At 53.6% G+C, this 275,627-nt stretch overlaps 9 protein-coding genes across 21 annotated transcripts; 6 read left to right on the top strand and 3 right to left on the bottom strand.

Moving 5' to 3' along the window:
* The first annotated feature begins 3,163 nt into the window (after positions 1-3,163).
* Positions 3,164-14,873, top strand: KLHL21 (kelch like family member 21). Its single transcript, XM_026005109.2, has 4 exons — positions 3,164-4,306; positions 6,625-7,030; positions 10,652-10,724; positions 11,701-14,873. The coding sequence occupies exons 1-4, from the start codon at positions 3,286-3,288 to the stop codon at positions 11,992-11,994; spliced, it is 1,794 nt and encodes a 597-aa protein (XP_025860894.1). The 5' UTR covers positions 3,164-3,285; the 3' UTR covers positions 11,995-14,873.
* Positions 14,874-16,807: 1,934 nt separating this feature from the next.
* Positions 16,808-24,181, bottom strand: ZBTB48 (zinc finger and BTB domain containing 48). 2 transcript variants are annotated; one of them, XM_026005110.2, is made up of 11 exons: positions 24,021-24,181; positions 22,853-23,549; positions 22,123-22,364; positions 19,930-20,041; positions 19,244-19,336; positions 18,827-18,913; positions 18,528-18,682; positions 17,944-18,080; positions 17,707-17,871; positions 17,249-17,337; positions 16,808-17,162 (listed from the first exon to the last, which is right to left on the bottom strand). In XM_026005110.2, exons 2-11 carry the CDS (start codon positions 23,540-23,542, stop codon positions 16,866-16,868), a joined length of 2,067 nt encoding a protein of 688 aa, XP_025860895.1. In that variant the 5' UTR covers positions 23,543-23,549; positions 24,021-24,181; the 3' UTR covers positions 16,808-16,865. The 2 variants fall into 2 exon arrangements, with proteins under 2 accessions (XP_025860895.1, XP_025860896.1); XM_026005111.2 differs by having other exon boundaries at positions 22,853-23,545; positions 24,021-24,165.
* Positions 24,182-24,462: 281 nt separating this feature from the next.
* TAS1R1 (taste 1 receptor member 1) lies at positions 24,463-34,014 on the bottom strand. The gene is made up of 6 exons (XM_026005112.2): positions 33,790-34,014; positions 31,277-31,583; positions 27,879-28,640; positions 27,239-27,451; positions 26,809-26,929; positions 24,463-25,553 (listed from the first exon to the last, which is right to left on the bottom strand). The coding sequence occupies exons 1-6, from the start codon at positions 33,978-33,980 to the stop codon at positions 24,622-24,624; spliced, it is 2,526 nt and encodes an 841-aa protein (XP_025860897.1). The 5' UTR covers positions 33,981-34,014; the 3' UTR covers positions 24,463-24,621.
* Positions 34,015-35,069: 1,055 nt separating this feature from the next.
* Positions 35,070-58,189, top strand: NOL9 (nucleolar protein 9). Of its 2 annotated transcripts, none has more exons than XM_072731143.1 (12): positions 35,070-35,439; positions 36,404-36,623; positions 36,985-37,112; positions 40,663-40,798; positions 40,922-41,015; positions 41,540-41,637; positions 47,622-47,783; positions 47,974-48,271; positions 49,070-49,181; positions 52,966-53,143; positions 54,419-54,552; positions 55,144-58,189. In XM_072731143.1, the coding sequence occupies exons 1-12, from the start codon at positions 35,083-35,085 to the stop codon at positions 55,291-55,293; spliced, it is 2,067 nt and encodes a 688-aa protein (XP_072587244.1). In that variant the 5' UTR covers positions 35,070-35,082; the 3' UTR covers positions 55,294-58,189. The 2 variants fall into 2 exon arrangements, with proteins under 2 accessions (XP_072587244.1, XP_072587243.1); XM_072731142.1 differs by having other exon boundaries at positions 40,919-41,015.
* Positions 58,190-82,016: 23,827 nt separating this feature from the next.
* PLEKHG5 (pleckstrin homology and RhoGEF domain containing G5) lies at positions 82,017-108,853 on the top strand. Of its 4 annotated transcripts, none has more exons than XM_072731141.1 (22): positions 82,017-82,159; positions 82,990-83,066; positions 98,696-98,825; positions 99,745-99,847; positions 100,203-100,260; positions 100,634-100,725; positions 101,156-101,292; positions 101,580-101,725; positions 102,205-102,399; positions 102,482-102,670; positions 102,958-103,053; positions 103,652-103,702; positions 103,785-103,934; positions 104,200-104,310; positions 104,406-104,555; positions 104,636-104,773; positions 104,918-105,037; positions 106,267-106,399; positions 106,490-106,605; positions 106,693-106,904; positions 107,315-108,091; positions 108,367-108,853. In XM_072731141.1, exons 1-22 carry the CDS (start codon positions 82,156-82,158, stop codon positions 108,374-108,376), a joined length of 3,195 nt encoding a protein of 1,064 aa, XP_072587242.1. In that variant the 5' UTR covers positions 82,017-82,155; the 3' UTR covers positions 108,377-108,853. The 4 variants fall into 4 exon arrangements, with proteins under 4 accessions (XP_072587242.1, XP_025860898.2, XP_025860901.1 ...); XM_026005113.2 differs by lacking the exon at positions 82,017-82,159 and adding an exon at positions 82,380-82,588; XM_026005116.2 differs by lacking the exons at positions 82,017-82,159; positions 82,990-83,066 and adding an exon at positions 88,266-88,535.
* Positions 108,854-109,102: 249 nt separating this feature from the next.
* Positions 109,103-113,904, top strand: TNFRSF25 (TNF receptor superfamily member 25). The gene is made up of 11 exons (XM_026004876.2): positions 109,103-109,157; positions 110,025-110,143; positions 110,234-110,354; positions 110,530-110,664; positions 111,010-111,177; positions 111,279-111,357; positions 111,977-112,032; positions 112,132-112,239; positions 112,443-112,477; positions 112,931-113,111; positions 113,310-113,904. The coding sequence occupies exons 1-11, from the start codon at positions 109,103-109,105 to the stop codon at positions 113,630-113,632; spliced, it is 1,380 nt and encodes a 459-aa protein (XP_025860661.1). The 3' UTR covers positions 113,633-113,904.
* A 684-nt stretch (positions 113,905-114,588) lies between these two features.
* On the bottom strand, positions 114,589-144,832 carry ESPN (espin). Of its 6 annotated transcripts, XM_072731138.1 has the most exons (15): positions 144,424-144,832; positions 140,922-141,115; positions 131,690-131,876; positions 131,372-131,554; positions 131,064-131,195; positions 128,149-128,350; positions 126,860-127,131; positions 124,001-124,162; positions 123,712-123,910; positions 122,387-122,413; positions 121,137-121,282; positions 120,790-121,053; positions 116,274-116,353; positions 116,164-116,175; positions 114,589-114,980 (listed from the first exon to the last, which is right to left on the bottom strand). In XM_072731138.1, exons 1-15 carry the CDS (start codon positions 144,715-144,717, stop codon positions 114,833-114,835), a joined length of 2,502 nt encoding a protein of 833 aa, XP_072587239.1. In that variant the 5' UTR covers positions 144,718-144,832; the 3' UTR covers positions 114,589-114,832. The 6 variants fall into 6 exon arrangements, with proteins under 6 accessions (XP_072587239.1, XP_072587240.1, XP_072587238.1 ...); XM_072731139.1 differs by lacking the exon at positions 122,387-122,413; XM_072731137.1 differs by lacking the exon at positions 122,387-122,413 and having other exon boundaries at positions 123,712-124,162.
* Positions 144,833-150,543: 5,711 nt separating this feature from the next.
* HES2 (hes family bHLH transcription factor 2) lies at positions 150,544-153,021 on the top strand. The gene is made up of 4 exons (XM_072731133.1): positions 150,544-150,703; positions 150,788-150,883; positions 151,155-151,254; positions 151,327-153,021. Exons 1-4 carry the CDS (start codon positions 150,659-150,661, stop codon positions 151,581-151,583), a joined length of 498 nt encoding a protein of 165 aa, XP_072587234.1. The 5' UTR covers positions 150,544-150,658; the 3' UTR covers positions 151,584-153,021.
* Positions 153,022-173,541: 20,520 nt separating this feature from the next.
* Positions 173,542-274,494, top strand: ACOT7 (acyl-CoA thioesterase 7). Of its 3 annotated transcripts, XM_072731131.1 has the most exons (10): positions 173,600-173,708; positions 184,564-184,677; positions 206,575-206,692; positions 213,397-213,553; positions 217,999-218,090; positions 223,152-223,266; positions 228,113-228,199; positions 249,654-249,770; positions 261,059-261,243; positions 274,102-274,494. In XM_072731131.1, the coding sequence occupies exons 3-10, from the start codon at positions 206,579-206,581 to the stop codon at positions 274,198-274,200; spliced, it is 966 nt and encodes a 321-aa protein (XP_072587232.1). In that variant the 5' UTR covers positions 173,600-173,708; positions 184,564-184,677; positions 206,575-206,578; the 3' UTR covers positions 274,201-274,494. The 3 variants fall into 3 exon arrangements, with proteins under 3 accessions (XP_072587231.1, XP_072587232.1, XP_025860902.1); XM_072731130.1 differs by lacking the exon at positions 184,564-184,677 and having other exon boundaries at positions 173,542-173,708; XM_026005117.2 differs by lacking the exons at positions 173,600-173,708; positions 184,564-184,677 and adding an exon at positions 189,675-190,109.
* The last annotated feature ends 1,133 nt before the right edge of the window (positions 274,495-275,627 follow it).

Genomic DNA, 275,627 nt, shown 5'->3' with positions numbered 1-275,627 from the left:
GGAAAATAACTTATGCACAAGATCAAATGAGCTTGCTATGTTATGGCTCATACCATACCAGTAAAATATAAAGATCAATAGCTAGCACTATGCCAGATACTGTTGAAATGTTTTGATCTACAGTATCTCATTTACATATAATAATGCGCTTAATAAATAGCGAATACTGTAGCGTTCCTTAAAGGAAAGTTTACATTACAGCAAGTTCATTCCAAGCCACACTTGAGGTATTCCAGAAGCAGAAGAGAATCAAGGTGTACAACAGGAAAAAAGGCGCAATCTCTTTTTGTGATATAGATGCTAAAGCATACATTCCTGAATGTTCTCAAAGGGGAAAAAAGGATAACAGTGGCTTCTATAAAATGATCTTAGTGATCTCTTGTCCTGTCTGCCTAAAATTAGAATTCAAATATCAAAATTGTATAGTTTGAATTCTTAAAATGAAATGGTACCATTATTTGTTAAATCACGTTAAATTCCTCTATCATAAAGAAGTTACTCAGGCAGAAACCATTTTCATGATTGTGGAAGACGTAAAATTTTTAAAAACTTTCTATGGTTGAAGTTTAATATTTTTTTTGTCTGCAACGCCCCCCCAGCCATCCTCTCCCCAGAAGTTTATTCTTGAAATGCAAACATTTCCCCCAAAACTATGAGTCCTTGATTAGAGTTAACATCTTTCTTACCAAACACTAGTGTTTCTACCATGCCAGGGTATGGAATAACATTTGAAGAGTTTGCCGACTGTATGGATCACATGGCCCTACCCAAGTAAATGAATTTTGCACATTCCCATCTTGAACTTTTAAGGTCAATGAGTGAAAAAAAGGAAAATAGCATGCCTGGGTTAGTAGGTTATTCAAACTCCCGAACACAGCTGATGGGTCTCCTTTATGTTTTTTAAGCTTTTACTTTTTATTCATGAGGCACACAGGCAGAGGGAGAGGCAGGTTCCCAGCAGGGAGCCGGATGCGGGACTTGATCCCAGGACCAGGATCATGCCCTGAGCTGAAGGCAGATGCTCAACCGCTGAGCCATACAGGGATCTCGAGTCTCCTTTATTTTCTGACCACATTCCTTTGTTGACTTAGATATGTATACATGGCTCCAAATGCACCCCATTTAGGTCCAAGATATTAGTAATAGACCTTTTTTCTCAAAAACTGAATTTTAAATTTTTCTTTAAACTTGTATTGTTTCCTTAGTACACAGAACAGAAAATATAGGCAAGCACAAACAAAACAGACCTAACCACCTAGAGGATATGTTACCTTCAGAATTGTTTTGTAGGCCTGTGAACACAGACAACAAATTGGGTCATTCTAAGGGTAATCAGATTTTTTGCTCGACAGGAGAGCATGAATATCTTTCCATTTCAATAAACATATGCATCATTATTCATCAAGGCTTCCCAGTAAGGTTGATTTGTTTACCTAATTACACAAAACTGGACTACCAGTTCTTCACTATGGAAACATTTTTGATTTATTAAAGATTTGCTTTCTGCAAGGTGGACGTGTCCTGACCCAGAGGACTGGAATACTTTTCCTTGCAAACATCCCACTTCCTGGCTACTCAGACTTTCTTGTCACAAAGCCTGTGCAAGGAAGCTATTGGCCCGGCTCCTGGGCCCAGGAATGCTGCTGCTGCCGTTAATAGCTGTGTGAACAGTCCATCTATGGGCAACAGGCAGCTGCCTGGGTACCTGAATGTTTTCTTACTTAGGCCTGTGCTTCCCATGCTGAAATGTGGACCAGATATATTCTCATGGCAAGAAGATCTTCACGACCACAAGGGAAAGCCTGCAGTTCGCATTTCAGGGCTAGAATAAAAACAAGATGTCTTCTCCAAAGGTTGCACCAACTTACTTAGCTGGAACTAAGGAATGACAGCAACCCCTCCTCCCCCCCCCCCCCCCCCCCCCCGCCGTGTTCCTGGCCCGCCCTGGGACACACGTGGGCGATGGGTGAGGCGTTCCCCAGGAATGTCTGCAAGGCCCATCGGGCATGGGTGGGGGCTATTAAATAACCAGAACCCAGGTTTCTTCCAAGACACAAAAGGACTGCAGTTGAAATGAGGGTCTATTCTAAAAGTGGGCGAACCATCCATGAAAGAAAAAACATGACCGCACTGAAAGTGCTGGCATCGTAGCTCCTGGAACCAAAATAAGGAAGATTCCTTTATTCACAGTCACCCTACAAGTGACTGTGACGTTTCTGAACGCCCACACCCCTGGGTTTTAAGGCGTCCCCTGTCTGACCTTGAACTAAAGGCACCGCCCCCGGGGCCCCTGGTGTCCCCTCTCCTGGAAGAGAAAAAGCTATTCTTTTCCCTGGAATTATTTTCATTGTTTGTATTATTGTGATTTTCTGGTCCTTGAGCCTTTGGTTCAGCCTCACAGTGCGTTCTTCTGAATTCTTAACGACAGGCCGTCTCCTACCCTCTGCCGCCGGTGTCCAGGAAGAGGGGTCGAGCAGGCCTGGGGGGCAAAGCCGAGCAGGCCTGCCCCCTTCTCCAGGCAGCCCTGGAGTCTGAGTCTCTATGAATCGGCAACTAACCCTGCGCCTGGTCCGCTGACGAAAGTTAATGACTGAGTTTAGTCAAGTCTGAAACTCCTGCAGGAGCAGAGTGGAGCGGATTCCTGGCATCTGGCCCCGTGTCCCTTATAAATGTGCCAAGAAGAGACGTCACCTAAGAAGCTCATACTCCTTCAAGCTGTGGTCCTCATTTGTAAAAATCCCATCCTTTGAAATCTGCCCGGCGATGAGGCTCACTAGCAACCCTGCGAACGAGCGGAATTCAGGGCAAAACAAGAAGAGGGCCTCGCAGCGAGCCGCCCAGGGGCTCCGGGGCCGACGCGGTGGGGAAGGCTGGCGCGAAGGCGGGTGGCTCGGGCTCCGCGCGCCGAGCTCGCCCCGCCGGCCTCCGCCGCGCAGCCAGGCCCGGGGAGTCGCGGGCGGGCCCCGGAGGCCCCCGGCCCTGCACGGAGAGGACGCGCGGCGCCCGGAGAGCCCGGCTCGGGCGGGGGTCCGCCGGCAGCCCCAGGCCGGCGCGGGCGCGGGCGCGGGGCGGCTGGGCGGTGACTCAGCCTGGGGCGCGGGGCGGCGGCGGCGGCGGCGGGCCCGGAGGGGTTAAGTGGGCGGGCCCCGCGCCGCCCCGCCCCTCCCGGGCCCGCCCCGAGGCCGCGCCGCGCCGGGCGGTACTTATAGCGGCGGCGCCGGGCGCGCGGCGTTCCTCCCGCTGGCCCCGGCCGCGGCGCCCCTGAGCTCTCGCAGCGACCGCGCCATGGAGCGGCCGGCGCCCCTGGCCGTGCTGCCCTTCTCGGACCCCGCGCACGCGCTGAGCCTGCTGCGCGGCCTGAGCCAGCTGCGCGCCGAGCGCAAGTTCCTGGACGTGACGCTGGAGGCGGCGGGCGGGCGCGACTTCCCCGCGCATCGCGCCGTGCTGGCGGCCGCCAGCCCCTACTTCCGCGCCATGTTCGCGGGCCAGCTGCGCGAGAGCCGCGCCGAGCGGGTGCGCCTGCACGGCGTGCCGCCCGACATGCTGCAGCTGCTGCTCGACTTCAGCTACACGGGCCGCGTGGCGGTGAGCGGCGACAACGCCGAGCCACTGCTGCGGGCCGCCGACCTGCTGCAGTTCCCGGCGGTGAAGGAGGCGTGCGGCGCCTTCCTGCAGCAGCAGCTCGACCTGGCCAACTGCCTGGACATGCAGGACTTCGCCGAGGCCTTCAGCTGCGCGGGGCTGGCGAGCGCGGCACAGCGCTTCATCCTGCGCCACGTGGGCGAGCTGGGCCCCGAGCAGCTGGAGCGCTTGCCGCTGGCGCGCCTGCTGCGCTACCTGCGCGACGACGGGCTGTGCGTGCCCAAGGAGGAGGCCGCCTACCAGCTGGCGCTGCGCTGGGTGCGCGCCGACCCGCCGCGCCGCGCCGCGCACTGGCCGCAGCTGCTCGAGGCCGTGCGCCTGCCCTTCGTGCGCCGCTTTTACCTGCTGGCGCACGTCGAGGCCGAGCCGCTGGTGGCGCGCTGCCCGCCCTGCCTGCGCCTGCTGCGCGAGGCGCGGGACTTCCAGGCGGCGCGCTACGACCGCCACGACCGCGGGCCCTGCCCCCGCATGCGCCCGCGCCCCTCCACCGGCCTCGCCGAGATCCTCGTGCTCGTGGGCGGCTGCGACCAGGACTGCGACGAGCTGGTCACCGTCGACTGCTACAACCCGCAGACGGGCCAGTGGCGCTACCTGGCGGAGTTCCCCGACCACCTGGGCGGGGGCTACAGCATCGTGGCTCTGGGAAACGACATCTACGTGACGGGTGAGGGGACGGGGGCCCCCGGGAGGGCCCTGGGCTAGCCTCCTGCGCCCCTGGCAGAGGAGGAACCTGTGATTCTCAGGAGCGCCCCAGCGTGCGAGCGGCCCCTTCCCTCCCCCATCCCCTGCCCCCAGCCCGCCCGTGGGTACACTTCTAGAGCTGGCGCTTTCCATCTGGAAGACCGTTGTGTGAGCGGGGACAAACAGCTGCTCGTGGTCCCTTTGTTCCCCGGGGGCGAAGGGCCAGCCTGTTTGATAGATGAGCCTACTCCTTGCCCAGGAGGTGCCCCCACCGCCATTTGGTTCGAGGATGTAGGGGCATTCACCCCGCACAATGGGTGCTTTCTTTTCCTTCCTGAGGAATCCAGGGACAGGCAGGGGCTGGCGCTCAGTGAGACATCCGTTCCCCGGCCCTGGGGATTTCTCCCTCCCAGCTGAGCCACACAGGGCCCCCTGACGCACTCACTTTGTCACCAGTGACAGGGCTCCCCCAGGCTTGCACCTAGCCTGTGCGCTGGGGGTCACATGGTGTTTAGGCAGCTCTCTGCCGAACGACTGTAAACATGGTCACATGCTAAGAGGTTTTCTTCCAGTTACTTGGCCCAAACCCCAAAACACTGCCGAGTCATGCTGGGCGGGTCCCAGCCTACTCTGGTCCTGGGCATCTCCCACATTTTTCATTAAAGATAAATCCCGGTTCAGACATGGGGCTACCTCCTTCCCTGGGGTGAGGAGGGGCCATCTCTGTGACAGCTATATAAGGAAACAACCGACTCAGCCCGTGCTGGGCCTGTGGAAAGGCTGTCAGCAGTCAGTGAACCCAGGCTGTGGCCAGTGCCCCACATTCAGGAGAAACCCAGCTCTGATCGCAGGCATTCCCACCCCCCACATCTCTGGTTGACCAGTGGAGGAATCCTGGCCTAAGGACATGCCCCGCTCCTCTTTGGCCTGCTGCTATTTCAGCCTTTGCTGGAATATGCTAGAATCGGTCTCTTAAGGTTGAGAGGTTGGCCCTGTGTTTGCAAACTGCATCCTCCCAACACATGAATGTCTGGCCAGTGAACTCCCTCCCAGAACTGGTTAGACTCGCCCCAACTTTGCACAGCCCTTCCATAAATGTCTCAGCTGAGCAGCTAATCCTTTGGGTTTAGACAGGTGCCTGGGTCATTGCATACAGCTGCCTGTAGGGATTTTCATGGGGGCGAGGAAGCCGGCTTCAGCTGCCCAGAACAGTTATCCTTTACAAGGAAGAAAGCAGGCAGAGTGCACTTTGTAAGAGCCTTGTCTTTTGAAAAGCTCAAAGCTACGAGACAGATAGAATGTCAGAATGTTATGCGAGCTCTGCCCTGTGGCGCCAGCTTTGGGAATAGTAGGGGATAGACACCCCCCCCCCCAGGATTCTTGGGGTCCCTTCATGCTATGGGAATTCTAATGTGTTGGGTAGACCTGGTTTAATTTAAGATAGCCAGCACTACTGATGAGAGACATGGTTAAGTCTTCTTTTTTATTTTTTATTTAAAGATTTTATTTATTTATTCACGAGAGACACAGAGAATGGCAGAGACACTGGCAGAGGGAGAAGCAGGCCCCATGCGGGGAGCCTGATGTGGGACCTGATCCCAGTTCTCCAGGATCACGCCCTGGGCTGAAGGCAATGCTAATTGCTGAGCCACCTGGCCTGCCCGGTTAGGTCTTTTCTTAAAGAAACCTAGAGTGAGCATTGTAGTTGTACCACTTCATGTAGTTTACCAAACTAAGCGCATGTCAGTAACCACCTAGATCAAAAAATAGACCCCCATGATTCCTTTTTGTGTTGGGCTCTTGTGTGCAGTGGAGTAGATTTCCTCTCAGCTTGTCCTGGCATTGGCTTGTTTGACTTCTAGAAGACTAGAAGTTCTTGAACAAGTCCCTGTGCACCCTACCCATTTGCTTTATGGCTCCCCAGAAGTTTTGGCTCTGAAAGACAAGGCTCTGGTTCAGTTAAGGTGTTTGACAGCGTATGTGGGGTCTAGACCGAGATTGCCATTGACTTAGAATCGCAGCTCCACAGGCTTTGCTTGCCCTACACAGATGCAGCCGGGTTCTTCTGACGCGAGGCTCTGTTGTGCTCCTGGGTGGTGGGCAGCACACACACCGCTTTAGCCACAGTATGGAGCCCCCAGCCGGGGCTTTGGTGAGAGAGGACGTGTGTTTACGTTGAAACACACGAAGTGAGATGTCTTCCTGCCCTGGGAGACTCCCTTGGGGAAGTTCATCGAGGCATGGGTGGGTGACTCACCCTTAGTCAGCACGGGCTGACTTGTCCGATGCATGTCCTGGCAGGTGGGTCTGACGGCTCCCGGCTCTATGACTGCGTGTGGAGGTACAATTCCAGTGTGAACGAGTGGACAGAGGTGGCGCCCATGCTGAAAGCCCGCGAGTACCACAGCTCCTCCGTGTTGGATGGGCTGCTGTACGTAGTGGCTGCAGACAGCACGGAGCGCTACGACCATACCACAGACTCCTGGGAGGCCCTGCAGCCCATGACCTACCCCATGGACAATTGTTCCACCACGGCCTGCCGTGGCCGCCTCTATGCCATCGGGTCCCTGGCAGGCAAGGAGACCATGGTGATGCAGTGTTACCACCCGGACACAGACCTGTGGTCACTGGTGGACTGTGGCCAGCTCCCGCCTTGGTCCTTCGCCCCCAAGACAGTGACTCTGAACGGACTTATGTACTTCATCAGGTGAGTCCCCAGAGGCCAATGCCACTCTGAGTCTTTCTTACTAAGCCCTGTGCTGAGGCACATCATCACTGTGCTCCCCATTTCATAGATGAGGAAGCAGGCTGAGCTGGGATCCCAGGCGAGGTCTTTGTATCCTGGAGCCTTTCTTCTACCCCATCTTAGAACAGTTTCTGTGGGTTTTCTTAGTCGAGGGATCCTAACTGATGAAGTTAGATCCCTTGATTGATTGATTGATTGATTGGAGTTAAGTTCTTTTAGAGAACTTTCTGAGATCTCTAGACGCTAAATAAAATGTGTTGCTTTGCCTGCTCTTCCACCTGGAGGATCCCATTCTAAGCCCTGGTTGTTCTCACATGGCATTTATGATAAAGGAACATGTCCTACCTAAGGGACTGCAAATCTATCTTTCTTTCTTTTCTTTCTTTCTTTTCTTCCTTTCTTTCTTTCTTTTCTTTCTTTTCTTTTTTTCTTTTCTTTCTTTCTTTTCTTTCTTTCTTTTTTTAAGATTTTATTTATGGGATGCCTGGGTAGCTCAGCAATTGAGCATCTGCCTTCAGCTCAGGGCCTGATCCGAGGTCTGGGGATTAAGTTCCGCATCAGGCTCCCTGTGAATAGCCTGCTTCTCCCACTGTCTGTGTCTCCCTTTTTCTCTGTGTCTCATGAATAAATAATTTTTTTTTTAAGATTTTATTTATTTACTTAGAGGATAAGTCAGGGGAGGGGCAGAGGGAGAAGCAGACCCTGCCGAGCAGGGAGCCTAATATGGGGCTTGATCCCAGGACCCCAAGATCATGACCTGAGCTGAAGCCAGACACTTGACTGACTGAACCACCCAGGTGTCTGGAGATTTTGAATCTTAAAAAGACTAGAGGAGAGCTTTTTTGGACATTTGAGTCTTTGGGGAGGTATTGCCTTGTCAGAGGGACCCTTTGCTCATCTAGCAGACTGTCCACACTCTGCTACCAGGTGTAAGAGCCAGGTTGGGAGATCAGTTCCATCTCCTCTTTTTCAAACAACACTTGGACATTTGTTTCGTGTTTATAGGTCCTGTCTGTTCCCTTCCCACCTGATCTGGCACAGGGACGGCTCAGGGTTCTATTGAGTGAATGCTATTCTCTCAGGATCCCACGGCCACTCTGGACCCGGGAGGGAGCTGGTATGGAGTAGGCCCCAAAGCTACCTGGGGGAAATGATGATGATGACAGTAGCACAAGTTAGGGCTCTGAGCTCTGTGTGGCCTGTCTACTGGGCATTTTCGGAGTTGATCTCTGTGACTATATAGTGAAATGAGCACCACTGTCATTGCTACTTCATAGACGGCAACAGAAGCTTACAGGGGCTGGGGCGGGGGGGAGGTAGGGGACTTACGTGATGGCACAGGGTTTGAATCAAGGATATCCAACCCAGGTCCTAGTGTGATGTCGCTGTATCATGGCCTCTCTCGGCCTTGGCTATGTCCTTGGAAACATGAGGCAGAGATGGATGGCCAGTGGGTCTTGATGACTTGCCACAGCCAAAGGCCCCCTCCTTGTGGGCCATTGGGCATCCAGGGGCTCCTCCCTGCTGTGCATAGCCTCTGTGTCTGTGTGTCTGTATCCCTGCTCCTCCCTCCTTGGCCTAGAGCCTGTTTGAAGCTGAGGGCCAGGAGAGAATGGTAAGGTATGAACTGTCCCCTTTTAGACTGGAACTTTGAGTTGGGAGTCTCAGAGGAAGTATGTACTTGGCTTCTCAGCTGTACCCCTTGTGTCATGTTCTAAGCTGCACTGACCTTTTTCTGCTCCCCCAGACCCGAGGCTCCTTCCCAGGCTTTCTTGGTGAGCACGTCCAGAACAGGGATGGCACCGTTTGCCATGCATCATTGTATGCCAGGCACCTACAGAGTTCTCTGAGAAAGCTCTGGAATCTCCACCAGCTCCTGGTCCTGTTATAAAACCTTATCTGACCCTTCACCCAGCTCCCTCCCCCAAGTCAAGGTAGAGGTCTTCAAAGAGGGGGTGGAGACGGCTATAAATACTTCTCAGAGTGCCAGGACCTTGGCTTCAGCCCTTTGGGAGCCTTCCAGCTTCAGTGCCTTTGAGAATGTCCTCCCTGCCCTGTGACCCTAGAGCAGGATGTGGCCCTTGCTTCTTCATGTCTGAGTTTCCTGTCAGTTACTAAAGGCACCCCCCAGGTGGAAGCATTAGGGGGTACCCTATGACCACAGCTAGCCTTTCTAGGGGTTCACCTAAGCCACAGGAGGCTGGGGGGCAGGCAGGTGGAAAGAGTGAGCTGTGGGGAAAGGAAGCCTGATTGTCCTCTCTGGGGGCCGTGCAGGCAAGGCCCAGAATCTGGTTCTGATGCCCTTGAGTGTTTGTTCCAGAGCTTCCCAGTTTCATGTGCTCTGGTGTCTAATAAGCTTCATGAGGCCCGGCTCAGAATGCCGCCTCTCAGGGCAGCTCCTGTCCACAAGCTGCTCTTTCAGGGGTACCCAGTGCTGGATGGAGTCCTCAGCCCCTCAGCTGCTGCTATCCTGGGCCACTCCTTTCTCCAGTGTTCCGTCTGGGTCCCTGTTTGAGGCTCTGGGGCTGGAGTGCCCAATCCCGCAGGAGGAGGCACTGGGAGCACTGTCCAGCCTGGCACTTCCAGCTGCAGTTTATACATCTGCTAGGGAACAGCAGTCCGGTGGCCTCTGGTACTAATTGTCCTAGTCACATGGGCTAGAAACTTAATGGTTTTTACATCTTGAAATGGTTGGAAGGAAAAAAAAGCAGGAGCAGTATTTTGTGTTATGAAAAGTTACACGAAATTCAAATTTCTGTGTCCATAAATAAGGCTTTTTTGGAATGCAGCCAGCCCTTAGTGGCTGCTTTTGCGCGACAACGGCTACAACGGCAGGCAGCATTGGGGAGTTGCTACAGAGTCTGCTCTTCAGAGCCTGGAGCATTTGCCAACTGGCCCTTCTGCTGACCCCTGACTCCTATTATTTAGGGTTAGTGTCTCTGCTTTTTGAGGCTGTGCTTTTGAGTCTTTTTTGCAGGGATCGAGAGTATGTTAAACAGGGTCAAAGGATCCTGACCCCAAAGGGAAGGGCAGCACTGGTACTTCTTTCCTATGGCTGTGGCTATCCTGCTGGGGGCACCCAGGACACAGCAGAGAATGGGGAGATTGGAGGGCTGCCAACAGAGGGGAGGGCATTGGCCAAGGAGTAGTCGGGGCACATGGTGGTGTGCTGTGGGGCAGGAGGTCTGGCCTGGCCTGGCCAGCCATGGAAGGAAAACAAGCTCAGGTCAGAAGACTGAGAGGAGACTGGCAGTAAGAGCTGTGATAAGCTCAGATCTCAGCCAGCCAGCGAGGCTGCAGTGAGGACAGAGCAGCTGCAGGGGTGTAGAGCAGTGGGGAAGGGTTAAAGCACCTAAAGGTGTGATCTTCAGGCTGGAGAAGCAAGAGTCTGGTTCTGGCCTTAGGTATGAGGGCCTCAAATGGCCCCTGCAAACCAGGGACAGGGTCTCATGGACTACCAGATGGCATTGGAGAAGTTTCCAGAGGGAGAGGGTCCTGTGTGGCTCTCGCTCCCCAGCTCCTCACACTCAGGGATGCTTCCTCCTGGCTCTGACATGTTCCGCCCTCTCCTCCTACCCACAGGGACGATTCTGCGGAGGTGGACGTGTATAACCCCACGAAGAATGAATGGGACAAGATCCCATCTATGAATCAGGTAAATATACGAACATGTTGGCATTGGAAGCACAGGTTGATCCTGTTTCCGGGCCCAAGTGTTCATGAAGTATTTGGGAAATAGTAAGCCCCAGAGTCAGACAATTGAGCGTGAGTTTATCCATGTGGACCAGTATTCATTGGGTACCCGCAAAAAAGCATGTGGGGAAGAGTGTTCCACAGAAGGACAGCAAGTGCAAGGGCCCTGGGGTGGAATGTGCACTAGGGTGGTCAAAGAACCAAACCCCACAGCCCAGTGTGGCTGGAGCAGAGCGAACAAGAGGATGACAGAGGGCATGAGGTCAGACAGGAATGACCCTGGGAATACATTTATTAAGTGCCTGTTGTGTGCTCTAAATAGGACACTGTTGCTATCTTATCAGGGTCTCTCCTTTCTACTTGTCAAGAAGACAGGTGCTGAGCCTGACCCTGTGATAGAGCCGGGAAAGCTCCTTAGTCCTAGATAGTTGTGTATACCCACTTGTTCTTAAAATTTCCAAACCTCTGCATGGAAATTGTGGCAGTTGTCACAATTTACATTACAGTTTAACGTCTTTACTTTTAGGAAGTGTAACTTTGTCCCCACCCCCCATTATTATAGCAAAATTTGGGGAAGATGGGATAGTCAGTTTTGTGGTTCAGAACCCAGACTTCGAGTCAAGTCCTGGCTCTGCCTCCCGTCAGCCACACAAGGCTGTTTTTCCATCTGTGATGTCAGAGAGAGCAGAGAGTCTGCCTCCTGGCTGATGCTGCTCACAGGGAGACTTGCTGCTTTAGCAGCCACCCAGTCACCTTGGGGACCAGGGTGGGCTCGGTTGTTTTCTGAGCTGGGGTATAAGAAGGGTGTTGGTCTGGGAAGTGCCGAGGCTACCTTTCCCTGAGGGTCCCGGCACGCTCTCTATGGAGAGAGATGGGGAGGGTTTTCGCCCTGCCCCGGCTGCCAGCCCCCACTTGCCTGTCCCCCCCTTGGCCCACAGGTACACGTGGGGGGCAGCCTGGCCGTCCTTGGAGGGAAGCTGTACGTCTCAGGTGGTTACGACAATACCTTTGAACTCTCTGATGTGGTGGAGGCCTATGACCCAGAGACTCGGGCATGGAGCGTGGTGGGACGGCTCCCAGAGCCCACCTTCTGGCACGGCAGCGTCAGCATCTTTCGCCAGTTCATGCCCCAGATGCCCTCGGGTGGGCGTGGCTTTGAGCTGGACGGCAGCAGCAGTGACATGGATGTGGCCCGGCCCCGGCTGCCACAGAACCCAGACGAGCTGCACTAGCCCCGGCCTGGCCCGAGGAAGGGCCTTGGTGCGGGTAACAGTGCGTCTGCGGGGGGTAGGGAGCCCCTTATTTGTGCACAAGGACAAGTTGGGCTCACCAGGTGGAGCACAGGCTCTCACGCTGCTGAGTGAGCCCCAGGATCTGACCCCAGGAGAGCCTCTCTGCATTGAGAGCCTGATTCCCAGCTGGTGGGGCCAAAGCCGGTCGCAAACGCCCCTCCCTTAGCCCAGGAAGAGCTGCCTCCCTGCCAGCACGGGTCTTGCTCCAGCAGGTGGCACCTCGTGCTGCCGCTACCTATGCCTGCTTGTTCCCACCTCAGAGAGGAGGGCCCCTTGTGGGGTACACAGCGTCCCATGACTGAGAGTGGTCCAGGCCTGCAGGAACCAGGCCAACAGTGGCTGTAGGAGTTTCCAAACTCCACATCCGATGCTGGACATCCCAGTGGGCCAGCTCCCCGTGATGGAATGGGTCTGCCTGCCTGGCTCCTCTGCCTGCTGGGGTGCTGCACCAGAACACCCTTCACAGGGGTGGGTTACCCAGCAGTGCAGGTGGTGGGACTGGATGGGGGTGTGGCCTTGGGGGGACCCTGAGAGGTGTGCTGAGTGAATCCTATCTCCAGTGAACCTGAGCTGAGCCAGATGCTGGGTGTCCCCATCCTCCCACCCCACCAGCTGGCATGGTGCTGCCTGACTTGGAGACCTCTCCGGAACTGTCCTCCCAGGTGGATGCGGGAGAGGGCAAAAGCCTGCGGGTGCCAGGCTCTAGCTACTTACTTTACTGGGAGGCCCTAGGCAGATGGCCTCAGGTGCCCTCGCACCCCCGTGGGAGCAGAGAATCCTGCTGCTTCCAAAGGAAGCCCTGGGCAAGGCGGCCTCCGGAGCTGGTTGCAGCGTTTGAGAGGCAGTTGGCCTCTCCGTAGAAGAGAGGGAGGTGGGGAGGGAAGCAGCGAGAAACAGTCCGTTCTGATTCTTCACTGTCTCACGGTGCCACAGCTGCAGGTCTATGCATGGCAGCATGATACCCCCCACTCCTCTGGGGCCTGGGGCTTCTCTGCAAGGGTGGCAGGAGGAGCTCCCGGAAAACTCCACAGCTCAGGGTCCCTGGTTTTCTCTGGGGAGTGAGCGGTCTGGTCACCTTAAAGTCCCCAAGTAACCTGTTGGATTTGTCTTTCTTCCAAAGACAAATGGTGTTTGCATTTCCCTCTTTAGAAAGATGGGAAACAAGTGTTCATTGAGTTCTCTTTCCCAGTGACCTAACATGGAGATGTGTTCTTAATGGAAGAAAGGAGTCCTCGCACCATCACTTCACAAGTAGCACTTAAATGCCTTTGCTGGCCAGGGGTCATGGGTTCTGGGAAGGAAGTCTCATGGTCTCAGGAACTGTTGGCTGGGGTCCCCGCCTCACGCCCTGGTGGGGAGGCATCATCTTGCTGCAGAGCCCCTGGCTGAGCGGCTCCTGCTCACATTCAGCCCTTCCCACCCCCTGTCATCACTCATTAGATCACCTCTGCACACCCGCTGTGCCCAGCACTGTCGAAAGGCAGGGTGGTGGTGGCAGCCTGGCTGTGGGATCCCTTGGGCCTGGGCTGCTTCGTGCCCCAGCCTTGCCTTCACCCCTCCCAGTATGAGTGTTTCCCTTCCTCCCACAAGTGATGTCTGACCCCTCGATCCTGGGGCTGGTGCAGCCTCTTTCTGGCTCTAGTGCCTTCCCGGTAGGCTAACCTCCTGGAGGTTGTCCATGTTCTGGGAAGGGTCTGACTGGTTCCTCTGCAGGCGGAGGCTGTCCAGGCACAATGGCTTGTCTCCTGGCAGGGGACGGGTAGGACAGGGCTTCAGAGGACCAATGAGCCCTGAGAGACACCAGTTGTGTCATGCATGCAGGTGAATGCTGTGATACCTGCTGACAGGTCATGTGCAGGGGCCCCCCAACAGGAGGAATGCAGGCCTTGATTGCATGGGCTACCTCCAAGAAGGCAGGATGGACGTGTGATATGGCTAATGGAGCTGGCCCCACATCCCTCCAGTGGCACTAGGCTCTCAGTCAAGGATTTCCCGGAGTCAGTGACTTCTGGGAGATAGGTATCCTGTAACACTTTTGTTGGGAACGTGGCACTGCAGACACCTTGTTTGTCCTACAGACCGCCCTTTCTGGAAATCCCAGCAGGCACCATTCACTGCTAAGGGCGGGTGCCCACTCGGGCCTTTGGCCTTCCCTGTAGAAGCTCCCTATGGCAGGGGGCCCCGTGTCCTGGTTCAACCCTCCTCTTCTGGGTACTTCATTATGACTAGTTAGCACACGACCAGTTAGCACATAACTGACTGCCTCAGTGTCTGGTGGCTGCTCAGGTGATGATGGCTGCTTTGGGGTACACCAGGGAAGTGCTCTGCACTCACTCTAGAGTTAGATGGGTCCCCTCCACCCAGACCCCATCTTGGGTTTGGAACACCAGGGGTGGGAAGCAGAGGTGGCAGCTGCAGGGGGTTCCTGCAGACCCTAGCTGAGGACCGACCCTCCCTGCTTCCCCTGGCAGGAATGTCTACATTGGGATGTCTACACTGCCTGGGGTCAGGGGTTGCCCGGGGCTGGGGCTGTGTGTTGGATGTATGGAACTTTCAGTCTACAAGACAAATTAAGTTATGAAAATTCAGTGACTTGTATTTAATGCCGATTTGCTATAAAGTATTCTATATTTATATGATTTCAGAGACTTATGTACTAAAGGACACGCCCTTTTTGGTGTCCAACATCTAGTTCCAACCCCAAAGGGTGGGGCAGATTTGCCTATTTATTTGTCCTGTAGGCCTAGGTGTCCGGAATCCTGTTTAAGATTTTAGGATGCCTTCAACATACACTTTTTAAAATAAAACTATTTCCTATACGCTTGGTGTCCTGGTCTTTATCCTGTGGCTGCTGTCTTGGAAACTTTGGGCAGAGGGGTAGAGCAGCATAAGGCTGTTCCCATGCCAGTGGGGGAAGGGGACAGAGTTCAGGGTTCTCAGGACTCCAGCCAACTGTCAGAGCAAAGTCTTGAGGCCCTTTCTTGTCGCAGATCATTACAAGGTGGAAGTAGTGCAAGGAGGAGTACAGGTGCCTGAGTCCTAGCTCCAGAGCCCATTCAGCCTCCCTGACTCTGCCCCCCACTTCGCCTTCCCCTGTGCCTGAAGATGGCATCTCCAGTGGTGCCCATGTGCAGTGGGCAGACCTTGGACTTGGGGTGGGGGGAGAGCCCTTAAAGGAGGGTCCCTTGGGCCACAAAGCTCAGGAAGGTTCCTCACCAGGGAAAGGGCCAGTGCCTGTGCAGGGAAGGAGCATTTTGAGGCCAGAGTTTGTTTTTAAGATTTTATTTATTCATGAGAAACAGGCAGAGACACAGGCAAAGGGAGAAGCAGGCTCCATGCAGAGCCCGATGCGGGACTCGATCCCAGAACTCGGATCATGTCCTGGGCTAAAGACAGATGCTCAACCACTGAGCCACCCAGGCGTCCCCAGAGTTTATCTTTTTAGTAACTTGACTGAAGTAGGCCAGAGATGGGCATAGCCTGGGTGTCAGGTGTCCCTGAGTATGGTCTTGCCCTCTTAAGTGCCCCAGTGGCCATAGGGTAAAAGATGGATGGGTCCTGGTCTAAAACAGACAGTTGTCCTCATGCACTGGGAAGAATGTGGCACAGCACGAGGCTGGTGTCTCAGGACTGTCCCACTGACAGGATTTAGGCAGTGCCTGATGTCACTGCCTGGTTGAGTTTGCTCTGTGCCAAGCACTGAGCACCATGCTCTGGGTAGGGCAGTGTAAACTGCGTGCGGACTTTGGCACCCATCTCCTCCCCCTGAATCTAGGGGGACCTAGATTGGTCTGCCTGGACCAACACAACTTGGCAAAGGGGACACCGTGTGACTTGAGGGTGATGTCATATACAGGCCTCACAACTCTGGCCTGATGGAGCATCTGTCCCTGGCACCCAGCCAGCATGCTTGAGGCTGCATGTGGAGTGGGGCCCAGGTCCCCAGTGAGCACCATATTGCCAAGCACTGACCCCCACCCTCCCAGGGAAATCCTGGGTGCTTTGCCATGCAGCAGCAGGCTCTCATTCAGTCCTTGTCTGCAAAGTGTGTGCTGTTACTAATTCCATTAAAGATGAGGAAATGTAGCAATCATTTGCCTTAGGTCACGGCACTATAAATAAGGCTGAGAAGGAATCTGGGTGCCAGCACCCACACTCTTCCTCCGTGATATGGCACCCACCCCTGCTGTCCCTGTGGCCAATGAACTCAGGGACCGGCAGGGCCTCCAGTCATTCTAAGCTTGGCCTTGCCTGAATTCCAGGCCCCCCGGACATGCAAAGCAAGTTAGGACCCACCCCCCCAGGGCAAGGATCTGGTCTGTGGTCCTCTGCCGGCCGGGGTCCAGAGCTTGCTTAACCACAAGCCCTCCCCTTGGGCTCCCAGGGGGACCTGCTGCACGCTAGGGAGGCAGAGCCAAGCAAGCAAGGTCATCAGGGACCCTGGCCCCTCAGCTCTGACTCCAGAGGCTTAGGGACGAGTTCTACCCCCACTAGCTGGGAGCATCATGACTGTCAAACAGGAAATGCCACTGCTCCCCATTCTAGAACCCTGACAGGGACCAAAGATCGAGAGCACTGGGGCATCTCGCTCTGCTGTGATCTCCGGACAAGGTGGGGAAGATGCTGGCTGAGCAGCACCCTGAGGTGCACAAATGGCCAGGCGAAGCACCATGTCTTCCAGACCACAGGATAGGAAAGCAGGACCCCCCTGGAGACCAGGTTACTGGGGAGCAACTGCCAGACAGCAACGGAGTCCAAAGCCACGTAGTTTATTGGGGGTCGGGGCCAAGGGGGCTGTGGTGGCAGGGTGGCTACGTGTCACAGTCCTCGGGGATGGCTGCTGTGATGATGAGTGAGGGCTCCATGACGCCCGGGCTCCCCAAGCTCTCTTCCGCACAGAGTCTCTGGCCAGGGAGCTGGGAGGCCAGGCTGCCCTGAGCCAGAGATGCCACAATGACCTCAGCAGAGCCCACCTCCAGCTCAGCAGGTGGCTGCAGCGCTACCACCACCATCTTCTCATCCTCAATGACCAGGTTCCGGAGCTTGCGCTGCCGTGGATTGTAGTTCTCCACTCGGTCGTGGATCTCCATGTGCCTCCGGAGGTGGGCCTAGGGGGCAAGGGGACTCAGGGCTGGGCAGGGAGGGAGCAGGGGGCCCAAGGGGGCAGGAGGCGGGACACTGGCCCCAGGCCTACCTGCCGGGTGAACTTGTAGCCACACTCTGTGCACTCAAACTTCCTGACCCCCTTGTGCCTTCTGACATGCACACGCAGCTGCTCCACGGCTGTGGGAGGGAAGGGACCCCAGCATCAAGAGAGGCAGACATGGGCAGATGGTGCCGGGATGAGAAGCAGTCCTGGGATGTACAGGCCCCACCACTGCACAGGCCCCATCGGCTCCAGGGGTACCCTACCACAGGACCCTCTGCAGCTCCCACCCCCACTTTGTAGCAGCTCCAAGCTCCTGTCTAACACTTGGGAACAGAAGAGTCTCTGGTGAGAAAGTTGCACACCGAGAAAGAGCACAGGAAAGCCACCACTACACCTGACCTCTGCCCTCAGAGATGCTCCAGCTCCGGTCAGCCGGGACACGGCTCACCCTCTGCTCCCCATGGGGCACACCCAGGGAAGCAGGAGGGATGAAGCCCAGGTACCTTTGAAGGTCTTCCCGCAGATTTGGCAGAAATGGGGCCGGCCCTCCTGGTGGCGGCTGGCCACGTGCCTCAACAGGGGCCCCTTCTCCGTGAAGCGCTGTTCACAGAACTCACAGCTGAAGGGCCTCTCACCGGTGTGGGTGCGGTTGTGCTTGTCCAGGCTGGCTGCGAGGACAAGGCGAGGGCTCAGCCACCAGGCCTCGGCCCCAGGCCCAGGAGAAGAGGGGCGGGCCTCACCTTGGGTGCGGAAGGTCTTGCCACAGAGGTGGCACTGGAAGGGCTTCTCGCCTGTGTGCGTGCGCAGGTGCATGTTAAGATTGGCCTTCTGGGTGAAGGCATGGCTGCAGAACTCACAGACATATGGCCGCTCGTTCCTGTCCGGGCAGGGGATACAAGCAGAAACCGTCACCAAGGGAAGCAGTTCCCTTTGCTCTGCGACAGCGGGAGGACGCCTGGCCCCAGAGCCTAGGAAACCATCTAGGCAGAAGCACACGGGCCGACGCGGCAGCTGGGCCCAAGCCGAAAGCAGCTGTGTGGCAGGAGGGCAGGGGCAGTGCCAGGAAAGGGGCACTAGCTCCATCCCAGAAGTCGCAGGACGCAAAGACCCTTGCAAGCACCTTAACCTCCAGTCCTCTCCCGCAGCCCCTCTGCCTGGCAAACGTCCTCCTCCCTCATGTGCCACTGCCACAGAGCCTACAGGTCCGGGACCCAGGCTGGAGGACGCCCTGTCCCAGGCAGGCCCAGGCAGACTCCGCCTTCCAGGCCCACTCACTGGCCAGCCGCCAGCAGCAGGGCCTGGGGAGTGACGGGCCAGGCCGCACCTGTGCTTGGCCTTGATGTGCATCTGCAGGCCGTTCCGGCTAGAGGCCCTGTGCCCACACTCCTCACACACGAACAGCTTCTCCCCACGGTGCTTGAAAGCCTCGTGCAGCTGCAGTTCCGTCCGTGACAGGAAGCACTTGGCACAGGTGGGACACTGTGGGGTAGACGGAGCAGGATCCGGGTGAGGACACAGAGGGGGCCCCCTGGTCCTCTGCATGGCAGAAACAATACGGCCTGCCTGGCTCTGACCACTGCCTCACAGCTGCCAGCTACCAGCCCAGCCCAGCGCAGCACTTACAGCATGGGGCTTGGGCGCTCCGTGTAGTTTGATCAGGTGGCTCTGCAGGTCCTTCTTCTGCATGAACTGCTGGGAGCACGAGGAACACTGGAAAACAGGCCCAAGGTCACCTTTTAGGCCACCCACACCATAGCGGCAGGAACCCAAGGGCAGGGCCCCAGGACCTGGTGTGAAGGATGCTCCAGGGAGGGCCTCTGCTGCCATGTATACAAGGACACTAAGCCTCCCCTCCAGGGGAAGACACAAGGACCCAGAAAGGGCAAATGGCCCCACCCAAAAGTAGGGGACACCAAGTGGAAAGGAAAGGCTGGGCCAGCAAGGAAGAGGCGCCCAACATCATCCCACATACAGGGCTTGGCAGGAGGGATCCTGGGGCTGCCCCTCTGCCTATGCCCCTGGGGACAGGCTGAGCCTGACCTTGTAGGGCATCTCCCCCGTGTGGGACACCATGTGGACCCGCAGCTCCATCCTCCGGCGGAAGGTCTCCTGGCACACGGAGCACGTGAAGACCTGGCAGTGTGAGGGGCAAGCAGGGCCGGCATCAGGGGGGGGCCTCTGCCTGCGACGGCAGCCTCTGCCCGGGCTTCCACTTGCTGCTGGGAGGAGTCTGCCCGAGGGGGGGGACGCTAGGGTGGGAGAGGGCAACACGTGACCTGCCTGCCCGGACCCTGACCATCGCTGAGCACTGCAAACCCACCATGCCAGGCTGGGGGCAAGGGCTGAGAGACCTCACCCACAGCCCCCACCCTGGCAACAGGCCCCTAGGAAGAGGAGGGTCATGTCATATGGGCCAGCCAGTGGGGAGGGGAGGTGACCAGGTGGCCTTTCTCAGCAGCCACTCCCCACCGAGGCACCCTTTCTCCAGAGTCCAGGGGCCCATGCACGCAAGTCCAAAATGTCTCCCACAAAGTCCTTCCTAAGCTGGTCCCTTCTGCTCTCAGGACCAACGTCCCCACCTGTATGCCAGGGAGTAGACTCTGGTCTCCAAGGACACTCCAGCTCTCTTGGGTTTATAGTCCTAAGACAGTCTCCCCTCTCAGATGGCAGGAAGACAAAGGCCAGCGTGCCCCTGCCCACAATGTCCTGGGCCAACCCACAAGTACCTGTTCCGAGCGGTTCATGCAATTCCGGGCCTCATGCTCCAGGAGGTTCTCTTTCCGAAAGTAACACTTGCCACATTTGGGACACTCAAAGGGTTTCTCCCCAGTGTGTTTCCTGCCAGGAAAAGCCACAGCGGGTGTGGGGCCTGAGTGGGGCCCACCTCTCCCTCACCCAGTGCCACTCTGGCTCCCCCAGCAGCAGGCTGGGCTCCGCAGCAGAGAGAAGAGTAGCCCAAAGGCCTTCCATGGCTCCTGCATGGCTTGGTCAGGACTGGCTGATGATCCTGCACAGGTGCACCCAGAAACCCTCCTCCTTATGGGAGCCTGCACAGCTCCATCTGGAGGGGCCTCCCCAGAGCCACACGGGCCCGGCTGGCCAACATCTCTGCAAAAACAGAAATAATCCCTGGGTCCTGGCTCCCTGGAGAAGCCACCCAGTCTGTCTGAACTTCTGTGGGTTTTACCATCAAAACTATAGCCAGCCTCTGACCACTTGACCTTGCCTTCCACTGCTATCACCCAGTGCAGCCGGGCCATCCCTTGCACTGCTGCCCGAGCCTCCTACCTAGTGTCATACTCCACGCCTGCCTCCCAACAGATGTGAACTTTAGTAGCCAGAGGGGTCCTTACATATAGTCAGGCCTCCTCGCCTCTTTGTCCCAACCCTGCAATACTGCCCATTTCACCCTGAGAAAAGGTCAGGGACCTACAGGCATAGCCAGCCGGCCCCTTACCTCAGGACCTTGCTCCCCAGGGCTGGCCTCCCTGTTGTTTGCCAACCCACTGGCTCACCCCAGAGTCTCTGCTCTGGCCCTCTTCAACCCACAACACTACCCTACAGCCATTCACTTGGTAAAATCCTCACCTCCTTTGAGTCTGCCCAAAATTGCTTTCTTTAAAACCGCAACCCGACCCCACCCTGAACTCCCCAACCTCTAGGGGAGGCTCTCCCCCTCCCTTCTTCTGAGGTGCTCCCATCTTCCACTGTAAAGCTGACATCTGTCAGTAACGTCTGCACGGCCCTGCTGAGAGGCAGGCTCCCTGAGTCTCTGCTCTATTTGCTAAGGTACCCCAAGCACCCAGAACAGTCTCGTCAGGCACCTGGCAGAACGGATGAGCTAAATGAACTTTGACCTCAGAACACCTGAGCGGCACCAGAACCACTCTTACAAGTTCTCAGAAACCAGTCATTTTTCTCACCCTCTGCCCCTCCATTGACTGTTCTCATCCCCTCCTAGTTCTCAGGACCAGTCCAGCAGCCTGCAGCCCGATGTAGGGATGGGGACGGTGCCTACACCCCAGTCTCACGGTAGAGGAGCATCAGACAGAAGTGGACCATCCTAGGGTGCCTCCCACACTGGCACTTCCCCAGGCCCCCCTGGCCGCAGCTGCCCCAAAGCACGGTGAGCAAACATCACCCAGCAACAACTCCAATCCACCACTGCTGGCTTCCCAGAACATCACACTGAAAAAGCATGTAGCCCAACCTGGCTTGGCAAGAAATCAGACTGATGACTTGGACTATGAAATGGCAGGTCTGGAAGGCATGTCACCTAGTTGCCACCTCTGGAGGCTTTGCAGGGACCTGGGGCAGTGCTGTCAAGAAAACTGTGACCACAGAAATGTTTGTCTGTCAACAGCCAGGGCCCACCTGTAACTAACTACTGAGCATCTGAGAAACTGAACTCATTTTTTCTTTGACTTTAAATTACCATAGCTTCATACAGCATCTCACTACCTTTTCGTATAATGCAGGCTTAACCATATAGTCCATTATGCTCCACTGATACCCTGAGGCTACTGGTTCCCCAAAATCACAAGAGGCACCACCCTAAAGACCGACATCTTGGCCCAAAGCCCACACTGCCCAAGGTCGGGCCTCATCCACAGCACGGGGCTATGGGTTTCTCCCATCCCCTTGCCAGAAAGCAGCTAGAGGTCAAGGTCCATACTGGGTGGAACTTATTGACAAGGTGTCCAGAAACCCATTTAGAGGGCTCAAAGTAGGAGAGGGAGAAAGAGGGTCAGGTCCCTCCCAAGGCCTCATCCCTGATGATGAGAGGCAAGTCAATATCAGGCACTCGATGAGTCGGTGATGAAGCCCCCAGTCCCCACATGGCCCAGAAGAAAGGTATGCAGGCCCTTCCCCCAATGAAATAGCGGACAGGAAAAGAAAATAGAAAAACAGACCGTTACCTGTTGTGCACTTTTAGGTAATATTTGCTGAGAAACTTTTTATGACATGTGGGGCATTCAACTGGCACCGCTGTACCTTTTCTGTTCTCAGCGGGCTCGGCTGCCAGGGCGCCTGCACTCAGGGCTGGCTCAGCAGCACACGGCTTTCTGATCATGTTTGATTTCCTCCTGGCTGGCAACGTCTCAGTCTCTGAAACGTAATCACCATCCCCGTCGTCCTCAACTTGAACCACCACTTCCCACTAGAGCAGAAAAGGCAGCAGGAAGCGAGGTCACCAAATTTATTAGCAGGAGTTCTGGGGACAGATGTACAGGGCATCCTGCTTCATCCAGTTCCATCCCAAGACCCAACCCACACACATCCCCAAATGATTCCCTTTCTCTGTGATTATTCCCATCAGGGTCCTAGGGCACGCCACAACGGAATCTTGGATGTGGAGGGCGGTGGCTCTATCTGTGGGGAGCTGAGGCTTGGCTGGATTTCAGCACCCGTAAGAAACACCAGTAACCACGAGGCCAGCTACCCAACCCCAAGGAACTGCCAATCCTGGATTCACAGAAAGCTCAGCCTGAGACTGCAGGATGCAGTCAGATTCCTAGGTTTGGAGAAAAACCTATTCCAAACCCACATAACAAAGATTCCATCTTGGGGTCCAGATTATCCCAGAAAAGTGTCAATCTCTATCCCCTGACTCCCACCTCCCCATTCCCAGCACCCTGGGCACAGTACCTCATTATTCCCGCCCTGCAGCTGGACACCTTCAGCCTCAAAGGGCCTTGGGGGCACTTTGCAATCCTCAGGCTCCTTGTCCTCTGGGGGACAGAGCTTCAAGGCCTGCTTGAGTTTCCCACGGTGGAAGGATGGGCTCTCACTCTGGGCAGGGAGACCAAGCTGAGGCCTGTCGGGGCTGTGACTGCCACTGATCTCCTGGTCCCTAGGGACCTGACCCAGCATCTTTGAAACTTCCTCTTCCTCCAAGCCTGCTGGCTCCTTGAGGTGGCTGTTCACACTCAGGGACACAGGTTTCCCCAGCCCACTCTGGCCACTCGGTGCCTGCCCCACTGGGGTTTTGGGCTTGAAACTCTGGCACAGCTCCACAGCCTCTGGCACTCGCAACTCCCTGGCTGCCAAGAGCACCTGATCCCGGTTTCCTGAGGTGAGAGCAAGGTGACCAGTATAGAAAAAGTCCAACAGGAGACCAAAGATCTCAGCGAAGCCAGCAGGGAGAACAACACTGCCCCCTGAGCCATCCCCATAGAGGCTCTGGAAGAAGTGGCTGCAGCAGGCAAGGACACTCCAGTGTGCCTTGAACACCAGGCCCCCCACGTCCAGGGTGGCGTCGCAGTACTGGCCCTTTTCCCGCTGCTTGTTGAGCTCCTGGAGGACCCTCACGCTGTGCTGGATGAAGGAGCCGTCCATGATCTGTCTGGAGGAGAGGAAGGCAGAAGTGACATCCAGGCCAGTCCTACCCAGGAGCAGCAAGGGAAAGACCCTGGACTGGGGGAAGAGACTCCACTCAGTCACATTTATCTCAACGAGGGCTTGGGGCAAGGTGAGAGGGTGCCAGCTTGAGCCAGGAGGGCACCGAGCGCCTCCCCGGGGGTGGGGGCCAGGTGAGCGGCACACACTGGGTGAGCGGAAGAACGGCTTGGCCGGGGACAGGGTCGTGAGGAAGTGCTGGTGGAAGGAATCAGTGTGGGAAGAGGGACGGACGATCAGCACGAGCTGGCCGGCCTTGCACGGCGAGAAGACCCGCGGCAGGGCAGAGCTGCGGGTGCGGACAGCGGAGCAGAACCCACGCCGCGCCCACACATCCCGGACCACCGGGCGGAAGGCGTCCACGGCGGCCCGCAGCCCTTCCCTCCCTCGCCACCGCCCCCTCCCGCGGCCTCCTCACCCGGGTCTGGGGTCCCGGTGTCGGCCCCACCGACCCTGGACCTCGTCGTCTCCACAGCCCCCCTGCCCAACTGCCCGGGCCGTACGTGCCCCGCCGGCCGTACGGAGACGCAGCCGTCTCCGCCGCCGCCGCCGCCGCCGCCGGACGTGACGTCAAGGCGCGCCGGAAGGGGCGAAAGCCTGGGAGGTGCTGGACTTCTGGCTCCGCCCTCGAGGGCGTGGCCAGGCAGAGAACGGCCAATGGGATGGGGAGAGGGGTCCAGGCCCTGTGTGCTCGGCGGTCGGCTCGGCTCTCGATGTTGCTTAGCAACGCCAAGCTGGGCGACGGCTAGTTGCGGGGCTAGGGGGTTCCGGGTTCCGGCTGCGGTTGGCCCCCGCGGCGCCCTCAGCCTGCTGGAGGCCGCGCCCCACCCTGGCCCCAGACAGCAAGCGCAGCCAGGACGCACGTTTCAGCGCTTTATTGGCAGAGCCGGGGAGCTCGGGGAGGCCTCCGGCGAGCTTACACTCCCCGAGCCCAAACTGAAGAGTCCAAAGGCCTCCGGGACAGAGCAGGGCGTGCGCGCCACGCTTGACCCTCGGCCCTCGGGACAGGGGAGGCGGGGTCAGGTGGAGCCGCAGCGCCTCGTGTAGTCCTGGATGGAGGCCTGGAAGTGCTCGGTGCTGTTGAGATCTGGGCGGCACAGGATCACGTAGCACTTGGGGAGGAAATAACCGCTGAAGCCGCTGCTCAGGCTGCTCAGCGCCGCCAGCACGTTGACCGCCGGCAGGTATTTGCCCTGGTAGACGCTGGCTGTGGTGAAAAAGCCAATCCAGGACACGAAGTTGAGGAGCAGACTGAAGGTGACGCATTTGGCCTCGTTGTAGTTCTCCGGCAGGTCCTTACCCAGGTAGCTGCAGGCAAAGGCGCTGACGGACAGCAGGCCGTTGTAGGCAAAGGCCACCATGAAGCCCGGGGAGTTGGCCTCTGTGCAGTCAAGCACCACCAGCTGAGGGAAGCGCTGGTAGTCCCTGGTGGGCAACGGGGTCCACACCGCAAGCCAAGTTACACAGATGAGCAGCTGGGCCATGGAGCTGATCACCACAAAGAGGCGGGGACCATGGTTTTGGACCCAGGCCTGGTAGAAGGTGGGTACCTTGGCAGAAAACTTGAAGATGAAGACCAGTTGGAAGGAGCGGATTGTCAGGCAGGACAGGAAGATAGCAAAGCCGAGGGCAAAGAGGCCTTGGCGCAACAAGCATGTGGCCAGGGTGGGCTCCCCGAAAAAGCCATAGAGCCCACAGCTGCCCCCTGCCAGGGAGCCCAGCATAAAGAAGCACAGCCTGCCCCCAGCTGACCTCACCACCGGGGTGTCTAAGTGCCAGGCAAACAGGCCAGCAGTCCCAGCCACCAGCAGCAACAGCAGCGTATTAGCTGCCAGCAGCACCCAAGAGATAGGCTCATGCCAAGTCAAGAACACCACAGTGCGTAGGAAGCAGGATTCACTTCCCTCAGGTGCCCACTCTTCTTTCCCACAAGGCTGGCAACTGTGGAGGTCTGGAAGGAAAGGCGGAGGGGACTCCTAAGGGCTAGTGGAGCAGTTCAGGAATGAGGAAGGGAGACCACATTGATCTGCAAAGTGCTGCGAGGGAGATACCACAGGAGCTGGAGATGGGGGGTAGCCCTGAGTGGGGTCCTGAGGCCATGTGTTTCCTCAAGATGCCTGTGTGAATTAGATTCTGGAGACCCTTGGGTAGGTTCTGTATGGCTCGTGATCCCAGAAGGGGCTTGCAAACCAAGAGGTACCTAGGGAGGGCTTTACTCTGGTTGCTCTGCCCACCTGCCAGTGAGGCTATGATGCAATAGGAGCAGCTAGCTCCAAAGGAAGGGCATTTTCTTCTCTCCCCAGCACTTCCGTGCTAAAATCCACCTAGCCAAATCCGCCTTCCTGTGCTGCCACTCTGTGGTTCTCTGACTCTGAGAACAGAAGAGATGCGTTCCCATGCCCATAGAGATCATAAAAGGAAAAGAATGTGGCTCATGGTGTCCAACTCTAGGCTGAGCCCTTAGTTGCCTTAATTTGCTCTCTGATCTTGGCCTTGCATCACTGGGTATAGTATGCTGTTTTTTCAGCTGCAGATACAGTATCTTCATTCAGGCCAAGCTGTTCAGGTGCTAGCTACAGCATGGGCAATAGAAGAGACTTCACACAGATAGCAGGGAAGGGTACAAGGGAACGTAGCTACCTCTGCTTGCATAAAGAGGTTGAATTTAGGATAAAATTGTGCCTGTATGAATGGGGCTGGGAGCTCTCTAGTAAAAGACATAGTGGGGGATCCCTGGGGGGCACAGCGGTTTGGCGCCTGCCTTTGGCCCAGGGCGCGATCCTGGAGACCCGGGATCGAATCCCACATCGGGCTCCCGGTGCATGGAGCCTGCTTCTCCCTCCGCCTGTGTCTCTGCCTCTCTCTCTCTGTCTCTCTGTGACTATCATTGAAAATAAATAAATAAATAAATAAATAAATAAAAATAAATTGGGTCACAAAGGTAGCCCCACCTTAAGGCAAGAAGTACCCTTTTAATAAAATAAAATAAAATAAAAGACATAGTGGGTCTGAGGATTTTAACAGGTTGTTTCTTTCTGCTTCCTCAGAATTCAGTCTGGTGACAGGTATTCTTCAGCCTATACCTAACTAGCAGTGAAGCGAGCAAGGCCCTGGTTCTGTGCATTTGTGGCCTGAGGGAGAGCCCCTCTTCTGCTGTACAGACCCTAGGAGTGCCAAGTCCTTCACCCACTCACTTGATCACTCACCACTCTTGTTGAGGAAGGTGCCGGCCTCACAGGGCACACACTCAAAGCAACAGTGGTAGAAACCCACAACTACTCGCTGGTGCCCTTCAAGACAGTTGCTGGAGCATACAGACTCAGGCACCTGCAAGAAGCCACAGGTGTTCTGTAACCACATGGCCAAGTCAAGGAATACTCACAGGTGGAATGGGAAATAGTCTCTGTGCATCTGCCTTCACAGCTCACTCCCAGAGCAGAACCCCTGGTTTTATAAACCAGCGCAGCAGGCCATCTGGGTGCTGCCTGTGGGGCTTCCCTAGCAGGGCTGGATAGAGGCATTTTGGCCTGGTACCTGGGATCTCCCTCCTGCTCTGTGTAAGCAATGTCAACAGTATCCTTGGGCTTCAGGCTGCTCATAAAGCAGTCATCTGGTAAGTGACCATGTCTCTATTACCTGGTTGTCCTCTCCGTGCCACCGGATTTTGGTTTTATTTATGTCCAGCTGAACTGGAGGCCACGTGGAGGAGCCGATGACCCTGAAGGTCCACTTGGGACCACTCCAGTCCCAGGCAATTATGTCATAGCCACTGAGAGGGTCCCCGTTGTCATTAAATATCACAGTGTCCTCGTGTAGAAGGAAATTCACCTTGCGGATCTGCTCTAGAAGCTGAAATACACAGGGATCAGGGAGCTGCCCTAGATGGCAAATGTTGCTCCTCCTCAATCCACCCAGACCTGGAAGGATCAGGAATCAAGTGCCTGGGGCCTTATGCTTCTATTTGGGTGGTTTCAGGCCATCTGGAAATTCAGAGCCCTCCTTCCCCTCCAAGGAAACCCCTCAACCCTCCCAACCAGCCTTCTGAGAGGAAGTTTCTAACAAAGGACCCCTTTACAGTGATTTTTAGTCCTGGATATGAAGCATGGTGAGTGGGAGGGGCTGAGGTTCAGAGAATTGAAGCCTAAGAGAGGGGATCAGCCCTCTGGTCAATGGCCTTTGTCCTCTGCCCCCAACACTTAGTTGGGCACAGAGTGATCACTCTGGTTTCCTCAGGAAAGCACCGTGTTTCAGGGTGCCAGGGGTAGGGCCACCTTACCTGCCAGGGGTAGACTCGGTCCCTGGAACAGGCTCCAGAGGCACAGCCCAGGAGCTGGTGGAGGCCATGGGCTGCTGCGTAGACAGCCCGGTAGGCATTGTAGGCAGAGCTCATGGAGAATGCTCCGAGTGTGGGCATCTGCTGTACTGTGAAAGCTCGGCACTCTCTGCAGAGTTGGTTGCTGCTGCACCAGGAGTCCCTGGAGCAAGGCCTATGGGCTGCCTTCTTTGCCCATACGTAGGCCTCTTCAAACTCCTTCAGACCAGGGACAAGCTTCTGCTGGATGGCCACGCCCAACACTGTGCCAATGCCCCAGATCCTGGGCAGGCTGCTAATATGTCTGGAGATGGCCCAGTCTTCTGAAGCGATCCACACCTTGGCAGTCAGCTTGGCCAGGACCACAGACTCGAAGAACACCCTGGCCAGCTGCCTGCTGGAGAAAACGACCACAACAGTGGTCCTCGCTCGGTCCAGGTGGTACATCATGCTCTGCATCCTTTCATTACCCGGCTGGGCAGAGAAGGGTATGATGTCCTTGAAGGCAATGCAGATGCCCTGCTGGGTGGCCTGCTCCTCCAGTGCCTGCACCCCCAGCTGCCCATAGTCGCCGTCGCTGCCCACCAATGAGATCCAGACCCACCCAAACCTCTGCAGCAGTAGCACCATGATCTCCACCTGGTACTTATCGCTGGGGATAGTGCGCAGAAACGAGGGGTAATACCGCTTCACTCCAAGCATCACACTGCTGGCCTCGTAGCTGATCTGCGGGGATTCAGTTCAGCAAGTTCAGTGGCATCAGTCTCAATCAGGGCCCCCAAGTGCTGGCCCTGTTCTGGGCACCGGGACCCAGGGATGAGGGACAATGGTCCCTGCCCTGGTTCTCAAGGAGAGCTCTAGTGGACATAGGAGGCTGACGAGTAACATGCGGAAAAGAGGCAGAAACCCAAGGAGGAAGTTCTGAGAGAAGTAAAGGAAGGGAACAAAAGCTGCACACAGTGAGTGAAATGACCCAAGAGGTTGGATGCCAGAAGAAGGAGCACAAAAGTAGGTATGTGGTTAGGCCAAGGGGGCCTTAACTGTCAGGCTAAGATACTTGGTCTTTATCTGTAGGTCATTGGGAGCCCCTAAATATTTAGGCAGAGAAGTGATATATTCAGACTTGTGTTTTAGGAGTGTATCTCTCATTTCAATGAGGAACATGTTAGAAAAGGCTCAAAACCAGAGTCAGGGAGAACCCCTAGAAGGCTGATGGGATCGTCTAGATGAGAGCACTTGGTGGTCTGAGTTAGAGCTGTGGCAGTGGTGATGAAGAAGAGGGGATGGACCTGGCAGCATTTAGAGGGTAGAAGCAGAGGGCATGGTGATGGGCTAACTATGGGGGTGTGGGACAGAGGAATTTGGGTAGGCCTGTTGGGTTCCTGGCTTGAGTAGAGATGGTCACTCTTTAGGCAGGTGGGCAAGAAGGGGGATGCAGGAAGAAAAGAAGCTCTAGTTGTATAGGGAGGTAAGCTCAGTTTGGGGCCTGTGGGTCCATGAAGTGGAGACCCTAGATGAGCATCCAGAAATGAGGCTCAGTGCTTAGAACTCAGGACAGAAGGGATGCTTGGGTGGCTTAGTGGTTGAGTGTCTGCCTTCGGTTCAGGACATGATCTCGGAGTTCTGGAATCGAGTCCTACATCGGGTTCCTGCATGGAGCCTGCTTCTCCTCCCTCTGCCTATGTCTCTGCCTCTCTCTGTGTCTCTCATGAATAAATAAATTTTTTTAAAATTTATTTATGATAGTCACAGAGAGAGAGAGAGAGAGAGAGAGAGGCAGAGACACAGGCAGAGGGAGAAGCAGGCTCCATGCACCGGGAGCCTGATGTGGGATTCGATCCCGGGTCTCCAGGATCGCGCCCTGGGCCAAAGGCAGGCGCCAGACCGCTGCGCCACCCAGGGATCCCTCTCATGAATAAATAAATAAAATCTTTAAAAAAAAAAAAACAAAACACAACTCAGGACAGAAGCTAGAGAACAGGAAATTGAGCCATGGGGCCCATGGCTTGTGTAGGGGTTCTGAATAAATTGCCTCAAGATATGCCACTTTGTCTTGTGGGTTAATTTCCAATTGGAAATAATTAAGGTACAACAAACTCAAGAAAAAAAACTTTGACCTTTCCCCTAACTGCCAAAAAGAATTTAGTTAGCTGAACTGCTCTAGGTGAGGGAGCTGTCACCATAGGTAACCGCATTATAATAGGAACTAGATATGGTGGGCAGCGGGATCTTAGCAAAGTCTGATTTGTTGAAATTCTTCTCTATGTTCCATTGTTCCTGGATGGCCCAGCAAACATTTGTTTACTAAGCATTTACTTTCTTTTCTCTTCCTGCGAATTGTCTTCCTCTCCTTTGAAGTCCCAGACCCCAACCAGTTTCTCCTTGGTTCAGAATAGCAATTAAGCCCCATTTCTGCCTGTCTTTGAACCTCTCATGTTTTTATGGATTCCCTATACATGTAAAACTTTGACTTTCTCCTATTAATCTGTCTCATGTCAATTTAATGTTCAGACCAGCCAGAAGCATCCTGAAGAGTAGAGTAAAATTTTTACTCCCAACACCTGCCTAGGAAAGGGAGCATCCAGCACTCTGGGAATCATCCACCTTTTCAGGAGAGTCTAAAGGAAACTGAGGAGGAGGGGGAGGTGCCAAAGTGAGAGAGGGCAGGTCATAAGGAGGGGGAGGTGCCATAAGTGAGAGAGGCCCTCCAGATCACAAGAGCAAGTGGTGGCAGCTGGGGCCGGGGGCTGAGAAGCGAATGACAAGAGGGAGAAGCAAACGAAGCTAGTGAGCTCTGCAGATAAGTTTCCACAGAAAGAGGGCAGAGGGAGACCCATGCTGGGAACAGAGATGCCTGGAAGATGGAGGGGGTAAGGCCAGGAGAGGTGGAGGAGGAAGCAGGAGAGGCTGACAAGCAGAGGAGAGCATGAGGCCCAGGGGGGCAGCACCCTGAGTGGGGGACCAAACCTCTAGGCCTGACCTGGGAGGGAGGGAAGGAAGCCAGGAAGGAAGGAGGGCCTGGGAGAAGTAGAGAGGTTCGTGGGGGTAGGAAACAAAGAGTGTTCCATCCTTCACAAAGAGATGGAATGTTGGGAGGAGTAAAGGGCAGCAGTTTCAGAGAATGGGTTTTCTCAGGAGCATTGAGGCCAGGGGTCTGGATGCAGCACCTGGGGGGAAGAAATGCTGGAGTGCAGATTGCGATGGGGCAGGGCCTCCCGCAATGTGACTAATGAGCAGTGATCACCCAGGAGATCCAGGGACCCAGACTGGCCTGGGGGCCCAGCAGCTCATGCCCACCACCCCTAGCCCACACTGGACTTGACAGAAGGGGAGACGGACACCCTGTCAGGGCACCAGCTTACCACAGGCACCAGAAACGGGCTCAGCAGGGCTGCAGCAGTGGCAGCATGGTTGGTGGTGTCAGGTCCAATCACCGCCAGGGCAGCCGGGGAATAGTGGGAAGGGTCTGCTTGGATCTCTATGTGATGTGTCCCCAGCGTGGAGAGTACATTGAGTGTGGCGTACACATTGGCTGACTCTGAGCACACGTCATACAGCTGGTACCCCAGGGTGACATTAGGCAGCAGTGTTGTGGAGTTGTTGATCTCCTCAATGCCAAACCGCATGGCCTGAAAGAGGTGGTAGCCATGGCCATTGAAGCTGTTGGGCCTGTAGAGAAAGCCAAGCTGAGAGCTGAGAAGGGCAAGGCCTTGCCAAAACCCTCTTTGGGGGGTAGAGAGGAAACTCTGAGGTCATCTGTCCAGTCCCCTACAACCATGACCTCAATGTGGGCCCTGTACCATACACACAGTTGTGTTAATAGGCCTTTGCAGGGGTTGGGATGGGGAACAAGTTGGAGGAACGACATACCATGCCTCCCCAGATAAGCATATTAGCATTGAAAGGCTGATGAAGGGATCCCTGGGTGGCACAGTGGTTTAGCGCCTGCCATTGGCCCGGGGCGCGATCCTGGAGACCCGGGATCAAATCCCACGTCGGGCTCCCAGTGCATGGAGCCTGCTTCTCCCTCTGCCTATGTCTCTGCCCCCCTCTCTCTCTGTGTGTGACTATCATAAATAAATAAAAAAAATTAAAAAAAAAAAAAAGAATTAAAAAAAAAAAAAGAAAGGCTGATGAAGTCCTGTATCAGAGACACGTGCTGTATTAATCAAGGTTCTCTAGAGAAACAGAACCAACTGGACATATATGTAGAGAGGTTATTTTAAGGAAATAGCTCGTATGATTGTGGGGCTGGCAAGTCTGATGTTTGCAGGGCAGGTTAGAAATTCCCTTAATGGTAGATGCTGCAGTCTTGAGTCTGAAGGCAGAATTCCTTCCTTTTTAGGGGACCTCAGTCTTTTCTCTTAAGGTCTTCAACTGATTGGATGAGGCCCACCAACACAATGGAAGGCAATCTGCTTTACTCACCCGTCGATTTATTTTTTTAAAGATTTTATTTATTAGATACACAGATTGAGAGAGAGAAAGAGAGAGGCAGAGAGACAGGCAGAGGGAGAAGCAGGCTCCATGCAGGGAGCCCGACGTGGGACTCGATCCTGGGTCTCCAGGATCATGCCCTGGGCCAAAGGCAGGTGCCAAACCGCTGTGCCACCCAGGGATCCCATCACCTGTCGATTTAAATGTTAACCTTCACAGCAACATCTAGACTGGTGTTTGGCCAAACAACTGAATACTATACCCTAGTCAGGCTAACACATAAAGTTAGCCACACACCTGTTTAACCTTGTTTAGCTAATGCTATTCACCAGGACACTCATGAATTGGGTGAGGGCCTGTGTTCCTCCCTACCTCTTGGGAACTGCTAGCTGGATCCCAACAGGGGCATGGTTCAGCTCTGCTTAAAGAGTGTGCAAGCACATTTCACTTTCCAACCTCTCTGCTTGAAGGGTCTTCCATCATTCTATCACTTCTGTCCTCGAGTCCCTTGGAGGAAACTCAGTGAGTGCCTCCCACCATGACACCTTCAGAAGTGGGTATCCATGTGTCTCCTCTTCCCCAAATCTTCTCTTCCCAGCTCCTATCTGTATCTCTTTGGCCAGTCTTCACGCACTAGGCTTTCCAGAATCTTCCTGTGTGACAGATGTGCTTCATGTTTAAGGCATCTGCCACTGGGTCTCGATCCAGCCTCATGCCTCCCAGATCTTAGACTTGCACAGATACCACTCGTCTTCTTCTTCTTCTTCTTTTTTTTTTTCTTTAAGATTTTATTTATTCATAGAGACACAGAGAGAGAGAGAGAGAGAAGCAGGCTCCATGCAGAGAGCCTGACGTGGGACTCGATCCAGGGTCTCCAGGATCACACCCTGGGCTGCAGGCAGCACTAAACCCCTGCGCCACCGGGGCTGCCCACCACTCGTCTTCTTCTTCTTTTTTTTTTTTTTTTTTTTTTTACCACCCGTCTTCTTTAGGAGAAAAGCAGATGCTTTTCTCTACCAAGACCGTCGACTTGATGAAGGCAAGGCACCAATCTAAAGAATCTTTGCTAAACTAAAGCATCTACTGCTGTGTGCCTTCCATTTACCCTGCATGGAAAACCACACTCACCATCGGGAGACCCAGAGAGGAATAGGGAGGACACGGAAGCAGGGAAAAGCCATGATTGCTTAACCTTTGCTGCCTACTTATGTCACAAATCCTGGATCAACTGGAATGGGATTACAATACAAAGCACTCTAATAGTGAAGACAAAATAACATATTATAAAGTGGAACCTGAGCAGAAGTGCCAAGGAAGGTCCAGCCAGGGCTTGAAGGTAGTGACCTAGGAGGGGGAGGGACTGGAGATAGTTCAGGAGGCGGCCCCAGAGGCAGTAAGGGCAGGCAGAGGTCCTTCTAGGCACAGGCCCCTCACTCACCTGTCACAGAGGGTCACCATGGGCCTGCGTCTCACCCCGACACAGTCAGAGTGCAGAGGGAACAGACCTGCAAGTAGGTAATCCCCAGGGAGGCTGAAATCAGGAGATGACTCTGTGTTGTGGCAGCTGAGGGCCCAGCAGCAGGAGAGGGAGAGCTGCAAGCTGACCAGGTGAGCTGCCAGGAGTGACATGCTGGCCACACAGTCCTGTGCCTGGCATGGCCGAGCAGAGCCCTCTGACCAGGTTGGCCGTTTAAATAGAATAGATGGCAGCTGCCCAGATGCTTCCCAACTTCATGCTTGTGCCAGGGGTGGGGCTGAAATCCAGTTGTAGGAACCTGGCTGCCTGCCGTGGCCTTCTGGGCCTGTGGTCCTGCTCAGGAACTCAGCAGGGGGAAAGAACAGATGCAAACCAGGTGGCAGCCACTGACCCTTCCTCTGCATGGTTGTGGCTTCTGTTCTTGCTCTGGTGCCTGTGGCTTCTTCACCTGGCTCAGAAAGGGAGCCCCCCCGCCCCCCCGCCCCCGACCCTGGGGCGCCTGGCTGGCTCAGTGGACTGAGCAGCTGACTCCATCTTGGCTCAGGTCTTGACCTCAGGGTCTTGAGTGAAAGCCCAGCGCTGGGCTCCAACCTGGGCGTGGAGTCTACTTAAAAGAAAGAAAGGGAGCCCTGGCATTTTGGGGGACAGTGGTCAGAGAAAGGAGGCAGGGACACAGCTTCTCCAGGGGATAGAAGGTGGAGGGAGCTGTGGGTTTCAGAACCTTTTACTTGGGCCTCAGTTTACCAAATGAGACATGGCTTTGAGTTGATGTGGTCCCAGTCCTCAGTTTTCTGACACTGAAATTTTGAGTGAATCATTGTGGGTTTGTCTTGTTATCCAGGGTGGCTCCCTTCAACTCAAAGACAACTGCATGCAAACACAGTATGCAAATAGACCGGTTTTGCTTAAACTGCCAATCCTGGGTCTTTTTCTGCAAGAAAAAAAAAATTCCAAGTGGATTTCCGGAGAGGTGGCCCAGGACTCACGGTGGGGTATCTGGCCCGGGTGGGGCTTTTGCATAATGTAAATGGGGCCCTCGAAGGGACGGCCGGCCGGGTGTGGCCAAGGCCGCTGCCTCTCAAGCCCCCGGGCCGGCGGGAGCCTCCGAGGGGCCGGCGGAGGCCAGGTGCGTTGCCGGGGCGGCCGGCAGAGGGCGCACGCGGCTCCCAGGCCCCTTCTTGCAGCCGCCGGACCGCCGCGGAGCGGAGCGACTGGATCTCGCGAGATTCTCGTGCGGCAGGCGCCGGGGCCAGCATGGCGGACTCGCAGGTGCTGCCCAAGCGGGGTCCCTTGCGCTCCACGTGGCTGCGGGCCCGCAAGGCTCGGACGCCGCTCGTCCTCAGCCGCCGGCCCCGCCGCCGGCTCGGGACGTTGCGTTGGTGCGGCCGGAGGCGCCTGCGGCGGCGGCTGCTGCAGGCCGAGGCGGCCGGCGCGGACTGGCGGGAGAGCGGCTGCCCGGTGCCGCGCGCGGTGGCCCGAAGGCCCAAGCCCGAGGCCCCCCGCCCCGCCCCGGCCGCGCCCCCCGCCGCGACCGGCCCCGCCACCCTCCCCATCCCCCCCGTGCGGCCGGCCGGCCCGGGCCGCGCGCTGCTGCTGCTGCCGCTGGAGCAGGTGGGTCGCGCCGGAGGAGCCGCAGCCCCTGGGAAGACCCTGCCGGTCCGCAGGTGCTCCGGCCGCCGGCGGTGCGGAGCGGGCACGCCGGGACCTCCCGTGGGGCCCTGCGCTGCGAGCGACGTGGCTGCGGGGTGCTTAGGCCTGCCAGGAGGTCCGCGAACCCTCTGAACACGCTCAGCCCTCTGGGGTCCTTGCCTTTATTTCCTGAATGTTCACGGGCGAGGACGCTGAGGTGTAGCGTAGGCAACTCGCCCAAGGTGTACAGCAACGGCAGAACTGATGCTGAAGGCCAGGCCCGGTGGCGGGGCCTCTGCTCTCCTTCCTCCAGGGCGGGAGCAAAGTGAGAACCCAGGAATGGGAGAAACTTGGCTGGCTGTGGGCCTTGGTACAGGTGGGGGTCGTGAGGACAGCGGAGCCCAGTTCAGGGGACCCCCTGTCCTTCCTGTGTCTGTCCTGGCAGAGGAAAGTAAGTTAAAGGTAGTAAGTACCTGATGGTCACCTAGTACAATGTATTGTGACTTGGAACCCCCCCCCCCCCCGCTTTGATATGTGAAAAGCAATTAAGAATTTAGAAAACTTGGGATCCCTGGGTGGCGCAGCGGTTTGGCGCCTGCCTTTGGCCCAGGGCGCGATCCTGGAGACCCGGGATGGAGTCCCACGTCGGGCTCCCGGTGCATGGAGCCTGCTTCTCCCTCTGCCTGTGTCTCTGCCTCTCTCTCTCTGTGTGTGACTATCATAAATAATAAAAAAATAAAAAAAAAAAGAATTTAGAAAACTTAAAAAAGAAGAGGGGGGGGGTGCCTGGCTGGCTCAGTGGGTGGAGCATGCTACTCTTGATCTCACGTTGTCACTTCCAGTCTGAAATTGGGCATAGAGTTTATCTTAAAAGAAGTAGAAGAAAGTTCAGAAAACTTGTAACAGAATTTGTAATGTTATATCTTCTTTTTTCTTTCTTTGCTAGGGTTTTACTTTTAGCGGGATCTGCCGTGTGACTTGCCTCTATGGCCAGGTGCAGGTGTTTGGTTTTACCATTAGCCAAGGCCAGCCAGCCCAAGAGGTCTTCTCTGCCTACACCCACTCTCGCTTGGCTATCAGTGCAGTTCATTATTCCATGCCTGAGAAAAGCAAGAAGGAGATGAAAAGAGAAGCCCGAACTTTGCTCAGATCTCACCTTAGTCGGGGTAAGGAAAATAGCTGGATAATTTACTGAAAGTGTACTATAATAAGGCTGATATTTTTAGATATTCCTATTGCCTAGACATTGCGGTTTTTTGTGTCTATTTAAACCCTCATGACGGTCCTGTGATTCAAATTTGTTTTCACCATTTTACAAATGAGAAAAATTGCTCAGGGCCACATACCTAGCGTATAGCAAAAGCAAACCTGGATTGATTTCTCCATCCAGGTGTGTTCCTAGTATGTGATATGGTTTCCTGAAGAAAGTTTTCAAACGTAAGTCCTGCTCTCAAAAAGTAGACTGTTCAGCTGAGAAGGTAGTCCTAAATGATGTAGAATTTCATGGAGTTACTTTTCTCTTTACAGATGACAGATGCTGGTTGATGAAGAACTTTTCTCCTCTGTGTTCCATTGTGATGCTAGAACAACTGAAAACCTCCACTGTGAACTTCTTAGTCAGCCATCCAGGTTTATCTTACGTTTTCGTACAAGAGGTAGAGCCAGTTTTCATTCAGAGTTTTGCTAATTACTTTCACCAGAACAGTCATGTCAGATGACTGTAGGAGCTCCCTTGGAAGATCAGTTTGTTGTGTTGTGGGTTGTGCACGGTGTCACATGTGTGCACTGCAAAATAGCATAGAAAATGCTATCTCCCTTTCCTCATTAGTTTTTTTATTTTTAAAAGATTTTATTTATTTATTCACCAAAGACATACAGAGAGAGAGAGAGAGAGGCAGAGACACAGGCAGAGGGAGAAGCGGGCTCCATGCAGGGAGCCCAATGTGGGCCTAGATCCCAGGACTCCAGGATCACGCCCTAGCCTGAAGGCAAGCACTAAACCGCTGAAGCACTGAGGGATCCCATCCTCGTTCGTTGTATTCCCCCTTTCATCCTTTCATATTGTAGGTGGTTAAATGCCTTTTGGAATTTTTAATTTATGTTTTGTCCAGGTTTTTTTTTTTTTTTTTTTTTTTTTTTTTAGATTTTATTTATTTGAGAGAGCAAGCATGCATGAGTGGGGGAGGGAGGAAGGGGGAGAAGCAGGCTCCCTGCTGAGCAGGAAGCCCTATGTAGAGCAACTTGGGGTTCGATCTCAGGACCCTGGATCATGACCTGAGCTGAAGGCAGACACTTAAGCAGCTGAGACCCCCAGGCGCCCCCCCAAAAGATTTTTTTTTAACTTTAAGTACAATCTACCCCTCAACGTGGGGCTTGAACTCATGACCCGAAGATTAAGAGTTGCGTGCACTGCTGACTGAGCCAGCCAGGTGCTCTGCCTTTTGGAATTTTTTTTAAATGGTTACATTTTTATTCTGATTTATTAACTTGAGACGGTATAAATTTTCTCTATGAGCATACTTCAGTGAGCTTATACTTTCTCCCATTTCTTTCTCAACTCCAAATTTTTGCTGACCATGTTATTAATTTTTTTTTTAGGATTTTATTTATTCATGAAAGACACACGGAGAGAGGCAGACATAGGCAGAGAGAAGCAGGCTCCCTGCAGGGAGCTTGATGCGGAACTCGATCCCAGGACCCTGGGATCATGCCCTGAGCCAAAGGCAGGCGCTCAACCACTGAGCCACCCAGGCATCCGCATGTTATTAATTTCTTTAAGTTGTGTTCTGTTGCTATAATTATCTCCCGTGAGCCGGAAATTGAGCCTAATCTGTAGGATTATCAGGCTGACTGGATTCGAGGTATGAGGAAAAACCAAGGAATAACATGCTTTTGGATGCTTACAGTTATTGAGATGGGGATACTGCAGGAGGAGCAGATTTAGATAACCTTGAGATGCCTGTTAGACATTCCATTGGAGATGTCAGGTGGACAGTTGAATATATGAGTCTGGAATTGGGAGCTTTCAGCAGAATGGCACACAAGCCATGAGATGGGATAATAACACCAAGGGAGTTGATACAGAGAAACAAGGGAGTTCAAAGTCTGAAGCTTTTGGCACTCCCAAGAAGAGGTCTGGATGAGGGAGCAGCAGAGACTGTCTCTGATGTCAGAGACATCAGAGGAGTCACTGATGTTAGAGAAAAACCAGGTGAGTGTGATCAGAAAGTCTTCAGAGGAGCTGGAAGTGAACAGTTGTGTCACTTGCTGCTGTTGGTAGGTGGGTCCCAAGAATGGAGCCTGGGAGGTAGGAGTCTGATCTGGACAAGCGCAGTCGCAGTAGACTGCTTTGGGATAGCCTGACCGGATTAGGGTCAAGAGCCTAGGGAGGAGGAATTCTAGGGTTTAAGGGAAGGAATTTTGCTTTTGTGATTGGAGAAGTGTGGTCAGAGTTTTGTTTTTTGTTAAGATGCATGAAAAAAAAAAACAGTGCATGTTTGAACACAGCAGGTAGGAATGATTCAGTGCAGGGAGGGAGGTAATGGTGGAAATGAGGCTGCAGAAGGGGAGCTTCTGGCTCTGGTGTCTGTAGGGAGGAATCAGCCTTGAGAGCAGTGGCAGTTCACCTGGAGTAGCTGGCCCACGCGGAAGTTCTCTCTCTCTCTCTCTCTCTTTTTTTTTTTACTTTAAAAAATATTTTTATTTATTTATTCATGAGAGATACACAGAGAGAAAGGCAGAGACATAGGCAGAGAGAGAGGCAGGCTGCATGCAGGGAGCCCAACATGGGACTCGATCCTGGGACCCCAGGATCATGCCCTGAGCCAAAGGCAGGTGCTTAATCACTGAGCCACCCAGGTGTCCCAGAAGTTCTCTTTTGATGGTCTCATACCCTCCGGGAAATAGATCAGGGCCATAGCTCAGTGGGAGGTGTCAGAGGTTAGAAGTGAGAGGAGAGGCCATACAATGAGCACAGGACAGTCAGTGGACTTTTGTGATGACCTCCGTTTAATCTAGTGCAGACTCAGTAGCTGGATGAGGGCCATGGAAAAGGAAATGGGAACCTTGTGTTACCAAGCCTTTGCTTCTTGCAAGGGAAGATTCTAAGTACCTTGATAATCTGTTTTCATTCATTTATTTTTTTAAGATTTTATTTACTACTTTGAGAGAGCAAGCACAAGCCAGGGGAGAGGCAGAGGGAGAGAGAGAAGCACACTGCCCGCAGAACAGGGAGCCTGATGCAGGGCTTGATCCCAGGATTCTGGGATCATGACTTGAGCCAAAGGCAGACGTTTAACTGACTGAGCTACCCAGGCTCCCTTGTTTTCATTCATTTTAACTCTATTTATTTGTTTTCTGGGATTTCATCACCACTGTTATATTCCTTATGCTCCTCCTCTTCCTATGCTGTAACTTCCCTCCCCCACTGTATGTCAGTACATCCTAGGGTTATTTTTTCATACAAGGCAGATAGTGAACTTTATATGATCTGATTTTAAGGTACATAAGATATTCTTATTTTGACATCCATGATTGATAGTTGAACACAGTATAGAGTTTTCCCTGGAGACCTGTGCCACTGTATTCTAGAATCCAGTGTTGCTGTTAGGAAGTCACACACCACACTGATTCTTCTATGATGTCTTTATCCTGGGATTGATGAATTGCATGAGTATATGATCACGGATGGGTCTCTGCCTTGATTGTCTTCACTACGGAGGCCTTGTTTCCTCTGAGGCTCCAGCGAGGGCCTGCTCCTCCATTCCTTGGGTCGTGTCGGTGGTTTCCTGGTACTTCTGCTGGAGCGCCAGTGGACTTAGTGGGCCTGTTTTCCACATTCTTTCAGCTCTGTTGGTTGTCTTTTTACTTTATGTCTAAGGATGCTGTCCTGATTTTGTTCTGTATCACCAACCTGTTCAACAGCAGTGGTCTTTTGTTGAATTGAATTTGCACATTTTCCTTTCCTGTGGGGTCTCCTACAGAGGTGATGGCAGCTTGAAAGGAAGTGTCAGCCAGGACAGGTACAGACTACTATAGAATAGCTGATGAGACTCCTTGAAGGGATGGCTGCAGGGGTAAGAGGGGGACTCAGATTTATCTTTCATAGCTCGCACAACTATTTGAAGTTTACTAATTTAGCACCAGAGGAAGACTGTGCACTTGTTTTCACGTTTTCTTAAAGCATTTTTAAATTGTTAATTTCAGAGTCCAACATTCCAGATTAACTCTGAACATTTGGCCCTGAGATCTGTTGGCATTAAAAGGGAGAAGAAGAAAAATGGCCTTCGTTTGACTGAGAGTGTGTTGTCGGCCTTGGAGGAGTTGGTTACCGTGTCCTGTGGTGAGTGATATGTGGTGATAAAGGGAGTGTTCATCCCCCAGGGCCTTAAGATTACAATGTACGTGTAGAGCCCTAAAGAAGGTGGCTAATTTGAGGCATCAATGTTTGTTTTGTTTCCAGAAGAAGTAGACGGCTGCCCTGTCATTCTGGTTTGTGGCTCTCAGGATGTTGGAAAGTCAACATTTAATAGATACCTCATTAACCAGTTATTAAATAGGTAAAAGTGTTTTTATTTTTGTTTAGATGTATTATTAGATTTGGGTAATGAGATAGGATTTTTGATTTAAGAAACTAGACGGGAATGCATTTGACTTCTAAATACAGATTATCTACAAGTCTGTGCAAAGCTGCATTCTCTGTTAGGCTGTGTTTCTCGTAGTGTGGCACAGCGGCCTCTCGGGGTGTCCTGATTGTGCTTATCAATTAATGTGCAGGAATCACCTGGTCTGTTTGTCCATACCCAGAGGTTCAGAGTAGGGAGCAATTCTATGGCATTTTAAAGATCAGGTATTAGGAAAGACGAAGTTGTATCCACACTGTGAATGGACACCATGACCACACCTGCATCACATTTTCTTTCAACATTTTTTTTATATTGATGGCTGTCTTTGGATCATTCTACCTAAAAGACTGCATAGGGTGGATTATGCCTATGTATTGCATGAAGTCTGTAATATCTGATTTATTTTTTGACAAAATTAAAGTTAGTTGAGATTTTCTTTATTTTTTTCAATATTTTAGTATTTCCTGCATTGACTACTTGGAATGTGATCTGGGACAGACAGAATTTACGCCTCCAGGATGCATTTCTTTACTTAATATTACAGAACCGATTTTAGGTATGTATTATACATTTCTTTCATGTCTTGGTTTCATAAAACTCAAATATAATGATACAAAAAATTCAGAAACTATAAGGAGCACCTGACTGGCTCAGTCAGTGGAGCACACAGCTCTTGGTCTCAGGGTCATGAGTTCAAACCCCACATTGGGCATGGAGCCTATGTAAAAAAATTAAGGTAAAAATCAATAAAAATTAGAAAAAACAAAATGGGAGTGAACATCCCCAGACCAAGTTCCATTATGGTAAGCAGAACTGATAGCCATTTAGTTTTGTGTAAATTAGAAACACACCTTCTTACGGTATTCCCTCTTCTATGAACCTGTATGATGATGAAGTGATGTTGACACAATACTGTTAGCTAATCTATGGATTTTACTCAAAATGCATTCAGTTATCTTACTTTTTTTTTTTTTCATCAGTTATCTTACTGATGTACTTTTTCTGGTTCAGAATCCAAACCAAAGTCCCATGTTAATGTTTTTTTTAATAGTAAGATATGTACAAGGTGATATTTAATGTTTTAACCATTGATATGTGTCCAATGCAGTGACATTACGTGCGTTCGAGGTGTTACATGCCCATCACCACTGTCCATATCCAAAGCTTTCTTCCTCCCAAACTAAACCGCTGTCCCCGTTAAAGAACACTTGTTCCTCCTGCTCGCCTTCCAGCTCCTGGGAACCTCTCTTCTACTCTGCCTGTCAATTTGCCTGTTCCAGGTCCTTCATATAAGTGAAAATAATATTTGTCTTGTGTTTGTTTTTTCTCACTAAGCATAATTTTTTTCTTTTTATTTTTTTAAGTGTTTTTATTTTAATCCAGTTGATTAACACAGTGTTTTATTAGTTTTAGGTGTACAATATGGTGATCCAACACTTCCTTGTATCACCTTGTACTCCTCACAAGTGTGCTCCTTCATCCCCATCACCTGTTTCACCCCTCCCCCAAGCATAATGGTTTAAGATAATGTCCATATTGTAGCAGATAATCAAGATTAATTTCCTTTTTGTGGGTATCAGTCCATTATATACATGTATCACATTTTGTTTATACATTCAGCTGCTGATGGACAGTTGGATTATTTCCACTTTCTGGCTATTGGGAGTAGTGCTGCTGTGAACATCAGCATACAGATATCTGGGCTGGTCCCTGCTTTTAGTTCTTTGAGATATACACTAGGAGTGGAATTGCTGGGTCATATGGTAATGCCATGTTTAACTGTCAGCCTGTTTTTCACAGCGGATGCATTTTGCATCCCCATTGGCAATGCACAGGGCTCTCCTTTCTCCTCATCTTGTCATCTTGATTATAGCCATCCTGTTGGGTGTGCGGTGGTAACTCAGTGTGGTTTTGATTTGCATTTCCCTGATGAGCTTCTGTTCCTGTGCTTTTTGGCCTTTTTAGATCTTTGGAGAAATGTCTGTTCAAGTTCTTTGCCCATTTTTGAATTGCGCTATTACTGAGTTTTAGGAGTTCTTTCTATATGTTCTATAGATGTTAATCTCTTGTCAGATAAATGATTTGCAAACATTTTCTCCCATCCTCAACATTTTCTTTCCATTTTCTTGACTGTGTCCTTCAATACAATAAAAGTTTTTTTTTTTAATTATCTTTTTTTTTTTTTTTTAAGATTTTATTTATTCATTAGAGAGAGAGACACACACACACACAGGCAGAGACACAGGCAGAGGGAGAAGCAGGTTCCATGCAAGGAGCCTGATGCGGGACTCAGTCCCAGGACCCCAGGATCACACCCTGGGCTGAAGGCAGGCGTTAAACCGCTGAGCCACCCAGAGATTCCCACAATAAAAGTTCTTAATTTTTATGAAATCCACATTAATTTTTCTTTTGTTGATACTCTCTTGGTGTCATGTCCACAATGTCGTTGCTAAGTCCAATGTCATAAAGATTTTCTCTAATGTTGTTTTTTTTTTTTTTTTAAGATTTATTTATTTATTTATGATAGAGAGAGAGAGAGAGAGAGAGAGAGAGGCAGAGACACAGGAGGAGGGAGAAGCAGGCTCCATGCCGGGAGCCCGATGCAGGACTCAATCCCGGGACTCCAGGATCGCGCCCTGGGCCAAAGGCAGGCGCCAAACCGCTGAGCCACCCAGGGATCCCCTGTTGTTGGAGTTTTGTAAGGTTTAGCTTTTATATTTGTCTTTGGTCCATTCTGAATTAATTTTTTTTTAAGATTTTATTTATATATTCATGAGAGACCGAGAGAGAGAGAGAGAGAGAGGCAGAGACATAGGCAGAGTGAGAAGGAAGCTCCATGCAGGGAACCCGATGTGGGACTCAGTCCTGGGACTGCAGGATCATGCCCTGGGCCCAAGGCAGACGCTCAACTGCTGAGCCATCCAGGCGTCCCTTGAATTAATTTTTGTATATGATATAAGGACAACATCCAACATCATTCTTTTCATTGTGGGTGTCCAGTTTCTTATTTGTTGAAGACTGTCCCTCCCCCATTTAATGGTCTTGGCACCCTTGTGGTAAAATATTTGATACTTTATCTTGTGGTGAAGTATTTGACCATACATATGAGGGCTTATTTCTGGGCTCTCTGTTTCATTCCATTGGCCTATGTGTCTATCTATGCCAGTTCCATGGCAGTGGAGGAATAGGAGTCCTCCAACTTCATTCTTTTTCAAGATTGTTTTTGGCTGTTTGGTAGTACCCTTGCAATCCTGTATGAATTTGAGGATCAGCTTTTCCATTTCTGTGAAAAGGCCGTTGAATTTTGGTAGGGATTGCATTGATTGAATGTGTAGATCACCTTAGGTGACACATCTCAATAATGATAAATCTTCCTATATGTGAACACAGGATATCTTTCCAGTTTTTTATTCTTTTTTTTTTTTTTTTAAGTTTCTATTTGTTTATTTATGAGAGACGCAGAGAGAGGCAGAGACATAGGCAGAGGGGGAAGCAGGCTCCCTATAGGGGAGCTTCATGCGGGACCCAGTCCCAGGACTCCCAAGATCACAACCTGAGCCAAAGGCAGACACTCAACCACTGAGTCACCCAGGTGCCCTCTTTCCAGTTTCTTAAGTCTTCATAAATTTCTTTCAGCAATGTTTTGTGGTTTTCATATACAAGTCTTTTACTTGGTTGGATTCATTCCTGAAGATTGAATTCTTTGAGCTATTACCATGAATGCAATTGCTTTCCTAATTTCCTTTTCCAGTTCACTATTGGTATATAGGAACATCTGATTTTTGTGCGTTGACCATGTACCCTGCAAATTTGCTGAATTCCTATATTAGTTCCAGTAGGTCTTTTGTGGATGTTTTAAGAATTTTTATATAAAAGATCATCATCTGTGAATAAAAGTAGTTTCACCTCGTCCTGTCCGGTCTGGATGCCTTTAATTACTTTTTCTTGTCTCCTAGCTCTCTCTGACTGGGACCTCCAGTGCAGTGCTGAATAGAGGGAAACATCCCTTTCTCCTTCCTCATCCTAGAGGGAATGCACTTCAGCAGAAGTGCACCGCCAGTGGTGGATTTTCTGTTGTTCGCCTTTGTCACGCTAAAGAAGTGGGCTTCTCTCCCTGGTGTGTGAAATGTTGTATCATGAAAGGCTTTTGGACCTTGTTAGGTGTTTTTTCTGTGTCAAGATAATTGTGTGATTTTTGTTTAGTTGACTTTTAAAGATTTTATTCATTTATGTGAGAGAGAGAGAGAGAGAGCACAAGTAGTTGGGGCACCAGGCAGAAGGAGAGGGAGAAGCAGGCTTCCTGCTGAGCAGGAAGCCTGCTGTGGGACTCAATCCCAAGACCCTGAATTCAGGATCTGAGCTGAAGGCAGAAGCTTAACCAACTGAGCCACCCACGCGCCCCTGTTTAGTTGACTTTTAAAAGAAACATGATAGATTCGGTTGCTGGATGTATTGTGGATTTAACAGACTTTTTGACAATAAGTAGGGCATTCATATTGTTTTTAGTTTTATCAAAACTAATTGTTTAGACTTTGCTCTCCAGGTGGTTTCATTGTTTTCCTTTACATTTTCTATAGTCCATTTATTTTTCTTTTCCTCTTTCACCCCTTAATATTTCAGTGGGTGTTTCCCCAAACAAGGACACTCTATTATGTAATCATCATGCTGCCACTGAGTCAAGGTAGTGATACGGCTATGCTGCTGTTCCCTCGTCCATCCAGCCACCTGCCTGAGCTCCGTGTGTATTTGCAAATTTTTAGTCTTCAGTCTGGAGCAGTCCCTTCAGCTTTTCTTTTATGACCTTGGCAGTTTGGAAGAATACATTTGTCGAATGTCCCTGTGGTTTGGCTGAGATGTGATGCTGTATTCTCTGCATCACATCAACAAGCTATTGGTTTGCCCTATTACCAGAGAGGTTAACTCTGCTCATTTGGTTAAGATAAGTGTTTTCCACTCTGACTGTAACTAGGTGTGTTATTTCTTCAAGGTGTCACTGCTTGTAGGTCCCCTCAGTGGAAGAGCTAGGAAACATATGCTTTTTTAAACCCACACATGCATATACGTGTGTATGTATGTACACACACATATGTGTATATACACTACCTCTTTTTCTCTTTGTACGTTCCGTATTTATTAAGAGCCATGAGTTTACTGCCATCATTCCAATTCCAGTCTTTCACCCCAGGTTTATTCTAGTTAGCTTTCCCCTTCCACATTCCCCATTCCATATTTATAAGTTTCATCTCTGATGATGAGAACCCTGGCTATGATTATTCTCCATGTATTTATGTATTTACTCAGTTCCTTTGTATTTGTTCAGTCTGTCTGCTGTGCAGGCCAATTCCTCAGTTGTGGGCTGCCCCAATCCCTATATTCACCTTTGGCGGGCACCTTGCAAGCCTTGGCTCCGGTGGCCTTGCCTCAACCACAGAAACCAGGCTCTCACCCTGCTGACTGTGTTGCCATGTGGTTCTGGTCACCAGCCTGCTGAGTGGTTCTGGATCCCAACCAGAGAGGGGAGTTGTCTCAGGCTTGATGGATCCATGCTGCGATTAGGAGTGTCTACTCTGGATCTGGGCTACCTGAGGTTCAAGCCTGGCTGGTATCTACTCACTGTGAGACCTTGGTCAAATTAATCTACGTCCTCTGTACAAATGGGGATAGTAATACTACCTACTTTGTAGGGTTCTTATGAACATTAGAGACTCCATGTGAAATACATGGGTCATAGTAAGTGCTATATTCCAGCACATCATTGCTGTTGTTCTTATTTGTCCTTTCATTAAAACGTCATGCCTGCAAGGATGGGGAGGTTTGTTTTGTTCACAGATGTATCATAAGTACCTACAACAATGCTCAGTGTTGTAGGTGCTCAGTAAATGTTTGTTGAGTGAATGGCCATATAAGGACATAATTGAGATTAACTTTATTAAAATAGAGTAAAAATAACGTGTCTTTGTATTAAGCTGAAAGCTCAGATTTTTATTTTTATTTATTTACTTATTTACCTATTTATTTATGATAGAGGGAGAGGCAGAGACACAGGCAGAGGGAGAAGCAGGCTCCATGCTGGGAGCCTGATGCGGGACTTGATCCCGGGACTCCAGGATCGTGCCCTGGGCCAAAGGCAGGCGCCAAACCGCTGAGCCATCCAGGGATCCCAAAGCTCAGATTTTTAAATTTAATTTTATTTATTTGAGAGAGGAGAGACAGCACACACACACAAGTGGGGAGAGCGTCAGAGGTAGATGGAAAAGCAGGCTCCCTCCTGAACAGGGAGCCCAACGCAGGGCTAGATCCCAGGACCCTGAGATCATGACCTGAGCCTAAGCCAGATAGACACTCAACCAACTGAGCCACCCAGGCACCAGGAAAGCTTAGATTTCTGAAAATGGGATGCAGCTGTTCCTAGTGGTGGGATGGTCTGGTAGGATGGTCTTTGATTTCTTTAAGGATCTTTGTTGCTGAAAATGGCTGAAGCAAAACCCTCACCTCCTTTTAAATAGTCACAGATTCAAACTCTTACCTTTATCTTCCTAGGACCACCTTTCACCCACCAGAGGACACCCCAGAAAATGGTATATTACGGGAAACCTTCTTGTAAAAACAACTATGAAAATTATATTGAGATAATAAAGTATGTATTCAGCTCCTACAAGAGAGAGTCCCCTCTTATCGTCAACACGATGGGCTGGGTGTCAGGTAAGCCTGTGGAGGCACATCTGGCAGAAAGGAGGGGCAGCATGAGTAAACTTTTCGCTTCAGGCAGTAATGCTGAGCCATTTTTAGGAGACTCTTTTTGATTCTTTGTCTCCAAGTAGCTGTGCTATTTTCTCATAGGCATGTGTCACTGCATTTTAGCACCACAACTGCTGTGTCCTCTTCTTCACAGACAAAGGACTTTTGCTTCTCATTGATCTCATCCGGTTGCTGTCTCCCAGCCATGTTGTTCAGTTCAGTTCTGGCCGGAGCAGATACATGCCAAACCTCACCCCTGACTATGTGGATGACATGGATGGCCTGTACACAAAGAGCAAGTCCAGAGTCAGAAACAGAGGTTTCCAACTGGCAGAGTTTACGGAGAATTTGGAATTTGCTGACGAAGAAAAGGAGAGTCCAGTTGTGTTCACTGGACATAAACTGATACGCGTCCAGTCAGACTTTACATTTAGAAAAACTCCAAGAAATAGGTAATGAAACTGTCATGGCTGGAGAATGAGGTTCTCTGCAGTTTAACAAGGCCTTCTGCCCTCAGTTCCTTAAAAGGAATAAGTCTTCCACAAGTTTTCAAATTTTCCTCACAGCCCTGTGTTCGTGAAGGAGAATCTGTTATTTTCTGAGCTGTTACTGTCCCAATGGAAACAGAGACAGCCCCGTCCTAAGATGGAATGATTTTGAATTTTTCAACTTTATGATGGTATTAAAGCAATATATATGCAGTAGACACTGTACTTTGAATTTTGTTCTTTTCCTGGGAAATCAGAATGCTATACGACACTCTGTCCTGATGCTGGGCGGTGACAGTGACCCTCAGCTCCCAGTCAGCCATGAGGGTGAGCAATAGACACAGCAACCATTCTGTACCCCTCCAACATGGGCTCTGTGTTAGGTGATTCTGCCCAGCTGGAGGCTAATGTGAGCATCCTAAGCACATTTCAAGTGGGCAAGGTGTCTTAAAGGCATTTCCAGCTTCAGATATTTTCACTTTTTTGTGGGTGTGTGAGGACGGAACCCCATCATAAATTAAGGAAGACCCATATCCAGAGGTGGCCTTCAGCTCTGGTTGCCAAGAGCTTTTACTGAAGGGGAGTCTTTATGTATCATGTTTTTCCAGTGGGTTTATAGAAAGGCAGGGTCTACAGATGTTGAAGTAGGGATGTGTTCTTTCTACATATAACCTGTGTAATGACTAACGGACTCTGTTTCCGAGCGGGAATTGGGCTCCTAATGTTAAATCTCTACTTACTTTATTCTAATTTACTTTTCAGAGAGTCACATAACAAAGTTCTCCGTGATTTGGCGGTACTAGGTTACCTTGGCCAGCTGCAGCCCCCAGTGCCACGACCACTTTGTCCTTTACATGGTCTGACACCCTATCAGGTAACCCGAACTCGTATGGGGAATTGTCTCTGTTGACTTAACGAGCACTCGAGCAGCTTCCTGGGCTCTTCTGGCCACCTTACAGCGCTTCACTCCTCTTTCCTCAGAATCACCCTGTGGTTTAGGGCCCGTAACTGCCTCAGCTCATAGACAGGAGAGCTTGTGCCCGTAGCTAGCTGCTGTCCTGTGTTGGCCACGACTACTTTCTGTGCTGGTTAGGAATGTTCTGTCTGATTCTAGAGGTGGCCTTGGGCAGTCCAGCTCTAGTGCTTCCACTTTTTAGCAGCGTGTAAGACCGTGTCTTAACTTGGAGAACAGAGGCTGTGCCCGACCTCACAGGATGGTTCTGAGTTCACTGAGTGTTCATAGTGGCTCCTGGCATCTGGAGACTACTCTTTTTTTTTTTCTTTATTTTATTATTATTTTTTTACATGTAGGCTCCATGCCCATTGTGGAGCCCAGTGCGGAGCCCAGTGCCAGCCTTGAACTCACCACCCTGAGATCATGACCTGAGCTGAGATCAAGAATCAGACACTTAACCAACTGAGCCACGCAGGCACCTCCCAGAGACCGTTCTTGAAAGCATTTCATACTGTCAAAAGTGGATTCTAGGGTCTCCTGGGTGGCTCAATCGGTTAAGTGTCTGCCTTTGGCTCAGGTCATGACCTCAGGGTCTTGTGTCAGGCTCCCTGCTGAGCGGGGAGCCTGCTTCTCCCTATCCCTCTGCCTGCCGCTCCCTCTGCTTGTGGTCTCTCACTCTGTCAAATAAAATCTTTAAAAAGAGCATGCAGGGGATCCCTGGGTGGCGCAGCGGTTTGGCGCCTGCCTTTGGCTCAGGGCGTGATCCTGGAGACCCGGGATCGAATCCCATGTCGGGCTCCCGGTGCATGGAGCCTGCTTCTCCCTCTGCCTGTGTCTCTGCCTCTCTCTCTCTCTGTGACTATCATAAATAAATAAAAATTAAAAAAAAAAAAAAAAAAAGAGCATGCATGTGTGTACTTGTGCATGAGCAGGGGAGGGGCAGAGGGAGAGGGAGAAGCAGATTCCTTGCTGAGCAGGGAGTCCGATGCAGGGCTCGATTCCAGGACCCTGAGATCATGACCTGGAGCAAAAGGTAGATGCTTCACCGATTGAGCCACCCAGGAGCCCCAGATAAATAAAATCTAAAAAAAATAATAAAATCTTTTTTTTTTTTTTTTTTTTTTTTAATAAAATCTTTAAAAAAAAAAAAAAAGGTGGATTCTAGCACTGGAATATTTGCATCTTGGAATCCAAGCTCCTTAGAATTATTATTATTATTATTATTATTATTATTATTATTATTATTATTATTGCTCCTTAGAATTATTTTGGAAAGAAACTACCATGATATTAGAATGCCAGATGATAAAAGATTAAAATAGCAATAGATGGCATTTCCTAAATCCTTACCCTCTGTTCTGTCTTAAACCTGTGTTAACTTCTTTGCTCAGAATGTCTTTGTTATTACCCCATTTTACAGATGCTAGAACTGAGGTCAGGGATGCTAAGTCAGCTTGCCCAAGGTGCCTAGTAAAAGTTTGACCTGGGACCAGAGCCCAGAGTGTTTACCATCTGCTGTCCATACTAAGCACTCAGTGTGTGCTGTGCACTTGACCTGGACACAGCTCCCTGCTCAGCAAGGAGCCTTCACAGCAGCCCAGTGAGGGAGAGGCTCTTTCATTCCCTTTTTACAGCTTAGGAGCTGGGCACTGTAGGCAGGTCGAGGCACTGGACTCAGGTCACACCTCAGCGGGGCACTCCTCAGGCAGGAGCTCTAGGCCTGGCCGACAAGGACATGTCTCCCAGGTCTGATGATGAGCTCATCTCCCCTGGAGAATCTCTAGCAGTTAATTAAAGTTTTGGTCAGTGGGGTCTTTTACTCAATTAGAGATGCTCTATAATGAAACTTGAAGCTTATCTACCAGTAATTTTATCTGTCTTTTGCTATTTCAAGTTTGTTTTTGGAATCTAAGCAATATAACAAAATACTTTTCTACTTTACAAATTGGAAATTACGTGAAGAGTTACATGTTAAAGGCAGTTATAGTTGACCTTTAAGCAACACCGGATTGAACTGCATGGGTCCACTTATATGCGGAAGCTTTTTTTTTTATTTTTATTTTTATTTATGATAGTCACACAGAGAGAGAGAGAGGCAGAGACACAGGCAGAGGGAGAAGCAGGCTCCATGCACCGGGAGCCCGACGTGGGATTCGATCCTGGGTCTCCAGGATCACGCCCTGGGCCAAAGGCAGGCTCCAAACCGCTGCGCCACCCAGGGATCCCGCAGAGGCTTTTTTTGATAAATAGAGTCATTCCCGTGTTGTAAAATGTACTCTTCCTTGTGATTTTCTTAGTATATGTGCTGCTGAAGTGAGCACTCCTTGTGATTTTCTTAATAACGTTTTCTTTCCTCCAGCATCCTTTATTGTGAGAATACAATGTGTAATACGTCCAATATACAGAGTGTGTGTTAGTCATCTGTTTGTTATCTGGAGGGTTTCTAATCAACTGGAGGCTCTTAGTAGTTAAGTTTAGGATGGGGGTCAGAAGTTATTTGTTGATTTTCAACTGCATGGGATGGGGGTCAGTGCCTCTAACTCCCGTGTTGTTCAGGCCTCCACAGTATTTATCTTGTGCTTCTGGAGTTTGGTCCATTTTTCTTAACTCAGTATGTTGTATAGAGAATAGATGGAGGCTCTTTCTCACTGAATGGAGGTTTGCTTTCTGACATTAGAAGACCTCTCAGCAACTGGGGTTTTCACAGTCCCCCTCGACTTTAATGCATTTAGGGTGTCTTCAGACTTGTGTCTTCTGTGTGTCTTTAGAAAATTCCAGGTGTCGGGATGCCTGGGTGGCTCAGTGGTTAAGTGTCTGCCTTTTGCTTAGGTTGTGATCCTGGAGTCTCAGGATTGAGTCCCACATCAGGTTCCCTGTGTGGAGCCTGCTTCTTCCCCTGCCTCTGTCTCTGTCTGTCTCTTTGTGTGTCTCTAATGAATAAATAAGTAAAATATTTTTAAAAAAAGAAGGGAGGGAGGAAGGAAGGGAAAAAAAGAAAAAGGAAAGGAAGAAAGAAGAAAAGAAAAAAGAAAATTCCAGGCATCAGTTTGGATTTTTAGCAATTGTTGGCTGGCAAAGAACTTAGTATGAATTTCTTAGGTTCTCTCTATTAAAGTAGTGAAACACTGACCAGTATTTGTTAGCATTTCTGTTCTGTTTAGGTACTTTTTGGTGGACAGTTTGGCCAAAATTGCTTTAGATGGCTGCCTAGTCAACTTTTAAACATTAAAGGTAGCCTTTCGGGATCCCTGGGTGGCGCAGCGGTTTGGCGCCTGCCTTTGGCCCAGGGCGCGATCCTGGAGACCCGGGATCGAATCCCACGTCGGGCTCCCGGTGCATGGAGCCTGCTTCTCCCTCTGCCTGTGTCTCTGCCTCTCTCTCTCTCTCTCTTTCTCTCTCTCTCTGTGACTATCATAAATAAATAAAAATTAAAAAAAAAAAAAAAGAAAAAAAATAAAGGTAGCCTTTCAGGGACGCCTGGGGGGTCTCAGTGGTTGAGCGTCTGCCTTTGGCTCAGGGCATGATCCCAGAGTCCCAGGATCGAGTCCTGCACCGGGCTCCTTGCATGGAGCCTGCTTCTCTTCCCTCTGCCTATGTCTCTGTCTCTCTGTCTCTGTCTCTCATGAATAAAAAATACAATCTTTTTTTTAAAAAAAAAGTCTCAAATAGAATTACTAGAGGGAGATGCAAATTTATTTTCCAGGTCCCTTTCAATGCAGTTGCACTCCGGATTATTCACGCTGATGTCGCTCCTACTCATATATTATACGCTGTGAATGCCAGCTGGGTTGGTCTTTGCAAGATCCTGGATGATGTCAGAGGATACGCAAATGGACCCATCCTACTTGCCCAGACTCCAATCTGTGATTGTTTGGGGTTTGGTGAGTGAGAGTAAAACATGTCTATATACCTACTGAAATTGATCTCCAACCATATATGGTTGGTCTTGTTGACCGTGTAGCTATCTCTTGGCTGGAGTGGTCGGAGTGTCTCTGACTTCTAGACAGTGGGCCTGGGGGCTGGTGGGCAGGAAGGAAGTAGCATTTTCTCTGCTTCTCCTGCCAACTCTAAATCTAGGATTCCTAAGGGCCTAGTCATGGCCTTCCTGTCACTTGACATGTTTTCCCTAGGCCATCTGTTCACCTGCTGGCCCCTAGATCCATCTTTAGGCTGACTTCCCACAGGATCTCGGTAGCACAACTGTGTCTGAGCTCTAAGCCCATGTTACCAGCACACTTCTCCACTTGGATATCTCACTGGCATCTGAGACTTAGGTCCATGACTGGTGTCCTGATTTTCTCCCCAGATCTGCTCCCACCCTCACCATCTCCTGTTCCAGGCCTGAAGAGTCCTTGGAAGATTCACTCTGGTGTTTGCAGCAGACCCCTGGGTCCACCTTGGTACCCCCTTCCCTTTATTTGACATATCTAACCCATTAGCAGGTTTGCTAGCTCGTTTGTAAAATATGTCTGATTCCTCCAATCTCATCTTGTCTTACTCTGCCAGTCTGAGCCACTGCTTCTCTGCTGGAGTTTGCGTAGTCGGGTGATCTGAGGACATTGTGACTATGTCACGTCCTGGTACTTCCCATCACTCAGGCCCAGCACCATTGGCCTGGCAGTGCTTCGGGCCCTTCCTCCTTTGCCTGTCCCCCTGGCTCATGGAAGCCAATAAATGTTGGTATGATTCTGGAAAAGTGCTGGACCTATGTAACCCAAAATTAGCAAAACCTTTACATAGTAAAATACGTGTTTCTGAGTTACATGAGACTACTTCTAAAAAGTGTTTCCATAGAAATTGTAACCTGGTACAGACATAAAGAAGGAATTGATAATGGAAAGATTGAGTTGTCTCTGTGTTCTGCACAGTGTCTTTTCTTCCTGGCCTGAGTGTGCCTTACCTAAGACAGTCTAGGACTTTTGCATGTAGATCACTTTGGTTGTTCATGGCTGAAAATGGAAGGTTCTAAGAGATGGAGGTATTTGATGACTCTTGACCAAGGACTTCATATTTTCAGAGCAAAACACAGTTGAAACTCTTTTTTTTTTTTTTTTTTTGAAACTCTTATTTTAAAAGGTGTTCTATAATTCTTAGTGTTAGGGAGGTATAACATCTTCCAGAAAGGATTATTTGCGTGTGTTTTATGTGTCTTCAAGGAATTTGTAGAGGGATCGACATGGAGAAGAGGCTTTACCATATCCTTACTCCTGTGCCCCCGGAAGAGCTAAGAAATGTGAATTGTCTGCTGGTTGGAGCCATTTCCATTCCACAATGTGTTTTCAAGAGCCAGGTGAGTGCCGCTCCCCGGGAAAGCCCTCGAGGTAGCCAGAGAGAGTCACAGGGACACGTTATTGTGGAGAGGCCCAACAAGGCAAATGAAGTATCAGAGTGGCCTGAGAGGCCCAAGGCCATGAATTCCCATCATTGGTAGTCAGGAGCCCCATGGTAAAGCCCTTATCCCAGAAGTAGGTTATGGGAGGAGAGAACAGAGGTGGTCTCCCCAGGATTACTCCTTCCTGGGGATACCCATGACAAAGTCATGGGGAGTCCTTGGCGGAGATGCTGGATGTTCCTCACATCTCAGTTGCTAGCCTTAACTTGTTTAAGGGAGAAACGCACCCACTCCCTCTTACTCTCGTGCTGGTTGATGTGTTTGTGGACTTGAATTATTCAGAAAGGTGGCAGTCACCTTTGTTACGGGCTAGTTGTAGAAAGTGGACCGACCCTCTGTGAGAAGGGGGACCAGAGGTCTTAGGAGTGTGGGGACCTTACACAGACTTTCACTTTTCACAATATTTTCTGGGGAAGAAAGGAAATGCCACCAAGTCCAATTGGCAGGTTTGGGGTATTTCCATTCATTCTCTTCATGTTTCTGTTTCAGCGTGGGCTCGAAGGGACAATACCTTACATCACCACAGATTACAATTTTAAACTTCCGGGAGCATCAGAGAAAATTGGAGCAAGAGAAACTGAGGAGACATGTGAAGAGAAAGTACACCCCAAACCTAAACTCTATCGAAGAATAAAATGACACTGACGTTATTAGTAAGGGAAGGAGCTTTTACCTGAAAACTGGACTTTGTCTGCAGCCTGACATCAGGCTGATGGCGAGGATGGGGAATGGTGCCCTGAAGTAGCCAACAGCGTTTCCCATGTACCTCGTGGATCTAGAGTAAATTTAACTCTTAAAAGCTACGTGACCTAGAGTTTTGCCCTGGTGTTCTGTATGGTTCTTCATACTGACTCTTTTCTTTTCCAAAGGGTTAAAGCAGCAGGGGGACGTTTGTACACCATTAAAGCAGAGAACACAGTTGATTCCTCACAAAGCTCTTCAAACACCTGGTGGTTGGAATCTGGATAAAAATAGGGAAACTGGGTCCTTAAGAATCTACCAAAGAGGAAGGGAGGCTTGGCCAGCGGGGTCACAAGCAGACTGGTGCGGGGGCTCCCCGGTCCTTGCCCAGCAATGGCAAATGGGAAGGAGGTCCCAGCAGCAGGGTCCGCCCGTGGTTGTGCTCATCTCCGGTCCACACTCTTTTTCATTCACTTGGTCTGGTGTGAAAGGATCACATTTGGTTTGTTTGGTGTAATCAAGGTTTAATTAGATAAAAACTTTGGACTCAAGAGCCCTTCGTGTTTTGGGTTTTTTCATCTATGACTTTATGCTGGAAAATATTGCTCTCAAATTTAGGAAACCTTTGCTGTGGTCTCTTTAAAACTAGCTGTGTCCTAATTGACTTCTCATTGGGGATTGAAGACATAGTGTGGCAGAGCTGGACACCAGGCTGTTTGGAAGAAGGACTGGCCGAGCAGCTCGTGGAGAGCTACATCTCGTCTTTGGTGGCTGGACCGGATCTTGCACATAAGGACAACTCTGCTCCATCCAGTGCTTCCTCCAGGGGAGACGGGATGATGAAGCCATTCTCCCGATGGCTTCTGGGAAGGTGGTGGAAATCCATTCTTCGTCTTCTCCCTGATTGTCGCAATTCTTGATCCTCTAGGTTGGAAGTGGTTTTGGTAAACAAGGGTATCTAATTAGATCACATCATTTGTGCATTTCAGTCTGTGAAAGTCTTACTGAGGTAGCTTTTCAAACTGGTCTTGTGGGTTCAGCTTTCTACAGATGATGTGGAAGGCCGGTTATTTGGATGTGGGTTTTAACATCTATGTTCGTTTAAACCGTTGGTTGTTGTCCTGATTCTTACGGTGGCCCCTCCACCCTTACATGCTCTCCCTGGAACTGTGCCACCCTCCAGGGGTGGTTTTGATTCTCTGGAGACAGTTTAGGGCCTGACTTCATTGGGTCTTACTTATATCTAAGTTTACCTTGTGCGTGCTTTCTGTCTTGGTCTTGCCAAGAACTTTGACAGACAATCTGCCATTACCAGCATTTTGCCTCCCTCCCTAGTTCCTTGTGTCTTCACAGTGATGCTCACTATGGGTCCTGGGCAGCAGGTCTCAGGAGGAATGACAGTTGGTGCCCTGGCACCTGCACTCCAGGAAACAAAGGCTTGGCTTTTCCCTTACCGCCTGCTGCTCTTCAGGAGAAAGTAGGCATTGCCACTAGAGGGAGCTGCCGGCCCTGGGTCCCGTGGCCCCAGAGCCTGCCAGGGAGCCTGCCTGAGACTCCTTGGAGGGCTCAGACATCCTGGAGACTCAGGTGTGTAGCCAGCTCCGTGGGCCTGCTCACACCCACAGTGGTGCCATCCACCCTGGATGTCTGTCCCTGTGATTGTCAATGTCAGTAGTTTGGGCTTTTTGTCATTTCTACAGTCCTTTGGTTCAGAATATGGTGGTAAGTTCTACACTTGAGGTATTCTTAACAAAAACTCAGACATTTGTGTGTGTGTGATTTCCAAAGCAGTATGTGCATTTTTTAAGAAAAAGAAATAACATGACTTAGAACTTGAAACCCCTAGTTGCTGATTTTGTGGTTCTTTAAAGCCAGTTCTTTAGAAGAGATTCCTTTATAGGAAAGACAGATGTGAAGATAAATAGCAAGATTCTTGGATGGTGGTCATTTGTAATCAAGGGCCAGTTGGGCCTGGGGACAGGAAGTGGTGGCCCCTCAGCATGGCCTGGAACAAGAGAAAGGGGAGAAGGATCGTTGAGCTGGTCCTTCAGGTGCCATGAATGTTTGAGATATCACTCTGGAAGAGGCCCGGGGTAGGGATAGGGGGCCTGGGCTGGGACCCTGGGACAGGGGGCTGCTTCCCTGCCAGACCTGGGATCTGGGTCCCGTGTCTATTTGGTAGTTTTATCCTTCAGGTTTGGATGTGGCAGTTGAGTGGCGGAGGCAGCAGGCTTTGCTCTGTGAGCTGGGAGTTGGCCAGCCGTGTATCTTTGCGGGAGATATTCAGCCTGTTGTCATCTGTAAGGCAGGATGGTGGCCATTCGTCAGTGCCTGTGGGGAGGAAGTGAGGCTCGTCTGTATGTGGTGGAGCAGTACCCTGTCTCTTGTTGAATTGTAAGCTTTGAGAAAGCAGGGACCAAGACTATTCCTCACAGTTACACTGGGTCGAAGAAGAAACTAAATGTTTAAACCTACATCCCTCTTCCTTGTCTGGCCTCTGGGCAGGGTTACCCTCAAAGCATTTTTCCAGCCAAGTGTGCTGTCGTCTCTCCAGCCAACCTGAGGAGTAGGTTCTGGGTCTCCCATTAGTACCCGATCCTGGCAGTTCCATAAACCCTCACTTACTGCTTTTAAAATTGTATGAACGGTTCACTCATGTAAAAAACAACTTTAAGACCCACCACCACATGGGCAATCACTCAGTGTCATGATGCAGTCTTGTCTGGTGTTTTTCTAAGTTGTATGTGTGTGTCTTATAAAATTGGTGTCCCGCCTTATGTGTAGTTTTTTAATCCAGCTCTTTTCATTTAACAAGGGAATTTCTGTGTCATTAAATATTTTTTGAGAACATGAAGTTAATTGTGTGATTTATGTTACATGTGTAGATAGATCATCTTTTTCCGGGAAATTACTTAAATTTAGGAGAAATCATGGCAAAAAAAAACTTTGGTGAAAATAAAGCATTGGAAGGTGGAATCTGGGTGCTGGAGCAGGGATGACAGGAAACCCCAGCAGATGCTTGTACCCTTTTCCATTTCAATATATTTTTTAAAGATAACTATTTTGAGAGAGAGAGGGAGAGTGCGCATGTGCGCACACACACACACAGATGAGAGAGGGGAGAGGGGGAGAGAATCCCAAGCAGACTCCCTGCTGAGTGCAGGGCCCAATTTTGCCTCCGTGCCAGGACCCTGAGATCAAGACCTGAGCTGAAACCAAGCGTCAGTCACTCCACTGATGGAGCCCCTCCTTTGCACCCAGGCGCCCCTCATTGCAATACTGAATGCAGTGGAAGTTTAAGTTGTGTTTGGGCCCAAGGATGTAAGTTAAGAGAAAATGCTATGTCCTTTCTGTACCGTCTTTGAGAGTGTGTTAGAAGGAAGAGTTTTGCTGCCAGAGAAGTTCCAATTAAAAGAGGAAAACCAGCCTGCGGCCTGTGCCTGTAGCTGTCTCAGCAAGTGCTCACTCAGCAGCCCCGTCCTTGCTCTCCCCACACTGGCCTGGCAGAGGGAGCCAGCCTTAGCCCACAAGTGGAGCCTGAACAGTGGCTAAAATAAATATGGGAGCCGTCTGTGCTGTAAGGGGAAGGAGTCACGTGACACACGGGGCCTCTTCAGCAAGGCTTTGCTAAGCTGAAAGCTTTCCAGGGCTCTGCCAGGGAAAGAGGGCAGAGGGTGGCTGGGGGCCAGCCGAAAAACCCACTTGGAGGCGAGGGGCAGCAGGTCTGATCTGGGAATGCTGGAGCTGAGTAAGCAAATGTTGGGGAGTCAGCAAACAGAACTGAGCCGGTGGGCAGATGCTGTTGGGCCAGGCCGGGAAGCCCGGGGTCGCGGTGGCAACAGGCCCTGATGCCCCTCCTGGTGCTCAGTGATCTGTGAGCGCCTGTCAGGCAGGGAGAAGCCACCAAAGTCTCAGCCCTTCTTGTGAGGAGGCCAGCCAGGGGGCTGCTGCTGGCCGTTGGGGTGGGAGAGACAAGGGTCTTCATGGAACTGCCTCCATGAAAGGGAAGGCTCTCACCAAAGCAGCACCATAGGGTCCGTTCCAGGGAGGAAATGGGTACTTGGGAGTGGAAAATCCACGGAGAGGAAACCACCAGCAAGGAAATGGTGTGAACTGTGGCCACAAGGTCCACACGTTAAACTAGCTCCCAGGGGGCCTGCGTCGGGGGCGAAGCGAGTTGGCAGGGCCGAGAGCTCTGTGGTTTTCTGCCAGAGAAATTCAACCTGGTGCTGAGTCTGGGAGAAGTCTTCTGGTTGGGTCTGCAGCTGGGGAGAGGGCAGACCTGTGGGTCTAGCATGTGGCTTGAGGGCCCGGCAGGGTGTCACCAGGCCCTAGGGCAAGCGTGTGGGCCTCTCCCTCTCAGCTGGCTCAGCCTGTCAAGGAACTGGTGAGCGTCTTCTGCCTCTTTGTTCAGACAGGAGGTTTGACAGGTCTCAGAAGGGCCCCCAAGCCCCAGGCTTGCAGAATTACTCTGAGCCAAGCTGGGCACTGTTGTCCTTGTTAACTGGTAAGTTAATGAACTGAGATCGTGGAAGGCAAGTGTTGCCCAGCAGTTTTAGCCATCAGCTCTGATGCATGTGTGCAGATAACGTCCTCCCTTCTCAGAAGCCAGAGTGGGATCCTTCCTGTTTCAGCCATCCAACTCCTGAAAAGAAGAGCATAATCCCATGCTGAAGAACTGCTCTGGTGGTGGAAGAGTCAAGCTGCCTCAGAAGGGTGGCGGGAGGGACAGCAATGGCAGGCTGTTACCCAGCCGCCTCTGTGAGATGGAAGGTGAATGGGAAAGGTGCCCTAGGACCCTCCACACTGGCATACTTTGTGCATGACAGATGTGTCCCCATTGCTAAGATGGTCTGAAACAGGTTCCCAGCCTTGTCTTTGTAGTTCTCAAGAAAGGCCTTGAAATTCCTCCTAAACTATCAATATATATTTTTAAAGATTTTATTTATTCATTTGAGACAGAGAACAAGCAAGCGTAAGCAGGGGGGAGGGGCGGAGGGAGAAGCAGACTCCCTGCTGAGCTGGGAGCCCAACATGGGGCTCGTGGGGCTCAATCCCAGGACCTGGGATTACGACCTGAGCCAGAGGCAGACATTAAACCATCTGAGCCACCCAGGCGCCCCAACCATCAATATTTTTAAATTGTCTTTTGGTACATACCATGACACATTTTGGCAGCGGGGGATCAGGAATGTGTGCATGGAATCAAATAGCATTCCAGCACTCCAGAGTCGGAGCTCTGGCCTAGGAAACACCCCATTCCTGGCCAAAGAGAAATGGCCTGGGGATGCATTGGCCACTGACCTCCGTGTGTTCAAATAAGAGCACCCCTTCTGGCCCCCACCCCTGCCACCACCCTTGGCTGGCCCTAGATGTGTATGAAGCAGGCAGTCATGGAGGATTCGTCCTAATACCCACATAGGTCCTTCACTGCAGGGTTATCCCCTTCTAGGAAGGGGCCTGCACTGCTGACCTTCCTTTGTCTGGCCCACCCTCACAGCAGAACTTAGCTCTCGCGGCTCGTCTCTGCTGGGAGCAGACAGAATAAAATGATTGTGTGCCATCCATGTTAGCAGGTCTATCCTTTTTTTTTTATTTAAGATTTTATTTATTCATGAGAGACACACAGAGAGGCAGAGACAGAGGCAGAGGGAGAAGCAGGCTCCCTGTGGGGAGCCCATGTGGGACTCGATCCCAGGACCCCGGGATCACGCCCTGATGCTCAATTGCTGAGCCATCCGGGCGTCCCAGCAGGCCTATCATATTACTATCCATGTCCCAGTGAGTGACGTCCAGTTAACACAAGGTCCATCAATGCTTACTCAGGAAGGGGAGATATTTCCAGACATGTTTGTGGATTGCAAAGGCCTTTTGGTGTGCCTACCAAGTCATACCTGCCACACAGATGGCAGAGAATGACCATCTTTTCTGCTTCAGTGTACGCTTTATTGTGCCTTTTAAGCCCTTTAAAACATGTTCCCCTTTGATATGAAAAGGACAACTAGTTATTCTTTTGCCTTATTATCAAGTTTTAGAGTATCAGCTTAAATGTGTCATAGCTAAATTAATATTTATTGAGCGCTTATGAATTGTCAGTGTGCCAGAGCTGGGGAGATGATGGCGAGCAGGATAAAGGCCCATCTTTCTAGAATTTTGCTGACTATTGAGTGATAAGAACATGTATACCAGAAATTGACAAGTAGTTAGTGTGTTAAAATGTGTCGATTATGGGGCAATGAGATCATTCTTAAGAAGCTTCCTTTCCTCACACCAATCTTGGGGATTTTCCAAAGAAGTGACAACAGCTAAGGGATAAACTGAAGTCAATGGGGTCAAAAGTAGGGGGAGGAGGGCGGGGGAGAAGTTTTGAGGAGGGGTGGAAAGGACAGTTCTGGAAGAGGGGATGACAGAGCTAGGAATGGGACAGAGCGGCATGTCTAGGGTGCACACAGGGGTACAGGTGGAGCCGCATGCGAGTGGATGGAGGATGGCTGGGATGGCAGGTACAGGGGGAGAGGGGTGGAGACGGTGCAAGGTCAGTCCAAGGAGAGGCTGCCAGAGCATCCCCAGAACTCTCATTTCATCCCTGGGGCAATGAGAGTTTAAGCATCTTTAGCAACATGGGTAGCACTATCTGACCTGCATTTTAGGAAAATCCTTTTTTTTTTTTTTTTTTTTTAAGATTCTATTTATTCATGAGAGACACACAGAGAGACAGAGACACACAGGCAGAGGGAAAAGCAGGCTCCATGCAGGGAGCCCAACGTGAGACTCGATCCCGGGTCTCCAGGATCACACCCTGGGCCAAAGTTAGCGCTAAAACCACTGAGCCACTCGGACTGCCCCAGGAAAATCCTTTTTGATAGCAGATTGGTGCTTGGATTCAGGAAGTTTGGGGAGGAGAGCATGGCAAATGGAACCGAACAATCAGGAAGCCTCCTGCAATAATATCCTTAAAACTGACCTAGAAATAAAAATATATATATATACATACACATATAGGTATGTGTGCTTTGTTCTGCTTATACAATGACAACATTTTCATTATAAAATTTTCAAATAGTTCAATGGAAATGAAGATGTAAGTCCTCCAATTTTCTATTGGTTCCAGTTGTATTTCAGATTTTTCTATGACTATATACATACTCTGCACATCCCCACATATGTGTACATATGTAAGAAGTTTTGAAATGGTAGAAAATATGCAGTTTTGCAATTGCTTATTTCAATTAATATGGTATAATGGACAATTAAAAAAATGTTGAGGGGATCCCTGGGTGGCTCAGCGGTTTGGCGCCTGCCTTTGGCCCAGGGCGCGATCCTGGAGTTGTGGGATTGAGTCCCGCGTCGGGCTCCCGGCATGGAGCCTGCTTCTCCCTCCTCCTGTGTCTCTGCCTCTCTCTCTCTCTATGTCTATCATAAATAAATAAATAAATATTTAAAAAAAAGAAATTGCTGCCTGTAAAAAAAAAAAATGTTGATACAGGAGCACCTGGTCGGCTTAGTCTGTGGAGCACTCAACTATTCATCTTGGGGTCGTGAGTTCGGGCCCCACCTTGGTGTGGAGATTACTAAAAATAAACAAATACACTTTAAAAAATACTGATATACAAAAATCTACCTCATTTGGGGTGCCTAGGGGGCTGAGTCTGTTAAGCATCTGATTCTTGATTTTGGCTCAGGTCATGATCTCAGGGTTGTGAGATCAAGTTCCACATCTTGCTTCGTGCTCAGCGGAAAGTCTGTTTCTCCCTCTGCCCATCGCCCACTCATTCTCTCTCTCTCTCTCTTTCTCACTCTCTCTCTCTCTCTCAAATAAATAAAATCGTTAGAGAGATAAAAATTAAGTTATAGCCATACACGTTGTGAAGCCATTAAAAAGAATGATGTAAAGCCATTAAAAAGAATGAGGTGGCTCAGCAGTTGAACATTTGCCTTGGTCTCTGGTCATGATCCCGGGGTCCTGGGATTGAGTCCCACATTGGGTTCCTGCAGGGAGCCTGTTTCTCCCCCTGCCTTTGACTCTGCTACTTTCTGTGTCTCTCATGAATAAATCAACAAAATCTTAAAAAAAAAATTTTATGTAATTGAGAGAGAATGTAAGAGAGAGCGCAAGAAGGGATGGGGGGAAGGACAGAGGGAGAGGGAGAAGCAGACTCCCCGCTGAGCAGGGAGTGCAACATGGGGCTCCATCCCAGGGCCCTGGAACAGTGACCTGAGCTGAAGCTTAACAGACTGAGCCCCCCAGGTGCCCCTATAATTAATTTTTAAACTGTCCCTCTGTGAGGGGACATTTGGGGCTGTTTCTAGTGACTCACTCTTGTCATGACGCTGTCATGGACATCCTTATCCATGCATCTCTGTGTGCTTGTGGAAGAGAACTGTGTGCTTGTTCCCAGAGAACAAGCTCCTGGGAGGGGATTGCTGGGTGGCTGGGTGCAAGCATTTGCATCCTAACACCTATTTCCAGACTGTCACCCAGAAAGCCACTTCTCTCCTTGGCACAGTATATCCATGCTTCAAATGCTCCTGTGTCTGTTCATCATCTTCCAGGACCTGTCCCTGATACATGAGGGTGGGTGGCTGGGCAGGTGTCCCTTCCCCTGGTTCCCAGGCTCTTCTCTGGCCACACCTGTTCCCAAGAAGCTGTGGCTCCTGGCCTGGGCTCTGCCATCATGCCCTAGGACTCGGAGTGTGGAGGGCACACCAGGCATGATTTCCTTTTCCTTCTCCTTAGTTCTCCTTTCTTTCTCTTCTTCTTTTTTTTTCTTGTAAGATTTTATTTCTAGGGCAGCCCCAGTGGTTCAGCAGTTTAGCACCGCCTTCAGCCCAAGGCATGATCCTGGAGTCCCGGGATCGAGTCTCGCATCAGGCTCCCTGCATGGAGCCTGTGTCTCTGCCTCTCTCTCTCTCTGTATCTCTCATGAATAAATAAATAAATTTTTTTTATTTTTATTTTTTAAATTTTTTTTATTTATTTATGATAGTCACACACACACACACACACAGAGAGAGAGAGAGAGAGAGAGAGAGAGAGAGAGAGGCAGAGACACAGGCAGAGGGAGAAGCAGGCTCCATGCACCGGGAGCCCGACGTGGGATTCGATCCCGGGTCTCCAGGATCGCGCCCTGGGCCAAAGGCAGGCGCTAAACCGCTGCGCCACCCAGGAATCCCTAAAATCTTTTTTAAAAAAAAAGATATTATTTTTTGGCACCTGGGTGGTTCCGTGGTTGAGCATCTGCATTCGGCTTAGGTCGATCCTGGGGTCCTGGGATCGAGTCCTACATCAGGCTCCCTGCGGGGAGCCTGCTTCTCCCTCTGCCTGTGTGTCTGCCTCTCTCTGTGTCTCTCAGGAATAAATAAATTAAAAAAAATTTTTTTTTAAAGATTTTATTTATTTATTCATGAGAATACACAGAGAGGAGAGAGAGAAGCAGAGACACAGGCAGAGGGAGAAGCAGGCTCCATGCAGGGAGCCTGACGTGGGACTCGATCCCAGGTCTCCAGGATCACACCCTGGGTTGAAGGGGGTGCTAAACCGCTGAGCCACCGGGGCTGCCCCAAATAAAAAATTTTTAAAAAATAAAGATATTATTTTTAAGTGATCTCTATACCCAGTGTGGTGCTTGAACTCTTGACCCTGAGACCCAGAGTCACATGTGCCACCAACTGAGCCAGCCAGGTGCCCCTCATTAGTTTTTCCTTCCAAGGACCCTCTCACGTAGTGAGTTTTCTTTCACTAGCACAGATGAGAGGTGTCTAACCTGTGCTGAATTACAGCCCTCCCACGTCCTAGTTGGGCGACCGTGGGACAGTCCCTTGCCTGTGCTCTTCCATTTCATTATCTTTAAAGTGCAGGTAATAGTAGTGTCTACCACCAGGGTTACTGTGGAGATCAGATGATGGCGTGTTTGAGTCCGTGCCTGATAATTCCAGTATTTCAAGTTTTTGTGGGTGTCTGTTGGTTTTCAGTCATGGGGCTTTTGTCCTCATGTGCCTAGCTATCTTTGACTGTGTATTAGACATTGTAGTTTTAAAATTATTTGTAGGAAAAATTTGAGGCCCAGGACGACAGAGGATTTTCATGTGCTTCTGCTGTTTGCCTGTAGACACTGCCAGTCTGGGATGATCTTATCTAAATTCAAGTTGAAGTTTCCCTGTATTTGGAACTTGGTTCCTCTAGCCCCATAAGGCCATTAAAAGTGAAGATCAGTTCCCCAGCTTTTTTCTCAGAGTATATAAATAACCTGAGGGCAAGACCATCTGAGTTTTCTCCTTAGATCCTCCTCTTCTGAGTTTTAGCTAGTTTGATGTTTTTAAAATTAAAATGTTTTTTTTCAACCCAGCTTTTTTGATTGTCCCAAGTGAGAAGGATGATCTGATTGATCTAACCCACTGTAGTAGGAAGCAGAGTCCCCACTGAATGATCTAAATAATGTTCAAAGCATTTAGCACATTGTCTCTTTGTAGCTGTTGTTATATCTAAAGCTTTGGTGCGTTTTTAAAGCACAAGAAACTAGAGGCACCTTGGTGGCTCTGTGGTTGAGTCTGCCTTTGGCTCAGGTTGTGATTCCGGGGTCCTGGGATTGAGTCCTGCATTGGGCTCCCCACAGGGAGCCTGCTTCTCCATCTGTCTGTCTCTGCCTCTCTCTCTCTCTCTCTCTCTCTCTCTGTGTGTGTGTCTCTTGTGAAAAAATAAATAAAATCTTAAAAAAAAAAAAAAAGGCCAAGTCCTCATAGGTCCCCATGGGACTTAACGCCCCATCACCTCTCTGACTTGATCTCCTCCCCCTTGCTTCCTTGGCTCCAGCCACACTGGCCTCCCTGAGGCCCCCTTGCTAGGGTGACCAACTCATCCTGTTCTTTTTTTTTTTTTTTAAGATTTTATTTATTCATAGAGACAGAGAGAAAGGGGCAGAGACACAGGCAGAGGGAGAAGCAGGCTCCATACAGGAAGCCCAACGTGGGACTCAATCCCGTGTCCCCAGGATCATACCCCAGGCTGCAGGCGGCGCTAAACCACTGGGACGGGAAGGGGCAGGAAGGGGCAGGAAGGGGCAGGAAGAGCCACTGGGGCTGCCCTGTTTTTTTTGTTTTTTTGTTTTTGTTTTTTTAAGATTTTATTTATTTATTCACGAGAGACACACACACACACACACAGAGAGAGAGAGAGAGAGAGAGAGAGAGGTACAGGGAGAAGCAGGCTCCCAGTGGGGAGCCCGATGTGGGACTTGATCCCAGGACCCCAGAATCACAACCCGAGCCTAAGGCAGATGCTCAACCCCTGAGCCACTCAGGCAACCCCTCATCCTGGTTTTATTGAGGAAAGTTCTGGGAATCCTCTCAGTCTGGGGCAAACTGAAGCAGTTGGTCACTTAACTTGAACCCAAGATATGTCCCTACCTAATGGCCTTTGGCTTGCTGTTTTCTCAGCCTGAGATGCTCTTCTCTGATATCTGCATGGCTCGCTTGCTCATATCATTCTAGTCTCTGCTCAAAGTCACCTTCCTCAGAGAGGGAGAACATAAAATAAGGTTCATGTGCATGTGTGTGCACGTGCATGCTATCTCCCTCCATTACCTGCTTTATATTTCTTTTTTTTTAAACAAACCTTTTTATTTTTATTTATTTTTTTTTAATATTTTAGTTATTTGAGAGAGAGAGAGAGAGAGCACAAACAGGGGGAGAAGTGAGCTGAGGGAGAGGGAGAAGTAGGCTCCCTGTGGAGCTGGGAGCCCCATGTGGGGCTCCATCCCAGGACCCCGGGATCATGACCTGAGTCAAAGGCAGATGCTTAGCCGACTGAGCCACCCAGGCGCCCTGCTTTGTATTTCTTGATATACAAATGAACCAGACCCAGGCAGAATGTCTCCAGGCCTATTTGGAAGGCTCTGGAGCTCCAGCATCTGCTACAAAGCCAAGACAGCCTAAGATCCAGCAGCTGCCCTGGCCAGAAATTGCCTCTATAGGCTGGGCTTGTATCCTGGCCTTGGGGGGAGGAGGGGTCCTTGGCCTCCATGGCCCAAATGGGAGACAAGGCCTATCCAAGGCAGCCTGGGTCTCTCCCAGGGATGTCCAAGGACTCAGTAATGATAGTTTCCAACCATCGGGATCGGTGTTTCAACAATGGGCTAGATATTTTGAAATCCCAGCTGTCCTGGAAGTCTGGCCGGTCTTTTCTGTGGTTGGGAACCTGGCCCAGAAGCCTTTGTTCCTTGGACAGACTTGGCCCTTGAGAAGGCCCAGCCTCTCAGTCTGTCTGGCCAGGTTTAGAAGTCTGCAGTGGCCAGCGGCCGGCAGTGAGACTGGAATGTGGCCATCCTGCCAGGGCCACAGACAGCCCTGGTAATTCAGGCATCCTGTTCCTCCTCTTCCCCCTTCCCAGGCTGGGAAATCCGGGTACCTCAGCTGTCAGAGCCCCTGGGTCTAGCAGGGTTTCAGCTCCTCCGAGGGAGTGGCCAGATCTGACCCCAGGCCGGGTGTCCCAAGTCTGCAGGCCATCCTCTGAGCTGGGGTCTTCCCTGGAGGCCTGGGAGCCCTGGCACCTGGAGCTTTGGGGATAAGGTGGAGCCCTGCTGGACCAGGCTTTGAGGGATTCATATGTTAGCCCAGCAAGAGATGGTTGATTGTGAATTGATCTAAGTTCCAATCAACAAGCATTTCCCTGGCACCTGCTCTGGGCCAGGCTGGGCCTGGGCCCTGCATCTGGGGGAGAATGAATCCAGGGGTTGCTTCAAGGGGCTCCCAGTCTAAATGGAGCCTAAATTCTTCTGTATCAGTGTGATCATGCGTCGTAGAGGTAGGACCAGAAGGCGGCCTGGCCACTGGAGAACAAACAGCAGCACCAATTCAGCAGGGAGCAGTGGGTGGGGTGAGTCTGGAGGATCTGCATTGCCAGGTCAGGTCTGGGAGGGTGGCCTTGCCCAGCGGGTGATGGGAGTAGCAACATTTACAGACCTGTGCTGTGTTTTCATTGTGACTGGAAGCCATCATTCCTGGAGCCAATACCAGGAACAGAGCTTGAGTGTGAAGGCCACTCTCCTGGATTAACTCACCTGATGCCCACAGTGACCCCCTGAGAGAGTGCTGTGAACACCCCCTCATGGAGAATGGAAGTGAGGCCCAGAGAGTCTAAGCAACTCACTTTTGATGATGTAGCTGGAGGAGCTGGGATCTGGTGGCCAACCTGGAGGGGCAAGTGTGAGGCAGGGGGCCCAGATGGAGTGGGGGTAGCCTGAGCCAGACCAGGGCATTCCAGGGGCAGAATTTAGAATGGTGTGGGCAGCTGGTCCCTGGCCAGCCCACCCTAGGCTCTGCTTGTCCCCTGGCTGTAGTGGGTGGACAAGTGGGTGATGACAGTTGGGCCAGATGCTGGACAGCGACTGGACCTCCCACCCCATCGCCTCCAGGGAGCCGCCTGGGTCTGAGGGGCCTGTTGTCTGGCCGTCTCCCCCACACTTGGGAGCCAAGCAAGGGACCCGCCTCCCTTGAGGCCTGTGGCCAGTGGGCTCAAAGGTCAGGGAGGCCTATCCAAGCCTGAAGTACTTACTCCTAGAGTCCTGAGGCAGAGTACATCTGGGGAAGGATGGGCCTTAGGATTCAGGTCACCTACAATGGGTTCCCTTAGCCTGGCTCAGTGTGCTGAGCCACAAGGGGCAGGAAGAGCCATTAACTGAACCCTAGCCACACATGGAACTTGAATGTCTCAGCCATGGAGGGAGCAGCAGGTGGCCAAGAGGGTGGTAGAGAAACTGGTGGCATCTGTGTCTACTCCTGGCTGACCTGGGCAGGTCTCCAGGCTTCTCCGAGCCTCAGTTTCTTGCTCTGTAAAATGGAGGTGATGGTAACACCACAACAGGCTCATTTGGCAAATTTAGGGGATCCCACCTGTCAGGCTCTTGTCCAGAGCCCAGCACAGAGGCTTTGCCAGTTGTTAGCATCCCTATTGCAAGCCCAGCCAGGAGCTGGAGAAAGAGGATGGAGAGAGGGTCTTCAGCTGAGCAGATGCCTCTGCTTCTGAGAGTTCTGTGTGAAGAGCACCCGAGTGAGAGCAGCACAGGCCTCCCCAGCAATGGCCACAGAGGCCCAGACTGTTCCATGCCTGGCGCAGGGCTCCCTGACAGCAGAATCTCTCCCCAGCCCGTGGTGATGGGTCACCCACACTCACATCCTTGAGTGGTAAGGCAGCCAGCTGAGGGGGGAGTACTGAGGATGAGCAGCCTGTGGTGCCCACTCTGCAGATGGAGCAGAAACCCAAGGCAGGGTTCCCCCCACCTCGGTCCTAGGCTCTGCAAACCCCACTCTGGGCCCTCGTGGGCCTGGACAGCATCTCACATATTGCAGTCTGGCCACTGGGTTCCCTGAGGGTTGGGGAAGTGGTGTGCAGGCAGCAAGTGTGGGCATCGCCTCCAAGGCCTCTCCTGGCACAGTGAGGGCAGCACGCTCTGGTGAGCAGTGTCCCACCAAGGCTCCGGGCTGTGAGGAGGTGTTTGGGGGGAGTGCCTGGAGCCAAGGCCTGGTGGGGGCTCAAGGGCTGAGCTGGTTGGCAGCCAGGGGGCTGTGGTCCAGCTTTCCAACAGTTCCTCCCGTGGAGATGGGCCCGTGGATGACTGAGGCTTCAGGCACCCGTGTCCAGCCTCAGAAGGGTCAGCCTCCCCTACTCTGCAGGGGAGGGTCTCTGCCACCCATGCCAGGCCCCGTGTTTCACCTCCTGCAGATGCTGGCTGGCCTGGCTGACCCAGGGCTCTGCTTTCTACCCAGTGGTTGGTTTCTACCCAACCCTAGGGCCACCACACCAGGCAATGGTCCTGGAGAGTCCTGGCCTGGGCCTCTGGCAAGTGGGGGAAGATTCTTCTCTTTACTTCAAGCCGGCGGTCTGGTATGTAGAAGGTGGTCAGTGGGGTGCACCTCCCCTCAGGCCTGGCTGAGGGAGCAGAGATAGATCCTGGAGGGCCGGGAGGTGGCTAGTTCCTACCCCATTAGGTTATATAATGGGCCTCTGGCTGTCTGGCCGGACCTAATTCCTAACAGACTCTGTAGCCCAACCTGAGAGCACTTACACACAACACAGCCCACGAAGCTACTTCTCATGACAGCTGGGTGGCTGGCACCGGGGACGGCCCAGCAGCACCTCCACCAACCCACACAGCTGGCACTCCTGGGCTGCCCTGGGGTCCAGACAGGCCTCCCCAAGTGCCAGAGGAGGAGGAAGGGATGTGGTCCCCTGCTCCTGGGTGGCTTAAAGCACCATGGAGGGCCATAATAGATCTTGCCTGGGGAGGAGAATAGGCAGGGCCCATTGGCAGAATGCAGGAACCCCCCCAAGCCTTCATCCTGGAGGGACTCTGTGCCAGACTCCTTGCTTAGCCCTCTGTGGGCAGGATCTCATGGAGACAACACAGCAGAGAAGGAGGAAGAGGCTCATTCCTTAACCCATTTCACAGATGTGGAATCTCAGGAAATGTCCCTGGGGCTGCCTGGCTAACAAGGCAGAGGCAGGACTGTGAACAAGTCCTCCCGCTTAGGGAGCTGCCCTCAGGATACTGCAGGGCCTAGCACAGTAGGAAAGGGGTCAGCCAGGGTGGCTGAGCAGGACGGGACATCTAGAAAGATCGGGGACCACCCCCCGCCCCGCCCAAGTCCATTAGCTCAGGCAGGGAAGGTGACCTAAGGCCAAGGTCTCTGTTGGGGATGGCTTGCTGGGAGGTGGCCAGTGTGGGAGTTGATGGCTGGCTTGAGCCACCTGCTTCTCTTCCTCTTTCACTCCCTTACTCAGCAGGCTTCTCGGGGTTCCCGCTGGATCCTCACATGGCACTTCCGCTCTCAAGGAAACAGCTGTGGTTTGCAGAGGGCTCAACCCTTCCCCACACCCAAGGCCATTGCCAGGCACTGGGTGGAGCAGCCCTAGGACCAGCAGCTCATCTCTCTGCCTGTCCTGCCGACCACTCCTGGCCAGTGGGAGGTCACGGTAGTGGAGACAAGAGACAAACCTCCGGGTTCTCCCTGCCTGGGGCTGAGGTTCCCACCATGGGAGAAGAGCAGGAGCCATTGGTCTCCTGGTTGTCCTCAGATTGTCCCATCCAGAGGTCCCGAGTTTCCAGCAGCTGAGGCAGGAGAGATGGGAGGACGAGCTTCCAGCTCGGGGCTGCCCTGCCTCCCTCCGGGCCTCTGCTGCCTGTCTGAAACGTGCGGTAACGGTGTTGCTTCGGCCGGGCCAGGCAGCCTGCCTGCCCTCTTCCAGCTCCGTGCCCTGGGCCTCAGCTTCTCCATCCCCGTGATGGGAACAGAGGCACCAGCCTCATGGGGCTGCCGTGAGGGCTCAAGGAGGTGGTGCAGGAACAGCGCTCAGCTCGGCATCTGGCCCCCAGTGAGGGCAGCTGTCATCACTCAGTGCCTGCCTGGGGCTAGGACACGGTAGCATGCGCCCCAGCTGTCTCAGAAGCAATGGTGAACCCCTCATGTTGATAAGCAGCATTACCATCCATCTATTGTCCTCGTTTCCTCCAGGCTGAGTAAAAAGCCCAGGTGCCTCCACCTCTGCCATTGACACTGGCTGTCTCTCAGAGGTGGGGGCTCATGCAGCCCCTCTCCCGGGCCTGGAGATCCCTCACCCCCTCCTGCTCCAGGAGGATAGAGGCAGGGCTGGGATGGGAGCCTCAGGCCTGGACAGAGGAGTGCAGGTGACTCTCCCTGGGAGCCAGAGAGGGCATCCAGGCAGCAGGACTCGGTGGTGGAAGCCAAGGCAGGAAGGTGGGAAGCAGGGGACACATTTGGGGATAGAGAGAACCCAATGTCCCCTGGACAGCAGGAGAGGGAGGCCCGTCCTCTTCTGCAGCATCAGGAGCCTGAACACAAACAGCCCCCTAGTGGGGCCTCTGTAGGGGGTGCATGCGGGGTGTGGGGACTCCCTGTGTTCACCCCAGAGCTGAGGGGGAAGAGATCCCCTGCCCTGCCAGGCAGGGCTGCTTCAAGGCTGCCCCTTCTGAACCCATAACCAAGTGTGACCACTGCCAGGCCTGAATGCACAGGGGTCTGGACTAGCTAACTGCTCCAGGACCACCCCCACTCTTCAGGCCTGGCTTCCGCTGGAAGGCGCTGAGAGCCACCACAATAGCCAGGTTCAGATGGGGTCACTCCCCTGAGCTTGGGCTGACACCCCATGCCGGCCACTTGCTCATCAGCACGAGCTGGGGTGCACCCAGCGTCCTATGCGCCCAGGCCTGGTGGATGCCAGTGATCAATGACCAAGGGACTTGAATCTGTCTGTCGCTGGCCCTTTGCCGGAGGAGGAGGAGGGTGGGCAGGCAGGCAAGCATATGGTTTGAATTATGGAGCCGCCTCTTGGCACCTCAACCCTCAGCGGGGGGTGTGCAGGCTGCTTGGACGGCCACCCCTACCACCCTCTCACCAGACATAGCCCTGGAGTGACCCCCCCACCCCCCAAAGCTGCTGCCAGCTCTCCCTGCCTGGGACTTGTGCTTCTCTGTTGCCAGGAGTCTGGTGGTGGGGGTGGGGAGCCAGCCAGCTGTGCCCCAGCTCTGCATCCCCCTAGGCTACCTCCTTCTTGGCCTTGGCAGCCTGGGAAGCCAGGGCGGGCTCAGACTGGGGAGGCTTGGCTTGGCTGCTCCTGCCTAGGAGGCCCAGCACGGTGGCTGTCCCCCTGCAGTTGCGACTTCCAAGGGGGCTGCCCCACTGCCCTCTGACCACCTGGCCTTCTCTCCCAGATGGCTGTCCAGGACCCTATGTTGGTTTTGAAGCCAGACAGCCCTGAGTTCAAATCCAAGTTCTGCTCCTTAGCTGAGTCCCGGTCTCCTCATCTGGGCTATGGTGTTAAATCCCACCTCTGTGGGGAGAACTGAAAGGACCCCAGGCACAGCTTTCCTGGATCAGAGGGCAGAGGTGTCTTCCCAGGAGGGCAACCGGAGGTCTTTGTCTCTCTTCCTTCCTTCCTTTCTTCCTTCCTTCCTTCCTTCCTTCCTTCCTTCCTTCCTTCCTTCCTTCCTTTTTCTTTCTTTCTTTCTTTCTTTCTTTCTTTCTTTCTTTCTTTCTTTCTTTCTTTCTTCTTTCTTTCTTTCTTTCTTTCTTTCTTTCTTTCTTTCTTTCTTTTTCTTTCTTTCTCTTTCTTCTTCTTTCAGATTTTATTTATTTAACAGAGAGAGAGAGAGAGAGAGTGCTTAAGCAGGGGAGCAGCAGGCAGTGACCAGGGAGAAGCAGGTTCCCCACTGAGCAGGGAGCCCCACAAGGGGCTCAGTCCCAGGACCCCAGGATCACAACCCAAGCCAAAGGCAGACACTTAACAGACAGAACCACCCAGGTGCCCCATGTTTTTATTTTCTAACTAGATAAAAATGCACAGGTTTTACAGGGTTCCAGAATAAATGGGCCAGTGACTTTCATCTTCTGTGTAGCTGGGTTTTTACCTTTCTCATGGTCCTCCTCCTGTGGGGCTCTGTGCCCCCAGCTCCTTTAGCCCACAGCTCTTCCAACCCTCTTGCTCCAGCCACCCTTGTGCCCACATGTGCAGGGGGCAGTGAAGCTCCGTGATGACACCGAAGGCTCTGTCCATGGGGTTGGCCTGTCCAGGGATCCATGCATGGTGCTGTCATTAGCGAGGATGACAGACACATAGTCTAAGGAGGGAGACGGGGAGGGGTGGGCAGCCTAGTGAAGTGTGGCCAGTCTGGGGAGGGGAGAGGTCTTTGGTGAGAGCCCAGAGGGCAGATCTGGGGCCTCACTGGCAGGCTGACGCTAAGGCTTGGCCAGCAGCTCCTGCCCTCTTGCCCTTGGACGCCTCCTCCAGTCCTTTGCTTAGTGGAGTTGGGAGACATGCCTTGAGCTTCCTGGGGAGGGGACCCAGTCGGGCAGCTGAAGTAGCTCTGGGAGCCATCCCATGGCACACCCGTGGGGGTTTCCACTCCTCATTGAGAAATCTGACAAGGCCCAGCTAGGGCTGGGGGCTGGGGGCTGGGGTCAGAGGTCAGCGGTGGGGGGCTTGAATTGCTCCTGGGGCAGCACATTTTTCTCCTCTGAAAATTTATCTTAGCAAAGAGACCACGGAACAATTGCACTCTTTTCCGGGCCTCTGCCGTCCCCAGACAGCCTGCCCATCCCCTTGGTGGGGGCTCGAGGGGGCCGGGAAGTTGAAATTTGTAAAATGTCTGTAGGAGGGGAAGAAAGGCGCTTTGTGTGGGGCCGGAGCCCTGGCCATTGGTCAGCTCCAAGGCCCCCAGATGCTCCCAGAATGCTCCCCTCCCAGGGGAGGGCCGTGCTTGCCGGCCCAAGCCCAGCCCTAGGGTCCCTGCAGCCCCTCCACGGCCCCTGTACCTACTGTGTCCAGGCCTCGGGGACCTGGGTCCCCGGGGCCGCCCAGCCTCTGAGGGTACGGGCCTGGTGGGAGGCCTCCTTGGGCCTCAGAATGTTTCTCTACTGGAAGAAGCGGGGTGCCTATGAGCTGGAGGCCCTGCCTGGTGCCCTGACTGAGCTGGACCTGGGGGCTGTGGAGCGTTTTTCCTGGAGCTCCACCCTGGACATCATTGAGGACCTTGGAGGTAGGAGTGGGCCCGCTTTCCTGGAAGGGCTGTCAGCAGGCTCTGACACTGGTCGGCCTGGCCACCTCCCTCTGGCCAGGGCCCGTGCCCTGTTTACTATGCATACATGTAGAGCCCAGAGCCTCTCTTGGGAACCTCTGCAGGTGGAGGGAGGGGCCCGAGGACCCTGGGGGCCACAAGAGAGGCCAGGGCAGGCCGAAGAGATTCTCCTTCCTGGGAGCTTGCCTGCCAGGGCTTGGAGCAGGGCAGCTGGAGCTGAGGACAGCAGTGATGAGTGCCTGGGCTGTGCTTTTCTGCCCTCTGCCTCCAAGAGTATGTGGTGGGATGAATCCTTCTGGGATGTTTATGTTCCGGGCCCCAGGACATGTGTCATCTCTCCTGTTATCCCCACACCGATGAAGAAAAGAAACATAGAGAAATCGAGCTCCTCAAGGGGCAGGACGGGTCATGGGTGATGCTGAGTTTGGATGCCTCCATGAGCCTTCTCTTCTCAGACGTGAGATGTCATGAAAGCCCTATAAATGGAATGAGGCCAGTGGCTCCAGGGATGCCCGAGAGGACCAAGTGGGTGACACACATGGAGCACTTCAAAGGGCTGTGGGCCTTGAGCAAGGGCACCATTGCTTGTTGTCATTATTCTCTTTTTTTTTTTAAATTTTTATTTATTTATGATAGTCACACACACACACACACAGAGAGAGAGAGAGAGAGAGAGGCAGAGACACAGGCAGAGGGAGAAGCAGGCTCCATGCACCGGGAGCCTGACGTGGGATTCGATCCCGGGTCTCCAGGATCGCGCCCTGGGCCAAAGGCAGGCGCCAAACCGCTGCGCCACCCAGGGATCCCTGTTGTCATTATTCTCATTATTTTATTGGAGCTCAACCAATCAGAGGCCCAGCAGAACATTCAGCTTCTGGCTGGAGCCTCCAATTCTGTTGGGTCTGGCCCACAGAAGCCGGGCCCTTGGTGCTCTCCTGCTTGTGTCATCTGGGCCCCGGGCGCCAGCCTCCCCAGGCCACAGGTCCAGCAGAGCAGGCCACTCTCCTGAGCGCAGCTGCCCAGCCTGCCGTGGGCCTTCTCTGACCCACTCCTGTGCAAGGGGCATGGGGAGTGACAGACGGGCCCCGGTCCACCACAGAAGACACGTAGGACATGGGTTCCACAAAGCTCCATGGGAAACGCTGTTCCCAGAGGATTGATGCTTGGTGGGTGTCAGTGACAGATGGCCCCCCTCCTGCTTCCAGTGCCACCAGCCAAAGTGCACAGGGGGATATGGCTGCTTGGAGGGGACGGGCAGGCACAGAGCCCACCTGGATCCCAGGACACCAGGTACCTTTGGGCATGTGCAGGTGGCTGAGAGGTCAGGACTGTGTGAGGGGGAGCTTGTGCTGCTGGGCAGAGGGTGGAGCATAGGGTGACAGGCAGATGGCACGGGGAAGGCAGGGCGTGGTGGTGGCCCAGCCTTGGGGGAAGCTCCCCTCTTCCTTCAGCCAGGCACTGTTCTACAGCTAGAGGGTGGGTTGGGGGGAATGTGCCTGGTGGGAGTGTAGACTGTGGGAGTCCCATCTGCTCATACTGCTTCAGTTGTACACCTGAGGCAGGTAGAGTGGCTGAGATCCCAACAGGGCCAGAGATATGCCTGAGGTCAATTCACCTGTCCCAGCCACCAGCCAGGGAGTAGGGACCATGTCCTCCACTCCTATTCTGTCTCAGTCATCGAGAAGAGCCCACATGTTGCTGCTGCTGGGGACCTCTGCCTGGGATGCTGTGGCTGGTTAGCGCAGCTCTGGGGCACAATCTGTAAAGCCCCCCCCACCCCCTGCCTTCTCCTTCTCCTTCTCCAGGCAGGCGGGCCCTCCTGCCGTAGTCCACCGCACTGACCGTCCACTTCCAGCTCTGAGGCCCCACAGCTAATGTTCAGAGGGGACTTGCTTGGCACCAAGGCTTTCAAACTGCATCATCATGCCTACCCTCTGAGGCAGGGATGATTCTGGGTGTCCTCTTGCCTCTGGAAGCAGGGTCATGGGTGGGGCGCCCAGATACACACTTCCTATCCTCACACAAGGCCTGCTCACAGTGTACCCAGGGCCCCTCCAGCCCAGCCAAGGACGGAGGGCCCTGCACACAGTGGGTGGTTCATGGCGCGTGAGCAGACATGGGGGGTGAGCAGAGGCGGGTGGGGTGGGTGAGCGGGCACACGGCTGTTTGTGTGGGCTCTGTCCTCTGCAGCCAGCTGGCCCCTGGCCTGGGCCCATCAGGGTGGGTGGTGAGCCCAGTGCTGGCACAGCCCTGGGATGGGGGTGGGCCTCGTGCACAGAGAGTGACTGCCCTGAATTGGAATCTCAGACCCGGTTCTGCAGCCCGGCTCCTGTTTCTCCTTGGGCACTCCGTTCCTCCAAGGAGCCTCAGGAGGCAGCCTGTGGTGGGCAAATGGGCAGGTGCCCATGGCAGCCTCGACCAGAGGAAGTGGCTGGTTGGCCCTAGGCCTGCCTGTTCTGTCCACATGGTTTTTCTCTGGCCCCAGAAAGGAATTCTAAATGTGTCCTGCCCCTTCTTACTGAGCCTGCAGAGTGTGGGCAGGCAGGGCAATGGTTGGGGTTACTGGGCCCCAGGAGATGATGCCTGCGATGATTCTGGGCTTCAGGTAGGGATGGCATCAGAGGCCACAGTCTATGCTCCTCCCTCCTGCTGGGTCCCCACTGGACCACCGCCTTACCCCAAGATGCTTCATGGGGATTGGGAAGGGACCACATTTCTTTCCTAGGCCACCTGTGTTGCTCTAACCAGCGTCCAGGGTAGGGAGTGGCAGATGGTTCTTGGGGCCAACAGCCATTTGCCCAGGGCATGCTCTCTGGCTCTAGGCTGGGTTTGGGTTAGATGGGGCCCTTCCACAGGTTACCCTGGTGAGGAGGCCTTCTGCAGCCTTGGGCAGCTGCTCAAGGAAGGACAGGCTCACAGGAGGGCTGGGTCTGCGTGGGAGTGGGCAGTTAAGGCTGCAGCTGCTTCCTGGGAGGGGCAGCCTTTGTGTGGTCAGGCCCGGGTTTGGGAGGTAGTGGGCAGGAGAGCTCTGCCTCCTTAGGGCAGAAGAGTCCACCGAAGGGGGCTCACAGTGAGGGGTGCCTCTGAGGAATGTAAACACAGGTGGTTTCTTTTACCCTTGAGTCAGCCTGGGGCCAGCTGAGAAAGGGGGCACTCACCTGACAGTGAGGGGATGAATTCATGTATGTCAGGTGCCGTGGGGGTACCCTGGGGCATGTGGCCTAATGGTTAGGAGCACAGACTTGTCACTCACACAGCTGTGTGACCTGGGGCAAGTCTGCTGGTCCTCTGAGCTTCACCTGTAAAACACCACCATCCTCTCCATTGTTTAGAACAGAGATATACAACAGAACTCTCATCATTAATATTTTCTAGTAGCGGGACACCTAGAAAATAGGTGGTTCAGCAGTTGAGCATCTGCCTTCGGCTCAGGGAGTGATCCTGAGGTTCTGGGATCGAGTTTCACATCAGGGTCCCTGCGTGGAGCCTGCTTCTCCCTCTGCCTGTATCTCTGCCTCTCTCTCTGTGTCTCTCATGAAAAAATAAATAAAATCTTTAAAAAATATATTTTCTAGTAGCCATATTAAAAAAACAAAGATTAAAAACCAGCACACAAAATTAATTTTAATAAAGTTTTCATTGAACTCAAGGAAATCCAAACATTACCACCTCAACGTGTAATCAATATAAAAAATCGTCCATGAGATTTTACCTTCTTTTTCCCAAGTCTTTAAAACCAAGTCTTTCACATGCACAGCACAGCTGGATTTGGTCTAGCCTCACTGTAGGTGCCCAGGAGCCACAGTGGCCATGGCTGCCATCTGGGGTGAGATCACACTGCAGAGGGATGGCCCAGGTATGGAAAACAGAGTTCCCAGCAGGCCAGGGCTGTGCATCGGCAGGAGTTTCCAAAGCCATCTGATGGGGAGGATAGGACAGTGGGATCCCATCCCAGGACAGTAGGATCAAGGAAGGAGAGTCATCTGGAATTTGGATATGTTGAGGCAGAGAAGCCTTGGAGAGCGGGTAGGATGTCAGTAGACAGTGACGTGGAGGATGTGGCAGGGGGCAGAGGAACAGAATCAGGAAGGGCTGGGCTGGGGAAGAATCTTAGTTCCCTCCCAAGGAGGTGATAGGCAGTGGTGGGTACTGCGGGGCGGGGGGTGGAAAGATGTGTGCCCGCTGAAGGCACACATTAACTCAGGAACTGGAGCCATCAGGAACTGCCAGACTCCTCTGGTTTGTCCAGAGAAGCCAGAAATCTGGATTTTTATGTGAAATCTGACTTTTCAAAGTTGGCAACCAATTCGAATTCTTTTGAAGCACTGTGCTTGGCCAAACAAAACATGTTTGCCGGCCGGCTTCTGCCCAGGCGCCCTGTCGGCCGGTTGTGGTAGAGATCATGTTGGGAGAAGCAAAGGCGGCACCCCATGACTAAGACAGGAGGTGGGGGGAGGGCTGGTGGTGGGCTTGTCTGCCTGACTGGCCAAGGGGCCCTGGCTTTCCGCGGTGGGAACTGGAGGACCCAGAGGGCAGCGGGGCTGTCTCAGATCCAGGGAGGCCACCTCTGACCTCCTGGGGGTAAGGGATGAGTTCAGGACTCCTGAGGTTTGGCTCTGGATGAGCAGCCAGGAATCCACTCAGGTTGACTCAAGTCAGAGGGGTGCTGCAGGAGCAGGGACCCTGGGGGAAGCCAAGGGCAGGCAGTGGAGATGGGCCCCCAGGAGCTGTCCTACAGTCATCCACAGGGCTACCTTCTCCCCTCCTTCTCTGCTCTGGGGTCCCCGCATTCTTGACCAGCTGCTTCTATGGCTCCCCTCATTCTTGCTCTTCAACAGTCACAGGGCTTTGTACCCACTCAGACTGACCTTTCATGTCCACAAGGCTGCACGGCTCCATAGGTATTGCCTGGCTCAATTCAAATTCTCAGAGAGTAAATCTGCTTGAATAAGCTAGGCCAGGTGGCCAGGTGGCCACCTCTGGCCCAATCCACTATGTCCAGGGTACGATGTTACCTGGCACAACATTCCCCTTTACGAGGTCCACCCTTCCTACAGGTTGTATATGGGGTGGCTTGCTTGGGAGAGGAACTCATGGCAGGCCTATGGCAGGGATGACCTAGGCCCATGCCTGAGCCCTCCCCAGCCCCCCAAATTCCCTCTTAGGGGGCCCTCACTGATTTTCCTGGGTGTGGAGTCCCTGGGAGAAAGAAGCATAGCCTCAGGCCCCAGGAAGTTACAGCTTTAGTGCGGAGAAAGCTAGACCCCTGTGGAGTGAGGACCATGCCATCCAGAGCTGGCCTCTTGAAAGCAGAGCATCTCAAGGGACCTGAAACTGGAGAGCCAGAGGCCAAAGAGCTCAGCCAGGTAGAACCCCAGCTCCTGGAAGAACCAGGACAAAGAACCTCAGAACCATAAGCCAACAACTCTATGGCAACTGCAGGGAGGGTCAGGCCCTGCAGGAGCTGTGGCCTGGCGCTGTCAGGGCAGGATGCAGAGAGCTGGGAAGGCATTCTAGAACGTTGTGGTGAAGGAAATAGCCCGGAGCCCCCAGAGTTTAGAGCCAGAACTCAGAAGTCTTGGGACAAAGAGTGTTAGAACCTGACCCCAGGCCCAGAGTTGGGAGAACCCAGGGGCCTGGAGCCACCAGTAGACCTTGTCTGGTTGAGTTCAGAGACGTCCCTTACAGAGCACATGGGGAATGCACCTCCTACAATGTGACTAAGGGGTCCAGGTCCCCATGGAAACCCAGATGGCAGAGGGGGTGCTGCACGGGTGATGGTGGAGCTACCTCCTGGTAGGTGGGGCTGTGCAGGGCCTCTGGGACCACCAACCCCAGGAACCCCATCAGGACAGGCCTAACTGGCCACAGAGCTGCTGATAGGGAAACCAGAACTCGTGAACTGAGTGAGGCAAGACTGGCCTGAGTGCCCTGAGGCAGGCGGCCATCCTCAGAAGCCCCAGCTTCACACTGAACCAAGAGGAGACAGAGACTCACTGTGCCATTGCCTCCCTCAGCCCCAAAGCCTCAGGGCACCATATAAACCCTTGGGGCAGATGCTCCGGGAGAACACCACCCCCTGCATGCAGATGTGCTACCCTCCAGAGGGCTGCCCCGGGGAAGGCCTTGAGGAGCTTGTGGGAGAGAGATCTACCCAGGGCCTCCTGGCACTAACCCGCCTGTGGGGTGGGGTCTAGGGAAGCTTGCGAGCACTCTCAAGTCCCTTGGGGGAGTCCTGGCCACCTCTGGAGGCTCCATTTCTGCAGTGCAAAGTGTTTGTAACCATTAAAATGCTGTCCAAGTATCGCGTGGTGCCATTTACATAAAGCACAAGGCCAGGCAAAACTAATCCCTGCAGTAGAAGTCAGGACAGTGTCTTCCCTTGTGGGGAGTGGCTGGCACCCCCCAGGAGGGGGACTTCTGCAGGTGGGCTGGTGACGTTCTGCTTCTTGATCTGGGTACTGGTTATTTTGTGAAAAGACATTATGTGAGAATTTATTGAGCTTTGCACTCCTAACAGCTGCACTTTTCTGTACACATTTATATTTTCCGAAAGTTTTAAAAATGCTAACCAACAGAACAACAGTAGGTAGTTACCAAGCCCGCTCCCATTTATGGAGCCCTGCTGCCAACCATGACAGCGTGTCCAAGCGGGGGTACTCTGCTGGGGGAGGGGGAGGGGAAGGGGAGGGGAGGGGGAGGGGAGGGGGCCGGAGCGCCGTCCTGGCCCGCGCTCCTCCCCACTGGGAGGGGCCACCTCCGCGTAGGTGGTACGTTGCGGACCAGGAGGAAGAGCGAAGTCGCCTAAAATGCCTTTATTCCCGCTTGCCAGGAGATGGAGAAACTGTCTCCTGACACCGAGGCGTCTGGGGGCTGAGGGCGCCGGGCACCCCCCGGCGGACGCCCCCGGAGCAGGGCGCGGGGTGCCGAGCGCGCGGCGGCGGGCCGGGGGCGCAGGGGGCGGGCGCGGGCCGTGGCGGGGGCGCGGCGCCGGGGGGCGGGCCCGGCCGCGGGGTCCCGCCCCCCGCAGGCGGGGCCTCCCGCCCGGCTCCTCCCGCCGCCCACCTGCCCCGCCCCGCCTCCGGCAGCCGAGGGTCCCGCGGCGGCGGCGCTCCGGCCTGTCCCCCGGCTCCCGGCCGGCGCCCGCCCCCCGCCGCCGCCGCCGCCCGCCCCGCCGGTCGCCCCGCGGCGCCCCCCGCCCCGCCCGCGTCCCCGGCCGCTCGGCGCCTCCTCCATGGGTGAGTGCGGGGCCCCGGGCCGGCCCCGCCGTGCAGGCCTGCGGGTCGGGCTGCCTCTGCGCCGGCTCGAGGAGGGGCGCGGGCCGGGGGCGCCGCGCGCCGGCGGGCGGGGCGGGGGGAGCCGCGGGGGGCCCCGAGGCAGAGCCCCTCGAGCTGGGAGGTGGACGCCGGCCTCGAGATCAGGGCGCGGGGGGTCCAGACTCTGCCCCGGTGTTGGGGCCCGCATCAGCAGCACCCCTTCCCTGGGCCCTGCACGCCGGCTGCAGCAGCCAGCCTCTGCCCCTTCCCTGCCCCCTCCGCCGCTGCGACCCCGCCCCTAGGAAGAGAGGGCCGAATCCTGGGTCAGAGATGGCCCGCGGGGCAAGGGGACACCACTCGGGGCCTTTGAGGAGGAGTCCATGCCCAGAGGCCGGGAGCTGGAGGGCAGGGGTAAGGCGGGATCGTGGACCCGGCAGCCCTGCGGGACCCCCCCCCCCCAGGAAGTCTGGAGCCCTGCAAGGTCACCGAACTACCCCCGCCCCCCCGCTAGTGGGACAGAGGGAGCCGGCAGCTTATTTCCAAAGACGTTTTCTCCCCGTGGAATCTGGATAATTTCCCTGGGGAACCGCAACAAGAAAAGGACTCTGCAAACAGATTCCCGTGCAGATAAGTTGGCATTTAAAAGAAAAAGGGACACTGACCTCCTTTGAAGGGAGGATTGAGGAGACAGCTCCACCCATCCTCTCTTCTGGAGGCCACTGGGGCCCCAGGGCCGCCTGGGTGCCCCCACCTGGGGCGCAGCCTCTCTGGGCCCCACCCGGCTGATAACCCTCTGCTTTTCTCCTCTGCAGACGACCAGAGCCTGGCGGAGGAGAAAGGACTGCACTGTCAGAACCCAGGCTGCATGGACAGGGGGCGGGCAGCCAAGGTAGGGAGGCTGGAGGGCCTGGGTTGCTGGGAGCAGAGGGGTCAGGGCTCTAACTCTTGCTGGATCCAGGCACGGATACCCACAGGGCCCTGGCAAGGGTGCAGCTGGCCCAGCCATGGTGTCATCTGGGTTCAAGGGTGGATAGGGCACTGGGTGGCTGGTTTAGGAGGCAGAGGGGCTGCTCTTGGCTCAGAAACAGCAAAATGGAGGAGTTTTCTGCAAGAGCAGGGGGAACTGGGGTGCCCCAAAGCCCTTTCCTGCACTGCAGTCCTTGCAGCTGCCCTGGGGTTATAGGAGCCATGGCCCCATGCCACAGATGAGGAAACTGAGACCTAGGAAGAGAAAGGACCCACCCCACCCCCAGTCCACCCAAAGGTTTTGTTCCAGTGCCCAGCTGGCACCTTTCCTGCAGCACTGGGCCACTCTTCAGGCTTGGGCATGGGTTGGGGACACTTAGGGAGCTGGTGAGAGTGACTGTGTCATGGAATAACAAAGGGAAGAAAGGATAAACTGGTCCTTAAGTGCCAGGGCCTGGGAGCCATGAGCAGGACGGAATGAGAGGGAGAATGAGAAATATCATCGCTGGGTGATTCTGCCCATAATGTGCCAGGCTTTGTGCCACGTGCTCTTTCTCTGCTTTATGTGCTACTTGAGGGAGCTCTGCTGGGAAGGCCTGGGTGCCCCGTTTTCCAGATGAAGATACCAAGGTTCAGAGAGGTCCTGTGACTTGGCCGAGGCCCCACAGCTCATGAGAGACCAAGCCAGGGCTTGAACCCAAGCGTGGCCCCTTCCAGCATGCATTTGAGTGATCATGGTAAAAACTGCCAGCACTTACTGTGTCAGGCATGGAGCTGAGGACTCGCTGTCTCCTCCTTCTGGCCTTCTGAGATGTGTCCTGCCATTATTCTCATTTATATATGAAGAAACAGGCTCAGGGAGCGAGTGGCTCACCCAAGGACACATTGCTGGGATGTGGTAGAGATAGGATTTGAACCCAGAGCCCAGCGTAATGGCAGAGCCTGTGTTCCTAACCACCATGTAGCTCAGCTCTGCCAGCTGCCGAAAATGTAAAATGCCACCCTCCCACCCCCTAGCTCCCCCTCCCACCCCCTCCGTCCAGACACACGCTCCTACATTCTGTACAGGAAGACCAGGTTAGAAGGAACATGGAGGACTGTTCTGCGGGCGGGGACAGGAGGGGGAGGCTTTCAGTTGCCGTGGTCACCGGGTAAGGGGGCGGCTATGATGTCAGACACAACCTACTGGCACGGATGGTGCCTGGCACTGGGGCTCTGGTGTTGGCTGGTTGCCTCACTCCCAGATGGGAGCTCCAGGCAACAAACTGGTTTCAGCTCCCCCCCAGCATACGTCCTGCCGGTGACCTGCAAAGCCTGAGGGTCCCTCCTGTAGGCAGTTGCTCCTGGGGCAGGCCCCAAGCTGCCACAGGCAGGGGCGAGGGTGGGAGTGTGCAGAGGTGAGGCCTGTGAGTGGAGGGCTGGTCTCAGAGAGTGTGGGCCTTCCACAGCTTCCAGGTCCTAGCTCCAGCCCAGCCCCTGGCCTGCCCAGAACTCAGTGTGACTAACATTGGCCAGGGGGTCACCCAGCCTGCAGGGGGAGAGTCCAAGTCCTGGCACCAGGGGGACCCATGGTAGGACAAATGGCACAGACTCACTTTGGGGATGAGGATGCTCGAATGAGCAGAGGCTGGGGGACCAGTGAGGGAGGACTGGTGAAGGTAACCACTGGTGGAGGCAGGAGTATGAGAGGCAGAGCAGAAGGCAGGGCTGGTCCAGGAAAGGGGAACTGCCACAGGCACATGTGCAGGGGAAGGAAGTAAGGGCAGGAGGCTCATCTTGCCAAGGGATTGAGCTGGCTGGAACAGAGAGGAGAGGAGGCGAGTGACATCCCACTTTGGTGAGAAAGAGGAGCAAAGAATGTCCTTGGTGGTGGTAATCCCCACCACTGACCGGACAGGCTTGTACACCAGGTGGGGTGTTAGGCCCTTGCCCTTGTCTCACTGAACCCAGGAGGACCTCAGGAGAAAAGCCTTATTCTCACATGATGTGATGAAAATGGTGCTCAAAGAGAAGAGAGCTTGCCCACTTTGCACAGCATGGCTGGCAGAGCTGGATCTGGAGAGGGATCAAGAGCCTCATTCTCGCTCCTCCCTAGCCCTGCTCAGAAGGCTAGCAGGATATGACTAGCTTTTTTAAGGAGATGACGTCATTCATTCGTTCACCGAATCAGCTTTCAGCATCTGCTGTGCCAGGCCCTGTTCTAGGCCCAAGGCCTCCTGGAGCAGATATCCCAGCTCCCCTGGGAGGAGGGGAGAAGCCAAACCGGTCCCCAGGCTTTGTTTTAGTGTCTCATGGGTGCTGGGGCTTCTGAGATGAAGCAGCGGTTGCCACCCCTGCCTCCTGCCCTGGAGTTCCTTCCAGGGGAATGAGGATGCTGAGTGAACAGGAGGCCTGCTGGGGTTCCAAGGAAGGAGCTAGGTGGGAAATGGGGAGGGGGAGGCAGAGCTGGGCAGAGAATGCCTGAGGTCAGGGCTTTGGAGACCACAGGGGAGAAGTTGTATCCCTGCCCCTCCTCAGGATGGAGATGTGTAGGGTAGCCCATACCTGTGAACTCCAGGGTCAAAGCTCAGTCCTTTCCAGCTGTGCCACTCTGGGCAGATCACTGCACCTCCCTGACCTTGGTTTCTTCCTCTGCAAACTGAGGCTTCTCCAGTGGTGGGAAGGATTAAAACAGGGCTCAGACGTGAAGGGGTTAGCATGGAGTATGGCAAGATGTAGGTGTTCCAGATAATGCTGGCTGTCCATCTACCATGGAGGGGGAGAGAAACCCATCGACTTTGGGTGTGCCCTCCTCCCCCCGCCCCGAGACCTCCCCAGATTCCATCCCAGACCCCAGCCGACCCCAGGCAGCATGGCTAATGTTTATGGCACCACTGTCCTGTTCCCAGGGCAGGTGGAGCTTGGAGTCTTGGGAGGGAGGGAGATGAGGGAAGTGTTTGTCCCTCCTTTTGTGGAGGGCCAGGTGATGATGCAGTGGGTGTCCAGCCCTCCTGCAGATGAACCCAGGACAGAGGGTGGCTGAACTCCCCAGCTCCTTGCTAGGCCCCCCCTGAGCTAGGTGCTCTGGTCAAAGTCTGTGCAAGGCACTCCAGGTCACAAGGGGACATGGAGGAGGGCTGACACTATCCCAGGGGGCACTTGAACATCATGTTTGAGGGGAACTGAAGACTCAGGGGTATTTTTTTCCTGAAGATGGGACCCTTAGGGCATCTCCTCAAAGGTCATGATTCTAGCGGCCACTACTCATCCATGCCTCCCCACAGGGACCTCTTCTTGTCCTCACACCCACCCTATGCGTCAGGGACTACCTCTCATCTCCATCTTAGTGATAGGACCCTGAGAAGCAGGGAGGTAAATGACTTGCCAAGGCAAGGCCAGGACTTATACCACATCTGTGTCCTCAGAGCTTCCATTTCTTTTTATCTTTTTAAATTTATTTATTTGAGAGTGGGGGAGGGGAGAGCATGAGCCGGGTGAGGGGCAGAGGGAGAGGGAGAAGCAGACTCCCTGCTGAGCAGGGAGCCCAATGTGGGGACTCCAATGTGGGGACTCTGGGATCATAACCTGAGCCAAAGGCAGACCCTTAACCCTTAACTAACTAAGCCATCCAGGTGCCCCTAGAGCCTCCCATTTCTAAGGACCTCTCAGGAGGAAAGGGAGGTGAATTTTTCTGCTTGGCTCCAAGGGCCCTGGCAGGAGGGTGAGTTTCCAACAGCTGGAGCTGCTCCTCAGTGTACAGGTTGGGCACCCCATTCCTTTTTTTTTTTTTTTTTTTTTTAGGTAAAGTTTTTTATTGTCATTCGGATATGTGGTGTTTGTAAGCTAGTTATTCCTAGTGGTATTCAAGCAGAGGGAGCAGAGTTCCCTTCCAGCTTAACAGTAGACTGTGAGGTGGCAGGGATGAGTCAGGGGGAGGTGTGTCTAGGGGAGGGGTGGCCAGATGAAGACCAGTGGACACAGGGCAAAGGAAGGGGCGGATCTGAGGTCCTTGTGGGGAAAGAATGGGCAGGATGTAGTGAATAATAGGAGAGGGAGTCACCTATTCTCCTGGGCAAGGCTTTGGGGGTGAGAGGTGGGAGGCCAGGGTGTCCTTGAGAATGGCCCAATTCTGGGGATTCCTGGAGGTGATTTTTAGATGCTGGTCAGCTATAGACAGGTGGCAGTCCAGTCTGCAGCTGGAGAAAGTGGCAGGACCAGAGAAGCAGTGCAAGTGGAACTCCTGGGCTCTGGCTAGGTAATTCTGGGGGGAGCAGGTGATGGCATGGGGTGTCTGGCCCAAGAAGCAGGGACAGAGAGGATCAACTATATGGGATATGGGCAAGATGAGCCGTCCTGAAGTGGACCCAGCCCCAGGGAGGTCAGTGCTGCCAAAGAGGGCAGTGCCTGCTAGGAGGGAGAACCTGCAGCCTGGAGGCCCCAGGCCGCCTGAGGGCCATGAGGGAGGGGGTTCTAGATTTGGAAAAATGCAGATGGGCCTTAGCCCCAGATCTGCCCCAGGCCCTAGGGGCCATTCCCCCTGCACCCACCTCACCCAGCTGTGATATTCAGGGAAGGGGAGAGGTGTGCTGAGCGCAGGTTGTCTGACTCCTCCTGCGAGTGGCCTGTGTCCCTTGTGTCCCCGCGCACGCCCACACACACATACACCCCACACCTCCAGCCCCCTGTGCCTACGGCAGAGTTACTCTGAAGCTGGGCAACCAGGAGAGAGAACCGGGGAGCACCAGGGATGGAATGGCCCCCTTTCTGCCATGCCTGGCATGGGCTAGGGGGAGAAGAGGGGGCCCAGAGGCGGCGCATTTCTCAGGCACAGTTCAGAATCCTGCGGGAGCGAGCCTGGCTTGGGGCGATTCCCGGGCGGGGCTCGGCCCGCGGGTCCCTCCGCCCGGACCCCCACCCCTCCCGGGGCTCCTCTCCCCGGCTAGGCAGCTTCCTGCCGCGGTCCTCGCCCCCTCGCCGGGGCGGGCGAGCTCCCGTCTTCAAGCCCAGCTTAAAGCCTGGGAACTTCGAACTTTCCGAACAACTGCAAAGGGCCAGCGCTCTCGGGGGCAGCGCCAGTCCCTGCCCCCGGCCCGCATCCCGGGCCCTAGATCCCCCCACCCCCAGCGCCGCCCCGCCCCGCCCCGCCCCGCTTCCTGCGGGCGGCAGCGGGCTCGGGCGCGGGGCCTCCCCGGGCTCCCAGCCGGGCGCTCGGTTGGTACGTCCCGGCCCGCCCAGGTGGTAGCGCCCGCGCGGACCTACCGTAATTCCCCTACGTCCCGCGCCCCGCGCCGGCGCTGCGCCGACGGAGCCCGCCCCGCGGCTCGGGTCCTCCCCACGGCTCTGCGCGGCCCCCGGGGCTTTGGCAGCCGTCGCCGGAGCCCCAGCCACAGGGGAGGAGACCCCTGTCCCTAAGGTGAGTCTCGCGGGGAAGCTGGGGACGAGACGGGGCTGGGATCGGGACGAGCTCCGAGACTGCCCCCGAGTTAGTGGACAGAACCGGGAGTAGAGGGTCCCGCGCAGTTCCAGGGCTGCGGTGGGAATCGATGGGCCCCACTGGCCCTGACTCCATTTACTCGAGGGTGGAATAGGCTCAAGCTCCCGCCCCCAGCCCGGGTGACTAGGGTGGGGTTGGCCCGGCTCTAGGGCCGTGAGGAGCCTCTAGGGACCCAGCCCCAGTGTGAGGATTCTTGGCTGGGCGAGAAGATCCTGTGGGGCCTTGGCGCGGGGTGAGGGTGGTGGTGGTGGTGGCGGCGGGTAGGCTCCGGCGACCCTGCCCGTCGCCCGAGCTGGGCGTCCAAGAGTTGGTCCCAGGCGGAAAGTCGTCCCGAAGCCGGCAGGGGGCGCGCGAGTCTGAGCCTCGGGCGGTCTGGGCCGGCCCCGACCCGCGTGGGGGAGGGGAGAGGGAGAGGACCCATGAACCTGGAGAAGCCCTAGCTTGCCTTGATCAAAGACGCGGAAATGGAGGCCCAAGGGGCCTCGGGTCCTACAAATTCTAAAGGAACCTTCCCCAGGTTTGCCGGACTCTAGGAGAATTTTACTGTTCTCCTGCCCTAGGCCAGGCCCAGGCACATATTAGGGCCCAGAGGCCATCCCTAGGTAAAATAGTCCAGAGAACTGGCCAGTGCCCTCAGCACAGATGGGTAAGGGTGGGGATAGGTGGGCCCCAGAAGCAGGTCTTATGTCGCCGGGGCAGGTGCCTCCTCCCTCCTCCCCTCCCAAGGAGCCTTCTATACTATGCTGGTCAGAGTTGTCAGAGATGGCGGGCTTCATTCAGTGCTGGGATCTTGGACTCCAGAGTCTGGCACATTCGTGCAGGGACTGGGCAGGCGGTGAGGTTCACGGGCCACAGCCTCTACCTCTCTTCTTAGCATTGGGTCCCAGCTGGACTGCTCCCTGGGGTTTTAGAGGCCTGGATGACTTCTGGGGCCTGTGTAGTTAGCCTTGCCTGCAGAGAGGTTCCCTATACCCCTGTCATCTGCCCAGAACAGGGCAGGGCCTTAAGTCAGGCTCCACCTCCAGGTGGGCCCCAGAATCCAAGGGGGTGAGGCCCAGGCCTCCAGGAAGGGAGAGGCTGGGTGGGCTGTTTGGAGCTAGGAGAGCAGCCTGGCAGAGCTGGCCCCACCCTGGCCAACCTGCTCAGACATGTAGCCTCCGCCCCTGGATTTCAAAGGTGCCAGATGGGGCCTTGGGGCCAGGAGGCTCCCAGGGGAGCTCAGCCTGGATGGGGAGCTCCTAGGCAGTCATGTCCGTCTAGCTAGGGGGTGCTTCAGGCTGGTCAGCTGTGAGCAGGACATGGGCCTGGACCCAGACCTATGGTCTCTCCTCCTGAGCGGGGAGTTCCTCTGTCCCACCAAAGACCAGGCCAGGTCCCCAATCTGTTATGGGGCCTGATGGCCCACAGTCCTCTGCTTTTCTAGGGTTGAGGAGATAGTGGGGAGGGATGGCAGGGGGGCTCCTGCCTTGGAGACTCCATTATTCATCAGCCCCAGCATCTGGTTTCTGGGTATCAGTTTCAACAAGCCAGTCCTGACTCATGAGCCTGAAGCTGGGGCTGGGCCCCCTCCCCAGGGAGCCAAGGGCCGAGACCTTTTTGTCCTGCGCATGGGCTATTTCAGCTCCCTCCCATAGAGGAGGTGAGGACCCAGGAGATTGCTGGGGCCTTCTCTCTCTCCTGGTGCAAGGGCCAGAGGCTCCTTTCTTCCGCCAGCTCTGTAATGTCCTTGACCCTGCACTTCTGGCCCTGAGGCATTAGGGCCCTGGTCCTCCAAAGAGCAGCCCTCTCCCTTGGCTGGAGGAAGCAAGCAGCAGCATGACTTGAGGATGGCCAGGGCCTGGACACTCAGGTGACCTCCAGTGACCTGCCTGGCCCAGCCCCCATGGTTTTTGCTTGATGTGACCTGGTAACCCCAGGCCAATAGGATCACCCTAAACTGGCTTTGGGATCTGCCCTGTCCCCAGTGGGGTGAACCTCAAGGCTCTGCTGTCAGAGCATCACTTAACTGGTCTTCATGCCCCCCTAGCCCTCCCTGAGGCATGAGGGTACTGGTCCAAAGCCCAGACATCCATCTCCCCACCTGCCAACTGGTAACTTTGGGGCAAGCCGCTTAACTTTCCCAAGCCTCAGCTTCTTCATCTGGTAAGTAGAGATGGTAATGGTATCTCCTGCTTAGGGTCTTTGAGAGAGGGAACAGGATTTGCTGCCCAAAATCCCTGGCCCAGGCCTGGCAAATGGGTGTGCTCAGCTGTCAGCCTGTAGGGCAGCAAGGACAGAGATCTGTGGCAGCAGATCTGTGTGAGCAGGCCAGCAGGCCCAAGGTCATGGATCCTAGGAGGCGGAAGAGGGCCTGTGGTCAGACAGCTGGGAAGGCTTTGTTGACCATTGGCAGCAGGCTGAGACCTTCCCTGCCCCCACTGGCAATCTCTGCCATGAAGACCCTTCCTCTGCCTTCATCTGTCCCTTCTCATCTGGTTTTCACTGAGCACCTGCTGTGTGCCAGACCTGTTCTCAGTGTGGAGGGCGGCACAGTGGGGGCCAGCCAGCCAAGGCCCCTGGCCTCTGGAGAGGGTATTCCAGCGGGAAGTGTGATACTCAAGAAGTGAACAAAGAAGTAAAATAATTTCAGGTCGTCTTAAATGCTTAGGAGGAAGTAATTCAATGTAAGAGGATTGAGAAAGAGAGATGTAAGGGGCCACTTATTTTGAGGGGAGGTAAAGGTTTTGTCGACCAGGTGGCATTGACGTGGGGGCCCAGTGCCCCCCGTTGCGAGATCAGGGGCACATGTTGCTCCAGTCAGAGAATGTAGAGGTGCAGGCTTGGACACCACCAGGAGGGGAGGTAGGAGCCAGGCATGTGGGATCTTATTCTAAGTCACTGGAGGATTTTAAGTGGGGAGTGACATGATTGGTTTTAGTTTTCAAAAGATCTGTCTGTGGTGTAGACAGTGGATGGCTCAGGCTTTGGGAGTGGAGGTGGCCCTTGAAGCCTGTGGTCTGGGGTGTACTACTGCTTGCTGCCTCCTCAGAGCTGTCTTCAGAGACCCCACCTTCCTTCCCCACCGCACCAGAAGGAGGAGGGATAGGTGGGCTGATGATATCATGCCCCTGGCCCCAGCCCCATAGTTACTGAGATGGGGTCCCAAGGAGGTCAGAACAGCAGAGTCAGAAGTCTGGGTTTCAGTCCTGCCAGTGGCTTATCACTTTGTCTCCCAGCAATGAATGGAGATAGCAGCACCCGCCCCTATGTTTTGGGAAGGAGTGGGAAAGCTCTGTTACAACCTGCAGCGGGGACCCCACCGCCACTCCCCAATCCTGCCCTCTGGGGCTTCGATGAGCGCCCCCTGGCGGTGGGGCAGGCGGAAGGGACCCCCGCTTGGAACAGCAGAGACCTGGGGATCTGTGGGGGAAAGCCCAGTTGGACGGGGGGTTTTCCTGACGCTCTTTCACACCCAGCTCCGGGGGGATCCCAAAGAACGACCCCCCTCTCCGCCCTTTGCACCTATGTGCCTGCAGCCTCCACCTGTCGTCACCCAGCGCCCTCCGCTCCCCCGCCTGCACCGCGGCCTGCACCGCCGGCCTGGGCAGTGGGAGCAGGGCCCCGGCTCCAGGACTGTGCACCGACGCTCCCGTGGCTCAGAAGGCCCTGTGGGCGCTGGAGGGGTGGTTCGGGCACCTGGAGGTCAGAGCAGAGACAGGTGTCCCTGGGCCAAGACGATGCCCCGGGGGGATGTGCCCGTCTTGGGCCCCCCTCTTGTGCCGGCGTCAGGGAGCTCCCCTGATGGAGCGAGCAGGGGTCTCGGGACTGAGGGGGAGGTCGGCGCGGGGGCGGGGTGGAGGGCAGGGCAGCGCCCGGCGCCGGCGGGGCTGGGGGGGTCCCGGGGCGCAGGCGGGGCGGGGCGGGGCGGGGAGCCTCGGGGGCGGGGCCGGGGGCGCCGCGGGCGGGCGGGGGCCCCGGGGTCCCGGCGCGCTCGGCCGGGGGCGGGCGCGGCCGCACAATGGCAGGAAGCGGAGCCCCGCGCTTTGTCCGGCGGGCGGCGCAGACCGCCGCTTCCTCCGGCCGCCATGGGGACGGGCCCCGGCGTCTCCGGGCGCCGTGCGGCCTCCAGGCCGGGCCCCGGGCTGCCCTGCCGGCCGGGGGGTCGCGCCCGCGACGGGGAAGGCCAGGTACCGGGCGCGGGCGGCGGGGGGCGCGACTGCCCGGGCGAGGTGTGTCCCCACTCCGCGACGAGGGGCCGGGCGGCGGCGGGGCCTCCAGCCCTCGGCCTTTTGTGTCTGGGCTACTCCGGACACACCTGCGGGTCCGGGCCCTGCGCTGGGGGCCCCTCTCCCTTTCCTTCCTCCGCGCAGGCCCTGCCCACAGCCCGCTGCTCCGGCCTCCAGCCTCCGGCCCCCGCCCCAGTGCGGGTGGGGAGGGCCGACTCTGGTGCCCCGTCCCCATGGGGGGCAGCCTTGACCGTGCTCCCTAAGGGGCGCCCCCTGTGATTTGTAGAGGTGGGGTCCGCTCGCTGCCTTCGGAGGTGCTGGGTGGTTCCATCCCGTGGGCTCTCAGCTCTTTGGGTTGAGTCCCAGGGACTTCCCCCCTGGACCCTGCTGCCTCGACCCCACTGGCCCAGGGTGGCAGTGGTCGGCAACAGGAGGGTGGAGAGTAGGCTCTCTGGCCTGAGAAGGTCCAAGAGTCTGGCTTTGGGAAGGGACTGCCCTGCTCTAGGGAGCTGTGGAGCTCCTGCAGTCTGGGGAGGGAGGTATGGGGGGGCCAGGAGGCTGTGCCCGCCCCAGGCTGAGCCTCCCAGTCCGGGTTGTGGTTCTGGGAAGTTCATTATCAACCAGACCTGTTGAGTTAAGTGAAGAAACATCTACTTGGTTCAGATCCTGGGCCTGACCCTCACATGCCCCTGCTGTCCCTGAGCCTGGGGGGTGCCCGGAGGAGGTCAGCCACGGGCTGGGCACTGGCTCCCACCATTATCATTAGCAGCAGTAGGAGTAGGGGAGTAGGAGTAACAATATTATATTAGCCGTAAAAGGAGGAGCTGTGGGGGTATTCACCAGAGCCCACCACAGTGCTGGGAAATGAAGCATCCCGAGTGTCTCAAGGGAGACCAGTGCCTTCAGAGGGTGGGCACATAGTAGGTGCTCAATAAATATTTGTTGCATGCTGAATCTGCTATCAGAAGTAAATCTTTTTGTAAGATCTGTTGTCTGTGTATTAGATTGGTTTAAAAGCAGGATTGAAGGGGAACCTGGGTGGCTCAGTGGTTGAGCTCCAGCCTTTGGCCCAGGGCATGATCCTGGAGTCCCGGGATTTAGTCCCATGTCGGGCTCCCTGCATGGAGCCTGCTTCTGCCTCTGCCTGTGTCTCTGCCTCTCTCTCTGTGTCTCTTATGAATAAATACAATCTTAAAAAATATATAATAAAAGCAGGATTGTGGCAGAGAGCCAGGGACTTGGGCTGGAGGGTCCTAGAGGCCCTCTGCAGGATCCTCTAACCCTCTAGTATGGCTCCTGTCATGTCACCCCCCCCTCCCCCATGAGACTAGGGCCTGGGTGACCTGAAGGTTTGCAACCCTATCACTCTGTGCCAAACCTGGCACCAGCAAAATGAAACCGTCGAGGAATCACAAAAGGCCTGGAAGGGGTGAGAAGGGGCACTTGTGCCAGGCTGGCTGCCAGGCTGGCTGCAGGGGTGGAGGGTGGCTGCCTAGCTGGTAGACTGTGGGGCTCCTGGGAAAGAGGGGCTGAAGTGGGGTGGGTGCCTTCCCCAGATTAGTGAATCTAGTTAAGAGGAGATTAGTGAATTAGTCAAGAGGAGATGCTTGCAGCTTGGAGTGGGGTGGGGTTCCAGAACCTGCAAAGCCAATGCTACTTCTGTCAGCAGTGCCCCTGGGATGTCACAATGGTAGAGGATAGCGATTTTCACTCTAGTTAGGAGCAGATTAAGTGAAGATAGAAACAGCTGCTCTGGTTGAAGGGTGTCCCTCTCCCCTGCCCAAAGCTCCAAGAACAACATACTTGAAGACCATTTGAGAAGGGTGTGGAAGTGGGGAGCACCTGGTGCCCAGCCTGCTGTTGGGAATCTGGGCCATAATGTCCACAGCCACCCGCCCAGGGCCCAACCCACAAAGTCAGACCCCCTGGAGCAGGGGGTCTTCTCAGTTAGTCTTCTCAGTCTTCCCCGTGCCAGCTGTCATTCCGTGCCCATGTTTTTGAGGGGTTTTTGGTTGTTTTTCTGTCTGATGGAGGACTGAGGGGACACAGGAGCCCAAACAGTGAGCATCAAACTATAATTGCTTCTCTCTTGTCTCTGTACCCACCCTCCTTTCTCCAGGCTGCCCTGAGGCCAGCCTCCCCAGCTCCTCTCTTCTTTCTCAGCAGCTACTCAGGAATCTGCTGGAAATCTAGAAGTCTGAGCTTTGTAACACTGTGTTCAAGTCCTGGCCTCACTGGTTGTGTGACTTCCATCAAATTACTCCCTGAGTCTCACTCTCCCCTTCTGTAAAATAGGGATGATTGGAATTCCTACCTCCTGGGGCAAGGGGGCCTCAGTGCAGCCCCAAGCACACACTGGGTGATCACCGCCTTCTCCTTCCTCCTGTGACTACTTTCTCTGCTGTGTCTAGGCTGTCTGTCCTCACCCTGTCTGTCACCTTGAAAATCTCTGATCAGGCTCTCTCCCCAGCCCAAAACTCTCCAGTGACCCTTCATTACCCTCATTAATAAATTAAACAAGTGTTCACTGAGTGGCTAGGACTGGTGATGGGGCAATAGCCTAACGTCGCTGTCCCCACAGGGCTGGCGAGGTGTGGAGGCAGCAAAGTGAAACAGGCAAGCTGCTCCATGGCAGACAGGGTACTGAGGGGACAGGGAGTGTGAAGGGGCAGTGACTTCACAGTAGAGGTCTGTCATTCCAGTGTCTGAGGAAGAGCATTCCAGGCCGAGGGAGCGGCAGATGCCAGGGTTCGGAGGTGCGCATGTCAGAAGCAACATGTTGGGGACATGGGGTCGGCTGGTGGAGCGGAGTGTGCCTGGATGGCAGGGCAGGACAGGAGGCCCCCCACCGTCACCAAATGGGACTCTGGCTTTTACCGGAGGGAGACGGGAGGCCGTGGAGGGTTTGGAGGAGAAGGATGAGACTCTTCACTGAGCAGGGGCCACCCTGGCTGCTCACAGAGAGCAGACTGCAGGGCAAGGATGGAAACAGCGAGGCCAGTTATGAGGTCATTGTTGTGACCGCACTGAGAGGTGACCACCACGGAGGCCAGGAGGCAGCAGTGGGCTAATGAGCATGGCCTGGTTGAAGCCACAGATATTGAAGGGAGAGCCACCAGCATTTTCAGACTGGGTGGGGCTGTAACAGATCAAAGGTGACCCCAAGGATTTTGGTCTAACGTATCCATTTCCCCAGGGCTGCTGTAACAGTGAACACTTGCTGGTGGGTGGCTTTGGAATGACAGAACTTTATTCTCTCCCATATGGAGACCCACGCAATGTAGTAGTGGCTTCACTTTCACATGTGTCCCTGTCTCTGTGTCTCCTGTCCTTTTAAGGACCCAGGTCATAGGAATGCTCCGCATGCTACACCACTACAGACTCCACTATGACCTTATCTTAATGAAGTACATCTGCAATGACCCTGTGTCCAAAAAACGTCACATTCTAAGGTCTTGGGGGTTAGGACTTGACCTGTCTTTTAGGGGGGGCCACCGTTCAGCCCATGCCTCCACACAACTGCAAGGTGTGGCCATTGATTGAAGTGCAGGAACCCGCGTGGGCAGCTCAGCAGCTTAGGTGCCAACGTGTGCGGTTTGAGGTGCTCTCGTTTGCATCTAATGGGGGGCGGGCATTGAGAAGGTCAGTCTGGTGTCCTGGGTTAGGACCTCACTGCAAATTTACCTCTGGGAGCCCTCCACGCATAGTCAGTGTTTCCAATCACATGATGAGCTGAGTCAGCAGAGGAGAGATGGAGGGAGGTCGATGTGAGCAGGGGCCGCAGGTAGGGAGACAAGCAGCAAGTGGGCAAGGAGGACTGAGGGCTGCAGGAGGCAGCAGCAGAGTGTGGGGTTCCGGGGACCACAGAGGACGAGGTGTGAAAGAGACCACCTGTGTCAAGTGCTGGGTCCTGTGGTTGGACCTAGAAACACAGCAGTTCTGGGGGCCCAAGAAGAGGCAGTTGGGGTGATGGGAAGGGAGAACTTGATGGGAGAGGGTCTGAGAGACAGGGGCAGATTTTCTAAGGTAGAAAATCTTCGGTTGCAACTGTGGTAGTCCTATTCGATTTAGGCAGGCATCACCAGTGGATGTGAACCCCCTGGAGTGTGAGATTGCTGGGGATCAGGCTATCTCGAAGTATCCCCTCCCCCGCCCCCAGCAACTTATTCATCACCAAGAGAAAAAGGACCCTTACACGGTACAGGGAGTCCACAAGTGGGCCACTGAGGAGGGCGCTGTCCACTCTCTCATGTCCCTGCCCAGATGCTCAGCCTGAAACCACCCAACAACCTCCAGAAAGATCACTGTGGAGGGGCTTTCTGCCAGACCGCGGGCTTGAATGCTTCCAAAATGTTGATGTCATGAAAGAAAAAACCAAAAACGTGCAGAGAACTCATCCTTAAGGGAGTAAACAGACAAAACCGAATGCATGTGTGAATCTTGAACTGGCTCCCGTATGAGAAAAAAAGTCTATTAAGGCCGTGGTTTAGACAGTCGGGCAGCAAACACACACGTAGACTATAGACGGATCATACGTTGGGACACCTGGGTGGCTCAGTGGTTTAGCGCCTGCCCTCAGCCCAGTGCATGATCCTGGAGACCCGGGATCGAGTCCCATGTCGGACTCCCTGCATGGAGTCTGCTTCTCCCTCTCCCTCTGCCTGTGTCTCTGCCTCTCTCTCTCTTTCTCTCATGAATAAATAAATAAAAATCTAGGGAAAAAAAAAGACTATCATACATCAATACTTAGTTTCCTGGGTGTGACAGTGGTACTGGGCTTCATAGGAGATTTCCCATGTTCTTCTGCGCCAGGGAGGGGGAAATGAGAGAGAAGCCAGCGTGACAAAATGTTCACACCTGGGGAAGTTAGAAGGGTATGTGGATGTAAGGAGACCTTACAACTCTCCTTACAACTTTCTGTAGGTCTGAAATATTTAAAAGTGGGAAGCCAGGGAAAATACACTAATGCATACTGGGGGGTGAAACATGGAAGCGATTGAGATGGAGACCTGTTTCGTGGGGTTTCGCTGAAAGGGAATGGGAGAAAGGAAGAGAGGAAGCTGGAGGTGGAGAAGTGTGAGCCAAAGGACAGGGAGCCTGATGATGTGGGGGAGGGCGAGCCCTGAGCCGCTCCATACTGGGAGGACAGTCTGACTGGACCAGGAGAAAGCCCACTCTCCCTGCCAGTGCAGGGCAGGTGAGCGGATGTGTTGGGGAACAGCAAGGAAAGTGGAAGAGGTGGGTTAGAGGCGAGCCAGGGAGCAGAGAAGGCATGACAGTCATCCACAGGGTTGGGGGAGAATGTAGGGTGATACAGTAAATATGGTAAATGCTGGGGCTGGGGCGCTGCCTTAAAACCCAGATGCCAAGGCCTTTCCCTAACTCCCCCAAAACCCCATTCATTGCATGCAAGGTTGGCTATTCAGGGGCCAGATAGGTCACAGAAGTTAGGGCAGAGGGCCTGGGGGTGTGTAGAGAGGAAGGGCTTGCTGGTTCCAACACTGAGCTGGCTGAACCAAATGGCAGCCCTGAGCATTTTGGGGTGCCCTTTCTGCACCCCAGGAAGAGGCGCTGGTAGCAACTGCCTTGTGGTTCTTTATTGGAAATATCCCCTCCATGCTTTGTTCTTTGAAGGCAGGGATCTGCTTTGCTCTGCAGATCCCTCAGAGCGGACACAAGCAGGGCTTAGGAAATGTCCACAGTGAATTCATGAACATGAGGCACCTGTGGGGAGTGGATGGTCGGGAAATGAAGAGCAGCCTCCGGAGGAACCAGGAACCTCACCTGTGCACTGCCATGGTCTGGGCCACACATGTGCCTGCCTGAGGCCTTGCGGGGCCCAGCCCAACCCACCTCACCCTGCTTCCCCACCAGGTATGCCACCACGCTGACTGCCAGCAGCTACACCACCGGGGACCCCTCAACCTCTGTGAAGCCTGTGACAGCAAGTTCCACAGTGCCATGCATTATGATGGGCACGTCCGCTTTGACCTGCCCCCACAAGGTGAGCCTGGGTAGGAACCCCAGCCCGGAGTTCCCAAAGCAGCTCCAAACCCCCTGCCTAGGAGCGCAGTGTGACTGTCCGAGCTGTGACAGGGCCATCAGAAGGACAAGAGCTGATTATAAATAATGAAACCCAAGTACCTGGTGGCCCCTTTTGTGCTACAAGTTTTTTAAATAAGAGAACAAAGTGGGGAACTGTGCCCTATCTGTAGAGCAGGCCTGTCTCTACCAGGGTCTGGGTCTGCATCTCCCATAGTTGCCTCTTGCCTGGGGCCAACATGAAAAAGACCCCTTTCTTCTTGTCCTTAGGGCAGGCAACTGCTGGGCAAATCCTCCAGCCAGGCTGCCAGCAAGCTGAGACGGGGGGGAGGGGGTGGGGGGTGGGCAGGTCCCAAGGAACTTGTAGCAGGGAACAAGAAACCCCTCCTGCTGATTGGGGACCTGGTCCAGGCCCACTGCCAGCTGGCGGTGCTGGGCTGATTCACAGGCATCCGAGTCTGGCCAGAAATGCCAAACCTTTGTCTCTTTTTTTAGCTGGTCAGAGGGACAAAAGGACTCTCCTCCTCTGCCAAGGTCCCCTGGGACTTGGGGTGTGGTCACAGTGCTGGGGGAGAGGAGGCCTGAGAGAGAGAGAGCCATGGACCGGTCACCTCTTACAACAATCCCAGAGGCAGGGTTTCCTTATCCCTATTTTATAGAAGGGTCAACTGAGGCCACAGATGGATTTGTATTGTGGGCGGGGCATCACCTGGGTGGGGGGGTCATCCTAGGGTGCTTGTGTCTTTTTGAGTCTAGGGATGGACAGATGCTAAGCAGTGACTGGCCCACTTTCCTCACAGACCCAAAGGGTCCCAGCTCCTTTGGGGCAGGGGGGCCAGGGAGGGAGTAAACATGATCTTTCCTTCTACTTTACTCCAAAGGCTCTATCCTGGCCCGGAATGTGTCTACTCGGTCATGTCCCCCACGCACCAGCCCTGCAGTGGATTTGGAGGAGGAAGAGGAAAGCTCTATGGATGGCAAAGGGTAGGCGGGCAAAGCAGACCGTCTGATATGAGATCCAGGACCAGAGGCTTCTGAAGAGCTGACTGGAGACCCCTCCCTGCCCCTGTGATCCCCTGATTCCTGGAGGAGGCTGCCCAACCTTGGGCCAGCGCCCAGCCTGGTGGGATCAGACTCCACCCAAGTACCACTGGGTGTGATTCCTGTGTTGGCCACCAGAGGGCACACAGACCCCTTGTGGGCCCTGGCCTGCCTGAGCACAGCTGCCTTACCTGGTCAGCGGGGTTGAGCAGGGAGTGGGCAGCCAGCTAGGGCCCATTGACATCCCTCCCTGCTGAGGGCCTCCCTGTGCCTCTAACCTCTGCCCTCTGTCCTGCAGGGACCGGAAGAGCACAGGCCTGAAACTCTCCAAGAAGGCAAGGAGGAGACACACAGATGTAAGGAGTCCCCAGGCTGTCAGGGGGGCTCCTGACAGCCCCTGCCCTTCCTGGGGCCTTTTCTTTCCATCCCCAAGGCTAGGCCTGTCTGCTCTGAACTCCAGGACCAGGGGTGGGGCCTGGAGCGAGTGGGTCTCCCCCCACCCCTGGCCACCATGTTCTGCAGCCCAGTACTGCCCACCTTAGCCAGGTGGGAGATGCTATAGGAATTCCTCCCTTGGGCAGGAGGGATACAGGGGACCTCCTTGGGACAGAGGCAGGCTAGGGAGATCCCTGCATTCATTCCCATGCTGGGGTTTCCATCCTGGACCCTGGTAGGTGGGGGGAGTCAGAGACAAGGGGTACAGAAGCTAAGAGACCCATGCCCTTTCAGGACCCAAGCAAGGAGTGCTTCACCTTGAAATTTGACCTAAACGTGGACATTGAGACAGAGATTGTACCGGCCATGAAGAAGAAGTCTCTGGGGTAGGGCTTGGTGGGGCCAAGGCAGGGGGAATGGGGTTGGGGGTAGATGTGGCTTCTTGCCGGCATACCGTGTATGTCTATGTGGTGGCCTGTGAGTGAGGAGGTCTCCCACCTATGGGCAGACTCACCTGTGTATTCCAACACATGTATGCATGGCCTTGTTCTTGGATATGGACCGGGACATGTCTACCTTGGTGTGCAGACACAAAAATGTGAGAGCATGGGCGTGTTGGCATGTATGTAGATACATATAGGAGTGTGAGCCTCTATTAGCAGCTGTGTGTGTGCACGCACACCTGTCTTTGTACCTGTGTATGATCCTGTGGGTGTCTCCCTTTCCCATTGGTAAGGTGGGCTGGAGCTGGGGCTGTGCATGGGGTGGGGTTCATATGACTGTCCCCTATCACATACACCTCCCATCTGGGGGCAGGGAGGTGCTGCTGCCAGTGTTTGAAAGGAAGGGCATTGCACTGGGCAAAGTGGATATCTACCTGGACCAGTCCAACACACCCCTGTCCCTCACCTTTGAGGCCTACCGGTTCGGGGGACACTACCTGCGGGTCAAAGGTGAGCATTTAATCTGGCAGGCAGGGTGGCTGGGCTCTGGCTGGACCTCCCAGAGATGGCTGTGCTTCCCAGGCACAGATTCCCATTGGCCAGGTGGGTCCTGCTGGGACAGGTGTCTCTGTTGGGTCCTGGCAATAGGTGCTGGGATGGTGGAGCCCCGGGGGAGGGCAGCTAGGCTTTGGTTTGGATCCTCAGGAGAGAGGTCTGTGGTGCCCTTCTCCACTGGAGCTGGGTGCTGAGGACCACTCTTTGCCCCCTCTCCACCCCCCACCACGATGCTGCACCAGCCAAGCCAGGGGATGAGGGAAAGGTGGAGCAGGGAGTAAAGGACTCCAAGTCCCTGAGTCTGCCAATCCTGCGGCCAGCCAGGGCTGGGACCCCCTCCTTGGAACGTGTGGACCCCCAGAGCCGCCGGGAGAGCTTGGACATCCTGGTGAGGCACTGTGTCAGGACTGGGAGTGCGGGGTAGGGGGTAGCTTAGAGGGGCCCCTGGGCCCCTCAACCCCCTCTTGGGCTTTGGTTTCCTCTTCTGGCAGATAGGGCTGGGTCTGAGGACAGGGGGCCCCAAGATGATGGGTCTTGTCTTTGAGAGTCTTTTAGTGCCCAAGGAGTGTGTGAGTGTGTGAGTGACTGTGTGTGTGAGGTGGATCCATTTGGAGTCATGCTTATAAGTGCATCTAAGTATGTGTGTGACTGTGTGGTGGTTGGGGCTGGCTGGGTGGGGGCAGTCCATCTGTGCCTGGACCTTCCAGCCCCCAGAGCATGTACAGATCTCAGAAGAGGTGGCATCTCACAGTAGGGGTGCAGAGAGCCTCCCACATCTCTGGCTTTGCCTGAAGTCTAGGAAACCCAGCATGGGGTGGGGCTGTGGGAGCCAGCATGAGCCTGGCCTTGACCATCCTCTCTGACCAGGCCCCTGGCCGCCGCCGCAAGAACATGTCGGAGTTCCTGGGGGAGACGAGCATCCCTGGCCAGGAGGCCCCCACACCTTCCAGCTGCTCTCTGCCCAGTGGCAGCAGTGGTGGCAGTGATAGCTGGAAGAATCGGGCAGCCAGTCGTTTCAGTGGCTTCTTCAGCTCAGGCCCCAGCACAAGCACCTTTGGCCGGGTATGTGGTCTTGTGGGCCCTGGGGCAGGGTAGCTGGCTGGTCCTGTGCCCTGACCCTGGCCATGGGTCGGTCTCCTTCCAGGAGGTAGACAAGATGGAGCAGCTGGAGGCCAAACTGCACACCTACGGCCTCTTTGGGCTCCCCAGGCTGCCCCGGAGGCTGCGCTTTGACCACGACTCATGGGAGGAAGAGGGGGATGAGGAGGAAGAGGAGGACGATGCCTGCCTATGGCTGGAGGACAGCTGGCGGGACCTCATTGATGGGCATGAGGTTGGTACCACCAGAACCCTCTCCACCCTCCCCATCAAGGAAAGGGGGACAATCCCACCCACTTCATGCACAGTGGCAGGATATTCTGTGTGTGGGACAGCGGTGCCAGGCTGCTGTCATCATTAACTCACTGTGGGGAAACTGAGGCAAGGAGTATGCAGTGTGCCACTTGGCTGTTTTAGTAGCAGAGGAGGGCCCAGAATTTGGGGGACCTCTGTGCTTAGCCCCCTCTATGGTCACCCGGGTTTGCTCTGGAACTCTTGGCCCACCCCCTGCCCTTCCTGCAGAAGCTGACCAGGAGGCAGTGCCACCAGCAGGAGGCGGTGTGGGAGCTCCTGCATACAGAGGCCTCCTACATTAAGAAACTGAGGGTGATCACCAACGTGAGTGTGGAATGGCACCTGGCCCAGAGCCACCCCTCTTCCTGCCCCCTGTAGCCTCCTCCTGGGTACCCTTGAGCAGAGTTTGGGGCTTTGCAGAAGGAGCAGGGGAAGGAAAGGGAGAAGCGCCGTGCCCCAGGGAAAAGAGGGGATTCCCACAGGCCAGGCACCTGGAGGGGATTTTGGGTAAATGTGCCCAGGTGGCTGCCTGAACACTAGGCTCATTCTTTCAGTCACTCATTCGGTAACTTTCTGAACACCTGCTGTGTGCCAGCTGCCCAGCAGCCCGCACTCTGAACGTGGTGTGTGTGTGTGTGTGTGTGTGTGTTTCTGTCTGTGTGTACACGCTTCCCTGGTGGAGGAGGGACTTCCAGGTGTGACTGCAAAGCCGGCCTCCCAGAGCTTTCCCTCCAGGTGGGGATGGGGCAGGCTGACCCCCAGGTGGGCCATGGAGGCTGGGCCTCTTCTGAAGGGGTGAATCGTCCTGGTCCCAGGCAGCTTCAGGGCTTCCTGGGAGGAGGAAGGGGTAGAGGGGAGCCTGAGTCTGGGTGGGGCGTCGGGACTGGGACGCCCCCCGACGCCGCGCTCCCTGCACCCACAGCTGTTCCTCTGCTGCCTCCTGAACCTGCAAGAGTCGGGGCTGCTGTGCGAGGTGAGGGGAGGCCCGGGACAGGGTGCTGGTGGGAGGGTAGGGACGGCGGGGCGGGGCCGAGCGCACCTCCCGCCCCGCTCAGGTGGAGGCGGAGCGTCTGTTCAGCAACGTCCCGGAGCTGGCGCGGCTGCACCGCGGACTGTGGGCCAGCACGATGGCGCCGGTGCTGGAGAAGGCGCGGCGCACGCGGGCGCTGCTGCAGCCCGGGGACTTCCTCAGAGGCTTCAAGACGGTACGGGCCGCGCACCGGCGGGGACACTGCGGCAGGGCTGGGGGCTGCGAGCCCATCTGCCCATCGCCCGGCCTCCCCGCGCCAGTGGTCCCTCGTGACCTCGTGGTCGGAGGCGAGGGATTCCGAGTCGGTCTGCCCCTCCCCCCTGGGGGTCCCTTTCGCGGAAGTTCGGCGTGGACCCGGGGGGGTGCACGTGCTGCCCGCCGGGTCGGCGCGAGCGTGCAGGGAGAGCGCGCGGTAACCGCGCCCTTCTGCCCCGGGCCAGTTCGGCTCCCTCTTCAAGCCCTACATCCGATACTGCGTGGAGGAGGAGGGCTGCATGGAGTACATGCGTGGCCTGCTGCGCGACAACGAGCTTTTCCGGGCCTACGTCACGGTGAGGGCGGGCGGGGCTGCGGGCGGCGGGTGCGCGGGCGGGGCCCGGGGCCCGGGGGGCGGGGCCTGTCCTGAGCCCGCCCCTCCCCGCCTCAGTGGGCCGAGAAGCACCAGCAGTGCCAGCGGCTGAAGCTGAGCGACATGCTGGCCAAGCCCCACCAGCGCCTCACCAAGTACCCGCTGCTGCTCAAGTCGGTGCTGAGGAAGACGGACGAGCCGCGCGCCAAGGAGGCGGTCGTCACCATGGTAACCGGGGCGGCAGGCGGGGTCCCTGGCTCGCGGCCCCCCCCGGACCGGGTCCTGATGCCCCCGCCCCCGCCCCCCAGATCGACTCGGTGGAGCGCTTCATCCACCACGTGAACGCGTGCATGCGGCAGCGGCAGGAGCGGCAGCGGCTGGCGGCGGTGGTGAGCCGCGTCGACGCCTACGAGGTGGTGGAAGGCAGCAACGATGAGGTGGACAAGGTGGGAGGCTGTCAGTGCGGGGATGGAGGAAGGGCCAAGCCGGCAGCCGGGCCAGTGCTGGGGTCTCCTTTGAGGATGCCTCGCGGGGAAGGGGAGTCAGACCCTGATCTCTCTGCACCTCCCCCGCCCTGCCGCCATCGCCAGCTCCTGAAGGAGTTTCTGCATCTAGACCTTACAGCACCCATCCCTGGCGCCTCCCCTGAGGAGACACGACAGCTGCTGCTGGAGGGGAGCCTGAGGATGAAGGAGGGGAAGGACAGCAAGGTGACTCTAGGGGCCACCCACACCCAGGGCCTCTTCCCCACCCTTTCCTGGAGACTTTCTGGGGCCTAGTGAGGGGTTCTCAGCTGCCCCGTCAGTTGGGTGGTAATTCAAGAAGGAATGACTTTGGTTATGTGACACCTGATGATCTGCCTGCAATTTACTCTTACGGATATGGCAGCAAGGGCACAGTGGGTGGGGTGCTGGGCTTGCCCACTTGCTGGTGCCATATGAGTTCCTGGTGGGAGGGAGGGGGTGCCTTCCAAGAGCAGGTCAGGAAAAGCCCAGAGCCTTGCTCGTGAGCTGTTAATCCTAGGTGTATAACCCAGAGCCTACAGATTGTGGTTTTAAAGATTTATTTATTTATTTGAAAGAGAGTGCATGCGAGCATGGAGGGGAGCAGAGGAAGAGGGAGAGAAGCAGACTTCCCAGTGAGCACAGAGCTCAGTCTCAGGACCCTGAGATCATGACCTGAGGTGAAACCAAGAGCTGGACACTTAACCAACTGAGCCACCCAAGCTCCCCCAAATTGTGGTTTTATTTATTTTTTATTTTTTTATTAAAGATTTATTTATTCATGAGAGACAGAGACACAGGCAGAGGGAGAAGCAGGCTCCATGCAGGGAGCCTGATGTGGGATTCGATCTTGGGTCTCCAGGATCACACCCTGGGCCAAAGGCAGGTGCTAAACTGCTGAGCCACCCAGGGATCCCCAAATCGTGATTTTAAAACCACAAATTATAAATTCCATTTTTCTCTTTAATGTAAACTTTTTGTTGAAACAAATTACAAATACATAGGTCCATGAAGAAATACTATCTTACTCTTCGTTTTAACTTTTTTAAAGATTTTATTTACTTGAGAGAGAGAGAGAGAGCACAAGCAGGGGGAGAGACACAGAGAGAGGCAGACTCCCGACTGAGTAGGAAGCCCGACTCAGACTCCAGGACTTAATCCCAGGACCCTGGGATCAGGACCTGAGCCCAAGGTAGATGCTTCACTGACTGAGCCACCCAGGCGCCCCTCTCTTCAATTTTATTCTCAGGTCCAGAGGAGGCAGGGAACAGGGAAGGTGTTTAGTAAAATCTGAGTGCCCCTACAACATCACCAGAGTGCAGTAAGGAAGGGCTTGTGCAGGGCCCAGCCCAGGAGATGGTGTCATAGCAGACTGGCTGAGTCCTAGGACCCTGGCCCTGATCCCTGGCCTTGCCTCTCCCCTTGCCACCCCCCAGATGGACGTGTACTGCTTCCTCTTTACGGACCTACTCTTGGTGACCAAGGCAGTGAAGAAGGCTGAGAGGACCAAGGTCATCCGGCCACCACTGCTGGTGGACAAGATTGTGTGCCGAGAGCTTCGAGACCCTGGTGGGGAGCCTGGCGCTGCTCCTGGCCAGGGGCTGTGGCCGGCGGGGGCTGTGGTCCTAGCTCATACTGATGCGGGCCCCTTCTCACTAGGCTCCTTTCTCCTCATCTACCTGAACGAGTTCCACAGTGCTGTGGGTGCCTACACGTTCCAGGCCAGCGGCCAGGCTTTGTGCCGAGGCTGGGTGGAGGCCATTTACAACGCGCAGGTGAGACCTGAGTGGTGGGCTGGCAGGTGGGTTGGCAGGGTGTCCTGGTAGGGACTGCTGCTCACAACTCCCCTCCCCCACCTGCAGAACCAGCTGCAGCAGCTGCGTGTCCAGGAGCACCCAGGCAGCCAGCAGCCCCTGGAGAGCCTGGAGGAGGAGGACGATGAGCAGGAGGAGGAGGATGAAGAGGATGAGGATGAGGATGAGGAAGAGGAGGAAGGCGGGGGGAGTAGCACTTCTGCCGCCAGCTCCCCCACCATTCTGCGCAAGAGCAGCAACAGTCTCAACTCCCAGCACTGGTATGCTCGCCTGAGCCCACCCAGCAGCCAGAGCAGAGCATGTGCTCCGGCCCAGCACTCCTGACCGCAAGGCCACGGACAGTTGGCAGGGCCAGCCACCACCCCCTTTCTCTGATTGGCTTCATGTGGGGGAGGGGAAGGCAAGAGATTTTCAGCCTTAGTGCCTGCTCTGATCCCCCAGGGCTAGCTGGGTGGAGCTGAACTGAGGATTCTTAAACTGTATCCAGCTGGAAGGAGTACTGTGGTGGTGCCAGAAACCATTCCTGGCCTCTGGGTCATGGGCACAGGAATTGGGTGGTTGGGCTGGTGGACCACATGCTTGCCACTGCTGAGCCTCCAGCTCTGGGAGGGTGGAGTGGGGTGCACCAGGCCATTTAGGTGGCTGGACTGACTGTCTCCTCGCTCCACAGCGCCTCAGATGGCTCCACAGAGACCCTGGCCATGGTTGTGGTGGAGCCAGGGGAGACACTGTCCTCTCCTGAGTTCGAGGGCGGCCCCTTCGGCTCCCAGTCAGATGAGACCTCTCTCAGCACCACTGCCTCCTCTGTGACACCCATCAGCGAGCTGCTGCCCCTGGGCCCAGTGGATGGCCGCTCCTGTTCCATGGACTCCGCCTATGGCACCCTCTCCCCTACCTCCCTGCAAGACTTCATGGCCCCAGCCCCTGTCGCGGAGTCATTGCCACGGCCCCCAGAACTACCACAAGCCCCTTCACCCCTATCCTCCCCCCGCCTCCGCCGCCGCACCCCTGTTCAGCTGCTGCCCCGTCTGCCCCACCTGCTCAAGTCCAAATCTGAGGCCAGCCTCCTCCAGCTGCTGTCAGGGGCCACCACCTGTGGAGCGCCCCCAGCCCCCAGCCGTAGCCTTTCAGAACTCTGCTTGGCTGTGGCAGGCCGTGGCACAAGGACTCAGGGTTCTTCTCGGGAACCTGGGCCCAGCTGGGTTCGCCAGGGGACACCAAGGCCTAGCAGTGGCCCTGAGCCATCAGAGCTGGAGGGCAGAACCAGCTGCCTGGCTGGGGAGCCCGAAAGACCCACCAGGAGGAGCAGAGACCTGCCCTTGGGGGCCTCGCCCAGGGTCCAGCCCGAGCCGCCTCCGGGGATCTCTGCCCAGCACCGGAAGCTGACGCTAGCCCAGCTGTACCGAATCAGGACCACCCTGCTGCTTAACTCCACGCTCACTGCCTCGTGAGTGGCCTGGGCTAGAGGGCTGGCGGCCGAATGTGCTGACATTGGGGGCACAGAGCCTCAGGAATGGGTAGGGCCACTCTTGTGGCTGGGAGCAGATGGCATTTGGGGATAAGGATGGGGATGGGAGGCTACTCCAGAGGCTGAATGACAATGTCTACAGTGGGCAGTGGGGAAGGGGCCTAAGGATTCCAGTGGGGCAGAGAGGGTGGCCAGAGCCCCTCTTCATGGCATCAGCCAAAGAAGAACTGTCTCTTCCTTCCTCTCCCTTGCAGGGAGGTCTGAGCAGAGGGAGGCCCCCAAGGTTGCCACTGACCAAGAGATGGCAGCATGCCTCCTGGGGCATCCCGGTCTTGGCTCCAGCTGCTGCTTGTGCCTGTGGGAGCCAGAGTGCCGGGCAGGAACCCTGATTTGCACTTTGCCAGACTGGATGGAAGTGGAGGAGCATACAGCAGAGCTCCTGGCCCAGGCTGCAGTAGTTCCTCAGGATCCTCCAAAAGGCCACGTTCACTAACCTGTCCACCCCCTCCCAACTCCGCACCCCACAGGGTCCCCCACTTCTTGAAGTCACCAGCTCCTCTGGGCTGGGCTCCAGGGTGGTCCTTCCCACCTCCACCCTCATCTGGTCCCGGATGGGATGTTTGTTCCCCTGGCCTTCCCTCCCTCCCAGTCCCACTGGCCACCCCAGGCTTGGGTTAGGCTTTGTGTAAAATTGCATATTTATTGAGCTTTTGATTCTTTTATAAAGACTTGTATATACTATTGGAAGGAGTCCTTTGCTTTTGGAACCCACCCCTTTCATGACTCAGGTACTCTTGAGCTCTGAGGCAGGTGCCTCCTGCTCTTGTCCCCTGCCAGTCTCCCTCCATCTATGGTAAGGCACCACTGGAGGAGACTGCGGTAGAGCAGTAGTGAATTAACAGGGCAGAGGTGACCAGACAAGCACCCCAAGATCAACCCCATCCCCTGCCCCAGCTACGAGGTGGACCCTAGAGCCCCACCACCACCACCATGAAGTGCTCCCTGCCACGAGGTGCCTCGGAGGGCCCTGCCCAGGGCAGTCCCTGTAAGCTTATGCCAAGGTGGGCGATGTGTCTCAAGGCTCTACTGAGAATGCCCCCTAGGACTCCCCTCCAGGGGAGAGGCCCCTGTACCCACACCCAGGCAGTATCTGGGGAGGCTGGGTCTTCCTCCGGAGTAGTTCTGGCCCAACCCTTCATGGCTGAGGGAGGGCTGTGTGGCCAAAAGGAGGGAAGTCACTTCACCTGGAAGTGGTAGTCTCAGGCTTGAGAGGGAGGTGGGGAGCAGAGTGGAAGCTTGGTCCTTGAATGCAGCCCTGTCCTGTGTATACCTTGCTGCCCTTGGGGCCACCTCAGGTGAGCTCAGGTGCACAGGGGCAGGCTGCGTGGGCTGGGGGCTCCGCCCTGACCCCCACCCCCGAGGCAGGCTCCTCTGGGCAGGCGTGGGGCAGAGTAGGCAGGCAGAGCGGGCGGAGCAGGGGAAGCCCCCAGGCTGGCTCACGCCGTTGTCGGAGGGCCCAGCAAGGCACGGAGAGCCATGGAGTTGCGGCTGGGGGGCTACACGGCAGCGGTGGCTGCGGTGAGTGGGAGCACAGTAGAGGGGGTTGAACGGCTTGACTTCAGGCCTGGGTTGCCGGCTGTGAATGAAGGGGCCCAACTTCCTTGGGAAGTGTGCCAACACCACCACCACCCTCCCTTTCGACTTAGAGACTCAGCTAGTTAGAGGCTTACCCGGGCGGGGCCCTTCCGCTGAAAGGAAACCTCCGCCCCGGAGCCTGGAGGGGTCTAGGGGCCCCAAGCAGGGAAAGATCTAGGTCCCCCACCTTAGAAAGAGCCCGAGTGGGGATGGGGCTGCCTGACCCTGCTCCGATGATCTAGTGGAGGAGGGGAAATGTGCTCAGAGCTGGCCTGAGACCTCTGCTCTGCTGCTCCGAGCCTGGTCTGCGCCCAGCGAGGGAAGCTGGCTTTCCCCACATTTCCTGCATCCACGGGCGCCTCTTCTCAAGAGCCCGAGAAGTGGGCTGCTCTGTGGGCAAGTGTGGGGCCCCCTGAGGTGGGGGAGACAGGGCAGGGCAGGGCCTGTGCAGCAGCCCTGCTGGAGTGAGCAGTGCCCTTCCTCCAGGTCCTGCTCCTGGCACTGCTGGGCGCCCAGGGCCAGCACAGCACTCCTGCTCCTAGGTGCAACTGTGCCTACAATTTCCAGAAGAGGAACGGTCTGTTCTGCTGCAAGGGCTGTCCAGCAGGTGAGTAGCTGCAGAGGCAGGAGGGGTGAGGGGGGAAGTGAGGGCAGACAGAGGAAAATGGGGGTAAGTTGGGGTCAGAAGACAGGGGAGGCCAGGGTGGGGGCAGTAGGAAGCCAGAGAGAGGAAAGACGTGGGAACCCCCTTTGACTATCTGACTTGGGTCTTGTTTCCACAGGGCACTACCTGAAAGGCCCCTGCCTGAAGCCCTGTGGTCCGGCCATCTGCCTTCCATGCCCCGGGGGCACCTTCCTGGCCAGGGAGAACCACCATGAGACCCGCTGTACCCGCTGCCAGGCCTGTGACGAGGAGGGTGAGAACCCTAGTGCTCAGTGTGGGGCTCTTGAGGACAGGCCAGGGCCAGGGTATTTCTGAAGAAGGGGGCAGGTTTGGCCTTAACCTCTGGGTGTGACAATCCCTGTGCCCACCTCTCCCAGGCTCTCCACAGTGATCCTGCCCTATGATGCCTTTGCCTCCTCTCATCCTGATGACCCTCCTATCTCTGTGTGCCTGTGATCTGTGGCCATCTCCATGCTTCTCTCCCTTTGCGGGTGGCCTTATTTCCATTTCCCAGAGGATTTGTTCCCCCCCGCCCCCACCGGGGGCCTCTGGCTCTGAAGGCCTCCATTCTCCCCATCTCTCTGAACAATCTTGCCAGTCTCCCAGGTGGCCCTGAAGAACTGCTCGATGGTGGCGGACACCCACTGTGGCTGTGAGCCAGGCTGGTTCCTGGAGTGCTTGGTCAAGCCCTGCAAGGCTGGCTCTCCCTTCCGCTGCCATCCATGCTCAGACTGCAGGGCTCTGCACCGCCACACACGGGTGCCCTGTGAGTACCGCCATTCTGGGCTACCTACCTACTCCGCCCAATACCTTCTCCCTAATTCCCTCTCTCCCTTCCCGACCCACAAATCATTTCCTGGACTGCAGGTTCTGCCAGAGATAGCGACTGTGGGACCTGCCTGCCTGGCTTCTATGAATATGGCAACAGCTGCATGTCCTGCCCCACGTAACTTCCTGGCTGCCCCAGGACAGGGAGAGGGAGGCGGGGAGCAGAGTGGAAGCTTGGTCCTTGGATGCTAAAGGGAAATCTGCGTTCACCTTAGGACGGATAAATGGGGGAAGTCTCTTCACCTTCTGTCAGACTTTCCTGTAGTAATCTTTCCAGCTGTATGTTAAGGGAGCATAGGATTTGTCAATTGATAGAGTCATGTTGATACACTTTCAAATCTTGGGCTAAGATTCGATATCTGGCACTTGCTCTCTGGGAGAGCCTGGGGAAGTTACTTCGCCTCTCTGATCTGTGGCTTCCCCAGGTGAACATGGTGATGTTAGTAGGTTCTTCCCAGAGCTAAGATTAAGGGGTAAAGTACTTTATTGATTCATCTGCTTAGCCAAGTATGTATTAAGCATCTACCATTTTCCAGAGATGTTCTAGGTGCTGGGGATATGACAGGGAATAAAGTAGGCAAATCCCGGTCTACAGGAAGCTCCATAAATAGTGGTTGTGGGAAGTGTGGCTCCCAGAGAAGAGGCCTGGGGAGGGAAGGGCCTCCGGGATGGAGAAGATGGGTGGCCCCCCTTGATGAGTGCTCCCTCACCTCCCACCCCATCCCCTCTCCTTGTAGGAGCACCCTTGGGAGCTGTCCTGAGCCATGTGTGACTATCTGTGGCTGGAGGCAGAGTAGGTGGTGTGCTGGGAATTTGAGCAGGATGGCTGGGATGGGCCAAGGGGAATTTGGGGGTGGGGGTTTACTACTCACCACTCACCAGCTGTTCTCAGTGTTCTGGGTCCAGGTGCTTCTGGCTGGCCTGGTGGTCCCACTCCTGCTTGGTGCTACCCTGACTTACACATACCACCGCTGCCAACCTTGCAAGCCCATGGTTCCTAGTAAGTACAGGCTGCACACACATATTTTATAGAGGCACAGGGTCAGCTTGGATAGCTCAGAGCCCATTGACTCCTGATGCAGAGTGGGGAGACTGAGGGAGGGAGTGCTGGGGGCAGGGGTAGTACAGGGGAACACATGAGGGGGTGGGCCAGCACTCTAGGAGTCTTGCCTGGTTGCTGATCAGATGCTCTTTGTCTCTCAGCAGATGAAGCTGGGATGGAGGCCTTGACTCTACAGGTAAGCATATAAGTAATATTCTGGGAAGAGAGGGAGCAAAAGTTTGGGCCTTATTATATATAACTCATCATCCCCAGTGTGTGGCACAGGTGCTGGCAGAGTAGACCTAATGAACATCTGTGAGGTCACTGAGTTATCAGTGACGGAGTACAGTACGCACCTGCCTCTAAGTGGCTCTCAATCTGATGGGGTCCAGACAGGTTCAGTGGGATGACTGCCACCATGGCCAGGCCTTGGGCAGGGTTGAGGGAGCCCAGAGAAGGGCAGCCAGGGCAGGGTATTCCAGGCAAAGGAAATAGTTCTTCTGAGCCACAGTGAAAGATTATGGCCAACTGCGGGAGGCAATCTTGGAGAATGTTTGCTGACTGACCCAAGGAATGGCCACTCCTGGCCAGGGACCTCAGAAAAGGGGCCTTAGCAAGCTGGGCTGACCTGGCGTTTCTCTGCTTCCAGGCCACCCAACTCTCATCCAGGGACAGCGCGCACACCCTTCTAGTGCCCCTCAGCAGTAGTGAGAAGGTCCGCGCTGTCCAGTTGGTGGGCAACGGCTGGACCCCTGGCTCCCCCCAGAGCCAGGAGGCGCCCTGTCCGGAGGTGACATGGCCCTGGGACCAGACGCACAGCAGAGCTCTTGGTAAGAGACCTCCCTGGCCAGAGACCTGACCCCACTCTCCCGAGCCCGAGAGGAGTACTAGCTTCCTGCGCACCAGCTGCCCACTTCCCATCCCTAGTTGAACGGGTGGAGCTCCCTGGCGGGCCCTGCCTGGGGCTCCCGCCGCCCCCAAGCCCCAGATCGCACTCCCCCGACTGGCGCTCTCTGGCCCGCCCCCAGAGCCGCCGCCGCCACCTTCGCCAGCGCCCCCTGCAGGCTCCGCGGCCGCCACGCTCCAGCCGGGCCCGCAGCTCTACGACGTGATGGACGCGGTGCCCGCGCGGCGCTGGAAGGAGTTCGTGCGCACGCTGGGGCTGCGCGAGGCGGAAATCGAGGCCGTGGAGGTGGAGGTCGGCCGCTTCCGCGACCAGCAGTACGAGATGCTCAAGCGCTGGCGGCAGCAGCAGCCCGCGGGCTTGGGCGCCGTCTACGCGGCGCTGGAGCGCATGGGGCTGGACGGCTGCGCCGAGGACCTGCGCAGCCGCCTGCAGCGCGGCGCGTGACTCGGGGGCCCAGCCGCCGGCCCCGGGCCGGGCGGCCCCTGCGGAAGCCCTAAGTACGGTTACTTATGCGTGTAGACATCTTATGTCACTTAATAAGCTCCCGGCGCGGCCCTGCGTAGCAGCGCCCAGCGCCCTCCCCGCTGCGCGACCCCGGGCTTCTGGTCAAGGCCGAGAGGCGTGGACGCCTCGCAGAAGGGGCAGACGGCTCGACGGCTCGGCGGTGGCTGGGCCTGACCTCGCTGAGGCCCTCATATTAAATCTGTGAAGAAAAACTACTGCGTGCTGTTTCCGCGGGGCCCGGCCTCGGTTTCCTGGGGGCGTCGGGAGGGGGCCGGAAGTCTCGCCGCCCAGGGTCGGGCGCCCACGGTGGAGGCCAGTGCGGCGCCTGGCTCCCAGCTGCCCCTCCCGCTCGGCCGTGGCCCAGTTACCCCGATAGCGAGAGGAAGTCGCGGCGACGGCGCGAGAGAGCGGACGTCAGCCCCGGTGGCTGAGAGAGCTTTAATGGGGTGCGGGATGGCGGGACCAGGAGGGGGAGGGAGCAGGTGGAGACGCGGTGCAGGGCCCCCCGCCCCCGCCTCTCCCCGGGCGCTGCGGAAGGGGCCGGGGTGGGGGTGGGGGGGCGGAGAATGGGCCCCGGAGCGGCAGCCCCGTCCCGACGGGCAGGTCGCTGTTTTCATCGCTTCTGGTAAACAAATGACTGAGAGGAAGCCCTCGGCGGGGATGGGAAATGTGGCCCGGGCGGGCCGGGCGCAGATCTGGGTCAGGACGGGAGGAAAACCCCTTCCCCGAGCGCGGGGCTGCCTCCGCCCAGGATGCGCCAGCCACGCGGGTTCCGGGGTGCGGGGGAGGGGGCTGCGGCCGGGCGCACGCCCCGCGGGGAGACCAGGTCGCCACCCACGGGGCCGGGAGAGCTCTGCGAGGCGTTCAACGAACATGCAAATATATGTAAATCAACATGCAAATCAGCAGCATCTTTTTGCGTCAGCAGCTGGCTTGGGCACTTTTTCTGGGCCCCAGCGGCGGTGGCGGAGGGCGCGCTCCAGCGTCGCCCCGGGCTGGGGGTGCGGGGGCCGGAGCGGGGTCAGGGAGAGGTTCCAGCGCGGGAGGGGAAGGCAGCGCGGCTCCCAGCCCTTCCGCCCCGAGGCCAGGGCGGAGGCTGGGGCCCCTCGAGCTCACGGGGCTGCGAGAGGAGGGCTGCATCTAGTACTTAGCGATGTCCCCCTTCTTCAGGATGATCTGTCGCTGCCAGGGCGCCAGCTTGGTCTCGTCGTAGCCCAGCGTCCGCAACTTCTCCGACTGCTCTTTCTCCCTCTGCAGCTCCTCCTGCTTCTGTCGCTCCTCCTCTTTCCTAGGCATGATGTAGGGGCAGAAACCCCCGGCAACTGTGAGGGGGGTGGGCCAGGCACCCTAGGGGGGGGGTCACGGGTGGGGACAGGAGCTGGGTTGCTGAGGACAGAGGGACTAATTTGTGGTGGCCAGGGCAAGGGGTTCTGGGGGCAGAAGGGCTGGGGGACCAGGGACTGGGGGTCAGGAAGCATACGGGCAGGGCTGATGGGCACAGAAGGTCTTGGTTGAGGAGCTGGGTGAGTGAGAGGCTGTGGATGAGGTATTGCAGGCTGGGATTTTACAGGAAATAGTAGTGCTGGGTCAGGAGGTGTGGCAGAGGGTGAGGAGAGGGTGTCTGGGGACAGGACCTGAGATGGGGGGCTGGGGCTGGGCTGCTGGAGAACAGAGGGACCACAGTACTGAGACGCATTGGTGGGTAATTCAGAACAGTTATTATAAAATAGGGGCTGGTGCTCCTGGGTGGCTCAGGGTGTGACCCCAGGGGTCCTGGGATCCAGTCCCACATGGGGCTCCCCAAAGGGAGCCTGCTTCTCCCTCTGCCTATGTCTCTGCCTCTCTCTGTGTCTCTCATGAACAAATAAAGTCTTAAAAAAGTAGGGGCTAGATCTGTGCTGCTGACAAGGCAGCCACTAAATATATGTGGCCGCTAAGCATCTGAAATGTCAGAATGAGAAGCATTGTAGGTATAAAATGCACCTGGTATTTCAAAGACTGTGTTTATATGTGTGTATATATATATATATATATATATATATTTCATAACTTTTACATTATTTATTGAAGTGATATTTCGATATATTGAGTTAAATAAGATACACATGTTCACCTATATCTTTTTACTTTTTCAAAGTGGCTACAAGAGAATTTAAAATTACATAGTGGCTTGCATTATATTTCTGTCTGCACTGGGCTAGATTCCTGGGGGCAGGAACTATGTTTTGAGGGACAGCGCAAGGTTATTGACACTGAGGTTGGGTTAACCAAAGGTTGTTAGGGCATAAGATATAGACTTTTGGGACAGGGGCTTATTGGGGGAGAGAGGTCTGGTGGCATCACTGGAAGCAGAGAGGTTGTGTTACAGACCAGAGTGACAAGGAGATGTGCTCAAGATGGGGCTGGATGAAGAGGCAAAAGACTAAGGAGGTTTGGGGAGGGGTGGCAGGTCTGGCCCAGTCCCAACTCACCGCTTCTGCTCCCTGGAAGGAAAAAGAGACAGCATTATTTGGTGCCACCACAGCAGACACAAGATCAAGACATCCTACCAGGCCCTGAAGCTTCTGATTACCCAACTCACCTCTCCTCTTCTAGCTTCTTCCGCAGGAGGTCTCGCCTCCATGCAGGCATGCTGGCCAGCCGGGCTTCCTCCTCTTCCTCCTGAAATACAATCGTCGAGCTTTAGGACCAGCATGGGCTAGGAGGTAGGGGGCCAGAGGGGGCACCCCCAACCCCGGGAGACCTGCAAGAGTCAGGGACAATGGGATACAGATGTCCTTTCACAGGGCAAATCGATAAAGTTGCCTGGCCACGGTCCCCTTAAAGGGCTCTGCCCCCTTGTAACTCCAGGCCCTGTGTCCTAGAGAGGGCGCCAGAGAGGTCGGAGCTAAGGTGTAGGAAAGGACCAGAGAATGAGCTTCTCCACTGGGGCAGGATGACAGATGGCCCCAGGCCCCCAACCCAGACTCTGGGTAGAAACATCCTTGGGCCCCCACAGGCTCAAAGTGGCCTCCACTGTGAAGAATCTTCTGGGCCATGTGTGTCCTGTTCCCAAGTGGAGTAGACACTACCTCTACCACTGTGTGGCTGCATTGACTTGGCAGGAGCAGGGGAGCGGGCATCCAACACAGGCGGCTTACAGCAAAGAGTTTTATTACTTGGATGTTTACAGAGGAGAACACGTCACACAGAACACTACACACGTGGCTCCCTTGACCTCAAAGAAGTAGCCGTGAATTCCAGTGAAAAACCAAGAGAGGAGAGCCACACTGCCCCAAGGGGGACCCATGGTCCCTCACTCAGGGGGCCTGCTTCTTCAACCTGGCTCCAACACAGAGCTAGGCAGGACTGTAGGACCGGGGGGTGGGGTGGGGTGGGGGACAGCTGGCTTGCCCTGTGCCCTGCCCTGCCCATTCTGGCCACTGCCCCACATTTGGCCATGGTGGGGTTTCAAAGGCTGTGGCAGCCTGGTCCTCCTGGGCACTCTGGGTTTTCCAAGGCCACCCCGCCGGCTTCTGGGTTCTTCCTGCCGGCTTCTGGCCTCCGGAGGGCATCAGACAGGCATCTGGCCCGGGGCTAAGATGATTGAGTGGAAATTCCGAATTCTCAGATGTCAAAGAGCTCTGCCTCCTTCTCCTTCCAGAAGGAGAAGCTGCGGTCAATATAGCGGCAGATGTCCTCATTGCTGAACTCGCCCATCTCAGACACCAGCTCCAGGGGATCTTCGACAGGGGCTTCGGGACTAGGAGGGTCCCACGTCGGGGGAGGCGCGGCTGGCGGAGGTGGGGTCGGAGGCTGCGGCGCAGGAGCTGGGGCCTCGGGCTGCCCCTCTGGCCAGTCCACCGTCTGGGCCGAAGCGACCTTTTCCGCCGGCTCCTCCTCCTCTCGCTCCTCCTCGGCCTCTTCTTCCCGCGCCGGCTCAGCCTCCGGGCTGTCTCCAAAGAACTGGCGCCTGAGGTCCTCAAAGCCGTCGCTCCAGCTGCGCCGGCCGGCCTCCACCTCCTCGAGCACGACGCGGTGGAAGCGGCGGATGAGCTCCCACGGGTGGCTGCCCAGCCGGTCGAACATCTCGTAGCACAGCAGGTGGCGGAACTTGCGCTCCTCCCGGCTCAGGCCCATCTCGAGCAGCTGGAAGTAGCCAAGCATGAAGAGGTCGAGCGTGAGGCTGTCGTAGCGTGGGGGCGCGCCGCCGTCGAGGGGCGGCAGGAAGTGCTCGGGCCAGTACAGGCCGTGCGCCAGACCCGAGCCGCGCGGGGGGCGCGCGGGCACCCGCCGCAGCAGGCTCCGCCAGTGGCCCAGCAGCTTGCCCACCACCTGCCGCTGCTTCAGCAGGCGCAGCAGCCGCCCGTCGGCGCCGTCGCCTGCCGGCGGCCCGGGTGCCTCAGCGGCCTCGGGGACGGAGCCCGCGCCGGCGGCCACCACGCGGGGCAGCAGTCTGCGTAGGCGCGCCTGGGCATGGCGCCCGGGGCCGCGGAAGGTCCACTTGCGCCAGTGCTCCAGGAAGAGGTAGACGATGCGCTCCTTGCGCATATCTATGTAGTCCTGGACGCCGCGCAGCTCGGTGGAGAGCGGCGGCCGGCGCGCCAGCTGCTCCGGCTCAGGCAGCGCCGCCTGGTGGCCGGGCGCGTCGGGCGGGCCCGGGGCGCCAAGGGAGTCCCCCGCGGCCGGCAAGCCGTTGGCGGCGGGGGCGCTCGCTTCCCCGGCGCCGGCCGCCACGTAGTCCTCCTCTAGGATGGGTTCTCGGCCCGAGGCGCCGGCAGGAAGCGAGAGCTTGCGGCGCGAGCCGCGCGCGGGCGCCGAGCCCTGGGCGCTCAGCTCGTAGACGGCGCGGAGGTGCTGCACCGAGACGCCGCAGTCGAGGATCTCGCGCGCCACGGCCTCGCGGCACCAGCTGAGTGAGTGCGAGCGGCCCAGGCAGAGCGGGCCCGGCCGCCAGGGCGCGTCGGGCAGCGGTGCCAGCGGCTGGCCCGTGTCGGCGGCCAGCAGCTCGGCCAGGTGCGCGGGCCGGCCGCCCAGCGCGGCCAGCAGCGTGGCCATGCTCTTGAGCAGCGTGGAGATCTTGCTGCACCAGGCAGGCAGGCTGACGGCGCGGCCGTGCATGCGGCGCGGGTCGACGGTGAAGCGCGGCGCCGAAAGGGCGGCCGAGATCGGCAGCAGCTGCTCCAACTCCAGCTCCAGCTGCTCCAGGCGCGCCTCCAGCTTCTGCGCCTTGTGCAACACCTGCAGGTTCTCGATTTGCTGCTCGATGCGGAGGATGTCGGCTTCGGTCATGAGCTCGCCGAAGGGCCCGAGGATGGCGTTGTGCGCGCTGGAGTACCTCCAGCCCTCGCGGGGGTAGCAGCACGAGCTGGCGGCCGTCAGCTAAGGCGGGGAAGACAAGAGAGGGGAGGGAGGCGCGTCTCCCTCTGGCCCGGTTCCCGCAGCGGCCGCCGGGGGCGCCATTTGCATGTCCCGGGTGGTGTAATGGCTCCGCGGGACTGTGTTGGCGGGGATGGGCCGAGCTTGGCCGGCAGGTGGTTACACTGGGGCGAGGCTTCAGCCCAGGCCGCTACTCCGGGCGCTGGCCAGTGTCCTCTGGTTGCTGGCGGGGTCGTTGGGCGCCGTTGCAGAGACAGGGCGGGCAGACGGAGTCTCCACACCTGGCCAGGTTGCTCATTACACCACCGAAGGAACATGCAAAAGGCGTTGAGGCTGCGATGCAAGGCTGCCCCTTCCCCACCCTATCTCAGGTCTGCATCACCTGCAAGCCACCACCGCCCCCCCCCCCGCCGCCCCCGGCCATGGATGACCCCTTCTCAAGCGCCGCCTGCAGCCCCAACTCCCCCTGTGCACACTAGCAGTGCTCTAACGCCAAAAGAGCTGTCAGGCAGTCCCGTACCAGGAATAATAATCAATTTATGGAGCTAGCTGTGCCAGGAATTTCCAAGAGTTTCATTCATTCCTCACTTAAGTGTGGGGCTTCTCCAGCTGGGGGTTGGGGGGCTGTCCTCATCCTCACCGGCCTGTCAGTGCATCTATAATGCTTTCCCATAGGCAAATAGGATGAGGCCACTTCCTCCACTTACACCCTCTCCCAGGCTCCCAACTGCTGCAGGAGAAATTTGTTTTCTTCAAGGCCAGACCTTATGATCTGATGCCACTGACCTCTCCAGTTCCACCCCTCTCCTACAGTCAAGGAGCCTCCTTGCTCTTTGCCCTACTCGGTTCCCAGGCCACCTCTTGCTCATCTCCCAAGTCTACCTTGGACATCACTTCCTCCTTCCCTAACACTGCCCTCAGCCCAAAGAGGATGGTGGGTTTAGGGCTGCCCCAGACCTCTGCATACCCTATCACAGTGCCACCTGTCCTGTGACAGCCCAGGTACTGGCCTCCAAAACTCAGGCTCTCACATTATCTTGTTCTGTATCTTTGGGGGCAGTTATCACCCTACTGAGGTGCTGTGTTTGCTTGTTGGCAGACCCCAAGCCGCCCCCTCCCCACGCGGCCACCTTGAAAAGGCCCTGATATATTCATTATGAATCCCCAGAGGCTACAACAGTGTATGTCACATACATAGCACCCAAGAAACATGTGTTGAGTGGATCAATGGCAAACGCCCTGCCAGCCAGTAATGAGCAATCATCTGACAGATAAGAAAACTGAGGCTGGCTGAGGCTCAGTATCAGTGGCTGGAAAGTGGCCATGCAGGGGAAGGGCCCAGGCTAGTCTGTTTGCAACCAAAAGCCTGTCGCCTACTGCGTGTGGTCCCTGGACCAGCACAGTCAGGAGCTTCCTAGAAGCATGGGATCTCGGTCCCACCCAGGGCTCCTGAATCAGAATAGGCATTTTTACAAGATCTCAAGCAACCTGAGGTGCCTTAGAGTTGGATGAACTTTGCCATCTTACTAAAGGACATGCTACTGCAGGTGGGGGTTGGGGTGGAGACTGGGAACATTCCCAGTGGACAGGCAGATCGTCCAGTCCTGCTATCCGCCCCCACCCCAAGGTTACAGGAGCTGGCTGCAGTGGAAGGGACCAGCAGGCTGGGGTAAGGTGGGGGATGGGCCAAGGGCCCCACCTAGACCTGTGGGCCCTCTGGGAAGCCCCGCCCCACCCACCTTCCGCCTCTGCTCTTCCTCCTCCTGCATCTTCAGCTGCAGTTTCCGCACCATCACCTGGCGCTTCCACTCAGGGATGGGCCGGCCCTGCTCGTCATGTGTGGGGATGAGCGCCTCCACATCCAGCTGAACACCAGGCGCCGGGGTGGCAGGCGGTGCCGGTGCCACGCTGCCATTGAGCAGTGGCTGGGGCCCTGCAGCCGGTGGGGTGGGGCTGCGGGCCCGTGAAGGCGCAGGCGATGCCTGGGGCAGCGGCAAGTCTGGCTGCAGGGAGAAGTGGTGACACTGAGTGCCTGGTGAGCAGGGGCGAGAGGAGCTGGGGCAGGAGTGCCAGGCCCACTGCCTACCTGGGAGATGGGCTGCCCGCTGCCCGAGAACACTGTCGTCAGCCCTTTGCTCTGCGGCGTCGGCTTCAGACTCTTGCCAGCCTTGATCTCAGCCAGTAGCTCGGAGTTGTCACCCGTCGGGGACATCATGTTGAAAGACTTGGTGCCTGCACAGAGGCAGGAGAGGAGGTGCTGGCCGCTGGTGGCCCGCCGACCCACACCTGCCCCTCTGCTGTCCCCTCCCCAAGTCAGGAGGGGCCCAGGCCCTAGATGGCAGCTCTCCAGATCCCAGGTTCCCTGGGCGGCTCTCGGGGGCACCAAGGGGGGATCCCCGTTCACGGGGCCCCACCATTCTCCCAGCCCTACTCACGGGACATGGGGGCCCCTCCTGGAGGCCTCTGGGAGTACATGCTGGCTCCTGGCCCTGCGCTGGGTACTCCAGAGAATGTCTCCACCCAGTACACTGACTGACCAGCTCTAAGACACTACCTGGGGGCCAGCCACCTGACCTTTGTCCTGGGTTCCCTGGCTCGGCCCTGCCGGGGTGGAGTCTCCCTCCAGCCCTCTCTGCATCAGCAAAGCTCAGTGACCCTTGGACTGAGTCACCTGGGGCCTCCATGGCTATATGGACTCAGAACCCTGGATGCCAGAGCCCAGCTGGTCTCCTCCCCGCCCCCCATACACACAGACAGACACACGCGCAGGCACACTGGTTGCAAACCCGTAGCACACTTATGGCAAAGCACTGCTCAGCTCTGGAGGACCTAGAAAAGCGGAGCCCTTACTAAGGATATGGGGTGAACGCACCCAGGAAGAAGGGCCAGGTGAAAAACATGCAAATATCCAGTGCTTGGAGTTTGCATTTTCTGACAAGGCTGGCGGAGGTGACTGGGGTCTGGGAAGGGCTGTCTTTAGAGACTGAGGAGGAGGTGAGGGCTGGGTGAGGGCAACAAAACAGGCCGATGGCTCTTAGGTTCCCCGGCACTGGGGATCCTGGAGCAATAAGCAGGAAGGGTAAAAAGAAAAGGTGCCAGGCAGGCACTGGCAACAGGTCCCTTTTTTAGGCAAAACCGACAGCCATGGGCAGAATTTGTGGGTGTGCATGCGGGTGTGGTGGAGGGAGGCAGGTAGCTGTAGTGTGGAGGACCCTGGCCTTCTGGCCCTTGGCCCTGCCCTTTATTAAGTCCAGGGTCTTTGGGCTTTGACTTCCCCGAGCGTGCCTTGGTCCCCGCCCCGCACCTCAGCCAGGAGCCACGCACGCAGCTACTCACTCTTCCTGTGCTTCAGGACTCTCACTTCTAGGGACCGAGAGGAGAGAAGTGACAGCGAAGTTAGGAGGGGTAGGGGGCTTGGGTGAGGCTAGGACAGCGGGGGGACAGCAAGAAGCGGGCGGGCAAGAGGAGGGGGAGATGCACAGAGGAGGGGGGAGAGGAAAGAACAAATTTTCCAGCTCATGTGACCCTGGCTCAGGCTGCTCTGGGGCTCCGCAAGGGTGGTCCGCCCAGTTCCAGTGCTTACTGGTCCCTGAGGATTGGGTAGGGCTGCCACTGGCCCTGGCCCCCCTAGCAAGGGCCTCAGTCTTGGCATTGGGCTGGGAGAGGGCACCCAGCCCAGGCTCTGCTGAGAAGGGGTGTCTGGAGAAGCCCAGTCTATTTTTCTTCTGTTCCTAACTTCAGTCTTGCACCAGATGGACAAAGCTAGCCCCAGAGGTGGGGGCCATTCTGGAAGCTCAATTGGTGATGAGTGTGCTACCATGGGCTCTGGTATGCAGAGGCTGAGGCTCCTTAGGCAACCTAAGGAGCCCAGGCTGGTCCTACCCTGGACTATTATAGCCTTGCACTCCTAGTTAGGGAGATGTAGCACTGAGTATCAGCCCCCCTCTCCCAGGCTTGGGTGGGAGCATCAGCACCTAGGCACCACCTCCTGGGCCTTGCAGGAGCCCTGGCATACTACATACTGACCCATGTTACAGAAGAGAAGCTCAGGAATCCTGCTCACCACTTTAGACCTTACAAAGGATGTGGGGCAGGGCAGGGACGGAAGGGGTCATCAGGAGGGAAAGGGCAGGGCATGGTGGGTCACTGGCCTAGCCCCCATAGCCAGGTCCTAGCTGGCCTGGCCTGGGGCCCCCCCGGGGGGGGGCACGGGGATCTGGCTGGGAAGAGTCCCTCAGGCATCTAAGAGCTCGGGCTGTAGCTAGCTTGAAAGAACAAGAGAAAGAGGTGAGCAGAAGAGAGACTTAGGACAGATATGGGGCAGGAAGAAGGTTGGCCAGCAGCCCTGCCTCCTTGAAACTAGTTCTCCCTCTGAGAGCTCCCCATTAGCACCAGCTCATTACAAACACCAGCCAGCAGAGCTGGGAGGCCTTCTCTGCTGGATGGGACATGGGCCTAGGGACGGAAGGGGACCCGACTGAGGTCACACTCAAGCGACCCAGAACCTTCCGTTCGGGTCCTCACTGGGCTGGGGGCTGCAGCAGGAAGAGCAAGTAGGAAAAGAGAAGGCACTAGGGCAGTCGCAGCTGGGAAGGGAGCGACGGCGAGGTTTCCCACCCCTCCAAGGCTAGCGCCGCCCCCCACCCTCCGCCCCTACTCACTGCCCGTGGACGAGGAGGAGCGACGCTGCCCGCAGCCAGGGCCGGCGCCCTCGAAGGGCAGGGGCGGAGCAGGCGGCGGCGAGCAGAGGGCCTCGGGCAGGGGCGGCGGGGGCGGCGGGGGCGGCGGGGGCAGCTCCCTGGACGCCTTGGGGTCCGCGGCGCAGCCGTTATGCACGGGGTTCCCGGGGAGCAGCGCCGCCTGCGGGGGAGCGGAGGAGCTGGCGAGTGAGAAGCCGGAGGCCGGGCTGGGTCCCCGGCGGCCGGCGGGCGCGGGCGGGCAGGCACGCACCTCCTCGCTGTGCGCCATGCCGGGGCCCGCGGGCAGCGGCTCCCCGGGACAGCGGCCCAGCTGCCGGTAGTAGTCCCCCGTGCTGGGCTGCTTGCTGAAGGCGCGCGGCTTGCGGCCCGAGTCCTGCCTCCTCAGCCCGTTGTGGCCGTCGCGGGAGCTCAGCTGCGGGAAGACAGCGGTGCGGGGGCTTCAGCCGCTGGTGACCGACGCCTCCCACGCCCCGCCCCCCCCCCCCCCGGCTCGCAATCCCTGGGGCTCGCGGCCAGCGGCCGTCGAAGGGCGCAGCCAACCGGGCTCCCGGACCCTCCTGTTCTCAGAGCGGGGATGGGGCGAGGGTCCCGGGGAAGGGCGGGCGCGGTCGGCCTTTCAGGGAGGGTTCTGGGCGCGGGCCAAGAGCCACAGGGGCCCCCACTGAGGCTAGAAGGGGCGGGACCAGGGGCGGGTTGGTCCAGCGCAGTCGCCAGGGGGAGCTGGTGAAGGGGCAGCTCGCAGTTTGGGCAGCGCTAAGGCTTCAGCCTCACCCAGCTCCGGGCCACCGGACCGTCCCGCTCCTCCCGCAGGCTCTGCCGAACCCTCTCCTTCGGGGACCCCGGCTCCCAGGGGGCCCCACTCAGAGCCCTCGTCCCGTTAGGCTTCCGCTGGCCCAGGGCTCTCGCCACCCGTCCCCGGGGCTGCTCCTACCTGCGCCAGTGCCGGTGGCCCCCGCTGTGCACCTGGTGGCGGGGGCGGCCTGGACCCAACACCTGCGCTACTCGATCCTTCCTCTCAGGTTACAGCCCAGCCCTTGCCCGCCCGCGCCTAAGAGCGCCTATGAGCTCTGCCGGCCTGACATCACCCGAGGCCCGCCAATCCCGGGTTGACCCACTCGCACCCATAGGGGACGCCACGGGGGCTCCAAGTGCATCATGCCACAGCCTGCCGCTGCGCCTTACCTGTCCAGCGAACCAGATGTGGATACGCCCCCTGCGCCCCTCTCCCTCCCTAGGCGCTGGGCATCCCGGCCTTCAGCCCCCTCTGCCTCCCTCAAACTGGCCCCTCCACACCCGGTGGACAGAAAGCGGGCCCGACCGCAAGCAGTGGAGCCCCCCGTATTTGGTACCCCCGGGTTCCGGGTCATGCCCCCGCCCTTCCCCTCCTGCATCTGGAAACCATCGACATCCGCGTAAGCGACACCGACACCCGCGCCTAAGCCTCAGGTTTCAGGGGCGGCCAGGCGGGCTCGGATGACAGCGCGGTGGCCCGCCCCGTCGCAGCTGCCCCCCCTCCCGCCCCCGCTAAGCCCAGCCCAGGGAACAGGACATGGGGCTTGCAGGGCCAAAGGCCGAGCCACCGTGCGGGGGCTGCCCCATGTTCCACCCCCCCGCCCCTGCGTCCCTGCAGTGGCCCCGAACCTCCAGGCCCCACCCTAATGGGCTCTCGTTGCAGGAAACCCGACACCACAGGATTTGTTTTCTGGGCCAGTCCGCCCCCTCGGCGCCCCCTGCAGCCCCGAGGCGCGGATGCCACGACCCTGCTCCCGTGGCGGTCAGGCAACTGCCAGGGGAACAAGGGGGGGGGGGGCAGAGGCCCGGGCCGGGGGCACAGCGGGCACACAAAGGGCCCTTTGTGAAGCTGCCCAACGCCTGCGGCCCTGCACGCACGCACGCACGGGGTAGGGGCACGGGACCTCGACATCCTGGTGCTCAGGGGAGTGGAGGCGACTGTCTGGGCCACCTGTCCTGTGGCTTTGGGCAGGGCTCACACAGCCGCCCTGAGGGAAAGTTGGTAACCTGTGGCCCCCTCTGGTCCTCTCCTGGGCCCTCTCCACCTCAGAGATGAAAGGGGAACCCGACTGACAGCTTGCTCCAAGATGGCACAAGGACAGGGTGGAGCCCCTGTGGTGGTTGTCATTCCCCTCCCCAACCCGGTGGCCTGGAGACCTGGGTCACCTGTGGGCAAACTGGTTACTCAGCTCCACTCTGGAGTAGCTTGCTTTGGGCTGGAGAGATAACCAAAGGTTAGGGCTCCTATAGGACCCTCAGTGGCCTCTACCCCATACTCAGCCACCTGTGGTCTCGGGTTGTCCCTCCCAGCCCAGACCAGCCTTATTCTGCCCTGCTGGCCAAGACCTAGGCTCCCTGCCTAGGACTCTCAGCTACTCAGAACAGCTCTCTGGCTCCAGAGCTTCAGCCAGGAGCCCAGAGGCCCTGACATCCTGGCATTGCATCCTCTGTGCCCACACTGGAACAGACACCTTCCCATTAGCTGGCTTCTCCCCCATGGCTCCTATCTCAGGACCGCCCCTTCCACCAACCTGGCCACTCAAAGCCCCAAACGCGGGAGCCAGCTTCAGCCTCACCCCTCCCTCAGCCCCGCTCTGAGTGCTGAGTCCTGCTAGTGCTCTCTCTCCCTGCCTCTACCCTCCTCCTAGCCCTTCACAGTCATGCCACCTGCATCTCCTACCTGGAAGACACCCCCTTGGGAGCCATTCTCCACCTGAGCCTGGGGCTATGGGCACGTGTAGGTCTGTGGAGAGGCAGTTTGCACATATGCTTTGCCAATTCCAAGACCACCCTGCCACTCTGTGCAAGAGGTGAGGGAGGACTCAGCTCCCTGAGAGGCAAAACTGTCTGGTAATATGTTCCTTCACTCACCCTAGCTCCCGAGAGGGTAGTGGCTTAGTCTTCCTCATCTCCCTGTCCCCAGTGTCCAACCCTGTGTCCCCATGGGGCTGGCCAGGAGCTTTGACTCTTGAATAAGCCACACTGGCCCAGAGACCCCCACCCTGTGCCCATGAACCAGGCAAATTCTTGGCCTCAAGGGCTGCCTATCAACCCAGTCTTGGTGCTGCGAGGCGGGCAGGGGGTTAATGTTCGCTACCTCCTTCTTGAGGGCCTCCGTCTCCACGTGGCGGAGTTTGTTCTTGGTCTGTATGTAGATATCAGCTGCATGTGGCCCCACGGGGGGCTGGGGAGCTGGGTAGCCTGGTGGGGGAGGGGGCAGTTGGGTGCTCAGGGGTGGGGGCGGTGGAGGGAAACTGGGTGGTGGTGGCAGTGGTGTGGTTCTCTCCGTCTTGCCCCGGGGACGGCCCAGTTCCGGGCTCAGCATGTCCATGTAGCTTTGTATATCTGCAGCTCTTGAGCTGGAAAGCCCTGGGGAGGGAGGGATTTGGGAGTTTGCAGAGAGGCTGTCCCCCCGGACTGAGACCCCTTTCCACCCAGAAGCAACCAGCTAAAGGGTAAGGTAGGTTTGGGATGCGGCCAGGTATGGCTCCACTGTGGGCTCCAGCAGTGCAGGGCCCACCTCGCCCCACCTCACCCCCCCTCACCCCACCCTCCTCAGCCCTGCTCTCCCCTAGCTCTGGGTGCACTGGGGAAAGGACATGCACTCAAGTTTGGAGGGGGACCCCCCAGGGGGCTTTCCACTCCAGGGTATGGAGAGAGCTCCTTTGGTCACACCTAGCAGGGTGGTGTGGCAGGAGCATGGATGGCCACCCCCCAAAACCGCAGGGCACCCCACCATCTCTGCAGGCCCCTGCCTGGCGGCTTGAAGCAGGTATCACAGGTAGATGGACACTCAAACTCAGGGTGTGGTCAGCGTGTGTGTACACAAATGCCTGGCTTCTGCCAAGTGTTTGTACATTCACATGTTTGTGAGCACATGCGTGGGTTCTTTGTATTTACAAATGTGTTTGCATTGGTCTGTGGACATGGGGTGCATTTCTGCGTGTGTTTACATGTGTACAAACTTCTGGAGTATGAAAATGGAAGGCTATGCTGTAGTGCATGTGTGTGCATGCATCTGCAACCATGCTGTATGTGTGGTTGTGAATTCCTATCTGTACACTGTGCCTACACATGTACAAGTGTGCACTTTTGAGTGTGAATAGGTATGTGTAAAAGTCTGGGTTACACTGTGTGTGTGAGGATGATTACTCATTTTCAGGGTGCATGTGGATTTTGTCTCTATATGCACATAGGCTTGTGTTGTGATGAGCACACACAGCACAAGTGTCATCTGCCTCTCACCAGAACCAGCAGCCTCCTGGTGACCTGGGCAGCCTCCAAGCGCCAGCTGTGGGAAGAGTGGGCCTGATGCTGGCCCTCAGGGCCCCATGGCCAGTCCCAGTCTATGCTCCCCCCTCCCTCTTCCCAGCCTGGCCCACTCACCGCGTGGGGGGCGCTGGCCCTTGATGCTGGAGTGGCTGGAGGAGCAGGAGTCATAGTTGGAGAGGGTGCTGGTGGGTGAGCTGAGGTCAAAGTTCAGTGGCTGGACCGACATGGTGGTATTGGGTGAAGACATGCCAGAGTCAGGCTGCTTGGTCTCCAGCTCCGCAGATGGATCCCGGGACAGAACACGGTGCTCCACACTCTGAGCAGGAGGGGAGGCGACGAGGACAGCCTGACCTGAAGACCGGTGCTCTCCAGGCCAGGGTCCTGCTCAGGCATGTCTTTGCTGTGTGACCTAGGCTGAGCCGCTTCTTTTTCTGGGCTTTCTCCCCATTCTGAGAATGTCTCTCAGGTTCTTCCCAGGCCAAGATTCAAGCCCAGCCCCCTGGCAGCAGGACCACAGGTTCCTGGGAAACTCCTACCCTGGCCATACCTTGCTCAGGTGGGGTGGAGAGACTGTCAGAAGGGGGGGGGGGGCATCTGGACCCCAAGGGGAAGACTGCCATGGCACCAGCCTTCTCCTTCCTCATCAGAGAGACTGAGCTCCACTGTATCTGTGGGGAGGGGCTCAGGTGCCACAGCCACTGGGGGTAGGGTGGGTTGCAGGGACCCCATAGCTTGCATGAAAGACTAATTCTCCACTACCTGGCCAGTAGCCCTTGTGCCTCCATGCCCTACTGGGGCAGATTCCAACCCCAGCCCAGCCCCTCTCTCCTGATGGGGCCCTTGGAGAAAGGGAGGGGCTTAGGGTGGCCCAGCTGAGTCTGGTGGGCAGTCCTAGGTCAGGCCGTAAGCCTGCTGTCCCCCCACCACTGTCTGTGCCCCTGCCCACAGGCCTGACCCTCCTGGCATGGGGGTGGGCTGGGGTAGGGGTCCTGCTTACGTTGCCCATGCTGGCCTTGCTGCTGGCAAGCCTGCTCGCTGGCTCTGGTGGCTGCCTCCTGCCCAAGCCTGCTTCTCCCTGCCCGCGGCCCTCTCCTTGCCTGAGAAGTGTCACAGGCCCCTCGGGAGTGGGAGGCAAGCCTAGCACCAGGTAACAGCTCAGCAGTCCTGCTCATTGGCCCTGTAATTAGGGGCTCTGTGGGAGTGTTTGCCTTTTCTGGGGCAGCAACCTGCATGGTTTAGGTCTGTCACTGCTGCAGCTGGGCCTGTCTGGGTGAGGGGACCAAGGCCCCCCCTACCCCACCCAGTTCAGGGGGGCCAGGGCCAGCTGACCATTCCATGAGCCAAGGGAAAGCATACAGGCTGGCCTGGGTGGAGGTGGGAAAATGCTCTTTTTATGGCTGACAGCATGGGCACTGGGGGTGCCCAGCCCCAACCCCATGGATAACAGAGGTTAGGGGCACAGCCTCTCTAGCCTGGAATGCTGGCTTCAAATGTCACCTCTCCCACTTACTAGCTAAGCGACCTTGGGCAAATCACTTATCCTTTCTGTACTTAAAGAGAGAGAGCCTACAGTGGGGAGTGGGGGGGGGGCAGGGTATAAAAGGCCAGAGGGAGAGGGAGAATCTTAAGCAGGCTCCATGCCCAGTGCAGAGTGGAGCTCCATCTCACGACCCGAAGATCATGACCTGAGCTGAAATCAAGAGTCAGATGCTTAACAGACTGAGCCACCCAGGTGCCCCTTAGTTTCTCTACCTGTAAATGAGGATAACAGTATTTCTTGACTCATGAGGATATAAGAAAGATTTTAAAAGTTAGTGAAATCCCAGGGAGTAGGGTGGTCGGTAAATGCCATATATGTCAACTGTTAGTATTAATTTCTGATGGCGACTGAGGTTCTACTATAAAGCACCGGGCAGAGTACCTGCTGGAGTCAGAATTCACGGAGTGGTGTCTGTTGCAATTGTAGTCGCTGTTAAGAGGGGCTGGAGGGGCTGGGGCTTTGTGCCACCCCCACCCCATCCTTGAAACTCTCAGTGGGAAAGAACCATCTCTTGTGCAGAAATGCCTTCACAGCATCCACCCATTTGTACACCCTGCCAACAGGGTGCTCACTATCTGTTGGACCCTTGCTCTCTCTGGGTGGCCTCTGGGGGGGGGGGTTGGAATTCTTCCTCAGGTCCAGCTGCAGTTTCAGAACCCCTGGGCCTTGCTGTGCTCTGGAGCACACAGAACCAGGGTGCCCCCCCTGTGCTTGCAGACAGTGCTATGGCAGGATGAGGACATCCCACCTTCTCCCCTCCAAGTATCATTTCCTAGCCCCTCTTCTGGCCAGGCTGCCCCCTGGCACTGGTCCTCCTGAAGACACCTGGGAGACCCACCCTCCCTGTGCCCCAAAGCAAGCATTATATCAGATGAGTCAGCGCCCTGGACTTGGAGCCAACCGCACCTGAGCTCAAGTCTCAGGAGGTGACTTCACAGCTGTGCAACCATAATAAAATCATTTTAAAAAGATGATACAAGTTTCCAGTTATGAAGTAACCATGAAGTGAGCAAACACACAGTGTAGTGATCAAGCAGTGGCTCTAGGCCATGCCACTCAGGCTCCACTATTTAACAGCTGTGTGACCTTGGGTGAGTGAGGACACTAACACCACCTCCTCTGAGGCGGTGGAGAGTTAGTTACATGAGCTACTAGTGTGGGCTGTGGGCCGGCGAATGAACTTGACTATTCCCATCGGTATGTAAGTGTCCTGTGGTTTCTCCAGGCCTTCTTCCTTACCAGGACGACGCTGGTCCTCTTGCCCTTGGCCCTTTCTCCTTCACCCTCTCACTCCTCAGTGGTCAGTGGTTCTGGGCTGAGAGAGCGTGATGGTCTGCGGTATTTTCTCATAGTGTGACCTCGGACAAGGGGCTGCAGGTCTCGAAACTCAGCTTCTTCCGTGGTAAAGGGGTAAGAACACCTACCGCTGGGGAGAGGTGGGAATGGGGTGGGGGACGACATAACCGGGGAGCAGCGCCGGGGGTCGTACCAGGTTCTCCACGGTGCGCAGGTAGCGGGTGCAGTGGCTGTGGCCGTTGTAGTCCGAGAGGTCGGCGGCAGTGTACCCGTCGCGGTCGCGGACGTCCAGCTCCGCGCCGTTCACTACCAGGATCTGGCAGCACTGCGGGGGGCCACGTACTGAGGACCCCGCCGCTCGCCCGGACCCCCGCCCCGCCGCAGGGCTGTGCCGACAGTTCGGCGCCAGCAGAGGGCGCCCGGCCCCGCCCCGCCCGGCCCGCCCGCTCCAGCCCCGCCCCTACACCCAGCCGCGCCCCTGCCCCCCAGCCCCGCCCCTACCTCCAGCTCCCCGTTTTCAGCGGCGTCATGCAGCGGGGTCCCGCCCCACAGGTCGGCCGAGATCTCGCCGCCGTGCAGCAGGAGCCAGCTGAGCACTTTGGCGTGGCCGCGGCTCGCCGCGAAGTGCATGGCGGTGGCGCCATCCTTGTCCTGCTCCGACAGGCTCACGTCGGTGCAGCTCACCTGGGCGGGAGGGGGTGCGGGAAAGGGGGGGGGCTGGGCGCCAGGCTCCTCCAGGCCCCGCCCCGTCCAGCCGGCCGCTTCGCGAGCACGCCCGCCCCTCCCCGGGCCCCGCCCCTCCCCGGGCCCCGAGCTCACCAGCCACACGATGACCGGGCTGTGGCCCATCTGCGCCGCGGCGTGCAGCGGGGTCATGCCGTCGTGGGCGCTCGCGTGCGGGTCCGCGCCGCACTCCTGCACCAGGTACTGCGTCACCTCCAGGTGGCCCTCTTGGCACGCCAGGTACAGGGGCGTGGCACCGTTCTTGGTTTGGGCATTCACTCCCCTGCGGAGACACAGCACCCACCGTGGGCTCTCAGCACCCACCTCCCTCCAAAGCCTTCTTATGCCCCTTCGAGCTCCTTTGGGGAGCTCCGGAGGGCTGGGAGAGTGGGTTGGAGGAGGTCTAGTCGCCGGGTCCCGCTGTCCCTGATTCTCTCTGGACTTAGTCCAGTGATAACCTCCCTGGGGGTGGGGGGGGGATTTGGCTTGGCCACCCCCTCTGGCAGCCTCCCTTCCACAGTGCACACCCGACAGACAGTCCCTATCCTCAGTAAATGGCCCACATTTTCACCAAGGTCTACGAGGATGTGGTGATCTGGCCTCTTATCTTTCAGGCACTGACCCACTGTCACTGTGAGTCCTCAAACCTTCTGTCTTACCTGTATGGCTTTGATTAGGTCCCTCCTCTATCTGGAATGCTCTTCCTTCCTCCTCCCTAAGACTCAGTCCAGATCCCTCTTCCATGAGGCCTGTGGTGATTTCCCTGGGCAGAGCAGGCCTTTCCTGCCTCTGTGCCCCATATGGCCCTAGGCTCACTCCATGGACTGTTTGTCATATGTACTCCATGGAACATAACTAATTCTGGCTTCTGCCTCCCCCCAGGAGACTAAATTCCCAGAAGGTGGAGTAGTAGGGTTGCCAGATAAAACACAAGATACCCAGTTAATTCTGAATTTCAGAGAAACGGGAAGTCATTTTCTAATAAAGTATATCCCAAACAAAGCATGGGACATACTTATACTAAAATATTATTTGCGGTTTATCTAAGTTAAAATCCATTTGGATATCCCATTGGTACTCTGACAACTCTACAGGCGGCCACCATTCACCAGCGCTTCTGGTGTGCTGGGATATGCATGGGCAGTTTCTCATTGGATGCACTAACTCAGGTCCTGTTGTCATTCTTATTTTGCAGAGGGGCAAGTGAGGCTGTGATTTACTAAAGGTCACACAACTGGTAAATGGCACTTGAGTGTATGGTTGTGATGCAGAGCCTGGTGCATGCAGTAGGCACACAGGGAGTGAAGACAGGGAATGGAGGGAGGGTCACTCCCTGTCTTCACTCCTGAGACTTTCCTGAGGTCCAGCTCGCAGCTGCCTTGGCCCCTCATCTCTGTTCCCCATAAGAGGAGTCCTACCTGGGGAGCTGGGAATCAACCCCATGAGGTGGAGTGCTGCTGGGAAGCAGGGATGTTGGCAGGGTCACTGACTGCCTTGGTTTTTCTGACTTGGTAATGGGTGTGGACACTCCAGGGCGCAGTTATCATAGTTGGACACTAGGTGGAGCCATAATCTAGGCCCAGACACAAGAGCTGCCCACCGCCATCCACAGCGTGGCTCAGAAGCTCTGGGGTGAGGCTGAGTCCCACTGTGCTGGATCAGCCCTCTGTGCCCCAGTAAGAGCACTTCGTCACCTGACTAAATGTCTGACCATCCTTCTGTCTCCTGATCTGGTCTCTTCCCCTTGGACCCTCCCAGCTGACTTCTCCCTGTCCCTAAAACGCAGGTTCCTCTGCACTTCCCTGACCCTGGGCCCTCAGGCCATCTGCAGCCCTCACCAGCCACCTCCCTTCTCTCTCCTTACTCCTGACATGGGTGCCCCCACCCCAGACACTATTGTCCTGGGCCTGATGCCGAGCATGGCACGTCACGCATTTGGGGTGGAGCAGGGACGATGCCTGGCCGCCCTCCGTCTCCCCACCTGTGTCGGGGCAATGGTGCTTAAGAGCCAACATGGCACCCAGTGATAGAGGATCGCCCACACGCCTCTTCCCAGGAACCCTCTGGCTTGCAGCCACCAGCCTCCATACCCCACTGCCACCATCGCCCCCCCTCCCCACGCATTCACATTCACATACTGATGTGACAGTAACAGCCTGTTTAATATTTCATGACCAACACTCAGTGGCCTGAATTATTCACCTCGTAACCAAGGCACAGTGAGTGCTGGGGTCCTGGGAATCAGAGGCTGAGGGTGCCACCACCCAGGACCCACTGAGGCCTCTCTGGGGAGGCCTAAGGCAACATGCAGAACTTGGGGCACCAGTTCTGCCAGGATCCCTGCCCTCGAGCACCCCCTGCTTGGCAGGTATCCATGGTCCAGGGGTGTCCAGCCAGCCTGGGAAGGTCTGAGAAGGTCTGAGAAGCTGGCCCAGAGCAGGACCTGAGCAGGAGGGGGCAGTCATGGCCACTGCCAGGCCAGAGGCTGCCACCCTTAGCTGGAGACCCTGGGACAGAGGAAGCTTCCATAAATGCTCCAGCTTATCACTGTTCAGTCCCTGCAGCCCTGAATTTACAGCCTCCAACTTGGGAGGCCCTGGCATAATGGGGCAGACAGGCTGAGGGGCAAGGGAGAGAAAGGGGGTCCTGGCCTTGGTACCCTCTTCTACTTTGGCCTGGAGGCAAGAGGGTCAGGGGCCCCCAGGTGCTCACTGGGGAAAATTATAAAACTATGGATGAGCACATGGAACAAAAATCTATTGATTCAGGCGGAGAGAGAGATAAAGTTATGATAGTAGTAATAATAATAACTGTTAACAGTGGTAGCAGGTACGGTTCATCAAAGGACTGATATGTTTCAGGTACTGTGCTAAGCTTATACACGTGCTCTCTCACCTGGTCCTTGCAGGGACCAGATGGGGTAGGTGCTGGCATTGTTCCTCTTTTCAGACAAGGAGACTGCGCATAGAAGTCTAAGATCGCTTGATGAGAGAGAGGCAGAGAAGGACCCGAGGTATGAGCCCTGCCAAGCTGTGTCACTGTCTTCCCTTTTGTCTCGGTTCTCAAAGCCACCCATGGAGTGGGGGTGGTAATCGTCCATGAGATGTGCTTGGAGAGCCCTCAGCATGGGCCTGTCACCTGGCACAAACCTGGGATCATTGTTATATTTGGGGATCCCTCCCCACTGAGCCTCTGTAGGAGCACTGCTGGTCTGGGGTGTCCGGGCCCTGCCAAACACAGGTCAGGCCAGGCATTGCTTCTGCTCTGGAGAGTCACCCAGAGGAGAGGGGCAGGGTCTCAGGGTATTTCTGGCCTCAGGATCCCACTGGTGCCTACCCATCAAGTTCTAGCCAAAGTGACACTAAGGGTGACCATTCCAGTCCTGGCCCCTGCCCTTGGCCCTGGCCACTACCCCACCACCCTGACTCTATAGCTCACTAGGCAGGGCCCTAGTGAGTCCTTAATCTCCTGAGCCTCAGTTTCCATATATGGCAAATGGGCATCATAATTGTCCAGCATCTTCTTGCCTCTTAGAAGAGGAAGCTTTGGAAGGTTGAACATTTCTTTGGAGGACAGGCTACCCTGCTACCTGGTGCTGCAGCCCATACTGACCAGCCAACCCCTTCGCCAACCCACTGGGTCTCAACTGTCACTCCCCATGACCAACCCCAGAGGTTTCAAATTCTCATCTGACTTGGCCTTTCCCACTTGCCTGAACACCTGCTCCTCTTGACTTCCTGGAGCAGCCACTGACTCACCACCCGAGCCTCCTAACCCTTCTTTGCGAGGTCCTGGCCTCCACCTGACCTCCAAAGGTGGAAATGCCCCAGAGCCTCCTTTCTGAACACACTCTCCCTGCTGGTGGGGTCATCTACGTCCCAGAGTCAAAGGCCACCTACACCTGGTGCCCTTCCTCTCCCCTGCTTGGACCTGGAGTCTATATCTGGCCCTCACCTCCACCCCCTGTCCATGTGTATGATGCCCAGGCCTCTGGAACTTTATGTGCCAAGAGCAGATCTCTCCCCAACTTGCCAATTCCATTTTAGTAAAGGACATCAAACTACCTTCCCTGGAGGGTAGCCTAAGCTCTAAGAGTCTTTATGACCCTTAACCCTTGACCTCTTATAGGTCTGCAACACTCTAGCATAAATCATATGTTCTTCCTCTCTGGGAAAAAGGTGACATGAATGAACTTCAAATAGTAAGCAAGTCACCACGTGACGACACAAAGCAAACATGGAATGCTTGCTGGAAATCTCCATCCAAGACTGGTGCCAGCCTACTGTAGTTGTTGCTACAAAGGAGTTCCCTTCCCACAAAACTAGACTCAGGTCAAAGAACTGCATTTCCAGTGGCCCCTCCTTTGGCAATAATTTCTGCTACAAGGAAGGTAAGAAAGGAGGTGATTCCATGAGGATTAGACCTCGTCGTGGAGTAAGGCTGCTCTGGATAAAAGTCATGGATCTTTGGCTGGCTCTACCTGTCTTGACCTCTAATCACATGTCCTGGCTTATTTGAAAAGATTCCAAATCAGGCTTGGCTGAGGGAAGAAATGCAGTCCTTATTTGAGGAAGGTTCTAGAATAGTCAGCTTTACACCCAATCCATCTACAAGCCTGGAATATTTCTAGAAGCTTACCCTTTCCTGAAACTCTCCAAGCCTTCTAGGCCTTCTTTCTGGTCGTCTGGGAAGCCAAGCCAAGCTTGATCCCAGCTCAGTGGCTACTTCTGCTGATTCTTCTGGCTGCAATGCTCCCAGGCCAGATTTTTGCTGGGCTGGTCCCTCTTTTTATCCAGGTCTCAGATGAGCTCTTGCCTGTCCTAGGAGGCCTTCCTCTACTCCCTCAATTTAAAGAAAATGCCACTGGTTTCTACCAAACTACCCCATTTTGCTTTATAGCTCTTGTCACTGGAGTGGTCTTGTGTATCTATTTCATTCTTTCCAGGGACCCATGTCACAAGGCTGCCACAAGCCAGAGCAGAGCCATGCAAAGAGCAGACCCCTGCCATCCTGGAGCTTGGTTCCACTGGGGCTGCCAGCTGGCAAACCAACATGCACATACACACACATAAATAAGCAGGAACTTCTCTGAACACGGCACATGCTCTGGACCTGTCCCCTTGTTTGCCCCGGGAGCCTCTCTGAAAGTTGGCCCCAAGCAGCTGGGAGGGCTCACTATGTCCCGAACATGAGCACCAGTGGCATGCCCAGTTGCTGGTTGTTGAGTGAGTAACTGTGGAGGCAAATGAGACGGGCAGCTAGGCCAGGAGCTCTGTGCTATCTCCTCACACAATGGCCTCAGCTGGCCTGTTTGCCAGATGGGCCCAGGGAGGCCCAGTGGGGAGTTCCATCTGAGATCACCTGCATTGAGCCTGCATGCAGGACGAGCCCCAAGGATTCCAGACTCAACAAATATATACTGTGTGTCAGGCACTTGGCCTACAGGATGGGGAAGAGGAAGTCTCCTCTCATTAGTTGGGAAGATATGATAAGAGAATGCCCCCAGGAGGCACAGAATATAACACCAAGTGATGATAAGGATGCCAGGGAAAAAGAAAGCAGGGTGAGGGAGAACTGGAGGGTGTGTGTGCTTCTCAGCAAGTTACAGTCTGAAGGAGGCTCCATGGAGCAAAGCCTCAAGGGAAGAGAGAGTAGCTGAAGAGCTCTTGGCGGCAGAGTTCCAGGCAGTAGGAAGAGTCAGAGGGAGGTTGGAGGCACCAGCCTGTGGGAGGAGACTCAGCAGGTGAAAGGAGTGGGGGTGGGGAAGCAGTGCAGGTGAGGCGTGGGGAGGAGGGCCCCTGGGCCATTATGAGGAAATGGCTTTCCTTCTTGAGGAGCAGGGAGCCGATGGCCAGTCCAGGGGTCTGACTTGCCTTCTCTAAGGTGGGGGCAGAGCTGGACAGGAAGAGGCAAGGGCTAGAGCGCAGAGACCTAAGAGATGAGGGTCCAGACAAGGAGTGGGATGCAGGCCAGGAGATGGGGTATGGTCTGATCAGGGCCACACAGACTCAGTGGGACCTCGGCTGCTCCATCAGCCTCTCCGAGACACAGTTTCTCTGTCAGCACCATGCTGCAGGAACATCTGTTTGGCTCACTGATGTATCTCTGGCACTTAGAATATTGCCTGGCACGGAGTAGATGCTCCATAAAGATTAGTTGAATAAATCAATCTGTAAACTGGGCTGCTTATAGAGCTCCTGCCCAGGGTGGTTGTAAAGCTTAGATTACTTTGTGGTGCTAGGTACTCCATCAGCACTCAGCAGGCAGGAGCTCATCCGAGTTCATCCTGATGCCTGGCCAGGGCATCTTCCAATCTCTGTCCTGGGCAGGGTAGGCCTCAGGCATAGGAGATACTTACAGAGAGGTGCAGTTGGTACAAATCTTTGGGCAGATGGATTTTCCAGTTTGCTATGACAGGCAGAGCACAGCCACCACCACCACCCTCGCCCCACTATCCTCCACAGCCTCAAAGCTCAAGTCTGGGCTGAGCCTGGGGCTGCCCTCCAGCTGCACAGACCCCAGGTGAGCACATGGTAGAGGCCAAGCAGGCATGAGGTAGTTCCTGGGCCCCAGCACCCGCTGAAGCTACCTGTCTGTCCCTTGCTCCTTCTCTATCTGCCCTGACTGGACATCCAGATACCTGGCTCCCTTCCACCAACTACTAGTGCTCCTGGCCTGGAGGGTCAGCCCCTTCACTCCATCTCCCTGAGACCCAAGGCCTGAAACAGCCCTGACCCAGTTCCTGCCACCCTCAGGGCTGCCAGCTTAGGGACCTTCCTTCTGCAGGGAGGATCCCCATGGAGCAAGAGCCCCAGAGGTCACTGTGGTAGTTCCTCTACCTCTGGAAAGATTTGCCCAATGGACTGGGATAGACTGGACAAGGGGTAGGTGGGTACACAGTGTTCCTGCAATCTTAAGCCTTTTCTAACACCCACGGTACAGCCTGTCATTATTAGCAACACCCCATCTTTGGAGGCGGTCCAGCCTTCCTGCTCCTCTGCAGCCTGTCATTGCCACGGCCCACTGCTGCCACAGCCTCCCCAGGTGGGATCGAGTTTCTCACTGCTGGGTCTGGGAGCCCTTCCTCCCTTACCCACCGGCAGGGAGAGCTGAGCTCTTGTGAATAATTCACTGAGCTTCACAACAGGCCCGGGAGGCTCACGAGAGTGAAAGCCTGGAGCCACGGCCTCCACAGCCAGGCTGCCTGGGCCTCTGGACTGAGCCCTGTGGTCTGGGGAAGCCTGAGCCTCTGCCCTCTCCATGCCCAGCCTTTGGGACCCCAGCCTGGGAGAGCAGGAGTCTCTACCCCCAAGAGAGGAGGCTATGTGGGCATTGGCCTCCGACTCCCAGCAGGCCCCACTCCAATTCCCAGCCACCCCCTCCTGCCTTGGCCCAGCCTGGCAACCACACAAAAGCACCTTCTTATCAGCCAGCTCACACACTGCCACGGGAATGGGCCCAAGTCTTCTGACCACCTCCGTGAGATTCATAGAGGCCTCTGAAGGGCTGACGGTTCATCAGCCTAGGCCATCTGGCCTTAGAGTTGGCACCAGGGCCCAATCACAGCCAGCATCTGGCATGGCCTGGGAGGGGTCAGGGTTCCCAAGGCCCTGACTGAGCTCAAGAGGGTGTTCCATGGCACAGCCAGTCTGCCTCAGGCTGGGATCCCAGCCCTTGGAGGACTCTAGCTCATCCATGGCCCCAGGTTTTTTGATAAGTCGGGGTTCAGGGGCAGCCTGGGTGGGAACCTCAGGCAGGTTCCCACCAGCACTTCCATGGGTGGGCTTGGAGCCCTCTCACAGTTCATACCATTTGGCTAAGTTGGCATCGCCATTAGCCTGGCTTTGGGGGGGCCTATTATGTGTGATGGGGGAGTCTGATGGGCATAGAAAGGTGACCACAGTTCATTCTTCCCCTCTTAGGACCTCAGTGTACTCTGTGTTAAGTGAGGGGGTGGGACAGGAGCATGAGAATCACCACAGTGGAGCAGCAGGCATGTCACAGGTGCCACCCCCTGCCCTCAGCCTGGAGAGTCCAAGTCAGGAATTTGGGATCAAGCTCCAGAGGTGCTGATGGTGCCAGAATGAGAGCCTGCACTCAAGAGCCTCAGGGCCCTCCTACTCTAAATCCCAGACTTAGACATGACCCAAACCCTAGCTTGTCCAGCAGCAGAGAATTCATACCAAAGTGCTGCCAAGTGGCCTCTGGCAGATCTGGCTATGAGGGGAACCTCTGGCCCATGAGGCACACCTGCTAAGCTTCTGCTGACCAAACCAGGAAACTCCCTGCTCAACAAGATGACTACAGGCTGGCCTGGGGGCGGTGGTCTTCGGACTGCCCTACATCACCCCAGTGTGCCTGGGCCCAAGAGCCACCCTGCAAGGTGTACCCACCCTGCCACAAGGCCACGGGGTCAGGCTGGCCTCTTGCTTCCTGGTAGCCAGGATCCTCCCTCGGGCATGGAGCCAATGGTGAGTACTGACCTCCTACCTCATGGCTGCTCTCCTCCTAAGGCTTGGTCCTCTGTCACCACTTAGTGTCCCAGGCACTCACTTAGATGACAAAGGTCACTGGTCAGAGCCCTCATCTGCCAGTCCCCAGGGCCACTCTTGTCCTACTCCCTCAGATGCCCCCCACAGGACTTCCCTGCTCTGCACTGAGCCCCGATCTTCCCCACACTCCCACCTCACCCTGGGGAGCCCCCAGCCCACTGCTCAGCTGCTTTCTCAGACCTGCCACTCAGGCTGAGGATCCTGGGAGGTTTGGGGGCCCACCTCTCCTGCTAATGGGAATGGGCTGAGGGGCCACAAATGACAAGGAGCAATAAATGACAAGATGCTCTCTGGATGGCCTCATTAGGGGGGCGGTGGGGATCTGGGCAGATAGACCTCTCTTTTCACTGCTCCTCCTCCTTCTTGACTAGAGGTCGAGGAAATTTTCCCATATCTCCACTCCTATCCCCCACTTAGAAGAGTCCTATAAACCAGCACAGGCCAGAGCTCAAGAGAGCCACTTACTGCAGGCTGGTAGGCCTCCTGGAGGGGAGCAGGTGATCTTGGCCTGCATGCCCAGCCTTCTGGGTGCAGTCGTGGGCTATGGGAGCATCTGCTTGCAAAGCTCTGGGGCGAGTGGCTGTGAGCAGCCTTCCAGGAAGGGAAAAATTTCAACTTGGGTAGGAGCTGCCTCTGGCCTGGCCCTCTGGGCCTCTGGCCCTTGGGATGGCCCAGAAGCAGTATTTCCCATGGAATGCTGGAGGGGCAGATTTCAGGCATTCCCCAGAGCCCTGGTCCCCACCACCCAGAAGACAAGTGAAGAAGGGTGTCCTTACTCAGGATGGTGCCCCATGAGAAGCCTCAGGGAGGGGAAGTCTCCTTTGGCGGCAGCATAGTGGATAGGCAGGGCGCCTGTGTCTGTGGCCACGGTGGGATCCCCACCACCATGACGCAGTAGCCAGTCCACCACCTCAGGGTGGCCAAAGCGGGCAGCCAGATGCAGGACTGTGGCACCAGAATTGTCTTTGTCCTGTGGGAGAAGAGCCCATTAGTCCTGAGGCCTTGTCCTGCCCACATCTCTGGCTCAGAGCACTTCTTGCACCCACCAGCCACAGGGATGGTTCTGTCCTTGGGCACCTAATTGGCCCTCTTTGAACTTGGTCCATAAGTGGCACACCTGTGCCATCCACGCTAGGCTTCTTGAGGCCTGCAGGTCATGACTGTGAATTGCTTGCAGATAGTAGGCTTTTAGGACATGGTGCTCTTGGCCTCCCTGCGGGAGCAACTGTCACCCAGATGCTCGCAGAACTCCTGAAGGAGTGAGCAAGGGTGCCTGGGGCTGGAAGAGTGGGCTTTTGTGGCTGTACCAGGCTGGCATCAGGATGGTGTGGGGCACCCCCTGCATCTAACCTTTTTTTTTTTTTTTTTTTTTTGGTGCTGAAACCCAGGAACAAACTATGCACCTAACCTTTGATCCCTCCCCTGGTGTCACATGAAAAGAGGTCTCCAGTTTGGTGTACCTCCAATAACCCAACATCAGTGCAGAGAACTGCCCCTGCCCCAGCCCACAAGCAGACTCCCTGCTCCTGGCCCAGGGAACAAGCTGTGTTCTTGTTCTGTGGAGGAGGAAGGTTTTGGGTACTGGTGGCAGGGCCCGGAGAGTTAGCCAATGGTAGGAGGTGTGGGCTAGAGGCGCCCCTGGGAGGGCCTTGGGCAGGACCCCCTCCCAGGCACTCCAGAGGGGGTAGGCCAATGGTCTAGGCCCAGAAGTACTAAATACATCATCCATGACCATCCGGGTGTGTGGGTCTGTTGCAGGAGGGGGTTGGCAAGTGCTGTTTACGTTACCTGGGGAAGGAAGGGAATCAGAGAGAACCCAGAAGTCTGGACTCAAAGGCTGGCGAGTTTGCGTGAGTGGGCACCAGCTGGAGAACAGCACGAGCTCCCAGTGCCAAGCATGTGGGATAATGCAAAGGTGGGCAGGGACACAGGGAAGATGATAGGCAGCAGTGAGAGGTAGGCATATTTTACTAGGATCAGGGAAGGGGAAGTCCCTCTGCTCAGAAGACACCCAGTGGGGACAGGTATGGCCAAGAAAGCTTGAGGAAGGTGAATCAGAGGCTCTGGAAAAACAGGTGAGAGGAAAAGAGGGGACAGAGGCCTGGGGCCACTAGTAAGTCTTCAGTCAGGCTATGGGGTGGCTGTGGGGCTAGGAAGGAGGTAGGGAGAAGGTGAGCCAGAGCAAGCAGCACACGGACAGCTGAGCACAACACAGACTCTTCTGTGTGCTGGAACACCCTGGAAGGAGCTAAAGACTGGTTCAATCTATGCGGCCAAGTCTGGACCTCAGGGGGTTGGCAATAAGGAGAGGACCCAGGCTCTGGCCTGTCCCCAAGGCTCCAACAGCTGTGAAGGCCACAGGAGCCTCACGTGCTGTGGCCCGCCCCCTAAAGCTGCTTATCTCTCTGGGCTGAGCAGCACTGAGGATCGAGGTCATCTTCCCCACACACACACTTCCGCCCCCAGCACCCAAGCTTGCTGGGGCTCAAGGGAGGGAGACTTGATAAGCTGGGCACAAGGCTATTTGTTCCTCCACCTCCTCTGCAGGGGCCAGGGAGGTTTCTGGCCAAGACTGGACATTGGGATCGGGGAGGCATCCACCTCCCAAGAGTGGGCATGGACCGTGTGCCAGGAAGTCCTGATAAGAGAGCCAGCCAGGAGATAAGGGGTCCAGCCATCTCCCAGGATGGGTAGAAGAGATGGACCTTGCCATCCTGAGGGTGAAGTGGGGGGATAGGATCTGGTCATCCTTAGGGCACGACCAACCAGCACAGAATCACCCCTGTCTCCTCTTCAGTTAGCACAGTGGTCTTGCTAAGTGGGAAATCAGTTCTGATTCCTTCCTCCAATGGCTTTTCCTCACAACTAGGATATCATCCAAATTCCTAACCCCAGATTCTGGTGGCTTCTCCCACCCTCCCCCAACTCCACACATGCTTTCTTCCTTGCTGATCCTGCAACAGAACAAGAATGTGTATGCCTCAGGGCTTTGCACGTCTCGTTCCTTCTGCTTAGAACTCTCTGATCAGCACCTGGCCACCTCCTTCTCATCATCCAGGACTCCCCACAGAGGTCACTCACTCCTAGCCACCTCACCCAACTAAACCGCTAAGCCACCCGGGCTGCCCTATTAGTTGTTTGTTAATGCAGGTATTAAAAGTTTATTTAAAGATCAAATGAAAATGTTTTAAATGAGTAAACAGAGTCTCAGCACAGAAATGAAAATTACAGAAAATCAAAAGGAAATTGTAGGACTGCAAAGTATAATAATTGAAATGAAAAATACATTGGGTGGGGGGTTTTTTGTTATTGTTTTTTAAAAATTTTTATTTATTTATTCATGAGAGACACAAAGAGAGAGAGAGAGGCAGAGACACAGGCAGAGGGAGAAGCAGGCTCCATGCAGGCAACTAGCTCCCTGACACCCCCACATGGCCCAGCAAGACCTGATGGTTCCCCGGGTTTGCTGTCCATTGCCCCCCACGGACTGGCAGCTACAGGAGGTCAGAAGCACCTGAATGAATCCCTAGGCTTAGTACTCCTACTGGATGCTCTATTGCCAGCAGGAGTGAGCAGGAGAGCCACACATCAGGGCCTGAGCTGCTCCCACCTCCAGCTCAGGAGGGATCAGGTTTATGTCAGCCTGGGGGCCATTGAGCAAGACCAGGTGGGGGTCTCAGGGCAGGAAGACTCAGGCTGTGCTGAAGAAGCAACTTGCAACTGGCAGGCAGGTGTCTCAAGGTCAGCTAAGGTCCCGGGGAGGCCCCACTTACTATGCCCATCACTCCTGCCCCATGTCCTGGCCTTGGGGACACCTGCATCTACGCCTGGGGTGGACTGTAGGGCTTTGCCCACCCCTCTTGCAGACGTGATCCCAGAAGACCTGGGCTTCTGATTCTGTGGCTGCCCATTCTCCAGGACTTCCCTGGATCAGTGTTCCGTCCTGTCCCCACCCCCACCCCCACCCCCGCCACACACACTCTCCACTCCAGTCCCTGCTTAAATACCAGCCCAGGTAAACCCAACTCCCTCTGGCTCCCCATTACCCGGTGCTCTTCTAGGCAGTGGTCCTGGCTTGCCAGGGCGTCTTCCCTGGGTGCATTAGACTTGGGGAGCCCAACCCCCCCAAACCCGCTGTTAGGAGCTCAAAATCCAGCTCAGTCGGGAGGTGCCCCATCTCACCCCCCACCCCTTTGAGTCACGGGGGCTCTGGGCCAGAGCTACCCCCACCCCCGGGGGAGGAAGCCGCAGGGCGCCCCGTGAGCGGCGCAGACCCACCTGCACTCCGCAGCCGCCCTGCAAGAGCAACCACTGCAGGCAGGCGAGGTGGCCGGTGGCGGCGGCGTCGTGGGCCGGCGTGGCGCCGTTGCGCGCGCGGGCCGCAGCGGGCAGGGCGGCCTCCTCCACCAGGAAGCGCAGACAGTGCAGCTTGCCGGCGCGGGCAGCGTGGTGCACCGGCAGCGCGTCCAGCGGGTCGCGCAGCGAGGGCTTTAGCAGGCCGGCGGCGTGCAGGGACTTCAGCACGTCCAGCTCACCCTGCCGCGCCGCCTGCAGCGCCCGCTCCAGGGCCATGGTGCCGCCCGCGGCGCCGCCGCCCGCTCAGCGCGTTCCCCCAGGCGCCATGCACCTGTCCTCGGGCGGCGGGAGAGCCCGCGGCGCGGCCGTCGGGGCCCTGCGCTCCGGGAGGCGGAGCGGCTGCCTGCCCGGTCCCTGCCCCGCGCCGCCTCGCCCGCTCCGCTCCGCCTCCGCCGCGCTCTGGGGCTGGGGGGGCCCTGGCGCACGCGGGGCTTAAGCCTGGGGCCCGCCCCCCGCCCCCCGCCCCGCCCCGGCCCGGCCCGTCCCGGCCCCGCCCCCGCCCCGCCGCCCCGCGGGCTGGGTGGCCGCGCGCAGCTCCGCTACACAGCGGGAGGTGCGCCCAGGGACTCGGCTCCTGATCGAGCTCACATATAGAGACCCCGGAGGGAGGCCCAACGGTTCGAATCTGAGAGCCTTCCAGGCACTGGCCAGCGGAGCCCTCGAAGGAATTCATCGACTCAGCGCCCACTCCATGCTGTTCCAGGCGCTGGGGACACAAGCCAGCAGACAATTATCGCCCTTCCGGAGAGTGACCAGTGTCACCAGAGCTGGAATACGGGGTTAGGAAGGGAGTCGTAGGGGCCACGGGGGGTGGGCGGGGTGGTCAGGGAAAGGTCCTCTGAGGAGGTGTTGTAGGCTGGGCTGTGGGTGGTAAGCGGGCCAGGCTGCAAGGGCAAAGACCCTGGGGCAGGAACAGGCCAAACAAGTCCCTGAGGGGTTCTGGGTCTGTGCCAAAGTGGGTGCAACAGGAGCTGGGCCCTCAGCCTTCTGGGGCTCCTCCAGGCCCCAAGAACTGTCCTCCGAGCTTCCTGGAAGCAGGAGAAAGAGGAGGAAAGGCAGGAATGCCTGGGGCACTCCAGGGTCCAGAGGCCAGGGGGCTCAGAGATTCCCAGAGCCTCTGTCTAGGGTGGGCGGAATCAACGCGGAGCTTGAGCAACGGGGCTGACAGATAGAAGGGAAAGCAGGGAAAGCAGGAATGCAAAGGGGGAGGGGGCAGTGAGGAGATGCACCATACACCAGAGCAGTCACTGGGAGAGCAGGGCCAGGACCCTTCCCTGAGGGCTCACAAAGGTTCCAGGATGGCGGCAGGCCAGGAGGACCCACGGGAGCCAAACCAGCCTACCTTCAGAGCCGGAAGCCATTCGTGGGAGCTGGAGGGAGGCGTGGCCGCTGGACAGAAGGACCAGCTGCCAGAAGGCAGGGGCAGCGAGGCTGTGAGAGCACATTCAGTACCACTGGTGAAGTTGAAACGGTCTGTCCTTCCTTTCCTATCTCTTCACCTCCCCCACCTCCCCAGGGGAGCCCTGTGAGGTGTTGGCCCTGGGCTGTTTCACCCAGCACCAAGCTAGGCCCAGCTCAGGAAGGCCCTAAGCTGTAGAAATGCTAGAGTATGAACCTGTTTCCAGGGACCCTGGGAGTCTTAGTGCGGGCCTCGGGGGCCGCCACTTGGTGGCGCTGTGCACAATTACCTCCAAGGCTGCGAGGTGTCCTACTAAACGAATAGACTAAACGGAGCTGCTGTGCCTGCATGGACTGGTGGGTTTCTGCCCACTTCCAAAGGGCCAGAACCGCATGCTCCCTCCATGGGACTTAGGACGACTGGGCCTAGGGACTCCTACCCAGTGATTTGTGGACAGGGGTAGGGAGGAATCTTATCCCTGCAGCCTCCATGCTTCAGCTGGCTCTTGATGCCCACTAAAGCTGTCCTTCTAGCACACCCAGTGACAGGTACACTGTAGGGCCTGTAAGTGGTAGGGGTGCTGTGGGAAAGAGCTAAAACCGCTTGTCGTTGGTGCCCTTCAGCTGTGCCTCCTCCGTGACTAAAAATTCTTGCAATTCATGGTCTTTATTCCCAACATGGCTCCCCTGGTTCTGGGCACCCTCATGTATCAAATGGTTTTGTCACTTGAGGGCCAGATGGGGTGATGAGCTGCTGCTATGGCTGCAAGGCAGAGGAGATGCCCAAGCCTATCCCACTGTGGATACAGACATCTCCATAGAGGTCACCTGTGAGCAGCATGGAGAAAGTCCACCACGTCAGAACCTCTGCTCAGAAGCTGGGGAGGCAGAGAGGGCCAAGCCAGTCATAGGAGGGTCCCTCCCCGGGTGCCTTAGGATTGTCTCTGGTCTCCAGCACCAGGCCCCAGAGAGGCCTCAGTGCTTGGTCACAGGTGAGGCAATGAACTACAGCTGGAAGTTCTCATCCCAAAAGATGCTGTTAAAAGCAGGGCCACCCTGGGAGCCACTGACATGACTTGCAGTTCTCACTGCTGTGATTCTAGGGGAGTTTGTGAGGAGAAACAGCCCAGAACTTCCTTGGTGGAGACGATGAAGCTGATCAAATGCTTGGATTTGCTGTGGGTCCAGGATGGGTTCGGAGGCTGCCTTCTTGACAGCAGGATCTGCTTTGGGTGGATGACAAGATGGAGGTATATTTACCTGTGATGAAGCTGTCCATTCCTTATTAATTTCAGATGAGTCTTCACTTAATTTCCTTACTTCAGGGACGCCTGAGTGGCTCAGTGGTTGAGTGTCTGCCTTTGGCTCAGGTCATGAACTTGGGGTCCTGGAATCGAGTCCTACATCGGATTCTCACAGGGAGCCTGCTTCTTCCTCTGCCTGTGTCTCTGCCTCTATGTGTCTCTCATAAATAAATAAATAAAATATTTGAAAAATTTCCTTACTTCATTACTTGAATTGCATTTGTAGCATGTCCACCCTGTCTGCTCCTCAGTTTCTGTGGTCCATGCTTCGTTTAGCACAGAATACAAATGGCCACAGGGAAAGACAATAATTTCACCTTCACTTGCATATTTAATCTCCACAGGGACACTATGAGAGAGGTACAACACTATCCCCATTTTGCAGCTGGGGAAACTGAGGCACCAGGAGATTTGTTTCTTTCTTTTTTTAAAAAAAGATTTTATTTATTTATTCATGAGAGACACAGAGAGGCAGAGACATAGGCAGAGGGAGAAGCAGGCTCCCCACTGGGTGTCTGATGTGGGATTCGATCCCAGGACCCTAAGATCATGACCTGAGCCAAAGGCAGATGCTCAACTACTGAGCCACCGAGGCATCCCTGTTTCTATTTTTAATGTATCTTGCCTAAAGTGACACAAATGCTTAAAGCACCTCCACTGTCTCCTCCAGATGTCAGTTTCCTCCCCACCAGGAGGCCTCCTCCTCTCATCCCCCTGCTGGGCTCAGGCCATTCACCTGCCCCATTCAGATCTCTCCCTCCCAAGGGCAGGGACCAGGGTGGAGTGTGTCCCCACTGTACCCTTCCCTAAAGCCTGCACCCCCATGCTCTGCTCACTTGGTGGTCTTACCTGTTTCCCTGGTTATAAACAAACTGCTTCCTCTAGGTAACCAACAAAACCTACAGAATCTGGGGCACCCGGATGGCTCAGATCGTGATCCCGGGGTCCTGGGATCAAGTCCAGCATCAGGCTCCCCAAAGGGAGCCTGCTTCTCCCTCTGCCTGTGTCTCTGTCTCTCTCTCTCTGTGTCTCTCATGAATAAATAAAATCTTTATTTTTTTAGAAATTTATTTATTTATTCATGAGAGACACAGAGAGAGGCAGAGACACAGGTAAAAGGAGAAGCAGGCTCCCTGCAGAGAGCCCGATATGGGACTCCATCCCAGATCCTGGATTCAAGCCCTGAGCCAAAGGCAGATGCTCAACCACTGAGCCACCCAGGCGTTCCTAAATAAAATCTTAAAAAAAAAAAACAAAAAAAAACCTACAGAATCCTTTGATTGAAGGGAAAGGTGGAGCCACCTGGTCAAAGTCCTTCACAGCAATGGGAAAAATGGAGAATAAATTTAAAATTTGGAGTCAACAGTGGTCCACAGGCATGGAGAGGATGTTCTAGGAGGAATCTTCCTCCCCAGATCATTCTCCCAGGAGCTAGCATGAGGGCTTCTCAGCAAAGATGCAGATATTGGTATAGGATGGTCTTGTGGGCACAGAGCTGAGTCAACTGGTGTGTGTGGTGAGGGGGGACATGTGAGGCATCAGTGATCCACCAAGGAATCTGTAAAGTCCTTTTTGTTTTTTTAAAAAACATTTTATTTATTTATTTATGAAAGACACACAGAGAAACAGAGACATAGGCAGAGGGAGAAGCAGGCTCCCTGAGGGGAGCCCAACGCAGGGCTCAATCCCAGGATCCAGGGATCATGATCTGAGCTGAGGGCAGATGCTCAACCACTGAGTCACCCAGGTGCCCTGTAAAGTCCTTTTCCGAGCCTTTAAAGAACAATTCATGACCTTGGGGGAGGCTGGCCCATAGGTACTCTGGGCTCAATGATGCCAGGGGGGACAGGGGCTCAGGCATTCCCAGGCCTTACTGGGTCAGATGTGTTGAATGTTTCGTTCTCATAATTAGGACTGTTATGGGAGTTAATGGAGGTGAGGGTAACAGGTGCTTGGCACACAGTATGTGCTCCATAAACGGTGGCCAGTTGGTCCTTTGAGTGACACAGACGGGGATGGGTGGCCTGAGCTCCCGTCACCCCGACTGCTCCGGGCCCCTTCCTGATGGCCATACTGGTTTTATGAGGCCCTGCTGCGGGGCATGGGGTAAGGGGACTTGGAGCGGGTGGCCGGGTGTGGCTCGGAGTACGAGTGAGTCGGGGGACCCACCCAGCACCCTGGACAGCGCCTGCCCGTGAGGCCCCGCCCACCGCCCGCCCACTGCTCGGCCTGCAGTCAGCAGCGCCGACGCCCGGCAATCCGTTGCCCTGCCAGCCGGTTGGGGGAGGGCAGCCCGGAGCAGATGGGCGGGGGACGCCCAGCCAGTTTGATACAGCAACGGCCACGCGGCGCGGAGGCGGGCCCCGCGCACCGCTGGGGCCGAGGCTGGCAGCGCGGAGCCGGCACCCAGGACCGCCCAGCCCCGCTCGTCACGTGAACTCCAACTGTCCACAGCTGGATCCAGTTGAAATGAAAACGAGCCCAGGGCTCCAGGACTGCCTCATCTTCCCTGGGTCTCAGTTTAGCCATCTAAAACCGAGCACGGGAGAACCCGATAATTCCTAACTTGGTGAGCCGCTAGAAGGTTCTATGGAGGGCCCGGGTGGCTCAGCGGTTTAGCGCCGCCTTCAGGCCAGGGCGTGATCCTGGAGACCCGGGATCGAGTCCCACGTCGGGCTCCCTGCAAGGGGCCTGCTTCTCCCTCTGCCTGTGTCTCTGTCTCTCTCTCTCTCTGTCTCTTGTGGGTAAATAAATAAAATCTTAATATATATACATATATATATATAGAAGGATATATCTGGTTCTATGGAGTTGCTGGAACCAGGACAGGCAGTTCAGCGACCAGCCAGTTCCCAGCGGCTAGGTGACACTTTACTCGGGCCTCGGCGTCCTCTTCCAGCTCAGCCTTTCAGTCGCGGAGCAACCCGTGGAGGCAGTCCTTCCCCGTGGTTAGAAACCTACGTGGGGGCTCCCTGAGGCTCGGGGGCTTCCCCGGCCTAGGGCGGGGCTCAGGGGAGGCGCTGAGCTCGAAGGGCGGCGCTGGTCGAGGGGGAACTGCAGACTGTGCTCACCGCAGCCAAGGCTTGGATGGCGCCCACACACCCCTGCAGGTGCTGGGCTGCGCCCCCGGCCCGCGATCCCGCCGCAGATGGGATGCGAAGGCCAAGAGCAGCCCCCCGGGGGCCCGGCCGTCCCCCTCCCGCCCCTACCCAGCGAAGGAACAAAGGCTGGAGGTGGGACCCGCAGGCGGCCAGACTCCGTGGGGAGGGACGGGGCGGGGCCGGCAGGGCGACACCGCCTCCTTAAAGCCCGGCCGCGGGCGTGGTGCGCACCCCTCGGGCGCTGGCTCCCACAGCGCGCCGCCCATCCCCTCGGGCCGGGGGTTGCGCTTCGCGTCCGCGTGGGCACAGGTCTCTCCAGAGCAGGGCCCGCAGGGTGCCGCTTCCCCGCCGAGCATGGGGGTGCCTCGGAGAGCGGGGGACCCGGCGGAGCTGCGCAAGGTAGGAGCTGGGGACAGAGGGCTGAGCGGCCGGGGCGGGACCGGACTGTGACCGCGTAACCTCGGCCTCCGCGCCTGTCCGCAGAGCCTGAAGCCACTGCTGGAGAAGCGCCGGCGCGCGCGCATCAACGCGAGCCTGAGGCAGCTCAAGGGGCTCATCCTGCCGCTGCTGGGCAGGGAGGTGGGTGCCGGGGCGCTCGGGGGCCTGGGTGGGACCTCCGGGGCGCAGATCGAGCAGGCCGGGTGGGCTGAGGGGCCCTTGCGCTAGGAGCCGGCGAGGGGGCTCTGCGCGGCGCCCGAGGCCGAGGCCGCGTGGGGCTGGCACGAGGAGCCGCTCCACCCCGGCCTCCGGAGCCCGACACCCAGGCAGGAGAGCGGTGCTCACGGCAGTCTGCTGGAGATCTGTCTCGTTTGTCCCCGCCTCTGCCCGTCTCCCTCGTGGCCGGGCGCAGAGCTCCCATTACTCGAAGCTGGAGAAGGCGGACATCCTGGAAATGACCGTGCGCTTCCTGCGGGAGCTGCCTGCGTCCTACCGCGCGGCCCGCACGCCGGGTGAGCGACCCGCCCCGCCCCCCACCCCGACGCCTCGCGCCGCCCTGCACTCACCCCTCTCTCGGTCCGCAGCGCCCTCCGACGGCTACGGAGAGGGCTACCGCGCCTGCCTGGCACGCCTGGCCCGCGTGCTGCCCGCCTGCCGCGTCCTGGAGCCCGCGGTGAGCGCCCGCCTGCTGGAGCACCTGCGAGGGAGGGCGAGCGGCCCCGCCCCAGACGCTGGGCGCGCTGGGGACCCCTGCGGCCCGCCCATGCCCTCCCCGCCGCCCCCACCTGCCCCCGCGCCGCCGGCGCCTCCCCGCGGCCCCGGCTTCTGGAGGCCCTGGTAGCCCCCAGCCGGTCCCCCCACCCTGCAGACTGCAAGACACCCGGAGCGCTGGGCCGACCAAGGAAACTCGTGGTGTCAGCTGCTGTCTCTACCCCGAGGGACCAGCTCAGCACCCACAACCAGGCTGGAACCTGGATGTTTGTGATCTGTGTGGCAGGCTGAAGGCTACGAGGGCTCAGCTCCAGGGAATGAGAGTGGCCCAGCCTCACCTCAATGTGGGTGTGTCCGGGATGGAGAAGGGTGCAGGTGGCTGCAAGGGGAGGAAGAAGCTCCCCTCCTCAGCTGCTGGAAGTGGCTCTAGAGCTGGGCCAGCTGTGTTTGGGCAGCTGGCACACCTGCCCCAGCACCGGCACCAACCCAAAGGCTGGCCCAGGAGCTCACCTGAGCCAGGTGCAGCCATCTGTGCTGACTGGTCACTGCTTCCCAGGCCTTCTAGTGCCTGCCCCCTTACTGGTTCAGCTTGGGAACCTCTGGACCGACAACAGCAATGACCCGAGGGGCTCTGCGGGCTGGGCAGCCATCACCTCCATTCCTGGGCTCTCCTATCCAGTGCTTTCATTTATAGGGACAGGGTGCAGCCAGGGCTCTCTGTTGCTGGGGTTGGAGGCATTGTGAGATCACCTCGGGGAGGACTTTATTTCCCCGAGCATTAAGTGACCACCTGCATACCACACACCAGTCTAGGGGGGCTTGGGGTGATGAAGGGGTGGGATCAGAAGGAGGGTACCCTGTGGCCTCAAGAAACTTGATGCTTTGGAGGGGTTGCACCCAACAGAGTCAGTGCCAATGTGAGGTGAGCAGGGCCTATGTCCCGGAGCAGCAGAAATTCAATTTGCTTGCAGATAACAGCAAGTACAGGAATAGGAAACACCTTTCCTCATTTTCTCTTGCAGACTGCTCCCTGCTCCTTGTCAGGACAGATTCCTGGAAGCCACTTGTTCTTCAGACTGCTTTTCCCTGTGCCTAGAAGCAAGGGGAGTCTGAAGATACTCAGGGAGGGGCCTGTGGACCCCAGTCATAGGTGCCCAGGAGAAGGCAGGAGCACCTGAGGCCTGCTGGTCATGTTTCTGTTTCACAGGGATTCACTGAGCATTTTGAGGGAGGTTGGGACTCCCAACCATCCCCAGTCCAACATCCTGAGCAAGGAACCAGGAGCAAGGGACAGCGGAGCTGACAGGGTGGGGGTGTTCACTAGGGTACAACTATGTCACAAAAACCCATGGTGTCCTCGGCATTGATGTGGATGGTGAGATGTGGGCAGCTGTGGGCACTGTCAAAGGAATCAATGTTAAGACAGGAGGTGAGCCTCCCAGTGCTCTCTTGGGCCCAGCTGGTTGGATTGGAAGGTCCTGGAGGGCAGGGTTAGGGCTGAGTGTACCTCTGTATCCCCAGGGAACTCAGCATGTGGTGGCTGCTCAATAAATATCATGAGCTAATGAGCAGGTGATGTGACTGGATCACAGCTGTACAGAATCCCTTGGCCTCAACTCCTACCCCTAATCCCTAATGTCACTTAGAATATCTGCTCTACCAAAGCCTGTGTACCCCGAGGACAAATGTGGGGGAGAGTGTGGAGAGCAGAGAGAGCATGCTTGCTTGCTTTCCTGATCCTAAGAATGAAAGCCTGCTCTCCTGATCTGCCAGGAGCATGTGGAGCAGGGGCAGGTAACCCAACCCAAGCTCACACCCACCACATAATGTCAAGTTCCCTCGTTGGGTCAAGGACTCTGTGTTGGGCACCCACTGAGCAGGCTTCTTTTCCCTGATAAAAGCTTTCCATACAGGTTTGACCTCTATAAGAACTGATCAACCCGAGGCCTCTTTCCTCCTTTGGGTCATTTTTGCCACTTCTTGCTTCTGAGTCCCATCTGGGTCCTCAACCCTGTGACTCTCAATGACTTGACTCCAAGCTATAATACAAATGGTCAGGGAGGATCAGAGCTTAGGCCAGTGACTCACAGGATCAGGCATTCCAGGAAACATGAACCAGGTGCCTCCCTCCACCTGGAGCCCTGACAGAGAGCTGAGGCATGCCCAGCTGGGTGAGGTTCCAGGCCTGTGGTGAGAGGCTGGTTTCCCAGCAGGGATGGGCAAGAGCTGCCCAGAAGGTCTGAGCTGGGCCTCCTCTACGGAACACCTGCAGGCACCTCCTCAGGTGTTCCTAAAGGGAGTGCAGGGCAGTGTGGGCTTTTTCTATGGGAGAGGGAGGCTGCTTTACTCAGGGGCATTTTGTGATCTTCAACTTGGCCCACATCATGCCTTGCTGGCCAGCTTTTATGATGCCCTCTCTGCTATGATCCCATGCTTGAATCTAACTATGGTTATCACGCTTGGTTGGAGAAAAGGCTCCTGTGTCTCATAAACCAATGGGTGAAATGATCCAATGACCAGAGCACTGAGCTGTCTGGGAAACTCTACATGGTCTCCCCACCCCCGGCGTCAGTTTGTTTAGAGAGGTCAAATCTCCTTTCCATGAGTGAGGATAAAGAGCTGGTTGCCAAGGACGACTCCTTTAATAAACATTTACAAATTGCTATGCTCTGCCTCTGAAGCCCACACTGCCAATGAGTCTCTCCCTGGTTTCTCCGTAATAGGATGGGAAGGAACATAGCCTGTGGGGAATGTCTGGAAAAATCTGCAGCTCTGCAGAACCCTCCCCATCATGCCTTGGGATGACCATTCTGGAGACAGTGGTGGGACAGAGGGGGGCTTCCCCAACATGTGCAGCTACCTGCTACCTGAAACATCAACATGCGGTTGTATTTACTTTTATTTTTTTATTTTTTTAAAGATTTTACTTACTTATTCATGATAGACATAGAGAGAGAGAGGCAGAGACACAGGCAGAGGGAGAAGCAGGCTCCATGCCGGGAGCCCGACGCGGGACTGGATCCCGGGACTCCAGGATCGCGCTCCTGGCCAAAGGCAGGCGCCAAACCGCTGAGCCACCCAGGGATCCCCTGTATTTACTTTTTTTTTAATTTTTTTTTTTTTTATGATAGTCACAGAGAGAGAGAGAGAGGCAGAGACAGAGACACAGGAGGAGGGAGAAGCAGGCTCCATGCCTGTGTCTCTGCCTCTCTCTCTCTCTCTGTGACTATCATAAAAAAAAAAAAAAAATTAAAAAACATGCCAAGTTGCAATAGATGTCCCAGAAAAGAATCAACCCAGCCAATGGTGTTTTTCCCCTTGGTTTTACTTCTCGCCTGGCCACTTACCAGCATGGCTGTGTCTCTGGGGTATTGAGTACCTGCATGTGTGAGCACGCGCATGTGTGTCCCTGCCATAGCCAGTGACCGCCCTGCAGGGAGCTGCCTGGGCATGTGATGTGGAAGAGAAGCTACCACCCACTGAGGGTTCCCAATGAGCAACTAGTTTCACTCTGGGTTTTGAGAGGCCCTAGCAAAGCCCCAGGCACTTCAAGCAGGTATAATGAAACTTTGAATGGTTTCAGGAGCGTGAGAAAGGCAATAGTGGGTACGCCCAAGTGTACACGCGGTGTCTTGTCATCTGAGATCCATTGCTGAGCAGCAGGGAGCAGGGGCCCGGTGGCTGGCCACAGGAGTCTACTTTGTGAGGCAGGGATCCCTGGCTGGCCGGTAAAGGAAAGAGTTTCCAAGCTGAATATGTGCCACTGCCAGTTCTATTGTGGAGGCGGGGTCCAGAGCCACCTGCCATAGTGCTTGGTAGATTACAAACCTGAGGGGGAATGGGACCAAGTTCTTTTTTTAAAGATCTTATTTATTTGAGAGAGAGAGTGAGAGAGAGAGAGAGAGAGAGAGAGAGAGAGACCAAGGGGGGCGGAAGAGGGACAAACAGACTCTGCGCTGAGCAAGGAAACTGATACGGGGCTCTATCTCAGGACCCTGAGATCATGACCTTAGCCGAAATCAAGAGTCAGATGCTCAACAAATTGAGCCACCCAGGTGCACCTGGGGCCAAGTTCTAAAAGAACAAAGAACCATTCTAGACCTCAGAAATCAGGGGCAGATCCACGTTTTGTAGGGCTACATTTCAATATAAAATTATGAATACAAACTATTTATGAAAATAAATATTCAAAAAAAAAGAAAGAAAGAAAATAAATATTCAGGGACGCCTGGGTGGCTCAGCAGTTGGGCAGTTCTTTCGGCCCAGGGCGTGATCATGGGATCTGGGATCGAGTCCTGAATTGGGCTCCTGCAAAGAGCCTGCTTCTCCCTCTGCCTATGTCTTCTCTCTCTCTCTCTCTCTCTCTCTCTCTCTGTCTCTGTCTCATGAATAAATAACTCTTTAAAAAGAACGAAAATAAATATTCAGAGTGAGACATTAAGTCACATCAAACTAGCTGTGCTTGCAGATTGATGACCATGCTTTTGATTTTTCTTTAAGCAATTAATCGGACACACGTCTTGGTGACAACCCTGGCCTTTCCTCTGTTCCAGAACATTCTACCATGTTATGCCCCTGCTAGGAAGCAGATCTAAGCTTAAGCTTCATCAGCCTCCTGGTAAATCCAAAATGGAGTCTCAATGCTCAAATTTAAGAGTCCAGAATGCTCAAATGACAGTAACAAGGTAAACACTTTCCATTTGCCACACCCATTCATTACAGGCTTTTATATTACAAGATATGTATTTACACAAATATTTACAGCATTCGTGACACTTTTTTCCTTTTTTTTAAAAGATTTTATTTATTCATTCATGAAAGACACACACACAGAGAGAGAGAGGCAGAAACATAGGCAGAGGGAGAAGCAGGCTCCATGCAGGGAACCGGATAACGTGGGACTCATCCAGGGACTCGATCCAGGGACTCCAGAATCAGGCTCTGGACTAAAGGTGGCGCTAAACCGCTGAGCCACCAGGCTGGCCACACTTTTTTCCTTTACCTCTTTCTGGGAAGCTTGTGAAAAGTAGATTTCCAGATCCCACCTCTAGGGATTCTGATTCCTTGTGTCTAAGTCAATAACCTCATGCCATACACCTGAGGCCAGGTTAGTCTGCTCTAGCAAAGACACCACCTCTGAAGACGGTGGGAGCCAAGGGCTGGGAGTAGGGCAGAGGAAGTTAGTGTTTAGTGGAGACAGAGTTCCACTTTTGCAAGATAAAGTGTCCTGGGGATGGATGGTGGTGGTGGTTGGGTAACAGTGTGAATGTACTTACTGAATGTACTTGTTTACAAATGGTTAAGATGGTAAATATTATATGTATTTTACCACCAAAAGAAGGAGGAGGGGGAGGGAGAGAGGAAGAGGGAAAATGAAAAGAGACCATATCTGCAACTGGGGCTACTTACTACTTGATTGAGTTTGCAATAGGTTGTTCTGGAGGATCCATCTGGTTTTCATAGGAAGTAGACTGATCAATTAAATTAAGCTATAATAAATAGGGCACCTAGTTAGCTCAGTCAGTAGAGCATGTGACTTGATCTTGGGGTTGTGAATTTGAGCCCCACATTGGGCATAGAGGTAACTTAAGCTAGGTTGCATCCTCCAGGTCTTTTAAGTGTATCATACATTTTCCCACTTTGGGGATCTAGACTGTTTTTATTTACTATCCTGATTGGAGCAGAGTTTTACACTTTCTCCCTTTCCTTGACCATTTAAAAAAATTGAAGTATAATTGACATACAGTATTATATTAGTTTCAGGTGCACAGTACACTGATTCAGCAATTCTATACAACCATCAGTGCTCATCATGATAAGTGTCTTAAGCCCCTTAATCTATTTCATCCATGTCTCACCCACCTCCTCTCTGACAACCACCAGTTTGTTCTCTGTATTTAAGAGTCTGATTTTTTTGTCTCTTTTTTCTTTGTTTATTCATTTGTTTTGTTTCTTAGATTCCACATATGAATGAAATCATACAGGATTTGTCTTTCTGAATGACTGCTTTTGCATTTAGCATTATACCTCTAGGTCCATCCATGTTGTTACAAATGGCAAGATCTCATTTTTTTTATGGCTGAATAATATTCTGTTTATATATGGTGTGTGTATGTATGTATATATATATATATATATATCTCACAACTTCTTTATCCTTCTTTTTATTTATTTTTTTGTTTTTTTAAAAATTATTTATTCATGAGAGACATAGAGAGAGAGAGCCCGAGAGGCAGAAACATAGGCAGAGGGAGAAGCAGGCTCCATGCAGGGAGCCCGACGTGGGACTCGATACCAGGACTCCAGGATCACACCCTGGGCTGAAGGCGGCGCTAAACCACTGAGCCACCCAGGGATCCCCTATCTTTCTTTTTTAAAAAGATTTCATTTGACAGAGAGAGAACAGGAGCATAAAAGCAGGGAGAGAGGCAGAGGGAGAAGCAGATGCCCTGCTGAGCAAGGAGCCCAACGCAGGACCTGTGTCTTCTTTATCCTTCTTTGTCATCTTTATCAGTGGATACTTGGGTTACTCCTATATCTTAGCTATTGTAAATAATGCTGCAGTAAACATAGGAATGTGTCTTTTTAATTTTATTTATTTATTTTAAAAGATTTATTTATTTATTCATGATAGACACACACACAGAGAGAGAGAGACATAGACAGAGACACAGGAGGAGGGAGAAGCAGGCTCCATGCCAGGAGCCCAGAGTGGGACTCGATCTCGGGACCCCAGGATCGCGCCCTGGGCCAAAGGCAGGCGCTAAACCACTGAGCTACCCGGGCTGCCTGCATGTGTCTTTTTAAATTAGAGTTTTTGCTTTCTTTCGGTAGATACCAGTAGTGGAATTACTGAATCATATGGTAGTTTTATTTTTAATTTTTTGAAGAACCTCCCGACTGTTTTCCAAAGTGGCTGTACCAATTTGCATTCCTACCAATAGTGTGCGAGGGTTCCTTTTTCTCCACATCCTTGCCAACACCTGTTGTTTCTTGTCTTTCTGATTCTAGCTGTTCTAACAGGTGTAAAGAGATGTTTTACTGTGGTTTTGATTTGCATTTCACTGATAATTGGTGATGTTGAGCATCTTTTCATGTGTCTGTAGGCAATTTGTATGTATGTCTTCCTTGGAAAATGTCTATTCATATCTTCTGCCCATTTTAATCAGATGATTTGGTTTTTTGGTATTGAGTTAAGTTCTTCATATATTTTGTTTATTAACCCCTTATCGGGTATATCTGCAAATATCTTTCTCCCATCCAGTAGGTTGTCTTGTGGTTTCATTGATCATTACCTTCACTGAGCAAAAGCTTTTTATTTTGATGTCGTCCCAATAGTTTCATTTTGCTTTTGTTTCTGTCACCTGAGGAGGCAGATCTAGAAAAATGTTATGGCTGAGGTCACAGAGATTCTTGCCTGTATTTTCTTCTAGGAGTTTTATGGTTTCAGGTCTCACATTTAGGTCTTTATTTTATCTTTTTAAAGATTTTATTTATTCATAAGAGACACACACACACACACACACACACAGAGAGAGAGAGAGAGAGAGAGGCAGAGACATAGGCAGAGGGAGGGAGAAGCAGGCTCCTGGCAGGGAGCCTGATGCAGGACTTGATCCCAAGACGCTGGGATCACACCCTGAGCCAAAGGCAGACATTCAACGGCTGAGCCACCCAGGTGTCCCTTCACATTGGTCTTTAATCCATTGTGAGTTTATGTGTGTGTTTGGTGTGAGAAAGTGGTCCAGTCTCATTCCTTTATATGTGGTTGTCCAGTTTTCTCAGAGGTTTGTACTTAAATAATTTGTTTAAAAAATAAAGAAATAAGGCAGACTGGGTGTCTCAGTGGTTTAGCGCCACCTTCAGCCCAGGGTGTAATCCTGGAGACCCGAGATCGAGTCCCATGTTAGGATCCCTGCATGGAGCCTGCTTCTCCCTCTGCCTGTGTCTCTGCCTCTCTCTCTTTCTGTGTCTCTCATGAATAAATAAAATCTTTTTAAAAATAAATAAAAAGAAAATGATATGTGCTGATAGACATGTGTAATGGTGCTTCACTTCTAGACACAGAATGGTGTAAGAAGACATCCAATTAAGGGACGGATATTTTCCCCACTAATGCTTTCATTCATTTTTTGCATCTTTTATCTACCTTTGGTTTTTATTTAATCCCAGCTTAGGGGATCCTTGGGTGGCGCAGCGGTTTGGCGCCTGCCTTTGGCCCAGGGCACGATCCTGGAGATCCAGGATCGAGTCCCACGTCGGGCTCCCGGTGCATGGAGCCTGCTTCTCCCTCTGCCTGTGTCTCTGCTTCTCTCTCTCTCTGTATGACTATCATAAATAAATAAATTAATTTAAAAAAAATTAAAAAAAAATCCCAGCTTAAAAAGCATATCATACTGAGTCCTTCATTTTTCCCAACCTCATTAATTTGACTTTGTCAAGTTTAGCTCAGATCCAGAAGAATTCTATAATGTGTATAGAGTCGAGCCATGCAAACAAAACCAAAGTGACAAACTGTCCCGTGTCTCACCATTCTGCAATCTTATAATCCACACATCATAATACTGCTTCCCTAGAGGTCAGGTGCAAGTATCTAAACCCTAGGAAATTGCTGATTTAGAGATTTACACTTGACCTTCCCCACTATGACACGTCTTACTCCACAGGCAAAAGAATTAAGGGGTTGTGCCAAATATAAAGTTTCTATATTCCAATTATACTTTGGGGGACCAGAGAAATGACCACAGTGTTCATACACATAATGGACCCATTGTGAGCCAGACAGGACCAGGCCTCCATTGATGTCCAGGCCTCTATCCCATCCCCACCCCAAGAGGGATATGTGATGAAGATTATTTATTTATTTATTTATTTATCATTCATTCATTCATTCATTCATTCATGAGACATACACAGAGAGGGGCAGAGACATAGGCAGAGGGAGAAGCAGGCTCCCTATGGGAAGCCTGATGTGGAACCCTATCCCTGGACCTGGGATCATGTCCTGAGCCAAAGGTAGATGCTCAACTGCTGAGCCACCCAGGCATCCTGTGATGACACTTTGGGTTTTCAGAGATACATGTGAACTTGGATTCTGTGTCCAATTGTCCAGGAAGTGTTCATACATTGCACCTCCCCTAGGGCACAGTTATCCAAATAAGTGCCATCAGTTCCTTGGCGGAAGTCTAGGAGGAATCATTACTATATACATTTGCTTCATGTTCTGAGGTCCTGGGGTCCCAGCCTTCCTTCAGTCAGTGGCTTCCAGATCCAAACATTGTCTCAGGTAATGGAAGGCAGGCAAAGACTTATTACTTTGTATTGGGGTCATTGCCATAGTCCCTGGTGAGCATCTTTTGTTTCTTCTAATTGTACGGACTGAACAGCGGCCCTGTTGGCTGCCTATCTGTCTGCCTTCTGGGATGCTGAGTTTTCATAGCTGTCACTGTAACTCTCTGTGGATCAGGCCTCCCTGGCTGCCACCTTGTCTCTGTTGCTCATTACAATCATTCTGATCTGCTGGCTTCTGACAGTTTGAAGTGCTGCCATCAGGCCTCTGCTGTTTGGGAGTTGGTCATCCCAGGGTGACAGTGATCCTATTCCTGCGATGGCATCTTTACTGTCATCCCACCACTCTGCTTTTTTACTGATTCTGATGCACCTTCACTGTGGCTTCCTTACTAATTTGGTTTCTGTGGGGGCAGCCCGGGTGGCTCAGTGGTTTAGTGCTGCCTTCAGCCCAGGGCCTGATCCTGGAGACCTGGGATCGAGTCCCACGTTGGGCTCCCTGCATGGAGCCTGTTTCTCCCTCCACCTGTGTCTCTGCCTCTCTCTCTCTCTCTCTGTGTGTCTCTCGTAAATAAATAAAATCTTTAAAAAAATAATTTGATATATGTATATCCTGCAGGTCCTCATCTGGGGCTTTTCCCAGCCTTAGGAAGCATGTTCATGGTAGCATGGCCCCCTCTCTGAGCCTTTTAGGCATGCCTTGCCTCCCTTAGAGTGGGCCTCACCTCATCATGCCATTAAGAGCCACCTTAGCCATATAACCATACCATCTTAAAGGATAAATACCAGTGTGATAAAGCCAGTGTCCTGGGATGATGCTCCCAAAGCAATACATGCTCCCTTAACCAACTCTACTTTCCACCCTCTTTGAGCATCCTTTGACACTTGTTCCATGTGTTGTCTCTAGAACCCACAGCTCCTGTCCTCCATCACTGGGTCCAGCAGAGCCCACCTAGGCTCTGTAATAACTTAATCCTAGTTATTAGTCTCATGGCCAGGGGAGAGGGGCAGGGGAGGTCCTGAGGAGCTCATGTCCTGGAGGACTGAGGCCAGTTCCACTTTCCATCATTTCTGCTCCCACCATCTTACTTTGTTTCCTGATAGATCACACTGTTTAGGGCATTCTTTCCAGTAATATACTTGCAGTGGGTTCAGAGTGTCCCCCTAAAAACTCATGTCTTCCTGTAACCTCAAAATGTGACCTTATTTGGAAATAGGATCTTTGCTGATGTAATTAGGTGAAGGTGATGTCAGACTGGATTAGGGTGGACTCTAAATCCAATGATTGAGATCCTGATAAGAGGAAGAGAGGACAATAAGGACACAGAGAGAAGATGGCCATGTGAAGATGAGTGACAGGCTGGAGTGGTGCAGCCTGAGCCAAGAACTCCTGGGGCCCACCAGAAGTCAGAAGAGGTGAAGAACACTTCTCCCCTAGAGCCTTCAGAGAGAGTGTGGGCCTGCTGACACCCACCTTGTGGGACTTGCAGCTTCTGAAATGTGAAAAAATAAATTTCTGTTGTTTTAAACCATTCAGTTTGTGGTACTTTGTTATGGCAGCCCTAGGAAACTGGTCCACTTGGTACACCATTGTTAACTGTAACCATTGCTGGGAGATGTTTTATTTTTTATTTTATTTTTAAAAGATCAATTTGAGAGCAAGAGAGAGCCCATGTGCACTTGCAGGGTGGGGGCAGAGGGAGAAGGAGAGAAGAGAATCATAAGCAGACTCTGCACTGAGCACAGAGACTCACTGACTTGAGGCTTGATCTCAGGACCCTGAGATCATGACCTAAGCCAAAACCAAGAGTTGGATGCTTAACCAACTGAGTTGCCCAGGTGCCCTGGAAGATGTTTTAAAATAAACTTTATGTGGATTATATCTATTGATATTTACTCTAGAAGAAATTTAAAAGAGGGACACCTGGGTGGCTCAGTGGTTGAGCATCTGCCTTTGGCTCAGGTCATGATCCTGGAGTCTTGGGATCAAGTCTCACACTGGGCTCCCTGCAGGGAGCCTGCTTCTTTCTCTGCCTGTGTCTCTGTCTCTCTCTCTTTGTGCCTCTCATGAATAAATAAATTTTTAAAAAATCTTTAAAAAAAAGAATGGGATTGTTTTTTTTGGGGGGGGGGAGGGGGATTTTTTTTTTATAGCTTTGCAAGTCTCTGTGCTATGGATATTAATAGAAGACAGCTGGATTCTACTAGCTCCTTCTGCACTCAATGTGTTGCAATACATTGTTTCAGTGGAAGCGTTTGAAAACACACATAAATAGTTGGGAAAAGGAGGAGTATTTTAATATTTTAATAGTCTTGGGCAGCCCGGGTGGCTCAGTGGTTTAGCGCCACCTTCAGCCCAGGGTGTGATCCAGCAGCCCCGGGATCGAGTCCCATGTCGGGCTCCCTGCATGGAGCCTGCTTTTCCCTCTGCCTGTGTCTCTGCCTCTCTCTCTCTCTCTGTGTCTCCCATGAATGAATAAACAAAATGTTTTTAAAAATAGTCTTTTCAGAAAATTGTGGGTATTTTTCTTTGCTACTACGCCAGAATTCAACATGTGCTAGCTCCTTAAAGGTGAGTCACAGTATAGAATCTAAAACCATATTGATGTACTACTTTTTCATGCTTTGTTACATTAAACTCCACTGATCTATCTGGCTTTTTTTTTTTAAAGTAAGCTTTATGTCCAATGAGGGGCTGAACTCACACCCCTGAGATGAAGAGTCACATGCTCCACTGGCTGAGCCAGCTGTGTGCCCCGATCTGGCATTTTGAACTGGTCTTTTACCCATGTGTCACTATGTAACATCATACATTAGTCTTCTGAAAAATATAGGTCCCCTGAGTTATGTAGATCTTCCAAATATTGGGTGATTTCATTATATAGTTTCATTACACATCGGGTAGTCTCTGGAAAAACCCTGTATATTTGTTAGAGAATGAGAATGAAAAAGGCAAACAATATTTTGGTGTATTATAAATAGATTTGATCTCACGACCCCCCCAAAAGGTCTCAGGGACCTCCAGGTGTGCACAAGCACACACTGGGAACAGGTATAGTTCAGAAGACAAAATGTGGCGATGACGTGGAATCATAAAACAAAAACCAAAACAAAAAAACCCCCACCATCCAAAAGAGGGAAAAAAGAGCAGAGGACAGATGGAAGGCACCAAAAACCAAATAATGGAGGAGCGGCTCAGTTCATTTGTCAAAGGATGCACGACCATGACTTCTTCGTGACCAGAAGACTGTCATGGGGCAGGTAATGACCAGCATACTCAGAGGACTTGAGAATCAGAGGACCATGGTCTAAGAACAGTGAGGAGCGAGGACACCGCTTTTGCAAAACTCTGGGTTGAAGATGTAAAGAGGTATACCCTTGGGCAGCCCCGGTGGCTCAGCGGTTTAGCGCTGGCTTCGGCTGAGGGCGTGATCCTGAAGACCTGGGATGGAGTCCCGCATTAGGCTCCCTGTGAGGGGCCTGCTTCTCCCTCTGCCTGTGTCTCTGCCTCTCTCTCTCTCTCTGTGTCTCTCATGAATAAATAAACAAAATCTTAAAAAAAAAAAAAAGAATGTATACCCTCATTGTTGGATACTATGCTATACAGTGACAAATGCAAGCAGACTACTGCTTCTGGCAATCACCATGGCCACCTGCCACACTGACGTTTGCATAGTGAATGCCTTCAGCAAGGAGGAGAGGACAGGTGGGAGCCTTCTGGGGTGTTGGAGATATTGTCATTCATGGTCTGGGGGGGTTAATAGTTGTATTCCTTTTGTAGTTAACATAAAATTATTATTAATAATTACATTATATTATAGTTATAATTATTTACAGTAAAATTATACTAATTACTAAATCATTAATATATTTTATGTTTTATAATTATAAGCTGATAATCAACTGCACAATGATGATTTGTGCATTTTTTCTGCATGTATGCTTTACTTATAAATATCTAGATGGTTTTGGTACTGTGTGGTATCATAGGTGTGATGGTAGTGCCTAGCACATGGCCTGGAATGTAGAAGATACCCAATAAGTAGTTGTTAGGTGCATGAGAATAATCATCATTAATTAGTCATAATGTCGACTACCATTTATTGACTTCTTCCTATGTACCAGGCACTGCTCTCAATGAGTTTTACATATTAACTCATGTAATCCTCATAAAAAGCCTACGAGGTATATACTGTTATCTTTACTTTGTAGATGAGGAACTGAAGTGCAGAGGGGTCAAGGAAATCATCTAAAGCCTCACAGCTAGTAGGTGTCTGAAAGTGGGTTCATGATACAGGGTCCAGGTCCCTTCATTTTAACCTCTTCACCAAACTAGTTAGTCTTCCCATTTACTGATTATGAAATGCCCCCTTCAGGACACTCACACGGTTACCAAGTCCAACCTATGTTACTGTACCATTGAGGAAGAAAAATCAACATGTGTTCTATCCCTTAGTGACCTGGGCATTTAGGTGAGCATTTGGAGGTGTCTCCAAAATCTCTTGCCAGGCAAGAGCTTGGTTAGGAAGAGTCCTTTCTCTGGAGAGCCTGCAAACCCACACATAACAGCCTCTGCAAGGGTGGGGCTGGGAGCCTGGGAGCTGCGCCCTCAGGGGTTCTTCCCAACTCACACATTCGCATGGGACCTGATTTAAGCATCTCTAGAAAATAAGGGCCCTTTGACTCTTCAAACAGCACTTACTTGATGCATGAAACCAGCATTGTTTTCCTCCAGGGCCTTTAAGAAACTGTAATTATACCCCAGTTTTTTTATTATCATGTGTGTGACAAAAATAGAACTTCCCTCACTCTGAATGGCTTTTGTTGTAATCCCAGGGCTCCTTGTATAAGTTTTAGTAAGGAGAAGTTTATTCTGATAAAGATAAAAGATAAAGATCTGAAGAAGGCAGGTGAGCCCAGGCTGGGCCTGGTGAAGCGGAGGATGCCGCGTCTGGGGGTCTCAGCCCCTAGGTGGAGCCACAGAACTTCAGACCCAGCGACCAAGGGCCACCAGGCTTAAGGAAGGAAGCAGAACTCCACAGGCTGAAGGCGCTTTGAAGCTGACGTCTCACTAACACATTAATGTATAGACATCTGGTTACGGCTATAGCTGTAGATTTACAGTTTGACCTACTTAAAGTTGAAGAGATGATTTCTAAATGCTTCATTTGGAAGATGAACCTCTGTGTGTCTTCTCCACATAATGACCCACTTATTCTTGGCTTGCCCTCTTCTTGCATTATGGCACCTGCTTTCAAATGGATGGTTTATTACTTCTGGGTTTCCTCAGAGTTGTTCTCTGTGGGGTCCAAGGCCCACGGCTCGAACTTACAGGTGTTAGGAGTGGGGTGGATGCCAATGAGGTCTCTAAGCAGTCCTTCCTGAGATACTGCTTTTCCCTTTCCAGGCGTGGGACAGGTGAATTGTGCTCATCTACATATGGGCAGTTTCGGGGGCACACACCCCGTGTTTATTAGGCCTCTTCTCTTGCATCGCTCTGGGTTATAAATTCAAGCATACATGAAATCTTCAGTTTAAGAAATTTTATTACGCTTAATGGAATTAAGTATACTACTAGTCAATATTTTAGCATGCTTGTTGTTCTCATCTCTTATCTATTCTCACCACACTGTGATGGGATTACTGATGAAGCAAGTTGGACATAGAGCATAGGTGACTTGCTTAAGTCATGATCTCAGTGTCATATTAAGCTCAGGTGGTTAGGAGTCTAACCCTAACCAAGACAGCAAGAGAGAGCACTGGAGCAGGGGCAGAGGGAGAGGGAGGAACAGACTCCCCGCTGAGCAAGGAGCCCAATGTGATCCCAGGATCATGACCCGAGCTGAAGGCAGACACTTAACTATCTGAGCCACCCAGGCATCCCTAAATAAACAAATAAAATCATTTTTAAAGGGCAGCCCGGGTGGCTCAGCACTTTAGCGCCGCCTTCAGCCCAGGGTGTGATCCTGGAGACCTGGGATTAAGTCCTGCATCAGGTTCGTGGTTTACTTCGTGGAGCCTGCTTCTCCCTCTGCCTGTGTCTCTTCCTCAGTCTGTGTCTCTCAGGAATAAATAAAATCTTTTTTTTAAAAATCATTTTTAGGGATCCCTGGGTGGCGCAGCGGTTTGGCGCCTGCCTTTGGCCCAGGGCGCGATCCTGGAGATCCGGGATCGAATCCCACGTCGGGCTCCCGGTGCATGGAGCCTGCTTCTCCTCCCTCTGCCTGTGTCTCTGCCTCTCTCTCTCTCTCTGTGACTATCATAAATAAAAAAATAAAATAAAATTCTTTAAAAAAAATCATTTTTAAAAAAGTCCATAATCCCACTTTTCAGACACACCATTCTTTAAAGATTTTATTTATTTATTTATTTATTTATTTATTTGAGAGAGAGAGAGAGAGAGCACAAGCCAGGGGAGAAGCAGAGGGAGAGAGAGAAGCAGACTCTGTGCTGAGTGTGGAGATGGACTTGGGGCTCAATCTCATGACCCTGAGATCACCACTTGAGCTGAAATCAAGAGTCAGACTCCTAACTGACTGAGTCATTCAGGCAACTACCCCCCATTGTTTCCTTCTTGTTGTTGTTGTTGTTGTTTTATTTGCAATGTATAACAGATACCAAAAAAGCACAAAACTTGCATTGGCAGTATAGAAAAAATGATGAACCTGTACACCATTATCCAGGTCAAGAGAAGAAACATGAATACCTCCCTACTCCCCCATTCCACGTCACCCTCCCTGATGACAACATTCCCCATTCCATTGGAGGGACCCACTATCCTGACTTTTCTGACAGTCCTATATCCTTGTTTCTCTTTATAGCTTTTTACCACCTACTTATATTTTCCTAAAAGAGCTATTTATTTTCCATTTATTCTTAGCAAATTTCAATTATACAATACAGTGTTCTCAACTATAGTCACCACGTTATATATACATTAGATCCTCAGACCTTATTCATCTTTTTTTTTTTTTTTTCCTTATTCGTCTTATAGCTAAACCCTTGTACCATTTTACCAACCTCTTCCTCTTTCCCCCAACGCTCAGCCCCGGCAACCACTTGCAGATATCTTTTTGAGAAAAACAATTTCATTTCCTGTGGATATATATCCAGAAGTGGGATTGCTATATTATATCTTAATTTCTTGAGGAACCGCCATACTGTTTTCCCTAATGGCTGCACCTTATTTGCATTTCTACTAGCAGTATAAAAGGATTCCCATTTCTCCTTGTCTTTGCCAATACTTAGCTTCTTGATAACAGCACAAATAGAATGTTTGCTCTTCTATGCATGGCTTGATACTATATATTCTTCTTCTTTTTTAAGATTTTATTTATTTATTCATGAAAGACAGAGAGAGAGAGAGAGAGAGAAGCAGAGACACAGGCAGAGGGAGAAGCAGGCTCCACGCAGGGAACCTGACGTGGGACTTGATTCTGGGTCTCCAGGATCACACCCTGGGCTGAAGGCGGCGCTAAAATGCTGAGCCACCCAGGCTGCCCATCTTTCTTCTTTTCCTGCTTGTTGTGATTCCTCATTGTGTGTAACTAAGGTTTGTGGGTTTTCATGGCTAATTGGCTACTTGGTATTGCTCAGGGGAGTGTACTACAATCTACCAAGCTAGTTGTACTGTTGAGGGGCATTTGAATTCCAGCTTGGAGTTATCATAAACAATGTTGCTGGGATCCCTGGGTGGCTCAGTGGTTTAGTGCCTGCCTTCGGCCTAGGGTGTGGTCCTGGAGTCCCGGGATCCAGTCCCACGTCAGGCTCCCTGTGTGGAGCCTGCTTCTCCCTCTGCCTGTGTCTCTGCCTCTCTCTCTCTCTCTCTCTCTCTGTGTGTTTCTCATGAATAAATAAATAAAATCTTTTTTTTAAATTAAAAAAAAATAAAATAAACAATGTTGCTGTGGCTCCTCTATGAAGCCATCTGGGTGACCTCATGCTCAATATATTGGATATGCGGATGCCCAGGTGGCTCAGTGGTTAAGTGTCTGTCTTGGGCTCAGGGCATGATCCCAGGATAGAGTCCTGCATTGGGCTCCCTGCAGGGAGCCTGCTTCTCCCTCTGCCTATTTGTCTCTTCCTCTCTCTCTTTCTGTCTCTCATAAACAAATAACTAATTAAAACTAAATAAATAAAAATTTTAAAATATTGGATATGTATGTATCTGGTGGTAGGATTTCTGGGTCAAAGGCTATGGCTGTTTCCAACTTAAATAATTATTTTCAGGGCAGCCCGGGTGGCTCAGCGGTTTAGTGCCACCTTTAGCCCAGGGCCTGATCCTGGAGATCCAGGATCGAGTCCCACGTTGGGCTCCCGGCATGGAGCCTGCTTCTCCCTCTGCCTGTGTCTCTGCCAATCTCTCTCTCTCTGTGTATCTCTCATGAGTGAATAAATAAAATCTTTAAAAAAAATTATTTTCAGCTATTTTCCAAATAGGCTGCACTAATTTATTTTTCTACCATCAGTGTATGAGAGCCCTTATTGTTTCATATCTGATACTCCATATGGACTTGAAAAAATAATAAACCAGTCACAAGGTTAGATAGTAACAGTGCAAAAATATATAAATGACAGGTACCTGGGTGGCTCAGTTGGTTAAATGACTGACTCGATTTCATCTCAGATCATGATCTCAGGGTCCTGGGATCAAGGCCCTCCCCCCCACCCCCTGCCCGCAACTAGCTCTGCAATAACTGGGGAGTCTGCCTCAGGATTCTCTCTCTGCTCTTCCCCTCAAATAAATAAATAAATTTTAAAAAATATACGTACAGGGGCGCCTGGGTGGCACAGTGGTTGAAGTGTCTGCCTTTGGCTCAGGTTGTGATCCCAGGGTCCTGGGATCAAGTTCCACAATAGGCTCCCCATGGGGAGCCTGCTTCTCCGAGACCTCTGCCTATGTCTGTGCCTCTCTCTGTGTCTCTCATGAATGAATAAATAAAATCTTTTAAAAATAAAATAAAATGAAATATATATATATTATATATATATATATTATATATATAACATATATATATATGAAAAGCAAAGGCCTCACCCCCTTCCCTCAAAGGTTACCAGTGTCAATAGCTTCTTAAGTATCTTTCCATAACAATTTGCAGAAATTACTTAAATAATATAATATATATAAGCTTTTTATTTTTATTTTTTAAAAATATTTTATTTTTTTTATTTGAGAGAGAGCATGAGAGGGGGAGAGGGAGAGGGAGAAGCAGACTCCCGGCTGAGCAGGGAGCCCAATGTGGGGCAGGGCTCCATCCCAGGACCCTGAGATCATGACCTGAGCCAAAGTCAGACATGTAACTGACTGAGCCACCCAGATGTCCCTATATGTAGGCTTTTAAAATGACAATTTGTGGGTATTATTTCTAGTCCAAAGAAAGAGTGGGGAAACCAAGTAGAATGAATCAAATACCTGCTGTGGTCCAATATGTTGCTATAAACCTCTGTTGAGTCTATCATTGGTAAAATATTTCCTGAGAGCTTGTTATGTGTTTGGCACTCTTCTAGGGGCTTGGCATACAATAATGAACAAAATAGTAAAAAAAAAAAAAAATTACTCCTGCCCTCATGCAACATGCATTCTGATTGGTGAGACACCATACATAGATGAGTAAAATGTATGTTAAGTGGCATTAAGAGCTAAGGGGAACAAGTCAGGGAGAGGGTAGGGGGTGCTGAGGAACTGCAGTTTTAGACAGGTGGCCAGGAAAGGCCATACTTATGGGTGATATTTTAGTAAAGACCCAAGGAAGTGAGGGCTGAATCTCACAGGTGCTTGAAGAAAGAGGGGTCGGGTGTAGTCAAGGACTGTCTGAGGAGTCACAGGGTCAGGGACTAACTGAGCAAGGGGGAGAGCAGAGATGAGGCCTTCTGGATGGAGCTGTGAGCAGGTTCTCTAATGCCACAGGCAGATGGGGCACATTCTAGGCTTTGGATGCAGAGCTAGCAGGCTTTGCTAGTGACCTGGATGAGGGGTGGGAGAGAAAGGAGTCACGGATGATTCCTCAGTTGTTAGCTTAAGCAAATTGGAAGGAAGAAACTCGAATGGGAGGGCACCTGGGTGGTTCAGTGGTTGAGCATCTGACTTTGGCTCAGGTCATGATCCTGGGGTCCTGGGATCGAGTCCTGCATCAGGCTCCCCACAGCAAGCCTGCTTCTCCCTCTGCCTGTGTCTCTGCTTCTCTCTCTTTTCTCATGAATAGATAAATAAAATCTTGGGGGGGGGGGAAGCTCTAATGGGGGAAGACCATGAGGGGCAATTTTTGGGGGAAGCATGAGATGCCTATTCACAACTAGGGTGACCTGTGGCCCAGGCAAGAAGACGAGGATGTCCAGAATTCAGGGGAGAGGTCTAGGCCTCCCATGGGGCAGAACTGGCAGAGCAGGCTGAGCAAAGTGGCCAGAAAAACAACAGTGTGTGGCAGCCGGCCACTTGGAAGGCTAGGAATAAGCGTTTCAAGAGAGATGGCTTCTGACAACAGATTACTGGATTTAACAACTTGGAAGGACTTAGAGACCTTGATAAATTGAGCTGTAGAGACAAAACCCAGAATGGAATTGGTTCAAAAGAGAATGAGGAGGGGGTGCAGAGGACAGGGTGTGTATACAAACAGCTCTTCTGAGTTGTCTTGCTGAAAGACGGACAGAAATGGCCTGGCAGCCTGGGGAGAACCTAAGAAAAACCCTGGAATGGGGAGTGCGGGAGGGAGACCGTAAGGTGAGAAGGCATGTAAATCCACCAGAGCTGTAGTAAAGGTAATTCCTGATGTTTTTGCTACGGGATCACACCCTCCCCTCTCCTGACTGCTGATCTGGAACACCAGGCAAGGGCATAAACAACTGGCAATCATATACAAGTGGTTAATCCTGAGACACCATTTTCTACATAGAAAATGTGCCCCTTTACGGGACACATTAATGTCCTGGTTGGACTGTAAAGTTCCCTAGCTCCTTCTGCTGCTGGAGGAGCTGTCACAGGGAGAGTGTTGACAGTCCCTGTCTGGGACCAAAGTGGAGCCACACTCTTTCACAAAGGTCCAGATGTTGCTCCAGATCTCTTCTTTGTCCCTCTTTGTGAGGGCCCCAGGCTATTTAATCCTGAGCCATTCAGCCTGTCCCCTGGTCTAGAAATTTGGTTCTGCCTGTAGTCACAGCCAGGCTTTGTGTCCCAGACTTGTCTCCCAATCAGATATGGAACTTTTTTTTTTTTTTTTTAATTTTTATTTATTTATGATAGGAACACAGTGAGAGAGAGAGAGGCAGAGACACAGGCAGAGGGAGAAGCAGGCTCCATGCACCGGGAGCCCGACGTGGGATTCGATCCCGGCTCTCCAGGATCGCGCCCTGGGCCAAAGGCAGGCGCCAAACCGCTGCGCCACCCAGGGATCCCAGATATGGAACTTTTTGAAGAACAAAAATATATCCACCTTCATGGGAACTTCTCCCACCTATACAAATAGAGCAGGGACTCTGTAAATCCTTCTTCCATCGCACTGACTGGGGAAGGAAGGGCACTTTAGAGAAACAGAACATTCTGGGTGAGAATAAAGGGGAAGAAAGGCCCTAATTATTGTGGTAGGCCCCTTACATTCGCTACCTCCTTTCTCCTCCAAATAAACGATAAGGAAACTGCCTGGCCTAAGGCTCAGATGAGTTGGCTCCAAATCTGGCTATTGCTCCTTGGTCCCATTGTAAAAAATCTGTCTACTTTGGGATTCAACCTGGGAAGAGGTGGTGGTTAAATAGGCTTGGTGTGACCCTTGATGCTTGCATTAATTCACATTACACAACAAAATTTCTAGTGCAATAATCTTTAATCACAGATATGATCTGGGCCACCTCCACGGTCTGGCAATACCAGAGTGAGCAGGATGATGAACGATTCATTCAGAGGTATTGAGTTTAGACTAAATGGGTTTTCACATTTCACGGAACAGCTCCAGTTCTGTGGGTTTTATCTGATTTTTTAAAAAATCGGACTGCAAAAGCAATTAATGGTCATTGTAACAAATTTGGAAAAAAGCAATTTCTCCTCCGGGGTAAAAACCTCTCTGTAATTCTGGTAGGTAGAGTGATCACCTTTGCCCTCTTTGGTGTACTATGTGTGTTATTTGTGACCCGGACTTCACCTGGACTTCCTGGCGGAGCACGTTGTGCAACGTAACAGATCAGCATCCTTAAGGTCCCTACTGCAGTATGCACCCCCCACACCCGAGCAAAAGCTCAGTACTCCCAAGTCCTTGTGCGCGAACCCCGAGATCTTTGCAGTGGGCGGTGTAGGCCGATCCCCAGCCCAGCTCGGCTGCTTGCAGCAGGGGCGCTGCCCTGGCGGCCCGGCCCGCGCTCCGGGTTCCGCTCACCCACGTGTCTCCCAGCACAACACACGGCAGCCCGGCCATAAATGCCGCTTTACGGGAAACCGCCTCTAATTTCCTGTCATGGCTGATTCGAGACGGCGAGACCCGGACGGACCCCCTTGGGCCTCTCTGCCGCGCGCGGGCCGCCGCCGCCTCGCGGGGCGCTGTGACCCGCCACCGCCGGGCGCGGGCAGCCGGAACGCCCTGCACCAACAGGCGCCGCGCAGGGCGAGGCGGACCCACGCGGCCGCCCCCCGCGGCGCCGCCCAACAGCCGCCGAACCTTCTGGAAGCGGCACCGCACCGCGCCCCGCTGCAACCAGAACCGGACGCCAGCGGAGCCGGCAGCCGCCGGGGGGGGGCGGGGGCGGGGCGGGGGCGGGGGGCGGGGCTCGCGCAGGAGGCCGCGTTCGATTCGCCGCCGGCGCTCAGGCCCCGCCCCGCCGGCGCCATGGCCCCGCCCCCACCCTCCCCCTCCATGGCGCCGCCCGGGCTCATTCATTCCGCGCCAGGCCTGCCAGACACCTGCGCTCTCTTTCAGCCGCTCGTCGCCGCCGCCGGCATGTCAGGCCCCGCCGCGGAGACCCCGTCCGCCATCCAGATCTGCCGGTAAGCAGGCCGCGCCGCGCGGGGGGCGGCCAGGACGCCGAGTCTGCGCCGCGGCCCGCGCCCCTCCGCGCCCTGCCCCCTCCCCGCCCCCGCCCCCGCCCCCGCCCCAGCCAGTGCCCGGCCCTGCCTTTCCGGCTCGTCGCCTGCCTGCCGGGTGGGGATGCGCCTCAGGCCCCGCAGCGCCGGCCGCCCCTGGCAACCCGGGGACGGCGCGGCCGCCACGCACGCAGTTTGCGGGAGGAGTGGACGCGGCGCCCTTCCGGGCAGGGTGGGTGCGCATCCCCCGCGCCCCGCCCCGCCCCGCGCCCGGGCGCCCCGGGGCCGCAGCCCGGCCCCAGCTGAGCCCCCTCACTCGAGGGCGTTCTCCGGGCGGTGGTGCATCGCCAGCCGGAGCCCCCGAGTGGAGGGACACCGATTACCAGCTCGCCGGGCGAGCCCCTGGGTGGGTCCCCGAGTGGGCGGGGGCTGCAGAGCTACAGCTCCGGACGTGGCCTGCCTCGGCTTCTGCGAAGAGCCGGTGTTCCTTGGAAGACCAGAAAATACCCTCCCGCTAACGGCATACTGCTGCATTGAGCCCGGAAGCGTCTTACACAATGGGGGCGAAGGGTGGTTCTTCGCCCCTGTCTTCCTGCACGGGCCCTTCGGGTAGACCGAAGCCCCAGAGGAAGCCGGAGATCACGAGCTGGGTTATTTCCCACTGGAGCGCGGAGGGCAGCCTCAAGGTTACTCTGCACCCCTTTGGGAAAAACCAGAAGCAGACACTCTGGTATTTGGGCCTGAGCAGAATAAGGGCAAGAAGTCTGGGAAAGCCACGGCAGGACTGGGGCCTGTAGCAGGGCCTGGCCTGGCTCACCCCGGGGAGGGAGCCGCTTCTTGCTTTGGGGGCCGCAGGTTCCTCAGCTTTGCAGGTTGGGCGTCACACTGACCTTGGGTCCCAGGCAGGTTGGTTTCCTGTGGATGTTGACATCTCACCTGAGAAGGCATTGGCTGGGTATATATTAAGTGCGGGATCAATGGACTGCCTTGACCTCTCACTTCTACTGGGTCAGAGGCCTTTCCTGACCTCAAGGTCAGTTTTGAGTTTTCCAGGGAGAGAAGATTTTTAAGGGGAGCCTTGCTGTGTTCCCTTTGTTACTGGTGGTGTGGTGGTTAAGGCCCCACCAACTCCCAAGCTCCAGGGCAAAAATAATAGAAGCGGTTAGTTGGGAAAAGGATAGGCCTAGAGTCAGGGCTTTGGATCCTTGTATTGGCCAGGTGACCTTGGCAGTCAGTGTTTGCAAAAGGCCTGTGTATCTGCTGTCTCATTGGGTTTGCCCAACTTCCCTGAGAAGCAGGATGGCAGGGGTCTCACCTCTGTGAAGTGAGGAAGGAAATTGAGGCTCTGGAAGACCCAGTGTCTCTGTAAGGTCATCCAACCACAAGACCTGAGGGTAGCTCCTGCCAGGTGAGCTGTATCCAGACCTATATATTTTCCTCTGCACTCCCTTCCAAAAAAGAAGATACTGACTTCAGTCTACACATGGAAAGCCAGGCTTTTATTTACTTCATCAGTATGATGAATACCCAGTTTGTACATGTTATCTTTTGTTAAGCCACCTTCTAATAGTTCATGGTTCTTGGGTAGCTTTAGGCACTTCTCTGTGTGCACAAACAAATGTGTGTACCCATGGTGTGTACCACACTGCCTCTGGCATATTCACAACTGCATATTGTCTCTGAGTGGCCTTGGAACAAGTGGGCAGGATGCCTGGCTGAGGTGAGCATCATGTGCCCAGCATAACTGCCAAAGGGTGTCGGGGCGGGGCTGTGCTGAGGGCCAGGCTCACAAGGGCTTGGCCTGGAGAAACTACAGGACATTGGAGAGTGGACATAAGCAGGGTGGGGAGCCCTTTAAGGACATCTGAGCTGATACCCTGTGTTGAAAGAGGAGCCACCTGGCCAAAGACAGCCAAGCCCATGAATTTAACAAGTTTCACTGGATGCCTCCAAGGAGCAAAGTGCCATGGAGGGACACTGACCAACGTGGAAAATTTGGTCCCCACTTTTGGAAGGTTCATAGGGCAGCAGTGTAGGATGCCAGGATCTACCATCCTAGATAATTAAGATGCTCTCAGGTTTTTTTTTTTTTTTTTTTTTTTATGCTCAGTTTTGAAGGAGGTGTTGGAGGGATGGGGCTTGAAAGGCTGGGGTAGGCAGTGGTTAGAAGCAGCTCCACAGTCCAACAAGGAAAAAATGTAATCTGCTAAATAAACATTAGCATTACTTAAATGGATTCAACCTCTGCCCCTTTGGAAGCTGCCTGGCCTTTCAGTGTCCCATTTTCTCATGGGTGGTTCTGGGTGTTAAAGAAAGTGTATCCAGTGCTTGGCAGTGCTTGGCTGGCACTGTGTAAGTAAATGGGAGCTCTTTTTGTCCAAAAAGTGGAACACAAGCTCAGGGGGCCTGGATTCAAATCCTAGCTCTCTGCCTCATGGCTTTAGGCACATTCCTAAACCTTGCTGGGCCTCTGCTCTTTTATTTGTGAAGTGGAGATGATAATGCCTCCTTGAGGGTGGCTGTGGGGATTACAATCTTTGGCATTCTGCTGGGCATGGTGCTTATGAAAGTGAGCTCACAAAAAGGGCAATTTACCTATGAGAACCTGAACTTTGGATGGGCAGGCCACTGTGGGATGTCAGCTCCTCTTCCTTTTGACCTAGCCCTAGGTTACAGGTCCAGGACAGCACTTAAAGTCTTAGAAGAGCTTTTTCTCTTTATTTAGTTTGGTTTATTTTTAAGTAATGTTTATTTATTTATTTTTTAAAGATTTATTTATTTATTTATTATAGACAGAGAGAGAGAGAGACAGAGACACAGGCAGAGGGAGAAGCAGGCTCCATGCAGGGAGCCCGATGTGGGACTCTATCCCGGGACTCCAGGATCCCGCCCTGGGCCAAAGGCAGGCGCTAAACCTCTGAGCCACCCAGGGATCCCCCGCTTTTCTTTTTTTAAAGATAGATTTATTTATTTATTTATTTATTTATTTATTTATTTATTTATGATAGAGGGAGAGGGAGAGGCAGAGACACAGGAGGAGGGAGAAGCAGGCTCCATGCCAGGAGCCCGACGTAAGTAATGTTAATAAACATTTAGTTAGTAGATTACATTTTTCTTTGTTGGACTCAGAGTTCTAGAATGTCAGACCTGGAAAGACCCTTAGGGAGCCCCCAGTCCAGCTCTGTCATGTTACAGATGGTGAAAATGAGGCCCTCAGAGGTTAAGGACTTGGTCAAGGGCAGCCCTTGGGCCTTGACCAGGAACTGAAGGCTACTGGTGGATTATTCCCTGCTAGGTGTCCCTGTTGCTGTAGTTTTTCCTCTGTTTACCAAAGCTGAAGTTTATATTTGGTTGTGAGACTTAACCATGGTATCAGTGTGGGCCCCTAGGAACAGCCCCCGAGTGTTTACTGAAATAAAGTTCAAGGATGTGTCTTGTAACAGGTTGTTGGAGAGTAAGGCTTCCTGGAGCAGTGATAGAAATGGTCCATGTCTGTACAGTCCAATATGGTAACCACTAGTCACTGGCCACTGAGTGCTTGAAATGTGGCCAGACATGGAGAAACTGGATTTTTTTTTTTTAAAGATTTATTTAGTCATGAAAGACAGAGAGAGAGAGAGAGGCACAGGCAGAGAGGGAGAAGCAGGCTCCATGCAGGGAGCTCGGATGTGGGACTCGAGGATCATGCCCTGGGCCGAAGGCGGTGCTAGACTGCTGAGCCACCGGGGCTGCCCTGAAGAAACTGGATTTTTAATTGCATTTATTTAAACTTATTTGAATGGGGGATCCCTACGTGGCTCATTGGTTTAGCGCCTGCCTTTGGCCCAGGGCGTGATCCTGGAGTCTCCGGATCAGTCCCACATCGGGCTCCCTGCATGGAGCCTGCTTCTCCCTCTGCCTGTGTCTCTGCTTCTCTCTCTTTCTGTGTCTCTCATGAATAAATAAAATCTTAAAAAAAAATAAGTAAACTTATTTGAATGTAAACATAGATAGTCTTCTCTGACCTGTGGCTACATTGTGGGCCAGTATAGTATGTAGTGGGATTTAGAAACTGGGATTTGTGGCAGGCTTATGAGAGGAAGGATTTCCTAAAGGTTTCAGAAGCTCCCTGGGGACTGCAATTGGCTCTCAAACCACCTAGCTAATGGAGGTGGACCTTGGTATGGACTTTGCCCTTTGCTAGGTGTGGATAATCTAGGAATTCTTTATTTGTAGGTAAGTGTGTGAGGTCTGCTTGGGGTTTTTTGTTTGCATGCTCTTAGATGCAAATCTGCTCAGAAATGCCTCGAGTTAGGAACTGCTTTGTTCACTGTTATGTGGGGAATGCCTGGAGTAGTGTCTGGCCCCTAGGAGACACAGCATCTGGTAGATGTGGCATTTAGTAGCCAAAATATTAGTGGAAAGGACCTGAATTCTAGTATGTTAATGGGTTAGATTTTTTTCCCCTTGGACTCTGTGTTTGGATTTACAGTGGAAATAATGAAAACACTGAATCTGATTTACAGAAACCAGTGCTGACTCCCTTCTTGCCAGGACAGAGAGGCTCTGGGAAAAGGCACAATCGTTGCAGCCCAAGGAGCCTATGGTTGGGTAGGCTGTGCTCACCCCCTTCCAGCCTCTCCCGTAAGTGGGCCAGGTAGCTTGGCACCACAGCCCATCAGCTCCCCACATTCAGTCTGGCCAGAGGTTGCTTTCTCCTATTAATCTTAAAAATAAAATTGCCAGTTATTTTACCAGAAAAAAAAAGATTTATTCAGGAATTGCAGGGCAAGGAAGCTTATAGCAAAACCATAGGCAAGCTTGGAGAACAAAGGAGAGGAATGCTGTTTTATATTGGAGAGGGGGGAACTTCTGAGGGTTGTCGGAACCATAAGTCTATTGGAGCAAACTGGGAGTTCAGAGTGTAGTGGCTTCTCTTTGGCTGAGTTGTGACAGTCCCCCACTGGCTGGGGCTGTTGCCAGGGGAAGAGGAAAGCTTGCTTCCTGCTCCCGGGGTGGTACAGTAGGATCTACCGCCAATGCACTTGCAAAGAGCTGCTTTTCCTGGCTGGCCTGCAGGGTGTGAGAGCTCCCCCTGCCGGCTCCTGACGCCACTCTAAAGGTCTTTGATGTTCTTAGCCCTGTGCTGGGGGCTTATCCAGGTGGGACCCAGCCCCCGTGGCCACACTGTGTGCCTCTAAGTCCACTGTGTCTCCCTGCCAGAGGTGTTCTGGGGAGGAGGACACATTATGTGGTCAATCCCCTCCTCCCCACGGACCACCTACATCTGAATAACTGAGACAGCTTGTTACAAATGCACATGTTCTGCATGCAAATTACACTTGAGTAGAAAATCAACAAAATGCAGATTTTAAAACATTTCTGAGATACTTGGGGGAACTCGGATAGTCCTTTGAAACTTAAAAGATACTAAGGAATTTCTAGTTTTTTAAGGTGAGATCATTGTAGTTATGCTTTTTAAAAAATGACCTCATGAGATAATGATTACAGACAATAATATGCAACTTTTTTTTTTTTTAAAGATTTTACTTATTTACTTAGAGAAAGAGAGCATAGAAGAGCAAAGGGAGAGGGAGCGGCAGGGATTCCCGATGCAGGGCTCCATCCCAGGACTCCAGGCCCGACCTGAACTGGAGGCAGAAGCTCAGTCAGCTGAACCACCCAGGTGCCCCAGGATGCACCTGTTTTAAGCCTACAGCTCACTGAGTTTTAGCAAATGTGTACACCTGCAGAATGACCATCACAGCTGTGACATAGGACGTTTTCATTACCCAGCCCCGACCCCTGGTAAACAGGTCTGCTTTCCTATCACTCTGGTTTCTGCCTCTTCTAGAATTTCACGGGGATGGAATCATATACTTGGCACTGTCCTTGTGAGCACCACTTTGGTGTATGTGCTGTGCTTCTTTCTTCTTACCGCCCCATTATATTACCTGTGCTTTGTTTCTCTTTTCACCAGTCAGGCAACATCTGAGAACTTTCTAGCTGTTGGTGGTTGTGAATACAGTCCACAAATGTGGATTTCAAAACTTTTAGGACATCATTGGGGAAACTTGAACACTCACTTGGTACTTGATGACACTAAGGAATTGGTGTTATATTTTAGGTGGGATAATTGTTTTGTGGTTCTGGTTTTTTTTTTTTAAGATTTTATTTATTTGAGAGAGAGCATGGACCCACATGCAGGGGGAGAGGGAGAAGCAGACTCCCTGCTGAGCGGGGAGCTCGACATGGGGCTCAATCCTGGGACCCTGAGATCATGGCCTAAGCCGAAGGCAGACCCTTAACTGACTGAGCCATATAGGCGCCCTTGTAGTTCTGTTTTTAAATGGGGTCTTTCTCATTTATTTATTTTTTAAAGATTTTTTATTTATTTATTCATGAGAGACACACACAAAAGAGAGAGGCAGAGACACAGGCAGAGGGAGAAGCAGGCTCCATGCAGTGAGCCCAATGTGGGTGGGACTCGATCCCGGGTCTCCAGGATCACGCCCTGGGCTGAAGGCAGACTCCAAACCGCTGAGCCACCCCGGCGTCCCTGGTCTTTCTCTTTTAGAGGGAATGCTGAGATACTTACAAATGCTGTTCTGTGATGTCTGAGATTTGTTTAAACTCAGTGAGGGAGTGAGTGGGAGTAGAGAGGAAACATGTCACCTGAAACCAGAGTTGACCAGTGGAGTTGTTTGGTGGGGACTCAGGGATTCATTTCCTTCTCCCTGCTCTTGTAAGTGATGTTTTCCACAATAGAGAATAAAACGACAGGGACGCCTGTGTGGCTCAGTCAGTTAAGTGTCCGACTCTTGGTTTCAGCTCAGGTTGTCATCTCAGGGTCCTGGAATTAAGCCCTGATTTGGGCTCCATGCTCAATGGGGAGTCTGCTGAAGGTTATCCCCCTTTGCCTCTGCTCCTTCATCACTTGCACTCAATTGCTCTCTCTCTCAAATCAATAAAATCTTAAAAAAAAAAATAAAAGAATGAAAAGGCAAACAGCCTCTTGAGTCCATACTCCAGACCTACTGCTTTTGCGTCTTGGGGGCCAGGGCCAGAAATCTGCATCTCCCTCAGTGCTCCACTGGAGCTTGAGAGCCCCTGTCCAAAGTAGGGATGGGAATTTCCCACTGTGTGCATGCATCCTTTTCCTCAGCTACCCTGCTGTCCCAGGACCCCATGGACCCCAGCCTCCCATGGGGACGACACCTCCCATGCAGAGAGCTTTCCAGTCCAGGTGGAGCTGCTCATCCCTGCTGGAGGCCTGGTCTGGCCTGATGGGTGTTAGAGGCTTATAGGTCCTGGAGATGGGAATCTTGGCCGTGTTGCCCACAGCCCACCCACTTCCTCCTGTTAACTTTAAAAATAAAAATTATGGGATCCCTGGGTGGTGCAGCGGTTTGGCGCCTGCCTTTGGCCCGGGGCGCGATCCTGGAGACCCGGGATCGAATCCCACGTCGGGCTCTCTGCATGGAGCCTGCTTCTCCCTCTGCCTATGTCTCTGCCTCTCTCTCTCTGTGACTATCATGAATAAATAAATAAAATTAAAAAAATAAATAAATAAAAATTTATCAGCAAAACTGGGTTTATTCAGGAAAAGCAAAGAATTGCAATTCAGGACATGCAAGCTGTGGAAAGACCATAAGCAAGGCCAACAAACAGAGGAGAGGAACATTATTTTACAGAGAAGGAGATCAGGAGGGGTGGTTCTGAATGAGAGGTTGGTGATGACAGTTTCTCATTGGCTGTGCTGCAGGGGTAGTTGATTTCTTATAAAAATTCAATGTACATCTTTTTCCATTGGGGCCCTTAATTGATGATTCTTTCCTATCAATGATTCTTCTCTGGAAGTCTGTAATTGGCAGTGCTTCCTGGAATTGATATCGAGTGCCATGGATCCCCCTTCTAGCCTGACTCCACTTAGTTTTGCCTTATTAATTTTCATGCCATTTTTGTTTTGGGTTTTTTTTTTTTTTAGGGGAGAGAGGGGCAGAGGGAGAGGGAGAGAGAATCCCAAGCAGGCTTCATGCCCAGTGCAGAACCTGACACGGGGCTTCATCTCACAATCCTGAGATCATGACCTGAGCTGAAATTAAGAGATGATCACTTAACCGACTGAGCCACCCAGGCACCCTGTGTTTTTTAAGATTTACATATTTATTTATTTGTTTGAGAGAGAGAGAAAGTACATGAGCAGGGGAGGAGTAGAGGGAGAGAATCCTCAACCAGACTCCTTGCCGATCCCAGGACCCTGTGATCATGATCTGAGCTGAAATCAAGTTGAATACTTAACTGGCTGAGCCACCCACGTGCCCCTGCTTTGTTTTTTTATTTTATTTTATTTTATTTATGATAGTCACAGAGAGAGAGGCAGAGACACAGGCGGAGGGAGAAGCAGGCTCCATGCACCGGGAGCCCGAAGTGGGACTCAATCCCGGGTCTCCAGGATCGCGCCCTGGGCCAAAGGCAGGCACCAAACCGCTGCGCCACCCAGGGATCCCCCCTGCTTTGTTTTTGATCAAGCTCTTTCTCTGAAAGCATTGCCTGATCAAGGGTCAAGGTTTTGTTATTCAGTGGCTTTGTCCCTCACTGCCAGGAAGGATCTCCTGCTTGGCATGTCCTATCTTGGAGGGGAAGTGCGTGGCAGTTGGAAACCATGTAAGACCACATTTGAGGAACAAGGAAAGTTAGGAGGAAGGACTCTCAGGCACTTCCATCCATGCTACATATTTATCAAGACCATGAGCATTGGAGATCATCTCCTTACTGAGTATCATTTTTACAAAAATTTGACAGGCAATGAAACACAAAACTTAAAGTATTTGTACAGCACAAGAAGTAACAACAATTCCAAATTGTATGGGGTGGTTCTGTACTAGGACTGGAGGTCTGAAAGTAGCCAACTGAAAATATGTATTGGTACTTACTCTGACTTAGAGGAAGAAATTCTCCCTACAGAGGCAAAGCCGGAGTCCTGTAGGCCTCCTGGAAGTCACTGCTGAGAGTGGCCACAAGAGCAGGATAGCGAGGGCAGCCCGGGTGGCTCAGCGGTTTAGCATGGCCTTCAGCCCAGGGCGTGATCCTGGAGTCCCAGGATCGAGTCCCACGTCAGGCTCCCTGCATGGAGCCTGCTTCTCCATCTGCCTGTGTCTCTGCCTCTCTCTCTCTTTCTCTCATGAATAAATACATAAAATCTTAAAAAAAAAAAAAAAAGAGCAAGATAGCGAGTACCACAGAAAGAATTATCTGAGGACATTTGGGATGGTACAGAGCAGGTCTAAGCATGAAGTAATAACTAATGAACTTTTTGGCAAAATAGTAAAACTTCAAAGATGTATTAAAGCAGTATTGTTATCTCAAAATAACTGCTTGGAAAACAAATATTATCCATTGAGACAGCCTATAAGGTTGCAAATTCAGAGACTATGAGTTTGGGTAAGAACCCAGAGTCAAATACTTCAGGTGAAAGACTCCTGTGACTCCTGAATCTTCTAATCCTTCAGAAAAAGCAACTGAAAACTAACTTGTCATGGGATCATGATGAGGCTGTTTCTGAATAATCCAAAAAAAAAAAAAAGTTTCCCTTTTTTGTAGAGGTTTGGGGAAATGTGAACGAGGGCATTATCTTTCCATGAAAGTAAGAGTAGAACCAAACAGCGAGGAGAAGGCACACAGACCTGGTCCAGACATCCGAGGAAAGCTGTCTCGTCAGATGCCATCTGCTTCACGCCTGGGAAGCCTCTGCTTTCAGGTCACCAGCTGGTGTGCTGGTCAGTCAGGGTTTGTTCCTTCCTCTGGATGTGTTGTGTGAATCCAAGAGTCTGTTCCTTGGAGTTTGGTGGCACAGGGGCTGGGTAGCAGTGCCTGAGAAGGGCATTTCCAGCAACGTTGGAGTCTTTGTGGAGGTGTCTCTTCCAACAGATGAGATCTCCAGGTTGCAATGTGATGCTTAAGGTTTTTTATCTTGGGAATGGTTGGTGAAATGGTGGTTCTACAAAATATGGCTATTTTTAATTTTTATTTTTTTAAGATGATTTTTTAAAAAGGATTTTATTTATTTATTCATGAGAGACAGAGAGAGAGGCAGAGACACAGGCAGACGGAGAAGCAGGCTTCATGCAGGGAGCCCGATGTGGGACTCCTTCCTGGGACTCTAGGATCATGCCCTGAGCCCAAGGCAGATGCTTAACTGCTGAGCCACCCAGCAGTGGCTTGATCAATATGAAGTTTGAGAGGAGCTACTGAGGTGGGGATAATCTTTTTGAACAGAATTTTAACCCCAGAAGAAGTAGTGTGCTGCCCATAAGGGAAAGGGTCAGGCCAGTGAAAAAATGTATGAATTGTGACTAACATGTATTTATGAGACAGGCAAAGCTGTATAACATCCATTTGTGTGAGCAGGTTTCCCCAGATTGCACTTTGGACAGGTGGGTAAGTAAAGTAGGCATTTTTTGCAGGCTTGTTAATATTTCTCCACCAAAAAAAAAAATTCTTCACCAATATTAGTTCACGAGCACTATCATTTTGTCAGTGGACCAGTGGTTTAGTGGATGTACAGAGATGAGTGGTGGGAGTTTTAGAATTTCCAGGAGGGCCAGATTGTTATTTGGTCCAAAACCAGAGTTCTCTCTTTTTATTGATCCCACAATGTTTAGATTTCCAATATTGTTTTTCCTTCTCTGGGGCCAATTGTGGGATATCTCGTCGATTTTTCCAAATTATCATTTGGAACAACATCCCTTTGGACCATGACAGAGACTTGGCTGTTGGTTTCCTTGATGGCATCATTTTTGGCAGAAATGTCAGCGAGGTGATTTCTTTTGGTCTCCAGGGAGTTGCATCTGGAATGCTGAGGATCCTTAATCATAGCCACAGCAGCCAGCAAAAGTGTGGCATCTGATAAATTTTGGAGATGGGACCATTTTTAATTCTATTCCCATTCAAGGTAAGGAAACCTCACTGTTAACCAACATTCCAAAGTCATGAGCCATGGTGTGCTGAGCATTGGTATAAATGTGGTTTTACCCTTGACCAACACACAAGGATGGTTAAAGGGGATCCTGTGATTCTTTCTTCAGTGGCCTTAACTAACAGGGTAATTGGTGGCAGGAATGGCTGTGAAGCAGAGGGGATTTTCCTCTGCCACAGGGTCTGGACGATGGTCCCTGTTTTTGTGGGTGAGTGCTCTAAGGCATTCCTTTCCCTCTCATTTATGGAGAGGAAGAAGAGAAGTTAATTATTAGGATATCTGAGGGCAGGAGTCTTATTAGGCTCTTCTAAAGGCCCCAAAGCTGTGTTTTCCTGATCTTTCATTTTTTTAACTTTTAAAAAGTAGGTAGGCCCCGTGAACAATGTAGGGCTTTGAGCATGTTCTCAAGATCAAGAGTCGCATGTTCTACTGACTCCGCCAGCCAGGAGCCCTTGATCTTTCATTTTTTAGTAAAACATGTATAGATTGAGCTGTAAGAGAGGTTTGGCATCCAATTTTGACTAACCAGCCAATTCAAGAAAACTTTGTAATCGGAGCTTAGTTTGAGGTTTTGGGAAGTTCAGGAAGCCTACCTGGATTCTAACGTAGTTCTTGTTCTGAGATCAGGTTTCCTAGTATCAAACCTGATTTTAGCAAACTGCGGTTTTTCTTTGGGGTTTTATGTCCCTTTAAGGCCAAAAGTGTTAATTTTTATTTATGATAGTCACACACACACACAGAGAGAGAGAGAGAGAGAGAGGCAGAGACACAGGCAGAGGGAGAAGCAGGCTCCATGCACCGGGAGCCCGATGTGGGATTCGATCCCGGGTCTCCAGGATCGTGCCCTGGGCCAAAGACAGGCGCTAAACCGCTGCGCCACCCAGGGATCCCTAAGGCCAAAAGTGTTAACAGGTGGATGCTGTCTTCTTGTGAAGAGGTTTGAGAAGGGCAGTGAAGAAGCGGATCATCTATGTATTATAATAAGTAGATCCTACAGAAAATTATATATCATCCAAATTATGTTTTAAGGTTTATGAGAAGCAAGGACCATCTGTGAAACTGTGGGGCATTACTGTTCAAATGTATTTACGGGGATCCCTGGGTGGCGCAGCGGTTTGGCGCTTGCCTTTGGCCCAGGGCGCGATCCTGGAGACCCGGGATGGAATCCCACGTCGGGCTCCCGGTGCATGGAGCCTGCTTCTCCCTCTGCCTGTGTCTCTGCCTCTCTCTCTCTCTGTGTGACTATCATAAATAAATTAAAAAAAAAAAAAACAACCAAATGTATTTACGTTCTTCCCAAGTGAAAGCAAAAGGATCTTGGCTCTCCTTATTAACTGGAATACTGAAGATGCACTGCATAGATCAAGTGCAGTAAAAAACTTGCTTTCTCTGGGAACAAATGTCAGCAACATACAGGGGTTAGGAGCAACAGGATGCTGAGAGATAACCATGTTGTTTTTTGCTTGGAGGTCCTGGATAATCCTCCTGTAGAGAACAAGATGGCTTGCTCTTGTCAAGCAGCGGCTTGTGTCAGGGACCTCTGTAGTTCTTCAGAGCTCCAGTGTTGGGAATTAGGAGGCTGGCTGGAGGGGATGCAGGGGCCCATAGTGCTCAAGATGGTAGCAGTCTTGGGGAGCCCGGGTGGCTGTCAGTTAAGTGTCTGCCTTTGGCTCGGGTCATGATCTCAGGGTCCTGTGTTCAAGCCCCACATTGGGCTCCCTGCTCAGCGGGGTATCTGCTTCTTGCTCTGTCTCTGCCTCTCTCCCTGGTCATTCTCTCTCTCTCTCTCAAATAAATAAAGCTCTTTAAAAAAAGATGGTGGCGGGCAGCCTGAGTGGTTCAGCGGTTTAGCACTGCCTTCAGCCCAGGGTGTGATCCTGGAGCCCTGGGATCAAGTCCCATGTCGGGTTCCTTGCCTGGAGCCTGCTTCTCCCTCTGCCTGTGTCTCTGCCTCTCTCTCTCTGTGTGTGTCTCTCATGAATAAATAAATACAAAAAAAAAAAAAAAAGATGATGGCAGTCTTGGGACACCTGGTGGCTCAGTCAGGTGTCTAGACTCCTTTTTTTTTTGGTGTCTTGACTCTTGATCTCAGCTCAAGTCTTGACGTCGGGGTTGTGAGTTTAAGCCTTGTTTTGGGTTCCATGCTGGGCTCGGAGCCTACTTAAAAAAAAAATGGTAGCAGCCTTATTCCAATGTCCTGGCTTTTTGCCATAATAGCAGAAACTAGGAGGTTTGGGTTTTATTTAGGGCCTTCATCTGCTGGAGTTGAAAACGGAGAATTTTCGTGGATACAAGTGAGCTGGTTTGCCAGATTAGCTAAATTTAGAGTGGACATAGTTTCCATTTCATCCTATTACTTTTTTTTTTTTAATTCATGAAAGATACAGAGAGGCAGAGACCTAGGCAGAGGGAGAAGCAGGCTCCCTGTGGGGAGTCTGATGCGGGACTCTATCCCAGGACCTGAGATCACACCCTGAGCCAAAGGCAGATGATCAACCACTGAACCACCCAGGCGTCCCTCATCCTACTCCTTTTAACTCAAAGAAAAATCCCAGTTCCGCCTGTTCGTAAACTTAGTCATATGCTCCCCACGTGGATTCAACATTTAAAGGATGACCAGAATTTTCTTCAAAGGCAATTTGGAGTTGATTGTAATGGTCATGAACAGGTTTCACCAGTCTTGTGTGCAAGCCTGACTTCTGTTCCCATCAGCAGGGTGCTATAATTGCCCCATGGAGATTTCCAGCAAGTGTTCTAGCATCTTGCTGCAAGTTGGGGGTCTCTTTCTTTCAGGATATTCCCATTAGGCTAGTTGCCTCCCATGTTTGGCTTGGTACTCACCTGTGAGCCTGTGGACTAGTTGATATAAATCTGAGAAAGCAAGTTGGTAAGGTTTGAATGACTATGAGATTCTGCAGCTTATGCCCAGGTAGCTCAGCGGTTTAGCGCCGCCTTCAGTCCAGTGCATGATCCTGGAGACCCGGGATCGAGTCCCACATTGGGCTCCCTGCACGGAGCCTGCTTCTACCTTTGCCTGTGTCTCTGCCTCTGTCTGTGTCTCTCATGAGTAAATAAATAAAAATCTTAAAAAAAAAAAAAAGATTCTGTAGCTTACCTATGCAGGTCCTCAAGTCACTTTAGGAAACTCAAATTGTGGGTCAGAATTCAGCATTAGTCTGAGAAGGTAAGAAATATGGGCTTTATTTGGATCCTAAGACTTACCTTTAAAGGGGCACTTTTTTTTTAAGATTTTATTTTTTTATTCATGAGAGACACAGAGAAGTAGAGACATAGACAGAGGGAGAAGCAGGCTCCTCGCAGGGAGCCCGATGTGGGATTCAATCCCTGGACCAAGATCATGCCCTGAGCCAAAGACAGACGCTCAACCGCTGAGTCACCCAGGTACCTCAAAGGGGCACATTTTAATAGGTTCAAGAGAGACTCGGAGGAAGAGGAAGGTAGGAGGTGGTGGGACCCTGGATGTGGTCGGGGCATGTCCTGAGACAGAGAAGATGGGAAAGGGAAGAAGAGACCTCAGGAGCCTCTGTGTCCGTTTTTTTTTTTTTTTTTTTTTTTTTTTAAGATTTTATTTATTAATTTAAGTAAACCCTACTTCCATTGTGGGGTTTGAACTCATGACCCTGAGATCAAGAGTCAGTCCAGAAAGTGTATTTTGCAGAGGCAGTTCTAGATTCCTGATAATGTTCTAGACCTTCAAAGTACTGATACCTGTAGGTGTCCTGGTTTTAGAGCCATGGCTGTCCAGTTTAGTTTGAGAAAGTAAGTTTGGGGAGATTAAAAGTTCCCATAATGGCCATGGAAGTTCTAAATTACATTCGGTTAAGTTGGTCCATTTAGTTAGAAGTGTGCATGGCGGGGGGTGCCTGGGTGGCTCAGTCGGAGGACCATCTGCCTTCGGCTCATGATCCTGGGGTCCTGTGATCGAGCCTCGTGTTGAGCTCCCTGCTCAGTGGGGAGCCCACTTCTCCCTCTCCCTCTGTTGTTCCCTCTGCTTGTGTGTGTGCTCTCTCTCTCTCTCTGTGTCAAGTAAATAAATAAAATCTTTAAAAAAAGTGCTCATAAAAAAAAGTGCTCATGAGGAGGGATTATAGTTTTTAAACATAAAACCAACTGTGGTCCCAGAAGTGGGGGACAGCACCCCCAGTTTTGATGATGGGGACCCCATCTCCTTGAGGTTTGTCTCTAGAGCACATAGAAAAATTCCTACACAGCACAGTTTGAACAGGAACAGAAATCAGACCAGAGGGCAGATGAGTGAGTACTCACTGAAAGGTCAGAGCCTGAAAATAGATCCTGAATGAAGTCAGGCAAGCTCAAACACAAAGACAGCGGCACTTGAAATGTGGGAGAAAACTTGCCCTCACAATCCAGGGTCAGCAAGGAAGCGGCAAGCCCTCCTAGCTGGCGTTGGGGGCACTGCCACCTGTGTGTCTACTGGCCTCAGGGTTGCTAGGGTTGCCCCTGCATCCCACTCCTGATCCCCAAAGAATGGCAACCTTAAAAATACAAAAGTCAGTTATTTTACCAACTAACGTGGGTTTATTTGGAAAGAGCAGAGAGTTGCAATTTGGGACAATCAAGCTGTGGTAAAACCGTGGGCAAGTCCAACAGACAGAAGGGGGTGGTTATCAGGGAGCAGAGGGGGGAGCCTGAGAGGAAGGAATGGATGTCCACCAGAAAGGAGCAAGGGCTCCAGGTGATGGTGGCCTTTCCCTGACTCAGTTGCAGGGGTGGCTGCGTTCTTGTGGAAGAGGCAGCGTGCACCAGATTTCAGCTGAGGATTCTTTCCTGGAAGCTTCTTTTGTCGGCATCTGTGATTGCTGTGGAGTGGCACAGCTTCCCCGCTAACCTCCTGACTCCATTCAGTGGGTTTTCCTTTTATGAGTGGTCATGCTGCTACTCCACAGACAGGCTGTGGCCCTGTTGTCGCCCTCCCTCATTTGCTCAGGAGAGAGCCAAGCTCGATGATCTCAGGCCCCGAGTCATGAATTCCATGCATCACTGGGGTTGTAGAGAAGCATCCTGTGAGACGCTTCCGGAAGCAGAAGTGCCAGTTTGACCGTGGACAGAGGAAGGGCGGTCCTAGGAGGAGGCCACTGGGAGAGGGAGACCTGCATTCCTGTAGGGAGGACTCTGGGCTGGTCAGGCCTGCTGGCGAAACGGGAGTGGAGGCTGCTAGCAAGCCCTGTGCTGGCAGCTGGGTAAACTTGCTGTGAAATGAAGCTTCTTGTCTATGCTCTCCGCCTCCGTGCGCTTGCCAGGCAGGCAGCGACCTGGGAGCATCTGGGGCCTCGGAGCTCCCAGCATCCTGGGGAGAGGTGCTGGGCTTCCACGAAGGCTTTTGTAACCAGGTCTGATCTGCTGTTTCGAGCCTGTGTCACTCCAAGGTAGGGTGACAGGGACATTTCTGTGCCCACTGCAGTGGCATCTTCCACTCTTGGTGTCCAGCTCTTAGGGCAGACTGAGCCTTGGGTCACATGACTCAGGATTTATTGTTAATCAATTGAGTGCTGGGTGTTCAGTGAACTGCTTGATGGAGCATACCCACTCACATGTTCATCTGGAGTGGAGGATCTAGCATGCTTTTCTGCCAGGGACCAGTTGAAACCTGCCAGGCTTTGTTGGAGGACATGGGCTTTCAGGTTTGGTGGGCTCTGGGCTCTGGGCAGCTGGCACCTTGGAGGGGTTGAGGCAGGTGTGGAGATTGAAGCACTGTGCCTGCCAACAGCTGTTCCGGCTCATCACTCTCTGGGCACGCGCTGCTAAGCAGTCTGGGGATGTGTGCATTCTGCTTGTCCTCGCAGGGAAGGGGTCAAGCTGGAATTTTGGACCAACAGGTTTGTACAGGGCGGGGGGAGCTGTCCTTGCGGGGTGGGCTTATCTTCAGCAGCATCACCTTGTGCTGCTTTCCGGGGCCTTCCTGTGTTTATTTCAAACTTTTACAGAAACTTTGTTCAGTGGATGTATTACCCCCCTACTTTGTACCAGCTCTCCTGACACGTAACCCGTGTTCTCTATGACTCACCCACTGAAGTGTACAACCTCACCAGCAAAAATAGGTTTATTTGCGAATAGCAGAGAATGACAACCCGGGTCAAGCAAGCTACTGTGAAACCACTGGCAAGTCTGGAGAACAAAGAGGTTGCTTTTATAGAGGGAAGGGGGAGCTGGGAGGGCTGTTGTAAACTAAAAGTCCATTGGAGCAGAGGTGGAAGTGTGGTGGCTTCTCATTGGCTGCATTGTGACAGTCTCTCACTGGCCGAGTTGATGCCTGAACCTGAGCGCCTCTCTTCCTCCCGCTGGGGTACTGGGGTGGTCGGGCAGGAGTGGTGTGGTGGGGACCTGTGGAGACCTCTCTTCCGGATGTGGTTGCAGCTGACCAGTTGGGTGTGAGAGCGCCCCCTGCTGGCCTGTCGATTCCGTTCTAAATGAGGCTTTATTTTTTATAAATTTAATAAATTTTTATTAATTTATTAAATCCCCTCCACTCACTAATCTCTATTCTTTCTCTATCGGTTTGTCTTTTGACATTCCAAATAAGTAAAATTGTGCCATCTGGTGTTTTGTGTCTGGCTTCTCTCACTGAGCATCCTGTTTTCAAGGATAATCTGGGTTGTAGCAGGTGCTGTGCTTCCTTCATCATCCAGTGTAGGGGTACATACCGTATTTCATGTATCCATTCATCAGGTGATGGACATTGCTGCATTTCCACCTTTTAGCTGCTATCTATAATGTTGCTATGCGCACTCCTGTCCAAGTCTTTGTTGTGGGCATATGTTTTTATTTCTCTGGAGTATATACCCACTGTGGCTTAATAAGAAATATATATTTGATCTTTTTTCCTGGGTCCTGGCACAGAGTTCCTAAAACACTTGAAACTTCCTGTGTGAGAGTCTTTGGTGTGCTGTTGAGATGAGTGGTGGCTGGGAGCCCACGAGATAGCTTGAGGATGAGGGCCAGTAGCCAGGATGGCCCAGGCGTTGCTAGTTCAGTTCCACCTCCTACCTGGATGTGGGAGGAGGGAGGGCTGGAAGTTGAGTTAATCACCAGTACCTCCATAATGGGACCTCCATAAAAATCCCCAGCAGTGGAATTTGGAGATTTTCCAGGTTGCTGAACACATGGAGGTGTTGGAAAGGGCAGTGTGCCTGACTCCCACTCCGTGTCATGTCCTATGAGTCTCTTCCATTTGGCTATGCCTGAGCTGTATATGCTTTATAACAAACCAGTAAATAGGAATAAAGTGTTTGCTTGAGTCCTGTGAGCTGCTCCAGCACATTATCCAATTGGAGGAGGTTTTTGTAGGAACTCCAATTTATAGAGCCAGTTTTTCTGAAGTGCAGGTGGCCTGGGACTTGGACTGGCATCAAGGTGAGGACAATTGAGCCCTTGAACATGGGTCCTGCACTAACCCTGGGCGGTTAGTGTCAGGACTGCATTGAGTTGTAGGACACGCAGCCAGAAAAAAAACCCCGCACACCAGATGTCAGAGGTGGTATGAGTAAAACCAGTTGATCTGGGAGTGGAATTGCTGGGTCCTATGGTTACTCTAGAGGTAAGCTTTGGAGGAGCTGCCAGGTGTTATCCAGCCTGGCCATTGTTTTGTTGCCCTCCCCCAGTAGTGCCAGAGGGTTCCACATCAGTGCTAGGTATCTGCCTCTTGGGTTGCAGCTGTCCTGGCCTAGTGGGTGTGAAGTGGCATCTCACTGTGGCTTTGATTCCTTTTTTTTTTTTTTTTTAGATTTTATTTATTTATTCATGAGAGACACCGAGAGAGAGAGAGAGAGGCAGAGACACAGGTAGAGGGAGAAGCATGCTTCATGCAGGGAACCCGACATGGGACTCGATCTCGGGTCTCCGGGATCACACCCCGGACCAAAGATGGCACTAAACTGCTGGGCCACCGGGGCTGCCCTGATTCCTTTTATTTTATTTTATTTTTTAAAGATTTTATTTATTTATTTGTGAGAGACACAGAGATAGACAGAGACAGAGGCAGAGAGGGAGCAGGCTCCCTGTGGGAAGCCCGATGTGGGACTCTATCCCAGGACCCTGGGAACATGGCCTGAGCTAAAGGCAGATGCTCAACCACTGAGCAAGGCAGGCATCCCAAATAGGATTGGTTTCTTAATTTCTTTCTGCTAGTTCATTATTAGAGTATAAAAATACAACAGATTTCTGTATGTTAATTTTGTATTCTGCAACTTTACTGATATCACTTATTAGTAGTAATAGTTTTTTGGTGGATTCTTATATTTATTATTTAAAAAAAGGTTTTATTTATTTATTCATAAGAGACACGCAGAGAAAGGCAGAGACATAGGCAGAGGGAGAAGCAAGTTCCCTGCCAGGAGCCCAATCCCAGGACTCTGGGATCACCACCTGAGCCAAAGGCAGATGCTCAATCACTGAGCCACCCAGGTACCCCTTTTTGGTGGATTCTTTAGGGATTTCTCTATATAGTATCATGCCATCTGCAAATAGGGACAGTTTTATTATTCCTTACTGATCTTAATGCCTTTATTTCTTTTTCTTGTCCGATTGCTGTGGCTAGGAGTACTAGTACTGTGTTGAATAGAAGTGGTGAGAGTTGCCTTGTTTTTGATCTAAGAGGGATAGCTTTCAGCTTTTCATGGTTGAGTATGATGTTAGCTGTGGGCTTGTCATATATGACTTTTATTATGTTGAGGTATGTTCCCTGTATACCCACTTTGTTGACAGTTTTTATCATAAATAGATATTAAATTGTGTCACATGCTTTTTCTGCATCTATTGAGATGACCATTCAGTTTTTATCCTTCATTGTGGTTTTTTTTTAATTTTTTAAAATTTATTTATGATAGTCACAGAGAGAGAGAGAGAGAGAGAGAGAGAGAGGCAGAGACATAGGCAGAGGGAGAAGCAGGCTCCATGCACTGGGAGCCTGACGTGGGATTCGATCCCGGGTCTCCAGGATCGCGCCCTGGGCCAAAGGCAGGCGCCAAACTGCTGCGCCACCCAGAGATCCCTCCTTCATTGTGTTAATATGGTGTATCATATTGATTGATTTGTGGGTATTGAATCATCTTGCATCCCTGGATTAAATCCCACTTGATCGTGTTTATTGACCCTTTTAATATATTGTTAAATTTGGTTTGGTAATATTGTGTTGAGGATTTTGCATCTCTGGAAAACATATTACTGACCTGAGTCCAGCCTACCCAACAATAATTTTTTCTTTACTTGATTTTGCTTTAATTGCTTTCATGTACCTACTAAATTTTTACATTTATTTTTATGTAACTGATAGAATATAGAATAGAATACAGTTAAAGAGTGGAGTTAATTTTGTCTTTTTTTTTTCCCCTCCCCCGCCCCCTCCCTCAGTGGAGTTAATTTTGTAAGAAATTCCAAACTATCTTCCACAGTGGCTGCACCGTTTTTGCATTCCCATCAGTGAGTGAGTTCCTGGGCTCCACAGCCTCCATACATTTGGTATTTTGTCTGTGTTCTGTATTTCGGCTATTCTAATATGTGTGTAGTGGCTTTAATTTGCAATTCTCTACTGATTTATGAAGCTGAGCATCTTCTCATGTGCTTATTTGGCATCTGTATGTCTTATTTCATGAAGTGTCTGTTTGGATCTTTTGCCCATTTTCAAATTGAGTTGTTATTGTAGAATTTTAAGAGTTCTATATTTTGGATACAAGTCTTTCATCAGGGGGCACCTGGGTGGCTCAGTGATTGAGCGTCTGCCTTTGGCTCAAGTCGTAATCCCGGGGTCCTGGGATAGAGTCCTGCACCAGGCTCCCTGCTGGGAGCCTGCTTCTCCCTCTGCCCATGTCTCTGCCTCTCTCTGTTTTCTCTCAGGAATAAATGAATAAAATCTAAAAACAAAAAAAAACCCAAAACAACAAAAAAAGTCTTTCATCAAATACGTGTTTTATAGATATTTTCTCCCAGTCCTTGGCTTGTCTCTTTATTCTCTTAACTGTGTCTTGGTTGGTTTCTTCAGCTGGCCAGGGGCAGGAGCCAGGCCTTTTTCTAGGTGACAAGGAAAAGTGCCACAGCTTCCAGGAGCTCTCAGCTCTGCACTCAGCTCTATGTAACAGGTGAAAAACAGACCCTGGTAGTATGATGGCTGACTTCGGGACAGTGGCAGGTGTGACAGAACCAAGACCAGTACCCGAGACTGTGTCTCCTGGGCCCACTTGCGGTGGGCATTTCCTTACTGCCTCTTGCGGGAACCTGCCAGTGTGGTCTGTGGGTTGTGCCCCATGGATGGGCTGTTTGATGCCTGGTGTGTTGGGTGGGGCTGTGGTTGTAGAGGCTGAGTCGCCCTCTCACCTTGCTCCCTTCTCTGTCGAATCCTGCTCACCCCAGAGCCATTGCCATTGACTGTCTTCAGTGGCAACCTCCTTAACATTCAGGGGAGTCTGAGCACCCCTGCACAGGGAGACTCAGGGTGGCCACAGTGGCAACTAGCCCGTGCTTTCAGTTATTCTGGAGAAGTCCTCAGGGCCTGTTCATCTGCCCACTGTGGGCTTCACTGCCGGTGCCCTGCGGGCATGAAAAAGGGCTTTGATCAGTGCTTTGGTGGTACCGGCTTGCACTGGGCGGGTAGGGCTCCTAGTGCGGCCTCCTTCCCATCTCTTCTGGGGGTTGCAGGCATAGAACTGGTGCTGAGATGCTGGGGGTACATCAGAAGCCCTGAAGCTGCTGCTGTGTCCAGCTGTGCCTGGTTTCCTTGGGGCTGAATTCTGGGAGCCCTGTCCTGAGCCAGAGTGTTTCGAGGCCTTGTCGAGGCAGAGGGTTCTGGAGGTGGAGGAGTGGGCCTATTTCCCCACAGCTGTCTGCCCCTAGGTATTTTCAGGACAGCTGTATTGTGCTATACCTGGCATCCCGTGGGTTCATTCACTCTTGAGGGTAGGTGTGTGTTTCCTGGTGTGTTCACAAGGTTGTGCAGCTGTCACTGTGATTTAATTCCAGAACACCCACCCACCCACCCCACCCTCTACTGAGTAGTACTGAGCTCTTTAGCTCTCCCTTCCCGTTTGCCTCCACCAGGCCCTGGCAGCCACCAGGTGGCTTTCTTCTATGGGTTGGCCTGCTCTGGATACTTTGCATCCATGGAACTGTGTCTTTCGTGATGGCTGCTTGCACTCAGTGTGGTGATTTCACGATTCTCCCACGTGGTAGTGTGCATCAGTACTCGATTCCTGTCTGTAGTCAAATCCTATCCTGTGGATAGACGGCCCTTCGTTCATCTGCTTCTGTGTGATGGGCACCTGGGCTCTTCCCACCTCTTTTGGCTGTTAGGATAGTGTTGCTGAGAACCTTTCCGGACGTCTGGTTTCATCGTTTCAAATGATTCTTGGATAATTTAGGACATAACAAACCACCTTATGGTTATCTCACTTTGTAATTATTTACTCATAAGGCTGATAAGAGAGGATTGCTCCCTGTGGACAGATCTGTTACCGACTTGAACCGGCGTGCTGCAGGACCGGGCAGATGAGGCACCGTCCTCGCTGATATGATCGAGTTGTGGGTGGACTTGCAGGTATTTTTCTTGGCTGTGTCATTTCCTGCAGATTTCCCTCATTGCATGTCTCTGTTTTTTTTGTTTTGTTTTGTTTTTTTAAAGACCTTAGCTCTACTGGCCTAGGGTGTATCCACGTATTCAGGTGTTAAGTAATTGACCCTGCCTGTCGTTCCCATGGATCGTTCCAAATCTGAAAAATGTCTTTCCTCTCATGATGACAATAGGAAGAGAACTTCATCTGGGTCTTCACTCTGCGGATTGTCTCAAAGCTTTTCTCTAGGTAGCATTTTCTCAGTCGCAGATGTGGGTTTACCTCTCTGCACGTTGCCCCCCAGCATCTCTGCACCACGTGCTGTGCATCCCCGGCCTAGTGCCAGCTGGCCTCTCCATCAGAGATGTATCACTCGGGATTCCGTGGGTGCTCCGGTGAGAATCGTTTCTCTTTAAGCCAGTCCTGTAGCGTTTTAATGATCTTTCCATAATTGAGAAATAACATGGTGGGGCAAGTTGCACCCCGTTCTTGTCCGTGTGTGAGTCATTGCTTCATCACTGGAGTGGTGTTCTGACAGGAAGGACAGTAGGGCTTGCAGTGTGCAGAGGCTGTGTCTCCCCTGGCCCAGCACCCTCCCAGGACACCACCCCAAAGGAGCCAAATGCTATGTGTCCCAGGTCTGTGTGATACAGGCCTGGGGCCTCTCTCCTCACCTCTGCATGCCAGCTTTACACACAGGTAGAAGTTGGGGCTTGAACCAAGTCATTTCCAGCATCTTTTCTTGACTCCAGTTTGCTGTGATTTTAGGGAATTTGAAAAGGTCATGGACACATGCAGTGTTTGGATGATGGGGTGGCCTCACCTTATTTGGAGTGAGCAGTGTGCCCGGAACACCCAGGGTTGGGACCAAGGGGGAGAGAGAAGCCAGTGTTGCTTAGGGAGGCGGCAATGCCTGCATGGATGAAAGGGACCAAGTCCAAAGGGCACAGCATCTGGGTTGAGGCCCTCCTCTGGATCCCATCTGGCTGTGGCTCCGAGAGGGACTAACAGAAACCATGCTCGTGCTGCGGCGAGGCACATCCCTAAAGGTGTTTAGGAAGGGAGCTGAAGAGGCCTGTCTTAGGGAGAAGGCCAAGCTGTAAGACAACTGCGGGATGGCTGGGGGTAGAGGTGCTTGGAGGGGGCGCTGATGGTAAATATGGGGTGGGAAGAGCTGTGGTGCCTGCACTGGTGGCCTTGGGGGCCTTTTCTCTGGCCTGCAGGTGATAGATAGGCTTGACCAAAGCCAGAGCATAGCCCTCTTATGTAGGGCACCCAGAACCCACTGTGTTGGTCTGTTTCCTGAGCGGCGTGTGGGGGCAGCGCTCTTGGCCTTTTGGTACAGGGGTGGGGAGTGGGGCCAGGCTTCTCTAGGCAGGGAAGGCAGGAGGAGGGGCAGGATGATGACCAGGTGCACACAGCCTGAGCACCCAGCTGACCAGAGGAGACCTAGGGTGGGCGGGGTGGTGGCCTCCATCCACTCTGTCTCTCTTTGATTTGACACCTTTTCATGGCACTTTGTGTCCTGCATGGTGCCAGGTATGGGGAACATCTCAGTGAACAGGATGGCCCCAGGCCAAAATCTGGAATTTTGCTTCTGTCTCTTGTCACAGAGAAGTGGGAAGACTTGAGACAGTAGCACATGTGCCTTTAGGAGTAATTTGTATTTTAGGGAGGCCACCAGGAGCGGGGAACATGCTGGGCCTTTGGTGAGTGAAGCTGCAGGCTGAGTTTGCCTGGACCTTGCTGGTGCTCGGGCCTAAGTTGACCTCCTGAGCACAGTACCTGCCAGAATTGCTGCACAGGCAAGGCGGACGTGTGCTCAGGAGCCAAGCCAGGTTGACAGTTCTTAGGCAGGGTGCCCTCAGGTGGCTTGCAGGCAGATTCAACCGTTCGTGGCAGCCATCCTGGCCCCTGATTGCGGAATTCCTGGAGAAGCACAAGGAAACACTTGCGCTTAAACACAAGGAAAGTAATTACACATCCAGCCTCCTCTTATAGGGCTGCCAACTGCTCCTCGGCAACTCTGATGGCTTGCCTTCTTTCCCCCCAACACCCAGTGCAAACGGAAAGTCTGTCCCTGGTGGCCTGGCACCACGAGAGGCGGGGAGGCAGGTCTGTGTGGTGGGAGGGCAGCAGTGTCAGCCAGGGGAGAGCTGGGGCTGGCAGGCTGGCTCTTCCTCTACCTGCTTCCCTTCTGGTGGCCCACCTGGCCCCTAGAGCCTTAGGAGGTAGTCTTGGGGACAGTTGTCCCATGCCAGCCCCTCTGGGCAGGATGTTGGGCTCTGCACCTGATGTGACCCCTCACCGTGAATCTGACTCTGTCCTGAGGCCCTGGAGAAAGTCTGGGCAGGCATTCCCCTCGTCTTTCTGCCTCCCAGAGGCTTCTGAGAGACCGCCCCTGTGACTTCTAGATGTCGCCGAAGGGCTCAGAGAGGCACTTCTCCACTGTCATTATTTATAAGTGAGATTTCTATGGCAACCAGCTTTTAGTAGACTCCTCGGATTGGTGTGGCAGCCTCTTCCTGGTTCAGCTGGGCAGCCTGGTGTGGCGGGGAGTTGGGACGGTGCTTTTGGAGGGGAAGAGAGGGGTGACGTGGCTGCCACTAACCCCTTGCTTCTCTCGGGGACCCAGGACGAACCGCGGGCATGGCTTCCCAGTTGAGCAGGTACCGCCAGTAACCTGCCCCTCCTTCTCTTGCGGGGAGCCTGTAGCAGAGAGTCTGTCTGGGGGCACCGTGAAGGGATCAGGTGGTAGAGGGCGTGCGGCTCCTGTGTCCAGCCGGTGGGCTGGCTGTCTTCATGGGGCCGAGGACAGCTGTGCCTGCTCCAGTTCTTGCTCTCTCCGGATGTTGGGTGGGACTGAAGCTGGGCCAGGAAGTCCAGCCCCTGCATGACCCCCGCCTTCCCTCCTGGCTAGAGCCCCAGGGATGATGGAACCTGCTTTTCCTGGCAGCCTTGCTGCTTCTGCCGCTTCCCTTACCCTTGCCAGTGGGGTTCTGGGGTTGTGCGGGACCTGGCTGTGCTTCCTGCCTGCCCAGCCTCTGGGCGCTCTGGGTTCTTGGGATCAGCGGGTGCTGCTCAGCTGCCTGTACCCGGAGTCCTCTCTTGGTTCGTTTCCCTGTCCCAACCAAAAGGTGAGCCTGGGGTCTGGGTGTGGTTGGCACCTCCTACCCCTGCTCTGGGGCCTGAAAGACCCCAGGGACTTTTTCCACCCTTGCCTCTTCTAGGGGATGTGGTGGGGGCTCTGGGATAAAGCAACTTTGCTGGAACCTTCTTAGGCAGTAAATTGGAGAGGATCAACGGTGTCACTTGGGCTTCTGATTGGCAGGGTCCTCCCTAAAAAGATGAGGTGTTCACATGTGCCATGATCGAGGGTGCCTGGTGTGAACCAGCCCCCTGCCCTAGACCACCCCGTGGTCAGCCCTGCAGCTCCTTTTCTGCTGGGGACGGCAGTGCCTGCTCTTCCTTGTCTCCCTGCCAAGGTGGCTGCTCCCTGTGCTGAGCACAAAGGAAGCTCTAAAGCTACTGCTGTGTTTGGTCAGGGCGGAAGCACCCTGGGTCATCCCTGTTCAGGACAGCTGTCGTTGCCTCTCTGGTTTAAGCCTAAGGCTCAGGACCTTTGGCACAATCTGTGAGGTGTCCTTACCACATTGGCTGTTCCGCAGGCCCCTACCTGGACCACAGCAGCAGGCCTGGTGGTTTTGTCTGTCTTTAGTGCAGGTGAACAACCCAAGAGGACTTTATCTGTCCAGGGAATCTGGCTGTGCTTGGTGCTGCCTGCTGCCTTCCACCTCAGAGAGCTATTTGAGCTTTCACTGTTGGATCAGGGGACCCTGCCCACCCCCCAGTTACCATGGAACTCAGGCTGCAGTGTTATGTTTTAGCAGGGACATTTTTGTGTTAGAATCAGAGAGGCTGGCCCCATGCTGGGGGGCCTATGGGATGGTAGGGACAGTGGTCAGCCCTCTGTGCGGAGGCCTGGCCAGTGATGGCCGGGCTGGGGACGCAGGAGCTGAGTGTCAGCTCTGGCTGCAGCCACCACACCGCAGGTCCTATGGGGCTCACCTCTATCACTGCTGTCTTCTGTGATGGAGTGAAGCCCCCTTTAGTATGAGTAGAGTGTCCTGTGGCTGTCAGAACCAGTGACCATAGACTGGGTGGCTTAAAAGAACAGGGGTTTATTTTCTTGCGGCCTGGAGGTCATAGGGCCCAAGTCCTGGCATCAGCAGGGCTTTGCTCCCCACGAGGGCCCTCGAGGAGGATCCTTCCTTGTCTATTCCAGCTTTTGGTGGCTCCTGGCATCCTTGTGTTTCTTGGCTTGTAGACGCATCATTCCTGTCTCTGCCTCCTCCCTGTGTACGTCCAAATTTCCCTCTTCTCAAAAGAACACGAGTCACTTTGGATCGGAGTGCACCCTGATGACCTCATTTGAACTCGGTCATGCTCGAAAAGACCCATTTCTAATTAGGTCCCATTCACAGGTTCCAGGGCTAGAACGTGAGCAGATCTTTTGGGGGGGACACAGTTCAACCCAGTATAAAAGCTCTGTGTGGGACCAAGGAATAGGGGGATAGGGCCTGTCCTAAGGTGTCTGCTGTGAGGCTACATACACAGAATGCAGGGGGAATAGGTTTAATCATGTTTGCAATGTGTAGGATGAACTTCTATGAGTGGAATCACTGGATGGGAGCTGCCTACACACTTAGGGGTTTTGATGGGTGATGCTGGGCTGCCCTTCATGAGGCTGTGTCTACTTATGCTCCCCCATTCATAGATGAGTCCACTTTCCTCACAGAAAGTAGGTCAGATGTTGCTGAAACAGGTGGGTACAGGTAGGATGGCAGGCAGGCCCAGGTGTGGCAGACAGCCCTGGTTTGACCAGGGCCATGGAAGACGAGGCAGGAGAAGTTCCAGACCCCTGAGGGCTTCAAACTTCCCAGTAAGGAGTTTATTTATTTATTTTTCAAAGATTTTATTTATTTATTCATAGAGACACAGAGAGAGAGAGAGAGAGAGAGGCAGAGACACAGGCAGAGGGAGAAGCAGGCTCCATGCAGGGAACCCGATGTGGGACTCAATCCAGGGTCTCCAGGATCACACCCCAGGCTGCAGGCAGCACTAAACTGCTGCGCCACCAGGGCTGCCTTCAGTAGGGAGTTTAAATCTTTACTTTGTAGTTAGCAAGGGCCCTGGCAGGTCTGAGCAGGTGACTGAGGACTAGAATCCTGCTTAAGAAGGATGTTCTCAGGGACACCTGGGTGGCTCAGCTAGGAAGTATCTGCCTTTGGCTTGAGTGCTGGGATGGAGCCCCACATCAGGCTCGAGTGGAGAGCCTGCTTCTCCCTCTCCCTCTCCATCTGCCACTTGCCCTGCTTGTGCGTGCTCTCTCTCTGTCAACTGAATAAATAAAATCTTAAAAAAAAAAATGCCTCTTGAGGCAGTGAGATAAGTGGCCACTTAGGTCCCAGAGATGAGAGGCAGGTGCAGAAGCCTCCCAGACCAAGTGCTGCTTGGCGTTGTGCCTGTTTCTTATTTTTTAATAGTGAGAAGGAAAGTGAAACACTCTTCATACACACCTCTTCATTAAAAATGGGAAAACAAAAGCTTGAGTGAGGGACCACATGTTCTCTTGGCTGCCCTCACTTCTCAGACACCTGCCTGCCTAGAGAAGACCAGGCCAGGGGCTGGGGAGGAAGGCCCTGGGGGAGAGGCTGGTGCTGTGGGGGCCCTGGGGGACAGCCCTGCCCAGCAGCAGAATGTGGGCTGGGGTCAGGGTCAGGGTCACATCCTAGACTGGGGAGGTTTGTGCCTGCACTCTGCCTGTGTGGCCAGCTGGCCTGGGGAGCTAGGACGCTGTTCTGTGTGGGACCCAGGGTGACAGGAAGGGTGGGGGATAACAAGCTTCCCAGTGAGCTTTTGTGCCCAACAGCTTGTAGTCTGGAGCTCTCAGCATTTACTCCCAAGTGCCTGGGCTCCTGGGGGCAGCCGGATGTGGACATGTGGGCTTTCTGAGGACTGTGAAGTGTTGCAGGATGGCCCCAGGCACTATCTCAAAGGTTGCCTCCTTATCAGCCTCTTCCCCCAGCGCCCCGCCGGATGTGAGCACTTCCTTGTCTGCCCCGTGGCCCCCAGTCTGTCCTCTCCCAGCCTGAGCCGAGTGGCTGTTGTGGCTGTCAGCCCACCATGGAGGGCACAGCCCCACTTTACAGACAGGCAAATTGAGGCCAGGGGCAGGGGGGAATCAGGCTGCCCCTGAGGCAGGCCCTGGTGCTTCTGGGAAAGGCTGGATTCAGGTTTCCCTGATGCTCTGGAACCCAGGAGCTCTGCTTTTCCAGCCAGCCCCTGCCTCCTCACAGCTTCCCTAGTATCTGTGCCAGGGGGACCAGCCTCTGGGCGGAAATGACCAACTGTCCCTTACTCAGTTGAAAACAAATACAAAGGAAAGAAGTTGGTAACAGCAGTTTCATTATTAAAATTGGCTACCTCTTAACTCAGGCTTTAAAAAAAAAATCCGGGGATCCCTGGGTGGCTCAGTGGTTTAGTGCCTGCCTTTGGCCCAGGGCGCGATCCTGGAGTCCTGGCATCAGGTCCTACGTCGGGCTCCCGGCATGGAGCCTGCTTCTTCCTCTGCCTGTGTCTCTGCCTCTCTCTCTCTCTTTCTCTCTATGTCTATCATGAATAAATAAATAAAATCTTTTCCCCAAAAAAAATCCACTTGCTATAAATTCGAATTTCTATTTTTTTAAGCCTGAGTTTTTTTGAACTTGAAAATATTTTAAAAATTTTCTATTTTGGTTTTCCAGCATTGTTGTGTAATTGACATAGAATGTTGTATTCGTTTTAGTTATGCAAGGGGGTGGTTTGATTTGTGTCTATAGCAGAAGGATCACCCCAGTGAGTTCAGGTAAGCTCTGTCACCTGACACGGTCACAGATTCTTTTCCCTGTGGTGGACACGTCTACCACCTACTCTCTCAGTGGCGTCTGCGTGCACGGTGCCGTGTTGTAAACCTGGGTCACGCGCTGTGCTCTCCCCCCCAGCACTGGCCTACCTCGTGGTGGAAGTTTGCAGCTTTCGTGGTGTCCACCCTGCCCGGCCTGGGGCGACAGTGGTCTGTTCTCTCTCTGAGATCTGTTTTCAGATTCCACGTGCAAGTGAGATCACGTAGTGTTTACACTGTCTTTGTGTCTCCCCTTCTTTCACTTGGCGTTGTGCCATCAGGGTCCATTCAAGTTGTCACAAATGACAGAATTCCCTCCTTTAAAAAAAAATTTTTTTTTTAATTTATTTGAGAGAGAGAGAGAGAGCATCCAAGCTGGCAGAATAGCAGAGGGGGAGGGAGAAGCGGCTCCCCACTGAGCAGAGAGTCCAACGTGGGGCTCGAACCCAGGACCCCGGGGGGGGGGGGGGGTGTAACCTGAGCTGAAGGCAGTCGCTTCAGGTGCCCCAGAATTCCCTCCTTTCCTATAGCTGGATACTATTCTTTTGTATTTCCGTATCTCGCGTTAACTTTATCCATTCACCCACTGACCAGCGCTCGGGTGGCTGCCTGCGGCTTGGCTGTCCCCAGCAACACTGCAGGGAATGGTGTGTATCTTTTCAAGTTCGTGTTTGTTTCCTTTGGGTAAATACTCAGGAGTGGAATTGCTGGATCATGTGGTAGTTCTGGCTTTAATTTTAAATTTTATATATATATAATTTTAATACTGTTCTCCATAGTGGCTGCACCAGTTTACACTCCTACCAGTGGTGCACGAGGGTTCCTTTTTCTCCACGTCCTTGCCATTGCCCGTTACCCTTTTGTCTTTTTGACAATAGCTGTTCTAACAGGTGTGAGGTAATATTTCACAGTGCTTTTTTCATTTCCCTGATGGTGAGTGGTATTTAAACACCTTGCCATGTGCCTGTTGGCCTTCTTTAGAAAAGAAAACTATCTAGTCAGTTTTTGTCTGTTTTATTTTTTATTTTTATTTATTTTTTAAGTAGGCTCCATGTCCAATGTGGGGCTTGAACTCACAACCCTGAGATCAAGAGTCAGATGCTCCACCAACTGAGCCAGTCTAACATCCCTCTTTGCCCATTTTAAAATCAGATTTTTTTTTCACTGTTGTGTGAGCTCTTTATACATACTTTGGATATTAATTGCTTATCGGATACACGAGTTACAAATATTTTCTCTTGTAGGTTGCCTTTTCATTTTGTTGATGATTTACTTTGCTCCACGGAAGCTTTTTACTTTGATAAAGTTCCGCTTGTTTATTTTTGCTTTTCTTGCTTTTACTTTTGGAATCAGATCCAAAAAACCATTGCCAGGACTGACGTCAGGTTGCTTACTATAAGCCCATTTTCTGCTAGGAGTTTCATGGTTTCCAGTCTTTTTTTTTTTTTTTTTTTTTTTTAAGATTTTTAAAAATTTATTCATGAGAGAGAGAGGCAGAGACACAGGCAGAGGGAGAAGCAGGCTCCAAGCACCGGGAGCCCGACGTGGGATTCGATCCCGGGTCTCCAGGATCGCGCCCTGGGCCAAAGACAGGCGCTAAACCACTGCACCACCCAGGGATCCCCAGTTTCCAGTCTTATATTCAAGTCTTTATCCGTTTTGAGTTGACTCAAGAAATATCTTTAAGTAAATTTTTTTTTTAATTTTTATTTATTTATGACAGTCACACACACAGAGAGAGAGAGAGAGGCAGAGACATGGGCAGAGGGAGAAGCAGGCTCCATGCACCGGAAGCCCGACGTGGGATTCGATCCTGGGTCTCCAGGATCGCGCCCTGGGCCAAAGGCAGGCGCTAAACCGCTGCTCCACCCAGGGATCCCTCTTTAAGTAAATATTTGTGAAGCCAAGTGAAGCCTCTTTCTTGTGCCCTGGGGTTCTCCTGGCCGCTGTTCAGGTTATCATGACTGCTACCCCGAGCCAGCAAGGCCAGGTGAAGAAGCCACGTGGCCTGAGTAGCCAGCTCTTCCTCCAGGATGAAGCGGTCATATTTGGGGGTGGGCAGCAGTCCACTGTCAGTCACCACATGATGTCCTTGCTTATTTGCCGAGAAAATAACATCTGGCTCTGTCGTGGAGCTTCCAGTCTTCTTGTGGTGGGTTGGTTAAATACTTACCTAGAGGGAAGAGTACTGCTGATGAGCAGGCATTGTATTGGCCGTGTGCCAGGCACTGTGGCTGGACTTGTTATCTACGTTATTTTGGGTGAGTCTGTCCTCCCTTGGCTGAGTGCAGGGGTTCAGTTCTGATGCCTATTTTAAAAACAAGGAAGTGGAGGAATGAAGTTTGATCAGCTCGCTCAGCTTACTCATCTAGTAAGAGTGGGAGCCAGGAGTGACCTCGGAGTCTGGCTAGACTGAGCTGTCAGGAGATCATAGCCCTCGAGGGTGGCGGAGCTCCCTGGCCCCGAGCAGAGGGTGCTGTGCTGGGTGAGTGCAGGTGTGGCTGGCACTCTGGAACTGGGTGGTAGGCGTTCTCGCCTATCCCCCATCTCTGGGCCTGAGGCCTGGACTGTAGTTTAGGAAAGTGCCAGCTTGGCTGGGGTTGCCCACTCCAGAGCACCAGGCTGCCTTCTTGGGATTCCAGAGGTTTCTTGGATTTTGCCCATCATTGGCTGCCGACAGCAGGGATGCAGTTTTTCCCCTTTGGGGCAGTGAGGTGGCAGTTCAGTTCTCCCTGACCCTGGAGGGCTCCTAGCTTTCGGTCCCAGGGACTCTGACCCCTCAGGTGCCTCTGAGGAGCTCAGCATGCGAGGGGGCAGGTGGTGATGGGTGTTCCCCCACCGACAGGAGTCTCAGAGCTGTGGTGCGCTTCCACTTCTCAGAGCAGCCTACACTGGCTCTGCATCAGCCCTTCTGGGATCCTGCTGGTAGTGGTCCCGGGACTTTGTCCATCTTCCATGGTGCTATGTCCTGGTGCTCATTCAGCACTGTTGGTCATTGGGGAGGCTGAGAACTGGGAGGGGCAGATGTGCTGGGAACCCCAATGGCTGTGCTGCTGCCTTGCTGCCTTTTCCATAGGCCTCTGCCGTTGCCCCTTCCTGGTTGGGTGCCTGTGGCTTCAGGGGATAAAGTCGCACTGTCTGCCCTCCTTCCTCCCATGGAGACAGGACGTTGCAGCGCCTTGTCTAGGGTTTTCAGATCAGCAGCCCACTCTGACCAAACTCCCAGAAAGTTCTTTTTCCTCCTTTGGGAGCTATTGGTCTCTTTGGAGGACCTTCTCCTCACCCTGGGTTATCGCTGTTTGGTAGTGACGTCCTTCCCAGGGGTCTCATCCTGCTGCTTCTCTCTCTGCCTAGGATCATGCGGCCAGATGATGCCAATGTGGCAGGCAATGTCCATGGTGGAACCATCCTGAAGATGATCGAGGAGGCAGGAGCCATCATCAGCACCCGGCACTGTAACAGCCAGAATGGGGTAAGCATCTGTGGGCCCTCACCCAGCCTGCTTGAGATCACCTGGAAGGTTCCAAGCCTGGGAGGCCTGGCATCCCTCTGGCATCACACCATGCTTGGGTCAGCATGGGAGTTTGCTTTGGAGTGTTTTCCTTCGTCCTCTGGGCCTTGGGAACTTCTGGAAGTCCTAGACCTGGAAGTCCTTTTAGAATGCTGCTTGGTTTGGGACTCATGAAAGAGGGATGGGGGCAGCTGGAGACTATGTTGGGAGCTGCTGGGAGCTGCTGGGAGCTGCCTCCTCCCCCTCATGCAGAAGAGTCTTGGTTTCTGGAATCCCCCAGAGCCTGGCTGTCCTGGGCCTGACCCCTCCCCTGCTCCATTGACACCCCTGGGAACGAGAGGGGTGGGGCCTGGGCTGCCAGAGTGCCTGAGAGGAGGGCCAGGCTTCAAGGCAGCTGAGGGGCATTTGGCCCATCCTCTCCTGCCTTGCCTCCAGCCCCAAGGGGCCTGACATTTCCTGTGGAGGCTGTCTCCTTGCTTGGGGAAGAGGATTTGTCTTGCTCTACACTGCCACCTGGGGTCCAGCAGAGATACGACACTGTATCTGTGTCCTGTATCCTGTGTCCTGTGTCCTGTGTCCTGTGTCCGTGTGGGCCTTGGCCAGCCACCTGCTGTGATGAGAGGAGGAATGCACACTGGCTGGAGAGAAGGAGAGCGGGAGCAGCACCTGTGTGTGAACCAAGCCAGGATGAAAGTTTTAATGGATGGACATGGGTGTGGGTGACCTGGGCATGCTGTGAAGGGGCTCGCCTGCCCGGGTGGGAGTCTGGATTTGTTCCATGCCCTTGGAGTCCTGGGGCAAACCAGGCCACGTTCAGAGTGGAGTGTGTCCTTTGGTGGTGGTGAGGAGGATGGGCCTGAGCCTGTGGGGCGGGGTTGAGGGTGGGGCGAGGGCCCCTGCAGGCCTACAGAGAGAGGCTGGACACTGGGGAGGACACCTTTGGATGGGGGCGTGAGGGAGAGGGGGACCTGGGGAGGTCACAGGGTGGTGAGGACTCATGTAACTGCTGCTGGCTACTGAGTGCGTTTTGCAAAGCTCTGAAGCACTTCTGCTCACAGAATATGCACAGCACCACATTATTTTTCCTGTTACTCCCATTGCATACGGGAGGCTGCCTGCTTGCCTGAGGCCAGTGGGGAGGCAGAGAGTAGGTCTGGGCCATGAATCTAGGTCTTGAACCTGTGCTCTGAGCCCATGCTCTTCCTCCTTCCTGCCCTGGAGGGAGTTTGAGGGTGCCGGAGGGATGGTGTTGATGTGTTGGCTTGGAGATGTCTCTGGATGGGTGGTCCCAGGATAGGGGTGTAGGAGTCCCAGGCTCAGGAGGGTATGTGAACCCCAGGCAGCTCAGGTGGTTAGACATTGGCGTGGGGGCCAATGCTGGCCTCTGAGGGGCTTTACTGGGGCTCTGGGTCAGGGAGCGGGCACCCCACCCCACTCCCATGGAGGTCTCGTCCAGTCTGTGCCTTTAGTACCCTTGTGCACCCCGGGGTCTGTTTTCAGCTGGGACCTCTTGGTTGGCTCCGTCTGTTGATTTAACTGGCCCCTTGACCTTGATGGGCCAAAAAGACACCCTGGATCTGTGCCCAGGCTGCTCCTCCTACATTCTCCCTCTCCTCTGTAAATGACCTCTGCAGCATCCAGTTACTCACATTCAAAACCTGGGGCCTTCAGTGACCCCATTCTTCCTCTCATATTGTGGATACCAGAAGCCGATCCTGTTGGCTCCACCTGCTGGGTAGTTCTGGATCTGAGCACCATCCAGCTCCCAGATCTCATCTCCCATGCCTTCCCTTTAATGCTCCCTTGGGCCACACTGGCTCTCTTGCTGCCGTGTGACTGGCTGGTCTTCCTACCCCAGGGCCTTTGCACTGCCTCTTCCTTCTGCCTGAGCTTCCAGTCTCTGTGTAAATGTGACCTCTACTCAGGCCTTCCCTGATGGCCAGCTCCCTCTTTGCTCCCAGCTGTTCTCCACAGCACTGTTGCTCCTAGAGTATTGTGTATTTTGCTCATTTATCTTTGGTCTACTCACCCTACCCCACCCCATCCCACTATCAGAGTGTAAGCCCCACAAATGGGAGGGACTTTTGTCTTTCGGGTCACTCCTGGAGGCTTAGTATCTGGTGGAAGCCTGGAACACAGTGGACTCCCATCGGTGATTGGCTCATTGCCAGAAGGGTGTGTGTGGCTTTGTCATCCTATGGAGCACCTCAGTTTAACAGGCACTTAGGGTGCATCAGCAACCACACTGTACACTTGACCTCCTTTTCTTGATGGTACCTTCCCAACTGCCATCTTAACCCCACTTTGTTTTGTTTAAGATTTTATTTATTTATTCATGAGAGACACACAGAGAGAAAGAGGCAGAGACACAGGCAGAGGGAGAAGCAAGCTCCATGCAAGGAGCCTGATGTGGGACTCGATCCTGGGACTCCAGGATCACGCCCTGGACTGAAGGTGGGCACTAAACTGCTGAGCCACCCAGGGATCCCCTTAACCCCACTTTGTAGGTGAGGAGCAGAGGCCTAGAGAAGTTATGTCACTTCCTGAAGGTCTCACGGAGCGGCCTCACCTAAGGTGGCCTTAGCTGAGGGCAGCCTGGGTGGGTGTAGTGCAGGTGCAGCCAAAACAGTCCTAGTGGTGAGAGCTAAGCTTCCTGGACCCACTCACTTTGATCCCCACGTGTCTCTGAGAGGGGTGGCTCACCCTTTTCTCCAAGATCATCCCCTCGAATCCTGGAAGCAGCCTGCCGGCCTCACTTATTTCTATATTTTACAAGGTCAAGAGGTAGTGAGAGGCAGAGCTGGGAGCTGAGCCCAGGGCTCAACACTGTTCTTTCTGGCTCTCTTCTGAAACTGCTGTCCTGGCCCCAAACCCTGTGGCCACTCAGGAGCTCAGGCCCCGTGGTGTTCTGGGCACCTGAGTCCAATGAGCACTGTGATACTGGTCACCTTCGGGAGTGTGGCAGGGGGCACTTCCTGGTGTAGACTAATGAGAATGCTCATGACTGCATCCCGGGGTGGAGGCTGCTCCTCCTGCTGAAAGTCCCAGAAGTAGGGAGTTATGGGGGTCCATCCGAGGCAGGGCAACCATGAGGATGCAGATCCTCATCCGGGATACAGATGTTTATTGGTTCATGTTTTGAATTTTTGGGTTTCACCTGTCCTTTTTTTAAAAAAAAAGATTTATTTATTTATTTAACAGAGAGGGGAGAGAGAGCGCGCGGGCACTTGCGAACACATGCACATAAGCACCGGCATTAGCAGAGAGAGGGGGAGGAGCAGGCTCTCCACTGAATAGGGAGCCCAATGCGGAACTTGATCCCAGGACCCTGAGACCATGACCTGAGCCGAAGGCAGATGCTCAACTGACTGAGCCACCCAGGCACCCTTCACACCCTTCTTTAAAGACTGCCTGAGGCAGGCACACTGTTCTGCTAGGCCCTTGGGCAGCAGCTCACAGGTTGCATCTACCCCAGGTCCAGGCCTGTGCTGCCTGCACCCCAAGCCGGTGTAGAGTCCCCAAGGCAGCCCACCTGTTTCTTAGGCTGCTCTACCTTCGAAGTAGCAGTATGGTAGGACTCTGGTGGCTGCCTTGTAAACATCCCTTCTCTCTTTTAGAACCAAGCTTAAATCCATCACAAGCAGCCTCCCAACCAGGAGAGCAGGTGAGAGGCCTCCATCAGGCATCCTGCACCAGGTCTGAGGGCTTCTCCTGGCAGGTGTATGCTGCCAGCGTTCTCTGGGATGGCATGGAAGGCTGCTCTGTGTCCTCCTCCATTGCTCTGTCAGTGTTTTGGGTCATGGAAGGGAGCAGAAATGCCGCCTGCTTAAGGTTCACACAACTCTGAAGTGCATCAACTAAAACGTGAGCCTTCTCTGCTCATCCTGCAGAGTCTTAGACTGATGCCTTACCTACTGTGCACCCTGCCCTGCACTGTGCACAGTCCAGCCTGCTCTCCCCTCCTCTGGGGTGCACATCCTCCACATCTACCTCCTCCCCATCTACACTTTTTGATTCTTAGCTCAGATATGCCCTCAGTGGGGAGGCCCAGCCCCCACCCCCACCACATCCCACGCTGCCCTCTCCAGGGCACCTGCCACCATATGGCATTGGCCTGTTTACTTATGGATTATCCATCCGCCAGTCTGAACCCAAGCTGAGGGCAGGTGCTCTGCCTCAGTCCCCTGCATGCTGCACGAAGCATGGTGCCTGGCTCCTGCGTGCCAGTAGTTCCCTCTTGATCTGTGGTCTCAGGTACCCTAGGGTATGTACACACTGTCAACCATGGTCCAGAAGCAGATGACCCTCCCTCTGATGGAGCGTCAGGAGGGTCAGTAGTAGCCTAATGCTGTGTCACCTGCCAATGCCATTCACCTCCTTCATCTCAGCACACAGGCATTTTATCATCTCTGCTCCTCCCAGGAAGAAGTGCACTAGATGGAGAGAGAGAAAAAAATCATGTTCATATACTTTTCATTACAGTATGTTGCTATAACTTTTATTATTATTGTGTCTAGTTTATAACTTAATATGTGTGTACGTACAGGAAAACATAGTATATGTAGGATTCAGGACTGTTCGTGGTTTCAGGCTTCCAGTGGAGGTCTTGGAAGGAACCCCATGGACAAGGTAGGGTTTCTGTGCTGAGAAGGGAGGAATGCTTTTGTGGGCATGAAAGAGCTCAAGTCCATCCACAGCGAGGATGTGGAGAGATGTGAGAATAAGCCACATTCCCATTAAAAATGATTCATATATATGCATGTGTGTTACTCGTGTGTGAGTGTTTCCATACCAAATTTTAGCCATTCTCTAGTGAAGACATCTGGCTCATTCCTTGTTGGGTCTTGCTAGCAGCACTTGGATAATTCCAACAGGCGGCCCAGAGGCGGGGCCTCCCTTCGGGTCCTGGTCCGCTCAGGCTTGCCCTTCCAGCTTTCTGCCAGTGGGTGGTGCTGTAGCCACAGAAGTCTACGTAGGGGTGCCCTTAGTCTAAGTGTCAGTGTGACTTAGGGGGCGAGTTGGGGGGAAACCCATGCAGATCAGAGTAGCCACAGGTTAGCCCTGGGCCCTTCCTAGACCCTCTGGTCCCCTGCCTTGCTGAGAGAAGCTGGAGGAGCCCCCAACCCCGTGTTCCTGAGACTCACCTGGGAGGGGTGAAGGTGCAGGTTCCCTGACCCACCCTCCAAGGAGGCAGGTGGCTTGAGGTGGGCCAGGGAATTTACATGCTTGTGTGGTGGCAGGTGGGCTCTTGCACAGGCGCCAGCAGGGGTCAGTGCGACTGTTCTCTGCAACCTCAGGATGGCCAACCCTTGAATAAGGGGTGCTGTGGGGATTAACTGGGAAGGCAAATACCAGAGCAGGCACACCTGATGGATGGGCTCCCAAAGTGAGCCTCCACCTCCCACTCCCTGCTCCCCACCCAGCCTGGGGGTGGCTGGAGAGCCCCCAGATCTGTGCTTAGCCTCCCAGGAAAGAGGATTGGTTTCTAGGAGGAAGTGATAGAAGTGCCTTGTGCTCTGAGGGCCACGAGGGGCTGAGGTCCCGCTGTTCCAACTCCAGTATCTTCTGTGTCATTGAGTTAGTGTAGAGAAGTTAGCAGTTCTCATCGCAAGTGCCAGGGGGTGCCAAGGCACTGCTTCCTATCGAGTACTTTGGAAACATACACCAGAGTGTCCCTTCAGTCTGGAAATAGTCCCCAATACTGAAAATGATTTAAGTGAAAGGACACCCATCACAGGATTGTTTATGATAAGCAAATGCATCCAATTGGACCTAAATCTCTCAGAATATTCCATTCTCTCTAGCCATCGAACATACTTTTGCAGTAGAGTATCATGACATGTCAGTCATGGAAAGGGCCATGCAAAAGAATAAGGAAGTCTGTCACGTTTCATAGAGAATGAGCCCCGGGGTAGACCATTGCATGCCCTCCAGATGGCACTCCTGTTGTGGGGCCACATTGACCGGTTACCAAGGGGCTCCTAGGTGGCTGGGACAAGAAGTGACAAGAGGCAGACCTGGTACCCCGTACCCTTTCATTCTTTTGAATTTTGAGTCCTGCAAATGGGTTGCCTATTTGAAGAATTAAATTGAAATAAAAGAATATTGATTGCGAAGCACTCTTTGTAACACAGGCATGTTATTTTTCCTCATTTTGAGTGAAAAACAGGTTGTAGACACGTATGTTTACGTTTTCACGACTGTGTAAGACAATAACTACGGAAGAACCGGTGAGATCTCATTCTTGGGGAGAAGAGCCTGGGAAGGAAAATCCCAAAATAGAACCCTGGGCTCTCTCCGGATAGGAGGAGTGATTTTCCCTTTTCTGTCTACATCTCTGTATTTCCCAAATTTTCCAAAATGAGTATGTCTTTAATTTTTTTTTTTACTTTTCATTATGCAAATAATATACATCCTTTATAGAAAAATGAGAAAAAAAAGTAAAAAGCCACTCCTAACCCCCACCATTCAGAGAATCCTGCTAGTGATTGCTTTGGGATGTTCCCACCAGGCATTTCTGCGTCTCCTGTGGTTTCGCAGTTGGGAACGTGTGGTGTCAGTAAACAGCATGACTTTCACAGTGGGGAAAAAGAAAGGCCGTTTTCAAGGAGCATCTCTAGGGTTGGGCTTGCCCTGTGGGGCTAACCTGTCCCCGGTCTCTGCAGGAACGCTGTGTAGCCGCCCTGGCCCGAGTGGAGCGCACCGACTTCCTGTCACCCATGTGCATTGGCGAGGTGGCACATGTCAGCGCGGAGATTACCTATACCTCCAAGCATTCTGTGGAAGTTCAGGTCAACGTGATGTCTGAAAACATCCTCACAGGTAACTTCTGCACATGTCTCACCAAGCCTACTTCGTTGGGGTCAGTGCCAACAACAGTGACAGTAAGGTAGCAGCCAAAGATCCCATGGATGGAGGGCTGACCCTGTGCCAGGGCCTGGTCCTGACACCACCCATGAATGACCTCCCTTAATTCCCAGCTCTGCCCATGAACAGATATTTCTGCCATCCTTGTTTTGTGGACAGGGATGGATTAAGCAGTGAGTTCAACAGAATGGCCCTAGAGTGGGATTTGGGCTCTGGCCCTGGTTGAATGGCCACTGCCCCTCCTGCCTTCCAGGGCCTGGTGATCAGCTCCTCAGGGGCAGGGGGATGGCAGTGGGCTAGGGGGGCACAAGCTGCTGTCAACACCCCCTCAACCTGCCTTGCTGTTCCCTGTAGATGGGGGCCACTGGGGGGGCGGGGGTGGGGAGTGGGGATGGGGAGGTGGGTTGCTCCCCATCCTTTCCCCTGCACCCCTGGCCCTGCATACCAGGCTTAGGCTGAAGCTCACTGGGCGAACCTTTGACTCTGGGTTGATCTGAATATTCTCTTTCTCTGAGTGGTAACCATGGAAACCCCTTTTCATCCTCCCACTGGGCTCTGCAGGGGAGGTGGCTCTGCTTTGCACTCGCTGCTGCTTTTTATAACCCGGGCTGCTAAAGGGAAGGCAGGCCCCTTTGTCCCCCTTGCTGCCCACCTTCCTGTCCCAGGGCACCCCATTGTCCCACATCCTATGCAGAGGACAGTCCATGCTGGTTCTCTAGAACCAGGAGCTGCCTGGGGCCTCGGACCTTCCTCTGGACGGCCCCCTGCCCCTTCCTTGGCCCTGGCTGCCTGCAAGGTACTGTGCTCAGAGATCTTCCAGGGGCTCAGGCTTCTCTCTTCCTTGGGTCTGGAGCATAGTTGTCCATCTAGAACATCCCAGGGTGTCCTCAGCAGGCCCGGCCAAGGCATAGTGAATGATTTAGCCGAGCAAGGGCTAGTGCTTGGGGAGCAGTCAGCATCCCTGTGCCTATGGCTGTGGCACAGGACGGGGTACCTGGACACTGTCTTCTCACGATGGGACCTTGGGGTCCCTGTCCTCACTCCCTGTGGTCTGTCTCTCTGTGGCCAAGGCCTCCTCTCCTGGGTGGGGCCGGGACTTGACGGGGTGAATCACTGCCTCTTCTGCTTCCCATCTTCATGCTTCCTTGTGGATGGCCATCCCAGCAGTGTGGCTTTTTCATGGTGATGTTTAGCAGCTCAGAGCCAGGCACTTCAAGTGGGGGAGGGCCCTGCCTTCCAGATTTCTGGCCCAGGAGGAACCTCTGAGGGACAGAATAGCAGCTTCCTGTTGGCAAATGGAGAAGAGACCAGAAGCAAGGGTGTTCTTGACTTTCAAAGTGGAGCTCACCCTGGTGGCATTGGACCCCCAGCTTGGTGACTGATTGTCACTGTTGGAGCAGAGGTGCTAGCATCTAGTGGGGGAGGCACAGGGTGGTCCCCACCATGGACAGTGACCCAGTCCCCTGTGTCCCAGTCCCGACACTGAGAAATCCTGCTCTGGATTGTGAACTTTGGAGGGAGCGAGTCCCGTCTTCCTCTTCCTGACTTCTCTTGGCTCCCAACAGATGTAGGGCTGATAACTACGGGCAGATGAGTGATGGAGTGAACGGGTGACCAAATGAACAGAGGCTGTCAGGAAGATTTGTGTTTCTGTGCAGAGATGGGAAGCTGACAGAAGGTTTTGTCCAGACCGACATGCTCTGCCTGACTTCTAAAGGATCCCTCCCACCGCAGGGCAGGCTGCTCTCGCCCGGGGCCGTGGCAGCCCTCTACTGGGCCAGTGAGGACGCACCTCCCCAGGCGTCCAGGTCCCACGGTGTTGGCTTTGCTCTTTCCCTGCAGGATGGGCACACACAGCCTGATGTGCCCTGCGAAGGAGAGAGGCAAGGGTGAGAAGTGCTGGGGCTGTCCACCCTCATGGGACAGAGGCACAGGCTCTGTGATCCCCTGTGCTCTGAGAAAGGAGAGGCTCAGGAAAAGCAAGGGACAGGCCAGTTGTGTTACCTCTCAGGATGGGGCTGGGCTCCCTGATTGGGATTCCCCCTCGTGACCCTCAGGCCTCCCTGTTCCATGAAGAGGGCAGCTGTTCTTGGAGCCCTGACAGTTGTCTTGCCCTAGAATGTCCTGATGAAGGGCTGGAGGCTCCCTTTTGTATTTCGCCACTGTGGGTCTGTCTCTTTCTCTCATTTCTGGGTCTCTATTCTGTTATTGGGTGACTGAGTCTCCCCCTGTGTGTTCCCGTGTTTGGATCCATGCAGGTGTTTCTGATTCTAGGACCCTGTGTCTCTCAAGGCTGTCCTCTCTATCCTGACGTGTATCTTTGTGCTCACGTGTCTAGGATGTGAAGGCAGGGCTGATGGCTTGTCTACTGCAGTTCCCCTACTGCCTATAGCAGCACCTGGCGCAGTGGACCTAGGGTGATGGGGGCTAGGAGGCCTGGGATCTGAGACTTCAGGAGGCAGGGGTCCCCTCCTCTGGGACTGTGCCGCCTGTCAGGAGGCAACCGAGTGAGCACACGCTGAGGCAGACAACCAGCAAACCTTTGCCTCCGAGATGGCTCATTCATCTCCGGCAACTGTCAAAATATTAAGCTAACTGGGACATGATTGTTGCAAATTGCTCCAGAAAATAGCTGGGAGCTCTTAAGATTTTAAAATAGGTGTTTTTAATGCTGCAATTGTCTTTTGATGGTTTTATTAAGTGATGGAGAAAGTACAATTAGCATGTTTTGCCTCATTTGCCCTGTGGTGTTCATTTGGGTCTAGAGGAGGGCCACTCCGGTTTCCATGGAAACCAGCTTGTCAGGCTGGCTCTGGCAGATCAGACAGGAAATCTTCATTCCCAGAAGCAAGTTGTCAGATCCACTCTCAGTCAAAGTGCAGTGAAAATATTTTCCATGTTACTTGCCTGTGGTTCCCAAGCGCAGAGCGCCTGTTCCCTGATGGTGCCTCCATGTTGGGGCCGAGCACTGGCGGCTCTGGCGTTGGGAGCCCCGGGCACTGGGGGCTCGCACTCCTGCATGACCGTGGGGCTTGGCTTGGCCCTTGGGGCTGTGTTCAGGGGAGGAAACCAAAGTCCCCAGCTCCCTTGGAGAACATCAGAGAGGGAACTCCACCAGGCACTTTAGAGAGGATGCCAGCTGCTCCCCACCTTCCCCACTTGCTTTCCTTTATGTCCTGCGGTTTTGCTGTTCTCCTCTACATTGAGGATCTTCCATGTTGACGAAACGGCTTTTTAATTTTAATTTAATTTAATTTAATTTTTTTAAATATTTTATTTATTTATTCATGAGAGAGAGAGAGAGAGAGGCAGAGACACAGGCAGAGGGAGAAGCGGCTCCATGCAGGGAGCCCGACATGGGACTCGATCCCAAGTCTCCAGGATCAGGCCCTGGGCTGAAGGCGGCACTAAACCGCTGAGCCACCCGGGCTGCCCAGAAACTGCTTTTTTAGAGGCATCCTACCTGATATCTCCGTGGGGGCCTGGGTCTGTACACAGAATAGCACTGAGTTTCTGTGTGACCCTAGGTAAACCACTTGACCTCTCTCGGCTCCACACTCTTCCTGTACAAGTGAGAGGGGCTGCACCAAGTGATCTCTGGAGTTTTCTGGTCCCTGGTTCTCAGCCCAGACACTTCTCCCTGGTAGTTTCTGTTTCCTGTCATTGAGCCTACTGCCCATCTCTAAGCACTCCTCTCTGAAGTTTCTCAATTGGAGCTCTGAGTCAGTAAATCCAGGCATCCCATCTTGAAGGACGGGACTTGCCCAGCCGGCGATGCAGGTGTGCTCCAGTGTGTGGCCCGGCCACAGCCCCTCACCAGGTTGCCTGTGTGGGCCCTGGCTCCGTGTCCCCCTGAGCCTCACATCCGTATGCCGCTGTCCTCCTGGCCCCCATCGGGCAGGAGCTCTTAGCTGTGTGTAGGCAGGTGGATGTTCCCTTGCTGAGCGCTGAAGCTCCCCAGCAGAGTGTGTTCGATTGGGAGCTCCGGGTCTGCTGGATCTGTTTGCAGAAACTCGAGCTCAGCCTGGGCTGAGTCCCCTGGCTTTGTTCCTCTTCTCTGGGAGGTGGCTGAGTGAGGGCCCCCTCCCTACCTGTGCTCCTCAGGCTTCTGGGCATGCTGACGACCAAACCTCCCTTATGTCAAAGCCCCGCAAGGAGGAGGTGCCTGCAGTCAGAGCCCTCTGTGGTAGAAATGCTGGAAAGCGGGGATCCCCGGGGTTAAAGCATACGATCTGTAGTCTTTCCAGCAACCTCCGGAGGGGCACCATTGTGGTGGGAGGCTCCCTGAGCTCTGTGCCCATCTCCCACTGTGTGGGGGTTGGGGGCCAGAGAGCTGTGTCTCAGCCCCCCTGCCCTGTGCCCTCCCTATGCCATCACTCATGTGGTTCTTTCCTCTAAAGGTACTAAGAAGCTGACCAACAAGGCCACCCTATGGTACGTGCCCCTGTCACTGAAGAATGTGGATAAGGTCCTGGAGGTGCCTCCGGTTGTGGTAAGGAGACCCCCTTCTGTGTCTCTCTGGGGGCAGCTTGGAGAGGCTACACAGATGTCCCAGGAGAGCAGCCTCAGGGACCAGGCCTGGGTCTGCCAGCCGGAGATGCCAGTGGAGCGGGTGTCCCTGAAGGGGTCTTTGTGCAGGTTTTGTTCATGCTGGGAATGTGAGTGAAGGCTGGCCTGGGCCTGGTGGGGGCCCTTCCCAGAGGACCCTTCCTCATACCCCTGACCGGAGGGACCCGGTGTCGGGTGGCAGGTCCTTCTGCCGAGAGCCAGGACCTCCAGGCTGCCCAGCCCAGCCTGCCACCACCCGCCTTGGCCCCTAAAGAAACAGATTTTAAAACATCTCTGTTCCTACCTCTTCTGTCACTGCCCATGGCTCTCTCATTGTGGTTCTGTTGCAGACAGAAGCTTCTTTGCATAAAGGAGCCTGTTGTAAACATTCCCAGGCTGCCACAGGCACGATTGGCTAGGCAGGCTTCCGGAGGGCGAAGGTTGTGCCAATAGAAGGATTTTGTTCCTTTCCTAGTTACCCCTCACCTCCTCCTGTGGCCCACATACCTGCATGTTTCCAGGACACGCATGACAGCTCCTCTGTGGAGACCTGTGGCTTTCTGCCCTCATGCCTCAGCAGTTAGAGGGGAATATCCCATGGCCAGGGCATGTCTGCCCCCGTGCTGAGCATCCTCCAGAACAGGAACCAGACCGCTAGAAACTGGTGCCTGCTCTTTTTTCTCAGAGCTCACAGGGGAGCTGAGCACTCCTGGCACGAGCAGTCTCTGTCCTCGCCCTCCTGAGACACCGCAGTGTAGGCACTTCCTGCTTGGGGGAGGCCTGTCTTTCCTACAGGCCTTCCCACTCCCTGCACCCTTGCAGGTTTAATGCTGCTGGGACACTCCCTGCAAGTGCCCCCACAACCTGTGCCAGCTCAGTATCTGACCCCACACCCTGCCTGGGCCCCCAGGGGCAGTCGAGGCCCAGGTGGCACATCTCCTAGGTAGGTAGGGGTGGCTGCCTGCGAGACTCTAGCTGCTGTGTAGTCTAGATATTTTAAAAAACATCTTGAGATAGAGGAGTCCTCTCCATGTTGAATGGGAAGGATGCTTGGACCTTGGTCTGGGTTGGGTTGGTGGCCTGTCCTTTAGTACTGTGAGAGAAGGGAGGTAGTGCCACCACTTGCCGACAGCCCTGGTGCCACCCATCCCTAACAAGTGAGGAGAGCAGTGGAAGCTCATAGCCAGGGCATGGAGCCCAGCAGTTCCTAGGGGTCATGTCTCTGTGGGTGTCCTGGGGCTGCTTTGACAGAGGCCCCAGGGGAGGACCCTTCCGATATCATCCAGCTTCTGGTGGCTTGTGGCCATGCACCTCCTCCTCAGATGTGTGCCATTTGTTACCTGTGGGTTCCATTCTGTTGCAGCTTTACCTCATGTGAACTGATCACACCTGCACAGACCCCAGTTCTGTGTGATGTCACATGCGCAGCTTCCCAGTGCACAGGGAACCCCAAGCTCTGCTCTCAGTTCCTGCTGGCCTCACCCCCTCTCTCCCCTCCTCCAGCCTCTCTACCTCCTTCCCTGTCTCCCTCCTCTCTGTAGCACTGATCGGGGGCCTTAAGACCCAGGAAGCAGGAGTGAGTCTGGAGTGACTTTTTCCTTAGAAATGATGAGTGTAACCCACTCCTTCTTTCATCTTTCCCACTAAGTACTCGGTGTTCAATTAGCTGCATCGTGTGTAAATACAATGTAATTATTTAACTGATTTCATTTTCAGATGCCACAGAATTTAGAGGTCTGTGGCTGGCCATTCTCTGGTTTCAGCACCACGTGATGCATGTTACAGGGTTGATACTGCAGGAAGATTCTGGGGCTGAGCCCGTGAGCTCTGCTTCCTTTGGCTCCTTGGGGCCGGGGGCTGAAAGCTTTGGGTCTCCAGCCAGTGGGGCAGGGGCAGCAGTGTGCCGGTTCCTGTCCCCCCCACAGGGCCGGGGCAGCCCTCCTCCCCAGGGAGGACTCACCCCCATATCCCAGAGGGGCCCAGAATTTCCTATCCCCTTTGTTCAGCCGGGTTTGATAAGACATAAATACCAACTCTGCCCTTGTAGAGGCAGAAACAGAGGGCTCCAGATGGGAGAAGCCATGTAGTTCCTAGCTGCAGCCGATGCTAATGTTTATGGGAGCTGCCCTCCCCCCCACAACGTGAGAGGCCCACATAGAAGCCTTCAGTTGATTTGAAATATAGATCTGCTGTGTCCTGTTGGATCCTGGAAAGCTCAGTGTCTCTCTGACATTTGTGCTCATCTCACTGGTAGCATGGCCTCAAGGCTTTCTAATACCCACCAGAATCCTCCCTCCAGCCTTTACAGATTGCTGTCACTTATTTGAGAATACACATATTTCTCTGCCTAAGTGTGTGTATTACACATCTCTCACATGTGTATATGTACCACAGACACGTACATCTCATATCTTACATTATACACATGTCGACGTCACACACACATGTGGACAGAGATTACTGCCCACGTGCATCTCCCTGGAAGAAGCCTGGATATTGATCCTATGCAGTGTTATTCAGTGTCCACTCCACCCTCTTCTCCACGGAACAGGGACCTCAGTACTCAGAATCCCTCTGACAGGAGAAGGACCCCTGTGGTGACCAGGGCAGGGGACAGGGGGCCTGGGTGGCCATCAGAGTAGACATGCTGGTGTTGGTTTTTTCTTTCCTGTGTCTGAATACGAGCTTGAGTTCAGAGTCTTGCCCAGACTGTTGGACATATGGGCTGAGCTGGCTTCTTCACATCAGCTGGGCTTGACAACAAGTCCTTGGGGATGAGAATGGGGTACCAGCCTATCGTTGGGATGTTCTAGTGATTCTATCCCCAGATTTAAACATTTTATTATTTTAAACAGTTTTTATTTATTCATGAGAGACACAGACACAGAGAGAGAGAGAGGCAGAGGGAAAAGCTCCCTGTGCGGAGCCTGATGCAGAACTCAATCCCAGGACCCTGGGATCACAACCTGAGGCAGATGCTCAACCACAGAACCACCCAGATGCCCCTATCTCAGATTTAAAGCTGGCAGGACAGTTTTGAGGAGGTTGTGTTTCCTCTGTCTTCATGGCTCATGTCTGGCCGGGGCCGTGCCACGTGCCCTACATGTCTGCACAGGCTGGAGTGGTGTGTTGCACGTGGCCAGGATTTATTAGGTTCTTTTTTTTTTTTTTTAAGATTTTATTTATTTATTCATGAGAGACACACACACACAGAGAGAGAGGGGCAGAGACACGGGCAGAGGAAGAAGCAGGCTTCCTGTGGGGAGCCTGATGTGGGACTCAATCCTGGGTTTCCAGGATCACGCCCTAGGCCAAAGGCTGCACTAAGCCGCTGAGCCACCCAGGCTGTCCTATTAGGCTTTTTCTTAAAGAATCTCTCTACAAAGCATTTTTTAAAAAGATTTTATTTATTTATTCATGAGAGGCAGAGGGAGAAACATGCTCCACGCAGGGAGCTCGACACAGGACTTGATCCTGAGTCTCCAGGTTCATGCCCTGGGCTGAAGGCAGCACTAAGCCGCTGAGCCACCCAAGCTGCCCTTAAAAGGCATTTCTTAAGGACACTTGAGTTGAGCTGTGAATTTTACTGGGTAGGCACAGTGAAGGGTTGTGTACCTGGGCGGTGGGACAGGAGGCAGCAGTTTATTTACGAAGGAAAAGGTTAAATTATCCACTGCAGCTTAAACACTCATGGTTTGTTTCTTTTGAGCAGGCCACTCAGTCCCTTTCTCAGTCTCCTTGGGAGACAGGTTCTCAAGCCTCAGATAATGGTTATTAAGCTGCAGAATGGTGTTCAGACCCTGTGTGATTTGGAGCAGAGCCATGAGCAGGAAAATCAAGACGTTTAAAACTGGCTTTTGAAAGAAGATCTAAAATTGCCTTCTGAAATGAATTTGCCTCAGTCAGAGAGGCTTCCGAGGGGGGGCGGAGAGGGGCCCTGAGCTCAGTAGTTTCTCCATGGGCCCAGCCAGAAATGCTGGCTGAGTGAATGAAGGGGCAGATGTCAGAGCTAACCCAGAGGAGGAGAGCTGGGCTGTGGGCGGGGGCAGTGGGGGGGGGGGGTGTAGGGGGCGCTAGGGGGCTGGGCTGTGGTCAGCAGGAAGGGAGAGGACTGCTAGGGAAGCCAGCCATTAGAGGGCCTGTGGACCTGGCCTGGGGCTTTTCTGAGGGGTCCCCCAGGGAGGGCATGTGTGCCCTACGCTGGGCAGAGGACAGGCCCTTGCTGTCACATTTGAGAAACCCAGCATCTCCTGCTGTGCCCAGAGATACCCCAGTTTTTGTGTCAGGTTTTATATTCACATTTATTCTTAACTTCTTGGGTCCAAACCCGTGCCATCCATTAGGAGAGCTCCACTGGACTCTCTCAGCTTTGGTTTGCGTTCCCACAGGTGTGCAACCTGTAGGACTGGCTGGGAGCCCAGCAGAGTGAGGGTATGGGGGGCATGCAGGCAACTGCTCTGTCCTCACCTTGGCAGGGCCCTCCGGGATCCTGTAGTTCTATGTCTGGGGATAAATCCTAGGAAGGAAGGAAGGGGCAAGTGTAAAAAGTATGACTGAGATTGTTAACGTGATGATGTTTTAACGGTGAAGGACCAGGTGCAGGCTTAATGCTCTCGGTACCAGGTCCATCACCTAAGTTGTGTTAGGCTGAGAAGTTCACAGTTGCAGTGGGAGGTGGAAACATTGGTACCCCAGAACTTCACACATGGCCAGGGAGAACTCTTACACATACGTGGGTATGGGAACCATTTTAGGAGGCAGAACATAAACATTTGACATATCTCTTGATATGTGAGATTTTTGCCTTCTCTGTTTTTGTTTTTTCTATTAAATATATATTATCAGGAAAGGACTAGATGGCTCCAATTACATAAATGGAGGCCACACAAGGAGGCCTTGAGCCTGGGAGGCAAGCCATGCCTGGCCGAGGAGGGTGCGGGGAGGAAGGCCAGGCTCATTGCTGCTGGCCTGACACTCCCCCCACCCCTGCTGTGCCTCCCCACAGTACTCCCGGCAGGAGCAGGAGGAGGAGGGCCGAAAGCGGTACGAGGCCCAGAAGCTGGAGCGCATGGAGACCAAGTGGAGGAATGGGGACATCGTCCAGCCTGTCCTGAACCCAGGTGAGAGCTGGGGTGCAGGATGGGGGGCTAACCTCGGTCAGTAAGTGCCGAATCCAGCAGGCTCACAATCTTCTCCACTTGGAGTGACCAGGCCCTCTGGGTTCCTGGGGGCTGTGTCCCCTGTCCCTGCACCTTGCAGACCCCTTCTCAGTACTGCAGTCAGCAGTGAGGGACAGGACACCTCAGGGGGCCCTACAGGCCCGTAGAGTGCAGAGACAGAGGCCCCACTGCCAGGGCAGAGAGAAGCACACCTGTGTGTAGCCTCCCCTAGGGTGGCTCAGGAGCACAATTTTTTTTTTTTTAATTTATTTACAAGAGACACACATAGAGAGGCAGAGACCCAGGTAGAGGGAGAAGCAGGCTCCATTCAGGGAGCTTGACGTGGGACTCGATCCCAGGACTCCAGGATCAGGTCCTGGGCCGAAGTTGGCGCTAAACTGCTGAGTCACCTGGACTGCCCAGGAGCACATTTTTTTATGACATTTTCAGCTCATAAAAACAACAACAACAACAGGCAAACAGTAGCTGCTTTTCCCGTGTTGTTCCTTATCAGCCTGCCACTTAGATGTCACCATTGGAAAAAAGGTAGACTGACTCTCTGGCTGTGAGGGTGAGAAAGTTCCACAGGCATGCTGGCTTCCTCTCAGGCCATGTCCTCTGGCCCCTCATTCTCTTGCCTGCACTTCCGGGTGGCTGGCTCTAGCAAAGTGTCTGCCACAGCCTGAATGGCCAGGGATGGTTTCCCCCCAGATGGGACTTTCCTCCCTGTGTCCTTAACAGACAGCTCCCCTGGCACTCAGACAGGTCAAGGCAGGGTCTCTGGGGCTTCTGTTCCCATCAGGATATGGTGAGCCCTTGGGTCGTGGGTTTCCCTGTAATGTGTGTCTCCCCTATACCCACAACGACCACATTGTGTCCATGTGGAAAGGACTCTCCAGAATGTGCTGTGTGTTCTGTATGGGGTTCCATAGGGTGACCCTAGACACAAGTAGTGTTTGGGTTCTGGATTTGGTCCCAGACAGCTATGGACTCGTCCCGAGTAATCCCTTCCTTGCTCGGTGTTGCATCCCGATGTGCCCTGGGCTCTCCCCCTCCAAGCTGTGCCCTGGCTCCTGCTAACCAGGGCTATAGGGAACTCTAGGGCATGGGCTGGACAGTTTCTGCTCCCCTGCCTGCAGGGGCTCCCGGCAACAATGCATCACGTGTGTGCATTAGGACAGGACCTTCTGGGTTTCGAGTCCTGCTATTCAGCTCCTACGCGCAGGATGCCCTTGGGCAGGGCCTGTTTGGTTTGCACAAGACTCTGTGTGTCTCCATCTTATCTTTCTCACTTTCCAGCCTTAACCTGCCCTTCCCTGTGGGCAGGTTAAGGCTGGTGGCCTGTGCATGGGGTGGTGTCTTCGGTGTTTTCACATCTGGTTTTCAGTAAATACCAAAATGATAAATTACTTCTTGGTATTCCTAAGAAGTATGTTACTGGAATCAACGATCTGTTTATGGCACAGTAACCCACAAGACAGGTCTGGGGTCACTCCTGAGACTGAGGGTCTACCCAGGCCCTCGGGCCCCTGCTGAGGGCAGCAGAAATGCCAGACCCAGGCCCTGCTTTCGGGGGGTAAGCAAGCATGCTGGTCAGGCAAAGACACGGAAGACTGCAAAGTGATATGAGGGTGTGGAAATGTCTTTGAAAAGGTACAAACTGGGTGCTGAGGGTATATTCTGGGACAGAGAAGCTGGAGGGGCAGCCCCCCATCCTACCCTGCAGAAGACATGTCCATGCTGAAATTCTGGACCCTTATTTAGAAAAGAGTGTTTGTAGCGTAATCAGGTTGAGGATCTCGAGATGAGGTCCTTCTGTGTTATCCAGGTGGGCCCCAAATCCAGTGACTATTGTTCTCATTAGACAGGCAGGAAGAGACCGTGTCAACCCAGCAGCAGCAAGGACGGGCCAGGAGGAAGTCTGAGCAGCACGTTGGGGGCTGCTTGGGCGCTCCTCTCTGGGTTATTTCTAGCCAGTGCTCTTGTGAAAGCCAGGCTGAGGGCCGAGTCTGGGGCTTTGAAAACCTAAGCTTAGTCCTTGTTTCCTCCTTTGACGGTCTGGGAAACTAATGCCCACGGTTCCAGCCCAAGTCCCTTCATGCATGGGGCTATTTGCTGTTTGCCCTCCTGTTTGTGAATCTGATACATGACGTTTCTCAGAATCTGTTATTCTCCAACACTATTACTCAAAGGTGACATTCTGAATCTCAAGATTTCTTGATAGAATTTTATAAGCTTTTCTTTTTTATTTTCCTATGTTCCAGTAAAAATGCATCTTTCTCAGATAATTGGCTTAGGGACTGGCTTTTAAATGCTTCTTAAGGAAGTCACATGCTCGTTCCTTGGTGTTTTTGAATGTGGTTTTATTTCTGACCTCAGCCTCCTGCTAGAGCTGGCCTTCCCCTGGCAGGCTGGGCTCCCAGTTCCCCCGAGAAGGGCAGGATGGGCTCCTGTGTGGCTTGGGATGGGCTGGGCCTGGTGGATGTGCCTGTGCAAGCAGGACAGGCACTCAGCAGGAAGAGCAGAGCATGTGCTCAGCACTGGGGGTCTTTCTAACCCATGAGCCCCTTCCTGTGAAAGGACTCCGCTACCCCCACATTATCTGTGGCTCTCTGTCACCATTGACACCAGAACCCGATTTCTCCAGGCCGTTGCCTAGCAACTCCCTCGCCGGACTGACCTCATCCTTCAGGTGTCCTTTCAGAGAGTCTGGGAGTTCTTTAAAACCAAGCTTTTTTTTATTGTTTTCTGCATCTGAAAAGAAAAAATATAATTACCTTGAACTGTTTGATCCATGGCTGTCAGATGTCCAGCTTTGACTATGTAGGGACTGTTTGGCCACCTGGAGCCATTTGAGGGCTGCCGGGTTTGTGACAAAGAAGCCCGGCTCCAGTTGCTGGGCTGGGCCCACCGCTCTGCCTCCCCGTGGTCAGCCCCTGCCCCGCCGCCCCTGAGAGTGCTCAATGTCCATCTGGGGTCTCCCAGGACCTGACCAGGCCCCATCATCCTGAGCCCATCAGCATTTGTTTTGGGGAGGGAGCGAAGCATAAGGAGGCAGAGGCAGGGTGGTGAGGGGCACATTGTCTAGAGTTGGACTGCCCAGGTCTGAATCCCACCTCTGCCCTGTGAGGGTTCATCTCTCTGCCTCTGTCTCCTCGGCTGGAAACACAGAATTTTGTGTGTGTTTATGACCTCTCCTGTTGCTGCCCTGGAGACCTTGCTCAGGTTCTGGACATTGTCATGAGGTTGAGGTTCACACACATGGCACTGTGTTAATCAGTGCCATCTGTGGTGGCCTCTAGCTGCTAAACCCTAAAGTCCTAGTGCCTAACTTAGTAGAGGTTTATTTCTCATAAAGTCCAAACCGGGTGTTCCAAATCAGGGGGCGTCCTGCAAATAGGGTGGACTGCGTTTTGTAGCCCTGCCTCTGGCAGCTTTCTGGGTTACCTCAGAAGGGGAAAGAGCACAGGGGCTCACTCAGCGGGGGTTTGGATGGGCTGGGCCTGAAAACAGCAGGTGGCACTTCTGCTCACACCCCTTTGGCAGGAAGACAGCCTGTAGAGGAGGAGGGTAGTCTAGCTGTGTGTGGAGCAGGTGAGGAGGAGGGGCTACCTGGCCCTGCCTGCTGACCACCAGGTCCCATTTTGTTCCCTTGCACATGTGGGACACTTCCCCGGAACCCTGTCCAGCCACTGCCTAACCTCAGGGGGCGGTACCTTGGATTCCATGGTCTCCTATTGGGTTTAGATGCGGTACCTCGTGGGCCAGTGGCTGGTGACCAAGCAGTGGGACCCCTGCAGCAGCACCACATGGAGGTGGGACAGGAAACAAGGGCGAACACACTCACGTGTTCCCAGGCCTGATGTGCTCACAGGGGGTGTGCTCTCTGGGTGACAGGGTCAGGGGCTCCTCAGCCCATCCGTTCTCCAGAGGGTCTTCCTTGCCCGCTGTCCTCCTCAGCCTCCTCTGAAGTGGGTGCCTTCTCGTCTACAGCTGGAGGCGTCAGAGGTTATTTAGGCTTGAACAATTGTCCCTCCTAAACTTCGTGGGCGTCCATCTGTTGGCTTCCTGTCAGCTGTCAGTGACAGTCACACCAGCATCCTTGAGGCTCTCTGGTGGACACGTGCACCTATTAGAACAGATGGTGTCAAAGTGTCACATCTGTCTTCTGGGGTTTTATTTCATGTGTTTCTAAGTGTAGCCTCTTCTAGATATCTGGCAGCAGCATGGAGGGAGGGATGCCCCCAGGGATCTGGCGAGCCAGGGCGGTGAATGGGAGGGAAGAGCTGGCATGCCTCTGGGAGCTGAGGCTTCCAGGGCCGGGGCCAAGCCCAAGGGGCTGGCAGGAGTCCCTGGAAGCCATCCAGGGAGGCTGTGTCTATGGTGTCTCCACCTACCACCATGTTCAGTGAAGTGTAAATGTACACTCTCTCAGGGTTACATGCTAAGTTTCTGAAATACTGTCTGCGATTATTTATGAAATTGGGAGTGAAAGTCAGAGGGCTGACTATCTAGACACAGGGTCACCGCAGCCCTGGGAGCAAGTAAGTAGCCACGAGGTGTTCACTGGCTGCTGCAGGCCTTGCAGGGTGCCACAAGAGTGACATCATGAACTGATAACAGTGTGGCTGATGAACGTTACTGACCTGAGCGCTCAGACCACAGGTTCCTTAGAGAAATCACACCTGCACTGCCGGCAGTGGGATGACCCAGGAGGCTGTGCCGACGTCAGGGCAGTCAGTGTGTCACAGCGCTCCTTGGGCATCGACCCCTCCCACACCCTAATCTATCTACTTTGCAATTCCAGAGCCCAACACAGTCAGCTACAGCCAGTCCAGCTTGATCCACCTGGTGGGGCCTTCCGACTGCACCCTGCATGGCTTTGTGCATGGAGGTAAGTCTGCGGCTGTTTGTCCACTCGCTCCTGCTGGCACCCTGCAGCCAGGCTGCTCTCTGACCTAGTTTTGGCTCTTGTGTTTAATGAAGTCTAAGTTTAAACTTTTAAGAGGCTGCATAATAAATTACTGAAATATAGTCGGCGCCTCTTTTTTAAAATTGGGAATGAAAGTCAGATGGATGACTCTCCTGACGGAGGGTCACACGCAAGTCTGGAAGCATAGAGCCACGTGGTGTGTAGTGGCTGTGGCCTGGGGCAGGGCTTTTCGAGGAAGAATGATGTCACCAGGAGTAACTGTTACCTCCCCAACAAAGAGGGGCTCCTTAAGCATATTTTTGCCTCTGATGTTCTCATTTATTTCTTCCTTTGGTCAGATTCCACCTTAAACCATGCAAGCCTTTTAGTTCCTGGCTCAGGAAATATGGTGGGACATAGGGAACTAAGCTCCAGGTTCATAGAGGGACACTTGACCTTAATGACCGTAATTATTTTTTGTGATTTAGGGAACACAGTAAGCCTACAGGCATGGGCACAGTGCCGTTAATTTACACTCATCTCAAAAAAAAAAAAAAAATTTACACTCATCTCCAGTTGCCAGGAGTGCCAAGCTGTCTTTTCTATTACTCTCAGAAAACTCCTATTCATCCTTCAAAACCCAGTTCAGATGGTACCACTCTATACCAGGTTACCTTAGTATTTCTACGAGGGGAGGCCTCGGGAATAGGGCTTGATCTTATTATTTGTATTGGCTCCAGGGCCTCATGCAGTGTCAAAGAGGTATTTTCCAGAGGCTTGTTCCATGAACGAGAGGCATAGATTACTTTCAGGTCAAGAAGTATGGGATAATGGGCCCTGGGCCTATCAGAATCAGAGTGGGTCCTGATGTGAGATGCATTTTTAAAGTTTGTTTCTTTTTATTTTTAAAGGGAATTCTCTTTGGTGTTTTTATTTTATTATTATTATTTTTAATTTCATGATTATTCTCCTCTTTCAACTAAAGCTGGCTGCAGTGCCCTTAGATCTGATTCACTTAGAGCCTACCCATGGGAAGCTCTGCTTCTTTACAAACAGTGTGGCCCCAGGCCCAGGCATGCAGTGGCCATCAGAGTGTCTCTGTACCCCAAGGACAGCCATGGCCTCATAAGTTTGCTCATCTCCTCTTCTTCACCAGTCCTTGCCTGCCTCCTGAAAGTGAGGGGCAGCCCTTCTCCTGAGCCCCGCATCCAGAGCCCAGGCCCTGTAACTGCTCAGAATTGTCCTTCAGCCTCACTGAGCTATTTTCTGCCTGAAATTTGTGGAACTCTGTGCTAGAATTTAATCCTGTCCACATGTTAGAAGTTCTGGAGGGGTGGCATCTCCACCCTTTGCCATCTCCTTGTTGACAAGTCTTCTATCCTCACCTGCTGGAGGGTGTGAGTAAGGGAGTTGTTGGAAATCTAGAATCTGATGGCATGGCATGTTCATCTATGGAGCCTGAGCTACAGGCACATTTCTTTAAGGAGTGCATTTAACGGAGTGTTTATGATGGTTTCACAGCATTTAATGGCTATTTTAGTAGGGGTTTTCTGAACACAAGTTAAAAAACACGCCTAATATTTTTACCAAACATTATCATCTCTGAACAGCGTCTACTAACTCACCAGGAGTCAGTGAACAAAATAAACATGGTGCTGAAAACACCCACGTAAGAACTGTGATTTTATGGTGTTTTCCTGCAGAGAGAATGCTGTCAATAAGAGTGGCATCTAAACTCATTTCAATCAAAGTCTTCTCTAATCTGTAATTGAGTTGATGCCAATCAACACCGTGAGTGGAGAGGGATGCTGATTTGGCTTTTATTCTGTAATTCCATACTGCATGTGTGTCTTTGAAAAACTATTTCCGCATCCCATTTTTGTGACTTTCACATTCTGGACAGTCTTGATCTTGCAGACCAGGCCCTGTCCTACCACTTAACAACACGTGATGTGGACACTGGCCATGCTAACCTGGTGAGAGGCATATGGGAAGGGTCAGAGGTCCCAGATGGAATGCAGGAGTGTGGTCAGATGCTAGATCTCTTGTCCTGTCCTGGGTGAGTGGACAGGACATCCAGTGATTCACTGAGAGGAGTCAGAACAGCAGGGAGCAAGCAAGAGGACTTGGGGGTTCATCCAGTGTGCTGGGAAGGGGGCTGTCTGTATGGCCGTGCTGTTGATTTCAGAACCACAGTACAAGCATCAGCCTTAGTCCTGAGTGAAGCCATGCAGGTTCCTTCCTCCTCTGGCCTCTCCATCCCCATCCCTCCCCACTATTGGTTGTGTCCCTTGAGTGAGGACTTGGCAGGTATCTGGGGTGTTGAGGTTCATGCCGCAGTGAGGACCTCACCCACCCACCCATCCTTGATAAAAACAGTAAGAATAAGAATCGATGGTGCTTCCCCAACATGATAAAAGAGGTATCTGAGCCCTAGAGTGAGCATCTTCCTCCAAAGGGGGAGCTCTGAGGACTGTCCCCAAGGTCAGGACTAGGGCAAGGGGCTGTTCTCTCACTGCGCATTAGTGTTGCTTTGGGGAATTGAGCCACTGCTGTTAAACCAGAGGGAAATTCAGAGGCGCAGGAAGAGAGGGGGTAACCAAGGTGTGTGTTCGCAGGCAACACAGTAATACCCAGACAGCCAAGAGGTCCCACCATAGAGAGAATGCAGGTCATGCAGGAATTCAGTAAAGTAGCAGCACAGAAAGTGACTGACTGATGGGAGTGATAAGAGAACACTTGCCTGAAATAGAAAAACTCCTTTTTTTTTTTTTTTTTTTTTTGCAGGCTTGTTTGTTCTCCCAGGTGCGTTTTGGGTTGAATTTTATCTATATCGTGAAACACCACTTTGAGTAATTTGGTGAAAAGGCGCAGGACTACTTTTGTGTCTGTTGGTTGGATTTATCTTTCTAAAGTCCTTGTTCTGTTTATGCTGTTGGGAGGGGAGGGTACTGCTGCTCACCGCCAACCCCACTGCAATAACGGCTGTGGGCTTCCCCCGACGGGTAGTCAGACATCCTGCTCAGAGCAGGCCAGAGGTGTCTCCAACATGGATTCTTCACTTCTGAACTTTTGGTGGCCTTAGATGTTTCTTTGGCACTTCTAAAAAGTGTTTTTTTTTATTTTTACTTTTTTAGAGATTTTATTTATTTATTCATGAGAGAGAGAGAGGCAGAGACATAGGCAGAGGGAGAAGCAAGCTCCCTGTGCGGAACCCAATGCGAGATTCAATCCCAGGACCCCGGGATCATGCCCTGAGCTAAAGGGAGATGCTCATCCGCTAAGCCACCCAGGTATCCCAATGTTTAATTATTTTAAACCAAGATATACTGTGGAAGTGGCCCAAAGTGGCTTTTGATGAAACGCAGCTGCCCCCCCCCCACTCACTGCCCCAGGGCATCTGCCCTTGCCATGCTTCTGTTCTGGTACATGGCTTGTCTCCCAGGGTCTTTTGATGGGTCAGCCCGAGACTCGGCCTGTGGCTGAGCCAGGCAGGCACTATGACTGTGTCACTGTGCAGCTTTGTTATCACAGTGTCGTCTCTATCTCCCACCCACTCCCAACATTCAGCCTCCAGGACTCTGTAAGATGCTTCAGAGTACAGTTTTGCCTGCCAGGTAGCCGCTCAGTATGCGTTCCCTGGAGAGAGCCATCCTCCGCCCACTTCAAGTTGGACTGCTCGTTCCTTGCACCTGCTCTGCACAGCTCTCCTCAGTTGGATGCTCTGGTTCACAGATTGTTGATTTTCCTCTTCACTAGTTTAGGTGGAACACGTCCTCCAGTGGCTTCCTGGACAAAGTGTATATTGGCCAGATTAAAGGCTCAGCGGCTGTGCCCAAGGCCCCAACAGTGGCTTCCATGATATAGATGATGGTTGTATCCTGTGGGGTGATGCAGTCATAAGAGGTCCAGGGCCTATTTGGAAGCTTGTTGGTGTTGGCGACCCCAGCTCACTCTGCCATCCCTGGGGTGCTACCATTTCTTTGGGCGGGGGCACATGGTGGCACCAGTGTTCCACCCCAGGAGGTGGGGGGGGGGGCAGGAAACTACGCCCACTGCTCACGTCTCTAGGTCTAGCTGGCCAGATGCATCAGTCAAACCCTGGAGTTGTTATAGAACAAAGGGAGAACTAATGGCAGGGTGTGGGGCAGTGTCTGTTGGGGGGCTAAGTAGTCGTTTTTCTGAACTTGGCATATGTAAAGCATTTCCTGGCTGGGCATGGCATCCTCTCCCCAGGGCTCAGAGGCATTGGTGCATCCCCTTCCTGTTCAGAAACTCGGGGAATCTAGATTCTCTCCCTCCACCCCTCCACTCTCTGGCCCTCTTACCTGACCCTCACTCGTCATGCTAGCCTCTGCCCAGGGCCCATCCACTGTCTTCCTGCTGGCTGCCTTCCCAAATACCATTACATCAGGTGGTCTGCAGTTTCTGCACTCCTTTGGTTTGTGATGTCACACCCCCCACCGAAGCTGTACTTAACAAACTCTCCCTCGGAGCCACTGATCTGGATGGCTGGGCCTCATCCCCAGGGATTGTGAGCATCCCAAGGGTCCATAAGTGTGGGGACCATGCTGGGGAGCCACTGCTCCTGAGGTGAGTCCCTGCTGCAGGAACTCTGACCTGGGTTCCTGCAGCTCCAGCCCTGTCCCTGCCAGGCAGTCTTAGCACAGCCAGCTTTCTAAGGCCTCCTCTGCCTCAGGGAACCTTCCTCTGGTGCTCTCTGTTCCTCCTCTTCCCTAGAGTCACCCCTCCACTTGGGCCTTGGACCCACTTCTCGCTCACTTCTGGGTGTCTGCCCTGTTGGCCAGTTCATCCTATAGTGTTCCTGAGAGGTTGTAGATTGTGGTCTCTTCCTTGCTGCCTCCTGGGATCTCCAGGGCACTAAAAAATGCAAATGTCTAGGCCCCACCAGGTGGACCAGATGCCATAGGGTGGTGCAGTATTGCAGCTCCGGTGATTCCGACGGACAGGTCGGCCTGGGTTACCAACAACTGCTGTGAATATGTGGCCCTGGGAAAGAGGACACAGATGGAACAGTGAACCGTGCTCGGGTCCAGAGCCCAGAGTGTGCATCCTGCCTTGGAACACTATTCTCAACTAAGAAATCTTTCTGGTTGTCTTCCCAGGTGTCCTTAAGTGAGCAACCAGTGCCCCATTTTGTGCTATTTAAAAGCTGGATGAGGGAGAACCTTGTTCTTACAGGTAGTGTTGTTCTCTTAATTACTGTGGAAGACCCCAAAAGCCAGGAGAGGAAGGAAGTTTACAGACTCTCAGTCAAGCAAGGGTGTCAGGGGCAGCAGCCGCTCTGTTCTGGACAATCCCCTGACCCTCTGGCCTCCCCTGTGCAGGGCACACCTGTCAGAGCTCCTGGCAGAGGTGGACCTGTGGGGCCCTCGTCCTAGGGGCTGACCTGGGTGATTCTGGTTACCTCTCCAGTGCTTGTCCCAGATCTTTAGCGTCAGAGGAAGAATAAACGTGGCTTTGTCTGTGGCAGAGCTCAGTATTAATGATTGCATCTGGTTCTGAGCAAAAACCACCTCTGCTTCAAGATGAGAATCAAGGCAGGGCCCTGACCATGAATTGGCGCTGACTCAGTTTCCTAAACTTGTCTGTTCTTTAGGAGTCATCTTGGTGCCTGTTAAAAACAGACTCCTGGGCCTTCTTTGGGAAGGGATGGTGAACAGGTCTGGACCCCAGCCTGGGAGCCTGCATTTTGAGTCACGAGTGCCCTGGGCGTGGGGTTTCTCCCAGCAAGAGTGCTTTTGTCTCAACATACCCAGCGACTGTGTCCTGTTGCCCCATTCCTCCAACCTCTCAGGAGCATTGAACACCTGCAACCCCCATAACTTCCCTCCTGGGTTTGTGCTCCCACACAATAAATCCATGCTGGCACTGAGAGGCTGGGTGCAGACACAGACCCCAAGAAGCCTGCAGTGAATGTAGGGCGAGCCCAGGCATCTGCATGCTCACTCGCTTCCCAGGCTGCTCCCCGCACACGGTCATCAAGGGCTTCCAGGAGGGCCTCCTGAATCTCGGATTCCCCTATCTCCTGGGTGTCCTTGCTCCCCCAAGTCTGTCCCGGACCTCCTCCCTCTTCTGTCTTTTTTTGCCGAGCCTCACCCAGAGCCCCATGGTCTCTGTGACCTTATCCAAGTGGCCACTCGTAGATTTTTTTATATCCCATTTATGTGGCCTCTGGCATCTTCACTGGGGCAGTGGCCCCGTGGATCTGAGCTTTCTCCACTTGGCCATTCTTCTCATAACTTCTATGGAGTGAATGACACCCCCTGGAATCGTGCGGCCATTCTAATGTAACCCCCCCCGGGGGGACCGTACAGTCTTCCTGCTTGCATGGGGGTTCTGTGGTGGGGGGATTAAATGAGATAATACAAGGAAGGCAACTAGCACATAGGAAACAATAAAGGTTGGTGGTTGTTAGAAGCGGTGGGCCTTTGAACAACACCGGTTTGAACTGCAAGGGGCCACCTGTACGTGGATTTTTTTCAGCAAAGACAGGACAATCCTATGTGTGTATTTTCTCCTTCTTATGATTTTCATATAATTTTCTTTCCCTTAGCTGACTTTATTATAAGAACACCGCATATGATACACATCATGTGCACAGTATGTGTTAATCTACGGTTCTGTTGTGAGTGAGGCATCTGCTCAGCAGTAGGCTATTGGTTGTTAGGTTTTGGGGGATGTCAAAAGTCATAGGCAGGGGGATGCCTGGGTGGCTCAGTGGTTGAGCATCTGCCTTTGGCTTGGGGCCTGATCCCAGGATCTGGGATCGAGACCCGCATCAGGCTCCTTCGGGGAGCCTGCTTCTCCCTCTGCCTATGTCTGTGCCTCTCTCCTCTGTCTCTCATTAATAAATAAATATATAAAATCTTTAAAAAAAAAGTCACAGGCAGGTGTTTGACTGTATGAGGGGGTCAGCACCCCTAACCTCACTGTGTTCCAAGGGTCAACTATAATTTGTACTTAGTTGGCTAGTTTTATTACACATGCAGAGAGAACATGAAGAACACATGCTTTTTTCTCACATCCAGTGGGGCATTTGTAGAATATCCTGTACCGTGACCACAAAACTCATTTTATTTATTTTTTTCCAAAAAATTTTTTTGAGGATATTATTTATTTGACAGAGAGAGAACAAGCAGGGGAAGTGGCAGGGAGAAGGAGAAGCAGGCTCCTCCCTGAGCAGGGAGCCCAATGCGGGACTTGATCCCAGGACCCTGGGATCATGACCTGAGCTGAAGGCAGACGCTTAAATGACTGAGCCTCCAGGCATCCCCACAAAGCTCATTTTAATTGTGGGTTCCCCGGTGTGGGACCCATGAAGCCTGAGCTTCCATAACAAGAATGTAACCACCTGGACATTAAGACACAGTCTTCTAAATAAGCTCTGGTCAAAGAGAAACTCAAGCCTAGGCTTCTAAATTATCTAGAACTACAAATAACAAAAAGGAGAGTGTTTCCTCTCAAAATTGGGTTTGGCTAAAGATGTTCTCAGAAAAGAGAGTGGGTCACTTGGAGCTTGTGTTACCTAAAAAGAAAAATTAAAAATAACTGAGTGCCGGAATTGGAAAAAGAGCAGCAAATCCACCCACAGGAAGGAGGAAGAGTGGGGCCAGCACCAGCCTGGCTTTGCGCTCCAGCCCTGGGACCCCAGGCCCGTTGTCCCCCCTACATCTCTGCACCAGCCCCACCAGGCCCCAGCTCACAGCCTCAGGACCTGTGAACGTTGAGCCGATAGGGCCCTCCCCCAATTGCCGAGTCCTGGGGCCCCACGCCTTCAGCATGTCCCCTCCCTGACCTGCCCCAGGCAGCACACAGCCTTGGCAGGCATAGCTCTGCCTGCAGCACCAGAGGGTCTTAGACCATGGGCCTCCCTGCTGCCTGCAGGATGCAGTCCAGCCTCGTGGCTCCGGGCTCCCTTTACAACCCTTGAAACCCTCTTTCCCTAAACGTGTCTCTTGCTTTTCTGCCTCTTGTATCTTTATTAATCCTGCTCTTCCCACCTGCACCCATTCTGCGTGTCCGGCCCATATCCTGTCTCCTACCTGGTGCTCTGGGAGCCCCTCCCTCCCTGGGGAGCAGCACCCTCCCCTTGGTCCTGATGCACCATAGCACATTATCGTTCGTCTTACGCCTTTCAGCTTTTCTGCTGCTTTAGATGGTGGAGATGTTCTCTGGTGTTCATTTCCTGGAGATGGTGAGCTTTCTCGTCCTGACTTCCTCTCTTCCCCACCACTTGGCAGAGAACCTTATGCATAGACGGAACTTGATGAGTGTCCATTGAATGGATGCAAGAAGTCATTTGGAAAGGTGGTTTGTGTTGATGCTGCCAGGTAGCTGTGTTCTAATCTGTTAGCACCACAGGCAGTAAATCAGCCTGGGTATGGGGCTCCAGTGGCCTTAGATCCAGCTGCCTGATTGGGCCCCGGGTGGTGGGCACTCATAGGACAGGCCTGTGCTTTACAGCACCGTGCAGTGGCCACATCCCTGCAAGGGAACCCACACCTGTCTGTCTGACCCTGCCCTGCACTTGGTTGGAGTGTGGAGTGGTCACTGACCCTTAACTGAGGCCAGAGGCCTGCCTGGTCAGTGTCAGCCATGGATGCACCCCTGCCCCAGGTCACATCAGGGGTGACTGGACACTCAGCGTGGGGAGCATGAGCATCGATTGGCTCCAGGAGTGAACATTGCTGTTCCAGAAAATAAAGGGCCAGGGTGGAGCATTATCTGTCCTGTGCTACTATGAGTCTACAAATCAGTTTATGTGTGGGGACCCCTCCCCCTAGCTCTGATGCACTCTGAGGTCTGGTGGGACATGCTGGCTGTGGTGGGGCCCCTGATTTCCAGGGTGACCTTGCTAACCTGACAGGGCTCCCAGCTCTGCAGTCAGCTTGCTTTGGAAAAAGAATAATGGGATCGTGACTGTCAGAAAACCTTTGTCAATGGGAGTCACTGGGGTTCCACTTGTCACAGCATCCTTGGTGTCCTCAGGCTGGCTGGAGGCCAATTCTCTCTTTCCTGGCAGAGAGGTCTCCGCGCCCTCCTATGCCCCCCAAGCCTCTACTCCTCGCCCCCCAGGCCTCTACTCCCCGTTTCAGCTTGGAGCCTTGGTGTGCTATCTGCCCTCCATCCCTCCAGGCTGTCTCCTCATCCTCCCTGGAATCTGCTCCCAGCACTTCCCTCCTGTGAAGGAGCCCTCTGGCCTGCCGTTGCCACAGCCCAAGAGCAGGTCTTGGCGCTCATAGTTCATCCAGCCCCCCCCCCCCCATCTTAGCCTCCCACCCTGGGCCCCTTCCCTCCCCTCCCTGCACCGTGGCCTTGGGGCCTCAGGCCTCAGGTGTGCATCCTGAGCTCCCTCCCTCAGTGCGCATCCAGCTCCCAGCTTTATAGCTCTAGCCAGACCTCTTCCCTGCACTCCAGCTGAGTCCTCAAGACCTCCCCTGGGATGGCTCACAGGCTCCCTAGACCCTGTTCTTCCAGCCGTCCCCTTGGTTGTCTAGCCAGAATTCCCGTGATCTATGGTCTCCTGTCACTCGGCTGGCTCTCCTGGATTCTGCACCTATCCATCAGCCAGTCCTTTGAGCTTTACCTTGCTTGTCTGACTCTCAATAGAAGCCAGGTCTTTCTTTTTTTTTTTTTAAGGAAGAATGGGGGAGAGAATCCCAAGCAGGCTCCAGGCCCCACGCAGAGCCCAACACAAGCCTGGATCCCACAACCCTGAAGTCATGACCTGAGCAAAATCAAGAGTCAGATGCTTAAGTGACTGATGCCCCCCACAGGCACCCCAAAGTCAGATCCTTTAATTTGCGCCACCTTTGTCCTTACGAGGCCCTCCAGGGTAGCCTTCCCCTATGCCTCCCCGATCCTCTTTATCTTGCACGCCGTCTTACCTCACTGGGTCCCTGCTGCTCCCTCTTCCCTCTGCCGGATTCCCACCACTCAGCCACACAGCTGCTCCCCTTCCTCTGCAGGTCTCTGGAGAAGGAGTGGCTCTTCCTGAACACCTCGTGTAAGGTAGACCCCTCCCCAAGCTGCTGTGTGCCAAGCACACTTCACAGACACTTGCATGTTGACTCACCACCCCACCCAGCATGCGGGCTCACAGGGTGGGGACTTGGTCCCATGTGCTCACTGCTGCATCCCCAGCCCTGAAGGCAGGGCCTGGAGCAGAGCAGACACACAGGGCTGCACTTTTTCCACACAGGTGTGGAAAAAGTGCAGGGAGCTCTAGGCGGGGAGGAGGGCCGCAGCACAGCAGCAGTGTTGCCCCCACCCCACCCCGGAGGAGCATGCACAGGGCTCTGAGCCCCAGGGATGCTACAGAGCACTACTGAGACACCACCCACCTGAGACATCAGGGGACAGACCTCTTACATGCCACATGAACATCCAGCAGCCAAGGGCTCATGTGTGGCTATCAGAGTTCCTAGGCCTGGGGGACTGCATAGCTTAGCCGGGACCTGAAGGAGAAGGCAGGAGGAGGAAACGATGGGCTGAGGCGGGTGGTACCCGGGCAGAGAGGAGGCCTCCCACCCAGATGCTCCTGTCTGCTTGGTTTCCGCAGGGCGGTCGGGAATTAGTAGTGGTTTGCACCTGTGGGAGGAATTGATTTCATTGCAAAACACAGAATAAGGCACAGATGCTCATTTCCAGTTTTAGGGCCTCATCTCACTGGGGCCCCCGCCTTCCTGGGAGACAGTGTGCCCAGCCCTTGGTTTGGGGAGAGGGAGAAAAGAGGTGAGTGAGGCACGTTTCTGCCTTTGAGGAACTGGAGGAGTGGGGTCCTGAGGTGAGCAAGCACATGCTGGTTCGGGCCCCCATCTCTTCATCACGCAGCTGAGTGTTCCTCCCACTTCTCACTTTCTAAGAACCAGTAGTTTTAAAAATGTCATTCTCTGCGGCTGAAGCCCCAGAGAGTGGCTTCATGTCCACCCAGATGGCTCTGAATGCAGGGCCGCAGGCAGGGTCTGGTTACAGCCCTGAAGCCCCAGGTGCTGTGAGCAGCGGCTGCTCCTGCCCTTGTGGGCTGGCCATGGGGTCCACCCACTGGTCTGACAGCCCTGCTGCTGTCTGTCCTGGGATCTGGTTTCCTCCTGCCCACCACCCCCTCAGTGGCCTCCATGTGTGGCTGGCCAGCAGCCCTCTTCGTGCAGAAATGCAGACTGTTTTTCTCGAGAAACCCGGTCAGCTGTACAGCAGCAGAACGTCCTTCTCTTTGGATGTACTGGGATCTTTTGTCTTTGGTGCCAGATTAATTGGCTTTTGCTTCCTATTTAGTGCATCATTAGGGGCACGGATGTCCCCTAACAATGTCTTTCCTGTTCAGTATCCTGAGCATGGAATTCTTAAATATTACCCTTCACCCTGGCTTGAGTCTTTCCTTTGAGGAAGCTGACACCCACTGGCATGGCTCGGCCTCCCGAGACCCGACCTGGCCCTGCATGTACCCACGCTTCAGCCTGCCCTACCCAGAGTGGGGCAGTGTAGGGGGCTTAGCCGAGCACTGCCATCTGATCCCTAATCTCCCTGGCAGTTGGGACAGGAATCTGCCTGCCCTACTTTCCCTGTGTTGATTCTCAAAGAACAGTAAGCATGTTCGGTTGTGACTCGGCACAGAATGTAAGGGGAAAACATGGCCAGCCAGCCCCTTCCCTGGCTCCCTGGATCTGTGATGCTCCCGGGCATGTGGGAGCCACCGTCTAGCTGTGCCTGAGGCCTCTGCCAGAGTTCCCATTTTTGGTATTTTGACATTAAAAACCCATCATCTTTACTACGCTGTGTATTAATTGCCAGAAATAGGGACGCCTGGGTGGCTCAGCGGTTGAGCATCTGCCTTTGGCCCAGGGCGTGATCCTGGGGACCCGGGATCGAATCCCACATCGGGCTCCCTTCATGGAGCCTGCTTCTCCCTCTGCCTGTGTCTCTGCCTCTCTCCCTGTGTCTCTCATGAATAAATAAATTAAAAATCTTAAAAAATAATAATAATTGCCAGAAATAATCTGTCTTAACCACCTCATCTAATATTCCCTGCCCTTGGTTCTGGCTCACTGAGGTGCCCACAGGTACTTTTGGAACATGGGAGGGAGATGCCAGACTGTCTTAGGAGCCTGTCACTCAGCCAGCTCTCAGAATAACCCGTTGCCATTGCTGAGGGGTGGGCTAGTTAAAATAGGATGAACTTACTATTGTTTTCTTAATATAGGAGGCTGGCACCCACACTCCGTCAGCTGGGATTAAATATAGAAACGGGGGCATCTCAAATCGCCACCCACGGTGCAGGCAGCGGTGCTGGGCTCTGAGCTGCTAACTGCTGCTCTGGGTTTGTAGGCAGGCGTGACCCAGGCAGCCAGTTGGGCCTGGGAAAATAAATTTAAGCCTCTATTTTTAAGCCAGCCAACACGTTGTCGATACTTAAAAAACCTATGAGCAGTTAAATGTTAGATTCAAAAATATCTCCGGTACCCGCTGTTTATCTGTGTGTTCGTGGCCAAGCAGGTTTCATTTTCTTCCTTCCCACAATTCCTAGAATGGATGCGGAGTCCAAGGACAGCAAATCTACAATTTTGTTGTCATTTTTTAAATGGCGAATCCTGGGTAGTGAGGATCATGCACGACACTGTAATTTACCAAAGTGATGTTCCCGTCACCGGCAACCCCTATGGTGCCTGAATCGGGAGCGATTGACATGGTTTTCAGGGGGACCCTGAAAAGAGGCATGTTTTGGGAGGCTCGGGTACTCGATGTTTCCAGTTTAAGTGTAGAAAAGGGAGCAAGAAGTGGGGACTGCAGTGTCAAGGAGACTGGCAGCGTTGGCTTCTCCGGCCAGACAGAGGGCCCAGTAGCACAATTAGGGGGAGACCAGTTACAAACTGGGTGGTGCGGGGGGTTCCACAAGGTGAGGTTGTTTGTTTTTCATAGGATTTACTTTTCTCAGTGGACACATGAATTGTAACATATCATGTCATTTGTGGTAATGGTCCTTACAAACGTGTCAGGACAGGATGAGATGTTCCATCATCTTATTTCTGCATGGGCCACCTGAACTTATGGTTTTCTCCCAGCAGCTGGTGACAGGAGCATCTCAGAACCAGCCCCATGCGAGTCCTTCCTCTCCCTGCCACGAAGAGGGAAAAGACAGCTGGAAGTCAGCTTCTTATTATAATTTCAATGTTAGGAGATCAGCTCTCTTCCCTCTAAGTAGACACCAGAGGTCACTTGACATCTGGGACCCCAAGGACTTCAGTGTCCTTGCCTTCCCTTGAACCAAGAAGGCTGAAATGTGCCTTTTTAAAAACACAGACTCTGGGGGTTGCCAGGGACTGCAGGCAGGTTCCCAGTAAGGCTCGTCTTCTCTGGCAGACATTTCTGCTTTAGCTCTGATGCCACGGCTTCTCTCAAACACTACAGGCACCTGGATACCTTTTCTTTTCTCTTTTCTTTTTTCTTTTCTTTTCTTTTCTTTTCTTTTCTTTTCTTTTCTTTTCTTTTCTTTTCTTTTCTTTTCTTTCTTTCTTTCATCAGTTTTGGGGGGGAAGGCAGAGGGAAAGGGAGAGAGAATCCCAAGCAGGCTCCATGCCCTGTACAGAGCCTGACGTGCAGCTTGATCTCCCTACCCTGAGATCGTGACCTGAGCTGAAATCAAGAGTCACTTACTGATTGAGCCACCCAAGCACCCCGAGTGAGATCTCCCTGATTCCAGGCCAAACAGCTGAGTTTTGGGCAGAGTTTTTCTGTGTAGTGAGCCCTGAAATCTACCTTGCTGTCACTTCTCAGTTTCCCCTAGACCCAGACCTCCCCCAGTCCTCTGTGTCCTGCAGACTGTGAGGATGGCTCCCCATCCTGGATTCCCGCTGCCATGGTAGTCACTGTTCCCAGTACCTGGGATAAATCCCCAATTTGGGACACAATCTCATAGTAGACACGCATGGTACAGCTGTGCCTGCCCCCTTATCTGGGCACTAGAAGTCTGTGAATTCAGTCCTTGAGTGGCCTTTGGCATAAAATGCCAATGTGTGTGTGTGTGTGTGTGTGTGTGTGGTTTGCAGGTAATCACAGTTCTCCCCTGTCCTGGCTCAGATTTGTATGCTGGCTGTTGGGGTCAGGAGGAGGCTTTTTTTTTTTTTTTTTAATTTAAATTCAGTTCATTAACATATAGTGTATTATCACTTTCAGAGGTAGAGTTCAGTAGTTCATCAGTTGCACATCACACCCAGTGCTCATTCCATCACGTGCCTTCCTTCATGCCCATCATCCAGTTACTCCATCCTCCACCCCCTCCCCTCCAGCAACCCTCTGTTTCCTATAGTTGGTTTGTCTCCCTGATTTTGTCCTGTTTTATTTTTCCCTCCCTTCTCCTATGATTCTCTGTTTTGTTTCTTAAATCCTGCATATGAGTGAAATCATATAATTGTTTTTCTCTGACTTACTTTTCTTAGTATAATCCTCTCTAGTTCTATCCACATCTTTGCAAATGGCAAGATTTTATATATATATATTTTTTAAAAATTTTATTTATTTATTCATGAGAGACACACACACAGAGAGAGAGAGAAAGGCAGAGACAGAAACAGGCTCCATGCAGGGAGCCTGACGCGGGACCCCATCCCGGATGTCCAGGATCATGCCCTGGGCCAAAGGTGGTGCCAAACCGCTGAGCCACCCAGGCTGCCCAGATTTTATATTTTTTGATGGCTGAGTAATATTCTAGTGTGTGTGTGTGTGTGTGTGTGTGTGTGTGTACCACATCTTTATTCATTCATCTGTTGATGGACCACTGGGTTCTTTCCATAGTTTGGCTATTGTGGACATGACTACTATAAACATTGAGGTGCAGGTGCCCCTTCGGATCATTATATCTGTATTTTTGGAGTAAGTACCTAGTAGTACAATTGCAGGGTTGTAGGATAACTCTATTTTTAATTTTTTGAGGAGCCTCCATACTGTTTTCCAGAATGGCTGCACCAGCATGCGTTCCTACCAGCAGTGCAAGAGGATTCCCCTTTCTCCACAACTTTGCCAACATCTGTTATTTCCTGACTTATTAATTTTAGCCATTCTGACTGGTGTGAGGTGGTATCTCATTGTGGTTTTGATTTGTATTTCCCTGATGCCGAGCATTTTTTAATGTCTGTTGGCCATTTGTCTTCTTTGGAAAAATGTCTGTTCATGTCTTCTGCCCATTTCTTGATTGGATTATTTTTTCTTTGGGTGTTGAGTTTGATAAGTTCTTTATAGATCTGGATACTAGCCCTTTATCTGATAAGACATTTGCAAATATCTTCTCCCATTCTGTAGGTTGTCTTTTGATTTTGTTGACTGGAGTTTCCTTTGTTGTATAAAAGCTTTTTATCTTGATGAAGTCCCAGTAGTTCATTTTTGCTTTTGTTTCCCTTCTGGCAATGTGTCTAGCAAGAAGTTGCTGTGGCCAAGGTCACAGAGGTTGCTGCCTGTGTTCTCTAGGATTTTGATGGATTCCTGTCTCCCATTTAGATCTGTCAACTATTTTGAGTTTATTTTTGTGTATGATGTAAGAAAGTGGTCCAGTTTCATTCTTCTGCATGTGGCTGTCCGATTTTCCCGACACCATTTGTTGAAAAGACTGCCTTTTTTTCCATTGGAGAGTCTTTCCTACTTTGTCGTAAATTAGTTGACCATAGAGTTGAGGGTCCATTTCTGGGTTCTGTATTCTGTTCCATTGATCTTTGTATCTGTTTTTGTGAGGAGGCTGTCTTTTTAAATGTCACTCTCCAACAGACATAGCAAGACATAGCAAGGTGAGTGTCGGTTTTGGTATCTGACAAATCACCTAGCTCACGTGGCTTTGGATTAGACAAGCATACCTTTCTTGGCCTCAGTTGTGACTGGTTGTGAACCAGGTTGTTACCCAAATATGGGCTCTACAGCTCACTAGCGGCTTCCTTGGGTTGAATGTGATCTGTAGTGGGTGATCTTTCATTAGTTTGCTCATTCATTCGTTCATTCATTTAGCACAACCCTTTCCTGAGTGCTGTCTGCCAGGTTCTCAATTGGGTGGGGGACACAGACAATAAGGCATGTCCCCACCTGATGCTGGCTTCTGTGTCACAGGTGTTACTGATGGTCTGCATCAAGACACCGTACAGAAGTCACCCATCTGCTCCTGTCTCTGCCTGGCCTCTGCCCTGGGCTCAGAGCTGATCCTGGTCAACACATGCCTGTGGGTCCTGTGATATTTTTAGTAACAGCAAAGTCGCTTGTGGAATCTCTACCTGCATTTTAGATAAATGGGGGGAAAGCCCCTCTTCCATTATTCTTCCATTCTTGATGGGTTCCACTTTTTTAGGACACACAAACAAGGGATTAGATGTAGGTACTTCCTGCATTCCAAACATTACTTCCAATTCAGACTCCACCTTCTCCACCCCAAAGTCGATGACACCACCTGGTGGCTCTTGCTGGCAGCTCTGGTGTCATGACCTTCCATGTCCACACATGCTAATTTTACTGCCACCCCCACCTATCACCATGATCTTGCACTCTCTTCTTCCTATCTTATCTCGGGCAGGAATTCCATCTCAGATGTCAGTGTCATGGGTCCTGGATTAAGAGGCAGGCAGTGTGGCGTGGCCTCTGTCTGGTGTGCCTTGATCAGAGGCTGGTCCCCATGCTACCCCAAGCCAGTGCTATGCCTTTGGACACATGCCTCTCTGTGTGTCCAATTCCTGCTTTGGAAAATAGAGACCGCAACATGCCTACCTCCCAGGGCTTCTGTCCAGGGAAGGTCAGTGTTCACTCAGTTATTCATTCATTCATTCCTGTGTTCAATGTTTATAGAAAGTGTACTGGGGAGCAGATACTTGGGCTATGTTCTCAAGCAAAACAAAGTTCTCTCCGTCCAGGGCCGACTTGGCACAGGAGAGCGCAGTGTGCCTGAGCAGTGGCTGCCACTGGCCTCTCAGGAAACCCAGCCATTGTTCTTCACAAATAGCTCTCTGCTCCCAGCGACACTCATCTCCTGGGCCAGACTTCACTGTCTCCTTCATTTTCTCTTGAAAAATCCTCCTCGTCTCTGTCTCATCAGAAGGACCCCTGATTTCTTAGATGACTCCATCTAAGAAAAGGACAGCTACGTGTAATGCACATTCTGTTGCAAATGTTTAAAATTTTCTAGTTAAAATGCACCAAACTCTCCCCGAACACTAAAAAAAGGGATTTTAACTGAGTTTTCTACAATTTCTACCAGAATCCTGTCTCTTCATCATTCTTGTGTTCAGCTATTCCTAGATTCTGGAATGGCATTTCCTTAATGTAAATCATTGCCAGTGCTGTAGTGTTTCATGGCAAATGCAGCCTCTCTTGACACTACTTCAGACTGAATGAGCTTTTGTTGGCTGCCGAGGAAGTTTATGTGTTGTGCTTAGAGTAAGCCTATGGGAAAATGCCTTCTGAATTCAAAAACAAGCGAGTAGGGACCACTTATCCAGCTATTGGGACAACTCAATTCTTTATGAGGCAAATCGACCGAGGAGAACTCTGTCTGTGGGTTCTCAGTCCCTCTGCAAAACTGAACGCACATGCACACACCCCACACCTGCATGCGTACACCCCACACCTGCATGCACACGCATGCACAGGCCCTATACCTACATGTACACACACGCACACCTGCAGGTGCATGGATGCTCACATCCCCACACGTACATGCACACATATGCAAACACACACCACACTTGCATGCACATACCCCATGCCTGCACACACACACCCACACCTGCAGGTACACGCATGCACACACCCCCACACCTACATGCACACATGTGCATGCACGCACCCCACACCTGCTTGTGCACCCTGAAGCTGCACTGCATGAGGAGATGGTCTGTGGCTCTCAGACCTGCTTCTATGCCCTCTGGCTTACATGTGGTAAGGGGAGGCTATCACTTGGACCTCATCCTTGTCTCCTGAGCTGAGTGTATGATTATCATTCAGAGTGTTTTCCTGGCATTCTGAGACATTTCACTTCTCTTTATCTTCCAAGCATCTGATCTCTTACAAAGTCTCCAGTTAAATTGGTGTGGGGTTTTACAAACCTCCACTAGCCCTGCATGCTGTCGTGGAAGCTGCCACTGCTGGGCTCACGTAGCATGAAGGTGCTGTCACCTCTTGTACCTGCACTTCCAGAATCCAGAGCTCCAAGGGCCATCTGCCTGCCCAGGGTCCCCTGCCCGGCAGTGGTGGGGGTGATGGAGCAGTCATACCCAGGCCATCTGACCCCAGAGTCCAAGCCTGAACCACTGCAGTGGGAGGCTGTGCTCACACCACAGTGGGGTTCATCCAGAGGCTGAGATGGTCCTCTAGGGAGGCAGTCCATACTGATAAGCAGGATGACTCACCTGGGCACTGTTCTGTGTTTTCCCTGATTAGAGTGCCGGGCTGGGGACATAGCTGAAGGTCCTCTGCCTTGCCAGCCTGTGCTTGCCCCACCTTCACTAACACCCCCTTCTGTGAGTAGAAAGGTCCAGAAGGTCTCATGGGGGGCTTCAGGAAGGCTGCCTGTGTCCATTTCTAGTAACAACTTCACCCAGCAGAGACTCCTTGCAAAGTGCAACCCTTTGTCTCAGACCTCTGAGCCAAGCAACTTGAAGGCTAGAGGCTCCCTGCCCTTGCAGGACCCCCTGGCTTTGGTCACCTGGAGAGAAAACCTGGCACCTGTAATTCTTTCCTCTCAAAAGAGCTACTGGCTGAGGATTTCTTCTACACAGTCTTTAGAATTAGGTTGGCGTGTGTGTTTGAGCCTGTGTTATTAATTTGAAAACTGAGGTTACCAATCCCTTCTTTCTCGGATCAAGCATCAATGCGCCAGTGTGAAAGCGCCTTTAAAACGGCAAGCAGCAGGACACCAAGGTGGCTCAGTGGTTAAGCTTCTGCCCTCGGCTCAGTGTGTAATCCTGGAGTCCTGGGATCGAGTCCCACATGGGGCTCCTCTGCCTGTGTCTCTGCCTCTCTCTCTCACTCTCTGTGTGTCTCCCATGAACAAATAATAAAATCTTTAAAAATAAAAAAATAAAACGGCAAGCAGCATCCCAGCTGATCATTTATCACTACCGTAATATAGCAGCATCTTTCGTTGAAAAACGGTAATAAAAGCATCATTTTTTAATCACAAACAGGAACGTGTTTTTTTAAAAAATATTTCTATTCTAGAAATGCTCAGATATGTGCAAAAGTAGGATAAGAGTCTACTGGACCCTAGGTGTCCCTCTCCTAGAGGGCTCCACCCTCTGTCTCCCAAGTTCCTTGTAAGTAGTATCTTTTATATTTGTACAGGGCCTCTGGTCCAGTATGGAAGGGACCTTTGTTCTTTTTAGTTCTGTTGTATTTTGTTTTCCCCACACAGTAAAGAGAGTTTTAATTAGTCACCAATGTTTAAAAATTGGCAGATTCCTCATAAATGTATAGGTTCTGGTCTTGTCTGGAAACATCAGAAGGCTGGCGACATGGGGCCCTCATTCCTGGGGATGGGAGGCAGTAGGCAGGGCCAGGCAGTGGCCCTGCTCACTACCCTACAGCACCTGCCTGATCCTACAGGCATTTAGTTCTGCAAACCTTACCCCAAACATGCTTCCCCATGAGCCTGGCTTTCATGAGTGGGGTGACATCTGCTTTTCTGCCTCTCTTTGGATTTTTAGAAAGCATTCTGTATCCTGGGTGAATGTACATGAGTTTCTAATATTTCTTATCTATCTATCTATCTATCTATCTATCTATCTATCTATCTATCTATCAAGAGTGAGAAGAGCACTGGGTGGGGGGCAGAGTAAGAAGGAGAGAAACTCTAGCAGACTTCCCACTAAGCGCAGAGCCAGATGGGAGGCTCTATCTTATGACCCTGAGATCAAGAGTCAGATGCTTAACCAACTGAGCCCCCTAGGCACCCTTTAAGACTTCTTTCTATAGCTATTAGGTTGATTGATATCACTCTGATGCTTTTATAGATTAAAAATGGCTGAATATTGGTAATCTCACATAGTTTGGCCTAATAAAAGACATGGCTTAAATGTTTTTTTTTTTTTTTTTAAGATTTTATTTATTTATTCATGATAGAGAGAGAGAGAGAGGCAGAGACACAGGCAGGGGGGAGAAGCAGGATCCATGCAGGGAGCCCGACGCTAGACTTGATCCTGGGACTCCAGGATCGTGCCCTGGGCCAAAGGCAGGCGCCAAACCGCTGAGCCACCCAGGGATTCCTGGCTTAAATGTTTAAATATGAAATAAGTATTATGTGCTGTCCTGGGGGGCAAGAGTTGGGGGTGGGGAAACTAGCAGGTGTGCAGTTGTGATCTCGTCAAATTAAGGGGGGCAGTGAGCAAAAGCCAGCGTCTGCAGCCTCAGGTTTTAAAAAAACCTTGGCCTGCTGTGAGCCTGCTTTTCTTGTTTGTTTTATATAACGCCTTTATTATTGTGATGATTCACATGCCATACAACTCATCCATTACAAGTCATTGATTTTTAGTGTATTCCCAGTTATGCAACCATCGCCACAATCAATGTTACAACATTTTCATCTCCCAAGGAGAAGCTCCATACCCATTAGCACTCATTCTCCATTTCTCCCTGACCCCTAGCCCTGGCAACCATTAATCTGCTTTCTACCTCTTTAGATGTATGTACCTGTTCTGGACCTTTCTTATAAGGAAGATCCTACAGTTTCTGGTTTTGGACCTGGCTTCTTCCACTGAGCATTGTGTTTCTGGGCTCCGCTGTGTTGTAGCCTGTGTCAGTGCTTTTTTCATTTTCATGGCTGGATAATACTCCCCCATGTGGATGGGCCACATTTTCTTTGTCCGTTCATCAGTTGACGCACATGTGAGTTGTGTCTGCTTTTTGGCTGTTGTGAATAATGCTGTCATGAAATCCGTGTACAAGTTTTTGTGTGAACATGAATTTTTAGTTGCCATGGGTACGTACCTAGGAGAGGATTTGCCAGGTCATATGGTAACTCTGTTTAGCCTTTTGAGAAATTCCTGACGTTTGCAAAGTGGCTGCACCATTTCCATCTCCACCAGCCGATGCGTGAGAGCTCTGATATCTCCACATTCTCACTGACACTTGCTCTCTGACTTTGGATCCAGCCATCCTGGTGGATTTTGTAACAAAACCTTCCTGGGGGAATAAGGTATCTGTAAAGGATAGGAAAAGGATTGTCACTCTATTAGCAGCCTAGACCAGCAGCTGTGGTAGTTTTCAGAAGCTCCTGAGGAAGCCAGGTTTACAGCATGAGCTTCAGCAGTGCCCTGATCATGCACCCCCGTAGCCACCCCTGGCGGCAGCCCCCCACTGGGGGGTAGTGGGAAGACTCTGTCTTATGACTGGTTTCCAGGGTGGAAAAATAGCCGCCTCCCTTGTCTGATCTGCCATGTGCCTTTTCTCTGTGCAGGTGTCACCATGAAGCTCATGGATGAAGTAGCTGGGATTGTGGCCGCACGTCATTGCAAGACCAACATTGTCACTGCTTCTGTGGATGCCATTAACTTTCACGACAAGATCAGAAAAGGTAAGGAGCCTCTGCTGACAAAAGGAAAGTGGATGGCCTTTGGCTCTCTGACTCCTTTGCCACTTTCCTTTCGTCTTGCACCAAGTGTTGCCAGCACCCTAGTGTCTGCCCATCTGCCATGAGAAACAGGAATCCAGAATCTTGTGCCTTGTTCTTGCTGATGCATCTGTGAGACTAGGATTTGTTGGTTTGATTTTTCAGTCTAGTAAAACCTGGAATTCAGATGTGTTTGGGGCCTTTAGGCTACTGAAGAGTGCCATAAACTCATCCTCTTAAAATGCTCCACAAACAGAGCCCTCTGAGGACCTTACGTGCACAGTTGCAATGCCTGTTGCCATCAGATTTTATGCCACCATGCACATTTCCTCTGGGGAAAGAATAGATTATCCAGGATATAAGTAGTGGCAGGGTCTGTGCAGAGAAGCCCGTGGACCACAGTTCTCAGCCAGCCCACCTGCACCATCTGGAGCAGTGCTGGGGTTTGGTCTTTCTCCCAATCCCAGGGACTCAGTCACCACCACAGGAGACTGGGCCAGCTTATCACACTCATCCCACATTACTGCCGAAGGTGTGAGGTGACCGTCCCCTCCCGACACATGGTGATTTCTGTGTGTGTTGTGTCTTCTGCAGTGAGGCTCTGTGCCCTAGAAAGGTAGCATTTCCCTGCGAGGTCGGGTGATGTCAGGGTTGTGAAAGCCTGGTATTGATTCGAAAGCAAATTCGAAAGCAGCTTCGTTGTGAAAGCAGCCTCCCTGGAAAAGCTGTCGGGGTGGTGACTAGAAGCCTTCAACCACCTCTGTGAGCAGAGCAGTGCTATGTCTTGAGCACCCCCAAGGCCTTCCCGACCCCTGTAGGCCCCAGGGCCGCTGCCGCCACCATGCTGTCTCCTGTGGAACACACTGGCAGTGCATGCCCAAGTGCTGGGCCAGAAGGGCCCTGGAATTGGAAGGGCTCACCTGCCCACCCTGGGTAATCAAGAGCAGATGAAGCATACCCTAGTAGGATCTGGGTGCTCTTAGGATGAGGAAGAGGTCTGTGCGTTGTGTTCTTGACTTTGCAAACTCCCTTCATAAGCTGCAGGTGTTTGCCACAGATGCAGACCTCAGGGTCATTTTAAAATTTGTCCAAAACAAGTAGGTTTTGTCATCTTGGCTGAGGCTTGGGTGTTGTGTACAGCGGTGGCATGAATATTTGAGAAAGATAGAATGCCATGCTGCGATTCCCTACTTCTCTTTTTCTAGAACTACTCCCTGGATAAGTCCCTGCGATCAGAACTTCATTGTTAAATACAACTTCAAAATCCACAGCGGAAAACACATTTGTATTCCATGCCCTTGCTCTGTTGAGTGTCTCCCAGGGGCCCTTTGAGAGCTGCCAGCTAGAAAAACAGACTTTCCTGGAGAGCCAGCCAATTTGCTCTATGTCAGCCTGCTCAGCAGATGGGACACTCCCTGAGAATGACCCCAGTCTTCACCTCCAGCCCCTTATGTGGCCAGAATTAACTTCTAAGGGGCAGTTGAGGAGGGAGAGTGGTCAGTTCCTAGTTCATAGGAATTACTAATTTGCAGGTGAGACCATGAACTCCACTTGGAGGACAATGCCCTTTAGGACTCGTTAAACAGCATGGAAGCCATTGTGGCAACCTGTGTATGGAACTGCCCTTGACATACACTTTCAGTTTCTAAAATGTTAACCCTTATTCCAAAGCACAGAGAAGGGAATATTCATTTTCAGAAGCCATAGTTCTGGTGGGACATTCCCCTCTGGATTGCTCTAGCAGGCAAAGGGAGAGTAGGCTGCAGAGGCCTGCCTGGCTGCACCCTTGGATGCTGAGCCTACACAGTCCCTGCCCTCGCCGGTGGCCCAGCCCCAGCCTGGAGCCTGTGCCACACAGAGCCCCTGTGCTAGTAACCCCTGGCGAGCAGAGACATCATTTCTGCCTTCTCAGATCACTTCTTGTTTTGTGCATAAAGGAATGTGGACCAAACTAGCAGCTCTGGAGTCTGGCCTATTTCTGTGCCAGTGTCCTCCAGGGGCTGTTAGACACTGTCACACCTTATTTGTTTTCTGGAGGAGTGTCCCTGTGTGAAGCTGTGGGCTCCTCTGTCCTCCATGCTGTCACTCTGCTGGAGAGCCCACACCAGTGTCCCTGGGCGGGGTCTCAGGTCTGGCAGCACACAGGCCACATCTGCTTCAGAAACAGAGTGGGGGGGATCCCTGGGTGGCGCAGCGGTTTGGCGCCTGCCTTTGGCCCAGGGCGCGATCCTGGAGACCCGGGATCGAATCCCACGTCAGGCTCCCGGTGCATGGAGCCTGCTTCTCCCTCTGCCTGTGTCTCTGCCTCTCTCTCTCTCTCTCTCTCTATCATGAATAAATAAATAAAATCTTTAAAAAAAAAAAAAAAGAAACAGAGTGGGCACGTCTTGTCTTCAGTACCATGGGGTAGAGGTTTGTGCAGGCAGTGCGAGGCAGGGGTGACCCTGCCTGCAGCAGATCCTTGACAATGGGCCACCCATGCGTGCTAGGGGATGGAGATGGACATTCCTGCCTGTCCTGCTTTGATTGTCTGATGCAAAACCCCTGAAGTCCTGTTATGCCCAAGCCTGGGGAGCTAACTGTGGCCTCCAAGCTCCTGCTGTCCCTGAGTCATTGTCTCCTCCGCTCCAATGGAAAGGAGCCAGGAGAGTCAGATGCTGCCACCCTGCCAGGCCTACTGGCTGGTGGGCCCCCAGCACACTGTGGTGTGTGTCCCTGGTGATATAAGGGACCATGCACTGGGGACTCCACACAGCAGACCTTTGCTCCCTTGGTCTGAGGCCCCAAGTCCCAAATCCAGGTGTGGGTAGGGCCCCTCCAAAGGCACTAGGGGAGAGCCCATCCTGCCTCTTCCTGCCTCTCATGGCATTTCCTGGTTCGGGGCCACATCACTCCAGTTTCCCTCCACCTTCCCGCTCCCATCTCTCTTTTTTCTGCCTCTTATAAGGACACTTGCCACAGGATTTAGGGCCCACCCAGATAATCCAGGAGACGTTCATCCTGAGGTCCTTAAATCAGTGGCATTTGCAAAGGCTCTTGTTCCCAGTAAGGTCAGAGTCGGAGCTTCTGAATGGACTTAACCTTGGCAGGGGCCACTGTTCAACCCACTGCACAGGCTTTCTCTCCTTACAGCTTCAATCTTGTAGACACTAGCTCACTTCCTCATTTGCAAGATTATGAGATGGAGAAAATCTCTTCTGTGCCTAGAGTTGCCCCATTCCCCACCCAGGGGTGAGTCCTTCCCTTGTGAGGGCCAGTGGTAAAGCCAGCACCCAGCCCAGAGGAGGAGTGACCCTGAGGGGCGCAGAAGGGAGGGCCCCCTGTTGGGTTGGGGAAGAGCCCCAGGACCTGACTCCTGAGAGCAGCCCCACAAGAACAGAGTTGACAGGCCCCATGCTTCTCTGGTGTAGGGGGCACCAATGAACGACCAGTGACTTTCCTCTACGTGGCAGGAGACAGGGTCAGCCCCAGGACACAGATGAGTAGAAAGGACAAAATGACAACACACAGTAGCACAGAGTGTGGAGCTGCCCTCTTTTTTGTTGGGCATAGAACTAACTCATTCCTAAGTTGAGTGCAAAATGTGATCAGCACAAGGACTGTTTTTTAAATAATATTTTCAAAGAAAAGGCACACGCAGGCGGCTGAGCCAGTGGGCACCCTGGGGCTATGGTCACAGGGTAGCAGCTGTTCATGGCCAGTGTCTGGCCTCCTCAGATGCACCACTCTGGAGATGCAACCCTAAGAGGCCCCTGCTCCTCCTGGGAGGCTCTGAAGGCTAATCTGATGCAGGGGGCCAAAGCCCAGAAGCACAGACAGCCAGACATGCCACCTATATGTGAACTCGCTGTGGCTGCTCTAATGAATTAACTGCAAAGCTAGTGACTTAAGAGGTCACAGATTCCCTCTCTTGTGGTTCTGGAGGTCAGGCATCTAAAAGAGGTCCACGGGGCTGTGTGGTGTCCAGAGGCTCCGGGGCAGGGGGTTAGGGATCTGTTGCCTTGACTCTTCTAGCTTCTCAGCCACCCCATGTTCCTCCGCAGCCTCTGCTCCTGTTGCTGCCTCTTCCTCTTATGTGACCTGCTCCCTCCCTCTTACGAGGACCCTCATCCTGACAAGGGCCAACTGGATGGTACAGCAGCACAGCAGGGTGGCTCACATTGTGGGGTGGGGTGGGCAATCGCTGCTGGCACCTCTCAGGGCCAGCTGGTGAAGCTTAAAGACCTGAACTAACTTTTGTACGTCGCTTGCTCTATTGCCAGTTTTTTCTTTTTAAGATGAGATGTTAAAATGCCAAGGCAGCTGTTAAGGAAAGTAAAAGTGGAACATACTTTCTGTGGATATCATGGTTTGGGAAGCCCTGGCAGGAAAACCTAACGCTGGAGTTGTTTGTAAAAGAGCCATCTTCCCAGACTATTTGGGTGGGAAGTGAGGAATCTTCTAGAAAATGCTTTGGGCTGTGTTATGTAAGAAACACCAAAGTTATTTCACTACCTCCATGCTTTGCTGAAGAAAGCTCGCTGCTCTTTTTGGAACTTAAACACTGAGCCGTTCTTAACGTTTGAAATGCTTGGCAACCCCTCAGCTGTGATAAGAGCAACTTTTTATTATTCTGTTTTCTAAATCCCTGCAAGCTGTGCGGTCTGCCCTGGGAGAGACTCCTTGCTGCTGGGGGGTCTGGTGAGGCACCTGCTGGCCCTCCTGGGCTGGACCCCTCCAGGCAGCTCAACAGGGATTCAGAAACAGAGAGGAGCTGTGGTTCTTGAGTGTGCTTCATGCCTCACTTGGAGGGGCATACACGTTACCTTTCCTGGTGCCACAGGAACTCATCCCGTTTCCAAATCTGGAATGCACCCGTGCCACGGGGTTACTCCATGGTGGAGCTAGAGGGCAAGTGGACAATCGGGTCTAGGGCCAGAGCTCTGAGCCCCTCGCTCTGGCGCCTGCTCACTACCAGGCTTGAACAACACGGACATCCACCACTGGGGCACAGGCATCACCTTGGTGGGGATAAGCTTGTACCCTTGCCAATCAAGTGCAGCGCCATTCACCTTTGACACTTAACACAGCTGTTGCAGTGGTAGCTGGCCCACACAGCTGTGTATGGAACTCTCCTGGCTTTCTCAAGCCTCTTGAAAACATCATTATGGGTTCTTGCTAGGGGAGTCCAGCCCCAAGGAAGGTGCTGCTCTTTCGGTGTCTTTGTCATCAGCCTTGGCCCAAAGGCCCTTTTGCCAGAGTCTGAGGCAGGCAACTTGCCCCCCCCACCTCCAGCTACACCCTCAGTCCCATCAGATTTCCCAGGGGTGGGGACCCACCTGTGCCATCCCCCACAACAGTTGCTAGCCACCAATGGCTATTTGCATCATAATTAAAGGTAAGCAAAATGGAAACTACTGCTCCTCCATGCCACTCACCACATTTCAGGTGCTCAGGAGCCACGTGTGGCTGGTAGCTGCTGTATAAGATGGCCCAGAGAGGACATTTTCACTATCACTGAAGTCTGTTGGACAGCCCTAATCTCTGGGCTGTCTGGACTCCATCCCCAGTGTCTGATGCTTTAGCAGGGATTTCTGTAGACCACTAGATGTCACATGGATGCTCAGCACAAAGCATGGTGCCTCAGCGCCCCCCTCAGCAGGGTCCCACTGCCACCCAGGTTTCCACAGAGTGGGGTGTGGAGCTTTCCCTGCTAGGAAGCCTGTGCTCCCAGGGTACCACCAGCATGCCATCCACAGGGGCACCCTGCTCAGACCTCAGGGGGCCCAGTTGAGGTTCACTAGATAGGGCCAGCTTCTCAGCTTCTTGGTGGTATTCAGGGGCCTCTGCTTTTTTTCTGGAATTCACAAGAGGAATTTGATACCAGCTCCAACTCTCAAATTCAGTTATATATATTGATGGTTGGAACCACTAGAGAAGAGACTGAACTTAAAAACATTAAAAAGTTGTGTCCCTTCATTTTTGTTGGATACTTTGTGGCAAAATAACTGCAAGTATTAGCTTTCTGGGCCATTGATGGAACGGATTTCCACTTGCTGCCACCCACCACCTTTACCCCCCAGAAACCCACCAGGTCTGCGACCATGTGGCTGCCAGGACCCTGGCTCAGTTGCCTTTGGGATCTGTTCATTTTTATTTGGAGCTTCATTAGATTTCTAGATTCTTTGTATTGTCATAGAATATCTGCTTGAAACATGGAAATGTCACATTAAGTGGTAGAAATGTGCAATAAAACCATTTAAAAGTAATATTCTCTTCATAAAAAAAAATAAATAAAAGTAATATTCTCTTTATAAAGTATCGAGCTCCCAATTGTATAGTTACTAATGATTTAGAGTCAGTAGCATCCCCGAAAACCTGGACCACATTAAAATCAGCCAGAGTCGCATCTATCTAGGTAGTTGAAATGATTTTCTATGGTAGCTGTAACAGTTTACCAAAAACAATGGCAACAACACAGATCTGCTGTCTCCCCAGTTCTGGAGGTCAGAAGTCTGACCCGGGTCTCACTGGCTAAAGTCAGGGTGCTGTTCCTTCTGGTCACTCTAGGAGAGAATCCACTTGTTGCTTGTTCCACCTTCTAGAGGCCGCCTGCCTTCCTTGGTTTGTGGCCCCTCCTCCATCTCCAAAGTCTGCTGGATAGCATTTCCCTGACCCTGCTTCTGTTGTCATGTCTACCTGAGCCTCTGCTCTGGCCTCCTAATCCACTTGGGAGGATCCTTGTGATGACATTGGGCTCACCTGGATAATCCAGGCTGGTCGCCCCACCTCACAGTCCTCCACCAAAGCACATTTGAAAAAAGGTCATATAATTCACAGGTTTGAGGGATCAGGACGTGGACATCTTTGGGGGCTGTTGGTCCCCCTGCCATCATAGTCCATTAATGCCATGTGACACAGAGGCAGATAAGGTTCCAGACCATTTCTAAGCTCTGCCCTGTGTCTTATCCAATAAGCTCTGTAGACAGGCCTGTGGCAGAGAGCACAGGAGGGCAAGAACCCCTGGGGGGTTTCAGAGCAGCGTGAGAGGAAGTGCCCCTCAGTCTGTCCCAGGCCCTCAGCTATAGATACTTGGCATCTCCGAGGCTTGGGAGCTGTCAGAGGGGCAGCAGAGGTGGTGAGCTTCCTGGCGACTCTTGGCCTCTTACAGAGAGCTGGCGCTGGGGTCCTGAGTCTTGGCCTCTCAGAACACGCTCTCAGTCCCCTTCCCATGCAGGGACCGTGACTGCTGTGGTCACGTCTCAGCGTCAGAGCTGGCAAGTTGCTGGTCTCCTGGGACCCAGAGAGAAAGGGCAGGTTTTTTTTTAAAAGATTTTATTTATTCATGAGAGACATAGAGAAAGAGGGAGAAGCAGACTCCCTGGGGGAGCCTGATGCAGGACTTGATCCCAGGACCTCAGGATCACAACCTGAGCCAAGGCAGATGCCCAACCACTGAGCCACCCAGGCCTCCCCTTAAATGGCAGGTTTTTTTAATGCTTCGCTACCCTGTGTTCTTCACAAGCTGAAAACAGAAAATCTCCCTTGCTAATGCAGTAGCCTGTTTTAGTCATATAGACAGTCTTAGAAGCAGCTTCTTGGCCTGTGTATACATGCCCCCTCCAGAAGAAAAACGTGATTTGTTTTAGACGTTGCTTCTTATTCCGTACCAATGGGATTTCTCCACCCAACGACTCTGAGAGTATTAAGTGGGCACACTCTGCCCTTGGACTTAAGGTGGCATTTCCTGGAGGGCTGTTAAGCAGAAGAGTACCCAGACCCTACCAGAAATTTCTATCCTGGGCTTACATCCACGTGACATAATTAATGTGGGCAAGTGACCTCCAGCTGACCACGTTGGCAGGCTCAGCAGTTCCTCACAATCTCCCTGAGAGACAGCTGCCCCTGTGCCTGTTTGCAGATGAGGAAGCCAAGGCACTGACTGTGTAGTTCCTGGCTGGCTGCCTGCCCAGTGTACCCCAGAGCCTGGATTCCAGGGTCCTCCCCAGGGCCATCTCGGGGCTGCTCCAGGCCTCAGAGAGCCTACCTTTCTTTCATGGAGATGCTCAGTAGGGAATGGCTGGCTGTTCCCACTTCGGCAGCTCAGAGAACTGGGTGCCCTCTCCTGGCCTCCCTTCCCCAGGGCTGGGAGGTAGCCTAACACCATGAGCCTATCCTGGGTGGGCTCATGGCTCCAAGCACCAATGATAGCAACTGTTTTCCCCCTTTAGCTGATCACACCCAGTCTTTTAAACAAACAAGCCATTCTTTGGGTGGATTTGGACATGTAACCTAGTGGAAATGTCCCCAGGCAGTGTTTCAGTGACCGCTCAGCCAACACTGTCCCCCACAGAGAGCCTTGGAGCACGTGGCTACTGTGCCCAGCGGGTCCTGATCCCCTGTCTGCAGCTCCTCGGGCAAACAGAAGTGAACAAGAACACAAGCCGGCGACCACTGATTGGCATCCTTCCGTGTGTCAGGTGGTCTCCCAGCATTTCAGGCTGGGTTCGGGGTTGGCCTGGCAACCCTTTCTGTGGTCCTGCCCCTGTACCTGGGATGGAATGAGCCGGAACTCATGGGAAAGATCTCCATGAGATCTCTGAGCATCCTGCTTCTGGCTTTGTGTCCAAGCCCCATGTTCCCCAGTGAACCACGTTGACATGGTGGCTCTTCAGCCTCACCCAGCCTGTATGGTAAAGGGGCCTGCAGGCACCTGGTTCAGGCTCTGATCCAGTGAGAAATCACTGCAGGAGCCTCGAGGAAGGGCAGGAAGAGAAGCCAGCCCAGGCTGAGCCTCAGAGCAGGTTCTGTCCACCAGTACCCTGCACATGATGGCCTCTGTCCTCACCACTTTCCAGGCTGTGAGCACCTGCCCCCACTGACCTCTGGCCTTATGAGATAGGAGTGGCAGTCACTGGAGATGAGCAGGTTGAGCCTGGATGCTGTGTGTTCTCTTAAAAGGCACGTAGACCCTGGCTGAATGTGGTCGGTTGTACTCTAGGCTGGTCCACGGACATGTCTGTGGTGCCTCGTTCATGCCAGGTTCACTCAGACACAGGCTGTGACCATGCTTCCAAATGAGTGCACCTAAGGGGTCATTCAAAACATAGCCTTCAACTTGGGGACACGGAGCACTTCAGGGATGTCCTAACCTCCCGAAACCATACGCAGAATTGATCTGTTACATTTCTCAGCAGAGTACCCGTGGAGATCACAGGTTCTCAGAGGGTAGAGGGGACACAATTATAGAAAGAACATAGGGAGGGCAGCTCGGATGGCTCAGTGGTTTAGCGCTGCCTTCAGCCCAGGGTGTGATCCTGGAGCCCCAGGATCAAGTCCCATATTGGGCTCTCTGCATGGAACCTCTGCCTGTGTCTCTGCCTCTCTCCTTTTGTGTCTCTCCTGAATAAATAAGTAAAATCTTAAAAAAAAAAAAAAAAAAAAAAAAAGAAGAAGAAGAAGAAGAAAGAAAAAGAAAGAAAGAAAGAAAGAAAGAAAGAAAGAAAGAAAGAAAGAAAAGAAAGAAAAAGAAAAACACAGAGAAGTGCATTTGTACCTTTCCCATTCTGCTCTGGGTGCAAGGAGCCACTGCATCCCGGCTGCTGACCCTTCTGTGATTTGGGCAGAGCCTAGTGAGCTTATGAGTGGTGTGTCCCTGTTGGTCACGGAGGCAGCTCCCTCCAGAAGAGTGGCAGGACTTGCCCACTGACCCTTGACCCTTGAGCTGAGCCCCAGGTGTGTGCTGGGTGCTTTGTTCATGACCCTACCCTTATAGCTCACATAATGGCACTTGTCACTGACCTTCCTTCCTTCCCTCCCGGAAATGGCTGTTCAGGACATGAAGCACTCCCTGTAAGTATGACACTGGATGTGGCATGGAACATTCTGGTACTTGATAACCTGAAATAACTGCTTCTAGCCTGCCCACACACTCACCCCTAACTCACCAAACTGTCTTGACTTGTCCGTCTTTCCGGGTCTTTAAATGTGTCTTGTAGCACTTGTCTCCTTGGAGCTAGGACCTCGGGGTTCCCAGAGTTGTTGAAAGGTCCCCACAGCCAGCAGTGGTTCCAGGGAGTGGGGGCTGGGTGAGCTGTTCTCATAACATAACACCTTGCTAGGGGTGCAACCAGATATCAGCCCTTCCTCTATAAATCCCTGAGGATTAGTGCTGCCTTGTGGTCCAGAACCATACCATTGGTGATGATAATGATTCCGCTGAGTGCCTTCTGCCTTGGGGCACAAGGTTAGCACTTTGTTCATCTCGTGTCTTCCTTGTAGTTAGCCTGTGAGGCAAGGCATGTCTGTTTATAGGGAAAAACGGGGCTCCGTGAGGTGAAGGGAGCAAGGCTGGATGGTAGGCAAGAGCCCACGTACAGGAGGGTGGGGGCAGAAGAGCCACTCTAGGTTGAGAAGTAGCTGCCAGGGTGGATAGTCATGGCCCAGAGGCCATCCCACTGGGGATACAGGGAGGTTGGGGTTGAGGTTGAGAGGGAGTGGGTCACCTGGAATGGTGTTACAGGAATGTAGGACTTTGGACTTCATCACAATCAACAAAGGAAACCACATTGGTCCAGGCGGGAGGTGAGCACCTGGGGACCCTAACCTACGACAGGGCCATGGGTATGTTGTGGGAAGGTAGTGTCCATGGCTCTGAGGAGAGCTCTGGTCCCATGAGCCAGCCTGATGAGAGGAGAGCCTGGACGTAAGTGGAGGAGGATGTGGGCTGAAGTGCACACAGCAGCTCTGGGGGATGTAGGAACATGGTCAGGTGAGCGCTGGCCTTCCCAGGCACCTGAGGCTGCCATCACACTGGCATCAGGAACGGTAGCCAGGATGCTGGGAAGGTACTAGGAGGATAGAAGGAGGTTCTTGAGTGGCGCTTAGACAAACATGGGGCAGCTGTGTGGCACAAGTAAGGCCATGGTGTGGACAGTGTGGGTTGGCTTGGCCTCAGTGTTACTTTTGAGGAACAGAACCAGCTCACCCTGCAGCCACCCAAAAGTAGGTTGGGGGCCGGGTTGCCAGGTGACGGCCACCACTCTGAATGTTCACAGAAATCTTGAGAGTAAACGCCTGCTCCCGAGGAAGGTAAACATTCAAGGCTACTAACGAGGCACTGTGAGAGCTCATCGTTTTGATGTCCTTGTAGTTGTAGACGCTGCCTAACCAGGTGTCCTCTAACGCCCTCAGTGACCCTGCCATCCGTGCCCTCCCCTGCACCCGGCTCCTCCATCTGCGCCCTCGGCTAACCCCCTGTGTGTGCTCTGCAGGCTGTGTCATTACCATCTCTGGGCGCATGACTTTCACAAGCAATAAATCCATGGAGATCGAGGTCTTGGTGGATGCCGACCCCGTGGTGGACAACTCACAGAAGCGCTACCGGGCTGCCAGTGCTTTCTTCACCTATGTGTCCCTGAGCCAGGAGGGCAAGTCACTGCCTGTGCCCCAACTCGTGGTGAGTGACCACCTGCCCTGCTGGGGGTGCCCAGTCAGCACGCATAGAGCTTCCAGGGAAGACTGAGTCCTATGAGCACATTCTGGGGAGGAGGGCCCTGGCCTGGTGGCTCCCTGGCCCAGTGACCTTGGCTGCACTGCCCCTGTAGACTGTAAGGTCAGACCAGGCAGACAGGACAAGAAACCTCTTCACCAGCTACTTGCTCTGGGGGTTCCCCCTGGAGGGTTAGTACAGAGCCCAGGGGTTCCCAATACTATGTATGAAAGGGGCTAAGGACCTTCCCAAGGGACAGTTTCTCAAGGAGTCTTGGCCTGAGTGTCCTGCTTGATGGGGACCAGGCCAGACCCCTACATCACAGGGCTGGACCTGGGAATCTCATGGCCCTTCCCTGCCCCGGCCACCTGCCCAGGCTCTGACCTGGGCATGCAGAGAGAGGTGGCAGGTGTCTGTCCACACAGCCCCCCATGTGGGCTGCTGCCATTGCAATCCTGAAGGGTCTTGCAGCTGGAATCCCAACAAATTGACAAGTGCTGGCCATGGGGCACTTGAGAGTCAGGGAGCCGAGGTTCAAGGTGGGGAATGGGGAAGGTGGTGGGTGGGTGGTGAGGATGCTCGGCTGGGAGGTGCTTGGGAACTGTGTATTGAGGGAATGAATGGACAAATGCATGCACGCTGCTTCCCGATCTCTCGAGGCCAATGATGGCTTTACCATAAGCCTCACACATCGTTTACCAGCTCGGTCACAGTAGGGGTCGCGCCTGGAGCACCTGCCAACGAACCCGCTGCCCACTCCTCAAAGCCAACACCGCCCCAGCCCTGGGGAGTGGGGCCCCGCTGCTGGCTTCGCTGTCAGCCTGCAAGGACCCCTCAGATCAGCAAGACTCAGGCACTTGTGGAGGGTCCTCCATCCAGTCCTGGGTGTGGGTCCAGCCCCTTATTTCTCCTCGAGCCACACTGCACATCTGTTGCTAGAGGCCACTCCTCTGGGGCCATGGTCGGAGCTTCCTGCCTCTGTGGGGTGAGGGTGAGGGGGCAGAGTGGCCTGGGCAGGGTAAGTTCTCTTGAGCACCTGGCACTTTTGTGGCCCCAGCCAATGAAAACCTTCGTAACAGACACACTGTAACTAAGACCTCACTTCTCACGCCGACTGGGAACAAGGCTCTCCCATTCTGCTTTCTCCACATGCTGAGGACAGCCCTGTGGCTGGTGGCCTGCCTGAGGCCCCCCGAGACCCTGTGTGTGTAGGGGGTGTTAGCACACAGGCCACCATGGTAGTGAGACCCGTGGTGTGGCTGTGGGGCCTCCCCTGCAGCCTGTCTCCACCTGCCCTTTGCCAGCTCTGCCTCTCTCCCATAGGGTCTCCACATGCACCTCAAACATGATTTATCTTGAACTGAACTCGTTATCTTTCCCCAAAAAAACCCCACTGGTCCTCACGGGTTCCCTCTACTCAGTGAGTCTGAGAATGTGCCTGGTTCCTCTGTCCTGTCTCTTGCTTACCCCACCATACCCACTGTCTCTAGGCCGCATCCATGGCTGGATCCCTGCTCAGCCCTGAGTTGTCCTGCCTCCTCCATTCCTGCTGCCCTTGCTCTGACCCCACACTGGAGCCAAGGGAGTTTGTTAAAATCAGATTTTCTCCCTCTCCTGCCTGATCTGCTCAGCAGCCTCTGTGCCATCAACACAGTACAGCACAGCAAAGTTGGCTTTTCTGGCCTCGGCCTCCAGACTCATTCCTGCCTCGGGGACTTTGCACATGCTGTTCTCTGCCTGGACACCTTCCCTCAGACCATCATGGAGTCAGCTCTTTCCACTGTTTTTCAGAGAGTTTGTCCTTAGATGGTCTTCCCTGCACACTCAAGATAAAGCCTGACCCCACCACTGCCCAGTGACTCTCTCCTATCCCCATACCATCTCTGGGCACCCAGCACCATCTCAAACCCTCTGGTGCATATGCATTTGTTTTGGATCCAGCCCTGGCCTGGTATGTGACTCCAAGATGCCCAGAACAGAGGGGCTCAGGAAAATGCCTGTGGGGGCCTCATGGGCTTGCTCACCTCTCCAGCCATCTTTCTCCACCCCACTGCTCAGTGCCCTGCTGGACAGTTGGCATCTGCAGGTCCCTAAACACCCCAGGGCCTCCCTCCCCTCACTGTTGCAGGCACGCTCATACTGTCAGGCACACACGTGAGTGTGGGTATCCTGCCACCTGCTTCTGGTCAGGGCTCCAGGAGTTCTAATGGTGTGGTCCCTGGCTCGTATTTGGTGCACCTGTTTCTGCATCTGTACTGGGGGGACAGCCCTAGTGAGCACCACAAAGGATGGAGGAGGATTCTGGGAGCTTCACACTTGTCTGCTGCTGTTCATTGTGCTCTGCTGGAACTGCTGCCCTCCTGGGGGGAGCAGGTAGGGACACTGGACTGTGTTAGATGCTCCTGAGGGTCACAAGGGAAGAAGCAGGAGGTAGGGGATCGGCATCCCCTGAGACAGTTGTCGCTACCTGAGTAGGTCCCTTCCAAGGAGGGCCTTGTTGGACAGGGCTGCATTGCAGCAGGGCCTGGTGTTAGGGGCAGGGGAGCTGTTTCCCAGAGACTATCCAGGTAAAAGGAACCAGGGATTTGAGCCCTGGGGGCCAGAGGTGGCCACCCATAAGAGGGGGAAGGGGACAGGAAGACACCTGAGGCCACCCAGCTGATCCTTGCTAGGCCCAGCCCCGGGACCCAGCCTTCTGACTACTTGGGCTCTTTCCTCTCCTGTCATCTGAGTGGGTACAGAAGCCTACAGGGCTCCCCAAATGGGTATGAGAATAAGAACAGTCAAGGAGTCAAACCATCTTCATTTTGCAGAGGCCCATTCTGAGTAAACATGAATTGACAGGGTTTTCTGGCAAGGTCCAAAGTGCTAACCATTGCTGACTTGTAAGGCTCACCCGCCCAAGAGCTCAGCAGCTGCTGTGGGCTTGTTTGAAGGGGCCATGGCTGCCCCTGCAGCCCCCACCTTACATGCACCCCAGAACTCAGCCCACTGGGTAGACCAGTGCTGCGGCTGAGAGGGGTCCAGTCTCCTGTGGAGAGTACCTGCGGTCAGGGAGCCCTTTGTGGGGGTACTATGACCTTCACAGACACAGGAAGCAGTCCTGGGTCTGGGCCAGTCTATAGATCCAGCAAGCTGTCTGTGTCCTTTCTAGAGACCCATGACATGGGACAGGGGGATGTCAGTCCTAGGTGAGGGCCAGTCCAGAGAAAGAGGTACTGGTGCCTAGCAGGGCTGCAGAAGGATGGTGGGAAAAGACACCTGCTTGAATGACGGGGACAGTGACCAAATCCCTGGGTTTAAGGGGCCAGGGGTTAGCGATGTCCTCATGCTGATCCTGGATGTTACTGCTTGCTAATTAAAGATGGTCTTTGATTCTTCATGAAGGTGTCCTGGGGCCCAGCCTCTGGCAGGGAGGGCTGGTGACACCCCAGAGAGGGGTTTTTAGCTCCAGCCTGTCCCTGGCACTCGAGGACCACCATCTGAGCAGCGTCTGTCTCCCAAAGCCCATGTGCTCCCCACAGCCAATGTGTGTGCCCATGGGGGGCACTCAGCCCTCCTCCCCTCCTCGCCACCCCCACCCCCTGCTGTCAGCAATTCTTCTACCTCCCGTCTATTTTTAGCTTCCATCCCCAGGGCCCAGCTGACACGGAAGACAGCGTTGCTGTTTGGGGTTTTTCTTGATGAATATTTTATGCTAGGGAGGCTGCACCGAGTCCAGCAGCTGCCGGCACTTCCCAGGCTAATCATTAAAGAGGCAAATGCAGAGCATGGAGCCAGGCTGCTGGTCTGGACACCAAGTCCAGGGCCCCTTGCTGCCCTGCCTCCCTCTGAAGGCCTCTCTGTGGCTACAACCTCTGACCTTGGGGGTAGAGGACACGCCCCAGATTTCACTGAGTGGGGCTGGAGAGGGGCCTGTGCAGAGAGATGGAGGAAGCCACTTGGGGACCTGGCATCGAGTTGGTCCCAACACCACCTATGGGTGATTTTTTTCCAGACCTTTTTAGTTTCCAGAAACGTGAGGACCACCAGGAAAGGCTGAGGCACAGTGGACCAGGGCCTAGACCCAGCAGCCTCAGCCTCAGCCACTGAATGACAAGAAAGTATTTTCTAGGTTAAAACGGGAGGTGGTGAGGAAATCGGGTGGCCATCCCTCTGTCCTTTTAGAGCAAGGCTTACCCCAGCCGGTGAGCTCTACCCAGAGTACAGTGAGAACGCGTGCTCGGAGGGCACCCACCCCACCAGCCCCTTCCTGCCTGGGAAGACATGTCAGCATCCTGGATGCTCACTGTACTAGAATGACTTCCAGTTACTCCCTGACTTCAGAAATTCAGATGCACTGTAGTGCAGCAGCTCAACCCTGTTCCTGGAAGGGTATGAGCAGCCACGGTACCAAGGGAAGCTGTACTCGCTGCTTCCTTGCACGGGGGTGTGTCAGGGACTGGACTGCTCACCAAGCTTCTCCGCCCAGTGTTCTGTTCTCTCCCTTGGTTCTGGAGGCTTCACAGAGATTCTGTCTTGTGATGAGATAATGCCAGCATCCTGAAGCTGCTCCTTTCACCCAAAAGCTTAGTGCTGGAGAATGTCGGTGGCCTAGGAGAATCTCAGCTGTGGGTGCCCCACCTGCACGGCCTTCACATGCTCTGCTGAGCCCAGGCTCTTCCTCCGACCATGCCCTCGGAAACTCCACTGTGTCCCTGGCTGCTCCCTAACGGCCTCTTTGCCCAAGTGGCATGTGTTTTGGAGACCACTCAGTTAACATTCACCAGCCTGGTGTCCAAATGGGAGGGCTCATGGCACCAGTGATAAACCTTTTCTTGTTAAAATGCTGGTGGTTTCTACTCATGAAATACCAGTCTTGTTGCTTCGTTGGCGTTGTTTTCAAGTCCAGGGAACCCCTTGCTGTTTTAATTTCCTTAGAGCTGGAAACCCAGAGGCGGGCTCTCAGAGGGCAACATTAGGCCTGATTCTGTGTGGTTGCCAGAAGGCAGCTGCAGGAGGGGAGTCCCGTGGGGGAGACCTACATTGGAAAGGCGGGATCCCAGTATGTCAGGGAGCCCCAGGTTCCGCTGCAGCTACGTTGGACAGTAAATGAGGGGAGAGACCTATGAAGGTTGCTGACCCCCACGGAGGGGTGTGCAGCAGGACAGCCTCGTGCCTGGTGTGCCCCAGGGTGGAATGTGGTGCCACCCACCCCCAGCTTATATGAAAACCTGCTGCCTGGTGGCACCATGCTTTCTCTGCAAGGTGGAGTCCCGTGGCAAAGGCCCTGTGAATCCAGGGACACAGTACTCAAAGTGTACTCAGAGGTACGGGTAAGAAACAGGCCCTGGACCCCTCTCTCTGTCCCAGCTTGGTGGTAGGAAGGATGCAGAAGGGCCTCCCTGCGTGCTCGCACACACAGACTCAGGGTGAAGCATGTCAGCACTGCCAGCAGGGGAGGAGCTCCTGCTTCTGGGGGCTTCATCCCCACCTTGGCACGCTGTACGCTCCTGCTCATGCCTTTGTCACCCATGTAGGCTCCTTTGAGCCCGTCAGTGGGCTGAGCTTTAGACTGGAGTGGGGACAGATGATGCTTAACTGTGTGTCCTATGAGCAAAACCACTGGTTTTGGATCTTTAACAAAAAGACTACACCAATTTGGAATTAAGGCTCTTTTGTTTTGCTCTTCGGTTTGGTTTGCTCATCACTCATTCAGCAGATGTGTCCTAGGCCCTCACTGTGTCCCAGGCACAGTGCTGGCTTCAGACAGACGGCAGGAAAGACAGACTCAGCACACAGCACATGCACACACATGGGGCCGAGGACTCAAGTGAGGCCAGGCCCAGCCTCTGCAAATGGCAGTTACGGTCTTTATCACTGTCCAGAGAGGACAGCCGTGTCAGCCCAGGTGTGAGGAGCAAGTGCTGTGACACCCCCAATACCTGGGGGAAGCTGGCCAATAGGACTGAGTCCTCTTCACCTTCTCTACCAGAGACTGCCCCCCTCCCCTGCCTTTCCCGTGGCCCCATGCGGCCAGCCTCTCCTAGGGGAGTCCTTGGCTGCACAGCAGAGCAGACATGCTGGAGGCTGAGCCTAGCAGCGGGGTGAGGAGCCCCAATGAGAGTGCTCAAGGTTCTACAGCCATCTCACTGTTAGAGCTGCCAGTGGAGGCCGCCACGATGAGCCCCCTGTGGGTGCCTCAGGCCAAGTGGTGAGAGCTCTGTCACCTGCCTGCCCTCAGGGGTGGCTTCCCAGGTGCACGGACCCGCCTGCTGAGGTTGTGTCCATGGTGTCCATGGGGGGAGCCCCACTCTGGGGACAGGACTGCTTGCTAGGCTAGGAGTCCCGGATGCCAAGTTCGTCCTGTGCTGAGTGGCCCCAGTCATCAGAAGACATCCTAATTGCCTGCACAATTGTCCCAAGATCCCTCCTGTCTCCCATTACAAAGACGGGAGAGGGTGCGTGCATGGTTTCCTAATTAAGAATGTCTGTGTCCCTCCGGCTCGCAGGAAGTTGTTCTGTCACCACGGGAAACCCTCTTCACACCAGACATTCGTTAATTACAAAAAGGACAAGCTATTGATTTTACCAAGGGTGGAACTTAGTCACTCGCCCTCCGTGCCAAGTTCCAAATGTGTGTTCTCGCAGCACAGAAAATGCAAACTGGAAAACATTTGGTCTGCACCGTTAGGCTCTGCGAGCCACAGGCTTCCCTCCCGTGGAAGGGAGCCTGGAAGACAGCATCTGGCAGGAAAGCAGGAGGAGGGAGGGAGAGGACGCAGATCTGAGGCCCCTGCAGCTGGCAGGCGGGAGCCACGGGGCTCCCTGAGCAGAGGGGCAGGGGCATCTTCGAGCCCTGGTCTCTGTGGCCAGCTGTGAAGATGACCCCCAGGGCCACCCACCCCTCTCCCCCACGGGCAGTGCTGTGGGTTGGCAGATAGTAAGGACTCCTGTCTGCGACATGGCTACCTCATGGGTATGCACATGCATACATGGCGTGACTCCTGCACATGGGCAGCCTTCTGCTGGCACTGCAAGAAATGCCTGGCCATGCCACACTCTAGAGTCCCCAATTTATAGGTGGGTGAAGCTTGCCGGGGAGGGCGGGGGCCAAGCCCCTGTGGCCCACCCGTCCACCGTCCCTTCCACCACGTGGGCACCTCCTCATGCCCTGGGATGTGGTGCTCCAAGGTCCGAGCCCCCCCCCCCCCCAACCCTTGACCAGGGTGCCAGTGTGGTGCTCGGGCCATCGAGAGCTATCACCCTATGGTCCCGAGCCCTCTTCCTGCCCACAACTCCAGGCACTTGAAGGCAAATGTGATTTCCCACGGAAGAGCTTTTTCCTTCTCCCCGCCACCCCCCAGCCCTCCATTAAAAACAGCAACAGCCAACAACTTATGTATTTATTTACTTTGCCGGATGGAGGGAGATGGGATGCAAGGAGGCAGCAGCTGGGCCGTGGGCGGGGGCCGCGTGCAGGCAGCCATCTGTCTGTTCTGTCGGCTTCACACCCGGTGGGGAAGTGGTGGCCTCTCTTCGTCACTTGGCTGGGAAGGCTGTTTGTCAGAACCCACGGCCTAGGGAGGCCGAACGTCCTCCAGCCAGCAGGGCAGGGACTGTGCCAGCACAGAGAACAGAGACGCTGCCCTGCCCACCCCTGTTTGCAGGGTGGCAGCGAGGAGCCGCCCTGCCTTTGACTGTCATCCAGGGCAGCCAGGTGAGGGGAGGGGTGCAGCCCTCCTAGGGTGGGTGCTCCATGCCTTGATATCAACCCAGTACTGCTCCCAGGCTTGGTGGGGGGGTGCTCCAGAGCCCAGAACACACAGCTCACGAGGCTCATGCCAAGACCAAAAGAGAGATGAGTCTTCGGCGGGCTCCTTCGTCCAAGGCCTTGCGAATGTCTCGGGCTCGCTGCAGCTGGCCAGCTGCCTCCACATCCATCACGAGACGGTGTTAGTTCTGTCTGAGGGCAGATCCCAGCTGCTGAGTTCGCTGTGGAATATTGAACGTTGGTGCTGGGCGCTGGCCTCTCCCTCCACTGAGTGGACGCTAGAATTTACCGTGTTTTGTGCCAGCAGCATAGATGGGAATCACCTGCACTTCAGGCTCTGCCCCCAGTCACTCGTTGACTGAATTAGTGAGAGAAGCATCCAGAGCCTTTGGTGCACACATTTTGGAAGGCTTGATGGCCTGTTGGCCCCTGAGGGGTGAGTAGCTCCAAGGCTGGAGTGAGCGGCTGGGACAGAAACACACCTCTGATCGTGATCTCCTGGCAGGCTGGCACCAGAATGAGAGGGTGCCTTCAGTCCAGTGGCTGGTGCCCATGGGCTTGTTCCCTCCCAGATGGAGAAGCACCCAGGGGCTGCACCGCTGCATGTCCAAGTGGGCTCTAGGCTTGTTCTGGGAGGGCAGGCCCTTCCCATTCACCAGGGCAACTTTGGAGGGTCACCATGTCCCCCATTGCCGCTGATGAGCCCACCGATAAGAGCCCATTGGCATGGAATGACCTGGACATCAGCAGCCGTGCCCAGGTTCAAATCAAGGCCCTACCACTAACCAGCTGTCACTTGGGCAAGCCACTCACCCTCTCTCTGCTGCACATCGTCATCAGTAGAAGGGAAGCAGTAATGACTGGTGCTGCTTGTGGGTTGTTGTGCAGACTCTGATGTGCTGGTGCGGTCCTGGCATGTGTCAGGACTCACTCAGTGCAGGCTGCTCCCCAGAAGCTGTTGCTCAGGGTCCCTGCACCTAGCACAGAGCAGCACACGGGGTGCTCGGGACACATGTGGGGAATGAACGAATCAAGCTTGGCCACTGTAGAGAGAGGGCCAAGTTAAATTGACCGTTTCCTTTGCCCTGCAGCCCCTTGTGTGCCACGATCGGGGTGGGAGGCATGGCCATGCTGAAGCTTCTCTGACTCTGAACTGTTGAGGAGGGCTGTTCACAGCTGGTGGTGCTGAGCTATGATCACATACCGTAGTTCCTCCATTTACCGCATATAATCCAGCGGCTGTTAGTATATTCACAGGGCTGTGCAACGATTGCCATGGTCAATTTTAGAACATTTTCATCCCTCCCCCAGGCCCTGGCACTACTAGCCTGTGTTCTGTGGTTGTGCTTACTCCAAATGTTTGGTATAAATGGACTCATACAAGAGATGGATGGAGAGTTGGGGGGCTTCTTTCTCTCGATTGTGGGGACAGCTGAAAGGACTTTGGTACCCACCCCCAGCAACCCTATAGGATGGATACCGGTCCATTTTACAGAAAAGGAATATATGTGAGTCTCTGAGCCTTATGATGGGTAAGCAGCAAAGCCAGAGATAAGCCAGCCCTGCTGCCACCCCCTTCTCCTTCCCTCCCCCCGCCCCCCACTCCAGCTCCAGAGGGGAGGCTGGGCTGGTTTGGGAGCAGAAAGAAGAGGCCATTCCTTGGGCAGCCGGGGTGGCTCAGCGGTTTAGTGCTGCCTTCAGCCCAGGGTGTGATCCTGGAGCCCCGGGATCGAGTCCCATGTTGGGCTCCCTGCATGGAGCCTGCTTCTCCCTCTGCCTGTATCTCTGCCTCTCTCTTGCTCTGTGTCTTTCATGAATAAATAAATCTTAAAAAAAAAAAAAAAAAAAGGCCATTCCAGGAAGGACCTTGCAGTGTGATGGGGGTCCCAAGGCAGGCCAGCCCAATCCAGAAGGCAGGTGGTGCTAGCCAGTGTCTATCTAGGCATCTCCCAGAGCTGTCAGAAAAGGGTTTTTTTGCTTTTTTTTTTTTTTTTTTTTAAGATTTTTATTCTCTCATGAGAGACACAGAGAGAGAGGCAGACACATAGGCAGAGGGAGAAGCAGGCTCCTCCTGGGGAGCCCAATATGGGATTTGGTCCCGGGACCCTGGGATCAGGACCTGAGCCAAAGGCAGATGCTCAACCGCTGAGCCACCCAGGTGCCCCTTTTTTCTTTTTTTTTTTTTAAGATTTATTTTATTTACTGAGAGCATGAGAACATGAGCAGGGGGAAGGTGCAGAGGAAGGAGAAGCAGGCTCCACACTGAGCAGGGAGCTTGACACTGGGCTTGATCCCAGGAACCTGGGATCATAACCTGAGCAGATGGTTAACTGACCGAGCCACCCAGACACCCCTTGAATGACCCACTTCTGCCCACACTCTAGGGTGCCCCTGGGGACGGCTCCATTTGCTGCTCTTCCCTGGACCCTTCCCTGCTCTTCTGAGCCCTGAGAGCCTTTGGCTGGTGACACAAGCACTTGGGGACCACGTTCCTTGTGCAAATCCCATGTCTGCCAGTTTGTAGAAATGGTGGTAGAAAGCATGGACTGGAGACATGGAAAGGCACCCCTCCCATCAGGCTGGACCTGGCTCCCGTGGACTCTGCAAACGGCCTGGGTGGCCATGAGTCTCCATCCTGCTGCCTTGCCCATGCCAAGCTCTTGCTCTTGTTTTTGAGAAGTTCTTTTCTTTCCTAGCCTCTTGCCTTTTCCTTGCTCCAGGGATGGAAACTCCAGAACCCCCAACAGAGAGGGGCTGGGCCTTTGGAGCTGGGAGGACCCTTGGCACGTGGCCCAGCCCATGCTCTCCCCTTCAGCCAGCTCCCCTGTTTGCCACCTTCAGGACCCAAACACTCTGCCCGTGAGCTGGTCCTCCACCCCCGAGGAGGGGCTCTGCCATGCAGTTCTCCTGAGCTGTGGCCTTTGGCTGCAGATGGATAGGAGCCACAGTTCCCCTCAGCCACACCAAGCATGTTCCACAGCGGGGAAAGAGAAGGCCCCTACTGTTCCAGCCTGGTGGCCTTCACCTTGCATTCTTGGACTCTTTGGCTGTCCCCCATTTGGTACAGGGATCCATGGATAGAGAGCAGAGACCTGCTACTCAGTGTGGCCTCCAGGCCAGCAGCATCACATCATCGGATGCTTGTTAGAAATTAATCTCAAGGGGCAGCCCTGGTGGCACAGCGGTTTGGCGCCGCCTGCAGCCTGGGGTGTGATCCTGGAGACCTAGGATCGAGTCCTGCATCGGGCTCCCTGCATGGAGCCTGCTTCTCTTCCTCTGCCTGTGTCTCTGCCTCTCTCTGTGTGTCTATGAATAAATAAATAAAATCTTAAAAAAAAAATTAATCTCAGGCCCCTAGACCCCCTGGATCAGAATCTGCATGTGTAAGATCCCTGGGGGACTTATGCACATGGAAGCATTGGAGAAGCCCTGGCTGGGCATGTTATGCCTTCATTGCACAGGAGCCAGCCCCATCAGAATGCGGCCTGGTCTTTGTGGAGTGCCTTCAGCAACAGGGATGGCCCCCCTGGCCCTCTTGCCCCCAGAAGGGCCCCCCTTAGCACTGCCTGCTCTAACCGAGAGAACATTTTGTTTCCCTAGGCTGTTTCAGGTTAAATTGCATGGCCTCAAATTTCATTTTTTTTAAAAGTCAGCCAGAGATGAAACCAGAGCAGCAGGAGGGCCATCTTCACTAACGCGTCTTGGAAAGCCACCACTTCCCACATGTGCTCCGAAGACTCCAAATAGGCACCGGAGCCACCATAAGGAGCATGATCCCAGTTCTTTAAATACCCAATGTCCCACTGGCTCTACGCCACGAGGTTTTGACAGTTTACACCTGGTGACATTTAGCGAACACTTTCTGAGAAGGCTGAGGGGGAGGAGATATTTGGTTTAACCTGACATTATATCCTCGGGCTGATTGTTCTCTCTTTTGCCAATATACCATTTGCCTGTAAAACACTTGAGCCTAAAAATAGCTGCTGGGGCTTGGTGTCATTGTGGATGAAGGGCAACTGCCCCATTTCTTTGGCTTTCAGACACCCTTAAAGTATCACAAGGAAACGTCCCCGAGGAATCAGCGCAGCTCTTTCAACCTGAATTCGTGAGCAAGGCGGACCAGAGGGAACTTTGCAGTGAATAGATGGGGCCTTGGGGAGTGACCGCTGCCCTTAGCGCCAGGCCAGGCCACTCTTTTTTTTTTTTTTTTTTTTTTTTTAATTTTAGTTTAGAGAGAGAGAGTGGGAGAGAGGGGGTAGGAGCAGAGGAAGAGAGAGAATCCTCTAGCAGACTCTGCTGAGCACGGAGCCCAAAGCAGGGTTCAATCTCACCCTGAGATCGTGACCTGAGCCAAAACCAAGTCTGATGCTTAAAACTGACAGCCACCTAGGCTACTCGTAAAAGTGAAAGGGGGCACCGTTCAGTCGTGCCAGGTCGGCAGGCAAAACCCATCCTCCAGCTAATTCCCTCTGAGCAGTAGGCTCTGTGCCCCCTCATCCCCTACCCCGAGTATGGGGACATGGCTTCTTAGGTTGCTCAGAGGAAAGCGACAGAAGGGGTGAGTGGGAACCAAGGAGTCACTTCCTGGTCATCTGCCGTCCCGGGCTCCCTGCCCACAAAGTGATCACTATTGCTCCTGGTACAATAAAATGGCCTTCCTAAGGTCACACAGCCAGCCCAGTGCTTATCCCCACTTGCCTTTGGGGCAGGGGCTGTGAGCTCCTAGCATTCCCTGGGTGTGGACCAAACGCAGCCCTCCCCTCACTCAGCAGGGACCCTCTTCCTTCCTCACACCCACAGGTTGCCTTTTAGGCCTTCCTTCCCACGTTTCATTTATCATCTGCATTTCTAGCAGAAGTTCCTTACCATAGAGGCACTGGGCTTGGGATTCCACCTGCTGTGAAGGGTGGTGTGGGGGTGCCTGTGCTGCTGGCATCCCTACAGGGACTTCTTCCCGTGGGTCCCAAGGCCAGTGCCTGGCAGCCTGGTGGGGCCTTCTGAGTCCTCCTGGGGCAGGGCCCCGGCCTTGGCCCCCGGTCTAACCTGTTTGTTTCTGTGTGTGTGGTCCACAGCCCGAGACCGAGGACGAGAAGAAGCGCTTTGAGGAAGGCAAAGGGCGGTACCTGCAGATGAAGGCGAAACGGCAGGGCCGGGCCGAGCCCCAGCCCTAGGGGCCATCCTCACGCCGGGCCCCGGAGTGGCCCCAATGTCTCGTCACTTAGAATTCACCCCCTTGGCCAAAAACCCAATCCACATTGAGAGCTGGTGTTGTGTGAAGTGTTCGTCTTGCAGTGTTAACCTGTGCTCTCCTGAAAACCTACACACCAAAGCTTTATTTCTATCACTCCTGTGTAAGTGCTACAGTGTTGTCCCTGCCTCCAGAGGCTCCCTAGGGAATACTTGCGTGCACACTGTTTGGTGTGTCAAGAATCCAGCATCACTAATAAAGCTGCTGTTTGGCTGGACGTTGGTCCTGGGTGGTCATTTGTCTTGGGGCTGCTTTCCTGTTGGGCACAGGATGCAGGGGCCGGAGGCTTCACGGACCCACCCCTCCCTTACCCCCCGAGTGCCAATACTTGCATACCCCAGAATTCAGGTTTGCCCCATGACTTGCTGGCTGGAGAGAACACCCCTTCCCTCCCAGGGCTCTGGTTCCACATCCTGGCCTGGAGGCACCAGCACCCTGTTTACCATCCCTCCAGCCTACGCAGGATGCTAGCTCTGAGCTTCCAGTGGCCTTTCCGTAGTTGGGGGTGGAAGGTGCTTTCGAGGACTCAGGGAGGTGCCTCTCAAGAGAATGCTGAGCCCACCTGACTGGAGCATGCCCAGCATATGGGAGCCCTGCCCTGGCCCTCCTTCCAGCCTTTCATGGAAGCAGCTCTGACACCTTGGCGCTCTGGAGAAAGAGGCAGGAGGTCTAGCTCCTTCTGCTAGAAGGAGCCTCCCAGCTGGTGCCAGAGCCCCTGTGCCCGCCGTACAAACCCCCACATACTCGGGACAAGGGATCATTGCAAAGGCTTGGGTGTGAGTCTGAGGGGCAGTGCGTGTGAATGGTGCCTATGTACAGCTGTGTGTGCACACACATCTGTGACCCTGTCTGTGCACACATGTGCATGTGTGAGATGAGGCTGTGCATCCACCTAGGCCAGCAGCCTTGGGGAGCAGACAAGCCACCAAGGCCACTACAGGAGGGCAGGGGGGTCAGTCCTTCACCCCCACCCATGGCTGAGAAAGACCACCAGGCACACCTGGTGGTGAGAGAATGTTCCCGACTCAGGCTTCTCCTGGAAGCCTGGAGATGGAAACTGGCCACAACAGCTGCAGCCTCACACGGGGCTCCCTCGGGCCCAGAGAGAGAGAATGCAGCTCCAGATGTGCAGAAACACCCGCCAAGAGCTTCGGAATCCGTCTCAGGCCTCAAGCCCAGCTGACGGGGTTATTTCCTGCCTAGAAGCAGGGGGAGGGAATAGGCCACATGAGGCCATGGCAGCAATCCCCTCAGCCGCCCCAGCTCCACCTATGCCCATGCTTACCTGAACGCCATGGGTGGTGTCCTGGGCTGGGGGCCACTGGGAGGCCTGCCCTTCAGGTCCAGCAG

This window comes from Vulpes vulpes, chromosome 12 (genome assembly GCF_048418805.1).
Source record: "Vulpes vulpes isolate BD-2025 chromosome 12, VulVul3, whole genome shotgun sequence".
Lineage (NCBI taxonomy): Eukaryota > Metazoa > Chordata > Mammalia > Carnivora > Canidae > Vulpes > Vulpes vulpes.
The sequence above is the reverse complement of the archived record's forward strand: the minus strand, read 5'-3'. Positions and strand labels throughout refer to the sequence as shown.

What these genes read in the sequence shown, in the direction of transcription:
- NOL9 (XM_072731142.1), top strand. Translation starts at nt 35,083, where the DNA reads ATGGCGGACTCGCAGGTGCTGCCCAAGCGGGGTCCCTTGCGCTCCACG. An exon ending in TATTACAGAACCGATTTTAG is followed by an intron (nt 41,638 to 47,621) that starts GTATGTATTATA and finishes TTATCTTCCTAG; the next exon opens with GACCACCTTTCACCCACCAG. An exon ending in AATGTGTTTTCAAGAGCCAG is followed by an intron (nt 54,553 to 55,143) that starts GTGAGTGCCGCT and finishes TTTCTGTTTCAG; the next exon opens with CGTGGGCTCGAAGGGACAAT.
- PLEKHG5 (XM_026005113.2), top strand. Translation starts at nt 82,558, where the DNA reads ATGCCCAGAGGCCGGGAGCTGGAGGGCAGGG. An exon ending in TCCTCAGAGGCTTCAAGACG is followed by an intron (nt 103,935 to 104,199) that starts GTACGGGCCGCG and finishes GCCCCGGGCCAG; the next exon opens with TTCGGCTCCCTCTTCAAGCC. An exon ending in AGGAGGCGGTCGTCACCATG is followed by an intron (nt 104,556 to 104,635) that starts GTAACCGGGGCG and finishes CCCGCCCCCCAG; the next exon opens with ATCGACTCGGTGGAGCGCTT.
- TNFRSF25 (XM_026004876.2), top strand. Translation starts at nt 109,103, where the DNA reads ATGAAGTGCTCCCTGCCACGAGGTGCCTCGGAGGGCCCTGCCCAGGGC. An exon ending in CCCTGCCCAGGGCAGTCCCT is followed by an intron (nt 109,158 to 110,024) that starts GTAAGCTTATGC and finishes AGCTGGCCTGAG; the next exon opens with ACCTCTGCTCTGCTGCTCCG. An exon ending in AGAAGTGGGCTGCTCTGTGG is followed by an intron (nt 110,144 to 110,233) that starts GCAAGTGTGGGG and finishes CCCTTCCTCCAG; the next exon opens with GTCCTGCTCCTGGCACTGCT.
- ESPN (XM_072731134.1), bottom strand. Translation starts at nt 144,717, where the DNA reads ATGGCCCTGGAGCGGGCGCTGCAGGCGGCGCGGCAGGGTGAGCTGGAC. An exon ending in CGGAGGCCCTCAAGAAGGAG is followed by an intron (nt 124,163 to 126,859) that starts GTAGCGAACATT and finishes GTCTTCCCGCAG; the next exon opens with CTGAGCTCCCGCGACGGCCA. An exon ending in AGGAAGAGCAGAGGCGGAAG is followed by an intron (nt 119,054 to 120,789) that starts GTGGGTGGGGCG and finishes TCCCCGCCTTAG; the next exon opens with CTGACGGCCGCCAGCTCGTG.
- HES2 (XM_072731133.1), top strand. Translation starts at nt 150,659, where the DNA reads ATGGGGGTGCCTCGGAGAGCGGGGGACCCGGCGGAGCTGCGCAAG. An exon ending in ACCCGGCGGAGCTGCGCAAG is followed by an intron (nt 150,704 to 150,787) that starts GTAGGAGCTGGG and finishes GCCTGTCCGCAG; the next exon opens with AGCCTGAAGCCACTGCTGGA. An exon ending in TGCCGCTGCTGGGCAGGGAG is followed by an intron (nt 150,884 to 151,154) that starts GTGGGTGCCGGG and finishes GGCCGGGCGCAG; the next exon opens with AGCTCCCATTACTCGAAGCT.
- ZBTB48 (XM_026005110.2), bottom strand. Translation starts at nt 23,542, where the DNA reads ATGGACGGCTCCTTCATCCAGCACAGCGTGAGGGTCCTCCAGGAGCTC. An exon ending in CGGGGGAGATGCCCTACAAG is followed by an intron (nt 18,914 to 19,243) that starts GTCAGGCTCAGC and finishes CCTGTTTTCCAG; the next exon opens with TGTTCCTCGTGCTCCCAGCA. An exon ending in CAAGACCTTCCGCACCCAAG is followed by an intron (nt 17,872 to 17,943) that starts GTGAGGCCCGCC and finishes TTGTCCTCGCAG; the next exon opens with CCAGCCTGGACAAGCACAAC.
- TAS1R1 (XM_026005112.2), bottom strand. Translation starts at nt 33,980, where the DNA reads ATGTCACTCCTGGCAGCTCACCTGGTCAGCTTGCAGCTCTCCCTCTCC. An exon ending in ATGGTGACCCTCTGTGACAG is followed by an intron (nt 31,584 to 33,789) that starts GTGAGTGAGGGG and finishes CTTTCTCTACAG; the next exon opens with GCCCAACAGCTTCAATGGCC. An exon ending in GGCACGGAGAGGACAACCAG is followed by an intron (nt 26,930 to 27,238) that starts GTAATAGAGACA and finishes GGCTTCTTGCAG; the next exon opens with GTGCCTGAGTCTGTATGCTC.
- ACOT7 (XM_026005117.2), top strand. Translation starts at nt 189,940, where the DNA reads ATGAAGCTTCTTGTCTATGCTCTCCGCCTCCGTGCGCTTGCCAGGCAG. An exon ending in CCAGCCTGTCCTGAACCCAG is followed by an intron (nt 223,267 to 228,112) that starts GTGAGAGCTGGG and finishes TTGCAATTCCAG; the next exon opens with AGCCCAACACAGTCAGCTAC. An exon ending in TCACGACAAGATCAGAAAAG is followed by an intron (nt 249,771 to 261,058) that starts GTAAGGAGCCTC and finishes TGTGCTCTGCAG; the next exon opens with GCTGTGTCATTACCATCTCT.
- KLHL21 (XM_026005109.2), top strand. Translation starts at nt 3,286, where the DNA reads ATGGAGCGGCCGGCGCCCCTGGCCGTGCTGCCCTTCTCGGACCCCGCG. An exon ending in GGACTTATGTACTTCATCAG is followed by an intron (nt 7,031 to 10,651) that starts GTGAGTCCCCAG and finishes TCCTACCCACAG; the next exon opens with GGACGATTCTGCGGAGGTGG. An exon ending in AGATCCCATCTATGAATCAG is followed by an intron (nt 10,725 to 11,700) that starts GTAAATATACGA and finishes CTTGGCCCACAG; the next exon opens with GTACACGTGGGGGGCAGCCT.